This window comes from Chamaea fasciata, unplaced genomic scaffold (assembly GCF_029207755.1).
Source record: "Chamaea fasciata isolate MVZ Bird 193981 ecotype frontalis unplaced genomic scaffold, bChaFas1.0.hap1 SCAF_22, whole genome shotgun sequence".
Taxonomy (NCBI): Eukaryota; Metazoa; Chordata; class Aves; order Passeriformes; family Sylviidae; genus Chamaea; species Chamaea fasciata.
In genome coordinates, this window is record NW_027094107.1 from 7273493 (window position 1) to 7560762 (window position 287270).

Consider the following 287270-nt stretch of genomic DNA (forward strand, 5'->3'; position numbering starts at 1 on the left):
GTGCTGATATTCAATTGTGCTGGAAGGTGACCTGGATGAAAATCCACATCTTTCTCTGGCGTGCCATCCTTGGTGGGTTTGCAGGCACTGCCCAGCTCCGTCCTGCCTTTCCCTTCCTGATGTGAGGTTAGCAAAGGAAGTGATGGTCTCTTGGTTAGAGAGGGCTGCCACATCACATGTGCCCACTTCTGCTTCTGCCCTTGCACTGCTTTGGGGTGTGATCTTATGCAAAGCCTGTAACTGTGCCTGCCCTTGATTTCTCCCTTTCAGAAAAACAATGATGACAGCACTATCTGAATGCTTTTACCTATCCCTTTTTTTTTTTTTTTTGGAGCGGAGGGGGTGTAAAGTGACAGAAAAGACCAGGAATCTGCTCTTCATTCCCTGCTGCACAGTTTTCCAGCCCAGCTTTGTCACTTCAACAGATGTAGCATTAAAGCAAAAATAAAGCCTGATATTGGGCTCCTGCTTTGGAATCTCAAGCCATTATTACAGCAATGGAATGCCCTAATAATACTCTGCCTCCACTCAAAGAACTGATGGAACTAGATGATCTTCAAGGTTCCTTCCAACCCAAACTGTTCTGTGGTTCCACGGTACTCTCCATGTTCGGGGATTCTGATCTATGAATCCATAGTTACGCTTAATAAGATGTAACAGTTGCTCAGGGGACTGATAATAGGATACAGAGTCCTTTATCTCTGTGTCATGTGTCGAAATCCAGACCAGGCCATTAGCAATTAAAAGGTCTTACCATCTGATATCTGTCCAGTGACCTGTGCAAAAGGAACCTCAGCTCAGCAGTCAGTGCATAAACTCAGGTTTTAAACTGCTGGATTTTTTTTTCTCTTTTTTTTTTCTTTTGAAGGGAGGAAAGTGTCTTTTTCAGTCCCATCCCTGCCTTCTTTAGCACCGTGACCAGCTGTTTGCAGGCAGGCAGACATGGGGCTGTGGTGTTCTCCCTCCCTACGGATGGTTTTCCAAACCAAAGCTAAAGGGTGTTAGACCAAGACCCTTGGGAGAGCAGCCAGCACTGGCTCTACTCATACTGAGTTTGTTTTGGGACTAAATACACAGTTGCTTTTTCTTGACATCTTAATACAGCTGCTATTTAGACATATAAAAATAATAACTCATAAAGTAAGATTCATGGGTTTCCTCTCCTTCTGTCTCTATGAAAAAATACCCCAAATATTTATTTTCAAGAGTATTTGAAAAATGGAAAAGAAGGATGAGAACCTTTACTTATTGCTGCATTTTCATTCCGACACAGACGTGCTTGTGTTCCATTCATTTATGGTGAGACTTTATATTATATATTTATACCTTTCCCATTTATTTATACCTGCTAAGATTTTTTTTTTCCATCTGAAAACCAACGACAAGTGTGGAAGATTCCATAGTTACCATTCATTGTAAAAAAGTGTTGTGGGAAAGGAGGTATTTTCTTTTTCTGTCTTCAAAACAAGGCCATGCTAATGTTCATACCCAGGTGTCTGTGTTTGAGAGAGTTTTATGGCAGGAAAGGCTATTGTTACAATGGCTGGCCAAGCACAGAATTCAAATTCTCTGTGAGCTGAAGCCAGGCCTGTGACTTGCAGCTGGGGTCCTGAGGTCCAAATACAGGTCCTGAGGAGCACTTGCCAAATGGTGTGCCAGGACAGCAGGGGTAGAAATCTCCCACTTCCCTTTTCTCAGTATCTCTGAGAGCTTTGAATTGTTTCCTCAGAGTTTGCCCCTCCTGGACAACCACTGACATCTCCATCAGCACAGCCTTTATCTGCTGATACGGAAACGCACACTCAGAGAGCCAGACTGCTGCCTGATGTGTGTTGCTGTTGGTCTGCTGCTGGTGCTTCACACCAGCTGAAATCGTGACACAGCAGTCCAGTAAGCTCCACAATTATTTAGTTGTTACCTTTTAGCCATCCCAGGATCTAAACTTTTAGCCCAGAACCTTTAGCTTCGTGAAAACCAAGCAGGAGAACTGGGGATTTCTCTTTTTCCCATGGATGTATAACATATTGTGATGTTCCAAAAATTGGCAAGTGTTTTCTCTCTCTGTGTTAGTAAGGAGGACCCCTGTTACACCAAGAGAAGGCTGGTAGTACAATCTAAGTTTGTAGAAGGCTTTTTGTAACAAATTCCTTCAGGTCATCTCTTTATGTAAGTTCTGACCTGGCGCACCTTCCTGAGCTCCCAGATCCAGGTGGGAAGATTAGCTCATGTGCAGAGGTGACTGCTGGAGTTCTGTGAGCTCTTCTCCCGTGAAGAAACCCTGCCCTACATTAGACTCCCAGAAGGAATCATGGACTCACTTGGAAACTTTTGCAGAAATCAAGGTTGGATCCAGCCTTGCTTTTCAGGCAATTTGGCCATACCAAATCCATGCTGCTTCTATGCCCAGCACCTCCCTTATCTCTGCACTGCACCTATTCACAGGTCCTGTTCCACCTCTCTGTCTGTTCCCCAGGACTCTGCACTTGGTGTAGCCAAACTCTTAAGGAAGCTAAGCTGAACCTGATCCAAATATTCCAAGTTGACACCAGCTCTGCTGCCTCCATCACCGCGGCATGGCGAATCCCAAACCTGGAGGTACCAGAGGTGATGCTCCTGGAGACAGGAATGGTGCTGATGGATTTCCTTACTCAGAGTCCAGGGCTGTCAGTAGTCCCAGTGTGTCCATTCCCTCCCTGGTGTTTGAAATGCAAGTCAGCTGACACCTGGAATACCTGTCTGTGCCATGGGAGGTGGTTTGCAGAATTCACATCAGGATATGATTAATATATCTGCAGGGAGAGTTCTTCGTTGAATATTTTTGTTTTGGATTTTGGAACTTGGCAGAGGGGAGAGGAAAAGGAGCACCTCCACTAGGACGAACTAGAGATCTGAGTTTTCTTCCTTTGAGGGTTTGCTATCCACCCACCCATCCAAACAGCCTCTTCTTAGACTCTTCCCGTGTTTTTCCCTTTTTGTATTGAACAGTCTGAGCTGATGATGGACAGAGATGCCATTAAGATAAGCCCATGTACTGCACACAGCAGGATCACAAGCATCCCCCTGAATGCCCTTAATGAAATGTTCAGCTTTTGAAGGTCAGAGAAGGCTGTGATACAGATCAAATCCTTAGATCAGCTCTTGGCATGTTCACTTCTCAGCAGCTTCCCAGATGCTCAGTGGTGCTACTCCAGGTGAATTAGGTGGACAACGTCAAGCTTGAGCATTAGCCACATTTTCTTAATTGCAGAAAAATGTGAGAGAAAATTAAATTCTAGAGTAGGCAAATTAATTCTAGAGTAGGCTCTTTTTTGCATATTTTTGACCACCACAGGGAGTAATTAACCTTTTAAATACTGGGCTCATAGAAAAGTCTTAAGAGCTCACAGCAGGCTATCTTCATGCCTGTTGCTTTTGGCTATTTAATTGTCCCCCATGAAGCACCATGTTAGGTAGGTTAGCTGGAAACTGGGAAAATGAGCCATTTTCAGGGAGAGTTTGAGCATGGTTGCAGCATTTAGTCACCTTGCCCCCAGGTTTGCCCAAGCCCACAGTGAAGGGGTAGTGGACAAGTGAGCACAGTGAGCCCTGAAGAGCCTCTTCCCTGGGCTGTGTGGCAACAAAGAATTGCTTTTGTCTATATTTCACCTGAAATTGCATAAATCATTCTCTTTTCTGCTCCTTGTTCTCACCCCTTTCAACTTTGTGCTACCTGCTGGCAAGGTTTGAAATGGGGCTGGCATTGCAGGTGTGCAGCAGCTCAGGGCTGTCTCACTGCCTGTGGGATCTGATGGCTGAGGAAGGGGCACTAATTCCAGCTCCACCTCTCAATCCCAGTGGAAATACTTGCACAACAGCCACCTGTAGAGCCCCCTGTGATTTTGGTGGGCTCTGCTGCACCTCCTGCCCCAGGTGAGTGTGTCCTGCACTCCTGCTGCATTTTGCCCCAGGGTTGAATACCTGGGCTGGGCTTACCCTGGTGATGTGTGGTTTTCCATCCATCCGGATTTTTCATTGCCCTCTGGGTCTCCCTCAGATGAAAGGCTCTGCTTCAGTCTTTTAGGACTTTATTACGTTCCTCTGTGGCTTGGGGCTTTTTTGCAGGCAGGGCACTTGCCACTTGTCCTCTGACACAAGCAGGCAGGGGTTACTTAACTACCCACATCCTCTCAAAATAGAAATTCACAGCCCTGCAGTATTTAGACACATTTTCATTAGTGTATACAGTGAACTTTCTTCCAGCTATCCCACTCTATTAATAAACAGCTCCAAACTTTTGGTTTGCCTAGGCATTTAGGAAAATTCACTTTTTCCAGAGAGGGGCTGTTGGTATTTCTGTACTCTTGAGTTTAGAGATGCCATCCTGTTCAAATGCTTGGTGATGGAGAGAAGGGTACGTGGCTCACACACCCAGTTCTTTCTTTCTTTCCTGTGATCTGCTCTTTCCCAAGGAGCATAAAAATGCATGTCTTTTACTTATCCTTTAACTAAGAACTGGCCACAGAAGGAGACAGAGAGGAAAATTTGGATATACATTAAAGTGTAGGAAATGGCAGGGAGATAGGAAAAGCAGCAGAGAGACAAAAAGGTGGAAAGAAGGTGCTTTTCTGTTCTGAAGGGATTAGCTGAGAGTCAGCTTTTCAGATGCTTTTGAAATAAGGCATTCTCCTGGAAAATACAGCTCCTGATCGATTCCAAAAGCCTCAGGGATTTCTGAGGTCACAGCTTCCCTGGGAAAGGGGACAAATTAAACTGAGCAGCAGTGCCATTTGTAAATGGACTCATTACTCTTCAGTGAGAAATGCAATCTAAAGGTTTCATAGAGTTCAGCTTGAAGTTTCAAGTAAAAATGTTCTGCTGTTATTTTCCCCATGAATAAGGGGAGGTTCTTCAGAAAGAGAGAGAGAGGGAAGGAGAATTCCTCTTTCCTACCTCATAACCCCAAGAGACTGAGCAAGTGGGGACCCAGAGTCAGACACAGCCCACAGTACATGGGATAGGTCAGGATGCAGAGAGAGATGGGGACTGGACACTGACATGGCCCAAAGTCTCAGTGTAAGTCCCAGTCCCTCTGTGCTGCTCATCCATCCAATCTCCAGCTCTGCAGAGAGATTTCATGAGGAACCAGCTGTGTTTTAGCCATTGCCTGCTCCTCTGGCCACTGCAGGGCTGCTCTGGCTCCATCCCATCTTCCATTCTTCCTGGTGCTCATCTCAGCTCTTGTGGCACAGTCAGCTTGAACTCTGCTTGTACCCTTTCCCTTCTGAGCTCAGAGATCCATGTTTTGGCACATCCTCTTGAACAGCTTCGACCAAGCATGAAGGGAGGCAGTCTGCAGTGCTGCAGTGCCCAGGGACTCATGGCAGCAGACGTGACCCTGCAGGTTCCCATACAGCTGGGTTTGCATCAACTGTTCCATTCCCCCCTTTACAGGTTCCCTTATAGTTGGATTTGCATCAACTGTTGAATTCTCCCTTTTGCAGGTTCCCCATACAGCTGGGTTTGCATCAATTGTTCAATTCCCCCTTTTGCTGAGCACTGGAGCCCATCTGCTGCTGGGGGATGCTGGCTGTGTGTAGTCCAGGCTTGCCTGGGACATGCTGAACTTCTGTCCTTCTCAGTTGGTTTGTAACTTGGTCACTGAGACCTACACTCCCTCCTGGCAGTTTGCAGGAGGTTGTCTTTATTCTCTTAGTGACCAGCTTGTGGAGCCTCTTGTCTGGTTTTGGTTTCAGTGCTGAAGGTTTCACATTAGTGCCTGGCTATAAGAATTGCAGTCAACAGGCTCAGGGCTGTATTTTCCCTTCTGGCCTGCCATGAGCACAGAAAATGCGGTACCAGGGCACAGAGAAGGTGATAACAGTGAATCCACCAAGTGCATGCAAGGCTACTGCTGCTCAAAAAGGGTACTCCCAGCTTTGGCCATATATATATATATATATATATATATATATATATATGTTTTATGTTCATTACCATTTCAACACACAAGTGCAATACGCACTTCAAAATGAAATGCAGCATCAAAGAGCCATTTCCTGCCCATTGTGGAGGGTCTGTGAAGGTAATAGAACAAACCCACTCACAATTGTTGTTTTGCAGCAAGTGCTGGTACATTTTTTTTAAGCTACTGACAAGCCTGTTAAATAACTGGCCATCTTTTAAGCTCAGGCACCCTGGAGTGTAGGAGGCGAATAATTCTCAGGGGGGATTTAACACAGTTATGTAAAATAATCTGAAGCCATCCTGGTTGCTCCAGAAAGATTATAATTAAGCATGGGCTTGTTTTTTAAATGTCTGCTGTCATCAGTTGATTCTTCTTTGCAACAAAGCAAAACAAAAGTCTTTTTCTCATTTGTTTGAGAAGCTGTTTCTGTTCCTCTCCTGAAGAGGAAGATGATTTGGGCACGTTGCTGAATGCTCTGCTGTCAGTCTGGGTATATTTATGTCACAGAATATCTTTTGAATAGTAATTTTTAACATCTGATTAATCTTCCATTCTGTTTGAGCAGAGAAGCACCGTCATGCTGGGCTAGCTGCAGAAGGGTCTCACTACCCAGTGTCGTCCTCTGTCAGGGCTTGCAAGCGAAGTCCCTGGGGTTGGTGCTCAGCCTTGCCACACACGAGCCTGGCAGCTGCTTAGTTTAAAGTTGGGGAAACAGATTTTTTTTTCCATAGGAGCCCACGACAAGTAGATTTTACAGCAATTCTGGTATCCTGACATGCACCTGTGATACACAGGGAGAGCAACCCGTGTTCCCTCACGTGCTGTGTCCCTGGGCAGGGTGAGGAGGGGAACCCTGGACCAAGCTGTGCATTTTGTTACCTTCTGGTTTAACCCATTTCTGTCCTGTGTCCCCTCACTATGTGTCCTCTGCCTCCTTGCTCACATTACCCTGCCCTCCACATTACAAGGGGTTTTTTAATATATCCTGGGTAAAATAGCTTTTGAATGAGCCTGGACCTGTCATGGTTTAAAGAGTAAATCCATCTCCATGCCAGCTGGCTGGGGTGGGAGTTTGTCTATCTGTGCCATTGCATCCGCTGCCACCTGTGCCACACATCTGAGAAGGAAACCCTCAGCTTGTGTTTGATAAGTTCTAATCAAGGCAGATAAGTCACTGTGCTGCTGACAGTCTCCCACAGCTGCATGGTTTAACCACAGTGGCCAGAGTGGAGAGAGGGGGAATTGTGCAAGTTATTAACTGGTACCCATTTTTTTTAATGATGCTGCCATTTATTTTTTTTTTTATTTCACCATAACTAAAGCAGAACTTCTCACAGATGACTGTGTTTAGGGTGGTTTGGGTGCCCTGCAATATGTTCACATATTTTCCACTGCTGAATGGAAAGGAGAAGATGAATGTGATACTTGTTGTAGGTGTCTGTCTTGCTTGTGGATGGTCTAGATTTCTGCACAGCTCCCTCTCTGTTACATGGGGCTTTCAGATTTCTCTATTGATTAAGGTGGCTGCTTTTCTAATTAAAAGAATTCCCAAGTCTAAGTATTGACTTGGACAGTAAATGTGCCGGGTTATTAAAGATAAGAGGCTTTAGTCAGAAAATACCATACCCTCCCTGACAAAAGAGGTCAGTGTAACTCGAGCAAAAGAGTGTCCTAAAAATCAGAAAACAAGCAAAGGAAACGAGAAAGTAGGAGCCAGGCAAATGCTGCTTATGTAATCACAGCAGAGCAAGTAGGACAGAGGAGAGAGCCAAGCTCAGCTTTCTCCTGCCTGCTGCTCAGGGCAAGGCAGGGCTGATGTGTGCCTGATGTTCCTTCTGCAGAAAACCCAGAGAGCCTGCCTGGACAGACAGGGGATGTGCCTGCCCAAGGTGAGGGGACACTGAAGGCCAAGTGTCTCTTTTTGGGGTGAACTTTCACAGGGCCTCAGTGCACAGCTGCTTGTGGTAGGTCCAAGGGGTTTGGAAGGTATATTTCCACCCCTTCTGTTCCTTTTCAGCTGCTGACACGCCTTCCCAAAATATTGCAGCAGCACAACCATTTCCAGAAAACAAGATTTCCTGCAGTGAGGTTGAAGTCACTGCGCAGCCTCCCATACCTTGCCTAACCAATGGCAAGAGAAGCTGCATGCAACGTTCATTCCTCTGAGTCAAAGTCTTTGAAGGAGCCTTTCCCCCTCCACTGTTCCTAGAAACATGTCAGCACAATTAACTGGGAGTAAGCATCGAGTTCTTAAATAATTCAGTCTGGTTGAGACAAATCCTGCCCTGGGGAACCAGAATTCCTTGAGGTAATGCATGATTACCCTTGCTGGAAGTTACTCACACCTCTGGCCACAGGTCTTGTGTGTGGCTCTCAGTGTGTTGTGGTAGTTACAGGACTTGCAACATTTTATTTGTATACTCAACATCCATCACCTAGGGACACGAAATTCCTGCTCATAAGGGTCAACAGGCAGGTGTTTGCTGCTGGGCAAAAGAGAAATGCGTGAAGTCAGTGGTGATTCTAAGACCCAGCCTTGGCACTGGGGCTGTGATTCGTAGCTCTGCCTGGTCTCAGGCACACGGAGGCACTTTTGCTGCTGAACAAACACAGAAGAGAGCAGCAGCCAGGACCCACAGGAGTGTAGGATGGTGCTGGGGGCACTGGTGGATCCAGGGAGCAACAAAAGAAAAGCAGGATGACCAGGAGGTGCTGCCAGGGTGGCCCTGAGGGGTGTCTGAGCTTTCGTGATGCAGCTGCTTCTGAAACACTTTCCCAGTGGCAACAGGTTGCAAACAGGAAGGTTTTACCAAACTCACACCCATGTAAGAACCAAACGTGGGTTTGGTCCTGCTCTCTTCGCATCGTTAACTGGTATTTCATTCCATTTCCCCCCTCAATTTTTTCAATTTCCCTGTGCTTTTGGAGAGCTTTACCTTACACCAGATAATTTTTTTCCACTTTCTTGTATAAATTTTACCCTTGTCTCCAGTCCTGAAGTATTTATAGCTCAGTGGCACACATAACCATTTGGCATACAGAATTTCTCTTTGAATACTTTCCATATCTCTCCTGTGTGCTTTTCCACCCACACGTGTTCCATTCCCTCATCCCAAAGGATGTCTTTATTCCTCCTTTATGCTTCTGGTATCTCTATTGTTTTTTTCATGTCTTTCTTCTTGATGGGTTGGGTGTTTTTGCACATCACACAGCTTGAAAAAAAAAAATTTTCCCTTCAGACTCTTTCATTGAACCAAATCTTACTCATCTGATATGCACACAGACTGAAATTCAATCCTGAGTAAAAGAGCAACCTAGCTGCTGCAGAGAACTTATTTTTGAAGGATTTTTGTGACAGAGGTCTCAGATTGGCCTCCACACAGGGAGCAACTTCACCCACAAGAGTCCCACTGGCCACAGTACTGTTGTGACCTTGAGGGTTGTAATTGTACCTCGATTCTCTTGTTGGCATTTTCCATCCTATGGTATTTTTGCACCAAGGCAGAATTTTTTTTTTTTTTAATATTGACAATTTTTTTTCTGATGGGAAAGCAATTATAATGGTGATTCAAATTGTGCCTTTTTTTTTCCTGTTTTTGCTTAGCTCTGTAAGGTAATACACAGGGAATAGCTATGGCAAGCACGTGGATGTGGGCTGATGGAGAATCAGGCATCAAAAGACCCAGATGGGAAGGCAGGCTCACAGGATTGAAAGTAATGACTCTGGATCAGACTTTAGGAGTCAGAGTTAAATAGTCACAGTGCATTAGTTAGAAGGACTACAGTCAGAGATATTCAGTGATATTGCTTCTCTTTATACAAGCCTTCCTTTAATTCAAGAAGGATGATGAAAGTCTGCAGGGGAACAAGAGTGACAGAGGGACTGGAAAATACCTGAGTTGGTAAAGCATCCACAACTTCCACCAGCTGCTCTTGCCAAAGAAAAGGCTTAGGGCTGATTTGACTGCAGTCTAGAAAATGATAATATTTCCTACAAGGAAAATTTCTGGGTAGAACTGTTCCTGTTTAGCACCATAACTAATTCACCCCTGCATGCCATTTGGCTTAATTTTTTTTTTTCCCCACTTGATTTAAAAGATGAAAAGAGAAACTTTGGACTTCTCAAAACTTTGCAGCAGATTTTGCAGCAAAAATTGAATGCCTTTCTAATTGAATGAGAAAGGCTTTGAAGGCTTCAAAAGGAATTTTGGACAGCCAAAAAAATGAGAGGAAATCTCACTGATCTAGACTTTGCAAGTAGTTCTTTAGTTTTACCATCACCAGTGCAACCCATGGTGTAGCACAGACCAAATAAGCTACAGGGCAAACTCCAGGAATACCCCTGACTGCATTCCCATTCAGAGCTGGGATATGCCAGCCAAGAGCACATCCTGCCTTTAATTACTCTGAAGAGGTCTCCTTGATTTGGTGTCCTACATCAGTATTAGGAAGCTTGGGCATTGAATTGCTATAAAATCAGGAGCTTTGCTGCTCTCACAACAAGCCCAGTGGGAGCCTGACTTTCTCAAAGAGCTTAATTAAAGAGTGCTTATTGTCAGCTCACCCCTGTAGCCCATTAGAGCTCCGCAGAGATTTCTGTGCTCCAACATCATTGTGAAAAGTGGGACAGCCCTTGCTCCTGAGGAAGCTCTGTGTTCATAATCACTTCCTCACATGTCAATACAGCCCTGGTGATCTTATAGTCATGTTGCAATTAGTTGGTGATAGGTGTGAACTGGGCATTTCTGAATAACTGTTCATGGAGATCCTATTGGCCAGACAGTTATTCAACAGAGTCATTTTCCTCCTGGCTAGTACTTGCTCTGTGTGCTTGAAAAAGCAAAAGTAATGTGTGGCATTTCCAAAAAGCAACAATTTTCTTCCTCTGGTAGCACGTACAACCCTGCCCTGTGAAGGACACAGCCCCTCGTGATTTACAGAGAGAACCCAAGTTCCCTTTGTCATTAAGGCCCTGCAAAACGTCACTTGCTTTGGGCTTGAAATCCATGTCATGGTAGAGCTGCGCTGTAGTTAGATGAATTATTCAGACTGTAACCTCCGCTGCGTGGTAGAACCAGCTTCAGGGTTTTTTTCTGTGTGTAGGGCTGGTGTTCTTGGGCCCCCATCAGTCTCATCCACCTTCAACAGGATATTTGTATGTGCTTTATTACTGAAAAAAGAGCTGCTATCAGACATCGGGATGCACAGTTGCACGGTCAGGGTGAGAAGAGAGGGCTCGTGTTACACCACACATGGTACAAGGTCTCTTGTGGGTCAGTTCCTCCCTGGGCTTGTCCCACCCTCTTCCCAAGCTGGAGCCACCAGGCACAGTCATCACCATGTGTGTCCCGAGAGTGCTGAGAAAGAGTTTTTAAATCTGATTCAGAGTGGACACTTCCCCCCCATTGCACAGGCACAAGCAGCCACCTCCCTGCATGCTAGGCTTGGGCAGTGTTGCAGCCAGGCAATCCAGGGATTGCACAATTTCTGGCTCTGCTGGCCAACCCACATCCCAAAGGAGCTGAGAGGACACATTGGTTCAGGTTTGTCCATTACTAAGTATTATTTCCCAATGCATTTATGGAGCTATCCTTCCTCCAAATTCCAGCCCGGAGAGGTCAGAGATATTTGAAGGCTTCAAAGGAAATTTTGGACAGCAAAAAAATGAGAGGAAATCTCATGGATCTGGACTTTGCAAGTAGATCTTAGAACTTTTACATCCTTTATGGTTGCAGCTATAAGTAGATCTAGCATTAATTAAACCCTGGTCAACTAAATGTGCCAATAAGATTAAGGAGCAAAATGTAGGCTGTCATCCTGCCAGTGGCTATTCCCAGTGCAAAACTGACTTTAACAAAGCCATCTGAGAAGCTTTTTGCAGTGATACCACAGGGAAAAGGCTCCTCTGGCTCATGTTCTTTGCTATTACAGTCGTGTTTCAAACTTGCTGAGTTCTCATGTCCTTCACTCTGTGTCATCGTTTTCTTCCTGATATCTGCTTCCCCACCCAGGAAGTGTTTACAGAACCCTCATGGAGGACAGGAGTTTATCCTAGAGAACAAGTGGCCCTGGGAGGGAAGTTTTGCCTGTCAGTGAGTGATGTATTGTGATATGTAAAGCTGGCAGCCACTTGCTTATGGCTCATGTGGTGGTTTGTCCACAGTCCCTCACTCTGCTGTTTCACTGTGCAGATACAGATCTGTCCAAACACAATCTGTCATCCACATAGATCTGCCCAAACACAAACTCCTTTTGGCACAGGTGGAGCACTGCGAACCCCACCTGCACACCATGCCTTGTGTTAAAGTGCTCAGTGCGGAGATGGAAAAAAACCCAACCCTTCAATCTGAACGAAGGCCTGAAGTCACTGCTGATTCCTTGCAAAATTTACCACCCACAGAAACAGGAAGGGTTAAAGACACCAATCAGGCAAAACTTCAAGGCCATCAAGGCCACCAAGGCCACCATAACCAACCATCAGTCATATCCAGGGGATTTATATGGTCCTGTTACTCATTCAGGGCTGCACATGAGCAGTGTTTCCTAAGACACCATTAAAGGAAATGTTGGCTCCTTGCAGTTCGGATTGGAGTCCAAATCTTAAGAAACAATTTAAAGTAAAATGCAAAAACAAAACAAAAAAAAATGGAAAGGAAACTCTTGCCTCCATATGCGAATGGAATTTAATTATGAGACATAACTTCTATGCAGCGCTGCCAAAAGGGCAAACAACTGAGATAAAAGGAGAAAATTGTCAGTCTTTCAGCACAAAACCATTTTGATCTGAACAGCAATAATTATGAAAATGGGCAGGAGACTGTTTCACTGATGATAAATGTACAACATGTCAAGCAATATTTGAAGATTCATGTTTAATTACTGTGACTATGCAAATTAACCAGTGGAAAAAAGTTGCCAATGCTGTTTTTTAAAGTAGAGAAATAGATCCAAAGCCAAAAGCAACATCGGTAACATCAGTAACTCAGAGAGAGAGAGTTTCCCTCTGGGCTAAATCTTGTGATAAAGGAGAGATGTCACTTATTATGCAATTTTGACTGTGTCTGGCAAGGTTAAGAGGTAAATAGCCAGAATAATCGTCATCTGAGTTGGTAATGGTTTTCTCAGTCACATATTTACTCTAAGCACATTCTTGGTGATCCAGGTTACTCATAACTCTTGATCACTATATGTTGTTTTCTTTGCTTTTTTTTCCCTCCAGAAATTTCTTTAAGGCAAATAATTCTAGAAAACTCCATGTTTCACTAGTGCACCAGGCATGGCAGGGCTTCAATGAGTTGTTAGGATAAAATAAGTGCAACCTGGCCACCCAAACTGGTGGCTTTTGCTCTCCCTGTGTCACCAGCTGTGCCTGTTGGGGAGCAGCACCAGGTCTGGCATGAGGAAACCAAAGGGCAGTGCAGGTGTGCAGGGTGCTTGGAGCTGCAGGCTGGCCAGGATGAGCGCAGCAAAGATAGGGTGTGCTTTATTTTAGTGTGCACAGCTCTGAGCAGCAGCGGCAGCTCTGTGTGAACGGGGAAAGATGTTTTCAGAAGCATCTTGTGGAACAAAATGCTACAGGGAGCACAGTCCTCTCTCTGCAGTGGTCTGGCTGGCACTAGTCAGAGGCACTGAGCTCACTGAAATTATCCCCAGCAGCTGTTTTGCCCTGATGGTGCATCCCTGGACGTGTTTAAAAAGAGACTGGATGTGGCATTTGATGCCATGATCTAGTTGAGGTGTTAGGGCTAGGTTGGACTCGATGATCTTGAAGGTCCTTTCCAACCTACACGTTCTGTGATTTTGGCTTCATCCCCCCTTCTTGCAATGAGAGCCATGCTCCTGTTACTGGCCCAAGTGATGTGGGTACAAACACCAGTCCAGATCCTGCTGTTCTGTGGGGATTTGTGATTTTTTTTTTTTTCTGAATTGCTCATCTGTAAAACAGAGAAGTTTTTTTGTAGAGATTACCTTAGCAAAGTGTTTTCAGATGCATTACTGACAGGGCTTTGTAAGAACCAAGTAGTAAACAATATTAGACACAAGGAAATATGCCAAGGTAAAGTGCAGATTAACCACCGTGCCTGAAAAACCAGACTGAATTTGCTCTCCAGGACACAGAATTTTGTAGGATGTATGAATGGGAGCAGTTGCTTTGGAAGATACTCCGTGTGAAGTGGATTATGTGCCACATTCTGCTGCAGTTGTCATGGCAAGTATTCATATTTCCCATGGCAACAGAACCATCAACATTTTATGCAGTAAATAACTGCATAAAAAGCTACATTTAGTGACCAGGGCGCAAGTTAATTCTCTCACCAACATCCTTAACTTCAGCCCTTGTATGAAGAACAATCACTCCACTGAAAAGCAAGTGTTTCCTTCTGCTTGTGACAGGTTTCCTCTTCATAGTTTCATTATGATTCACCCACCAGTTGCTGTGCTAGTGACACTATCTGTGCTGGGTATGTGGTGCTGCATGGTGCCTGAATTCACTGAAGGAGATGATGACAGGGCAGCAAACCCACAGTGAGTTCTGCTTTTGTAGTGCTCTCTGTGAGTGCTGGCTAACGCCGGTCACCCAAAGTGCTGCCACTGAAATCACTGAAGCTCTAGAAGAAACAAAGCATTTTTAAATAATTCTTTGGGGTCTCTTGCTCATGCTTTTCCTCAGCTGAAATGATTTATTCTGCAAACTAGCTCCACCACGAGGGTTAAGGGCAGGCATGTGTATTCAATGGACAAGGGAAGGATGAAAACTCAGAGAAACTAGATGTCACTGTGACAGCAATGATGGTCCAAAGAAGGACAGCTTTTTGCTTTATTGAAATGAAGTTTGTTGTAAGCTAGCATTTTCCTAAAAGTGATTTCCAGTGCTCTGAAAGCCCTCAGGCTCTGTTCTGCAGAACTATATTTTTTGCCTACTGTGCTGAAATTAAAAAAAAAAACCCTCCCCCCCAAAAAAAAACAAAAAACAACAAACAAACAACAAAAACAGAAAAAAAAAATTAGATCCACACCACAAACCTCATCAGGCTCATCTGGCTGCCTGCAAATGTGCTGGGAAGGTGTTGCTTGGCTTGCCAGACGGGGTGGTGCTCTCCTGGAATAAGAAGTGAGAGGGGTTTTCTTATTGAGGAGAGAACCAGAAGCTGTTTCTAAGACAGCCAGGGGTGCAGTGAAGGTCTGGGGTCAGGATGGGAAGTGTGGCAGTACATAACTGCCCTCATGATCACCACCAGATCTGGGCCAATTAAAGAGCCAAGTCCAAAGACCAGAAATGCAATCTGTTTTTCACGGGTCTTACTTCTGCAAAACACTTCCTGAGTTCCAAGAAAACATGCTCCTTAGATTGCTCTCCAATCCCAGTCTCTCATTCACAAACCCTGACCAAAACTGATCTTGATATTCCCATTTAGATGAGGAAATTCCAACTGTTCCGTGTACTCATTTTCTATAGACACACAAAAAATGCCATCGCTTAATGAACCTGATTTCCCCAGGTTAGTCAGAGGTTCATTTCCTCTTATTAGGGATGACTTCTTGCAACTGCTTGTAGACAAAATCTGTCACGTAATGCTAGTTTCCAGGACCATAATCAATTCACCGATGGTGTTCAGCACCTCCCGTGCCCAAAAAAACCATGTGCTTTTCTGTGAGTAGAGAGTGCAGTAACATCCCACGCAGTTCTGAATTTTTTTTTTTTTTTGCACATTTCAGTATCATTTTGTGGTAACACAGTGATAAAAATCTCATAGACTTGCAATTTAACTTGGTTTTGTTTAGGTATGAGCAGAGTGGCACAGCCTCAGCTACATGTGGGGCTTTCAGCCCATCCTGCTCTCCGGGCAAAATCCCTGTTGAATATCACTCCACCTGTTTTATGCATTCAGGAAACTATTTAGAAAATTTCAGTGTTTTTAAAGAAAGGCAGAAGGAAAAGAATGGAAATTACCCGAGAGCCCTGCTGACTTTGGTGCACCTGGGATCGAGGACACACATTTTCTTTTCTGTGTATCCTAAAAGACCATTAGGGGAGGTGTTTGGAGAGCTCTGCCCTGGGGCTTGTGCGTCAGGCTTCTGTCCTTTCCAGTGTCTGGATTTTGTTGTCAGTGGTCCCTTGAGACCATCAGGCTGCTTAGTTCTAAAGAACCACTGGCACAGTTTATGCCTAAAAAGCCAATGCTTGACATTTATAATCTGACTGTCAAACTATGCCTGGCCTTTAGTGGTTATTTGAGGTGAGTTTGCATGGTGTCAGGTCCATACACAGATATATTTGTATTGTTTTTATCCAGTGTTTGCCAGTCAGGGTGTGGTAGAAATGTCAACCCCACCGTGTTCTCCACAGCAGCTTCCTGCTGCATCCTGATCCATCTTAAACAGTCTTGATTTTAGTGTCTTCTCGTACAGAGCTGGGAAAGGGCCACGCAGGTCATGAAAAGGAAGATTTGGCTTTCCTTACAAAATGAAATCAGCAGTAGCTTCTCTCAGCCCCCCATTGCAGGTGGTTCTGCAGAGGGAAGGTTTTCCCACCAGCACAGGGGGCAAGTGGGGCATGTGGAACTGCCTGCAAGTCACAGCCACCCTAATGCCGCTCTCTGACCCAGTTACCCAGTTTGGGGAGGAGATTAGGATAGAGCTGGGAGCGCTCTGGCCATAGCCCAGTGCAGGCAGGACAGAGGAGGAGAATGACAGCAGCTGTGACAAAGATGGGGAGGGATGGACAGAGGCAGCTCCTGCACCAGCAAGGGTGTCCTTTGTCACCCACATGTACATCCCGAGGTCTGGGCAGACCCTGGGTTGCAGCAGGAATTCCAGGTGACAAGGGGAACTTTCCGTCTGACATGTTTGGCCAGAAGCCTGTTGGGTTTTGTCTTGGAGTCAGCACTTGCTGCTCTAATCCAATACGTTGAAAACTGCAAGATTATATTATTACCTTTGCATGTGCCCTAAGTAAAGGCCCAAGAGGGAAAGTGGAAACCTTCAGTGCAAGGAATAGTTGACCAACACAATTCCCAACTGCTGTGTATGGGACAGGTAACTAAGAATGGACAAGTACCAGAGAGAAGCTTTAAAGCATCACCACTTCGTATGAATAAAGCTCAGCATAAGTATTAATAGGAAATATCCTGTTGGATATTAATAGGAAACATCCATGTTTATCAACGTGGATTCAATGTGCTAAGTAGTAACCACTGTGATTTATTAGGAAGGATGCACTTGCAGATGATGGACAGTAATTCTGCACTGACTTGTCTGTTCTCCCTCTGTGCTTCATCCAAGGGCAACCCTGCAGCTGCTGCTGTTGCCTGGTGCTCCCTCTGCTCATTTGTCCTCTGCCTGCTGAATTCAGGGGGATTTGTGCCTTTAACATAATTATTATTAAGTTTCTGTTTTATGTCCCTGTTCAAGAGGCTCCTTGGTAGCTGATTATACTAATCAGAGGTGACTTAACCCATATTTAAATGCAGCAGTCTGAATTTGTCTTCTGCACAGTCTCCAGAAGATATGAACCAAGCATCAAAGAAAATTAATTCATAGGTACATTATCCTGTGGGATCAAGCTAAAATGTGGTCAAAGAGCTTTAGCTTTAGCTTGCATGCTCTCATGTAAGGATAAGGGCAGGAGAAGGCAGCCATGCTCTTGTTTGTCCCCCCCCCCCTCCCTTTTTTGAGTTAGGCAGAATAACAGATCACAAGAATGCTTATCAGAGAATATTTTACTGCAGTTAAGACAGAACACTTTCTTCCTTTACGAAAATCATAATTATTTTTGGAAGCACCATCAGCCACATGAAAAGCATTCTTTAATCTTTTTCTGGGCCAAAAATACGACTTGGGCACTTCTCATTTATCTGGCCAAGGTACTACTCCAGCACAAGGCAATACAGGGCCTTAAATTTGGGCACTACTCTTGCCTCTATAAGAACCATCTTAAACCATTTTCAGCAAAATAAGGTCCTGGATGATGGGAATGAAAATATTCCATTTGGTTCTCAAAAGCTTAGGTGTAATTTTGTCCTAAATGGCAATTAACTCATTTGTGTACGTTCTTAATCCTTTTAAGCAGTTGCATAAATATTCCAAGTGGCCCTCAAAGGTGCTGGGAGGGCAGTAGGTAACTCATTTCAGCCCACAGGAATGCAAGATCTTATGCTAGGGTGGAACTCATGTTCACAATGGAGTAAATGTGGGTTTTGTTCTGCCTTTAATGGCATTTCCGTTCCTTCTTCTGGACTTAACTGAGAATGGGATTTTGCCCATCTCCTCACAAGATTCTGGCTCAAATCTGAATTCCAGCTTTGAGCCTTTTTTAAATGGGGAAAAGTAAGGTGAAACTAAATAAACCCAGAGAACAGATCCCTCTCCAGATGGAGAAGGACTCTGATAACTTCCCAGTGAGCTCTAAGCAAACAGTCCCTGCAGTGCCAGCAGTGCTCCAGGTGCTGGGGAAGAACCTGTGTCACCTGAGTGCACTTCTCCTATAGGTGGGCAGAGTTATCCCTGGCCAAAGGGCCCTTCCCTCTCCCACCACAAACCCAGGGGGTGTTTGGCATGAGCAGAGGGTCACAACACCACACAAGGGAAAGTGCACTATTTCCAAGAACTTCTAGTTGAAACTTCAGGCTTCACAAAGATAAGGCTAGATAAGGAATTTCAGGGACAGAGTTCACACGGGTAAACTCGCAGGCAGTATATTTTTATGTTGCAAGTAAGTGAGACTAAAATATTCCATAAACTTTTGCTGTATTCTTTCCATTAAATCCAATAATTAGTTATTCATCCCCCAGCTTTGATTTTGTTAAATAACCAATACCCTAATTCAGAGGCAAGAATTTAATCCATAGAAAATTCTGTCCTGGGAGAAGATCAAAGTGAGTCCCGTGGTGTTAAGCACACACCTACAGCACTTGATCCTGGGAAAAAAAAAAAAAAAAAAATTAGGTGCAAGTTTCAATCAGCCTATCCCTTCTTACTGGTTCCCATGCATTAAGCTAAGCCTCCGTCGGAGCATTTTTGGTGCCAGGATCGAGGAGATAGCCACACTGTGAGAGCAAAAAAGGCTCTGAAAAGGTAGCCAGCAAACAGGTGATAAGCCCAGCAGGCTGTGATGGCAATGCCTCCTCATTCCTCTGCACCTACCAACGCTACAGGAAGAGATTGAAAGTCTCTTGGGCGACATAAATACGCGCGATAAGCGCGTACAGAAAACACAAAGGTGAAACGGCCCCGCTTATCAGGCGCAATTAAAATGAATAGAGGATGACTAATAAAGAGGCAGTTTAAAATCTTTACATGACACAGTGTCAAGGCAACAGTGTTGTGCAATAGCAGTGACACAATTAACGCTGTGTCCCTGCCTTGGGCAGAGCCGGCATCGGGTCTCCCGCCCGCACCTTCCCATGGCGAGCGCTGGGTGGGCTCTGCCCCGGCTCTCCGCTCGCTGCCGCATCCCGGAGCCACCGCGGGACCTGCTCAGGAACAGCCACTCGGCACCAAGGCAAGGCTGCTTTTTTCCTCTCTGTCAGCTCTTTCCCTCCCTTTCCTTTTCGCCCGCGCGGTCCCAAAGCCTCCCGGTTACTGCTGTGTGAAAAGGGGAAAACATCACCTTGTGGTCAGGTGGGGGTCGGTCTCTTTCTCCAGGCAGCAGCTGACAGAACGAGAGGACAGTCTTCAGCTGCACCAAGGGAAATGTAGGTTGGGTATTAAGGAAAAGTTTTTCACGGGAAGAGTGATAAAGTACTGGAATGGTCTGCCCGGGGAGGTGGTGGAGTCACCATCCCTGGATGTGTTTAAGGAAAGACTGGATGTGGCACTGGGTGCCAGGGTTTAGTTGAGGTGTTGAGGCTGGGTTGGACTGGATGATCTTGGAGGTCTCTTCCAACCCGGTGATTCTGTGATTCTGTGAATTTCTGGGCACAACTCTGGAGGGAGACAAGGCTGAGGTGCCTGATCCTGAGCCGGGGCTGGTTGTTGACTTAGCACTAAGCAATGCGTTTCCTGGGTAGGAATTTTTTGCAGCGTGTAATTTAAAAGCTAGTTTGGACAGCCCTTTGCTCGGGATGATAGATGGTGACTGAGAGTGTGATCTTCCAAAATACAGCCCAAGGTGTCCTTCTAGTTCTTCTTAGAAGTTGCTCCTTAGTGGTGCCTGTCATGCTGCAGGATCTCCCAGTCCCCTGGGTGAGTGCAGCAGGGGCAGGCTGGGTTTTATATACATATATATAATGTATATGTACATGTATGTATGTACTTATAGATATACATAGATTACATACATATATAAAATAAAATATATATTATATATAGATTCTGTATAGATTATACATATTCTATTCAAACATATAAGAACATACATAAAAACATTCGCAAGAATATATATACATATATATATATATATATGAACAACAAAGATAATTTTATTTTTGATGCTCTTATTTTCTGGCCAAAACCAGCTATCTCTTGGTTTTATTGCTCATGGCATGTCTTTGCAATGCAGCACTGTCAAAAACTAACAATATAAACAAATTTGAGGTTATGCCAACCATCGCTGAGCACAGCCAAAGCTGCCCAATGCCACAACTTGCTGAGCAACGTGTGGATTTTCCAGTGGCAGAAATGTCTGTTTCCCTGTTCTTTCTTAAATTTCGGAAAGATCTTGGCAGAAAGTGTGTTATTCTAAATGAGATAATTAAAGTAATTGATATGAAAACTCCTTCACCACTGCTGCAGGAGGAGGTGCCCCTGTATTTCCCCAGCCTGCTAGCTCTACCTGCCAGGGGCTGCAGGGGAGTCGATTGGAACATTTCAAATCAAACATGATTTCTGCTCAGCAAATAATGGTTTTTAATGAGGTAAAGTGGTATTTCTGAACAGTCTGCTTTATTAGAAGGCAGTGTTGATGCTGTTTGCTGTGCCTGCCAGGCTTATGGGATGGGGGGTGGCCATGGAAGTGCCCCAGCAGAGCCAGCACCCCTGGCCAGCTGCTAGCACAACTCAGGGCTGTGGCCTCAAAAACCCACTTGTACCTTGAGGGGAAACCTACCACAGCCTCTCTGGGGCCACATCCTGCCAGCCTGTGCTTCCCACCCATCCGTCTGTGGGTGCTTTATCTTGAAGTGCCTCAGTCACAGAGTTTGGTGTTCTCACCAACCCTTATCTCTCCTCCCCCAAATGTGTGTCTGCATGCCCAGGTAGGGAGGCAGTGACATCCCGTTGTCACAGGTGAGGGTCACTGCTGTGACAGGGCTGCAGAAACACACCTTAACCCAAGTAAAAGTGGGGAGAAACGCTGCATTTGATACCTGTTCTTATCTCTGAAAGTGAGCAGGAAGGATTTTTACCACATGAAGGAGGGAAGGGTTGCTGCGTTTCACACGATGAGGCTGCCTGCCTCAAAAACCCACTCTAAGTGAGAAAAAGAGATTTGCCACTTGTGGCAGCCAGCACAACCAAGCTATTTTCTTTGCCTCCAATAGGAAAGCAAATAAGAAATTTATTAACTGCGTGCAAAGGTTCCCTTTTACTTGTCCTCATCATTAACAGCTGATGTTCCTCAGGGTTATTGCTGTGACAATGCCACTTCCCTTTCCCCACTTGCAGCAGGTTCATGTTAAGAACCTCATAGCAAAGTCTTTTGTCCACTGTCCCGTTTGTGGTTCTGCTTTTGTCCCCCGTGCTGTGCTTTGGGGCACTGGCACGTGTGGGGATGGGGCCGTGCCGGCTGCCTGCCCCTTTCCTCCAGCAGAACGAGGGCTGGGAGAGGAACAGGAATTTTGGCTGAGCAAAGAAAGCCAGCGGTGAGGATGCCAGCTGTGGGAAAGGGCCGCTAGGCAGTAACGTGCTCCCAGAGGGAGCAGATCTCCCAGCATTGCAGAGGTTAAGGAGCAGCTTTCCAAGAGGAGCTGAAGTGGAGGGGGGGAGAAAGCACCCCAAAAAATTAACTTGTTGGTAAGGGAGTGCACTCAGTTTTGGAAGCTGCTTGGAGCAGCCTGGGGCCGGCGTCAGGGACCCAGAGATGTTCTCCCAAGTCGTCCCAACTGGTTTCCTGCAGTGCCTGGAGAAGAGAGAGGAAGAGACTTCAGAAGTCTTAATGCCCCAGCTTCGGGTCATTCCAGATAACAAGAGCAGCATAAACCAAACTCTGGCGATGGGCAGGACCACATGCGGCACGGCTGAGCAGCGGCCCCAGCCCGACTGTCCGGCGGGACCCGCCGCTCCTGCCGCCGGCTGCGGCTCCGCACGGCTCTAACTGCGGGCAGGGGAAAGGAGCTGCCCGCTGTCCTCGGACAGGAGGCTAAACAGTTACGGCGGAGAAAGGGAATTCAAAAAACACACAAGAAACAAACAACCAAAAAACCTATGAGGAAGGAAGCGGCAAATGTTAAACGGGTGACTCACGGTCCGGGATGACTAATCCCGTCAGGGCACAGCTCGTGCCGCCTATGGAGCCGGTGCCGCGCGGGGAGCGCAGAGCGGCCGCGGGCTCCGTCGGGGCAGCCGGGGCCGGGCCTGGCTCCGCTGCCGAGGGAGGACGGGCCGGTCCCGGCAGCACAACGCGGCCTCCGCGTACCCGCCGATCGGCGGCGGTGACCTACTTTCCCCCGGTTCCTCCCGGAGCACCGGCACCGCCGCTGCCCCGCGGAGGCGAGGTGCGCTGCTGAGGCGCGCCGCTCCTCCCGTGCGCTCCGCTCCGCTCCGCCCCGCGCCGTGCCCGCGGTGCCAGCGGCGGGTGCCGGTGCCGGTGGCGGCGGGGCGGGGAAGCATCGCGCCTGTGCAGTGCCGGGGGGCCGGGCCCGGCCCTGCCCGCCTCGTTACACAACCGGCCGCCGCCACAAGACCGAGTTTCACAAGTCCCGCCGCCGCTGCCCGCGCACCCCCGCCGTGCGCGCCGACCCCCTCGCCGGCACTGCCCCCCGCCCTGCCCGCCGCGCCCATGCCATGTCACCGCCGGGCACAGGCACCCCGCGGCCAGCGGTGAGCCCTGCGGCCGGGGGGGCACCGCGCCGGGGCTGGGCATGGCACTGAGAGCGGCTCCGGGACGCGCATCTTCATCTTCATCTCCCTAGACGGTACGTACGGGGCCCGCGGACCGGGCCGGGCTGAGGGCTGCGGGAGGGTCCTGGCTCTTGCAGCCCCCGGGAGAAGCCCCCGCTGCGCTCGCCGCTCCGCGCTGCCTCCGTGGGGCTCTGCCAGGACGGTCCCAGGTAAGTTCTGAGAAGGAAAACTGGCAGCCGCAAGTCCTCTGATTTTTATTTTTTTTTTTTTTTCCCCTTAAAAAATCCGTGTACCGTCAAGACGGGCGCAGGGTGTGCGGGGGGTTCTGGCTGTGGAGGGCAAGGCGGGATGGGGACTCCGGGATCGGGATGCAGGAGCATCCCGAGGCCGGGCAGCGACATCCCCGTCCCTCAGCGCCCGCGGAGCCGCTCGGGCTGAGCGCAGCTGAGAGCTGCGGTGATTTGGGATTGAGGGAAACCGATTTTTTTAATGGGTCTGATCTCAGGCTTCTCGTTCTGTCTTGGAAGTTCGTCGTTCAAGGAGTGTGTTTGACTGAAAACAGTGTGGGGAAAAAACTCCGAAATGCGTCTTGCGCCCTAAGATAGCGTCTAAAATCCGGGTTGAAAAGTCATTCTTCCCACCAGGGTTGTCGTGTCGTTTGGTTTTACAGGATGTTTACATTTTAAGCAGGGAATTAAGAAGGCTTTGAAAGTCCCTCACCTGTTTCAGACATGGATTTGTGAATGATAACTCCACGCCTTGGTCCTTGGTGGCAGGAATTGTGAAGTGATTGCTGTGGGGAGCTGGCACTGGAAGCGCAGGTCGGAGCTGAGCCCTGTGTGATTCATCAGTGAGGTGTCACACGCGGTTTGGACGGCTGTAGTCCTTTGTGGAGTGCCACAAACCCCGAAGGCAGGAGGCTCCCGAGCCATCCCAGAGCGCGTCCCTGCTCGGTGCGTTTTGGACAAGTCCAGCACATCAGTCCCTTTTTGGGGACAGGACTGGCACCCGAGTGCCAGCTCCCCCTGACCCCTGAATAAAGTTGTCTCCTTCAGCAGGGGAGTGGCGCCGGCAATAATGTCCCTGAAATCAAAGCTATTAAAACGCCCCATGCCTTACCTGCCTGAGGAGGGTAGGGTTATTTATTAGCTGAAGTTTATTTTGCTGTGTGCAGTGAAAGCTGCGGTGCTGATTTCACTAGAGGGATGAGACGTTCTGGCGTATACATGAGAAAATCTTAGAGGAGTCACTTCCTTCATTTTTTGAGCAGTGTGCCGGTGCTGTCCCCTGTCCTTATTTTTCTGGATCACTGCTGGCTAATCCCTAGCTCTGGAAATGTGAATTTGGCTTAAAGAGACAGCTAGCTCTTCATGGGTTTGATGTGTAGGCTTTAGGGTCCTCACAGATCTAATGGATGTTGTTTGAAGCAGCAGACACTTTCTGGAGTACGCAGTGCAGTGCGAAGCCCTGGTGCTGAATGTCTGACAACGTGGTGTTTTGGTTAGGAATTTGTGGAATTTTTATAAACTTCCTAGGCTGCAAGCCCTCACCGTAGTTATTCAGTCGGAAAAATACATTTGGAATTGGGATTTTTTAAGAAACTGTATTAAAAAAAAAATAAAAAGTGGCTCATTCTCCTGTAATGTGCTAATCAGAGTGAGCCAGTGTGTCAGTGCTGCAGCAGGGAGGACCAGAACAGCAGCACTCGGGACTCTGCAGATGATGGAGCCCTGACAAATAGAGCAGGCACTAATGAGGACAGGAAGCTCCAGAGAAAGCCAAAATTTGAAATTTGTGTGGAAGGGAGGCATTCGTATCTGTTGGGCTAAACGTTTGTACTACCGAATCTTTAGAATTTTTATGGAAGAGGTAATAGGAAAAATGAAAATGGCTTTAGGAGTGGTTGCTTGCTGCTCACTTATCCTGAATGTTCCAAGCTGTGGAGTACAGTTACTTGATTTAGAGAAAAAAAAAGTAAAATTGGTTTGAAGTGTTTTTATAAACTGCAAACTTCAGTGAGATATGTGATGGTTCCTGGGTTTTAGCCATTGAAACTATATCTGTGTTAAATTATTTTTCTGGTTTAAGACATACATCAAGGACACGAAAATAGCTCAGAGTTAAAGATTAAAATTAGCAAATGAGTAGTTCATAATTAAAGTCTCATGATGGAGGAAGTGGCATTACATTGCGGAGATACTGATGTCAGATCCAACTTCTGCTCATTAGTAGTATCAAAATATTGGTGGGATGTCTTTACAGTTTGGAGCCAGGGCTTGTCTGTGCACAGAAGTTGCTTTGTTTTGTCCTAAATTACTCAACCCCCCAAGATTCACATGTAATGTTACAAAGTTTTTAATGCCAACACAGATCATTCTTTCAAGTCTGGAGAAATAAGCGATGTGCCTATATCAGAACAACTGAATTCGGGCTTGTACTGGAACAGTTACAGATCCCAGTGAAATAATGTGGCTTTAAACAGAACAGTAAAACTGACAAAAACCAAAATAGTATGAACCAGTGTCTTCTGGTATTATTGATAGACCTCTCCATCCCTTCAGTTGCAAGTCTCTGTCAGGGAAGTCAGGCAGGTACAACAACTGTATTTTTTATTTATTTATTTATTTATTTATTTATTTATTTATTTATTTATTTATTAGGACCTGGGTGACACCCTTCTTTTGAGTGAGTCCTGGCCCAGCTGGGGCCGTGCCCTGCTCGATGTGAGAGCAGCTCTGTGCCCAGCAGCATGGCCCTGGTGATGGGCTCACCTGGCTGGAGCTCCACCAGCTCTGTCCCATCCTCAGCCCAGGCTGAGGTCGTTCTGGTTTTTTGCCTTGTTTCACTGCTGCTTTGGTGTGGCCAAAAGCATACGGCCTCTCTGCCCTGTGGCCCTAAAGCTCAAGGAGCTCAATGTCCCTGTAGAAAAGTCCTGCACGACCCTATTTATTGTTACTCCAGTCTCACTTAAAAGATTTAAGGGAGGTGAAGTGGTGGCAGGCCCCAACAAGAGCTCTGTGCACAGCTGGGTTTGCTGGCTGCACATCTGCCCAGCCTCAGAATCACCAAATTCAGTCAAACCACAAAGGTCTGTGCAATTAATGAGAGACTTTGACCTACTTCATATTCCTTTATTGTCTTTGGCCTTGTCTACATGGGGAAATTACACCGATTTAGTTTAAGTCTGTTTTTAAAGTGATTTGATTAACCCGATGTGACCTTATATAAGGACATTCTTATTTTGGTTCAAACGAGCTTATTTGGGTTCAACCAAAACCTGCACTTAGTCAATTTGCACAGAACTGAAATTAGACATGCCTAAACTGGAAGGGGAACTGATGTCTCTAAATAATGACACAACTTTCTCATGAAAGCAGAACCTTCTGTAGAATCTGGAACAGAGTGTAATTACTGACAAATCTGCAGGCAAGTGAAAGCTATTCATAGCAAAGGTTTCAAAAAAGCCCAGGGAAAACAGGCAAAACTTAAATATCTTGGTGAGACAAATGAAGAGGTGCCAATAATCCTGGAATACTGTGGCACAAGGCTTTGCATAGTTTGCAGCAAGGCTCTTCCATGGCTCTTCAGATGCAGAAAAGGGCCAGCATTTGTGCCCTTTGCAGGGAGTCCCTAGAGAGTCAGAAAATAAAAAAGCCATGCAGGAAATGTTAGGCCAGCTGGTTTGAACACAACAGTGCCCAGCGTCTCATGACGTATTTCGTAGGAAAGAATAATTAGACATGGAAATAATGAGGAAGCAGGCTAAATTACAGCAAGATTTTATCAAAGATGGATTGTGCTAGACTAATCTAACATCTTTTTTGTACAACAGATTATTTAGGTGGGGTAGGGTAGGAATGTCATTTATCTAAAGCCAAGCATTTGATACCATGGCCCACAGGACATTAGGGCTTAAAATGAAGATTGCGGTTCAAGACAAGAATTGAAAGGTAGAAAAGAAAAGACACAACCATTGCATGCAAATAAAGTTGTCTGAATGGGAAGAGGCATTCAGAGGAAGTCATCAGGATGGAGGGAGATTGGTGGTGTTGCTCCCTTGGGACCAGCCTTGGACCTGTTGGATGGATTCCTCTGACCTGTGCCCAGCAGCTGCGTGGGATGGCAAAAACTTGGGAGGTATTGTCAGTAAGAGAGGAGGATCAGCTTATCACACGAGAGGAATTTAGATGACTTTGTTGATTGGGAGTGATAGACATAAAATGGCATTTACTAGTGCTGAGTGCAAAGTCAAGTCAAGCTGTAAGCATGGAGACCAGTAACAAGAATTTCCAGTGTGAAACAGGAGCTCATCAGTTGTCCATGACAGAAGGGGGAGATGTGGATGCACTGGCTGCTCAGAAGATAGCTGGGGCTAAGCACTGAGATGCAGCTGGTGAAGGGACCACTGGCATCCTTGGATACCAAAGGAAAATAATCTGAGAAATTCAGGGAAATGTGATACAATCATTGTACAAATCGTCACAGAGGGTGTAGATACAAGAGCTCCACGTTGTTTTTGGAGCATTTTACTGATGTTTTGCGTAGTTCTGGACACCCCTGTCAAGAAAACATTAAATTACAGTGGTAGGAGGGATAGAGATGTGGTTACACAAACAGACCATCTGTTGTACAAAGTGAGGTTAAAGAGCATCATTTGTTTAGCTCTGGCCAGGTGAACTATAAAGGGACAGTCTACATTGGGGTATTTTACACACTGTTGGCACTATATAGCAAGAGGGCAGAAAAAATAAGCTAAAAGATAGCATCTGTACTAGGTCAAATTTTCTAAATTGGTCATGAATAAATTTGGGTGGGGAATTAGAAGAAAGCTTGTAGCTACCCAAGGACTGAAGTTGCATAAGAGTCTTTCAATTAGGGTAGTTTTGAGATAGATCTTGATAATCTTATGAAAGAGATTATACAATTAAATTAGAGAGTTCCCGGAGATAGGAAATTACATTTGCAGAGTTAGTTCTTTGGTCTGCAGTGTAGTCATATTTTTAATGTATGCTTGAAAGGAGAATGGATCTTGTTTGTTTGCACTTTTAACCCCATGTATCGAGTCTTCTGCTGTTTTCTTGGGAGATGAGGCAAAAAATAATTTTCTCTGTTGCTGCGGGTTTGAATCTTTTTTCTCCCACATCCGAGTTCATCTCAAGTACTAGACACTGAAAATGTGCAGTGCAGACTCCTAGTAGCATCAGACAGGCACAATTACCTGCAGATTTTTCTGGGATGCTCCTGGTTCAACCTGTTCATCAGATTTTGGGCCAGAGACATTTTTCCTTCAGACTGTATTGCCAGCAACCTTATTATACTTCGTGGTGTATTTTCTGGGATCTGTTGCTGGTGTAAATGTGTGGCTCCATGGACTTGCAGTACTGGCAGTGACCTTCACCTGCCCTTTGCTGTGTCACAGAACAGTTTAATCTCACATGCTTCTTATGCGTGTCATAAGTTTATTGTGTGACATGAGGATGTGTTCTCGGGCTCCTGGTGCTGCTTGGCAAGTCGAAGAGATGTTGTTGTTTTCCAAGACTGCGGTGCTGGGTTGGTGTTCCCTTTTTAACCTGGTGTTCCTAAAATAAGTTGGAAACCTGGACTCTGTGTCATCTCTGCTCTGATGCTGATTAGAGCAAAATTTTCTAAATCGCGCGGGATAAAATCTAGAAGAAAGAAGTGACTGCTGACCATTAGTGATGAATTAGTAACTTTAAAAACACAGTGTGTGATTAGTGTAAAGTTGAATGTATGAGGTCCATCTTATGACAAGAAAGAGAGAAGGAAGTAGATTAAACAGGACAGAAATGAAGCAGGGAAGGAAAGGAAAGGAAGAAAAACAGCTCAGCTTAGCCTGCAGCAGAGATCGCCTACCTGCCAGTTTGCCCATAAAGGGAAATTGAAATATTGAAAAACGTCAGCGCCAACGAGGGTAACACTGAGATGGCAGAAGAGGAAGTGTGTTAACCAAACTCCATGGAGCTGTTGAAATGCATTGAATCATCTGACTGACTTGTATACTTAGGCAAACACAATTGTACAATTGATTAATTTGTCGACATTCCTCTAGCGCATAACGCTATGGTAACCGAGAGGCTGGCTAAACATTGCCACGGAGAGCACTGCAAAACATCTTTCTTTGGGAGAGAGGGAAGGAGCAGAGCAAGGCCTTGGAGCTGGGGCTTTGGAGGGCTGATGCACACACACGCACACAGACAGACACACACACCTGTGCCGCTGGAATTGGGCTCCTGCCGCAGGTGGTGGAAGGTGAGCGTCGGGTGGTTTGTGGCCACGGGCACGTTCTGGGTATGATCAAAGAGGTGACCCTGGCTAACAACTGCCTGCAGCACATTTGCTGCCTGATCTGTTCAGAGCTGGCATGCTGGGACCCCTATCCCACCCTCCTGCTGGATCCCTGTCACCTGGTATCCCAAGCAGGCAGGGACAGCAAAGGATTTGGTCTTCCCTGCACCGCTCTCCTGTGCCATGGAGAGCTCTGCCACCCTGCACGTCACCTTCCATCAGCTTCTGGGACCTCACTTCTTCAGGGCTGCTCTGCAGGGGCCTGTTGTGTGAAACAGAAATGTGTTTTCAGAGTTTTACACCGAGTTCCCGGGTTTGGGCTGGCTGCTGTGTGGTAGCTGCACTGTTCTCTGTGCCCTGGCTCTGGGCAGAGGCTTCACCCCTCTTTATCCAGCGGCAGCATCACAGCTCAGCAGAAACCTGCTCTGTCTCCCCGTGATTGTGGAATATTCTGAGTTGGAAGGATCACTGAGGTGTTCCCCCTCACCTATAAGTAAATGTGAGCTGCTTTGTTGAGTGTCACTTATAGGCAGATTGATTAACTGATTGACTAATAGATAAATGCAGAGATATTTGTAGGTGTGTTTATTCTTGTTTACAAACTGCCCGAGCCTAGGCAAGATTTTCAAGTATGTAGCAATGGCAGGAATCATATCCATAAAAATGCTAATCTCCTCTCTTGCTTCATCTGTTCAGCCCACAAACACACGCATGCACACATGCTTAAATTAATAAGGTTTGTTGGTTCTCTTCTGGCCTCAGCCTACTTTGATCTTGGTTTAATGCACAGTGCAGTGCATTGCTTCTGGACAATAAAGTTGTGATCATAAACAACATACTGAGTAGACCACTTTTTGGATAATTAATGAGCAATGATAAGAGCTCCCATTGCCTATAGGTAGTTTGGAATTTTGCATAGGCATGGCAGCATTGTAGGAAGATTTTCAAGCCAATGCCGAGGCTTTATCTGAAGGGGATGAGATGAACCCCTGGCCCTGATGAAGACAAAGGTTGAACTTCCACCAGCTTCTTTGTGGGGGCCTCTCCCAAAGTATCAGCTGAAGGGAAAAATGGATGTCCCTGGGGGTCGGTCCTTGGGTTTAGGCTGTTTGGAGCTCTGCTGCACAAGCTGCAAATAGATGTTTATGTGTAGAGGAGGATGCTGTGTGTTTGGTCCACTGCTGGCTTGTCGCAGCAAAGGCAGCAATTAGGGAGGCTCTAATAGCTGGGGAGGGTTACACCCCTTGCCGAGGAAGTTTGACCATAAACCTGTTCGTCCTGTCTCTGAGTGCAGTGCACACTGGCTCAATTTACAGAAACTCAAAAACATTCACTCTGATCAAACTGCCTCCAATCGCATTTTATTAAGTGATGTATTAATGTGTGTGTGTTAAATGAGTCACGAGACAAAGAGGTAGGACTTGGGTTGACTCCACTACTGATGTATTTATGAAATATGAGTATTAATAGTTTGCCTTTTCTCTTGAATAATTGTAATGGCTTCCTTTTGGGGCAGGCTCTCCATGGAAAGGGCACAGCAGGAAGTATTAATAAAACAAACTCTTTGTGCTAATCTTAACACCTACATTTTCTGTTTAATTTTGCTTATGCAGAGGGCTGAGCTGTCTCATTAGCGGAGACAATGTGTCAACATAGGAAAAGTGAGTTACTGCGTTTTCTTTTCCGTCACAAGCTCTGGGGTTCACCTCCCACACGGCAGCAGTGATGTGGAGCTGGGTGATTGCACGGGGAGCTTACACTGGCCCCTGAGTGCCAGTCCTGGCAAACTGGGGCAGATAATTCCTCTTGCTCATTCTGCTGCAGCGTGGACTTCTGAGAAAGCACTTTTTTATCTCATTTTTTTGACATGATGTGAGCCATCTTCATCTCATGGGACTTGGCCTTTCAGCAGCAAGACCTCCTGGTGTCTGTGTCTCGCTGGGACTGGAGCTGAAGTCCATTATTTGGGGAGGTTTGCAGAAGTCAGGCAGCCTTGCTGAAAATTATTTGACACGGGAAAATTGTCTGCAATTCTGTTTTTTCGACTTTCTGGAAATAATTCAGAGTGTGGAAGGAGAGGCTCCCAGAAGGAGGTTGTTAGAAGGAAAGTGTATGTGATTCTGCAATAATCCTGGTGTATTGTCTGGAAAGGGCAAAGATCCGTTGCCTAAAATGGGGGAGGAATAATTGCAAAAAAAAAAAAAAAAATGGAGTAAAATTGCCACTAAGCCATTTGTAAACCTGAAACGAGGCTGAGTCAGAACTTTTTTTTTTCCCAGAACTTTTTTGTTTTGAATCTGGAGCTGAATTCCTTATACGGGATATATTCATAGTTAAAAGGGCAGGGAGTGTTCAAATGCAGTCTGAAGGATTAGAATGATGAGTTTGTTGGTAGTACTCTGTTGTGACTAGAGCAGAATTTCTGTTTTCACTTGGGAGATGAAGAAAAGACTAATGCCAACAAGAACAACTTCTGTGTTTTGATTTTTGTCTGAAGGAAAGCATGTGAATATTAATAAATGATCCAGCTGGGATAGCATCTTTCTTTAAAATTGTCCTCAGAGATAGTGTATTATATTAAGAAACACAAATTTGGTTGTACAGTAAGTGATATTTTATAAATCATCAACTTATTTCAAAAGTTGCAGCGCTGAGGAATTTTTTCTGGGATTTTCCAATATAGTCTGGTCTGAATTGTTTGAATAAGAAGAGATATTGGTGAATAAATCAGATAATGAGCTGCTTTCCATAGAAGGCATAATGCCTATTTATGATGTATAGGAGTCCTAAGAGAGATGAATTGCCAGTTTAATCTTCTTTGGATTGTGTTTGAAATCTACTTGCGTGCAGCATTTCTGACTGTTTCAGAGATTACTCTTCAGACACTTGCATAGGCTTCATTTCTATTTGAATTACAGCTGTACAAGGTCATCTGCAGGCCAAAGTTCATTTATTTCACTTTTTTTTTTTTCATCCCTTGACCTTGAGGTGAGACTTGATAAGTGTTGCCAAAAGTTTTCTTTTGACCTAGTTGCTCTTGTCAGAACTTACGAAGCCCAGTTATCACCCCTACCAGAAGGAGTAATAGATTCCATCCCTTTTGTCGTTGGAATTTTTTGCCCAATGTGGCTGAGCTTTGCAGTTGACCTGAGAGGAAAGGAGTTTTCTCCCTTGCTCTTGCAGAAATAAGGAGCATATTTAGATAAATACTTATTTTCCCTACTTCTTTTTGGTGAGTTCTTTTGATAAATTTCCGGTGGAAAAGAGGATTGCTGGATGAATTAGATTAAGTAAACATTAGATTTCTCTCTCTAATAGTGCATTGGCATTGACTCCTTACCCACGAAGCAGCTTTTATTTGAGAAAATTTTGGAATTATTTTTTGTCTTTCCTGACAAGAACATCATGCTTTATGAGGGTATAACGTCAATCAGCTTTATTAGCAGCTGATTTTTCTCACAACCTTGCAACACTTGCAGCAACTTCCATCAAAGGGCCCCGATGGGGAAACCTTGGTGAGAAGGTGACATGCAATGCTGCAGCGTGGTGGAGCAGGATTGCAACTCTGCGTAAAGGAAGCAAGCAGCTGGGAGATATTAAAAACTTCTGACAGGGATAGGAAGATAATTCTCAAGATAATTCTGTATCTACTCTAGCTCCTGACTCTTGCCAGGCTTCCCAAGGCCTGGGTCAGAAGGTTAGAGAAAACTGTGGGCTGGTTGTGTCATCCTTCAGCTGCAGATGCATTGCAATTCCCCGCTGCAGTAAACCAGCAGCAGACCCAGGGAGGCTGTCATCACCCTCCCAATCCAGGATGATGGTTTCCAAAACATTAACATTCATGTCAGGTCTGGATAGGGATCAGCAGAGGCTTAAATCCTTGGCAGGAGCAGATGTGAGATACCTAATCAGTTATTTCCTAAGGAAAATGAGTTTGATTGCATGAATAGTTGTAAATATTTCATTCAGCAGCTCAGCTACTACAGCGATGGTAAACAAGCTTCTGAGGCTGAAGAGAAGCATTTTGTGGCACTGTACTTGATTTCTTATTCATTTTAACTTCAGTGTGGAAGAAATAAGTTCAGGGACTTTGGATCACATTTTGTGATGGCACTGGTCATAACCAGGGGCTCACTTTGAAGGCAGCCAAAGAGAATCATTGAAAGGTTTGGGTTGGAAGGGACCTTAAAGATCATCTAATTCCAACCCCTCTGGACAGGGACACCTTCCACTAGACCAGGTTGCTCAGGGCCACACCCAGCCTGGCCTTGAACACTTCCAGGGATGGACATCCACATCTTCTCTGGGCAAACTGTGCTTCACCACCCTCAGAGTGAAGGATTCCCTCCTAACATCTAAATCTAATCTGATTTAGTCAAAACCATTCCCCCTTGTCCTATGAATACCTACCTATGTAAAAAGCATCTCTCCCTGTGTTTTATAAGCTCCCTTTACTCTTGGAATGCCTCAGTGAGGTCTCCCCAGGGCCATGTCTCCTCCAGGCTGAAGAACCCCAGCGTGTCCCCAGAGCAGAGGTGCCCCAGCCCTCTCCTCATTTTTGTGCCCCTTCTCTGGACTTCCTGCAGCAGGTCCACGTCTTTCTTGTGCTGAAGACCCCAGTGGTGCACGCAGAACTCCAGGTGGGCTCTCACGAGGGCGGAGAAGCACAATCCTTGACATCCCTCCCCCTGATGGACGCGGCCAGCTCAGTCCCAGCTTAGTGTGCAGCGCTCGTCCTCAGGATGAGCTCAGAGCTGGGGATTTCTGCCACTGGGAGAGATGTTCCTGGAGTAAATTCTGGCTTGGACAGGCAGGTGACAGCCTGAGCACCCATCCTCTGCCTTGGCTTTGCACTGCCAGGTTGGTGTGGTGGTGAGCACCGCCCTTGTGTGGGGCCTGAGCCAGGATTAGGGGCTCTGTGCCCCTTCGGGCAGTGGCTGCCTCGCATTGACGTGCTTGCTCTAGGTAAGCAATAATTAAGGACACGGCTTTAATTTCTTGTTTGTTTTGCACTTTTCACTTGTTGAAACCGAATGAAATTGGAAGAAACTTCGACATTAAATCAGCGTGGGTGTAATGCCAGTTTTGAAGTAGGTAAGGGCCTCACTACTGATCTCCTGCAGAAAAGCTGCTGAGACGAAGGAAAGGAAGGAGGAAGTTGGCTTTTCTCTCTGCCTAATTGACTGTTTTCCCTGTTTGAGTTTCAGATGAACCTCTGCGTAGTTCGCTTGTGATTTTTAGCAGATGGGCACGTAAGCAGTGCACTAAGGAAGGAATGATGTTCGCCTCCCAAACGTGCTGTGGAATTCTGAGGAAACTGGGACTGCCAGCTAAAGGTCACGGGCGTTTTTAACTCCTGCTGCTGGCTTCATGCTCCTGTGTAGATGTTTGTCAGGAATCTTGCTGGCCTTGGTGGTATTCAGCCATGCTGAGTCATATTCTGTTATTATGGCTGATTATCCAGCCAGCCATGCAAATAAACTGTAAGGGAGGAAAAAAGGATGTGTGTGAATAGCTTATCTACGACAGAATGAGGCCTTGGGTCTTTGTGCATAATATGTGTAACAACAATGACCTAGTATGAAAGTGTTCCAGTGACTGACATATTTGCAGTCTGAAAAAGATAAGAAAGTAATGAGAGAGAGAGAGAGATCTGTGGATCTTCTGTGTTATCTTTCCTTCTTCCTGAAGGAAAGTTTTCCTTTCTCATTATACGTCCATGGTACCATGCAGGATGATGAATATGATTGCAGTTAATTGTTTAAATATTCCTTTATTCCTGAAGCTTTCAAAACAAGTAACCATCTTTTGAGGAGCTAGTTGAGAAGTGACGTGGGCAAGATAGTGCAAAAGAGAATGTTGGATGTGAAGTTAAAAGTACCTCAGAGAAGAGACAGAAAACCTTGGGGGGAGGGGATTAAAATAGGAGAAAATACCCCGGTTATTTTATTACCAAGATCAGTTATATTATTAGCAATACCAGCATAAGCAGCAGCAATTCTTCGTGATAAAAACTTGTAAACTTCAATAGTTGGTGTACCAGAGAAGGAATTACAGTTGGGCCAACATCTTTTCTGTCACATCAGATTTCTCATGTTATTTAATGCAAATGCTACAAATGAGTACAACTTTGTCCAAAATACATTTGCCGGCTATATTTGTCATCTGTCTCCTTCACAGTAAACCAGAAGAGGCATCTATGGAGAAGGTCTGGTAGCCACAGAAAATGTTTTGAATCATAGTCTCTAAGTGGTGCCATGATGAGCTATTCTCAGCCCAAAGGGCCGTTCTCCAGGGCAGCTGAAACACAGATTTTTTGGATGTTTGGTGTTTTTCCCCCTTGGCGACCGTATCTTACACTTGCAATGCAAGGAGCAAAACACTGGGTGGAAAAAGTGCCACTTCAAGACACCTGTGAGTGATTTTGGAAATTGCCAGTAATGAGAGGTGGGTTTTCTCACAATAGCGCTCAAGCCTAGCCCTTCATCATGCACTTGAAACAAGTGGGCTCAGACCTTATGAAAGGTGTTTACTTACTCAGCTTTAAGGCACAGGCCAAGAAATAACTTGATCGGATTAGCCGAGTTTGAATAGGAGCAGCAGCAAATAGAATCAAACGAGTGTGAACCACGCTGCTGTGCTCTCTATTAGAAAAATATCTGCCAGCTGCCACTGCAGAGAATAATCCTGCAAGATGCTGACACCTCCAGTCTGCATTGCCCGAGGGAACCGGACCAGGGCACTTCAGGCGTGCAGCTCCCATTACTCACCTTAGCTGAACAATGTTTTGTTGGTTTGTTTTTTTTTTTCCTCTGAAATCCTACTTTTCCCTGTTATATAAAGGCTGGCTCTTTTCTGCCTCCTGCTTCTTGAAAGGCTCTTGGCACTTAGAGGGGCTGAGTGCATTGCTGGTTATTCTCAGCTGCAAGATTACAGAGATGGCAGTGGTCAGGTCAGTGGGGCATGAACGTGGCTCAGCTGGAGAGCAGATGTGAGCAGATCATTTAAGGAAAGCAGCTGAAATTCTGGGAGCCAAATGAGGATAAGGCAAGTTCTGAAATCTGAGGGCTTTGTTTAAATGCCTTTTTGACTTCGGTGCAAATCATGACTGATACGTTATAGGTTATAAAATATGACTGGTTGTACCTGGGATGCTCCAGAATTAAACACACCAAGAGGGTAAGGAAGTTTCTTATGCTGGAACTTGAATGCTTAAAGCCAGAGATGTAAAATGAGGTCAGTTAGCTCAGCTGCAGTGAATCCTTTGATATTCATTTAATGGATAAGTAGATATAACTCTGAGCTCGCAGGGAAGACTTTGAATTTTAACTACTAAAGCTCTTTATAATTTTCTCACAGGTCTTTTACATAAACTGAACGTTGGGAAGCCTTTCTTTAAGGAGAGGGTGGTCAGAAACTGAAGCAGGCTTCCTAGAGAGGCTTCAATTTTGGGTCAGCCCTGAAGTGGTCAGGCAGATGGACTAGCTGGTCACTGTCGGTCCCTTCCAACTGGAATATTCTGGTTTATTCTATTCTGCTGAGCAGTTAAACCGTACAGACGGGTAGAGCTGTTCCACTTCTGCTGCAGTACCACACAGGTCTCCTCAACCTGTTCCCTCTTTTCTTCTGCCTCTGAGCCAGAGGTGAGAGGTGGTCTGGCTCTGGGGGATCCACTGCGTTTGCAGTGTTTGGTTTGAGATACTGGTCAACATACTGGAAAAGTTGAGCTCTGGATAAGGAACTGGATTCTTCTCTGATACAGGGAGTCTTTCAGTCTGGTTCAGACCTATCTCTAATCCTTTTGTGGTAGTATTTCCTTTTATTGAATAGCTTCCTTATGTATTGAATTCCAGAAATTCCAGATTGGTGATACACATGGGAAGCAGATTGCAACAGAGAGCAGATTTAATTACTCATGTCTAGAATTACTGAGGCAGAACATTTTAATTTTTTTTGTCATGTTGTTTGAAAAGGGAGAAGAATCTTCCCTTTTTTATTTATACGATAAAGTTTGAGATCAAGTGGCTCTGAGCTGCCCTTTCATTGGTCATTCAGTGACCACTTGAGGAAAAAAATAACAAACTGGGCTTTCCCCCCCCTTCATTTGAAAATCAGGTCTTACCAGTGCTGTGTGTTTAAGGGAGTTCTAAGACTATAGTCTTAGATGCTTCAGGAAGCTTATTTTAGGAGGGAGGACTTGACTGAATGCCAACAGACAGAGCTAATCATCAGGACATCTGGATTCACTTCTTAACTCTGCACCATGACCTTGGGTCAATGATTTAGGTCGGGTTTTTCCAAAATGCTCACTACTTGTAGGTGCTTTTTGCTGGATTTCGGCATCACTGAGAATTAGGTTGTGACTGCATTCAGTGTTTCAAATTCAGCTTCCCAAAACTGGGACACTTGTGAAAAGGAGACAGAAGTAAAATGTGTGCCCCTGTTTCCTCATTTGTACAACAAGGATGGGTAACTGTGTTTGTAGAGTGTGCTGAGAGGTGAAAGCATCAGACAGGAGAAAGGATGGCAGCAAGCTGCTTGCAAAGTGTCAGAAAAGTAGACAGTGTTTAGTAGAAGTCAAAGGATGCTGAGCAAGGACCAAACTTCCAAGAGCCCAGCAGCCGAAGGGCTCCCCAGACTGTGCAGAGGACCAAGCAGATGTGAGGGAGTGCAGAAATGATGGGGCCAAAGCCCCGTTTTCAGCTGCCTTCCCTCCTGCTCCCAAGAGCAGCAGAGGAATTGCCCTTTCTGGTGAGGGGGATCCAGAGACACGGGGCTGATCACAGCCAGGGTGATGCTGCTGTGTGCTTCTAACACTCTGATTTGTGTCACGCACGGTCAGTCTGAGCCTGGCAGAGAGGGGCAGACCTGTTGGGCAGGGGTGGAGCAGTTCTGCTATAAACATCTGCTCAGGTAGGGGAAGAGTCCTGGTAGTATCCATCTCCTTTCCTGAGCATTGCTGGGAGTTGCTGGACTCCTGATTTCAGGGGTGGTGAGTTCCTCACCCCCATGGCTGCCTCCTGACCCCAGTGCCCACTGGGGCTGCTGTCAGGATTTGAAATGAGCTGCAGCACATTTATAGAGCCATGGCCAGGGGAGTAATGCTTGCAGACAGAAGACACTTTTGAAAGAAAATCCTCCAGTCCACAAATAGCTCCTACCATCTGCTGGTCCTGCAGGCTGGGGGTAGATGCATCATGAAGCCCAGCCATACACTGGTTTTGCCCCACTGGAGCAGAGCACTTCTGCAGTGTGGTCCTGAAACCACCCAGGACCCACTTCTGACCCAGCTGAAGGCTCCTGCTTTTACTGCACAGAGCAAGCAGCCCCTCAGGCCTCACATTTTATTTTTGCAGTAGGAGTTCAACCTCCAGCACAAGCAAACACAAAGCACGAGTGCTCATCTCCTTGTCTGTACCATCCTCAAGCATCTGAAATGCATTTTATATACAGGATGGAGAAAGGCAAAGAAGAAACAAAGCAAAAAAAAAAAAAAAGTATTGTTTGGGGAGAAAAAGAGAACAGCTGAGGACATGAATGCTACTATTGCCTCTTTCAGTGAGCTGGTGGTTGCTGGGGGTGTTCTCTTGCTCGGAAAGGTAGAGGAGAAGGTATTTAGTTTAATTAGATCACTGATTTTCTTTGCTGCCTAATGATTACATATATTCTGTGCACGGGCAGAGCTCAAGGCATGAAAGTAGGCAGTTTTTAGTGACACACAGACTTTATGTAACTCTGTGCTTAGGGTGAGTTCCACCTGTAGTAAATAGAAGAGGAATTACAAGAGGGATTTCAGGGTGATGCCTCCAAACAGACAGCTTTGACATGTTTGTCCTCATACCTTCCTTGTTGCCAAAACAAAATCCAAACCCCAGAAAGGACCCAGTGACCTCACTTGATGCCACCAATGCAGCTGCTGCGAGCTGTGCCCTCTTGGTGGGAGCAATGCCCGGCCTCTGCCAGGGAGCCTGGTGATCCCTGCTCCAGCTGGCAGTCCCTGAAAACAGAGCAGGAGGGCTCAGGGTGCCCAGCACCAGCTCCACAGGCAGTTCTGCAGAAGATAACAGTGCTGACACAGCAGAGAGCTGGCTTCTTTTACAACGTCCTTTGGTGGTTGGCTCTGACGGTGTTAAAACTCTTCTGAATGAAGCCCTGAAGTGAGCCAGAATTCCAACACCAGGTTTGTGATCAGATGGTGCTCAAATTCTTTAAGCTGGAGAATCAATAGCTTTGGGAGGATTTTTTTTTTTTTTTTTTTTTAGCTCGTTGAGTCACTGTTTTCATTGCTGAAATTTATTGGGTTAACCTTCCCCACAGCCCCCACTCCTTTGTGACTTGCCAGAGAAGTGGATGTGATGGGAAGTGGCCTGAGGCAGGAGTGAGGGCTCAGTGCTCACCTAACTCCCAGCATCAGGAGCTGAGCGCTGCAGGAGTCATCCTGAATGTCTCCACTGCTTTCCTGGGTAGAAATTGCTCTCGGTATATATATATATATATTTTAATTTTTTTTGCAAATTGCTCTGAAGTAAAATATGTGTTTATGCACTCACCCCCACACACATGTATTTGCATCGTTTGGATGAGCCAGGAACAGAGACGCAGCTTTAAGAGCTGGAAGTTTTGGAGAACATTCTGTTCAAAAGACTTTTGACCGTTCATTTTCAATATTCCTGCCTTCTCTTCAGCTCTGTGTACCTTTTCTGGAAGTATTCCCCTGAAAACACACAATCCCAACTGCTGCTGCAGGATTGACTGTGAACAGCTACCTTTGCTCTCATCCTACATGGGGGAAAGCCACGTTATTATTTGAGGATTTTCTTGGCTCTTTGTCTGAGTCAGGTGTGGTAAGGAATTGTTTATAGGTTGGATATCATCACTTCATGCTGCAACACACATTTATTTCCCTTTCCTGGAGTAACTGAAGGGCAACGAATGAACACAGGTATTCACCCAGAACTGCAGAAGAAATCTTCTTTGTGTTCTTATCCTACCCTGCCTGTGCCAGAAGTACAGTTTTGTATTTCTTGGGGTTGTGAGTCAGCATTTTGCTTTTTGCCATGTTTTGGGAATTTTAAGGGGCCATTAGACAAATTGGTAGAATTAATTAGATGCGTGCTGTTCTTGTTAGAGAAACCCCAGAGACATTTTGAACAATATTCTACAGTGTTGGATCTTCACCCTGCAAGGTTCAGCAATTTGCTAGAACAGAGCAAACTTGGCCAGCTATTTTCTCCAGGATCTGATAAAAAAATCCTAGAGAACGAAATGTTCCAGTAATCATCTTTTCTTTTCAAGTATCCGTTAGTTTTTAATCCTTTTCAGCCTTTTTTTTTTCAGAAGCACCATATTTTGGTTTAAAAAAAAAAAAAAAAACAAAAACACCACCCCCTCCAAAGAAAACCCATCGTTGCTCCTGGCTGTATCTTTCATTTCACTTTTGTGCTGAATCACAGTGTTCCATTACAGCCTTTTTTTTATGGTGCAGTTGTTTTGTATAATCCATTTTCTTTGGACACTTTTTAGCTTCTGTCTGAAGCTGTTACTGCTCTAATAAATGTAGTTATAAACCTGTCACAGGTAACAAGCTAAATTTAGAGCTCAATAAACCAGGGGGGGAGAGTATGCTGTAGATAAATAAGGGCACTGAGATGCAACAGTTACAGCAGTAGCACCAAAAAATCCACTTCTGGCAGGTTAACAAAGGGGAAACACAGAATATTTGGTGGCCACCACCACCACCCATGTTCCAGCAGACAAAGATGTGTGTGAAAACACGGTCATGGTACCCACAAAGAGTGATGCTGCTGTGGGTGGGTGTGCTGGGCTGGAGCAGTTCCCTCAGCCCCCCTGTGGGTGCAGAGTGGTGTTTCTGTAAATCTCGGAGCTCACAGCCCCACCACTGACCCGAGGGAGATCCCAGCTCCTCCAGAGAGGGTCTGGAACTGGGACTGGGAGCTGAGCAGCACCCAGTGCTCCTGGAGCTGGGCTGAGGTGTCCTGGGGGCCACAAGCCATCAGGTCCCCAGCAGCATCGCTCCTCAGGCAGTGTGTCCCTGAAGGGAACCTGTCAGCCTTGTGTGCCTCAGAGCTGGGCTAGCCAAGCTCCCACAGTGGAATGTCAAAACTGAGATCACTCTATGGGGTTTTATTGGGGGTTTTTTTTGGGGGGGGGAAGAGGAAGGTGAAGAACGTGGAGAAGAAAAAGCAATGGAAAGATGAGGGCAGGTGAGGTAAGAAACAAGAAGATGGGGGAAAAACCATGTTCAAGAGAGATCCAGTTCTCTGAATTGTGATCCAATGGATGTTAAGTGCAGGGGCCAAGAGAGGGACGGGCAGAGAAGAGTGAAGAACAAGAGAGGGCAAGAAAAGGAGAGGGCGAAACAGAGGCAGAAAAAAACGAAGCAAGCAGATCAAATACCACAGGCATGCAGCTCCTTTGCCACACCTGGTTCAGTCTGTGCATTTCTGTGTGATGCCTTCCTGCTGGGCTGGGGCACAGGCGTGGTGGGGCCGTGCCCTGTGCGGAGCTCTGGCACACGGGAATGCCACAGCTGTGGCTTTTTCCCACTCTCCGTGACACAAACATCGGTGTCGGTGTGGCAGGAGGGTGGCTGGGCGCACCTTCCTGTGCTGAGCAGCCACGGGCATTCAGCCACACCGTTTGGTTTCTTCCAAATGCCGTTTCCCATGGGCCGTTTTTCAAATGCATCTTAGAGTTGAAGTAGCACTTTGCTGGAGAGGTTGAATTCTGCCTTTTACAAGTGAAATCAGCTGTTTTGCTGCCAAACACAGCCGTGCCCTCCTGTTGCCTCGAGAGTAAGGAGACACTGGCATACTGACACATAAATCACATTGCTGGAGACTGTGTTGTCTCTCTTATTTGTGGCTGCATCTTGTAACTGAGGGCTCTCTGATGCATTCATGGCATGCAAAGTCTGTGGAAATTATTGGCACAGCACGTTTCCATAATTAAAGCGTTTCCTGTGGTGTAGATTTGAGGACTCCCTAACTGCTGTACCTTAACGCAAAATTCTATGAAAACTTAAATGCAAGCAGAGCGAAGTTTTTATGCAGAGAGAATGTTTTTCATCAGACCAGTGGTTATAGCTGGGGAATGCAATCAAATCATCTGGGTTCAGGGGCACTTTTAGGTGATGGATGAAAGCTTTATTCATTGCTGATCACAAAGAAAAGGGCAGCATCTCTCATAGAAATATCTTTGCCTTGCCATGAGTGACATAACCAAATAATTAAAATTTAGCCTATAATGAAACATTCATAGTTACTGTTGGTTTCAGGACACAAATCTGACTGTTCCATTAAGAATTATCCTAAGGCAGTGTTAATATTTTGATGGTTTGCAGCAAGTCAATAAATAAGCATTTCCTTTACTCACAGGTTTGCAGTTTTAGATAGCTCCTGAAGTCAGATAGTTCTGCAAAACAGAAAATTCCCTCTGCCATTTTCTCTTCAGTAAAAAAATGTGCCAGAATATAGCAGATAGCATGGAATAATGCTTTAACTATTAGTTGTTGTCTGCAAAGTCCATTTGTCTTGTTAAGGCTGTCATTTGGCTACATTACCCTTTCTGTAACCCTGGAAACAACTTCAAATACTGTGATATTCGAAAAGTCTGAAGTGTAATGTACCCTCAAAACACTCTGGGTGGTTTTTGAGGCTCCCTGTACAAAGGAAGGGAAAAAAATAATTTCCCTTTACAGAGGGCATTAGGCAGTGATGGATGTGCATGGCTTTGTGAGAAGGCTGATCCTCACCTGATGTAGGTGGGGTGAGAAACGATGCCAGCAGCACTGACAAGTTTCCTCTTTACCTGCCCACGGAGTTCAGGAATCCCTCTCTCAAAGTGTTACAGAAGGGGATTTTCAGGAGGCAATAAATAAATTTTGATCCCTCTGGTTAATGCAGTTAAGGTCAAAGAGATTCTGTGTGGATCTATTTAAAGTACCCTTAACCTGCAGACATGCTGCTGTCAGTGGTGCTAAGTGCCTTAACTGGCTGAGGAGTGTATACAGCCCTTATGAAACTATTCTTAAGTATTCTGGTTACTATATTTAGCTCTGTCTTATAACAAGACAAAAAGCACTTAGCTAAATGCAGTCCTGAAGTGCTTAATCCAGTTAAGATTATTTTGTCCTTAGGTGTCTTCTACTGAGACTTTTTCTAGCTCAGCCATCCTGCTGCATCATGCAAAAAGCTGCTCTGTGTGGCTGGGGCTGTGAGTTCTTTCATGGCCATTTATTTATTTATTCTGTGAGCTGCTCCAAGTCTGGAGTTGGCTGAGGGCATTGCTCACGTTCATTATGAGGAATCCTCATCCCTCTGCCCCTGGCAGCTCACATCTGCTCCAGGAGACTGGAGAATCCAGGCTTCATTTCCCAGTTCAGGCTCAGTGAGCATTACCTGGACTCTTGACTCTCTTGGTGACCAAGCAGCTTCCCTCAGCTGGCTGCTGTTCCAGCTGGGTGGAATTCCAGCTAACCATTCCAGTGAGGCAGAAAACCCGCCAGGCTTCCTGGGAGCTGTGGGCAAAGTTTCCCTAAAATACAGTTCCTATAAAATAATGCTTTGCACTCCAAGCTTGGGAAAAAAATCTTTTTCTTTATCTGAGTATTTGCGTGATCAGGTCTGCATGCAAAGGAAATTCCCTGAAAAAATTTTGGTAGATCTTTCTGTGTGTCCACAAGCATTTTTTTTTTTTTTTTATCATTTAACCCATTGCTTTAAAGAGACTTTTCTTTATTCCTGTGTATCTCTGAACTCATCCCCGGTCACCCAATCTTCTGTCGGGGTCATTCTTCTAGAGGAGAAACAACTGTGTGATTTTGATAGAGCCGCACTGAGGGATGAGCAGCAGTGATAAGAGCCTCAGCTCAACAGGGCAACAAATAAGATCACACACTCCTTTTGAACTGGAATAAAAGCACGTCACTTCTCTCAGCTGTGAGAACAGAGACAGAGCACATCCACGAGTCTGAGTTTGCTGTGCAGGTGTTGTTTCCAGCTGCAGCTTCACTCAGGGCGTCAGGAGTTACATGGTATTTTCCCTAGATTTTGTTACACGGTGTTTTCCCTAGATTCTGTGTGTCCCATCAGTAGCAAGTACCAAAGGGAGGCCTTGAGTCCATTCACAGGTGGGTGGCTGTGGCCTGTGCTGGCTTTTGCTCATCGTGTTTGTCTTGAGGGAGGTTTGGGTTGCAGGATTTGATAGATGAGGCGCAGGTCCTATTTCTGGTTTTCACAGCAAACTGTCATGCTTGGGGAGAGCTCCAGCTGATCCTCAGTGGCTCCAAGCCAGTAGGGCCATTCTGCCACCCTGCTGGGCCACACAGCTTTTGGGACACGACAGGTCCTGTTGGCCTTCCCGGGTGCCCACAGAGCCAGGAGAACTTGGTCCAGCTCCCACTGCTGGAGGCTTTGCTCCTCAGTCCTGCTTGAGCATCTTTCTAATTTGTGGTGGTTTTCTCAGCCTGAAGTGATTGCAGCTGTCTAGGCTAAGTCTTGCCTGCAACTGTGTTTTAACTGGACTTGCTTTTCCTTCCAGGATTAATTTCTCTCCGTCTCTATTTACATGGTGATAAGAAGTGCTAATCCCACTCTGTCAGTCTGGACTGATGAATCTGAGGAATAGAACAGGTAATTCCTAATTTGGCTCGTAGTTTTTTGGTGACTTGGGCAGTGAGAACCACTCCCTCTCTATGGAGTGCGTTCATAACAAAAGAATTCACACAGTTTCCTCTGCCCAGGTTATCTGCAGGGAGGGAGATCCTTGCCCTGGAGCAGGGAAGGAAGGATAAAATTTTGTAGCTGTTGCTGTGAGCAGCATCTTTGACTTCCTGACAGTTGTGGGTGGTTCTGTTTTGTGTTATTTTTATAGCTACCAAGTTGTCTGAGCTTGGAGTAGTCTCTAAACAGAGAAAATCTTTTGGATGTACCTATTGAAAAAAATGCCCCTTGAGTTCTGGGCGGCAGGGGTGTTCTGCAGGGAAAGTGCTCACTGGAGAGGGGGGCAGATTGGTTCTGATGGTGGGGATGGGTGTGATTTCCTCTTTGGAGGAGGTGCAGTCCAGCAGAGCTGAGCTGGGCAAGCTGGTGTGGAGTGACAGCAGCTGCCTCACCTGCACCTCCCTGGCTCCCTGTCCCTCACACTCAGCCCATGTGAGTCACTGAAGGCAAGTCACCAGTGAAGGAGTTACCCTTGTGTTGAATTCTCCATCATTTAATGGGGTTTGAGAGTCCTGTGTCTTCACTGGGAGTTGTTTCCAGCTGTTCTCCTTCCCTGGTTAGTGCCAGCTGAGGACATTTTAGATGGAAGCCTTGGGTATGAATCGCAGGACACTGCTGAGATGATGTGGGAGAAGCCCAGCAGTGCAAGGAGCAGTCACTGGCTGCAGGATGCTCTGGAGGAACCTGTCTCATATCATCTCTTAGATATCCTGATAAGGCACTGCTGTTGCCTAATACTAATCCTTTAGGGGATTAGCACAGTTTCTTTCTTTCTCACATGTCTTTTCACTGGAAATCTCAGGTATGTATCTGGCAGGGTGGGCAGTGATTGAGATCAACCAGTAACCTGTCTGATTTCCCAGAACAGGACCAGCTGTGGTGCAGCCACCAGGTCAGAATTCTCTCCTTTTTGCTCTTGCATTTGCCAGGAAGATGCTGATTCCTGTGCAGAGATGGGTGCTTCAGCAGGATTCCCTATCCTGGCTCAGAGGGCAGGACAGAGGCAGGCTGAGGGGCTTTTAGGTCTTTCCCTTTAAAGTCCTGCTGTTGTAGCTGGATGTTCGGGCATGTAGCAGCAGCCTCCCTTCTCATGCCTCAGTAGCTGACTCAACAAGCAAGGAAAGACACACCAGGAGTGGAATTTGGGAAAGGGAAGGCTGAAACACCCAGGAGGTCTTTAAGTACAAACCACTACACTCCATGTTTTGAGTTCTTAGCAAGATCAGGGAACATTCTCACTTCTGCCTTTCCCTTGCAGAGCCCTGTGTTGTGTAAACGAACTGATGGATGAAGATGAGAAGGACAGGGCAAAGAGGTATGATGGGATGCCCTCCTGGAGGAGAATTGTAAATGCTGTGTTGTCCAGTGCTTGGCAATGAACTTGGCCCCCCTGATGTCAGAGGCAAAGCTCCCCCACAGTTTACAGGCTGTGCACAGCTGACCGCAAGCAGCAAAATTTAAGTCAGGCTTGTCACAGAGTTTGGCCCCCCCTACAATGGGTTTTCTGGCTGAGTGGTCCTTAAATTTCACTGCTGTGCCCGCAGGATCTCGTGCTATCCCATGGCTATTTGTTATCTTGAAGCAGGAGTCCTGACCTGTGATTTTATTTTATTTATCAGGCAGTGCTGCCCACCTGGGGTAGAGTTCCCTTGGCAGTCCTGCTTTAGCACAGGTCTGGGTTAGTCTCCTGTCACAGAAGCTCTTGGCTCACTTCTATTTAGTCATCGTATACAAGTGCCAGAACAGAGATGGCTGTGAGCATGAATCCTGGATCTGAGAACATCCAAATGCCAACCTGAATATGAATGGAAATGCTTTCTGCATCCCACCCTCAGTCTAGATCACAGGAAGTGTGTATCATCACGAATACACTTGTAAAGCAAATTAATTACTACTGGAAGAGGTTTTATGAAAAGTGTTTGGAAGAAACTGAGTGGGTCTGCTTTTCTCCTTCATTGTTTTTAATGGAGGGGGAAAGCCTAATAAATATTCTTCATTTGTGAACTGAAAACTAGTTGTGGTTCTGTAGCCAGACTCTTAACATTCCCAGTTTCATATATGACAGCAGTAGATTTTCAAGACCACATATAAGATTTTGTTCTGCAGTTCAGCTGGCTCTGCACAGGGCTGTCTCTTCGTGATCTCCTTTTGCAAGTGCAAATCAGAGAAATCCTTCACATTTTTGCATTTATATGTGCGTGTAGTAACTGCAAAACAAAAATTAATAAAAATTAGGTGAGCAAAACACGAACATGCATGAACATCCTTTCCTCTTACTGGAGGAATTTCTCCCATGACACCTTCACCGTCACTGCTTTTGAAACAGTGGGAACTGCTGCCGAAATGTTTGTAAGGATATGGTCTTTCCCAAATGAACCCAAATTTGTGTTACCTCCAGGTGCTTCTTGCTGCAGTTTAAATACAAGAATCCAAACTCTGCTGGGAATGTTTATTTGTTTAAAATCAGGCTTGCACACAAGGATTTTGCTGGTGCTTAGGGCCTTGTAGCAAAAGTGTTTTGCTGGGACAGGGTGGATCACCTCACCCTGGTTCGTCCTTCACTCTGCTCAGGGGCATTTGTGTTTTTGTCACCCAGGGCATCACGCAACAAATCTGAGAAGAAGAGGAGAGACCAGTTCAATGTCCTCATCAAAGAGCTTTGCACCATGCTGCAGGGCCACGGCCACCCTCTCAAGATGGACAAGTCCACAATACTGCAGAGGACCATCGACTTCCTACAGAAACAGAAAGGTGCTGGAGGGTGCTGGAGGGTGCTGGCTCTGCCTCTGCCCAGCAGCCAGTCCCCACTCAGAAAATACAAACTGGTTTGGTTTGGTTTATGTCCCAAGCCGCCCAGAGAGGACGTGAGCCTGAGTGAGGGGCAGAATGAGGCGCGGCAGTTGGCCTCAGGAGATGGGTTGGAGCTGAATGCATTGCTGAGCAGTTAAACACAGATTTGAAAAGAGGCAGTGCTGTGTGCTTTTTAGGGAGTATGAGGAGGGAAAAGCTGAGCAACAGCACCCATTGCAAAAGTCAGGGGAGAGGGGATCCTGTCCCATCTTCCCAGGTTTCCTGGATTAGGAGATGATAAGCCTGTCCTGCTGCCTGGGCACTCACAAGAGCAGTGTAAGAAACAGCTCCAGAACTGAAAGAAACAGCTCCAGAATTGCAGGCACCCTTTGCTCACAGGGACGCTCTACTACTCTAAAATTAGCCCACTGAACTTAATTTTCTAAGGTTTTCTTCAGGGCCCCTAAAACATCTCCATTTCCCTTTCTTGGTTCCTAATGCGTTTGTACCGTGATGGTGTGGAAAATGACTGTTGCATGCAAGAAGGCTTTGTGTGAAGAATGATATGGGGATGATTCCTCTAACAGCCTCTTTAAAGAAATCTAGTGTTACTTGAAAATGAAAAAAAAAAAAATCCAAGTAGTGTGAGTCATGTTGCTTTTTTGATATTTTCTCTTTAAGAAATCACAGCACAGACAGAAGCCTGTCAGATTAGACAAGACTGGAAGCCTTCATTTCTTAGCAACGAGGAGTTCACCCAGTTGATGTTAGAGGTAAGAAGAAATTAAATAGATTAGTCAGAAATAATCAGTTCAGTGGAGTAGATCGGGGCTGTACAGTTCTTTTTCACCTGTAGGTCCCAATGTTAATGATGTCTGCTCTGCTGGCACATACAATACAAACCTGACAGAGACCAGCGTTGTACTGAATGCTTTACGGACACAGAATTAAAAATAAGATTGCTTCCCCTTAAAGGTGAATGGCTTTTTGTTTGGCAGTGGAGACTGATTTGGCCCAGATTTGGCCTGGTGAGAGAGGAAAAAGAGAATTTCCTTTTCTCAGAAGAGCCGCTAGAGCTGGCTTTTTTTAGGAAAAACTTGAAAGGCCCTGAAAAAAGCAGAGCAGCTCTCTTCCTCCCACATCCCATTAGCCAGGCAGCACTGCCTGTGCCGCCTGTGCAGCTGCTGGCTGTGTGCTGCTGTCCTCCTGATGGGAGTGCTGCCTCTTCTGCTTGAATTGCCTTTAAGTGCATTCAGGAAAACAGCTCTTATACTCCCACCTCTAAAACGCTTTGCCAATCTAGAAACATCCCCCAAGCCTACATTTTCTCCCCTTTTAAGGCTGTGGCTCTGGGTTTGTGCTGCATGCTCCTGTGGCAGGGACGTCTCGTGCCCTGCGTGGGCAGCTGCTGCTCTTTGCCCCACCAAAATTCAGGGTGTATGCTGGGCTGAGCTGGGAGGTGCTGCTGTGTCTTAGTTACTCCTTTTCATCAGGATGTCATGACTCACCTCTCTGGAAAAGTCTGTTCATTCTTTCTGGGAATCTTCTCTTGCCAAACAAGCTGGCTTGTTCCAGCTGAATCAAAACAAATTCCCCCCCTCAGATCGGAGGTGGTGGGGGAGAGCAAATCCTGTAATAACTGCTGCCTTGCTGGACTCTGGCCCACTGAACAGAAATCAGTGGGGTTTTTCCAGAGAGGACCCAATTTGAGCAAAGGCAGAGCCAAGAGTGTCTTTGGAAGAGCTGGCTTTGTCCACAGTGCTGACCAGCTGTTAAACCTCCCAGATCTTGATGTCACAGAAGAATAAAGACAGGCACTGGGCAAATGGTACAAGGAGATATTGAGAAGAACAGGGAGAACACAACATCCAAGGTGAAAAGCACAGGCAGTGACTTAAAAGGGACAGAGAGCTTTAACTCTGGGGCAGAAACCACTGCAGATGAGAAAGGGGAAACAAAACAAGCCCTAAAATTGTTTTGTCACTAGCCGAACAAATCAGTGCTTTAAGCAAAATAAATTAGGCTTTAGAACTTCTTCATATTGTCCATTAACTGCTAAAAATACATAAATTGTATAATTTTTCTCTCTCGGCTTATCCATCCATCTATCCATCCACAACGCTGGATTTGCCATGATGATATCTGACATCTCCTTACGCACTGACTTTGTTAACTATTGTGTAATTCAGAACACATAACAAAGTGACTGAAGTCAGCAGGATTGTGTGGGTGTTGAAATTCTAAGCATCACTGTCTCACTTCACATTAAATAAATACTCACTGGGTGAAAAATACAAGTCAATCTAATAATAATGAGAATGAGAAAATAAGAATATAAAAAGAGTGTTGAATTAGACAGCATGTGTAACTTTTATTTTTCCACACTGAACTGTCATTTCTTTGATTTCTGCTAGGTTTAAGCTAAAATATTTTAAGTTTTTCCCTTGAATAATGCTGTTCTGGTTTTTTTTTCTTTTTCTATTATCATTAGGCGCTAGATGGCTTTCTCATTGCTCTCACCACTGATGGGATTATTATTTATGTATCTGATAGTGTTTCATCTCTGCTAGGACACTTACCGGTAAGTTCTGACCAATATATTAAAGGCTCATTCCCCTCCTGAATGTAAATCAGTCAGTGCAGGGCTGGGGGTTGGCTTTGTCCAACCAAAGAGGCAGCTGACTGTGGGCTGGGAGCTCAACCAACAGACTCTTGTGGAGTTTCTCAAGTTGCTGGGAATAACAGATTCTCTCCCAGGGTCTGTGAGTTTGCTTAAAAAAACCCCAGCGATGCAAAATCACTGTACTCATTGCTCATCACATGGCTGTGCATCTAAATGGTCTGGGAGGTGTTTGACCCAGCAGGTTAATAGAAAATCGTATGGTTGTGAAATCCGTGCTGAAGCTCTTCTTAGATAATGTAAATGTTATTTCTAAACAGAATGTGTGCTCTTCGAATCACATTGGGGTTTTCTACTCGGAGCCCTGTAGTCTTTGGTAACAAATATATGGCCTCAGAGTTTTCTGGGAGAACTTCTGGAAACCAGTTAGTTGTCAGGTGCAGAAATTTCAGCTTGGCCCCTCAAAAACATTTCTCTCTTTATCTGGTGCCAAGCATGAAGAACCAAGGGTGCCCTATATGAGGGCAAATCACCTGAATGTCACCTGTGCAAAGAACAAATCTGCGCTGACATTTTGGTAGAGCCCCTTTAGTCAGGATGTGTGGGTTGATGAGCACTGGATCACTTGTGGGTCAAGCTGATTTTGCCACATGTTCAGCCCCGAAGACAAAGGGAGGGTGTGGGGAGGAGCTCTCCCTCTCCTGTCTCCTGCTTTCAAAGAAAAATGTTTCATTGCTCATCATGTTTACCAGCGTTTCTTCTCCAGCCTATATCTGCCTGAACTGAAGGGCCACCTCTGGGACTCATTCAACCTTTTGCACATAGATAGTAATCCTGGGGTAAGATAGTCTGAGGGTTGTATTCTGCCCTAGATCCATCTGCAGAATGACTGGGTTTCCTTGTCTTGGGCATCCAGACCAGCAGCATCTGTGCTCTGCTGAGGGGTGAAAAGGCTTGTGGTTGTGTCAGGCTGTACTGCTGAACATGACAAAGCATTCTTTTGTATCAGTCAGATTTGGTGGACCAAAATATATTAAACTTTCTGCCTGAGGGGGAGCAGAGCGAGGTGTACAAGCTCCTGTCTCCACACGTGCTCATGACGGATCCTGTTGCAGCTGATTTCCTCAATGGTAAGCTCTGCTCTTGTCTGTCGGTCAGAGAAGTTTGCCAGAAGTAAAGAGCTCCTGGGGAAGTCTGCACAGAGCTCTCCAGCTGTTTAATGCTCTTGCCTGCCTCTTCTGCTTGCTGCATTTGTGGGTTTCAGTGCATCACAGCTCCAGTGTTCCTGTGTGCTCCCAGTACTTGCTCTTTGATTAGGACAGTGTTTGTTCCACCATCTGCTTTGCCCCTTGGATGGTAGATGATTTTCACAAGGGGGGATGCTAGACTAAGCTTGAGAAAGGAGTGAGGGCTCAAGGGAAAAATAAAACTTGAAAAATCCCCAACAGTTTTGGCAGAGCCATTACTCCTTAAGAAGCTTGCATGTCTCAGGACGCAAGAGAAGCCCAAGTGTAACTTAAGCAAGAGCCTTTCTACCTGACCAGTCCGTCTGGATCTGTACTGCTGGCTGCTGTCCCACGTCCCTTTCCCACAGAAAATGTCCCCAGGACCAGAGCAGGCCGCAGCACCTTCCCAGCACCAGTGTTCCATTAATCCTGTGCTGAGCCCCGACCCCTTTCCCAGTGGGTTTGGCAAGGCCAAAGGAGCACTGGGCTCCCCTCCCTGCTGCCCCATAAGCATCAGTGGGAGCTGAGCACCCTGGTGAGGCTCTAAACAGCCTGGTGGTGATGCTCTGAGCACTCTGATGATGCTCTGAGCACCCTGATGATGCTTTGCCCTGGGGGTGGTTTCCCTCTGGCTGAAGACCGTGTGGTTTAATCCATAGAGTTCAAACTTGGGGCAGAAAACTGGATTTTAGAGCTTGGCACAGTTTAATGGAGGTCTAAGCCTTTTTAGGGTGAGTTCAGTGCCCTATGGGTCCAGGTCCTAGGACCTGGGACCAGAGCAGAGTAGTGCATTACCACGGAACTGCATGAAATCCTACATCCAGGGAGTCAGGGGAAAATCCTGCTGACCAGAACAGCCAGGGCTTCCCACTCAGCTTACTGGGGTGACTGCAAAGACAAGAAAAAAGGCTGAGAATACATTTCCTTAAACAGAAACAGCTGATAATTGCTCCCACTAGTTATATTTTTATTTGTGGGTATCAGAAGCTCCCCAGCAGGGTGTGCTCAGATACCACAGCAGCAGGGTTGGGAGATAAATTAAATATGTGAGTGAGGTAAAGTGCAGACTTCTAATAACGTTGTCTGTGTCTCCCTCTCTTTCTCTCATTTCAGTGGAAAAGCAAATAGAGTTTTGTTGCCATTTAGCAAGAGGCAGCTTAGATCCAAATGAACCCCTGATGTATGAATATGTGAAATTTGTAGTGGATTTTAAATATTTTACTCATGGTAAGTTACTGTTCCAGCCTATCTTTGCCTCTCTCCTTTAAATTGTCTTGATCTGTAGCATCTTAAAGTCTCTGTTTCTGCTGAAAATGCCCCTTAATTGTCAGGGATGGAACGAGCTGTGCATACATTGGACATATTTTTCATAGAAAAGTGGTGGGGAGTCTGTTGATCAGAAGAGTGCACTCTCCTGCAAAGCTGATACCAGACTGAAAATGCCTCTGTTTGACCCACTGCCAATTGCAAAGCAGCCCACTTATTCAAACAGCCAGTAAAATATGGTATTCTCTTTCACTCGTGGCAGTGAAATGACACTTTACAGAGATCAAATCCTTTGAGGTGCCTGTAAAATCCTGAATCTTGCAAATGTTGGCCTGGGGAGAGGCTGACAAGGAGACTGCAGCTGCACCCTGTGAGCTGCTCGGAGCTGTGTTACAAAGCTCCCCTGCAAGGTGGGTGCTTACAGCTGTGAAACTTGGATCCTCAAGGGTCCTGCTTGAAATAACAACAGCATGGTTCGGTTCGGCATCACCCCGTGGGGAGGAGGAGTTTGTTGCTTGGGTTTCCTCAGTCACTGTACCTGTCTTAACAGAGGAAGAAAGCTCTCCTTCCTCCTCTTCTTCTAAAATAAATTGTCTGGTTGTTTCCAGTGCCTACACCCTCCTGTAATGGCTTTGAGTCAGCTATTGCACGAGCTTTCAGGTCAGCCACGGAGGAGCAGATCTGCCTGGTAGCGACTGTTCGTCTCGTCACGCCGCAGTTCCTAAAGGTGAGCTCTGGGTCCCTAAAAGTGAGCTCTGGGTCCCTAAAGGTGAGCTCTGGGTCCCTAAAGGTGAGCTCTGGGTCCCTAAAGGTGAGCTCTGGGCTTCTAAAGGTGAGCTCTGGGTCCCTAAAGGTGAGCTCTGGGCTCCTAAAGGTGAGCTCTGGGTCCCTAAAGGTGAGTTCTGTGCCCTGGAGCACTGCCTACAGCAGGGTCAGCAGCACAGCTGGGGAATTTTGCCTAGAGAGTGCAAGATGAGACTCTTTGACTATTTATCCTAGCTCTGAAATTCAGCTCAAGGTGAAGCCATTTTTCATCACTTCACGCATCTACAGAATAAGTCTTACTCATTCCTTAGAGGAAAATAAGTCAAGTGCTTTAAAAGCACTGTCTTTTGCTATGGTTTATTATGCCAGCAAGATGCATCCCAGGCTTTGATAGCGGGCTCCTTTTGTCATTTCACACAATTAAATGTCTGAATGTGCCCTCTGTTTTGCAGGAGCTCTGCAACGTTGAAGAGCCGTGTGAAGAATTCACGTCGAGGCATAGTTTGGAATGGAAGTTTTTGTTCTTGGACCACAGGTGAGAGATTTGGGTTTAGTCACTGAAGGATGGATAAACTGTAGTTTGAAAATAGAAAACTTTGTATACCTATTGCGTGAGATCCCAAATGGAATAGTTCTAATTAAATGCAACTCAGGAAGTAGCAGTGCTCTGAACTTAGCTGTTAGGCATCCTTAAATGCTTCACTATTTTCCATATTTAAGGCAAGCAAAAAACCATGGGAAAATAGACATATTTAATGTCTAAATATTTCCATTTAGACATTAGGAAAATGTCTAATCTCCTAACCAAGATAAGAAGTCGTTGAAAGTGAGCACTGTGGGTCCCAATACGTTCCCGGTATTGGTTTAGCTCCTCTGTTTCACAACTACAGCTTCCAGGAATCCTTCTAAACCTTTTGCCGTGTCATTAAACTTTAGACTTCTCACCTTGAGAAATGATAGAATTTCTAAAAACAAAATAAAAAACAGTGGATTTTATTACTTTGTTTTAGTTCAGTTTTTGACAATGCAATATGGTTGGGCTAGAATTCAGCTTGGTGAATGAAACAGACTGGAACCAGTTCATTAAGCTGCTTAATTTAGGATTAATTTTCTTCAAAAGAAGCTGGAGGGTTTTATTCACGTTTTTTACTTCTCTGTATTTGACATATGTGCATAAGCACACTGCAAAATCCTGCTCTTTTCATTATCCCTCCCCTCGTGAACTGTGCCAAGGTAGTCATTACTAAAAACAGAAGGCTAGTAAATAAGGCTCTAAGGAAAAAAAAATATTGGTGAGGGAAAAAAAAAAAATCTAAATACCATCTGCACATTTAGGGGCGAGAAAGAGAGAGAGCAAATAGAAATGAATAATAACTTTCATTTATATGGAACACAAGGCGTGTGCCTCACATCATACCTTGGAGCACGGAGGAACTGGCCCTGTGACAGCCCTACAGCTGATCACGGTGGTTTGGGACACTCAGATGATTATTCATTCAGATGAGATCTCGCTGGAGTGGCTTTGTTAGATTTAATTGGCCTGTCTGATAATGCACATTTTTAGAATCACCTGATTAAGGTTAAGATCTGTAAAAGAGCCCAAAGCCCCTCACGTCACTAACGAAGTGAGCTGCTTTTCCACAGGGCTGTGTCCCAGCAGCTCCTGTGAAAAAGGTGAGTAGGAGCTACTTTGAAACTTGTCAAAGAGTCTTTTGATGAATCTGGGTTATGACTCAGAGAGGAATCTCTGTGCTGGGTGCTTGCTGACGCTCCAGTCCCGCTGATATCCCCAGCGAGGAAGCCATTGTTGCTGAGAGGAAATTAAGATGATGCAGATGCTGAGGCAGAGTTTGTGACAGCCCCAGATGCCAGCAGTGAGCTCAGACCCAAGAATGAGCAGGAGATCGTGGGAGTTGTCTCATTTAGCCACTGATTCCAAGCTCTCCCCAGTACAGCCTGCAGGACACTGGGAGATGTTGCTGTTTCTTGCTGATTTGCATCACCACAGGCTGCCCTACACTGAGGTGTGCCATCAGCAGGGGCACAGGGCACCCAGCAGGAGCTGGAGCCAGGACCTTTGCTGTCATGGTCACAATTCAAATCACAGTAAAGACAGATGCAATAAAAGCATTCCACAGATCTGGATAAACACGAGGAAAAATAGGAAAAATCTGTATTCTGGGTCTGTATGTAAATATGTGTAGAGGAAGAAAAACCCATCAACTTCGATAATGATCTGTTTCTCTTCTGCACTGTGGTACTGTTCTTATTTTCCCTTCATTTATTAAAAGACTGCACCCAAAAGGCTCTCTAAAGGCTGTGCATTCCCGTTTGCACAGCAAGTTGCAGATCTCAGGGCTGAAACTTAAGCTAACAAGACACTTTTAAATTGCTCCACAAGGCATCTCCTTGTTAAATGACAGACGAGAAGCATTTTGCAGTTGCTTTCTCTTATGAAGAGCTCTGGTGATATTCAGGAAAGCGTAATACTTTCCTGATCAGCTTAAATGTTTATCTGATGTGCATCTGAAAGACATTATTGTCTTGAATATAAGCATGTCATTAAAAATAGGAGAAACAGCGATGCATTCTGCCGAAGGGACAGCAGGGAAGGACACTTTAATAAATACACATATTACCATCATTAACAGAAATCTGGGTCACATGAGGGGAAGGAACAGAGTGCTGTGGAAAGTTACTTGAATAAATAAAGCCGTGTTGTGGCAGAGAGCACTGTGTGCTCAGCTCTGTTTTCAAGGGATTTGCTGTCCCTTGTGCTGGGGCTCAGCAGCTCCTGCTCACACCTTGCTGCTCCTGGCACTGCTGTTGAGCAGATCCCTGGATTGTCCTTCTCCCCCCATTTCCCATTTGGTGCCAGGCTGCTGTGGGGAGCAGGGAGGTTACAGACCTACCTGCCTGGGCTCTCTGTGGCTCAATAACCTGTGCCCACTTTGTCAAGAGGGCGAATGTGGAGCTGGGCGGCTCAGCCAAGAGAGAACTTCACAAAGTAATAACCAAAAAACTCAGTTTAGGTGACTGGTCCATCCAAACCCAGGTGTAATACACTGAAATAACTTTTTCCTCATAGTCTTGGGCCACTTTATGGCCTTCTTCCTTTAGAGCACTCAGCTTGCCAGGAGAGGGGCAGCAGGAGAGGCAGGTTTGATAGGCACCATCGCCTTCAGCCTGCCCCATTTTGAGTAATTTACCATTTTGCCCAATTCCTGGGCAGGAATAACAGGTGGAGCCCCATTAGCACAGGTCCTGCTTCACTGAGTGCTGGTGCAGGCAGGAGTGTACCTGAGTGTTGGGAGATGGACAGTGACATCCTCATACAAGGAACAGAGACAAAAGCAGTGGTTTTCTCCCTCAACATTTCAGTGTTGTTTCATCTGCTTTTAAAAAAATCTATTATTTTGCCTAGAAAAAGGAAAATCTAGAATTGATGGGAGGATAGTGAGGTAAGTCATTGCAATGTGTCTATATAAGTACTTCACTAATTTCTTCTCTTCCAACCAAAGCAAAACCAGCCCTAAATCAGCCTCTTGCCTGTTGCTGTCTGTGCTATCAGCACAGAAGTTTTGTTGGCTATAGTTTCCCAAGCTTTTCCAGGGGAGCAATTACTTTTTCCCAAGCTGGTCTTGACACACACACTGCAGCTTCCCACTTATCCTCTCTCCTACAGTCACTACCCAGATGACACTTACATTATCCAACCTGCTGGATAATTTCACTCCAGCTCCAAGTAGTTATGTGCAGGATCAGCCACAGCGCTTGTCAAGCTGTGTCTCACAAGCATCCTTAATGAATTGAGTCACTCACATATGTACATGCCTTTCTCTACACCCACATAATGAATAGGCTGTGAAACAGTAAACACACACCTTTTCATTTGCTCAATTTTTACCTCCCCCTCGCTGTCGGGGCTTTTTTTTGTTGTTGTTGTTTGGATGTAAAAATACATCACTGCCTGTATGAACATCCACTCCAGATTTCCCGGCCAAGTGAATGAACAAGGTGTTTATTGCTGGGATCACAGCTTATCTGCCAGCGTGTCAAAAGCATCAAGTTTTGTGCTCACTGCCTGACCTTTGCTTCCTTTCTAGGGCTCCACCTATTATAGGATATTTACCCTTTGAGGTTCTGGGAACATCAGGGTATGATTACTACCACGCAGATGACCTGGAGCTTCTTGCTAGGTGCCACGAACACTGTAAGTTGCCCTTCCTCTGCAGTGTGTCTGTGTCTGATCCCCTTTGTCACTCGTGCAAAACCTTTTACTGTCATTGCCAAAGGCTTCTTCTTCAGGGGCGTGTGGGAACTCTCCCTTCCCGTGACAGACTGTCACAGCTGATACCTGGGAGGTTGAAATCTGCAGAATTCAGTCAGATCAGGAGCTGTTTGTGCAGGTTTCCTAAATTGGCAGATAGCTCGGTTTGAGCACAGGTTGTCTCAGAGTGAAGTGAGATTAAAAGGTTGGGAGTCAGAGCTCTCCCCTCTCTGCCCTACGAGTTTTGCTGATTTGTCACAGTTCTTGCCATTCCCCTGGGCTCTGGAGTTAGCCAGGAGGCTCAGCTCACCAAAACACCTTCTGAGAGCATCATTTGGATCACCTGCCTGTGCAATTAGGTGTTGTGAACCTCCCTTACTCATTAGGAAAATGCTTCTGGAGATTCAGAATCCTTTTACATACAAAAGTACTGAACGCAGTTTCCCTGTGGGTGAAGATGGCTCATGTTTGGTGACCTGAAAGGAAAACAGCAAAGCACAAGAGTCAAGTTCAGGTTCAGGCTGATGTGTGAATATCAGAGAAGGTCCATGAGGTTTATTTTCATGCAAGGAGGAACAGTGTGGCCTGTTGGAGCCAGGGAAGACATCTTCCCTCCTGTCAAGTGAAATGGGTTTGTTTAAAGCACGTTTGTATTTTACTTTGCATTAATTGTGGGTACTTTAGGTGAGCGTGTTTCATTTCGTACTCCCAGCAGTCTGGAACAATTAGTGTGGTTGTTTAACATAGTTCCCCTCGTTATTTTCCAGTTGTATTACAGCACCTGAGATTTTTCTGGACACAGCCTGATAAAACACACCAGGTTGGAGTAGGCCAGGTCTTGGAAGAAAACTCTCAGTTAAAACTCCGCTATCTTCTTGTTTGGTGCCATTATTAGGATTCTTACTTCAGATCTTCAGTCTTTGAAATGCGTTCTCATGTACTTATGAAAGGCAAATAATCTGTTTAATTTATGTTATTTATGTTTATTTCAGTGAGCCCATAAGAATGTAGCTAGTTATTTGGTTATACCAGTTTTAAGAGAAGTTTCAAAATAGCAAAGGGAATTCCTGAAAGTCAGCAGGAATGACCCCAAACAAGTTGTGTATCATCTGTCTTGTTTATAAAGCTCATTTTAGCACTGCCTCAGTCTGGGAGAGGGGCTGAATGATTTTTCTAATCGCCTTTGCACCGTAAAATCCCTGTTTGCTATGAATTCCTTTCTCTTTCTGTTAAACAGTGATGCAGTTTGGAAAAGGAAAGTCCTGTTACTATCGGTTCCTGACCAAAGGGCAGCAGTGGATCTGGCTGCAGACACACTACTACATCACCTACCACCAGTGGAACTCCAAGCCCGAGTTCATCGTTTGCACTCACCTGGTAGTCAGGTAGGAGCCAGCACCAAACCCTTCACAGTGTGTGTCATGTCTCAGTGCTCAGCCATTGCTTTCTCTAGTTCTGTTTCATGATAACCAAATACTTGCTGTGCCTACTGACACACTGAAATGATATGTAATTCCATGAAACTGTCCTGACAGGGAACATATAGTTTATTCACCTATTTACCTTTTCTCTTTTCTTTCTTTCTTTTTGCAACTGAGCCAAAAGCCTGGAAGCCACCTTTTGCCAAATCTCTTAGTGTGTTCCATTCCCCTTTTGTCCCTAGTGCCGACATGGCCTTAGAAAGAATTAAAGCTGTTGGGAATCAGGCATCTTTCTGGGCATGAATGACATCATGTAACTCCTGCAAAACCTTCTGATCAGAGCTTTAAATATTTATGAAGTTAGCTGCTGGCTTTCTGGCCCTATTCCTCACCCAAATCCAGCCCTGGATCCCCCCCTAGTGGGAAAGCTGCTTGTGCTGAGCTGCGGCCCGTGCTGGAAGGCAGTGCATGTGTGGGATGCTCTGTGAGTGCACCTTCTGGAGGGGGATCTGCTGGATCAGCACAGCCTTCTCAAAACAAGACTTTGTGAAGAGTAAGAATGTATTTTCTGAAGGGCTTGAAAAAACAGCGACACGCTGGTTTGCTCTGTTAACTTGAGTAAACTTATTGCTCACTGTGTGGTTTTTTACTGTCAGGAGTCAGTTTTTCTTTCTGGTCCTCCTCTTTTTCTGTCAAACGCCTGGAAGAGCAGGCACTAGTAAATGTGAAATATCTGGGTCTGTTGGAGTGAGCCAGAGGAGGGCCATAAAGATGCTCAGAGGGCTGGAGCACCTCTCCTGTGAGGACTGGAAGAGGGAGCTGGGGTTGTTCAGTCTGGAGAAGGCTCCAGAGAGATCTTAGAGCCTCTTCCAGTGCCTAAGGGAACTCCAAGAGAGCTGGACAAGGAGTTACGGAGTTGTAGAACAAGGGGGAATGGCATTAAACTGTCAGAGATGGGTTTAGATCAGGTAGAAATTCTCCCCTGTGAGGGTGGTGAGGCACTGGAAGGCCGGAGAAGCTGTGGCTGCCCATCCCTGGAAGTGTTCAAGGCCAGGCTGGCTGGGGCCCTGAACAACCTGGTCTAGTGGAAGGTGTTCTGCCCACAGCAGAGGGCTTGGAACCAGATAATTTTCAAGGTCCCTTTCAACCCAAATTCTGTTGATTCTGAGATCTGTGGTACAAGCTATATATAAAATATTAACATGAGCAGATGTTACAGAGAGAGATTACTTCTCAGTTGTCTTGCCTCTGCCATCCCCCAGGGAGCTCAGCTTCACTTTAAGGACTGAATTTATTGTGCATGAACTTACTTCTTCTTTCTGCTTCCAGTGCCTCTTAAACCTAATGATGTAGTCCCAAATTTTGAAGTTCAATTCTGTCTCAGACAGTTCAGGCTTAAAATATGTTGCTGAAGCCCACAAGTTAAAAATGTTGTTTCAGGAAAATTCATTGCCACCATGATATAAGTGAGGTCGGTTCAGCAGCTTCTCTTGCCTCCCAAGAAGGTTACAGCTCATTTATATTTCATCACCCTAAAGTCTGGCACCTCTCAGTGCCCACGATCCTTGGGCACTCAGAGTGTCTTTGAAACATCCTCTCCAATTTATCCCAGTGGCGAATCGTGTGGCGTTGGTTACTGTAAAAATTCCGTTATTTCAGAGGGAGGAAAACTAAGGAAAGAAAATACACACTTTGAGAGGCACCTCATAGGGGTTCCTGCACTTCACATCGCACCTGTGGAGCTGCCTGTTTGTATTTGGAGCCCCCACTGGAGTGCAGGATGTTATCTCTGCTGCATGCACAGTTCTGTGCACCCTCAGAAGGAGGGACCCGACCTCGTCCTGCCCAAGGCACTGGCATTTTTTTTGCACATACCCTGCAAAAAAAATGGGTTCTTGTTCATCATCATCAGGTTTGAAAATGAATGTACTCTTGTTGTGGCAGTTTACCTGGACAGAAGCTGTAAAATCTTTGTTTTGGGTTTTTTTAGTTATGCAGAAGTTCGGGCTGAGAGAAGACGAGATCTCGGCCTGGAAGAGTCATCAATTGAACTGGCCTCCTCTTCTCTAAAGGTACCATGTTCCTTCACAATTGAATGAGGAGACGTTTAAACCAAACTGAGGAATAGCTTACCAACCTTAGGGGGAATAGCTGTTCTTTCTTCTCCCTTTTCTTTACTCCCTTCTCATTCCAAGGGCTCGAGGAGGTGGAGGTCTCTGAAGGTTGTGAGTTCAATCCTCACACAGGGCACCATTAAATGTGGCATTTTATCTTCTTTTTCTTGTTAGAGCCAGGCTTAATTGCACAAGAGGCGTTGTTTCATGTTTGGACTCGGTTGTTTATTAATTCTTATCCATGTTGCAGTCTCACAAGCTGTGAGTTCTGGCTAACAAAGTGAAAAATGGCTCCATCTCTATCTCTCTAAAAGGTCTTTTGAGCACAAATTGTCCAGTGATGAAATGACACCTAAACTTTTTTTACTTTTAACCCAATAACCAACCACCCGTGGCCCACAATGTGGATTTTTCTGCCCAATTACAAGATAGCACCCAAACCCATGAAGAAGAAGGTGAAAAAGAAGGACTCAGCCTATGCCCTAAAACCTCCATCTTGCTTTATATATATTACTCTAGTCTAAAATCTCAAACTCTGAAGTTTCCCACCCTGTGATATCACACACTTCTATCCAAACCCCACACCCACAATCCCAGCGCTGTCACTCAGTTTTGGAGCCTTTTCCACGGCCTCAGGTCAATGCAGTGATTTCTTGTGGGTCAGTGCCTGTCAGCACAGAAAATCTGAAATTCTCAGTGCCCAGAGTTCCAACAGAGGTTCCTTCCAGGGCCATTCCCTGCTGCTGAGGATCTCACCACTTGTTCTTTGCTCCCTGCAGAGCCACAGCAGCTTCCTGGACGTGGGGCAGTGCGGCAGCAGCCAGGACGCCAGCCGGGAGGGAGTGTCCCTGTCATCGCACAGCTCCCGCTGCTCCTCGCACACCACCCTCTCCAACTCCACCTGTAGGTGCTGGGCCAGCCCAGCTGGGGTGCAGGCAGGGGGCTGGAGGGCAGAGCAGCCTCCAAACTGCTGCTGTTCAGCTGGAAGGGGCCGAGGAGGGGTGGGAGGGGAATGCTCAGCGCTGGGACCTGCAAACCGGGTGATGACAAGTGACACAGCAGCAACAGAGCCACCTGCCACCTCCTCCCTCTTAACCCACTGCCTGTGTGAGAGCAGATTTCCCCTGGCTTGTCACCACCTGAGGGTCGTGGCTGTTTGCTGTGGGTCTGGGGACCAGAGGTGACTCACTTGCTCACTGACAAAAGTTTTATGTTGGGATAACATAATTTTATTATGGGGTCTCTCATGTGAAATCCCAGGGCTATCACTCAATTTTGGAAGCCTTTTCCACAGCCTCAAGCCAAATGCGGTGTTTTTGGGGGTCAGTGCCTGTCAGCACAGAAAGTCTGAGCTCCTCAGTGGCCAGGGTTGCAGCCCCAGGCAGGGTGTGCTGTGTGACAGTGAGTGTCTCTCTTGCAGCCACGTCCTCGGTGCGGCGCACGGACACCAGCACTCCCACGCGGGCACCAGGGGCTCCGGGGGACAAGGCAGCCCTGAGGCTGGCAGCAGCTGGGGGCTCTCAGGTCAGTGGTGCTGAGGAGCAGGAGCCTTCCTGAGGCTGTAGGGAAATGAGCCAAAAGCATTGATCTCACTGTCAGAGATGCTGGATCCCACACTCTGGGCGTGCTGGGATTTTCTGGGCAGTGCCGCTGGCTGGCAGAGCCGCTGGAGCGATGTCAGGGGCTCCTCTGCTGCCTCCTTTCAGGATTCAGTTTGCTCCTCCAGGCCAAATGACTTTTCACACCACCACCAACCCTCTTTTCTTGGGGTTTGTACACCTGAGATGGCCTTTATCCAAAATGGGTGCTGACACCAAGGACTTGAAATGACCAGGGGCATGCAGGAGTCTAAATTCTCCCTTCAGACTTATCCTCAGTTGTCCCAATTCCCTGCACTTGTTCATCCCTGGTAGAAGCTGCACCAGCTCTGCACTAGAGGTGCTGTGGACCTCCAGTAAGGCAAAGTTTTCATTTCTAGGCCATAGGCACTCCTCAGGCCCCTGGTGAACAGCTCTCCCAGCACCCCGTGGCTCAGCTGGCAGTGCCCTCCCAGCACCCTGTCATGGTATGTGGTTTATTTTTGTTCAGTGCGCTGGTGTGTCCTGTCAGCAGGGCAGCCTAGGTGGCTTTGGTTCACTGCCCTCAGGTCCTTGCTGGCTCATCCCAGAGTGGGAACAGAGGGTTTTGTGCCCTTTCTGTTGCTGAGATTTACCCGCAAGAACCTTACTGCAACCACTTATTTCAGTGGGCAGAGAGAGCAGGTGGGACACTCAAAAAATACTATAGGAGAAGGTTTACACTTGTCAAAAGCACTGTGGGCTGCTGGAGGCTTCTCCCTGAATCTCTAGCAGCTACCCTACAGGCTGATACACTGCTGAAGAGTTGTAGTAGAGGATGTCATGGAAGGTTTGAGTGAGGCCAGGAAAAGAAAAGAAAACAAAAACCCCAAGAAAAGTGAGTCATAAACCGTAATGACAAGGTCTGTCCTTGCAAGGCTTTGATGCCAGTGCAGTAAATGTTCAGACCATAAAAGAGAGATTGAAAATGGCCAGTGAAGGTGTGAAGGATGGACCCCCAGGTGGGATTGCAGCCTAACTTGGGCCTGGCGTCTGCCAAATATCATCAGTAGCACAATTAAAAACCCAGCCAGGAGGTGTGGCAAGGGTCTGGATGCAGTGTCTGCCACAAAACACAAGTGGGCCCCAACCAGCAGGGTGTTCTCCTGGAGGACAGGAGACTCCAGTGTACAGACACTTCATCTATGCAGAAATTATAAAGACCAACACCTGGAGGGAGGCACTGCATGTGAGCCAGGTGTGCTGCTGCTCTGGAGCTACGGTGGCACTTTGGTTAAATACGCACTTGCCATTTTTTGTCAGCATCATATTTTTTTACGGCAAAAGCCGAAAAGCAGTTCATTTTTCTGAAGCCAGCATCGTTGTGGGTGTGAGTAGCAGGACTGATCCTACCCTGTGGTCCTTTTTCTGTGTTCTCTGCAGCCAGTGTACCATTTCCCCACCCAGCTGGGGATGATGCACCAGCTGAAAGAGCAGCTGGAGGAGAGGACTCGCATCCTGCAAGCTGACATCAAAACACAGCAAGAGGAGCTCCATGTCATCAAGGAGCAGCTGCAGCTCGTGCAGGACTCCAACCTGCAGGTACCTGCTGCCCCTGGTGCTCCCAAACTCACCAGCACACAGAGCAGTAACAAAACTGCCTGTGGCAAAAAGCATCCTTGACAAATTGGTAACTCGGTTTCACATGCGGGAGTGGTGTTTCCCCAGAGATGAGTGAGGTCAATATCTGGCTGAGTTTTGCATCAGTAATTTCTGTGATTGAGGAAAAAAAAAAGCAATCCCAAATTAATCCAAAGTCTCCCATGCACAAAAAGCTTGGTGGTTGGTTCCGTGTGTGGTTAGTGCTGCTGGATCCCCAGTGCCACTCCTGCACAGCACAGCAGGCACAATGGAGCTGGAACAGTCCTGGCTCCGAATAAATATTCGACACGAGCTAAGGTTTGATTTCCTGTTACTCATGGTCCGTTTTGCCCCTGGATTTAGAGACAGTGCTGCTGCTGCAGTGTTACTCCTGCCAGGCAGTAGCACCACCATCTCCTGTGCCTCTTTTCCCCACAGATGCTGATGCAGCAGCCGATCCCCGTCGTCTTTAACACGGTGCAGCAGCCGATCCCCCGGAGGCCGCAGGGGACGCCCAGGCAGAGCACAGCCAAGAAGTCACAGCAGCCAGCCCCCGTGGGGACGAAGCACTACTGCAGCACCCACCTGCTGTCACCACACCCATTCCTCAGGGACCCCTGTGGCACAGTCCCCCAGGTCGCTGGCGTTGTCATCATCCCCTTTCCCAGCTTCTGAATACTCCGTGTCGCTCCTCCCCATGGTCCCGCACATCCCCTCTGTGCTGGTTTTACTGCATAGCTGGCACTGAGGGGTTTGTGTCAGGAGTCGGTCGTGAGCAATGTCACTCAGCTGTAAAAATGATAACCCAGGTAGCCAGAAAGCATTTAAACCCCAGAGACTGCAGGAGCCCTGCTGGCGCCTGGGGAGGAAGTGAATGGGGAGGTCTGAGCTCTCATCAGCACCGTGCTCACTCACAGCCAGTGAGAGTTGTGGTTTTGTGTAGTGGGAGTAGGTATCATTTTAAAAGATTCATTTTGCTCTGCCTGAGGAGTCTTGGAAGGCGGCTTTGAAAAGACAATTTTGTCATCACTTAGACCTAAATCCCCACTATTAAGATGGGGAAAGACTTGAGTTGTTCAAAAACAACTGCTGCTTTAAAGGACAGATGAGATGCTTTCCTTGGAGACTTCAGATTTGCACTTCCCCTCTTAAGTTGTTCTCTTCCTCCTCAAGCCTCTTGTGCCCTGACCCTTGTACTGTAATTTCTCAAAAGACTGTCCAGGGATGCCAAAAGCTGCCCTGCAGGGACAATAAATGCTAATAGGTTGGTGGTCTTGAATAGATCTACTGTTCCTACTGCTGTGTTTAGGGACAATATCCTACTGTTCCCTCTCCTTTTCCCATCTGCCCAGTGTAAGTGGTCATTTTATCCTTCCATCAGGGAGCTTTAAAACTTACATGGGTACCTGTGTCTCCATTTCAGGCACAGCAGCAGAAGCAGCAGCACCCAGTGAGAGGAAGCCAAGGCCAGCAAACCTGTGTGCCAGGGCAGACAAGCATTTCAGTGCCCTTCTACAGCAACCCCATGGTGTTCTCCCAAACACACCCCATCGCTGTGGCTGCACAGGTGCCCGCCGACAGCACTGAGAGGCAGCCACCAGCTGAGTACAGCCAGGACAGGAGCCTCAGGTACCCACAGCCCTGCTGGCACCATCCTGGGGGCAGGGACAGAAAACAGCAGTACTTGGGCAGCAAGGAGGGCAGGCGTGGCTGGGCAGTGGGCTTGGGATGCCACAGCCAGTGTAAGGGTGTTCCCTCTGCAGGGGTGAGCCCAGTGTGCTGTGCACATCAGGCTGCGTCATCAGGGGCCTTTAATCCTCTTCTCTCCCTATTTCCATAAATTAGATGTAACTCTGCCCTCTGTCCATTTAAATTTTCCATAAATTATTCTAACCCCGCCCTCTGTCAGTTTAAATTTCCCCTAAATTAATCTAAGACCTGCCCTCTGTCACTCCCCCTTGTCCTGTCACTCCACGCCCTTGTCAGAAGTCCCCCTCCTGCTCTCTTTTAGCCCCTGTAGGTACTGGAAGGGGCTGTAAGATATCCCTGGAGCCTTCTCCGATTTTACCAATCCCAATCTTCTCAGCATGTGTTCACAGGAGAGATGTGAGGTGATAAGAAGCATCCTATTTCATTAGCTTGTTTTCAAGGTAGTGATTTTTACCTGATTTCATGGAGGATTTTCAAGGAGTTGTTTCTACAGACTGACAGGACCTTGGAGCTCTCCCTTCCCTGACCATCCTCTGTTTTCCTTCCACCACAGGATGCTGTTGGATCAGTCCATCCAGGCCATGATGCCCACAGCCAACAGCAGTTGCCAGCCCGTGCAGAGCAGTGCCAGCAGGCAGCAAGGAAAGTGAGTCTCTGCTTCCCTTTATTTTCTGCTTGCCCTTATTTTCCTGCAGTGTCTTAGCAGGACACTTTATGGCACTGGAAAAGACATGGAAATACTTGTACCTGGTCATGCAAACACAGAGAGATTCAGTCTGAAATGAAGCAAAAGTTCAGCCAGTTAGGAGAAAAATGAGAATATTTTTTAATTATGAAGAAATTTATGATAAATAAAGTGCGTTTTAAAAACTTAATCGTTTTCTAGCTTTTGCAAAGCATAAAATGCCTGACCAAGACACAGAGAAAATGTGCAGCCTTAAAAAACCTTAATTTTCAGCAGTTCCAGTCATTGCTTTGTGGGCAGAGGGGAATCAGGGGCCTCCTGTCAGCAAGGTCTGCACGGTTTGAGCAGCCCTGCTCCGGGCAGGTTCCTGCAGCAGCTGGGCTCCCAGAGCCCATTCCGAGGGTGTGTCTGTGTGTGGGTTCTCACCCTGCTTTTCCTCCCTGTGGCAGGTTTGTTGCAGAGCAGCAGAGCCTGCCTGCCCCGGCACAGGTGCAGCCTGTCACCTGCAGCGCCGTGCGGCCGCCGGCCCCGCCGCCCATCTTCTCCCCGTCCCTCATGATCCCACACCCCGGCTTCACGCCCCACCAGGCCAACACCCCCGTCCATCTGCACCAGTGGCCACAGCAGCAGGTCCAGCAGCACCGCCTCTACCTTCAGGTATTGCAGCAGGAGCAGGTTTCTGAGGAGGCACGGGGATGAGGTTTTTTTGAAGAAATTGGGCTTATCTGGCTGATCAAGCCTTTGCACATCCTCCATTCATGTTGTGTCTCCACACAGCCAGGTGCTCAGCCTTTCCAAGCTGACTCTGCACCCCCTCAAGGCCGTATTTTCCAACAAACTCTGTTATCACACAGCGTTCAGAAGAAATACCCAGTTTTTCAAACGCAGCTTTTCATCCAGAGGAGCTCTGGTGGGAAGCTTGGTATAGTCATGAAAAATTATAAGAGAGAAGCTCTTTGGAAAACCTACCTCCTGCTGTTACATCTCATCAGAGCAAGGTTTTAATCAGCTGCCATCACAGCTTTCTTTTAATAAATGGGTGTTTCACAACACACATCTCTGGACAAGGTGATTTTGGGTTTTCAACACACAATTAACATCAGTACATGCTAAACTAGTGACACCGCCAAGGAGAGGGGTTGTTGAAACTAATAATTCATCAGTAACACGCTCTCCAAGCCTTGCCTGGATAGCAGAGGTTAAGTTACAGTCCTCCAGGCAAAGATAGGAGAAAAGGAAGTGAGAGGAGTAGGTACAGCTGAAAGCACCACACGGCAGCACTGGATTTAGAGTGAGAAATGAATCGCTGTTGTCAGCGAACGCGGGCGTGAACTGTCCCTGCTTTGGGTATGTGTCCTCATGGGCTGCACTGCAGTTAGTGTGGACAGCAGAGTGATGATGCTGGAACAGATAAATAGCTCCAGGGTCACAGTAAACCAGAGTTTGATGGCACAGTGCCTTTGCCAGGAGGTGAAACAGCAAGTCCAGATCTTTGAGGTACCAGCCGTGGGTGGGTACGTGGTTACTCTAGGACCTCTTCCTTGGTTGTCTGGAGGTCTTTCCCATGAAAGTTGCACATCCTGCAGGTTGTACCTCACCTACAAGTAGCTTTTGGAGGTCTCCATTCCTGCTGGGCTCCCCATGAGCCTTTTAGGACAGATGGGTCCTGCTTCCCCTCTGTGCTCTCCAGGCATTGTTGGTCGTGCTGACAGCAAAGCATCCTGAGGAGCACAGCTCCTGCCCTCCAGTTTAGGACTTGGTGCACACACTCCTGGCCACGGGTCTCAGCATCAGCCCTGCAGCAGGAGAGGGACAGCTCTGACTGCTCAGATTTGTGTCTCCCAACAGATGCAAGGTCCCGAGCTGGTGCCTGGGGCTCCGACGCAGCGCATCTTCCAGCCGCCCCACACTCCTCAGCAGAACCCCTTGAGCTACTTCCTGCACCCGCAGCAGCAGAGCCACCACACGCAGGGCCAGCCCTGCAACCTGCCTGACCTGCCCGAGATGCAGCTGCCCTGAAGGTGTGTCCTGGGAGACGAGGAGCTCAGGCTGCAGCCGCCGCGCCCGGGCGCACGCGGGAGACAGAGCACGGCGCCGTCGGAGCACGGCACAGGAGAGGTCGGGCTCGTGGGGAGGGGATGATCCCTGACAGGGATGCGTGGCTGGAGGGATGATCCCTGACAGGGATGCATGGCTGCATGGCTGCAGGGGCCCTGTTGGTTGGGATTTCCACGCAGCCAGTCCATGATGCTGTTCCAGCAGCCGGGTGGACCCTGGCCCAGCACCGGGGTGCCGCTGGAAGTGATGACTCCCTTGCTGCAGGGAGGAGAGGTGTCAGGCCGTCGTGAAGCTCAGTTTGCAATGGAAAAAAAAAACCCTTTTCCATTCAGGACTTCAATGCTGAAAGTCACTGTGAATTCAAGCCCAGCATTTGGAGCACATAGACTGTACCAGTCCGCAGGACACCATTGGATTAACCGTGTACATAACTCGTTTTGCTGTAGTAGGTCCATTGTGAATTCTTTTTCCTTTTTCTATACCTCAGTCCCGCAGGTTTTTTTTTCCAGGAGTTTGGATAATGCTGCTAATTTACATAACACCACTTTTGCCTGAATTTCTTACTGTTGTTATACCAGCTCACATCGCAGCTAGTACAATATTTGTCAAGTTTTATTTTTGGTTAACAAGTGAAGATAAATTTGTATGGTTTTTACTCCCTGTAGCCAAATATTTTTCAGGTTACAGACAAAGAATCTTTACTCCTTCTTTTTTTTTCTTTTTTCTTTTTTTTTTTTGTTTCAAGTGATGTAGTTGTATATGTTTCTATACATAAAAACAAACAAACATGCATAGAACAGCAGATGACAGCAAACTTTGTGGTTTTGCTAGGTCATGTTTCAATTTGGCCAGCCCAAAATGTATAATCACAACACACCATGTTACAAGCCCATAGGGTCAGCAATAAATCGTATTTTTGTAAATTGTCACTTTTTAACTGTAAGTTTATATTTATGAATTGAAAAACCAGTTTATTCCTCAGTGGGTGTATAGTTGAGTGTCCCTACTGTTTGTGTCTTTCCAAAGGAAAAATTAAAAAGTACATTTTTGGAGTGTTAGTAGCTGAGTACTAACTTTGGGCATTGTTAGGGCCCAGATGTAGATGGGTTTGGCCATTACTATCAACTTTGCAAGGCAGTGGTTAGTTAGGACCAGGTCCTTCTGGCAGTAAAGCTCCAGCTGGCAGACACAGCAAGCTTTAGAGAGGAATTAGTTCCTAATGTTTAGTTCCTAATGTCTGTCGAAACCAAGCAAAGAATGCTTGGTTTTGCCTTTTTTTTTTTTTTCTTTTTTAATTATGTTTTGGGGTATTTTGTTGTTGTTGTTGTTGTTGTTCCCTTCTTTTCCTTCTGCAAGCCACTTTCTGGGCCCCTGGCAGCACTGCAGCAGCTGGTGTTCCTGATGGTACTGGTGGAGAGCTTTTGGCACAAGCAGCTGCCAGCAGCCCTGTGTTTCCAGAAAAGCGCACAGCAGGGCTCCTCCAGCCCCGGCACAGCAGGGGCTGTTTCCAGGCAGCTCTTCCTGGGGAAGGGAATGGGGTTTTTGCTGTGGCACATTGCCTGGGGCAGTGGCAGTGGGAGGAGAGGGTGCTGGAGGTGGGGTCAGCCAGGAGCTTTCAGGGATTGCTGCGAGGCCCTTGGGCTGCTTTGGTGTTTTGGCCGGGGCAGAGGTGGGTGTGTGAACAAATCTGTGCCAAGCCCTGGCTGTTCATGGGTCCCCTTCCTTGGGCAAAAGCAGCTGCAGGGGTTAGCTTTGACTGGGATATTAATGCACAGCTCCCAGGGCTGCCAGGTGGGATGGATGGTGGGTTCAGAGCTGGCCACACGCAGCATTTTGGGGAATGTAGTTGGCCACAGAACGGAGGCAGGGAGGGGTCCAGTCTTGGGGCTCATGCCCTGTCTGCACAGTCCCTGGCTGGGCCCACACACAGCACAGGCAGCCTGAGGCAGCCCCTCCATTCCAAACCACGAGGAGAAACTGTGGCTGCAGCAGAGCCATGGGCCAGGGCCACCTCCCTGCCGGCAGAGGGATTTGGAGCACCTGCCTCTGTGGGGCAATCCGGAGCTGAAATAAAACACCTGGGCCTTTCCTGCTCTGCAGGTTTGTGCTGTCAGCACAGAGCCTTCAGGGTAGGAAACTTTGGTTTTTAAAGCACTAGTAGTCTTAGGGTCTCCCTCTCCTCATTCCAAGGCAGCAGGGGTGCTCATGAAGACACGGTAGGAGGGGGTTGTATTTTTTGGGAGTTGGTTGTGGGATTTTTTTTCACTATCGCCTTGGCACATAACATTAGAGGGGAGGCTGACACATTTATCTGTGTTAGTGCTCCAGCATTGCACAGCTGGTGGCTCAGGGTGGCTGGCTGGAGGGAAAGGCCATGATTTCCCTGGCTTCCCCATTAACCCTGCATCACCCCAGCACATCCCCATGGCTGGTGGGCAGTGTCCCATCCCCACACAGCCCAGCCACGGCAGGATTGGCAATCTGATGGATCTCACAGGTGCTGGGGCTTGGGCTCAGGGGTTTAGGGGTGTCTTTTGTTAACAGGGCTTGGTAGGGAGGGTAGCGGAGGCAGAGCAGTTTTCTGGCATTGCTGTGGCTTTGATAGTAAAAAAAAAAAATAATAAAAATAGGGTTGGGAAGGGGTTGTGGGGGAGGTGGGGGGCGGTGGGTGCAGCAGGTGCCCACAGCTCCCAGCCAGGAGCACAGGAGCTCGGTGAGGATGTTCACGTGTCAGATCAGCCTTGCTAAAAGCAGAGACCTAAAAATGCACTTTATCACGTGCCCCCCCCGAATTCTCAGAGCCCCCCCAGGTGCCAGCCTTGCGGCTGGTGGGGGCTGCACGGTCCCAGGCACTGCCCAAGGGGTAGAGCCTTGTTTTCTCAACATGCTTCAAAGGACAAAATCCCACCCACCCTTTCTGGGGCTGGCTTGCTCTTTGCTCAGCCTGCCTCCAGCCAAGGGCAAGGCTGAGTCAGGGCCAGGGGGGTTTTGCCTTAAATTGTCGCTCTCAAAAAAAAAAAAAAAAAAAAAAAAAAAAAGAAATGGATGGATTTAAAAAAGAAATCTCTTTATTCAGGTTGATTTGTATTTGTTTACCTCGGTGTTAGCGATGACCTGTGCTTTTATGACTCATTTGGAATTGAGGGTTGCTGGTGGGTTTGCTTCACAAGAAATTGAAGTGTGACTTGTTGGTGACAAGCAGAGGGCAGGGACGTGACTGATGGCAGCAGGGTTGGCCTCCAGGGTCGGTGTTGACCCATCAGTCATAAATGTTCTGAGGTTTTCTGGTACACGAGTACCTATATACGATAACTATATATGGATATACGTATTTTTAATATACATTTCTATGTATGCAGGTGTATATCTATATAGAAATATATATAGGCCACACAATTCCAGACCTCTGAAAACACAGGCAGCTTTAAATAAAAAAGTCTTGCACTTTTAGCATATTTGTACATATAAGCTAAAGCCTGGTGGGTGTAATCAGGCTGATTTGACAAACACAATGAGAAGTTACTGTATATATTGTATATAGTCCATGCAAGAAAAAAAAAACAAATAAGAAAAAGTCTAGAATTGAGTATAAATCTTGGTTTATTTTATATGATGTTGAATATAAATACATTTATAAATGTTATTATTCTTAAAAGTATTTTGTAATGGGGAAAAAGTAAGTGTCTTATGAAGATGAACAGTAAAGATTTTATTCTTGTTTTGAATCCACGTCCCTGCACAGCTCCATTGAACGGGAGCCCATGCATTTTGACAAGCTTTAAACAGATTGTACAGAGTATTTAAAAAAAAGAAAAAAAAAAAAACAAATTAAGGAGAAATAAAATAATACTTGTAGGACCTCTTACAGCCTATGTACTCCTGTTATTGCCTGGGTGGTGTGGGTGTGTGGGGGCTCAGGGTGTCATCCCTGCTCTCCGGGAGGGACAAGGACTGGGATTTCCGTGACCAGGGCCAGAGGCAAGAGAAGCAACGCATAAATTGGGGAGAGCAAAGCATCAGGGTGGAATTTGGATGCAGAAAGCAAGAGCCGGTCCACACCAGCTCAGCGTTACAGCCACCTCAGGCTTCCAAATAGGTCTGCTACTGTAATAAACTAGCTGAGAGTCCATTTTCTTCATGCGGGAAAGGGCAATTCTTTATTCACGTCCCTTATTTTATCCAGTTTTTCTGCAGAAAACTTCATTTTATGGTCAGAAGGCCTGTCACAGCCCACCCGGGGCTGCTGCATCCCCGTTTCACCCCCAAACCAACCCCGAGGGTAGAAAAGCGGAGGGGGAAAAACAACACAAATAATAAATAAATAAGAAGAATAAACCCTCTAAAGAGCGCATACAGCCAAAGGGGGGAAAACACCGAAAACAAATACAGAAAAGATTAAAAAGGCATAAAGCGCTTTGTGGCTGATGGCAGAGCCGCCGGGGCTCTTGGAAAGCGAGACCGGGAGGGAACGGTGTTGGAGCTGTGAGCTCCGGAGGGAACGCCATTGGAATTGTGAGCTCCTGAGGGCACGCCATTGGAATTGTGAGCTCCTGAGGGCACGCCATTGGAACTGTGAGCTTCTGAGGGAACGCCATTGGAACTGTGAGCTCCTGAGGGAACACCATTGGAATTGTGAGCTCCTGAGGGAACGCCATGGGAATTGTGAGCTCCTGAGGGCACGCCATTGGAACTGTGAGCTCCTGAGGGCACGCCATTGGAACTCTGAGCTCCTGAGGGAACGCCGTTGGAACGACCAGCTGAGGGAAGGAGCGGTGTTGCAGGCAATGCGGTCCGGTTCTCGCCGTCTGCCGAGCTCGTGCCGCGGGAGCCGGAACCCCACCGGCTGAGCACGCTGTTTCCCGCCGGGACAATTTTACAAGGGCACGCACAGATCCCGTCCCCGGGCTCTGGTTCGGGTCCGCCCGAACAAAGCGGATATAACGTTATTTAATAGTCTTCTCAACACGAGAAACGCAATTAAAAGGTAACTCTTCCATCGGGCAGAAACGGACCTGCAGACACAGGAGATAGGGACCGAGAGGTCTCTGGAGCCCGCGGGGGGCAGACGGTTGCCGCCGCAGCTGCGCTCCCTTCAGCACATTGTCATTTTTTTAAAACGGATTTCTTAATAAAATACCACGTAGGTAACGATTATCGCGGTTTTGTCGGCTGAAACTCGCGATCTCAAGATTTCCAGTATTTTACCCCGTTTTTAACCTCTCACTCTGCGCGTTGCTCCGCGGAGCATGTGCGCAGTTACGCGGGTACTACGCTCCGCGGCGCGTGATTTCCACCGCGAAGTTTTTGAACTCAAAATTCGTGATTTTACTGCGCGGAGTATGCGCATAGTTTTGGGTTTAGTTCTGTGGTTGTGTGTTTGTTTCTATGCCCGTGCGCTGCCCGGTTCTTAGTCTTTGTGTATTTTACCCGGCCGGCGCTCCTCGCTACTCTGTACTGGCTGCTTTAATTTCCTTTTCGCTGCGGGCTGCTCGTTCCCGACTTGGCGAATTCCGTCTCTGCAGACCCGTCCCGGCTTGGCCCGTCTCCTTTTTCCCCCTCCCTCGATCGCTGCGGGTCATCAGATGCTGTACTGAGCCGAGAGTCCATTTTCTTCAGGTGGGAAAAGCCAATTCTTTATCCGCATCACTTATTTTAGAGAGATTCCACAACACCTCTTGGCTGGTAGTTTACTTCATTTATTTACTCATTTCTCTCTTGAGGTGATCGGTGTGTAAATGCTAAGATTCAGGCTGTTTACGTCTTTCCTTTATGGATTCTCATGGAACAGGTCTTACTCCTCACACAGATGCACTTATTTTTCAACCCAAGCCTAGGTGGTTGTGTTAATGAACCTTTCATACCACGATTGTTTTCACATGGGAACGTGCAAAGTGCTTAACTACACTTAGAAGAGATGACAGGCCAGCTATTAATTTAACCATTTAATAGAGCAGGCCTGATTTTATGAGGCCTTTCTTTTATAATTCTTCTACCTGTCACAGTCTCATTTTTCCTCCACTTCTGGGAGGCTGCTGTCCTTGATTTTGTCTGGCTTGCTCCTTGTTTTGCAAAGCACTGACTAAACGTGGCTTTAACGTGACCAACACTCTCAAAGGAACTTCTGCAGCAGGCCAGCCCAGGAAATAACAGTGCCTCCAACACAGGGGTTTGTTTTTTTTTTCTTAAGGGAAACAATATTTTATTTAACACCTCCTCTGCATACAACACATTGTATAAAAGCCAATCTGTCAACACAAACGTGCTGCTGTATTGATTGGTTAAGTGACAAAGCTAGAGCAGAAAAGACAGAAAATCTTGTTCCTGTTTTTCTGGAAACAAATCTATTTCCTTCTGTTTTAGTCCAGATAACAACAGCAATCACAATCAAAAACCTTGTATGGTACAGCTGGATGAGAAACTTCTGATAAAATCAACACACAGCTATGTTTTAGTCACCATGGTAGCAGACTCTTCTAAAATTACATTATTATTCAGCCATCAGAGTCATGAACAAGTGGCTTGTTTTAGGAATGGATGAAAAACAGAAAGTGGTTTTTTCTGCATCGCATGGCAGCAGCCACTTCCACAACCTGGAAAATGCAACTGGTTTAACCACCATCAGCTGTCCCCTATGGTGGAAAGAGCTGGTATTTTCATTATTTGAGCTATTCCCTCCCCTCACAATGCCACACACAAGTTCCTTGTGGGGGTCAGGGCTGTCACCCAGAGCACAGGGAGCAGCATATTCCATATGGTGAGACCAGGAACATCACAGCTCTGCTGGCTCTGTCCCCAGCGTACTGATTACATCTGAGAAAAGGCATTTTAGTACACAGCACTAAGGGCCCAGCCACAGGGAGGACTGTGCAGTGTCCCCCACAGCCACTGCCAGTGTCACAGCTGCCAGGTCACACTGCAGCAGGCACTGCACAAACAGCAGCAGTAGTTGCAGCAATCTCCAGCCCACCTGCAGCTATTTCGTACTGAATGATGCACCTTCATTTATTTCCTATGACTGAACCTGAAATTAAAGGCAGAAAACTTCATGGAAACTCACAGAAAAAAAAAGTAACATAGAGGAGTGAAGTGGCACAACAGAATTCACTTCACCAAGCTGCCTCCTGTTGGTGTGCACACCCAGCAGCCTTAGGGGACGTGATGGGAGTCTGGGGCCATCTCTGCATCATCAGCTTCACCTGGCCAAGAGGCAGCACAGCACAGGGACCTCTGTCCTGACTGTGCAGGCCTTTGAAGTCAAGGAATCACTCTTCAGGAGTGAAGGAAGGGGACGAGCTGCTGTTGCTCCAGCTCTGCCAGTCCCAGCTAAACTTGCACCTATTTGTTAGCCAGCCTGTCTGGAATAGCAACTGAAGGAGCTGGCATAGGAAAGGGAAGGAAAGAAGCTAGACAAACTCCAGAGTTCCTCTGTCACAAGCAGAGCTCAGCAAACATACCTCTGGGTTACACTCCTTGGGAATCACTGGCACTTGCTACATCTACATCTCCCCAGTCAACCAGCCCACGATCCAGAGGTTCCAGAAGGAAGAACCTGCCACTTGCTTGCCTCATTGCCTGAGTGCTGCAAGTCTACTGGAAGTGACCTTGCTCCAGCCTCCATCCTGCTGAGACTGGCTGCCTGGTCACTGGGATTATTCTTCCTGGATCAGCCTGCAGGTGTATTACAGGAACAATTTAAAGACAGCACCCTTTTTGGGAAAAAACATAAATAAATTGAACAAAAAAATCCATGCAGTTAATACAAGTTAGTGTTCCCCTACATATCCGAACTTCTCACCTTAAATCTATTTTGAGATATATATATAGATATATATATATGCTCTTTACACATAGATAGGACATCTGACAAGAGCTACTGCCCAGCTGGCAAAGGCTCTACAGTCTCTTGGGTAGGCACTAATAGAAAAGGGTATTGTACAAACTGAGCACCTTTTTACAACCTGGTAACAACACAAGGCTGTTGTACTCTGCAAGTTCCTTCACCACCTTCTGCTTAGATCCTTCACTTAGATCACATCTTGGCTCTCAATCAAAAAAGTCCTTGAGTTTTAAGACTTTCATATCTCTGTTACCTTGATTAGCAAACAGTTCACAGCTTTGACTACTTGTTGACATAAACAGTATCCCTCATAAACCTACAAAAGCTTTTGGCATGGGCAGCTGTATCTGTTCTCATGAGGCTCCATTCATTTCCTCATGGCTATGCAGAATTACTCAGTGATCAAACCTTATCTGGGTACATCCTGGACTAGAAAAACATCATCTGCTTTGTGATTTCTAAATAACTTTGTGAAAATGTTTTTAAAAAGTAATACAGTGTGGCCCTATCCATAGCCACATAAATGGATTAATTAGTTTTTATATTTTATACATAAAAATACAAATCAGCACTATATTGTATCAACTGCAATTATTTTGAGAAGGCTCCTGAACAAAAGCTTCCTCATCTTCCACATATATGATATAGCTTTTGGACTTCTTCAGTAAAACTTTATTTTACATTAATACCTGAGAGTATTGAGGAGGGTGTAAGACATAATTCATAAATTTACCACCAACTGCAATGATGGCATTTCACAAAGTGCCTGTAACATAAGTCAGAAATTCGTTTTATTCTTCATTCACACCAGTATTGCAACAAAAGCCTCAGAAAGATACCATCCCCATTCAGCTTCTTTAAAAATACATGCACAGTATAAAAATAATGCTGCTCTGCAGAGAAAGACTGTCACACAGGCTTTAGAAACAGACATTTTAAACTAGTTTAGCACAGACTCCCCACTTACTTTGCTGCTGTTGTTCAAATACAAGCCCTTAACCCTCCTTCTCTAAATGCCTTCTAGCACCAGCTACCAAAGATTCAAGGGCAAACATTTCTCAGCTTTTACACTGGAAGAGCTTTCCTCCACAGGATCTCTACTATATCATATTTTATGCATTAAAAATTTCAAGTCAGATTCAAGGGGGTTTTCTTGTTACCTTGAATCCTGACAGATGGGAAATATTACAGCAACAGTAATGCAGAGTGCTGTAGAAAAACAATAGTAATTACTGGGTTGAGATACACACTCAGGGTAGGCAAAGAAGCAACAGCAATCTGTCCCTAAGCAGCTCAACAGTCAACACTCAGCCACAGATGGCCTGTGCCTGGGCTTTCCAACCACCAGCAAAACTCCACATTTCATCAACGTGCTCCTAAGAAGCCAACAATGGCTCCTCTTGCCAGATAAAGTACAACCACCATGTGGTCAGGCAGATCTAGCCACTGCTTTCCCTTGATTTTAAACCATCAGTGATAGTTTCTGTATCCTTGTGCAGCCTGGATGACCAAAAAAGCTTCCATCCTTTTCACCTTTTCTTTGTAGGAGGAATGGTATGAAAGTGGGAAAAAGAGGGGCTGGAATCTGCTAGAGTCCAGACCCATGGGTAACGTCAAAGCAGAGGAATTGTGAGCAGGGCAGCTTCCTTTCCTAATCTCACGGTCTGTTCTTAGTCTCCACTCTGCTTTGACCCCAGTCCACAAGCAATTTGGAAATAACTAATTAATGTGGAAGACAACCCCCAAGCTGCTGACACTCCTTTAGGGTGAAAATGGGAAAAAGTCATTCCTTTTATCACAATAATAGAAAAGAACCTGGAGAACACCTACTCTAACATTCAGACAGGTTTGCAACAGGTACACATCCAGTATCTCCAAGCAATGCTGCATGTTTTAATAACATGGTAAAGACAGTTTATTATTCTGTCCCTTTTTTTGGAATGAAACTTATGAACAATGCAAGAAAGTGACTGTGCTTCAGACTATTTTTATTTACATTACATACCAGTAATCTGATACTTAAAGCTATTTCTTCAAACTTATTCCCTATGTCAACACCAGATTTGATTTCCAGAGTTACAGCCTTCATTTGTAAGCACTTCATGTGATTAATTCAGAGTCAAATGTAAAGAAAATTACACTCTGGTTCTTGCTTTAAGTTGTAAATTTTTAGCACTCTCAATTTTAGCTTTTATGTCATGAGGTTTTTCAAAAAATCTCACAAAGGCTGGCTCATTTAATAAGGATGCCAGAATCTGTTCAAAGGCAAAAGACCATTCATGGTTCCCTTCCAAACTCTGTGCCTTACTGCCTTCAGTCTGCTCAGAGCTGCTTCCCTCCTGCCTCTCTCTGGGCACTTCAGCAGCCTTTTCTGTACCAGCAACTGGACTTTTGACAGGTGACAGGGGACTCTGCAGTCTTCTGCCAACTTCTTCCATTTTCAGCAGGAGGCTGGTGACCACCGCGATGGCCCGGTACAGCAGCTCCTCCTCAGGATCCCCATGGAACAGATTGTAGAGAGTTTTTGAGAACTGGATGAACTGAGACTACGGAGAGATGCAGAGGAGACTGTTCAGAGAAGAGCAGCACAACTGTCCTGTTTCACTGCCTGCTGAATTCTCAGCCCAGTTGCAGTTGCTCTAATGACAGCACGGACTAGCCCTGACAAACCTGTGTGTGTCTCAAAGTCCCTCTCTTGACACATCACAGCAGTTTTAAAAAGTCACAGTCTAATGATTGATGTGAAGGTTTGAAATTAAGGGATCCTACAAATCCTTTAGAAATACTGTAACAGGATATACACAGTAAAACTTTCAAGACAAAATTGACTTAAATAAGACTCTGACACTTTACCTGATTCATTCTTGGCAAATCCTTGACGTTTTCTTCTTTTTTAAGAAGTTCATCTTGCCATTGCTTCAGATATGTCTGAATATCAACCTTCCCCTTCCCTTTTTGAAGAGGAAGAAGTGAAAAAAAAAATAAAATAAGCAAACAAGAACTAAGAGCTTCCCATGAGGGATGATAAGCAAAAGAACTGGCATCTTCAATGTCATTCCTTCTCAAGAGTGGTGGGGCCAAGGACTACACAGGACCAGAGTTTACTTTTGCCCTTTTGCTCCCACAACTACACTTATATAAGAGGATAGAATGTTAGCAGCACACTAAGGTTGATGTTACTTAATATACTCTGTCACCACACACTTTCCCAGCTCTACTCCCCCAAAAAACAACAGTTACCAAATGTACCACCAGGATTCTGTTACCTTTTTCTGGGCTGCTCCTCAAAGAATCAAGATTGTCGCCAACAGATGAAACTACAATTTAGGGGAAAAAAAGTTATTTCAGAAAAGAAGAGCAATGTTTCATTTCCGTTATCAAAAATTCCATCCTTAAGGGGCAGTGTTCTCAGCACAGATTAGGTCAAGAAGAAACCACATGGTAAAATCTGCATACTTTCTATAAAAACAGAAGCCACTGTGAGGCAGATCACAAATGAAACTGCTATCAGTTAAATAATCTTTATAATGTTCACAACTTGAAGAGCAGCAGGAACAGTACCTATATACTGCCTACTTTGGGCAGATTTTAAAAACCAAAAAGGGATCTGTCTTTCCTATGAAAAAGGAAACAGCTTTCATGAGCATTTGAAACAGATTATGTCATCAACTCCATAAATTTACTAAACCTTTTTCAGCTCACTTGGTCTAAAATGAAAGCAAAAAATTTTGAAACACTTGCTTATGTGCCTCAAAGTAAGTATGGATTTGGTATTTTAATTCTTGAGGCAGAAAATACCTTTCCTTTTATGCCCAGGATGCAAAAATGAAACAGCCATCACTTCAACACTGCAACAGGCTGCCTACAATGCTGAAAAATGCCAACCAAATACACTCTCCTATTTCTATGTGAACACCCACAGGCCTTTGAATTTAACCATCAGATGAGCTATCCACAAATTCTGAACAACTTTATTAAATTGAAGCTATCCACAGAAGATCTTCACAAGGGATTCTGTTAACAGGGATATGATTTACTGGATTTACTAATTTTCAGAAGAAAGCTCCCCATTTTTCACAGGATAGATTCCTTCTAGTGTTCTGCAGGCAACACCTCGCACTCTGGAGCTTACCACTGAGTTGGCTGAAGTGGATCAGTTCTTCTTTTGAAAGATCATCCCCTTTGGAAGGGCTTACAGATTCTACTTCAGTGAAAGCTGCAATAAATGATTGAATAAAGTAGGTTCATGGTGCTCAGGCATTACCAAAGCAGTGATAATGATGACAAAAACCAGAGACAGCTCTCCCCAAATGCCACTGTTTCTCACTTACCTGGAGGGATGTGCAACTTAAAAAGAAGCTTGAGTTTGTCAGTGAAGCTTCCATTATACATGGTATCTGTTAGGGGAAAGGACAGTCTATTCAACTGGACCAAACTTGAAACCACTCTCTTAACCTAAACAAATACAACCCAAGGAGGCTGGAACTGGACATGTGCCCTACCTTACAGGGAGTACAATTAGATATGAAGCTTAAGGAAAGCACTGTCACCTGTGGCTGAGCCTGAGGTTAGCCTACACTGATGAAAGAACACTAACAACATCTATGACTTACTAAAATAAAACCACAGCACTAACATCTCAGTATTTCCCTTAAATTTTTGTTTCATGACCAATACCACTTTGAAAACAAGACGAAAGGAGCAGAGCAGTGAGCCAAGAAAACTTTCAGCTCCCCAGAAGTATCCTGCACAATCTGTGTATAAGATGACTTAGTATGAAGATTCATCATAAACCAAACAGCCTGGGCAATGAGATCAGACCATTCTTAATCCCTGGATATTTTGATGACCAAGCCATATTTAAATTTAACCTCCAAGAGGGAATTATTGTGCCTGTAATAAAAACCACTCTATCTGACCCTGTGTTAAGAGACTAAGTCTCCCTAGCTTTTTGTACAGCGATCCACCCCAGGAGCCTCGTGAACATGCCCACGTGTGTTTTGTTGCCATACCAAGAACACAGGCAAATTGTTTGAAGTTTATAAGGCAGCTGGAGCTGTCGTCCATCAGTCGGAATGCCCAGAGGGCCAGGGAGTTTCTGTTGGCACAGTGTGACCAGGGGCTCAGCAGGTGCCAGAGGACCCTGAACTGCTGGCAGTCGATCCGGTACTGCTCCAGGTAGGGCAGGCTGGCGTCGTGGTGCTGCAGGACAGGACTGTTCACGCTCCAGTAACAGGAAAGGAAATGCTCCTTCTGCGAAGCAAAGATACAACACGAGGTTTTAGGAAACAACAAGTCTCTCTGGGGGAAAGAAGTGAGGAGTTAACTATGTAATCAGTACTACAGCTGGCATGTAAAACATGAAGTCTAACCTTTATCTCTTTATTAGAACCATTTCAAAGTCTACCATTAAGTGAGGAAAATGGAACATTACCTTGAATAATTCATAAAGCTCTTCAAGATCACTAGGACTGAATTTTACTTCTTGAGACACAACACGTAGCTGAAACAAAATTAAGACAAAATTAATTAATGTGTCTTCCCTCTCTGGAATAAGTCTGTATAGAATAAAATTATGGGAGACTTAACATTTCATTGAGACACTGTTTGCATATTCCAGGTTTTGGGATGCTATAATTAGAAGGAAGAATAGCACTTATTTTAAAAAGTAATCAGAATATTATAGATTAAAATAAATAATTTCTAGAAAAAAAAAAAAAAAAGAAAAGCTTAAGGCTAGTCTTGTTACCAGCATACATGGAGCCTACACTATGAAACCCGGGAGATAAAACTGAATTATTTATAACGACTTAACATATGGCTTCCTTTAAATGGGCAAATGCATGTTCAGCTCTCAACAGTGAAGCTGAATCTTCATTTTTTTTTAACTAAAAAAAAAAAAAAGTCACAGTTTTTTAAAAAACAGAGTTTGCTATAAGACCAGCTTCCAACTTCACAATATACATGTTTTGTAAAATAAAATACAACAATACCATCTTAGCATAACCACCAGCATATAGTTTCTTTTGCTACAAGCCACATTTACTACAGAAAGAAGCCCTGGGTGGTGGACAGACTGGTATCATCATCAGGTATTGGAAATGAGCCACTGAAGAAAGCAGGCAAACAAAGGAAGCTCCTCACAACCTCCACCTTCACTGAGCAGCCTGAATTGAAAGGATGAGATAGGAAAATGGAGAGCTGCCACATTACCAGACATTCACACAAAACACAGACAAAAAGCAACCCCTGTTGAATGCACCACAATAACCTCTTCAGTGGCAGTAAAAATGCAGGTGCTTAATTGTCCTTCTGCAGGGTGCTCTATGCCTCTAAGAGAAAACTATTAACACCAGCAGATAGAAATATAGGTCAGCCTGTTCCAATGCACAAAAAGTGTGAGAGCTACGCCAGCCTTTAGGAGTGGTTGGCAGTGGTGTGACTTGTAATGGGACCAGAAGGTCATGCTGTGATTGCAGCCTGACATCACAGGCCAAGCCTCAGTTAACAGACACCCTGCAGACACGAGGGCATTCGGTATAAAATCATGTATTTGGCCCTGGAAACTGCAGCTCTTCTCAGAACCTTCCAAAATGGAATGAGTTTTATCAGGGAGAAGGCTGAAACTCTTCCAAGTCACTCACCACGTTCTGCTTGGTTGTAGTTTCCAAGGTCTGGATGACATAAAGCCTGTTCCTGCAGCGCAAGCTCTCCACATCCTCATAGCGAATATCACCGTACCTCTGAGAAGAAAAGCACCAGTTCATGCAATCAGCTCTTGGGAGACACAGCTAAACAAGTATTTTTTTGTCTTTCTTGCATCTAAGCATAATATAGGCATGGACACAAAGGGAGATCACAGAAACTCTGAGGAAAAAATAATTTATTACAGCACTAATGTTCTCCTTAACCAGTGTAACTTTTAAAAGTCCAAACCTTTTCACTTAAACTCATTTCTCTCATGAACACCTGTACACAGTTTCCCATATACATTGTTATGTCAAAAGTTACCAGTGTCTGCAATGTGCAGTAATCAGTCTCAAATTTGTATACCACAAAGGCTGTTTCTGCTGCATTTTGTCATTTAGTTAACATACTAATAATGTGAATGAGGGATGGTAACACGTGACCTGTGATGAATCTTGGCAACTCCACTTAGGACAGACTAGAAAGCACCTTCCTAGCACTTAAAAACCCAAAAGAACAGAAAAGCAAACCTATCCCATAACCTATAAGGTTTTCAGTAAGGCTCCACAAAATACAGAGCCAAATTTCTAGCAGTTCAGACAGATTTCCTACCCTAGTCTGTGTACAATGCAACTGCACTGTTTGAAAGTAGCCCGTGAAACATTAACACTGCACAGGATGCAAAAACACGCCCACAAGAACACACATACTTCATTTGACTCTCGGATCAGATCAGTGATGTCCACTTTTGGATGGTCACTCTTTGTGTCGCTGAGGCTGGAGCCCTGCTGCACAGCTGGAGGTAAAGGACTGTCTTTGTTAGTGACACTGTCAAAAAATCTGCACAAAGCAAACACATGAGAAATCAGCAGGAACCAGTTTGTCACGATGGAACAATTAACATTGGCATCTACTGAAGAAAAAGGGTGCAGAGAATGAGAAAAAACAAATAATATCAGAGTCAGTAGCACAAATGTGCTGTAATATTAACAAAGATATACAAACATGGGAGCTGCCCACCCAGAGAAAGCTGTAGAGTTTCTAGCCTTGGGAGTATTTAAGACTGAACTTGAGTGATCTAGCACTAGCAGTAATTCCCTTTTGAGTGGGAAGTTAAACAAGACTCTTTCCAAGTTCCCTTCCACTTGGCATTCCCCTGGTTTTCTAATCCATACAGCAAGGTTGTACTAACTGGGACAGAGAAAAAGGCTTGCCCTGAACTGTGAAAAAGACAATTTTAACTCCCACAGATGTAAAAGCCAATGCCTGATCTGTACCTACTTATCACACCTACATAACCAACCTAAATAGATCCAGTGGGGAGGCCAGATTTTATAATAAATGCCAGATTGCATGGTCTCATAACAAAAGCTTCATTTTCCTCAATAATTCTGTAGCTCTTACCCCATTCAAACACGCAACATATAAAACCCTCACAAAACAGAAATTCTTATTATCAGTTATTAACAGTTGTAACTCATTAACTCCTATAGCACAGCAATTTTGCTGTTCTAATACTCCACGATACACAACCACAGCATCAACAAGATAATTTAGTTAGTGGAGAAAAAACTGTACAAGTTTTGTTTGCAGTATGTCAGTTTAAAGCACACTTCACTTGCTAACACAGAACAAACATCTCGTCATGATTGAACTCATCATATTTTTTTGGTTTGGTTTTTTTTAAACCATTAACAGCAGAGGATTCAGCAGCCTAAATACAAGAACTAAGCTGAAGAACTTGCTGCCTCTAAGTTAATGCCTGAACTGTCTGGAACAATCAAAATGTGCTTTAGATAATCTCATCAAGGCAAGCTGCCTTCTATTCATGATATAAATTCAAGATAAAAAGCACATTGCTTTTTCTTTAAAATTCACAAAATAACTCCAGTTTTAGAAGAACTTGAATATAGGATGGGATTTTCAGAGGATCCAAGCCCATTTTCCAGCCACCTCTTCCAGCCTGAGGTGAACGCTAACTCCTTTGAAGCCTTTGGAAGTCTTGGCTAGATGTGTTCTCAGCTACCTCAGAATGACTTATCTATATGCAACTATAGCAGCTGCTATGTAGCCTGAAAGAGTAACAGTTACACTAATACCTGTTGAGAACAGTGACCGCCTCTGCATCGTCCTTACAAGTGAGCAACTTCTCCATGTTGTACTCCAGCACTGCAAGGCCCAGCTGCAAGATTGCCTTTATTCCATCATAGAAGAAACAGTCCACCACATTGACTGCACTTTCAATTGGCAGCACACTGATAAAAAGGGTAAGGAACCAGGAGAGAGAGACCGAGGAGAAAAAAGTCATGTCCGTCATGTGGTCTGTCAACTGAGGCAGGTGAACCCTGATGAGCTCCTCAAACACTGCCTGATCTACCAAGGCACCTGCAGGGAAAGGATAACAAAACCACCACCCAAATCTTAACACACAGCACCAGCCAGAAACAAAGCTCCTGTCCTAGTGCACACACACAGAGGCTCAGCTGCATGGAACCATTGGCTCCTTCTCCCATGCTGGAAGATGTGCTCTCCATGCATGGGGCCAGAGCCTTGGGCATGCCTGAAGTGTGTTGGCACCTTGGTGAGTGCATGGCTGCTTCCAGTGACTCTCCTGGCAGCCAACACACTCCCCTCTGCAACCAGAGAGAAACTTCACACCCCGTTTTCTTCTAACATATACACCTGTGAGAACCGCACATGAGATCAAAGTCCTTAAATAACTCCTTTTCCTTCATCTGGTTTCAAATAAATAGTATGAATTGCGGTTATAATTCCAAAAGAGCAGTACAATAGTCTAACTGGCTACTTCCTGAGTAGTTATGCCTAGAATACTGACAATATCTGAAAATCACATCCATGCCTACTTAAGGAGTCATGGGATGCTCTCTGTATCCTCCATTTTCTACTCCACAGTACAGAAACAAATGCAATGGTTTCTCTGCACTGCTCAGTCTTCAGCTCATTCCTGACATTTGTTCTTAATGAATAATCACTGACATTCAGTTTAGGTAGACATTCAATTCAAGACAGATAAAAAAGCAGGTGGATGTTACCAATGATTCGGCGATTGAAATAATCAGGGAGCATCCTTTCACACACAGCAACCAAAAGCCAGAATGCTTCCTCCTCTTTAGCATACAGCAGAAGCACTGATGTCAGAATATTCATTGCCTGCAACATTCAAACAGGAAAGGAAACATTTAAGAGAAAAGGCAGTGAAAACACAACTGGTGTTATTTTTTTAGAATTTGTATTTCTGAAAGCACTTTACAGCACATTTTTGAAGTGCTGGGATCCCCTACAGCCATATCCAGGACACGAGTTTTACTTCTATGTTATTAAATACAGAACAGAGTATCTAAAGCACATAAAAATATTTTCAAGTGCTATATGTTTTGTTAGAATGAAAATGGATATGTGAAGTGGACATAACAGCACTTACAAACTAATTCAAGTACAACACAAAAACTCATTTTACACAATGGCATGAAATAAGCAAAGTAAGTGAACCACTAAGCAAGAAATTATTCCACATTTCTGTGACAGATTTTATGAGGTGCTACCATACTGCCATCACGAGCTAGTATTTCAACAAGCAACACTAAGATTCTCAAAGCTGCTATACCTGGCAATATCCAATTTGTGGATTCCTGAATGCATAAGCTGTAAGAACTCTCCTGAGGGCAGAAATTCCTGTGTCACTCTGAAAAGCAGGATGCTCGGGTAAGGAGCGACGTAAATCTCGTTCAATTTCATCAGTAGCCAAAGTGCACGTTCCTAAGGACTTTTCCACCAACTCAGTGTAATAACCAGGGTTGGATGCCATATCATTGACAGCACCTGCCAATACATTGAATTGCACAGTATCAGAGCACAGCAGTAAAGCAGTAATTTGATTGTTTGCAATTTGTATAAAAATTGTGGTGACTACTGAGGTACCTCATGAATCTTCAGCTATTACTGAAGTAACGTGTCAGAGTAATTCTACTGAAATTAATGGAATCACTCAGCGAAGAAAATTGCCAATGATGACCCCCAAAATGAACCAATTATACTTGTTATGCAGTACCTGAGAAGAGGAGCCAGAGCTCTCCTCTTAATGCCTCTGGGATGCCTCTTACAACGAGGTCTCGAGTCTTCTTTGTTCGAAACATACTGACCCCGTGGCCCCGTTCCGCAAACAGGATATTCCACGACTGCTCCTTCATTTTTTCTTTCAACTACAAAAAGCAGAGGATTGCAAGCATTAAGTATACTGGTAGATTCTCCTCAGGTTTCAGAGAACAAAAGTAAATTTTGCTCACAGTTATATTCATATAAAATAGGAATTGCAGCGTTGGCATCCGTATTGATGTGTGAAACGAGTGCTGAAGCAAATCAGAGCAAAATCCAGCCTATGCAGAGCACAAATTTAGCATAAAATGCCATCTCATACATGACCTACTATTCTTTAAAGTATGTTTATATAAGATGAGACAGAAGGTAGATCTAATCCAGTATCCCATCTGACAGAAACCAACAACTGCCACAGCACAGGAAGGTCACACAGACATTTCTCTGAAGCAAAGGAATTGTGGATCGGGTGCCCCAGCTCACGTGAGGCTCCAGGGCTCAGACAGGGTGAATGTCACCACCACAAATTCTGTGCAAGAAGCACTAGGATTTAAAACTGTTAAAGCAATTAAAGGTGCTGAAAGGGAGATTTTGTTCACTTTTGTTCAACATAATATAAAAAAGCAGGATTTAAAAGTCTGGACTCCCTTTTGTCCTGCCCGAAGGGTATTTATTTTCTGGTATTTCTAATATAAATAATTATATATCTTAATTTACTCAGTTCTGCTGGAAGACTTATTCTGAAATAAAAGCTGTCTTCTTGTACACACTATGGAGAAGCAAAAATTGGATGTTCTGCTGCAAAAACAACTACATTAATATTCTCCAGAGCATAACTTTGTTAGACAGTGGTGCAGAAGAAGGAAACAAGGAAGAAGTTAAGAACATTCTCCTTGCTCCCAGAGAGTTTGTAGTGACTTTGCATCTTGAAAATTCAGATGGAAATGCAACATGTTCACTATCATAACAAACAGGCAACTCTTCCCTGAGGGGTGGAAGTGCAGGAAAAACTACCTCCATGAAGATAAGGCATATCATTATTAAACAAGATGAGCAGAAAATTGAATGGAGCTATGAAGAAGCACCCTGTGGATTCCAAATACAGAAAATGGAGATGAAAGAAGACTGGCAAAGCCCCTGAGAAAATCAGCAGCTAGGTGGAATTCATTTTGATATATTTCACTCCTTTCCAATTAGATCCCAAAAATGGTTGGCCATTTTATCCCTTACCATTTTAGAGTCAAGGTTCTCAGCATCCTGAGGATGGTAGACAGTCATTAGTGCTTCTGTACTGACAGTTTTGCTGTTATCTCTCTGGCCCATCTTTGACTGTCCTGCACCAAAATCCTTTGGACTGTCAGCAGCAGAACCAGCTGCAACCTTGAAAAAAAATTTAACAGCGGTACTCATAAATAACAAACAATCCTCCAAGAAGCAGCACTGATACCAGACCATCATTGTACATGATATTAAGTTAAAGGTGCCAGATACAGACTTCTGAAAGAAAAGAAAAACAGCAGTCCCTGCTTTGCACAGCTGGGCTTTCAGAAGGCTGCACTTGGGGGGAAAAAAAAGCCATCTCTCAAGTAAAAAACAATATTATGGAAGGACAAATATTCATAATGAGAACAGAGAATATGAGGATAGGGAGGCCTGACCATCCACCACCACCACCAAAAAACCCCATTCATACAGTGACTGAGAGCACTTAAAAACCAGCATTACAGCTGGAGCTGTTTTTCAAAACCTGATGGAAAACAAAGGACCCAAACTAGAATGCATTCACAGTAGCACCATCGTCCAACTCATTCTCTTTCACATAGGCAGAGTTATTTATTTTTCCAAACCTTAAAACGAGAGGCACATGACTTACGCCTATGAACAAATTCTAAGAAATTAGAATAGCCAGAGCAGTTACCTCAGTACTTATGATGTGTTGTGGGCTTGCCGTTGCATTGCATTTCATCCTGAGCTTTGCCACGAGCAGCTCAAAATCTCTCACCTCTGTGAAACGAAAAGCTGTTTTCCCTTTGGTACTAATGCTGACTCCTCTGTTGGCTGGATCTGTTTTATCCACCCCTGTGACCTATGGAAGCAAGGACACATCCATTAAGCAAGGAATTTTACCTGCTAATTTATAAAAGAGAAAATCTGTGAAGAATAGATATGCAAATGAAACAGCGTTTGAGGCACACAGGCAGACTAGGTAACACAAGTTACAAGTTGAAAGCTCAATTGCCTGTAGCTATTATACCAAAAAAGCACTAAGTGTTATGCAACAGATCTTTGACAGAGTACCAGAAATCTTCAAAAAGGTTTTCCCAGCTGTGAGTGCTCAGCTTATTTGAAAACCCTGTCTCCTTCTACCCACTGAAGCAGTTGCTTTTTTTTCTCTTACCATCCAAAAGCAGAGAAAACATTACTTTTGTAAGTAATCAAATGAAACAAGTTTTACAAGACTGAATTTCCACTGAGAATACCCTGTCAAAGCAGCTGTCATAACACATGACAGCTAGAGCTGACTTTAATTGCCATGATGGAACAGTTACAGATTAGAGCAGTTAAAACACTTTAATCATGCAAGTTCAAGTGTGACAATCATGAGAATCTAGACTGACTGGCATTGCTGATGTATTCACGTTGTTAAAGGTACAGTATAGAAACTCACTGAGCACATTGTTACAGGTAAAGAAGGAAAGACCACGGAGATGAGGTAACTGCAGTCTTGTAGAACAAACACTGAGGGTCTGACAGTCCATAAGAATAAATTTAGAGCCAGCTCCTTTAACACAGCCTCTTATGTTATGGAAGTCTCTATAGTTTGCAGCACTATTTAGAGATAACCAAATAAATTGTTTTATGTAGGTGGGGAACACCAACTGTATTGCTGAAATTAGTGCAGCTCACCTACCGTGTCAGGTGTCTTATGTTAGCAGTGCGTACACAGAGCACGTAAAGCAATTACAGAGCAATTATAGAACCTGGTTTATTTGTAGGCTATTGTAAAATGTATCTAGTGCTGATGGAAAGCTTTTGACACTGCAAGACTGAAAGGCAGCAATGCTGGTCTCATTAACTCACCTACAAGTACTAAGCAAAAGCTTTTTCATTTAATAAAAAAGTATTAAAAAATTAGATTTCGTACTGAGCTACAAAAATAAGAGTAAAAAGAAAAGGGAAAGAAGATAGAGAAACAAATCTGAAACATGAAAACAGTTCCAGAAACCTACAAACAGAATTCCTACATGTAGTATCCAGGGTAAGGAGAAATACATGACACCACATAATAAGGAGATTCTAATGAAAATCTGCTAAACTGGCATTAAACTATACAAGTGCAAAACTGCTGGTATAACTGATTTGTAGTTTGCATTACCTCTCTCAATGGAATGATTACACTGCACAGGCTGCCATCCTGGCTAGCAAAGCAGATGTAGTTTTCTGAAATGCACATTTTCCCATGGGTGTTATAATGACTGAAAGGAACCCATAAGAAGCACTCATGAACTTCCTTCAAGGACTCTTCTTTAGGTAGCCTGAAGAATGCACTAAACTGCTCACTGTGGGCATGGCTCTCCAGGCCTCTGGATTAAAAACAAAACACATTGGTAGAAAAGAGAAAAGAAACATAAGTTTTAAATGTCTTTACAAATAAGGAAGTCAAAAGTATCTTGGGAAAAGACAGTAAAACATCATGCTCTCCTCTCCCAAAATCTATGGGGTCAATGTGGGCAGTTCAACCTGGACAGTTTTTCTTGAAGAGGCAACCACACCTACTTGTACATCCGCTTAATAAAATATTTAAATATGTCACTAAACAAGACCAGATTCCATAATCCTACACAGCAGAGCACAACAGGGCCTACAGGTAGTGCAGAAAAGACAGTAATAGCATAATGTGCTCTGTTTCCCCACAGATCAGAACAATCCATTTAAAACAAGAACAAGTTTGGGCTTGATGGAGAGTAATTAGCTAGAAACGTAGCACATGTTTAAATATCTGCCATGGGCTAGTTTTTCACAGATAACTGCAGCCAGAAATACTATTTTGGTTGGAGAGCAGTATCACTCTCCAGCATTACCACCAAACTGAGGAATCAAAGGAAAAGGAGGGACCTTAACCATTAAGTTACTGATATTCATGTCTTTCCCACCACCCAAAATAATGCTGTACCTCAGGAAAGCCATTCACCCATCTGCAACTCACTGGTTTAATCACTCACCTCCAGGGGCTTTCAGAAAAGCCATGCAGTTATCATTTACACATGTCTATTAAATGATTTCTTCCCCACCTTATCCCTCCTCATCAGGTATCTCTGGAGACACTATAGCTCTAATCTGAATTTTCTAATCCTAAATGCTGCAAGAACACCTTTTCAAAATTCAAACTTATATAAACCTTTTAGTTGGAAGACCAGCACTGGAAGACCACTCAGATCCTTAAATCCTGCCAAGTAACAATAAATTACAATGCCTCCCATGGCTTTGGGACAACATCTTAATGAGACATTTGGTTAAGAAAATATCAGCTTTGCTGATGTTTACCATCTCCTTGAAACAAGGATTCGCTTCCTCTTTGCCTAAGCAAATTCTGGGCCCAGAACAGATAAACTACAAGCAAGGCATTACCTCTTGGTGATCTGCAGAGGGTCATGAAGGACTGGATCATTGTCAAATGTCTCCTTGTCAAAAAGTCTCCTAACTGCATAGTTTGCCAGCTGCTCCATGAGAAGGAATGTTTCACTAATGTGCAAAAACATGGAAAAATAATGATCTTCCCCGTGGGAGCACACATGAATGCTCTCTGTCAGAATCACGTTGGAAGTTTTCTCAAGTTTTGATATTTCATCCCAGGAGATGATAAGTTTTACTGAAAATAAAAATGTAAGGACATGTGAGACAGTTCTCAGTGTCTGTCTGTATTAAAAAAGAAATGCAGTAATAGCAGCACTAATAAAACATAATTAAACAGCATAGTCAAATGATAATACACTTGGAAAGGACTACAAAATAATAGGCACAAAATGCATTCTCTTCATATTTCCTAAAAATTAATTCCCTTAGAACGAATTTTATAGAAAAACATTAAAACACATATCATGTATGACAACACAAGCTTACATCACCTCTTCCTTGCTCTTACATGAAAGTGCAAACAGCAAACAAACACCATCATACAAGCCAACCCCTTTCAACAGCTCACCAACAGGGCTTCTTAAATTAAATCCATCATGTAGAGGAACTGTGCCTTTTAGTTATGGCATTTCTCAATACAGATCAAGGTCAGCTTTGAAAGGATCCTATTTTCTGTATGTTTCCCATTTTTCACATAAATACTGTTACAGTACACACTACTGGAGGCATTTGTTTGGGCATTTCAAACTAAAAATGGGGGAAAAAAGAGTCATGTGCAATTATCACCAGTGTGTAGTGCACCCATGTGAAATATTAAGCCCGTGTGTGAAGAAATAACTGCAATCCTCATAGAGTTAATAATGCAGCATGGACTAAAATGGGCAACTTTTAGCTACAGTCAACTTCTGGAAGTCTGCCTTCTCTCTGAAGCTTGAATTAAGGAAGCATAACAATGGGTATTGTATAGTATGCTACACAAATGCATGCATTTCCATAAATTATGCTGGCAGTTTCTGCTCATCTCTGTTGACATCTGCTCACATGGCAAAACAGCTCCTTTAGCACACAGGAAGAATTCCTCCTCATCTGAAAGATGAGCAGTGAGGCATGAAGGGACACCGCTCAGTATCAAGGCTTACTTACTTTCTGCCCCAAGCAAAAATGAGTAGAAGCTGAGGAAGTTTGTACTGAGATACAGCCATCCCTGACAGGGCACTCTGCCCTTCCAGTAACTGCATGAGTAGTAGGTAATCAACTTCTCTTGCTCTGGTAATCCAAAACACTTCTCAAACTTCATAAGACCTTCACGAAACTTCTCAGGATCATCTTCTTTTACAAAAGAATCTTTTCCCTCTTCAGCAATCAACCCCTGCAACAAAAAAAATCAGATTACTTTATGCATGTGTCCATGTGTCATATGTGGTTGTCATATATGCACGTGCATGCACACAGCACAGTGTTCTAAGTTTCAGAAGGGGAAGAAGAGTCTGAGGATCAAATCATAAGTCACAAATAAAATGTGCTATTTCAGACTTATCCACCAAGTCTCCCACACAGCTTCCTGTGTCTCCTCTTCTCAAACAGACATATTTTCCTCACTTAATCCCAAGAGTTCCTGGGCTAAGTATTTAGCATATACATAGTGAACAAAAAATAGATCATATGCTTCCCAGGCACGGTCAAAATTATTGTGAAATAATTTATCAACAGTTTTAGACCACTTTCTAAAGGCATTTGATGTCTCATTTACCAAGTGGAGTTTATGTCAAACAACCTCAGCTGTGGTGCAGAGAAACAGGAACAATGGCATACGTTCAAGTTAACAGTCACGTACTACACAATCAGAATATGCAGAATTCCAATGCTGTCCTTGAATATTCTACAGAGGATGTATTATTTGTGTACAGTTAAAGGAAAAAAAATACTTGGCCTTTCCCAATTATGCCTGTTACTTACTCTTATCTTTCCCTGGACAAAGCTCGTAATGTCTTCATTTGAATCAAATACTGATAAAGTCTTCATAACATTGTGTTCTAACCACTCCCAATGTTCTGTTATTTCTTCTCTGCTGGATCCTATTGAAAAAGGAAGCATTACTTTAAATTAGGACAGACTTCAACCATTTCATCAAAACTATTAAGAAAGTAAGAGAATACTTAGCAAATTCCCGAGTCACAGAGTAATTTAGATACACAAGACAAAATCACAAGTTTCACATCACATTCACAAGTTGTTACCTCTTGTGAACAATGAAAATGTATTCATTTTGTGCACTGATTTGTTTTTATCTTTCAAGTCCTTTCAATCCAAAAGCATCTCAGCTTTGTCAACACTGCATGGCTCAGTGCTGAAGCCTGAGTTCGAGTGACAGCTCCTGTCTCTCAGCAGCACCTCCCAACACAGCCAGCACAGCACCACTGCAACACCCCCGGTTTAACAGGCAGAATGTGGGAAATGTGAGACCAAACCCACGAGGCTCAGCAGGAAATTAAATCTGTGCCTTTGATAGCCTCAGCTTTGATCAGTGGCCCACGACAGTTTCCAGAGCCGAACTTCAAGACTAGGGCCTGCTGTGCAAAATCCCTGACACGTGTGAGGATGTGAAGGAAACATTACTGTGCCCTGGGAGGCAGCAAGGACTGAGATGCCACGAGTGAGCCCACAGGGTTCCAGCAAATTCAATACAGAGTCAGTGCTTTAAAGACAGTGACTCCCCATCAAGTGCTGGGGAGCAGGAAGAGTGAAAGAACTTAGAAAGGTTTGAATATTCTAGAATAATAATTAATTGGCAGCTTCATCCTCCACAAGAATGCTCAACAATCAAAGCAGGCAGTGTGATCACGTACTATTGACACCCTCAAGCAAGAACACACCTTGAATAATTGCTTTTTTCTCAGCTTAATTTGTAAAGGGTAATTAACCAACTTTCAATGGACTCCACAGAATTAAAGTGGCCCTGTGAATGAATAGAAATTGCTCTAAATACAGTTAAATAGTCAGACTACATTACACTGGGTGGATTTGCCACAACACTTAACAAATTATATAAAGAGTAATTAACATAGCAATTACATGGCAAAAGTAATTCTTTTTCTCAGACTACACACGTAGACCAATTATCTGAGTCATAATGTGAATCAGAGGCACAGAGGTGACTCAGGAAAAATGAAACTTTTTTTGTAATTGTTTAAATGGTTTAGGAGCACTGCTTCAGACCCTTAATATGTTATAACAGGGACAAAGTGTCATCCTTCAATTTCTTCACAGAAGAAACAATCTAATACAATTAGGACAATTATGTTACGTAGCTTTCTATTGTAAAGCATATCTGTGCAGCACAAAATCTATATAAATTCAGTCCTAAAATGAAGATTACCCTTTGTATTTTCCCAAGGGCTGACCTGATGGCAGTAGAATTCCCCAGAGTACACTTCCAAAATGCATATTAAAGGACTTTTTTGATAGCCTGTCACCAGGTCTGACTTCTTCAGAAGTGCCCCTGAAATGTTATTTATTGTCAATTCACAAACTGTTCGAATTCTTTAAGGCTGGCCTTTTAAAGTGACATGCAATTACATTAAATTAAAGCTGCAAGAACAAACCTGTATTTACTTTTCCATTCCCTACTGATTAATAATGCAACATGAGAAAGAGATAGAACTTTTATACTACAAGAGCAACAGATATGAGGAAGAATTCAGCTCTGACCATGACTGTGAACCTGCACGTTTTAACATGCAAAGACAAAGCAAACAAAAATATTAGGATAAGCATCTACTGTTATTCCTACCTACAGCATACTTTGGAATAAGCTGACCTCAGGAGTCAAGTTATTCCTGCACCTTGTAAAAGCAAAGATTGTGTGTCACTGTAGCAATGGCCCAAAGGCTTTGGTACCTGAAGGACTCCTGCAGAAAGCAGGAAATCAGAAGGTGCAATAGGAAGAGTCCACAGATTTATTCTGTAAAACTGGCACCACGCTCTGCTGCCGAGCTCCGGCTTGCAAATATCTTTAAACCATTCAGAGGTCACGAGAGTGAGCAATGATGTGAGAGGATTAAGCCAACAATGGATGGCACAGTGTGCAGCCTCCTGTGGCACTCCCTGGCCCTGGCTGGCTGGCAGAGCACTGTACATACCACAGGCAATGGACCAGTACACTTGGGAGTCCGGGGTCTGGTGCAGGATGCGGAACGGGGCCACTTTCGACGTCGAGTCCAACACTGCATCCAGTGTTCCCACAAGGAGACCTGTTGTGTCCAAGAAAATGTACACAGCACAGTGAAAACTCAGGTTTTGAATCCCCTCTGATTCGTTTCTTGGGGAAATTCCTTTCTGCTGCCCAAGTCAGGACTAAATGAACGCTGAGAAAATAAGCAGCACAATCGAGGAGAGCACAAAGTGCTCCCAGAGGAACTTCTTTGGGATGTGATATTTTGATCCAGTAAAAGCCACGAGGCACAAATGAGGGTGAAGCAGTTTTTCGAGATGACCCCTGTGGGAGTGACAGCCATGCAGTATGAGAAACCAGAGCACAACCAGAAACTAACAGGGTAGGCCCAGCCCTCAATGAGCACAAGCAGTAATTGAACTACCTCTTAATTAGTCATTGACTGTTGTTCTGTTTTCCAGGCACAGGAAAGAGCCCTTGAAGACCATAATTGGCTGTCACCTCCCTGACACTAAGTACTGAATTAGCTCCCGTTAAACAGAGGTCAGATAAAAACATACTACTTTCACTAAAAAGCCAAACTTCATCTCTCCAGAACCAGGACAAAAACATTCTACGGGAAAATGAGGATGCATTTTATAATGACTCAAAATTATTCTCTCTCACTGTGCAGTAATAAAGATATTAGCCCAGATATCTTAACTGATCCTTTAAAGCCTAAAAATCAGGAAATTCTAAGAGAAGAAAAGTCAATACTGAAGGAACAACTGAAACTTTTGGTTCCTGATGCACCATAAAACCTTTTCTTGTTACAACAGAAACAAAAACACAATCAACAGGATCTTATGTTGTATCCCGAAGAAGCACTAGATTTAGACAACTTCAAATGAATCCCTCAAAAGTTATTTTGGAATTTTTAGGTTGGCTGCTTTGGTACTTTGGGTTTCACTTTCTTTCTATTAACCCCCTCTCAAATTCTGAAAAATAGAAATTGTGAAAGAATACAAAGAAACAAAATGAAGCAGAATTGGTAAGTTCAGACATTCATCCACAGATCATGGTTTTCCTGAGGACACACTTTCAGCATGGAGTCTGCGGGACTACCTCACTGTGGCTATTCAAGTTTTGAATGTTTTTGCTTCTCCTCAAAAACATGGAAGTAAATAATTACAAAAACCACAAAAAACCCAAAACCAACCACAAGGAAAAAAAAACAAACAAAAAACCAAACCAAACCAAAAAACCCCAAAACACCAAAAAAACCACACCACCAACCAGAGCAGTCCATCTCTGGTCTTGTCTGCAATTAACAGATTGTAAGTGGCTGTTGGAAAGTCGAATTATTTTGTAGTTCCTGACTGAAGACAGACATTGAATAAGTAACAACATTTATGTCTGTTGAAGCAGCTTTTGCTTACTGAATGACTCATGACAGTGAGCTGATCTCAAAGATGGCTTTGCTTCAGCAAACATTGCATTATTTCATTCACAAATCCCCTAATAACATTTTCTGTTATAATACACAGTACAAGGATATTATTCATCATTTATAAGGCTAATGCAACTCAGCTTGAGCCAATGGTACCACAGTGCATTAGAAAGCAGCACTCCTCAAAATGCCATCACAGCTCCTGTCTCCTTGGAAGGTCACCAGATTTTAGACACAATATGCAGCTGACACAATTTCAGATCTTCATTACCAGCAAATTTCCCATTTCATTCCTATCAAGGGTGAGGACCCACAGCAAGGAAGCCACACCAAAAGCTCTGAGTGCTAAAACACCAGCAGGGAGAAATGATTTCTGCCCAGACCTGGAAGTTTGGAAAAGCTCACACCTTTGTGCTGCAGGCTGGGTCAAGCTAGATCACAAGGTTCCTCTCCCATTCTGCAGTTCTTACCAAAATAAATTTAAGTTTGTACAAAGATCACCAAATACTTTTTAACTGGTCCACCATGAAATTTTGTTAGAGACAAGGTTCTTGCCATTGACACCCACAGCCAATACTTGGCTGAGCAATCCTTAGAGGAGCTCTAAAACAAAGAGAATGAAGTGTAAAGCCAAGCAGGGAGGGAAGCAAGGCTGAGTACAACCAGCACGAGGTATTTCTGTACCTGTTTACAAGTTATCCACACAACCAAACTCAGAAGTGTGGGGGGTGTGTGTGTGCACACAAGCCAACACAGCTCCCTGTGCCATCTACAGATCACAAACTGGTCCTGCCCCCGTCAGTCCAGAGGGGTCATCAATCAAATCCAAGTGCAGACTTCATTCTCTTCCTAGGACAGCACCAGAATTCCCAGCCTTCCTTCAGGTGAGCACCTCTGTCGACATCTATCTTTTCTCCTTTTTACCTTTCTCCAGGTACTGGCTCTTTCCCCAAAACTTCCCTGCTTAAAGCCTGTCTTCCCAACTGTCCTCCTGTATTTTGGGGAACCCTTTGTCACGCCCCCATTAGCGCTATTCAAACCCCGCAGCACCGCCCGCCTTTCTTTCCACTCCCGTCCTGAGGCACTGTCCCCCCTTCCCTCTCCCCAGTCACCTCCAGCCTTGCCTCCCCAGCTGGAAAAGGCTCTTCAGGAGAACAGGATTGTACTGGGACATTCGGGATGATTTCATAACACCACAGCTGTGCTTGGCTTTTTCCTAAAGGAAGTGTTAATTTTCTCAAGTGACATGCAGCAATATCAAATTAAAGCCAGGCATGGCAAATCACGCTGGCTTATACCTAGGAGGTTTGAATACTTCCAAACCTGCAAACTCAAATGTAATTGCATTTTTATGCAACTGCCTTGATAATCTTTCTCAATCACAATTTTAACTCAAGAATATCTCACTCCTTTTGTTTCTGTCCGGGTAAAAACATAACTTGCAAAGAAGAATCTGTAAGAATTTACAAGCAAAGTTACAGAAGCAAAATGTGCAATGCCACATCCAAAAAAAAAGCATACTACAGCATCTATCCCATCCAAGTGTTTTTTCCACACTGTCAACAGCCACCAAGGACAGGAGAGCAGTGACAGAAGCCTCACCCTCACCAAATCCCCAAGGGCACTTGGAGGGCCCAGCTGTCTATCCAGCTGTGAGCCTATGAGGAGGTTTTCAGCACAACTTATTCCAGTTCTCATTGTTCCACTTCAGTCACAGTCCTTAAATTAATTTTATCATGCAGAAAGTCAACCTTCATAGCAACTTGGTTTCCTTGGCTTCCAAATATATGAAGGTAGAGAACAGGGCACCATGCCTGGTCCCCACAAGACTTCCAATGTATCACCCTTGGTTCTAAGCCAAAGCCTGACATTACCTTATCTGCTTGTAATACTATGATATGCACAGTAGCCTGGGATTTTGGGATGCTTCCTTTGACACTTTTCATGTGCCCTGCCAGTGGTTCACTCAGATGCCAATGAAGAATGCCCCACCTCCAGCTGCAAGGGCCATTTCTACATCTGAAATTCACCAGCCAGAAATTTGAACCTTGTGGTTTTGCTCAGTAAAATTAATAAATGCTTCCACAAGGCAATTATGCCTCGTGTTTAACATAGCTTGCTTTACGATGACACAAATTAGAAGAGCCTGGAAACCTACAGAAATGCAAAACACTTGAGAACCACATCCCACTGAGGAATGACTTCATTCCCTGTAGCATTTCTCCTTGACAGGGTCAATGCCAGCCTACAAAGGAGTCAGTGCTAGTCAGAATAGCTGTCAACATCACAGAGGTCTCAGCAATATCTGGGGCCCCTGCAGTGCCTGATGATACAAACAGGCAAGAATTATAAATAGAAACTCACTCCATACCTTGAAGTTCTCATGGAATAAAGTTTATTACACGATGGTCAATTTCCTGTCCCACCCCTCTGTCACTTTCCTGTCCCACCACCGCTGACAAGCTCCACCAAATCATCTGCTTGCTTCTAAAACAAGCAGTCGGAAATGCCTGAGCAGGAGCTCATCTCAAGCAGCCCCAGATGCAGGCAGAAGAAGGGATTTGGGAATGAGCATCTTGCCAAAGCAAGGCAGAGCAGCCCTCCTTCACACGCGTCCACTTCCACCAGGCTGCCCATGGAGCTGTGCCGGACTCGGCTGGAGCAGAGGCTCCTCAGCCCGTGCCGAGGTGACCCGGGGATGCAGAGTCCCCTCGTTCCCACACAGTGACCCGGGGATGCAGAGTCCCCTCGTTCCCACACAGTGACCCGGGGATGCAGAGTCCCCTCGTTCCCACACAGTGACCCGGGGATCCAGCGCACCAGCCGTCCCCAACCCTGCCGGGTGCCCGTCCCTGCCGGACTCTGCTGCCCCTCGGGCCACGCTACCCAGGGAAAGGAAGGCGAGAAGAGCCCCATGAGATACCCAGGCAGGCCCGGTGCCCCAGAACTCGAGCAGGTCCCCTCCCTGCCCCTCCGGCTGGGGGTCCTGGGGCCGACAGACCCCCGTCCTCCCGCTCCAGCCCTGGCCCGACCCCACGGGGACAGTACCTGCCAGCCCGCCTCCGCCCTCCTCGCCATAGCCCCGCCGCCTCTGCAGCACGAAGTACTGGTTGGAGCGCTCCTGCACCCACAGCTTGAGGGCATTTTTCAGCAGCACCTCCTCGGGCTTCAGCCACATCGCGCGGCCCCTCACGGCGCAGCGCCTCCACCGCCGTGCCCGCCCCGCGCTCGCAGCTGCGGTGCCAGGCAGGGCAGGGAGGCGCTCCCAGGGCACGCTGGGAGCTGTAGTCCTTGCTGCCAAGGGGTCGCGCCGCCGTTGCGGCGGTAGGACTACAACTCCCGGCGGCTGCGCGATCCCCTGCCTCGGGACTACAGCTCCCGGCGGGCCCTGGGCGGCCCGGGCCGCGTGGCGGTGAGGAGCTGCCAGCGCAGCCCCGGCGGCCTCGCCCGGAGCGGAGTGCGGAGTCCCGGCTTTGCTGTGGCCCGGAGCGGGGTGCGGTCCTGCCTTTGTGTACCCCGGAGCGGGGTGCCGAGTCCCGGCTTTGCTGTGGCCCGGAGCGGGGTCCGGGGCTTCCCGGTGCCGGCTGTGTGTGTCCCGGGGAGCGGCTCCTCAGCCCCGCACGTCCCCTGCCTCAGGCGGGGCAGGAGCTGCTGTGGCCGCTCTGCCCGTGGCACAAGTCCCGTTCTCGGCTGTGGCCACACCTGAGTCCATTTTCAGCCCACAGGACGGACAAACGCCACTACAGACGGTGTTCAGTGCCCAGGTGTGTTTGCCTGGCACTGCAGGGTGTTGGGGCAGAGACTCCCTCAGGCTGACAGAAAACACAAACAAAAGCTGCAGAGGGTGCCCCGCTGCCTCCTCTGCTCCAGCCTCTGGCGCCGAGGACTTCCCAGAGTTACCATCCTTTCCCACCTCCTGTTCCTGACACAATCTGTCGTCCACTACAAATGGGGTAAGTCTTCCTCTTTCCCAGGAACTTCTGTGCGCTTTCCTCAGCACTCTATTCCCAGCATAACTGACCTTCCTGAGATTTTCAAGGATAATGCTTTATTGATTGTGTGTCACACAGAAAATTCAGCAGACAGTTGTTTAAACTTAGCCTCTACTTTGAGCTCTCTCTAAAAAAAAAATTATGCACATTATGCACTAACTGTCCATCTCAACCTTGGCACTTTTGCTTTATCCTGCCTTTCTTCTTGCTTTTCAATAGCACTTCAGTACCAAAAATGCTGCTGCTAGCACTGGTCTATTTGTGAGCACAGGCACAGCGTGGTTTTGCCAAGCAGTCACAGAAATTATTTGGCAATGCCCATTCACTTCCACCTACCCAAAGCACCAGTGTGAAAGCAGACCCAAATGTGCAATCACATTTAACTCACAGGAAGCCTCAAAACTGGGTAAGACTTTTTTTTTTTTTTTTTCTTTTCCTACAATCACTCATTGCCCCACAGCAGCAGAAGCTGTAGAATTGACGAGCTGTACTTTGGGGAGTGAAGATAGATTTACCTAATACGATTCTTTTACTTGTTTTTGTAACAGAAGAGGGAGCAACAGATTTCTGGTGGTCTACCTTTACTAGAAAGGAAAAAATAAAATCAAAGCCATTAACCAGCACATGGTAACTAACATTATGAGAGCCCTTGATACCCTGGCACACAGCTCTTCATGAGGCTTCAGTCTTCAATACTGTAACAGACATTGCTGGGGATTTACCAGCTGAATTGAGTGGCTCCTGCACGGATCCTGCTCCTCTAAGAGCATTCCCAGAGAGTTTACCATTTAATTTCCCCCAGTTAGACAAGCCCCTGGATACAGGAAATTAAGGACCACACAGATCTTCTAATTCTGATGCCGATTTTAAGGAGAGATGCCCTTGGCATTTCCTACCCAGAGTTTGCCTGTTTGGCGACTCTCACACACACACTGGACATGTTAGGACACCATGTTACTTGCTTATGTAACATTCAAACTTTGTTAATTGGATCAATATTTAACAGTAAAATGCTACTGCTTGGAAAATACCTGTTTTGTATTTCTCTCCATGTTTCAAGGTCTTGAATGTCTTTTCCAGTTCCCTCGGGCACTGGATTCTTAATCAAATACTGTTCAGATGCAAAGAGCTCCTCTGTGGGCATAGAGGAATTTATTTATAGCCACTTGAAAACCTTCTTAATCAGTGCACAATCGTGCTACAGTGTAATCAATGCATTCTACAGCAAGACAGATCCATTTAGTGCTGCAGGATTTTTCTTTCATTTATTCTAGACTTATCCTAGAAACTGTAAATTACTTCCCTCAAATAACCATGTCAAGATGACATAAATAAATAGCTATATAAATAAATGTTGGCTTCACTCTGTATAACCAACAATTGAACAACCAGGGCAGAGTTGGAGTATTACATAATTTTTAGTTCACACGCCATGAACGCTGAAATTTGATTTCAGTTCTCCCCTGAAACCAAAATTAATTGCTGAGGCCAGTAGATTTTCTTTGATCTCTTCCAAACTGCAGAAGAGTTCCATTCACATCTGCACAGGAAAGGCATCAGTCTTAAACTTGAGTGAAAAGGCAGGGCTACCTTCTGTGCTGGTGTGGTACACGTGAAAAGAAATGACAATAAATCACACAGGCAAGGAAGATGTCTTTGTTTATTATGTCCAACTGTTAGGTCACTTGAGAAGTGCAGAGTTTTCCCTCTAAAGACTGAGATGGACCGTATCTCTCAATTTTATGGCAAGAGTCCAACTGCCCTTATGACACGAACTGCTTTTATGTTTGCAGCCCTCATCACAAGTCTTGCTTTAAACAAAATTCCCATCTGAAACTGTATTTCTACGGGGACACCTGAAATTTTTCCTCAAGATGAGAAACTGGTATTATTTTGATTTGAAATTTAAAATGAAGCCCTGCTGTTGTAAAGCCTGACTCACAAGAGAGCACAGTAATCCAGCACCAGGCAACAAGGCTTCCTTCTCCTGCAGGGTTAAAAAAACTTTCCCAGTCCCTCTTTGAGAGCACACTGAAGTGTCTAAATGAGAGCGTTCCTGAGAGAGAGGAGGGGTAACTCCCTCCCTTTTCCCTGAGGGAGTGAGTAAACCCTTGGATGTGATGCCAGAGCCTGTTCAGTTTGCTTTTCGGGGACAGAACAATTGACACGTCTGTGTGACTCAGCGGGAATATTAACAGAGTCAACAGGCAGACATTTTAGCAACTGTACCACTTGTGGCCTCATTATTTCCATTATCTGACACCTGAGCATTAACATATCCATGGAAAACCCCAAAACCATTGCACAATAACAGCGGGTTTTATTGCTTTTCAGGAACAACCCTAACCCCTGGCACATTCCTGCTGGCTTCTTGCTTGGAAGAGAGTGTCTGTCATGCCACAGTGCACACACACACACACATAAACACATCACCCAGAGACATTCTAGCCCGTGGCATCACCAAAAACAAGTGAACATTTGTCTGCACAGCCCTCTGAGTAGGGCTGGTAAAGACAGCTGCTACCCGTGGAAACTTGGAAATACAAAGAAGTGGGAGTGGATCTTTGAAATTTCTTTAAGGCAGTCTGACAGCAACAGACCCAAGTTTAGTATCGAGGTGGTGTTCAGGAAACTTCCACTTTGATTTTTAAACCAAATCCCTTGCATAGCTACAAGTTACAAACAAATCTGCACAGGTAAGAACATGGGAGACTTGCAAGTTAAGCTGCAAAACTGGCAAATGACACTTTGTACTGACAAATGACAAATGTATCTTCATAAGATTCTACTGCATTGGAGCTTACACACCACAATGAATTTATGCCAGCTTTGTCATATGGAAATGGAATGAAGTGATCGGGGGCTGCATGTTTACTGCTTGGCTGTTCCTTTCACTGCTCTGCACTTCAGAGGTAGAATAAAAAGGCAATCACAGCAAATGACAGCTTCAGAGTGGAGCCTGATTATAGCCAGCTTTACAACTGGAGCTCAGAACCAACTGATATTTTCTAGACTAGACTTGGAGCTGAGCTATAAAGAAATACAAGACTTAACTGCTCCCAAACCAGCCAAGAGAACAACACGCTTTTACTGCAAATCATAGCAGAGTACAGAACAAAGGACAAGTAATAATTTTTAAAATGTTTTTTTCCTCAAAGCAAACAGACTTTGGAGTAAGGAAGGGATGCTGAGCACCCTGAGAAAGGAAAAGTGAGATGCAGCCAGTCTGGTCTGTGCCTAGAAGCACAATTCAGCAGCTCACTGAGCACATCCTAAGGTGCTTGGATTTTCTTAACATGGAGTACTGCTACTAGGTTACAGCATCTCCACACAATTTCAATCCATGTAACAGGAGCATCCTGCACATAATTAGCACTCCTAATTCCAATCACTTTGAGCAAACACTGCTTCTTTTTGGCCTCCTAAAAGAAGGATGTGTTTCAAGACTGTACGACTGGGCAAATTCAGCATCTGCTTCCATGAGAGCTGGTAATATTTTATGTCAGTCAGGATCATCAAAAATAGAGTTTTATTTACTTTTACATTTTCGTATTCAAATTCAATACAAATTATGAAGTATTTATAACCATTTCTTTTGTACTACAAAGCTAAGAAAATGCATTGCTTCCCCCCCCCCCCTCCAGATTCTTAAGTTATTTATTGGAGGGTCTAAGACAAAATCCTACTAAAAAACAGAAACCAGTCAAAGATGCAGAGGTAAAAAAATAAAGTGCATTTATAAGATGCCCTTAGTTACCTTCACTGGACAAGGCCAAGTCACTTACTATTGAGGCACCCAGTGTTCCTACTTGAGCCCATCTCAACTCCACACAGAGGACAGACAGCTTCTCCAGCTCTGTTACACTCACAGGACATCTCCCTGCAGCTTGTGCACTTGAGCAAGACAGTGTAAAGCAACAGTCCAGCATTTCTCAGAGGCTGGATCATTTCTGAACAAAAGATCCTTTGGTAAGAATCTATCTTTTCATCTTCGGCTGAGTCTTTCCTGAAGTCATCCCAGACTCCCACACGGCCAGGACTCTGGCATATTGCTGGTGCTAGAGATGGTGAGAGCTCCAAAAATCATTTGAGGATCTTCCAGACTAACATTAACAAGGTTTGAAAAGTTCCTGCAGTTGTTCCCTTTACAGGAAGTCAGATTTGACCTGTCAGCTTGCAGCTCTCTTTTCTTCCCCTTTAGGAATGTGTGGTTGGCAGGTTGGAGTTGAGAGGTAGAGAATCAGTTGGTTACTAGAGAACCAAAGACACTGTGGACAAAATCCAGTTTGACAAGCATTAGTTTGCACTTTCTCCTATCAAATTAGTGCACTGAAACAGTAAATACTACGTTTCTTTAAACAAAACTGTCTCATAAATAAGTATTAGAACAGATCAAAATAAATTTGTTTACCATGAAAATCCACTTGAATGAAAATTATAAACAACAAAAAAACCCAACTAAAAACAATTCCCAGTGGAGACAACTATGACGTAAAAAAATCTTCTCACTTAACTCAAACATGGCAGAGAAGCTTTGCTGAAGATGGAATTTTTGTTTGAGTGAAAATCTGCTGGTTTTCTTTACATTTAAGACAGCTTTATCTGGAGAGTGTTAAGACTCCTGCGGGAAATACAGTTTTAAGAAAGGCAAACCATACAATTATGATTTGGACAAGTCCCTTTATCTGAACATTGCCAATGCAGTATTTTCTGCAACAGTCTTGCAACTTTTGGTTTCTATGGAATGGCAGTAGGCAGCTCCTTGCAGAAGGCTTGCACCATGTGGCTGGGGATGTTCTTAGAAGGTGACTTCACAAACAATCCTGCCTTCACACACTTGTGCTTCATCTCCCTCAAAACCCGGGTTGTCACCCTGTGAAAGGACAGTCTCAGTGGAGGGCTGGGATTCCTCACTTACAGGATGTGTGTTGTCACCTGTGCAGAAGAAAACCAAGTCAAGGCAAGTTAAAAGGTGCCACAGCCAAGCGTTCCCACCTCAAAGCAAACCAAACAAACCTGATCTGTGCAAGCTCAACTCCACTTTTCCTGCAGAGATGGAAATCCAAGGCCATGCTCCAACTACCTGTCTCCTGCTTTTTAGTTTGGGAGCCTATTCTTGCCACTGCCTGTCCTTTCTGGAGATGCCTGCTCAGCTCAGTAGTGCTGAGCAAGCTGAAGTTGTGTGCTTAAGCCACAGAAGGCTACAAAATCCAACCAGGAGGATATTGGCAGGTCTTGCATCTTTAGGCTGCTGAAGGCAGGCATCAAGAGCAACTCCCAGAGACCAACCTCAGGATAAACTGGAGGGGCCCATGCTGATTTGGAGAGGAAAGCTTTCTCCCTGCAGACTGACCTTGTCTGGCTGATGTCCCTGTGTGTCCTTCCCACTCCAAGTGAGAACACACCACAATGACCCATGTAACTAACCCAGCAAGCCTCGAGTTGCTTAGAGAGATGCAATTTCAATTTCTGATGTTTAGCTCATAGGAAAGTGTCCTCTTCTCTCCTGGGGTGCTTCAACAGGGCCCTCCCAAACACCTGCCACTTGCTGTAGCAACGTGTCCTGCAGGAGACAGGCAGCAAATCCCAAATTTTCCCATCAGCTAGGCTTCCCATGGGAAATAGAGTATCCCCTTCCTAAGGCCACGCACATTTCAGGGGATAGTTAATTTCATTTGTTTACCTGCAACCTTTTTATTTTTAAAGCCAACAGCAACACTGAGTAGGTGCTGGTAAAGCTGAGCACTAGAGACATTTTCAATTTGTTTGCTCTTGTTCAAAAAGATTAAGCATTTGGAGAATCTGATATTATTTCCAAATTAACGTGCTCTAAAGTGTTCAAGGATGACTCAGACCTGGCAAATCTGAAATTCAATTGAAGTACCTTCTCTATTCTGCACCATCTAAGCTAGAGCAAGATTGACTTCCCAAAAGTCTTCTGTAAGTAACTACTTAAAGCAGACAGATCTAGTAGCAAAACAACACTCACTCATCCAAATGAAATCTCCAAAGAGACAAAGGGATAAGGGACATCTTTGGAAAAATCTCTTTGCTCTTGAAGTAGTAAGCCTCTGACTTTGAACTATTCTTTCATACACTTTGGCTTTTAATTCACATTAAGGTGGTGTTTGATTTGAAAACAAAGAGCAAGTGTCAGAGCTAAGAGCTAAAACAAAAGGGAAGAGTAAGATAACCCTGAAAAACCAAGTAGTCAAGCCCTGTGAGATGCTGTGAAGGCAACTCCCCCTAATTCCCAGCCTAAGCAGCCAAGCACAAATGATCTAGCAAGGGAGATGAAACAGCAGACGTACTTTCTGATGGTGCATGTGCCTCCTGAGCAGATTCGTCTGGTCCCTGTACAGAATCATATCCAGATGATGCTGTCTCACTGAGATTGTCCTCTTCATTAACTACAGTGACAGTGGACAGAGGTCTTTGGCCACTGGATCCTGGGGCTTGCACAGGCTCAGACCGTGGTTCTACATCCATCTTTGGGGAAAAAAAAAGAGAAAATGGTTAAATTACAGCTTGGCAGGAGGGTGAATCTTTCTGGGAGAACAGTGCCTGCAAGGACTGAGTCTGTAGCACTTTTAGGCAGAGGGGAAAACATGAAATGGAACCAAAGCTCTGCTGTTAACCTCCAGCATCAGAGGTGGAAACCAGTTACTGCCTAATTGAGTGGGAAGCTCAGACACAGCTTCTGCATTGTTTGCCCAGAATCAGGAAAAGAGCCTTCCTTCCACTCAGTGCAGATCTGCCTCCCCCAGGCAAACTCTGGCTTACATTTTAGCTGGTCCAGGCAGCATCAGGCACTGGCAACAGCATCTTTCTCTGGCACTTGCAACAATGAGCAATTACAGAGCACATCAGAAACCCCTGATGTATCCTAGGAAATCATGCAGTGGCAGAAATGTCGTACATGCTGAGACATTCACTTTCCAAAGGCTTCAGGTACTGAGCAGCTGAAGAGAAGCTGGTTTCAGGGCCAGTATGAGTTGTCAAAGCCTGCCTGAAGGTTTGACAAACACCCTTAGCTGTGAGCACAAGAGTTGAGAGTGATTCTTCCATCAGGCATGAGTCAGCTTTGGCTGTGACGTTCTGATACCAACTCACACCAGGTCAGCTGCAGGCTTCCCTAAAAGGGAGTTATTCCTACAGCATCTGGCCACAGACATGGCAACACCTGTGCTTATCCCCTGCACTCTAGAGGCAGCATGAAAAAGCTCCAGGTGTGGTCAGGACACCAGTGTGACACTGTGACTGGCAGCTGCCAACACGACAGGCTGCTGGCTTACCTCAACACCCAGCACCTTGAGGATGTCACATTTGCACAGAGGACACGTCCCGTGCTCCAGAAGCCAGGGGTCAATACAGGTCTTGTGGAAGACATGGCTGGTGGGAGAAGGTAGCCAACAGGTTAGGGTTCATACCAGGAACACTGCTCATGTGGCCAGCTATGAAGGACCCTTTTGTAACACCAAGAATTTGTTCCTTCTGGAATGGATGACCTGATTTTGCCACAAGTTTCAGCTGAAAGTTATGGAGAGTTGATGTTTCAACCTGTAGCTGGTTTGTGCTTATTAGTATCCTGATACAACTTGCTAGAATTCAGCATTATCATTTTTGCTACACCTAAACAGTCTAAAGCTGTTTTTCCAAAACTGTGTACAATACATTCCCAGCTGATAATTGAAATGATACAATTATTGACATCTCAGCCTTAGCTTTAAGGTTAACTTCTGTCATGCAGATGACTAAATAGCATTTGTTTCTGTTGTAATTGCATAGGCAAAGCAGCTCACAGAGTTATGTCCTCAAGTTAAACTGAGCTCCCACCCATTCACTGTGTCTGTGCAATCACTGTGTATTCCAAGTGGATAGCTGGCAGGCTGTACACTCAAAGTAAATATAGCTCAGCCATCACAGATGCAAATGTGTGCTTCTATTAAAACACTCAGTGCCACAATGGGTTTAAATTAGGCCACAGATTTAGGAGGATGACTTGGAATCCTGTAATCTGTCTGTTCCCTCAGCCTGAATAGAAACAGCAAGGCAAACAAGCACTGTTCAGTATTAATCAACCCTATTATGAGCTAAGTGCAGAGATCACCACATCCAGTAGGATCTGGCTCAGCAGCCCACACTCCAGTAGGATCCAAGGACTCTCCAATTCAGCTCACATAACTGGCACTTCCTTCCAGCTGCACCAAAGTCATGTTTGGAATAAAACCTGAAACTTCCTTGATGCCTATTTTAAGTCCTTGAACTTAATACTGGACTTGTGAACCTCTGCAACTGTAAATGCCTTCAGTTTGACTCTCTGGACAAGAATGCCCTCAGCAAACACTCACACCCCAGGGACTCGGATACCACCAATGTGACTCACAGGAACATTCCTTTGATTGGTTCTTTCATAGACACAGTTAAATGCTTTCAGCAAGTAAGGTCTCAGTGTTGAGGTCAACCACCTCAAGCATGATCTTGCAGTAAATATCTGTTTATAATTCATATGAGGGACAATTTAATATGGTTGATACTGGCGGATATCACCACTCATAAAGATTACCAAGTCCATGCAGTCAGTTTAAGCTTACATGCCTCTGAGAGCTGTGTTTGGGCCACAGAGGAACAAAACATCACAAATGTACATAAAAGCATAGCAAATGCAGCAAATTCGTGTATAAAGAACACAATGTTCTTTATACTTTAGAAAGAACACAATATACTTTAGAAAGAACACAATGTTCTCTATATATAGCTGTTACTCCACTCTTACCCAAATAAGTCGTGCTTTGTTTGCAGGTTCATATCAATATTAGCAGGGTTTATAGGGAAATAATGACAAGTCAGGTCTCCTGTCAGGCAAAGTGTCTGGAGCCTGTCTACAAGTTTCTGCACTCGTGGCACTTAGTCCATTACTAAACAAAATTACCCACAAGCATAAACATGACAAGACAACTGGATAATCATTAACATACATGCCTGAAAGGTTATTCAGTTTGGGGTTTTTTCTTAAGTATTAAGCATTAGATCAAGAGAGTTGGTTGATAACTCCTTGGCAGACCAACTTTGTATTATCAAAATAGCTTCCTATAACCTTCCCTAAGGGTTATGACACCTTTTTCTTTGCACAAGTTGGGTAGTTCATGTGACAGCCCTCTGATTTTATAAGCTTGGCCAGAGCAGTTCCAGTCAGCAGGCACAGGGGGAAATCCCACAGAACAAGTTTCCTTATGCCCTGAGGCAGCTTTATTGCTCACCTTAGGAGCAATCACATTAAAGCCTGAATGCTTCACTACTGGGCTTCCACAGCAGTGAGATACAGCAGGAGAGAACTCTAGAAAAAATAAACTGCTATAGCTCTATTTTGGTCTCTGTTTCAGAGGATGCACACAAGAATAGAAATGCTTTCTTCTAAACTACAAAAGGCAGCGTGGTTTAACAAATTTAGCAGAAACCCAACCCTCTTAGTAAACAGTAATTTAAAGGGCAACATTTTGCCAATTACCTGCAAGTTAGTGGTAATATTCTTATACAGTAGAAAAGGAAGAAATCCTTAAAAAGTCCCTGTGGACACTGTGGGGACACTGTGGTCTGCCAAGTTATGTGTGTGAATCCCCACACAGGGGAGTGTATTCTGTTGTTCAAAATATGGTTTTGATAGATAGTCAAGAATTCTCACTGCACAACAACTTGATGCAAGTTTGTTAACAAACATGGCAGAATTTTGGGTAAAGGGGCAGTTTGGAAGACAACTTACTTGCAAGTCAGAACACGCATCACATCATTGGGCTTGTACTGCTCAAAGCACACGACACAGGAATCTCCATCTGGACCAGTTTCCTAAAACAGTGAAATGAATTTACAGCTTTAACACACTTTGAAAGCTTCCCCTGAACTCCAGTCAGATTTCCTGCAGACAAAGGAAGGGGTCTAGCTAGAGTCACCCATGATGCTCCCAAATATAATCCTATATAAACACATTTTGTGGATTACTCACATTCAAGCTGGCACTTCAAAAGAAGCATTGAAAGTTTAAACCCGTGGTTTAGAATTCCAGCTGAAACTGTTATTGGATTACTGGAGGCACTAGTGTAGAGGTTTAGAAACTGCTACCTCCAGTTTTAGTTACAGGAAGAGGCAGGGAAGCTGATTAGATTCTAGTTTATGTTTAAGCATCCCTGCCAGCAAATCAGGTCCTCTCACATCAGCAAGACTACGAGCAGGCAGCCAACAAAATAAACTGATTTATACGAATATAAATCTTGAGGCCCGGAAAAAGACCCTGTCTCTGCTACCCAGAGTTACAGGCTCAGAGAGACTTCTCCAGTGGTAGGGAACTGCCTGGGTTGCAGGCAAAGGCTGTGCTGTAGGTCAGGGGGGTCCCAGGGTCACTCCTACCTTGTCCCCTTCCTTCAGGGTGCGCAGCTGCATCTCTTCAATGGCCTTCTTGGCCCTGGCCCTCAGGCGCCGCTGCGACACAAAGCAGTGCTGGTCAGACACAGACACCTCCCTGCTCCCTTACCAACACTTACCAGGTGCCCACTGCAAGCAGGCAGCACTTTTAAAACCCAGATGTTACCAAAACAAGCCGAGTAATCACGACCATTCTATTTGGAGACTACATGAAACAGAATTTTGGGACATACTGATGCGGTTGCTGACTGGACGACACACCAAGATGGCACTTACATCTGCTTCAGTTGTAGCTAAACTTTTCACAAAGCACAGGAATTATAAGGGTTTTCTAGTTGGAGAGGATGCAAGGTAATACCTTGATCACATTAGACCCAGCCAAAACAAACAGAAGCCTTCAAGCTGACTTAGAACATAGTGTTCAACAATCGTTTGATGTTATATTCACTTTAGGACACCTTCCTGCCACAAACATTCTGGTGAAAGGTGAGAGAGATTCTTTACCAATTGGCACCAATACACCCTGAACTACTCCTCTGCTTGCACTGCTTTACAGCTTGCCTGGCAACTGTTGCTGTCCAGCTGTCCCTGCAGTGCCTGGGATTAGCCCAGGAGCCAACCTCTGTTTAAAGGTCACAGGTTGGTGCTGTTCCACTGACTCAAAGAATGGGGCTCTCCTCTTCCTACTCTGTGCACTTCAGGCAGCTCTGGCAGTGCCAGACACAGCACAACACTCCCCTCAGGGACAGACTAGACCCAAGTCTTGCAGCGAACCCAAAAGCCTCTTCCCAACGCCCCTGCTGTGGGCAGGAGCTCTGCACTGTTGGCTTTCCAGCATTCCTTCTCCTTAGGCACATTAGCTCAGTTACATGAAACTTTTCCAAGTGCAGTACTGGTGGCACAAGTACAGGAGGACAAGTGGGAGGAGGTCTGTTGCTGACACCCAACAAACCTGCAAGGACTGGCCATTCAATCTGTGTAAGATTCCTTGTGCTGAAGCAGCAAACAAGTTGATTTTTATATCCCCCTGGGACCCTGTCAAATAGTCCTGGCACAAAATGAGCTATTTTTGTATTAGCATTGTTTTCGTGCCCTAAGATAAGAGTATCCATGTGCATGCTTTAAGAGTTTAATAGCTGACAACTATCAAAGAAAAGACACATACACTCCAAAGGTGAGGAACGCAGACACGCAGATTTGTTTAGAGACAAGAACAACTGAGGTTTTCTTGGAAGTTTGTGAAGTTCTGCTGAAGACATCAGTATATGTTCCTGTATGTCACTTATGGCTAACTTTGGAAAGATCTTGTCCTTGTCAAGGTTTGAGACTGAAGCCACAGAGCAGCAGCCACATACAGCTGTTTACTGAGGCCCCCAAAAGTCTGAGCAGCAAACGAGGCAACATCAACAGAGCAGGAACGCAGCAATGTAAGAACTTCTCATACACGGCCACAACTGTGACCACTACTTGTTATTAACTGAAAACTAAACTTTCTAGGAATGTACTCCCTCATACAATATCTCATCTACACATCTAATGTCAGGCCAAGAATATTAGACGGGACCCAACTGGCTGCACTGTTAATAATTTACTGGAAACAATATTTTAAGTTTTGCACGGGCACCAGTTTAATTGCTTCTCATTAAATGCATCGATGGCAAAGTCACCTTTAACACTGATTTTGGCAAGTACAGCAGAACACCCCTGCAGGGGATGGAGAAAGGTTGCAGAAGAAGCTTTGTGTTGAATAGTCTACCAGGATACTCGAGCTTGGAATGCCAAAGCATTTTGTGAAGTTTTTCAAGCGAATGTGAAATGTGAATTACGTTAGAACTATAAAAGCCCCAACAGTGAAAAAGAAATAGCTATGAAAAAAAATAACTAAGCTTAAGCTTTAAGCAAAGATGTATCTCTTAGCATTTTAAAGATCAAAAAAATTCAGTCATTTTGGTACTTAACCAAAACTTACAAAAACCTCAGGATCCACACCACGGAGAGATGAGGGTATAAAATAATAACAACAGAACGAACCAACCTGCTCCCTGGACTGGGCCCTTGCCATGATGAGCCTCCGAGCAGAGTAGGACACGTAGCAGCCCACAGTTGCTGCTGCCACGATGAAGAACGACACGGAGATGAAGAGGATGGTGAAGATATTCATGGACAGGCTGCGCTTCTTGCCCACCTCGATGACCATGGTGACCTTCATGCCGCTCTGGATCCGGCGCAGAATTTCCATCCCCTTCAGGTTGCCAATCATGATTGCAACAATCTTTTCTGCACCTGCAAACAAGGGGAAGCCATGCTCAGTGCCCAGGTGTCGTATCACAGGCATTGCCTTGGATGTCCTGCTTCAAGGGGGCAAGAAATGGCTGTGGGAAGTTTCTGAATGGCATTTATAGATTAAATATGAACTGATGGAACAAGTGTCACCACTATGGGTTTGTCCAGCTGGAAGTATACCCCATTACCTGAGAGCAGCACAGGTAAATGAACCATGTTTAGAATTCATTCCTTTCCACAGCATTCCTCACTCCTACATAAGACACAGACCCTCCTATTTTAGACACAACACCTTGGCATTTACATTTTAACATGCCTTTGAACTACAAGGAGTTAAAAATAAATCCTCTGCAGAGTTAGGTCACTGGGGATTGTGATATCTGTATAGGGATTGCTTCCTGTAATGGATCCAACTCCCTCCCTGCTCCCCTGCTACTTCTTAACACCTCTTCTCTAAATTTGACAGCACTTTTGAGTACTTCCCCAGAGCAACCAAAGACACTGATCACCCCTCACTTCTGTATTTTCAGCAGCAATAAAGAAATGATTGAGGGAAAGTGCACTGTGAATTCTAAGTGTTTTTGTGAGTTTCTACTGCAGATTGAGAGGGAAGCAAATATGAAGGGAGGTGTGCCCCACTTTTAAACAGTTGGGGGCAGGATGCCAAATGCCATCCTGATTTTAACAGCAGGTTAAAACAGGTTTATTGGCTTAGTTGAACATCACAACAAGTCAAAGGAACAAAGGTGTTTGCGGTAGGAAGAAATTTCAAGCACCTCCAGTCACCAAACACACACCAGAGCAAACTGGTTTCCTTTCAGTGACATGCAAAGCCTTGAGGACACTTGATACCATTTGTAGAAACATTAGAAAGTCCCAATATAACAGAGAGGCTCTGAGGAGGAAAAAAAAAAAGGAGAAAGGGTGATGAGTAAATTATCACTGCTCTCTCTCTAAACTAAATACAAGAAAAGCAGATTTGAGACCAGCTAATCAGGAGCCTCACTGCTTTAAAGCATCAACTGCTCAACATTCATAATAGACATTGCATGGGGGAAGAATAAAGCCTGTTACAAAGTGCTATTTTTAGCTAACCCCCCGGCCAAACACTCCTTAATGGTAAGACCAATTGTTTTTCCATCTGCCGAATTACTCAAGTTATTTCCCTCTGCTGAAAGTTATTCAATTTTCAGCTACCAAAAAACCCCTAGAATTGGTGTTAAACCACAAAGGCTGTCATTAGAGAAAGTGTTTATTGGTTTTCCAGCTTGTTCACATAATGCTTGTGATCCAACACAGCAAGCAACTCTCCTCAGTGGGACAAAACTCATCTTTTATTCAGGAAGCTCCTTGTAAAGACAACGACATCACACAGAGAATAGAAAAAAAAAATTAAGTCCCCCAGACTGCAACTACTCTTTCAGATGAACACGGGGTTATATCATATATAAAATGAGCTGGAGTCAGAAGGCAGAAGCTGAGATTTGCTTTCGTAAGCATGGAAGAAAGTGTGGAAGAACAGGCTGCAACAATGAGAAAACAAAAAGCATGCCAAAAAAGTAAAAAAGGTTGCTCTACCCTATTCCCCTGTATTTCTGCATGTCTCACAGTAAATCAGTCTTGTGGTTATGCACAGCACAAGACACAGCACAGCATTAACCATTGCAGCTACTAAGCCATCCCTTGTGAACAAGGCTTAATTACCCTAAAAGAAAGAAACACGTTCCATTTAAGTTTCAGACTGCAGAGTTCACAGGGATGCCATCAGACGACAGCTGCAATCCTCACTAACCCTTCTCAGAGATCTCTGTCGCAGTTTCAGCTCTGCTTTGGATGAGCACAAAGCCGGTGGCTTTGACACTGGCACAAGGAGGACACAAGTGAGTGCCCATTTCCACCAGCACATGTCTGTGAGAGCTTTTGTGCTTCTGTAACAAAGGCAAGAGGATCAACACTTCCTGAGCTGCTACTTGGGTTCCACCATGACAGGCACTGAAAAATGTAATGGTGGCCTTGAAGCCACCAGGCTCCTGGCAGGGCTTGGCCATCGTGCAGGGAAGGAGGTATTTATTTGAGGGGAAACCTGCAGAGGGATCTCAGGCACAGCAGCTGCTCTCAGCCCTCAGCATTTTCCCCACCACAGACTCCAGCAAAGCAGAGGGAAGTCGGTTAGCTGCGCACAGCAAAAACCTCAGAGGAACGCAAGTTCTTTGCCCAGGTGTCAGCTTTTGTGGTTCAACTGAAGCTTCTGAAACGGTTTTTAAGGGACACCAGAAGGTGAAATTCATCTGCTGCCTGTTTAGCTGATAATGAGCTCATGGCTAAACAGAAGCAAGACCTGTTCAGTTAAACATTTCCCAGCCTCTTTCCCATTTTCTGTGAAAATGGAGAGGGAAAGTTACTCAACTCATTAGGAAAACACAACCTGCCTCTTTGGGCACCTCCCAAATTGTAAGGCAGCAGCTGGGTGAAATCTAAAGGAAATGATGAAGCACAGGAACCCCAACGGTTTGCTGGGGCAGGGAAGAGCACATTGGGCCCACAAGGAGAGTGCATGATTGGGATCAGAGTTTCACCCCTCTGGATCAGTGTGACTTGGATGTAGAGTGGAGCTGCATCTATTTACAGCAGTATCAATACGCAGACAAAAATGTGCCCTGCAAAGGCTTCACTTGTTCTGCCCCTAAACATGAAGTGACAGCTTTGACAAGTCAGCAGAGAAATGAGATGTACATGGGGAGCATAGAGCAGGGAGCATTAACTCTTGCACAGTACACACCTGCCTTCTCACGTTCATTTAATGTGATTATCATAATCCAGGGCTACATTTTTGTGTGCTACAGGTAAATCTATCCTGAACCAAGCAAGCTGTAGGGCCTGGAGAACACTTCTATTTGGAATGCAACAGTACCTAATCTGTGCCTTAAAAATGCTGACTTCTCACAATAAAATCACAATCTATTAATGCATTAAAACACATCAAGGCAAGGTAGAGATCTCAAGGCCAAACAAATCCACTGACCAAAGCCAACTCAAGAACTTCAAGTCACCTCCTCTGCCCTCACTCAAAAATTACTTTTGATTTTAAATGTTTCATATACTAAAAAAAGAAAGAAAGAAAAAAAAAGGGAAGTGCAGACTTTGGAGTTTGAATTCTCCAAGAACAGAAGGTTCTCCTTAACCACAGCAGAAATGCTATCTGAAGGCTCTTTCAGGAGATGAAATGGTGCCTGGATCACTGTTTTTATCTCTAAGATATGGTGCTGGCAGCACAGATCAGTAATAGTTGTGCCTTATGCCTTAGTCAAAGGAGCTAGAGGGATTTCCCTGGCACCCCTCCAACCCCACCATCAGCAAAAAAGGCATTAGGAGATCAAGCTACCTCCTGTTCTTTCGCACAAAAGACACTGTCAGTTCACACTCCAACCATTTCATACCAGTTTATCACACCTGGCTCCTCAGGCACATAAGAGGAGTGTCCGATAACCTATCTTTCGTGTATAAAAAAAAGAAATACAATGTCTTGAACATTGCTTATCTGGCTGTACTTGAGTAGTAAGAAACGGGATTTCTGGTGGTTATCAAACAGGCTGGTACAAGCTTGCTGTTATCTGCTACAGTAGGAGGAAAAATAAACTAACAGTGTACACAGCCTGAGCTGGTATTACCTGTTACGTAATTCACCTCAGATGACAGGCCAGCACTGCACATAAAAGCCATCAAATTTCAGCAGCACCCCCCACTCTGAGGGCTCTCCCTGGCCTCAACGAAACCAGGCTCTGCAGGCCAGCTCTGCTCTCATCCACGGTACAGTCTGGTTAAAAAAATAAAGTGTTGATTGCTGTCATCCACAGGCACAAGGCAAAATCTGACCAGGAATGTGCCCATCCCCACAACCAGCCTCCATCCCAGACACTGTCAGAGGAAACGCCTTTATTGCCCTGAGATAAGCTCTCCCCTTTGCAAGGGGGAGGGTGATTGAACCCAGAGTTCAGCAGCAATACGAGCCTGGATAAACTGAGTTCGCAGGCTTGCTCCTTCTCCCCCTGCTTGCAGGTTCTCCACCCCAAGCATCACCTGGCACCAAGATAAAAAAAAAAAAAAAAAATTACATTCAGGTTATTTTGCAGTTATTTAAAGCTACAGCCCTTTAGGATCTAAACTGTTTTGACTGAACTGCCTTTTTCCCCACACTATTACCAAAGCTTAATTAAATCTACTTTCAGCTTGCTTTACTTGACATATGGCACAACGTCTGATCTCTTCCTGCTAAACGCAGAAGCCTTTCAGCATACAGGGGGAAGCAATTCACACAAAATCATGGGATGGCTGGGGTGGGAAGGTGCCTCTGGAGATCATCCAGTTGAAGCCCCCTGCTAAAGCAGGTTCAGCCAGAGCAGCCTCTCCTCACACGCTGTTTGGACAGTGCCACCAGCAAGACTAAAATACCACCTTTAAATCTAGCAAACAGCACCCAAAACCTCCTGGAGAAACAGCAAGCAAAAAAACCCTAATGAGAATGGTTTGGTGACTTTACTCAAGAGTCTTCAGCAGTTTTGCTGTAGTAAATACGTTGCTCACCCTCTCTGAATGAGAATGAGCTCAGCACACGCTGGTGGCAGCTCAGAGGTCACTGGGAACAAGTGAGTTTGAGACAGCCACTGGTGAAATGATGTAAAGTGGGCAGAGTCCCAGGCAGAAAGCGTCTGTCTGTGAAAGGATGTCAGCTCCCACTGGACACAGCTGTGCTGAGCTGGCTGCTGTGTGCTCACCAGCACACTCTAGGCTGGAGGCAAACAAGCATTGTCATTGTTTTAGTGACACGATGTCCCTCACAATGAAGCCTCTGCTACCACAGCTGTGTCACTTGGGATTTTAATCCATCCTTTCACATTTCAGCAGCCCAGTAAACGCGAAGTGCGAGGGCACTTCACAGACCTATTCCAGGCTGTCCAAGGGATGGTGCCTACCCTACAGTTTTCCACAGCACAGTACCTAAATTACATCACGAAGAGCAAGGGCAGGGATCAGAAGCTGTCAGTAGCACCAGTTATTGTCACCCAGTTTCTCAGTGCTCCTCCTGCTTGCTCACAGCCTGCAGTGCTGGGGGCAGCCCCAGGCACTGTCACACCATCCCCCGAGGTCACCAGCCAGACCCACCTGCTGCAGTTGCTTCTCTGAACGCCACTACGGCTGTGACACTAATTTACTCTAAACCAGGCAGCCAGCAGAACCAAACCGAGTCTGAGTGCATGAAGACAAAGTTGCAGCACATACACATCAAAAAGCTGTTCTGGGATGCAAAGAGCTGCAAACTCCAGGCCCTAGAGATTGCAAACACCATCCAGGCACAGCAGGTGCATGCAGGATCCTTCTCAAAAAGGAACTGTAGGAAAGGCTTCATGATCTGCAGAGGCTCATTTGGCGTGGCCAAGGAACTTGAGAGAGGAAGTGTCATTAACTGGCTCCTCCATCCTCATTCCTCTCCTCACATGTCCTCAGCACAAGTCTGCACTCACTGCCAAGAGAGGTGCACCATTTGTTTACACAAGCTTACAAAGTCTCAGCACAGCCTGCCTTGGGGATTGAGATTCTGACTCAATCTTTAATGGTTTTACAGGTCACATCAGCCTTTGGATACCTTGGAAAAGTTTTAGCTTCTTTCTGAAGATCCCAGACCACAAAAAGCACATGCAGACACTTCTGCCATGCACTGTTTTCTCTAAGCATATGGAGGTAAGGCTTCACCTCTGTGAAATTCCTGCAGAACAAGTGAAGTAGAAGTGTGACATTTTTCACCTTTCCTTCCCCTTTCACCCACTGATGCAAGTTTACACTTGAACCAGACCTCGTTAGCCTGGGACACGCTGCTACTGCTCGAGCCAGAATCATTGAGCTGTGTTCCCCCAGAACAAGCCCTCCGCAGATCGGGTGATGTGCTTCTCCAGTCTGGAGTTACACCACAAGAAAGAAAATTATCACAGCTGCTTTCTGACCTGCAAAGAACCCTTCTTCACCAGCTGCAAGGAAATGCTCAACACCAAAGAATGCTTCCCACAGGCACCACCATGCCCTCAAGCCAAAGCCACCTCACAGCCTGGTTCTACCTTAAGGCAAGGTCCACCTTTAACACAAACCAACTCTTGCCCTGCACTTTTTCCCCACATGCTGCTGGTTTTCTCCAATCAAATGTCTTTTTCAGAAGGTCAATAGAGATTACACAGAGAGGTGCAATTATGAGCACACAGAGCTGTACTTTGAAACCCTGCTCAGCCTGACACAGAGTGGTACCATCTTAAAATGTGCACAGCTAAAACTCAAGTTTGCTCATTGATAGGGGTTTGTACTTGTAAACCACAAAGCAAATTTTACTTTGGACTCCATAAATTCTTGACGTTCTACACGTTAAAGATGATTAGGCAGGATTTGATCATATCTGATTTGGTTACTCACTGCATTCTGTTGTCTTTAATTGCCACAGTGGTTTGCTTTTGTTGGGTTGTTTTTGTTGATTCATTTTTTTTTTAGAAGTTAGTGCACCAAAAGGTTATATGGAGCACTGATGCAATAAAGAATTCATCAGACTAAACATGATGATTATAAGGAAAAAAGTCTCTGTAAGCAGGATGACTAGGACAAACATTGCTGCAAATACAGGCCCATTTAAGTCTCTAAACAAGAAAGTTGCTTCAAAAGCCAAGTTTGAACTCCCCAGAAAAAGGCATACTACACTTTTAGATAAGCAAGCCTCTGTTAATAACTTTGTGCTGTTCTTCCAAGTTCCACCAAAGAACTACCAAGGTTCTTCGAGTGCCACACACTTCATCAGAGCCCACCCACAGAAATCTTCCTTCTCTGCCAGGCAGGTGCCAGCTCCATGCCCCACAGGTGAGAGTACCCGGTACTGCTGCCTCAACTCCCCCTCACCCCAGCAAAGCATCTCCTGGCACTTCCCACTGCCTCAGCTTGGAGGAAGTGCTTGGCCTTGTTTGGTTTCATTCAATGGCACATGGCCCCAGTCAGAGCAGAAATGAAGCCGAACAGGAAACCCAGACTGTGAAGTCACGGGCAGCACAGCTACAGCCACCACAGGCATGGCAGGAGCTGTCTTTGCACAAAGGCCACTCTCTAATGAGCACAGCCACCTTCTCCACGGGCTCCAGGACAGTCAGAGCACCCGGTGCCACCAGTGGGGCCAGCAGAGAGGAGCCATCCCAAAGCACAGCCCTGCACAGGGCAGCATGACCAGCTCTTACCTCCTGGGTTTGAGGGGCAGCGCGGCGGGCTGAGCTCATCAGCTTTACACAGGGAATATGGACGGCTTGTGGCTCACTCTATCTTGGCCATACTGTGTTCAAAGCCTGCAAGGTCTGTCAAATTTCACCAGAGAGCCCTGGGCCCCAGCAGGGCCACAAGGCAGGGGTGGCCCAAGTGGTCACTGTGGTGACAGTGTCCCCAAAGCCCCGTGGGCAGAAGGAGGACATCGCTGTGGGGAGAGCCAAGAACAGGGACAGAAAAAGAACTCGAGTCCAGAGAAAAAGAAAAGGGAGGGTGGAACAGGAAAGAAAGTGAGGGACTAAAACAAGGACAAGCAATAAAAGCTACAGCAGCAACAAGCTTAGCCCAAGCTTAGCTCGGTAATTGTGCTACGACACGGCAAGGAGGAGTCGGGCAGATTAAATGAGTGGTTTGACATAAGCTGTCTTCTCCAAGGAGTCCCTGTCCTGTTTGTCGGTGGTTCAGCTGGGAAGTTTCAACATGCCCTCGAGTATCCATCCCATCATGCAGGATAATCAGGACAGCTAGAGCCAGTCTGATGTAAATGCCTCAGCAGAAAGCTCAAGGACAGCACAGGAAAGGAGGGAGCTCCTCTTGGAGCAAACCCTGCAGAGAGCCCACGGCTCGTTCCGAGAGGCAGCTCCCAGCAAGGTGAAGATGCTGGAAGCCTCCAGCAGCCAGGACAGAGGAAGGGCAGGAGCACACGGTCCTTCCCCTCAGGAACAGGTTCAGCAGTGACCTAGCCAGGCCAGCAGTGCCAAGGGAGCTCCTGCAAGAGCTGCAGGACAAGGCAGGCCCAGGGAACAGGGCTCAGGGCAGGGACACTCTGTCAGTTCAGCAGGAGGAACTCGCCCAGCAATAGCCAGATCTCAATAGCATTTGTCAGCTGATTATTTGATTACATAAGAAAGCCTTGCCTCAGAAAGGCCAGAGCCTTTCCAGACCGTGTGGTTCGAATTCTCAAAGCAGAGTTCCAACACTCCTACAGCTCCTTAAGACTACAAGCTCACTAAGACAGCAAACCTCCAGAGGCAGCTACTGTTTTCTCGTCTCACCAGACACCTGCCTCCACTGCTAATCGAAATCCTTTCCACCCCTTCCAAGAGGGTTGCTGCAGGGATATAATTATTTTTCAAGCCACTCATTGGTTTGTATTCATCTTAATTGTTCAGTTTCTCTCCAGAAGATGGGGCTTCCCAAAGCAGTGTCACTACACAGAACTCCAACACACCCAGGAGGGTGCACATCTGTCCAACAGCTGGACAGAGCCACCAAAGCCACTCACCCTGTCACACACAGGGCACCTGCCTGGACTGTCACCAGAAGGCACTTACACAGCTTTCAGGTCTGTTTCTCAGGTAACATTAACGTAAACCAGCCAAATCTCGTTCTCCATTTGAAAGACGGGCAGGTCAGGAAAAACCTTCCACTAAGTAAGAGACTTTCTATATAGCAAGAGAAGAGCTCTGTCATCAGCCCGTGCAAACTGGAAAACGACCTTTCAAGACCTTCAGCTCCTTGCATTAGAAGCAGCATTTTGCTGCTGAAAAGTTACCTACGGAAAAGTTTTGTACTTTGTCTGAGCTGGTTAGTGTGCAGAGCACGGGGAGAAACAGCCTGAGCATGGAAACCCAGCCTACTTTACAGCCCAAATCAACTCCACAGTCTTAGCAGGCATTAAAAGCCTCAGCATCCATCACCTCTGGTGACTACAGGCTGAGGCCAGAAACCCAAACCAAGCGGAGATCGTGACTCCCGCACACCGAGTGCGTGCTCGGCAAGCGCCCACTCGCCCTCGGCCCCACCGGAGATTTCGGACACGGTTACTCATTAATCAGAGAGAAAAAAACACAACACCATCAGCGCCCGAAACAGCACCGGCCAGTCCGGGCAGAAACTCCAGCGGTGCGGGAGAAGCAGCGACACTCCCGGCTGACATTGCCGGGGAGCCGCGGATGTGCGGCCGGGCCGTGCCCTGTCCCCGCACCCCCGACGGCAGGCAGGGAGGCAGGGAGGGAGGGAAGGGGCCGCTCCCGCAGCGCTCGGTCGGCGATCCCGGCGCGTTCCCCGGCGCTCACCGTGGTGGGACATGGGCAGCACCTCGTTGCCGGTGCCGCGGGAGTTGTAGATGACGGCGGCGGCGGCGCCGCGCTCGGCGGCCAGGCGGATCTTGTCGGCGAAGGAGCAGCCGCCGCCGCGCTCGATCAGGGCGAGCCAGCCCGGGGAGCCGCCGCCCGCGGGGGCCCCGCTGAAGTTGGTGAGGGCACTGCAGGCGTTGAAGGCGTCGGGGCTGTCGGGCAGCACCAGCAGCCCCTCGGCCGGCTGCAGCGGCGAGTCCAGCCCGTACAGGCCGCTCTCGCCCGCCTCCCAGCCGCTCCGGTTGCGGTCCGCGCCGTTCTCCCACGACACGTTCAGCCAGGCCGTCCACGCCGCTATGGCCGCCGCCGCCCCGCGGGGCCCGAGCGGAGGGACGGCGCAAAGCAAGGCGGCCAGCGCCAGCAGCGCGGCCCCCGACGGCATCCCTGCCCGGCCCGGCCCGGCCCGGCCGCCGCTCCGCCTAAAGGCGCCGCCGCGCCGGCCGGGGGAGGAGCGGGGCCGCCCCCGCCGCGGACCGCCCCCGGCACCGCCGGGACAGCGCGCCGAACCGCGCCGAACCGCGCCATCGCACCGCACCGCGCCGAACCGCGCCATCGCACCGCCGGGACAGCGCGCCGAACCGCGCCGAACCGCGCCATCGCACCGCACCGAACCGAACCGCGCCATCGCACCGCCGGGACAGCGCGCCGAACCGCACCGAACCGAGCCATCGCACCGCCACACCGCACCGAACCGCGCCATCGCACCGCACCGCACCGCGCCATCGCACCGCACCGCACCGACCCGCGCCATCGCACCGAACCGCCGGGACAGCGCACCGCACCGCGCCGAACCGCGCCATCGCACCGCCGGGACAGCGCGCCGAACCGCGCCGAACCGCGCCATCGCACCGCCGGGACAGCGCACCGCACCGCACCGAACCGCGCCATCGCACCGCACCGCGCCGAACCGCGCCATCGCACCGCCGGGACAGCGCACCGCACCGCGCCGAACCGCGCCACCGCACCGAACCGCACACCGCACCATCGCACCGCACCGCACACCACCGCCCGCTACCGGGGTAACCCCGCCGCGAGTGGACACCCTAGCAGCTCTGTCATCAGCCTGTGCAAACTGGAAAACAACCTTCCAAGACCTTCAGCTCCTTGCATTGGAAGAGATGTTTTGCTGCTGAAAAGTTACCTACGGAAAAGTTTTGTGCTTTGCTTCTCTCTGAGCTGGTTAGAGTGCAGGGCACAGGGAGAAACAGCGTCTGAGCATGGAAACCCAGCTTACTTTACAGCCCAAATCAACTCCACAGTCCTAACAGGCCTCAAAAACCTCAGCATCCATCACCCCTGGAGATACAGGCTGAGGCCAGAAACCCCAAACCAACCCCTCCACCAGCACAGCAGCTACAGGTTTTGGCAGCTCAGTACCACTGGGAGATTGGTTTGGTTGTGCTGCTGCAATAGCAGCGTGCAGAGCAAGTAATGAAGAGCAGATAAAGCTCATTTTATCTCAATTTGCTCCATATCAATATTGCTTACTAAGTGAACATTTTTGTCACAACCTAAACAAACCTTCATTTTCCCATTCCACATCTAAGTAGACAACTTATTTCAACAGTAACAGCTCCAGCTATAATGAGAAGTAAATCCATGAGCAATCAGAGAAATGGGGTTTTGTTTGAAACCCGTTCCATGTAGGGGGAGGGAAAAACTTAACACACCTCTGAAAATACAGTCAAAGCTTTACGCAATCAACAACCGTCAATCTGCTCAGACTCAAATGTCTACAAAACTTTAGGGGTGTTTAGCTCTAGCGTTTTCACTCACACAAAACTGAACCCAAGGTTGGAGCCTTCTCAGAATACAAAATTCCCTACGGATCTGGGGATTTTGAGCATAGGGCTTAGCCACAGTCTCTTACACGTGTGCGTTACAGTACATGGTATGATTGAAAAGCACAAACACAGGCTGGGTGAAGAAGGGATTGAGAGCAGCCCTGAGAAGGATTGGTGATGGAAGGAAGGGTGTTGATTGAGGAGAAGCTCAACCAGCCCTGCTTGGTCTGGCAGGGAAGCTGCAAGGGGCCAGCAGTCCCTGTGCATCCCGGCCTGCTCAGCGAGGAGTGGCTCAGGTGCCTGGGAATCCCCAGCAGAGATGAAATGTTTTAAAACCCACAAGCCAGTTGTACCTATTTGAAGCCACGTATCTCACACTGAGAACTTCCTGGCTCTCAGCATTAGGAAAATTCAGGGAAAAAACCCAACAAGATCTATCTTGCAATCCGCAAAGCACATACCTGTGCTGAAGACACCTGTAGGTTCATTTGTCTCCTCTCACCTCGAAAAATACGCTGGTGCCTTCAAAACAAACACTGAAGGTCGCTCTGCACCACTGTCTAAATTAATTTGCAGCTTGTACAGGTGAAAACCAGGACTAACTTCAGACACTCAGCCCTTTGCCTGCCCTGTACCAAGCACAGAATGGAACAGCAGAGCCTTGCTGACTAAGCACTGGAGTCAAGACTCGAATTGCATAACACGTTATTTTTCTAATTGAATCTCTTGATCAGAGCAACAATCACCCACAGACACCCCGGGCTCCTCAGAGCCAACTTCAGAGAAAGAAATGATCGGGTGCCCGCACCCTTTCACTCACCTGGATGCGCCATCAGGAGGGTGTTGTTGCCTTTGCCTTGTGAATTGTAGATCACGGCTGCCATTGCACCTCTCCTGGTTGCCACCTGAATTTTTTCAGCGAAACTGCAATTGCCCCTTTCAATCAGGGCTATCCACGGTGCTTCCGTGACAGTGAAGTCAGTATTTTTGTCGCAGGCAAAAGGATCAGCAGATGCTGGAATGCCCACCACCCCCTGAGCACCAAGGAGAGGAGAATTAAAGCCATACTGGCCACAGTCACAGCGCTCAAACACAGTCCTGTTGCTGGTGCTGTTGAAGTAGAATAAACTGACAGAGGCCGTCACAGAAATTGTCTCTGTAGTGTGGAACCAAATTAAAAAATCCATCAGGAGAAAGAGAAACCAGAACTTCTCGACTCGCTTCATTGCTTCTTCCCCAGCAGCGGGAAACGGAGATGTCCAGAGGTATTTTCCACTGCTGGTGACCACGGTAAGATCACAGACCGCTGCCCGGTCCCGGCGGGGATGTGACAGCGGCCAGGGCAGCTCCGGCAGTGCCGGCAGCTCAGGCGCGGGGCCGGGCGCGGAGTCCCGGGGACACGCCCGGCGATCGCGGGGAACGGCCTGCGGGCCGAGCTTCCTGCTCCTGCCGCGCAGCGCCCATCCTTCTCTTCCTCCTCCTCCTCCTCTCCCTGCACGGTGCAAATTCCCCAGAGAATGCTCCTGTTTCCACCTGAGTGTCCCTGCAGAGGAACAGCTCGTCTTTCACGCAGTTACATAAGCCCGCGGTTCTCGCTCCAGGGTGAATCTGTGATGCTAATGGCTTTGTTAAGAAGGTCAAAAGTAAAGGGAATGTATTAGTAATTATTAGGGGAAAAAAAAATTACCCTTCTTCCAGGCAAGGTTTACCAAGTCATTCCCTGCATTTCTCCTTTTCAAATTCTTGCAGTTGTCTACTCAGAGAGCCCCAGCTTGTTCTGGCGCTTCAAATGAACCGATTGTATTCTTGATTGATGCACCAATGCACGAGATGTGGAACCATCTACACTGAACTCAGAAACAAACAGCTTCTGTCAGACCATTTTCACATTCCTCATCACTTGCAAGATGCCCACTGAGAGGCTGGAATAATTATCACACAACTCTCCACTTCTGGCTGCAGGCTCTGGAGATTCCTTCTCTGCATTCAGCCAGGCTTGCATTCCCTATCAATCCCTGGTGCCACCTCTTGTTTTCTTAGCACGGAACAGTAACAATGAAAACCCTACCCATGGCACAACCCTCTGGTCCACCAGGAAAACAAAGGACAAGTTGTCAAGTTCTCAACACCTTTGTCCTGGTTTGCTGCAGGAGTTGTGCTGCACGCACGGTGTGGAAAGCCAAGAGAAGCTGCAATTTGCAGGCACATCCTGTGACAGGAGCTTGAGCTAGTTCTCCAGAAAAGGGTCCTGAGAAAAGCAAACATCACTGTGAAGATTCTTGGAAAAGCCAGACAGCTTTCCAGATGTGAAATAAAAATGGAAAGAAAGAACACAAGATGTTCACATCTATTCTATCTTTTAATTCCCTTCCTTATACGCTCCCCTTTTTGTGTTGCACTAGTTCTGCATCCCAGTCATTCCAAATTGATCTTACCTTGGAGCTCTAGGATTTAGCAAGTTTTACACACTCTACAGTATCATTAGCTACACACAGTTTGCCTTGCCCCTGTTCTGCTTTGAAAGCAATGCTGGAGACACCAGAAAGCTGCAAATGCAAGATTTTAGAGCACACACTTCGGCTGGCTGTGGGTTATAGAGACAGGACATGTGCTCCCAGAGTATTTCCCCCTCAGCAGTGACAACGCACAGCAGCAACAAAGGTGATTCCCAGGACATTGCACAGGGTTCAAGACTCCGTGTCTTGGCTAGACATGGCAAAGTTCACTTGTTTTGACAGACTCGGGATCCAAACTAGTTGGCCTTTCAACCTGTGTCAATGAACAGCAGGAGAACCCTTTCACTCACCTGGATGTGCCATCAGGAGGGTGTTGTTGCCTTTGTTGCACCTCTTCGGGTTGCCACCTGAATTTTTTCAGCGAAACTGCAATTGCCCCTTTCAATCAGGGCTATCCATGACAGTGAAGTCAGTATTTTTGTCGCAGGCAGAAGGATCAGCAGATACTGGAAAGCCCACCACCCCCTGAGCACCAAGGAGAGGAGAATTAAAGCCAAAGGAAGCTGCAGAGCACTCTGTCCTTGTGTGCACAGCGAACAGGCTGCAGGAGCAGCGTGGCTGCCACTTCCCTGCCTGCTGAAGTCAAGTTAGCGCTCACAAGGGAGAAGTTCAACAGCAGCCACCTCTTCCTCTTCCAGCCCTCTGCGGGGAAAACCGCGCTTGGCTTTCGAGGCTGAGATGGCGAGAACACGATGCGGAGCAGATGCAGCGGAGAATCCGCGGGGATCGGGTTACAGGGAAGACGGAAGGTCAGGCAATGCCTTCTCTCCCGGCACATCTCCGTCTGAACGGCAGCTGGAAGCGCCCCGCTGGAACGACGGACTCTGCCGCCTTGACAGAATGCGAGGATGCTCTGTGCAGAGTTGAGAAGGAAAGTGTGGATCGCCAGGGTGCCTTGCCTAGCTCACAGACTCTAAAGGGACTACGAAAGCCAGCACTGCCCTCTTGTTCTAGGATTATTTCTTTGGGCGCAGCTGCTGGATGTTTTGAAGTGGGTTTGGGATCTGCAGGGGTGAGAGGGTCAGAAGACACACAGAGCTTGGCAGAAAGTGCATTTCTCCAGGGGGTTCGATGCAGTTCAGTGGGTGTGTGTCACACGCCGAGACACTGATCGCACGGGAAAGCTTCTAAAGAAAGGGGCTGTGCCAGAATTGCCTTTTCTTTTGCAGCCTATAAACGGCAAAGCCAGCAACGAAACGATTCATCTCTCTTCGCCGCTGGATGCAGGATAACCTTGTGTCGGTCTCCAAGAGCCAGGATCCACAGCGGAGCTCTTGCACGAATGGGGCTGGGTCGGGAAAGCGCTCGGCTTTTTCCTGGGCACCGTCAGCGCTCAGCAAAACAACCACACGATAGCGCTGCCGACTCGGGAAAGAACGAAATGCACAGCCACAGCTGGAAACCGCTCCCAGGGCAGAGCCGAGTTGGACACGTCCCTGCTCTCCAACCACCCGGGGCAGAACAAAAAGATTTCCCCGCTCCTCCCCTTCCAAGGCACATGTCCTGCCCTCCTGGTCTCCCCGTCCCCAGCCGTCCTCCAGGGACAGAAGGGTCTGTCTGCGCGAGGGTTTCCACGATGTCTCTGTACCCATGGAAATGGAACGGAGAGTGAAAGTTTCAGTCACGTCGCTTGCACTCTCCTTCCTTTCTGTACCAGACACATCCATGCACACCCCCACGTATAGATATTAGAAGGATAGGGATGGATAAAGCTCTAACTTTGGTATTACTCACCTTGGAAGCCGGCGGCCAGGGGGTTTTTTCCCAGCTCTGTGTGAGTAGGTGTCCGAGAGCGGAAGGGAGCAGCATTCAGAAGCAGTTTCGGGATTTCTGGGCAGGAAGGGGAGCTGACAACCATCCGTGTAACTCGCTGTATTCACTGGGATGCGCTGCTGGTTCTTTAGGAATGTGGCACAGTGGAGACAGGAGACTTGGAACAATCCCAGCTCTCTGTGGATTTGTGCAAAGGGAGAGCAGCAGGAACACTTTGTGTCTGCTTTAGGGGACACAAGGTCCACGGAGCCGGGGTGGCAGAGGGTGACCAGGGCTGGTGGCAGGTCAGCTCCTGTGTCATGACAACACAGAGTGGCACAGGACAAAGCTCCAAGCACCCCCAAACCCCACTGCTGAAAACTTTCTGACGCTGCACATCCTACAGGAAAAGCTGCTGTCACACAATCCGCTGGAATTTATAACTTTTATTTGCAATACTTTAGGTCCAAGTTTCAAACTGCAATATTTTTACACTCAAGACACAGTCATGCACAATCCATATTTCAATTTCCTATTGCTTCAACCACAATTTAAAATAACTTAATATTGGAAACAAAACCCAAAATCTTTAAAAAAAGGATGCTGAGGTCAATAAGATGGATCCATGCCATCAGCACATTTACAAAGTAAATAACTTAGTTCTCTTTTTAAAAAGATCAGTTACCTCTTAATCCAAAGTTACAGAAGATTTTTCACTACACATTTGTTTTTTTGTTTTTCTCTTTCATATTTTTTCTGTTTTTTTCTTTTCTTTTTTTTTCTTTTTTTTTTAAACAGATAACACATCCTAAAAAAGGAATGTACAGCAAAATGAGATACATTTCTGATAAACAATGAGAATGTAGGCTCCTCCTCTGTTTACTTTTGTCTGGATACCCTGAAGAAAAAAAATCGAGCAGATACGAGCACAGGTGTAAACTGGTTGCTTTGGACTAAACTGGAGTTCAGCACTGGTGACATCCTGATCCAGTCAAGACTTGCAGAATTCTTTTGCAGATCTCGAACCACGCGTTTGCAGGCACAGCACCTGCAGTGCTGACACAGCAGTGCACAAGAACAACTCTGTTATTCCCTCACAGAATTTGGGCTCTGCCCAAGGAGGTGCTACAGGTCCTCTGCTCCCTTCCCGCTGGCTCCTGCCCTGCAGGGCCGAGGATTCTCCCCTCGCTGTGCTACAGATGGATTTAGCAGCATTGATTAACACGGGGATACACAGAGGGACCAAAAGCAGTTGCCTTTGTACAGCTAAGCTCAAAAATCTCCAAGGACAAGGACGGAAGAGACTCCCAGGCTGCCTGTTTGCTGTGCCGGCACAGTTTTGCGTGGGGCAGAGGGAGAACAAGGGGCAGCTCCCTCCCAGCCAGTCCCGGGGGCTTGGGGCGCTGTCACCACCTGCCGCTCCAGCCACCGGTTCAGCTGTCAGTGACAGCAACAACCAAGTTCTCACCGACTCCACAGGGAGCAGCAGCACTGCTTCAACCTGATCCCTAAGCCTGGGGCAGGGCTGGACACACACAGCATCCAGCAGCAAGCGGACCTTTCCAACCACCCCCTGCCACTGTTCCCTGCCGTGGGCAGTGGTGTCACAGCAGGCTGAGGCATCTGGAAGCCCTCCGTGCACTGACTTGAGATGGCAGCCCTGGGCTCCTGGGGGTTGTGCAAGGAGCAGAGGTGGGGATTCCCTCCCCACATCGAGTTTCCAGATGGAAAAGGCTGCTGTGAGCAGGCAGCTCAAAGGACAGAGAAAGGAGGGTCCCGACCACTGGATCTGCGCCGGTTCCACAGTCCTGGGCAGCAGCCACCGAGCACAGGGGGAACAGAGGGCACAGCAAGAGGGACAAAACCAGTCAAGTGCAGAGACTGGGAAGAGCAAGCCTGGGAGAGGTGACGTGCTGCTTCATTTCACTCTCTAGGAAAGCTCTTTCCTGTTTGAAACCTCTGAGAGGCATGAAGGGCAGAGAGGAGGTTACACATAAGCAATACTGGTGTTTGCACACCCTTCCCTCTCGGTGTTCTAGAAGAAACTGGATGACATGCATTCTTCTCTCCGAGTTGTCTCATTTAGCACGAGCAGCTCAGCACAAGGAGCTAAAGGAGCTGAAGCCTTGGGCCACAAGAGCTGACCAAGAGGAAACTCGCTGATCAAACTGAAGCTGCTAACATAGACCTAGCTGAATCCAGCAGAGAGAATCACAGAACTGTAGAATACTTTATGTTGGAAAAGACCTCTGGATACCAGGGTGGGAACCTGCTGTGGTGGCTGGCATCCGTAAAGCTGTAACACCAGGGAGTTGTGATTGAAAGGTGTGTGCACACGTGTCCGACAGCTCTTCTGCCCTGCATTCATGGCTACAAACCCAGGCCGAGGAGCCCAACCATGCTCCTTCTGGCTCTGCACCTGAGTTGGGCAAGGCAAGCCTCCAGCAGCTGCAAACACGGCGCCACCAAACAGCAGAAGGTACCTGACACACAGGAGCTGAAGCTGGTTGTGTGGTCTGCTTGAAAGCTGTGCAGGCTACAGTGATCACAGGCTATTAAATCAATTAGTTTTCAATATTACCAGCTTTAAGTAATGGTATTGCCCCCAGTTTCCTCAGTCGAGGTCAGATCCTCACAGAACGCCAGTGCTTGCCTGGGGGAACTGCTGAGCAGCAAGAAGAAGGTGTTGTTTAAAGTCTGCAGGTTTGTGCCCACGTGGCAGCCCAAAGGGCACCCATACAGAGCATGTGGCCATCCCTCCTCCTCTTTAATGTGAGACCATTTTCTCCTTTGAGAGAACTCCTGTAACCAAAGGTACAGGCCATTGTTGGTAGGCTCAAGCCAGTGATGGTTTGCAGGCACGATGCACACCGAGGATTACGGCGATCGGCTCTAAACTGCATCCAGAGAGAGATGGGTACAGGAGATTCTGCAAGTTTCAGTGAGCAAAATAAAATTACCCTGTCAGATCAAGGACAGACACAAGCAGAGAGAAGTTTTAAAGATCCCTGAAGTGCAAATCACACTCAAAAAAAGTTTGGATGGTTTCTCTCAAAACACAAAGGTTAACCTTTGTCTGCTTCCTGAAAAACTGGGATAAAATTAGAGATATTTACCTGGTATAAGGAGAGGAAAAAAAAGGAGATAAAGACTTACATTTATACGTCTTCATCAACCCATCATTAAGTTGCTGCACGTCTGGGCATGAATGAAGGCTCCAAGAGGAAACGGGACCAGCAGGAAGGTGAATGGACCACTGACTTAGCAAGGCAAAGCTGGCACTAGAGTGCATGTCCTGGGTGTCAAGCAAAGAAACACCGGCTCCTGCCTTGAATGAGAGATGTCACAGGGCTCCCTCTGGCTGTTTGCTCACTGGATTTGCTCAGGACTGGACTAAGAAATACAAATATTTACATGCTCAGCGTGAGGGATAGTCAGTAGCCACAGCAAGGATTATATACTGGCAATTACTGCTGTGTGGACAATAGAGAACAGTGACATTTCCTACAACTAGAGGACAGGAGACAGGTACTTCCCTTCTCGTGGTGACTGGAATGTGCTTAGCTTTTGGTGGCAGGACATAGGGAAGGACTGGCTCAAAGATGTGCCAAAGTGCAGCCACTGGCCTCAGAGAAACTCAGCACAAACCCTTGAGTTCTTCTGTGTGTAGTGGAGCAGCACACCAAACTGTTCAGTAGCCAAAGATGAAGCAGCCAACCAGTAGCCAAAGATGAAGAATAAATACACATATATTTACAAAAGCACTGGACACAAGAAGTGAGAATGTAACCCCGGCCCAAGTTTGGGATCCAACCCTGAGAGCACTGTAAGACCCACCCCGTGCAGGTTTCCCAGGAATGCACACAGGAGCTGTATGGAATTTTACATAGGTATGGTTATCTTTTTTTTTTTTCCTTTTTTCTTAAATAAATAAACTTTTCTGTGCTTCTCAAACTTCCCTGACTTTACGGCTACCATGCTTCTGTCCCAAAACACATTTAAACCACAGCGAGCTATTGGCTCATTTTCACATGTCTTCACTGCAGGGATGGGAATCACAGTCAAGTTCCTGGAGAGGGTATTTCACTGTTTAATTAAAAAATGAAGACAATTAACCAATCTTTTAAAACCTTGGAATAAAAGTGTCTGAAACTTTTGGCTTTCATTTTGCAACGATAACAGACCACTCCCAATACTTCAAGAAGATACACAACCAACTGTGTGATCTGAGGATAGCAGTCAGAAAACCCAAGGTGGCTCCAGAGATTTTACACTATTTGTCTCTTTCCTTTCTGCAAGGCCAATGTCAATCCTAATACACTCCGTGAGCCCGTAAATAACGTACAAGACTGGACTCCCTCAGGACTGGATTTTTGTGGGTTTTGTGTTGTTGGGTTTTTAAACATTACTTGTGTCTTTTCTACATTTAATACCCAGGCTGGGAGCATACAAACACAGCTGCCATCCTTCAGGATGCGTGAGTGTGAATCAGCACCAGAGACTGTCCCAAGCACGGAGCCACAGGGACACTGGAGGTAACATTCCCTGCATGTCACACAGTCTCAGCTGGGCAAGTACAGTCCGTGCTGAAAACAGCCACTGGCAGAGATTATTTCTCCTGCATCTTATCTGCCTCCCAGGAACTGGTTTTAAAAGAAAAATCTCTGGATTTGCTGATGCAAAGGAAAAGGAATAGAATATTTAATAAAATAAAAAGTAAGGCCTCTTAGGACAGCGGCTGTCTTTAAAAAGTCAGTGCCAACAACATTCTGTATGCTGAGGCATACACTGATTAGAAAAACAACCCAAAACCTACCATTTGATTTCCTTGTTTTTCATACCTGCTGTCTTCTGGAAAGTTGTGGTGGTGGGGGGTTTTTTAAGCAGAGATGCTGAAATACTTATAGGTAAAGGAAATAAATAGGAAATTCCCCCTTACCCAATCAAACAGAGTAGTTTGTCAACAGAAGTATTCTGACTGTATGTCCAGCAAACATGTGCCATTACAAAGTGCTTTCCTTTTAAAGGATGGCTATCTGTTCTTTTGTGGATAGGAAAAAAAACAAAAGATATACTGGAAACAGAAACTGTCACTCATTTCTTCACTTCTTACAGGAATACAAACATGTTTCATCCTGATGAATGCTTTACACACTGGGGGCAGCCCATCTCCAGCCCAAATTACTCTTTCGCAAGGAAGCTTCTCCTACAGACACAGATCTTGAGCTGACAGACAAAAATGGGACCTCACAAGAGAAACAAAGTCTTCTAAACAGGACAGAATCGTTCAGGTTGGAAAAGACTTCTGAGCTCACTGAATCCAACCATCAACCCAGCACTGCCAAATCCACCACTAAATTTGTCCCCAAGTGCCCCATCTACAAATCTGTTAAATCCCTCCAGAGGAGGTGACTCAACCACTGCCCTGCACAGCTTCTCCAATGCTTGACCATCCGCTGGTGAAGAGATTTGTCCCATATCCAATCTAAACCTCCCCTGGCACAACTTGCAGCCATTTCCTCTCTTCCCATTGCTTGTTATTTGGGAGAAGAGACTGATCCCCCATTGCTCCAACCTCTTCTCAGGTAGTTGTTTGTGTACTGCTGGCTCATGTTCAGCTGCTCTCAATGAGCGCTCCCAGCTCTTTTCCCACCAGGCGTTTTCCAGTCACTCTTTCCCAAGCCTGGAGCCGCAGGGGGTTGCTGTGACTCAAGGGCAGGATCTGATACTTTTGCCTTGTTGAACCTCATCCAAGTGGCCCTGGACCAGCAATCCAGCCTGTCCAGACCCCTCTGCAGAGCCTCCCTGTCCTGCAGCAATCAACACTCCAGCCCAGCCTGGTGTTAGCTGAGGGTGCCCTGGATCCCCTTGTCCAGATCACTGGTACGGATACTGAACACAACTGGGCCCAGTACCCAGCCCCGGGGCACCACTGGTGACAGCCCCAGCTGGATGTGACTCCATTCCCTGCAAACTCTGGGCCCAGCCATCCAGACAGTTTTTTTACCCACAGTGTGCTCATCCAAGCCACGAGCAGCAGGAGAAAGCTGTGGGAAACACTGACACAGGTTTTACTAAATCCCAGGTAGACACATCCATAGTCTTTTTCCCCTCGTGCCCTAGGCAGGTCATGCTGTTGAAAAAGGAGATCAGGCTGGTCAGGCCCATCACAAACCCACCCCAGCTGGGCCTGATCCCAGGGTTGTTCTGTATGCGCCCTGTGATGGCACTCCACACGATCTCCAGACGATCCATGACTTTTCCCAGCTCTGAGGTAGGTCAGGGTGACACACCTGTAGTTCCCAAGATCCTCCTTCCAGGTCTTCGTGCAGATCAGAGTCACGTTCACCACAGTCCAATCACCTGGGATCTCCTCCTTAGCCAGGACTGCTGGCAAGTGGTGGCAAGGGGCTCAGTGAGCTTGGACAGTCCTCCCCATGCGCCTGCTGCTGCAGCTCTGGCCCAAAGCAGAGGAGTTCCCCTCCCTGGGCACGTGTCCCACAGCTGTAGTCATGCTGCTGCCACCAGGACTGGCCTCAGAGCAGGGCACAGCTGCCCGGCAGCACAACCCCAGCAGAGCTCTGTCCGGGCGGCTGCACAGCTTGTGGTGGGTGCGGAGCTTAGAGAAGCCGTGCCTTTCTATGGGGTGGACACCACTGCTCCCTGGGCAAGCTGGCAGGGCTTCAGCAGCTTCCTGCACGCCCCTCTGCACCATCTGCTGTGCTACGGCCTGTTTGCCTGTCCTGGCTGCTCCCACTCCCCAGCGGCTTCTTTTCTGGGGGGAAAGCTTGGCAGCCACTGCTGCAGGTCCCGTCAACCACTGTCACTCCAGCTGTGGGCTCCTGGCAGCTCCCTCAGCTCCTCCTGACGTTCCCCAGCTCAGGAAACCAGAGCTGCTCACCTCGGCGCGTTACCTGGTCATCTGAAAAATCCCACCTGTTGTGCTCCCCAGGGAATGAAGGGAAGTGAATTTCTACTTGGCTGTGGTAACTCAGGGAGGGTTCCTCTGCCTGTTGCCTCTGCGATGGCCAGCGTGAGCGAGGGGAGCAGCAGTAAGGACACTTGCCACACGCAGACTGCATCTAAACAGGATGCCAAAGCCACACATGCTCCTGGCCTGATTCAAGAGCAGCCCAAGCGTCCTTCATTACTGCTGGCCAGACATGAAGGCAGTGAGTGCCTTAAAGGCTACTTAACCCTTTGCAGGACCAGGCCAACACGAAGATCGATAGCAGAAAGCTGTTTTACTGTGAGGGTTTTTTTGCTCACTTGGGTGCATGTTGCTTCAGTTGCTGTTTTGAAGGTCTTGCATGAGTTGTACTCCTAAAATACAGCAACAAGTAACGCCATGCAAATGCTTTTACTGAGTGAAGCCACACTGTGTCTTTCAGAAACGAATAAATAAAACACAAATTGCACACTGAAAGTATTCTGCTCCCTTCCAAATCCGCTGACTTGTCAAGCACAGTCCTCAGGCACATCCCCAATTCCCTCTCTTGCAGCAACTCAAGAGCTTCATTGTCAGTGCCTGCCATAGGTAGGACAGCAGAGAGCAGGCTGGCCTGGTGCCTCCAAGTAATCCTGCAATCCACTCTGCATTCCCCACTTTTGTTCTTGCTCAGTGCACAACTCCAGGTTTTAAGGCGCTTTCTTGCAGAGCTGAAGCGTGCAGGTTGTTCCCTGCATCAAGCCTTGGTTCCCAGGGCAGAACTCCTGTGCCTAAAGGATGCTCACCTGTGCAGGAGCCTGCAGAGCAGCCTGGTCCTCTCCCCCTCCGCTGACAATTCCACAGACACTACAAACCCTTCCCAGGGACTACAGGACAGCTGGGAGAAGAACAGGCACCCTCAGAAGCGGCACCAGGGCTCTGCTCTGTTCGCCCTTCTCCACTCCTGCAGAGACCAGGGATGGCCAATCCCACCAGGCTGGGCATTTCTCAGCACGGCCACGATTTCCCTGGAGAACAGTCCTCACCCAGTCTGGCTCTGAGATGGGAGGATTAGTGCTGTCCCAGGAAGAGGTACCCAGGGCCAGGCTGCTGCCACTTGTCACTACCAGTCCTCCTCAGGCTGCTCTGGGCTCTGCTGGGCTCAGCCCTGGGCACGGCTGGGCCCACTCTCCCCTCACGTGGCTCTGACAGCTTTGCATCAGGCAAACCTGTTCTGAGCACACCGACTGATCTTTCTGCTGCTCCAGCTGAGCAAGACTCTCACCCGGGCAGGGATTGCAGTTAGGGGTACAAATCCAATCGGCGAGAACCAAACCACTCCACAGTCCCAGCTGAATGCCTGGATGTCCACAGGACGTTTTGTCTGTCCCACTCTTCATTCCTTTTTGGTTGGAAATGCAATTGCACTTTCTTCCTCGTGTAGAAGTACCACAACTGGGCAAAAACTGGCAAGTGGGCTGTATTCAAAAGGCAGTCTGAAGTTGATGAATGAAGAATTGCCCTTCTCCAATTCCAAACCATACCAAAAACCCCATAAACACGACTTTACATCGTTAAGAAAGAACCGACAATTTAAAAGTGAATGTACAGCTTATTCACAGAGTGAGAAGGAAGGGAATCTTCCAACTGAATTTGCTTTACCTTGGAAATGATTGAGGCAGCAAAGCATTTTCTGTCATTACCTCTCTGTCCTTAGCCCCGATTCATCTTAAAAATAAATTAAGGAGCCAGAAAGCAGGAAGAAGACAAATGATAATTTTTTTTTTTTACTCCTTGAGGAACTGGGGTGGTCCTACCACCATGACTGTGACCGTTGGTTTGTTCATCCATCCATCTGTCCCGCAGCACGAGAGTTGAGGTTGTACAGAGTTTGTGTTCTCAGTCCTGCTCTGAGCTGGCAGGGCAGAAAGCCGACCTGCAGTGCTAGCGGCTGCTGTTCTTAATTGCTTCCTTTGCTGCAATGATCAGAGGAGTCAGGCTGGAGAGAGGCTTGGCTAATTTTAAAAAGGGATGCTGCCCAAAGGAGAGGAGAAAAGAAAACAAAAAACAAACAAGAAAGGTGGTGTTACTTTCCGAACTCAGTTCCTCGCTGGCTCAACCAGGATTCCACTTGTTACCAGAAATACTCAGAAATTGGACTGAGGGGACCATCTGCACTTCCACCTTCACGTCCAGCACATTGTTATCACAGGCAAATGTGGCCCACACACCTATCAATCCATTTTTCCAGGTGTCTTCAGCTTGCTGGGATTTTTGCCCTGCCATTGCTCTGGGAATGCTGCTTGCTGCCCTAGAGCTTTGTTCCCTTCAGGAAACCCAAAACACTCACTCAGGTTCCTCCCTTCTAAAGACACAAACTGTGTTAATTGTCAAAAAAGATGGGTTAAGTCATTCCTCAGGAAACACCAATACCTCCAAGAAATGTTTAACCCAGTAGGATTTAGGCTCATGTGTTTTCTCAAGACCTGTACTGAGGTTTCCAGCAGCAGGTCAAGAGCAGGGAGACAAGTGGCAGAGTGCTGATGGGCTCAGCTCTGGCTTGCAGGGAGAGCAGTGTCCACCCTTCCATCCCCTGGCCCTCCTGTGCTGGCTGGCACCTTCCTTCCCAGCAGGGACAGTCAAGTGGCACGTTCTGCAGCTCTCTCTCCGCCACAAAACCTGGCAGCAAACCTCGAGCAGCTTGACTGTGCCAGGAAGCAAACAGGGCAGGGACAAGCCCTGTTCAGCTGGGCCTGTTTGGGTGGCAGAAACCTCTAAAAATGGGATTTAGTGGCAGAAAACTCTAAGAGAGGAGCAGGAGGGACAAGCTGGGGCCACCTCTGAGGCTCACAGTGATCTCCCCACAGCCTCATCTCTGGGACCGCTTTTACTGGGTTCCACCACCACCATTTCAGGCCTCTGTACCTGGCATCATTCTACTTCAGTTCTTTTGTCAAGAGTTAAAACTGAATTTACTCCCAAAAGTACGAAACAGTGTCACAGAAATGACCAGGAGATGGAGCATCTCTCCTCTGAGGAAAGGCTGAGAGAGCTGGCCTTGTTCAGCCTGGAGAGGGGCAGGCCCTGGGGACACCTCACTCTGCAACACTTCAGAATATTAAGGGGGTTTCTAAGAAAGTTGGGGACACATATTTTAGCAGGTCCTGTCGCAACAGATCAAGAAGGACTGGTTTTTGACCCAAAGAGGATCACTTTAGATTTGATCTAATAAAGAAATTGTTTACAAGGAGAGTGGTGAAACCCTGGGACAGGTTGCCCAGGGATGTTGTAGGTGGAAATCCATCCCTGGAAACACTCAGGATCAGGTCAGATGGGGCTCTGAGCCACATGACCTAGTTTAAGAGATCCCAGCTCAGACTAGATGACCTTTAAAGGTCTCTTCCAACCCCAACCATTCTAGGATTCTACTTGGCTTTTGATTGAAAGCACCAAGACTGGAGATTCATATGTGGAGGGGGGCACCCGATGCCTTTGACGAGGGAACTGATCCCTTGGACATGTGTCTCACACCTTACCTGCAGCAGTTCCTTGGCAGAGCCTCTCCTGTCCACATCCATCTCCAGGCAGCAGTTCAGAAAGTCTCGGAACACGGCCGAGAGTCGCTCGGGGTTCTGCAGCTCGGGTGTCCCGTTGGTAGCTATCAGATACAGGGCCTGCAGACAAAGGAAACACAAAACCCTCTCATTCATACCCACAAATACTCACATAGACTCTGTTTTTAAGCTCCAATCTACACTGGGCACTTTCTTCCCTGGTATAGGGCTAGAGATGACTTTCACATATCAACAACCCCAATAAAACCCCCCCAAAACCCCCTGATGCAGTCACAGCTATTCCAACATCAAAATGATCTTGCCTTGACAGCTCATTTCATTGGCTGACTTTGTTAGTAGGAGCTACATCAGCACATTTTACTTCTCCAAGTATTGACACAGCTTTACAGACCATTTTAAAGAGTCTAAAGGGTCTAAAGATATTATTTCAAAGGATTATTACATAAAATGCATCTCTACAGTGCTCACTGGTCTCTAAAGTATGGCTCCCATAAACAAAATTCATCAGGTTTTTTGCTCTGTTCTTGATAAAAAATGGTGACCAGATTTAAAAAAACAAAAAAAAATAGAAATCCATCAGCTTATTCCTTGGATAAAAAACCAGAAATATTTGGAGTCTCATGTTCAACAGACGTGTCAAGTTGCATGCACAAATACGTTATGATGAAAAGGCGAAATTGGGCAGACAGGACCCACCTTCAACTATCTTTCAGCAGACTCTAAATTCCAAATCAGCTTCACTTATATGGTAAAACTTTTGACAGTCTCATCAGAAAAAGGAGTAATTCCATCCCCATGGTAACCCTCCACTAATTTTAATATTCAAGTAAATGCATTAATGACATCCCCATCCCAGAAACTGCCAGGCAGGGAACAGGAGGTTTTGGCAGCTGGAATGCTGAAGGCTTAGTGACATGGGGAAAGTGGCTTGGGCTGTGAAAGAAAAATATTCACTGTGTACTACAAGCAATCCAACAACTACTGTGTATTATCAGCAAAAAAAATTTTTTGCTGCAAAAAGCAGTCTTGCTTTATAAGCTCTTCTGTTTGGAGGCAGCTGAGACCTCTTACACGGATCTCAAGAATGTCTGACTGTGAATTTGGTCAGAAACAGGAAATCCAGCTGATGTGCTGTAGGAGCAGTTTTAGAGGTGGGCCTCGGTAGAACTAGTTCATGCTGATGTGAATGGGATTTAATCTCATGGAAGACAAAACACAGCACAGATTAGAAAGACAGCAATATCTGGTATTTCACCCTACCCTGAGAGGATTTTCATTAAGGTAAGGAGGTTCTCCTTCCACCATTTCTATTGCCATGATCCCAAGTGACCAGATGTCCACTTTGGGCCCATATGCTTTTCTTGTCACAACTTCTGGTGCCATCCAGTAAGGAGTCCCCACCATTGTGCTCCGTTTACTCTGCTCAGGGGTGATCTGAGCACAGAAGCCAAAATCAGCTGAGGAGAAAAACAAATACTGTTAAAGCCACCTTGAATTATGAAATTGAGCAAAAGAACCCCACTTCAAGTCTGGAAAAGCAGCCACGCTGCGTTTCTTCAGGGCTGCAGCCAAGGTAATAAGGAATTGGCCACTTAAAGAAACCCTCAAGTTTCATTCACTGGCTTTCACTTAATCACTTGAAGCTTTAGACTGTAACTCCCTCCACTCTGGAAGGGTCACACACAAAGCAAAAGCCACTCTTGACATGCTGTTTCTCTCCAGACCTCTCTGCACTTTGCAGCTGTGCCCTCAGAGCAGGGGTCCAGGCACTCCCACCAGCACCACTTTTGGAGAACTCAGAGTGGTGAGTTCTCAAAATCCCACACCCCACCATCCAGGAATGCTGCACTTGACCAAAAATACCTACTCAATTTGACAGATCCATCCATCCCAAGAAGAATATTGTCACTTTTGATGTCTCTGTGGATCACTTGGTTGGAATGAAGGAAATCCAGGGCTTGCAGGCACTGATAAGAGAAAAAAAGCAATGTAAGGGTAAAAATTCATGACATGATTTCATCACATGAGAAAGGAACTGCTCTGCGGGATTTCCTTTCTAGGGGAATGGTGAGGAATGGTGCAGCCAAGAGAAGAGCTTGCTGCTCCAACACTGTCAGAGTTGTGTCTTTCAGGGGAAGGCACATAGCAGCTTTTGAAAGGGAAACATCCATTATTGCTACAGACTGTCCCCTGCAAACACAGACAGAACCACTGCTGCTGCAGTGGATCTGCTCTTTCTTCTCCACATAATGACAGCCATGGAAACAGAAGCATCATCCTGTCCATGCAGGCAGAGGCCCAGGTGGGATCCCTCACCTCCCGACACACGGCAGCGATCTGTCCCTCGTCCATACACGTCTCGGTGACGACATCGGTTAACGAGCCTCCAGCCAGGTACTCCATCACCACCCACAGCTCGTCACCAACAAGGTAGCTGAAAGGACAAAACAGTGCTGTGGAGATGAGTGTGCACAGCTAAACTAACCAATAATCATAACCTGCAACTGATTCTGGTATCCAGGTGGCTTGCAAATGAAGACAGAATAAAATGATGAGGACGTTCCTTCTAGGCTACACAGTTCTTGGAGTCTGCAGAGCCTACATGAGAAAGACACATCCATGAAAAAAGGAGATACCTTAGGTGACAAACAAGTGAAGAATGCACTTCAGTAAGATAAGCAAGCAAAGAGAAATCTGGAACCAGGACACATGGCACCAGCTGGTTCATCATCTTAACTCAAATCCCACCATTAACCCCAGGAATGAGGCAACACAACTTTCAAAGTTATCCATGGGAGGAGGGTGTGTGTGGGAGATGAGGACCACTGAGGACAGAAGTTGGTCAAATGTTTGGAAAACCTTGCAAAACACATTCAGAAACAGGAAAGGTCATTAAAAAACTGTCAAATTAGGTGTTTCTGGAAACAAGAACTTAGTCTTCCTGGCATCCTCAGCAATGGAAAATAGTGGAAACGGCCCAAAGGAAAGAATTTCTAGGATGGTTTGTCAGCACTTTGCACAAGACACAGAAAATCTGATCAACTTTAAAAAAAACCCAAACCCCAGAACAACAAAACAACATGGAAATACTTGGAACATGGAGCTGACAGAATGTTGTTTTAGTAAGATATGGCTGGTCCAGGTTTTTGAAAACAGACTTCAAACTATGTATGCCAGAAAAGACTACTGCAGAGCCAATGCCATCTCCTCCCGTCCACTGGAGATGAGTAGAGAAATAACAAAGAGCTCCATGTTCTGCAGTGATCAAAGGGTTTTTTTAACCTTTGGCCTGCAGTGTGTAAATGAACATTCACATGATAATACCAGAACAACTTACCTGTCTAAATAGTTAACAATATTGGGATTCTTATTTTCCCTCATGACCAGGATTTCATTGATAATTAGTTCCTTTTTGGGCTGCTGCTGGAGATTCATTTGCTTTATGGCCACCTAAAATGACATTAAAAACCATTAACCTGAGCAGTCTGCTGCACAAGATCAGCATGAACATGCAGTGGACAATCACATGGTTTTTGAATGTATCGCCTGCTCTCCTTGATTGCGTAACAAAGCCAACACAGACATACGCCATGGGTGTTGTTCCACAACAAAAATAACAATCCTAGCACTTCCCAACTTCTGAAATGGATTCTAGGAATTCACAGGCACCTTTTCAGGCATTTATGAAAACCTCAGATCCAGTGTTGCTCAAGCACATGGCCACAGTAAGCGTTCAGTTACTGAGGCACAGAACCACACTGCCCTTAAAGACATTCCACTGAAAAGCTGAAGACAGCAGATGATGGATTTCACCAGCTGACATTTGTCCATTCTTCAGAGAAACAGCCTTTGCAGGAAAGCTCTACTGGCCTCCCAAAGCTCCAGCCACAGCTCCCAGCAGAGGGGAAAGCACTCAACTGCTGCAGAATCTGCTGGGATTTTTGACACTTACCTCTTGTCCTGTGGCGATGTCAATCGCTGTATAAACAGTTCCTGAAGCCCTAGAAACAAAACAGCAGGAGAAACTGAGAAACACCTCAGCCCCTGGAAGTGAAAGGCAGCCCAGACAAGAGAGCTCTGCTGCCTGGAGTGTTTATAAGGGTTCACCCACTCCCAAACCAACAGCACGGCAGCACACCAGCCCTCTGCCATGCTGGGGGTCCAAGAGAAAACTGAGAAACATGAAGAAAAAGGGCTGGTGCAAATCTCCACTGTACACTCGACGTTATTTTAATTCAAAACCTAAGGGGAGGGGGGGGAATGTCTACAAAAACTGGAGAACAGTATGTTTAATTCTTTTCCCTTTTGCTGTGTTGAATTTAGTTTCCCCCCCCTTTTTCTTTGTGTGTCTGTGAGTGTGTTTTTTCCATGAAATGCAACACACAATCCAGCTGGGCCTTCTCACACCTTTAAATTGAATCCATCTGCCAAACTCAGGCAATGTCACACAGTCACTCTGAGCACCCTGAACATATGACAGCCATTTGATGAAAAGATCTAAATACAGCTTCCTCCAGCATGCAAGTAAACAATTTTCCAGCCATCCTCCGAGGTCACAGCTAGAGCAGGTTAAGGCATCTATTATTTCACTCCCAAACTGAGAAGGACTCAGAACAGAGGACACTTGGAGAGCTGCTCTGTGTGTCAAGAACCGTAGGCAGCTGCTTCTGTTGAGTGCACCTGACATGTGAAGGACTCTCCATGGTGTCCATGTGTTGCTTTTGTGGCACACACAGGTAGTGTTGTAGAGCCACCAGAAATAAATGGGGTGCTCACCGGCAGACTAGACAGGGTGAGGTTTGGTTTGCCATCTGCCTCTCCTTCAAAGACGAAGAATTCTTCCCCATAATGACAGGAAGGGCTGACAAGGCCCCAGGCAGAGGCAATTCCTTTGGGTTTCAAAGCAACTAGGGGCTTGAAAACCCTTCTGAGCTAAACCACAGCTTTACACTGCCAATATTTACCATGTCTGCAGGGGCAGTGAGGCAGTAGAGAGCCAGGGAGGGAATTCTCACAGGCAGGAATGTGCATCCAGCAAGTGCCCCAGTGACTCAAAGTGCCCAAATCAGTTTGCTCCTTTTCACATGTTCCCCTGGCTTGTTTGTTTACCTGCAGGCTGAAATATTTCAGAAGCAGTTTAATTCAACACAGACCTTATGTCTGCATTGAGAGCAATATCCTCATTGGGCATGCTATGCATTCTTTTAATATAAAGGCAAATGCATTTTCCTATGACTAATTGACAAGATTAATCCAATTTCTTTTCCTAAGAAGTCAACAACATTTATTCAGAATTGCTAACACTGTGATGATTCTCCTGAGCAAAGTCCTATCAGGCTTTACTTCAAAACAGCTCCAGAAATAAGAATGCTTTTGGAATGCTCCAGGCCACCTGTGAGGAGTTTAGATAAAGGTCATTTAAGTAAAGCTGTGAATAAATTGCAAAGGCTTTGTGATTCTGCATTACAAACCTTTTACTTCTAAGTAACCCCTTTCTGATCAGTAACTTTTAATCAGTTCTGCAGCACCCTGTCTTTAGTGCAGTTAGGCAGGTGCCAGGACTCCCCATTAGATGTGTGTCACTGTGATGCAGTGCAGCACTAACCAGGCTGCCCACGGCTCCATTCTAATTTGTCTTGCCACAAGAGCTAACACTGCTCGAGCAAACACAACCTCTTCATCAAGTGCTAGTTAGGACTAAGTCTCCTCTGGTGTCAGCAACATTTTCAGTCCCCAGCTGGAGACAGAACAGGGACTCAGCACTGACCTGTTCTGCAGCACAGCCCTGCTGACTCCTGCTCACTGCAGAGTGCCTGTAAAACCACCTCAGTATTTATTCCCCTCCCAGCTGTATGAAGCCATGGAGTGCAATGTGCTGGACAAATTGCTTCTCCTTACATAAGCGGCTGCTCCCTGCCTGCAGTTCTCCGAGCAGCCACACCTCTCCATCCTCGCAGTGCTCTCAGTAGCAGCCACTAAAAACCTGCTCACTCCCAACACCATGACACTTGCCTTTGGCACAGCTGCAGCCAGCTCACTGCAGAGGTGGCAGCTCAGGAACTGAGCACATCAGCACCTGCCCAGTGCCACAGCCCGGCACTGCTGCCCACACCCAAACCCAGCCGTGCAGCCCTCTGGGCCCTCCTGACCATCCTGTTTGATTACCTTCTGATGATCTCTCCCTTTAGGATCTTTTCCTGTCACAGTAAATTGGCCTGCAGTATCAGAGGCACGAGTTACTTATGGCAGCACACTCACTCCTCTCCAAGGAGGCTATGCAATCTTCAGGCTGCACTAAAAGCTGGAGGAAATCCATTTAGGTACCCTTTTAGGCCACATACCAGCCACTTGTCTTTCCACCAGCTGTCAAGGCACCTTTGTACAAGCTCAATCCTAGCACTATCAAAATAAAAGACTGTGAGGGTGATGGTCACATTCTCACAGCGACAGCAATAATCTGCTGCACATGCATGTTTATTCTGCTCTCACTTGTTCAGCTGATACTTCTCTTCTAAGAGACAGGCACAGCTTGAAGTACCCACTGACATTTTACAAATGACAGTAAGAACCAAAGCTTTGGGTAGGAAGCAAGCTGGAATTTGAGAAAGGGTTTTCATATAACGAAAGGAGCATAAACACCTTCCCACAAGGGCCCTACCAAACCAGAGAGACCCGAGATAAAACCTGCCAGAGAAGGAGCATGAGTGTGTCAGCCTTTCTGCAGCACATTAACCACTCCAGGTTAGCAACAGGCTACTCTGAGCTCAGACCTCACAAACAGTTAAGGCAGGGAAAGATCTCCTGATGCCAGGGAACAGCTTCTGTCCTCCACTGACAGCAGTGTCCTGGTGTTACACAGATGGTGCCAGTCCTCCTGGAATGACAACACTGCCAAGGAAACGCTAACGGTGCAGGCAGTCCACATTTAAAACGCAAGTCAGATACCTGATCTTTTGTTCTGGCCTCCTCACACAGGAAATATTTCAAATCGATCCAATCTACAGTAAGCAAAGCTGGGTTTCAAAAGGGAATGGCTCGGGTGATTATTTTCAATAAATGCCTAGAACCTGCAGGATCCACAAGAGATCCACCATGAGGCAGATGATGTGTTTTCCTCTGAAGTGCATTGGCACTGTGTCTATTGTTCAATTTTTGGGTTTTACAACCCCTGCTAGAAAAAAGAGCTTACTATTTTACCTCTGGTTTCCATTTCTAAACTGTGTGGTTATAGTTGACTACTGAATATTGCTTTAAGCAAGTATTTGAAATAAATGTTATTGAGAGCTGACACTTATCAGGTGATAAGTTACTCTTTCAGGTAATAATGTCTTTTCTCCTTTCTTGAGCATGGCTGTATTATTTTGAGACATACAAAAATGATTTCTCCTAAGAAAACAAGCAAACACACTTGAGGGACAGGAGATCTTTTAGGCCCTGCTCCTTGCTGCAGATAAGATACCATCATCAGCATCAAGTTGTCTTTGATGATTACTTTAGACCAGTTATAAATTTTGATCAGTACTGAGAGACGGGAGCATCTATCACGATCATATCTGAACATGTTTGAAGCTTGCTGACCTTCACCATGCTTGATATTACACCAGCAAAACAGCTGGCCCATGTTTTTGCACAAGCAACTGGGATATGACTTACCCTTGGCCAATTTTTTCAAATCGAGTGTATTTCTTCTTGGGATCTCCCACGCTCACAATGCTCCCTGAAAGAAACAAAATGCAAGAGTCTCACTTCAAAACAGAGATTCCACCTTCCAGCAGATCCGAAATGCAGCCCCACTGTCTGGGGTTTTGAGCCATTCGTGGTCAGTTGGGTAACAACAACAACTGCAACAACAGAGGCAGCTCCACAGCACAGATGGCCTCTAAACAGCACTGATTTTCTACAGTCCTTTAGGGTTCCCCTGAGAGGAAACTAAACACAAAGGAGAAACATTCAGAACAGACAGAGATCAGAAAACAAGAGGCACCAATGCAAGCGTTTGTTCTCTACGAACATTAAGGAGAGCTGGAACAACGGTGCCTTTATTTTCTTGGAAATAAACACTCTGTGATTCAACAAATCTGAAGATTAAACGTACCTTGTGCTCACTTTGTTATGAACAGGGACCATTTTTGGAACAGGAAGAGCATTGCAAGTGTTTCCAGGCCAGGAGGAGATCACCTCAACCCTCCAGCAGTTTGCCAAAAGAGTGCCTTTATGTTTGCAGTGAACAGCATCTCGTGCTGCAATCAGTGATGGGGTTTCGGAAGCAGGGCCCCCATCCCTGTTTCCAGGCTATGTTCTGAAGACTCTCTCCTGCCCTGTGCCATTTCAAGCAGCACGCTGCTGGTCTTCAGTGTCACACACTGGACTCAGCACCACACACACGCTGCTCTCCTCAAACCAGCAGGGTGGCTCACAAGGACAGCGGTGCTCCTGGGGCCCTGGTGTGACACAGCTGCCCAGAGGGATGCTGCTCCTGAGCCCGGCTGATAGGACGCACAACACAGACCAAACAAGGGGCTGCTGACTCCTGGAAGCTCCATACTGCAGCAGTGGGACGGGCAAGCTCCACAGTGTGAAGCAGGAGGTTTTATACCTTCTCAGCTCCTGCCCCTCCTTCTAGTCAGCTAGAAGGGAGTCCCAGACTCCTCTAGTCCTGTTCTTCTCTACTAAAGAGTGATTTTGTAGTGAAGCAGAAGGAGCTTTGTTTCATGCCACGTGTTTCAGTGAGATGAAACTAGGAAGAGTTAACCAGGTTCTGAAGGTGTCACACCCTCAGCTTGGGCTCCTGACACTCCAGCTCATCTGACTCTTGCAGGCTGGCACAACAGGGCAGGACCACTTCAGGGCACTAGAGACTGTGTGGGCATCCCAGGCACAGGCAGGCTCACCCTGCCATCAGCCCTGGCTGCTCTTCCTGGAGCACCAGGCGAGGGGAGTGAGCACGTGGGGCAAAGGAAACCTCTTCTCCCGCAGCTCCCATTTACACTCCTGCCAAGGGCTGCAGGATTGCTTTAGCAGGGAGCGTAGCAGATGGTGCTGCTGCCCCGTCTTCTCGCCGTGCTGGCAGGCAGGATTCCTGGCTAGGCATCCAGACAGATGCCCATTTGGATGCTAAAGATCTCCCTCCATGAAAATGGCCTGGACAGGGTGAAGAGATGTTTGTGACTACTAAGAGGGAATGGTGCATCATCTACGTTTGTTTTGGATGCACAGGTAAACAAATACATGTTGGTATTTGTAATACAGGATCTGTCAAAGGAAATATGCTGCAGATCACTGATCAGTTTCCTTCTGAACTCATCTTCTTAAACTATTTTATTTTTGTGATTTCTACATTCCAAGGTAAGTCCTTAGAAGACGCTGAGCCACCACCTGAGGCTTCACTGTTTGCATTCTATCAAGGAAACTACCAGACCAGAAAAAACAGTCCTGCTTCTTTATTTAAGCCTTTGGATTTGTTTGAGTCTATCAGGTTTTGGCTCTTTCATTAGACACTAACAAAACACCCCAATTACTGCTTTCTTTCCTTCCCACCAGAATCCTGGCATCTCCAAATGGACAAGAAGGTGTCCAGGTTTAACTTCAGCTTTCAGTGGCACAAACTCCACAAGGGGTGATGGGGCCAGCCTGTCCCACATGGGACTGTCCCACACCCCAGGAGCTCTGCAGCAGTAAATCAAACACTGCTCTAATTCTGTGCTGGGCTGGACAACAGCAGCAGCACTGTGCTGCCAGTGCCTGGCTAGCTGCTGTTTTCAGCAAGCTAATGGAACGGTGTATCTATTAGAACAGATATCATAAGTTCATGGAAGTTCACTCACTTCCAAATAGAATACAGAGAAAGGCTGAAGAAAAAATATTTAAAAAAATTATTTTCCCAATTTGCCACTAATTTTGAAGTTCAGATTTCCAGAGTTTTTCCTCAAGACTTGAGTAGCTGCTTTTCCAAGGCAGTTGCTTGTGGCTGGTTCCCTGTGCTTAAAGCCAATGCACATCAAACAGTAAAACATTGAAATCAACAAAGTGACAGGTACGCAGCTCCCACTCAGACAAGCACTCCCTGCTCTGGACAGAAGATAAACCTATCAGTTATTTTGATGTCTTTAAGCATTTTCCTTTATCAAGTCCTAAATTAAGTGGATAAGAAAGTTGAATTGGGCCACTTCTGTTTTATAGTTATCAGCGGAACATAGTCATGATTTCATTACAGACAGAATTTTATTTGATCTTATCTCAATATTACAGGCTTTACTCACTAATAAAACTCTAAAAGCTCTAAAAGAACTCCAGTAATTTCAAGCAGAAGAGAATTATGAATGCAATTTTAGATAAAAGAGGGCAGGGGACATCTTCCTAAAAGTAGCACAGAAACAGTTGTGGGGGGAGAAGGCAAGGTGGAGCAGTCATGAGAGTTAAAATAGAACAAGCACCACACTGTTTAAATATAATTAATTCAAGATTCCAATAAAAAAGCATCATGCCTGTTTTCAGATAGCTTTGTGAAAGCACAAAAACATTTTCATTGCCCACATCACAGTTTGCCCAAGGCAGACATTCAGACCTTGCTCAATGGGTAGCAAATCGTTAAGAAAGAAAAAGCGTGAAAGCATGTAACATTTCAAAGATATAACCCCCCAAACTCCAGGGCTCAGTCCCAACCTGGCATACACAGCAGCCTGAATAAATGATAGGCACACTTGAGCTCATGGAGGCAGAGTACCTGTAGATCTCATGGGGGAAGCCTGCCTCAAACATTCAGCATCAGTTGGAGAAGCAGGATTCCTCTCTCTATAAGCTGACATACCTGCAGGTAACCACCTGCTCTGGAATTTATTTCATTGTGCCCTCAGCTAAAACTATTGAATTTTTCCCTTGGATACTCCCTAATGTCACTGAGATTCATGTCAGCTTGGTAAGGATGCAGCAAAAGGGAAGTCTGTGCAAGCAGCTGAAATCTCACAGCCGAAGAAAGCTTCAGCCCGTGCAGTCACAGCAGCCACCAGCGGCAGGGCAGGCACGACAAGAAGGTTGAGCACTGAGAAAAAGCCACAGCCAGACAGCAGCCTGTTACAAGCAGCTGCCTCCATTAAAGAGACCTTATTGGCTTTGTGATCTCACACAAGGAGGTGTCACAATCTGTTTTTTTTACTAACTAGTTCATGGTAGACACAGAGTAACCTGGGCTCTGTCCTGAACCCAACCATTTAATCTCAGAACACTGCACCGGCAGCTATCACAGGCAAGAAGGAAATTAAATTGGTTGCACTGCAGAATCATGAAGGGCTTGATGTGCTTCAACAGAGTGTGGTCTGCACAGGGGTTGGGGCCAATGGTTAGGATTCTAACAATTAACTGGCTGGGGATTAGCCATGAAAAAGTGCCATGTCATCTGAGGGATATATAGCAGATGCTCCTTTCAAAGGAGAGCTCACCGATAAAATTGTAAAATCCTTATTAAAATGAACTGTAGAAGTAGGAGGAACTGTAACAGTTACAAAAAGGACAGTCAGAGAATACCTGGAAAATGTGTAACTGTCTCAAGGAGAGCTCATTGAGGCTGAAGGAACCGGCTTAGTCCTGCAGTTGTCTACTGGTAAAAAACCCCACACCTCCCACAGACAAAAAAATACCCCAAAAACCCAACGGATGTTTGCCAAGTATTTTGACTCCAATGACTCGTGAGAAGTTAGGAGTCTAAAGAGAATTGAGGAACCCAAACATTCTGTTCCATTTGGCCATTAGTACACAGGAGTTCCCTACACCATTCACTAGGTCACAGCCTTTTGCTCAAGCAGAAACAATCTCTGCTTTTGCCTTCAGCACAGAAGGAAGCTCAGGCAAACCCAAGCCAGGCCCGGCTGCCCTCAGAGGCTGCAGGAACACCCCGAGTGTTCTCTCTCTGCCTGAAAGCACAACAGTTTCTGCAGGGAGCTGTAAATGATTCTGTGACACCAGACGGAGAGAAACATTTGGTCCAGCTCATGCTGACACACGCAGGAAATACGCTGCTCTAGCAGACTCCAAACCCCCAATACATACTCAGTTTCTCTAGGATCTCCTCATCTGTCATCTTGGACTTTTTTCGCTGCCGGTCCGTGTTTCTGTACAGAGTGTTTGTGTTGGAGTTTTCAGGTTGGGGAGTGGTGGCTTCTTTAGCTGGTGCTGGTGCAGCTGCAGGTTCAATAACAGAGCGTGTGTAGATCTGTGACAAGAAATTGTTTTGTGTCACAAAGGTGGCTGGCAGAGGTGCCCCTGAGATCCTATTTCAAGTACAAACCCTTAGGAAGATCGTGTCAGCCACATCCTAAAACTGGTTTTGCTGTCCACTTCTCAAACTGAGCAGGCAGAAATGAAAGGTTACAAGTTCATGGCCAGTTTGATGTTCAATTTTCATGGATTTTCTGATACAGTTCATGGAGAGGGGCAGATACCTCCAGAGGACAGTGTGTCCTGTGTATCTTGCCAGGCTATGAGCTGCAATTCCTGCTGGCCTGCACAGGGAGCCTGCACAGCCGGGCAAAGAGGCTCCTTCTCACACTTGTAGCATTAAAGGACATGACGGTACCTCTACCCTGATACAAGAAGAAAAGTCATAGCCCCCCCAGAATCCCAGGAAATGTGAACGTGGAAGTTCAGACCCGATTTCCCCAGTGTCGGTGGCTGGAGTGAAGCTGTGTCATGACAGGACTTCCACCCAAGCACCTTCAGCTCCAGACAGGAGGTGCTGTCTGATCAGAAACTTGCAGCTCTGCACTGCCCCAAACACACACCTAAGCAAAGCTGGCACTTACTGATTTCGTGTGTTCAGGCCGTGGGGCGATAACAGGCGGAGGTTCATTGTCATCCTCCTCCTCCTCATCATCTTCATCCTCTTCTTCAGACACAGAGGGAGCCAGAGGAGGTTCTGATGCTGTTTTCGTGCTCTGGGGACAGACAGTACTGTGAGTGACAGTCACTATCCTGCCACTTTGAAGCTTTGATAGATACCTACAGCCTTAAATCTTCCTGGACATCAAGGCCAATCTAGACACGCACGTGCTCCTATGGGCCCAAGGTCTAAGTTAAACTCAGCACAACACCTAAAGGTTTAGTGCACTGAACTCCAGGCCCAGCTGCTGCTCAGAGCCAGGGGGTTGTATCACGTCATCCCAAATTTGCTGGTGGAACAAAAAAATAAAAATGCACCTCGTGAAGTGTTTACCAACTGCTTGAAATCTGGCTACAACAGGTCACTTAGAGAACTGAAGCAGATCGAAGGCACCACTCATCATATCCACATCTGACTGTCACTCTCCCTTCGGTGCAGTAGAAATACCAGAAAGGGAAGCCCACGGCAAACAGGGAGAGCTGAGTCAGTAATTTTGGAAAGCTGTCGTGCTGACTGTCTCACTACTGCCTCTGTCTGCTAGACAAAAATACTACAGCATCTGCCAAGGTGTCCACAGCCACAGGAAGAGCTCCTGAGAAGGCTTACTCTGCTCTGGTGAACACCACACTTCCTCTGAGAAGTGTGTTTTATTAAAGATAAGGGAAGTGGCATTGACTGAAACTCCGAAGTGTGAATATTCAAAGATGATTTTCGTTTCATTATACACAGTTGGCTGTGTAATCCCAAACCTCACATGAAGCTGCTTAACACTTTAAAATAAAAGCCTAATCCCCATTCAGTCACTTGCTATTTAATTCACTAACAATAATCCTAATAAATTTGGTCAGTATTAATGTGTATGTCACTCCTACATCTCTGGGATTGCTATTGCAATCCAGCATTAATTAGAGTGGATGGTTATTTAAAACTTGCCTACAACGGTTCCAGTGAGTTACATATCAATTATAACCTTATTTAGATTCAGTTAAATATCCAGCTGCACTAAGGAGAAATCATGAAACTTGATAGAAATGGGATTCTAAATTTTTAAAACGAAATTAAAATGGGCTCATTAGGAGGCGCCGCATATTGTGAATGATTTACACCATGGCTAAAACCGGCCAGCAACCTTCTGTCTGCTAAAGCAGACCTTCACCTTTCTAAAAAGATAACAGAAAATCATAGATCAGCCCAGGAAAGATCATGGCTCGCTTCACAATTCTTAAACACTAGCAACATCAAAAGTTACTTCCCCACTCACCGATGGATGGGCTTCTATGTATCCATGGGCACTTTTATCTGCAATGAGCAAAGGAGAATGAACCAGACGCTGTTAGGAAAAAAAACCCCTGCCTGTTTTGGGGAAGCCCACAGAACAAGTTAACCCAAATAGAGATGGTTTTTCTTTCACGCCATGCCTTCAGGAGCAACAGCAAGGAAGAAAACAGGACAAAGTTCTGCCCCTGTGTTTATTTTTTTGCCCTGTTTGCACGTAAATAAAGTAAATAGAAATTTGGTCAAGAAAATGCAAATTGTTCTTTAACTGTCAATTCTTCTGTTCCACCCAAGAGCTAAAGCAGCTTTTTCTCCTTTTCTTCCTGTGTTTTATTTTTCCTTTTTTATTTTTTCATTAAATTGCATGCATTCATTCTCATTAGCCACCTGACAACATTTCCACAGAAAAGCTTCCCTGAAACCCCCCTCAGCCGTTGCAGCTCTATTCTGACAAGCATGAGAACAGCTCCTGGGCTCAGGAGCACACATGAACTGTTCTGAAGTTTGCATTTCATCAAAAAGGGAATCGCTATTTTGGCTCACAAGTGTCAAATTAGTGAAATCCTTTAATTATGGAATCTGGGAAAAAAGAAAATGCTTTCTCTCAGTCCTGGAGATAAGTGGACAGTTTTTAGAAAGACTTCTGAGAAACTTCTGCATTTTGGAATTTGTCTCAGTCGAACTTTCAAACTGAGGAAATGACAGACTCCACTTCCACGGATGATCCTGTGGAGCACATGGAACCCCAGCAGGTCACATTCCAAACGCTGCCCACACTCTGCCAAACTAATGTTATCTTAATTTGTTTCAAAATCTCGGTTAGCTCTGAAAAACTGCAACAAAGCAAGGCCACCATTTTCATGACATTTGGGGGGAAAATAAAGGAGAAATGGAATTAATTTCAGGAGTATCCCACAGTGTGGAATTGGTTAAGGTTGTTTCCTGACCACCTGAACGCTGAAGTTTGCTCTGAGTTGTTTTGGAGCCTGACCTCCCCTGTTGGGAGACATCAACTTACCTCCTGATGTAAAGCTCATGTATTTCTGGTTGTTAACTGTTTCTTTTGAATCATAAAATTTGAGAACATCTAGGACAGCCTGCGGGTTCTTCTTCTGCTCCAGTTTTGTTATGTTGGAGGTCTGTAGTAGCCTGGCCCACTGCTCTGGAATGCCCTGTAGGTGTCGAGTGGAAACAAAGTGGGTTTAGAGTATTTAAAATCTGCAGCCTCACAGATCTTTACCAAGATCCCATGCTTGCTGTAAGATTACTGGCAGAAATTTTGATTGACACCTTCCAATTAAAATTAGATGCAATCATTTCTTCTCTATGGAAAAACTAGCTAAAACCAGGACCCAACTTTAAAAAGAAAATAAAGTAATGACTGTGAGAGGTAAAAAAAAGGGCATGAAACTTCTCTGGAGATCAACTCTGCTCTTCAATGGAATAATGATTTAAGGCTTAAGCTTGTTTGCCTGGTGATTCAGGGCAGACATAACAAGACTGTTCTCTACAGGTGGACAACACAGTGTTTTTTAGGAGCTTTACAGTGGACTTTTCATGCTTAGGAATGCAAACACATTTTGCTGACATGATCACTGCTGTCTGATTCAAAGGTAAACCCCACCCTGATACAATTAATTTTCAGCACACCAGGGAACACTGTGGGGTAAAGAATCTGCCTTTCAGCTCTCAAAATCCTGACACTGAGGTATCCCACAGCTGTAAAGGATGGTATTCCATTTCCAGATTCTCTACTGCAAACATACAGAAACCAGGGACTCAGAAAACAGACAGAGTGCCAAAGCCTTGGATGAATTCTTGGACATCTTATGGGTGAGGTGGAATTTGAAAATCGACCCAATCACTAAAAGCCCCAGCTCTACACTGAAATGCTACTGAGGAGAACTTGGTTCAGTTATCCAGGATAACTCCTTAGATTTGCCAGCCTGTCATCTTCCCCCTTTACTGCACAGCTGACATTGACCAGGGAACTGTAGGGCTCTCTGAAGGAAAAACCTGCCACCCCAATCTACTTCCATATAACTTCTTCTCAGAAAAGTGTCCACAAAACAACGTGTGACATGGGCCTCCAAAGTTTAGGATAGATGGGAAAAAAAAAAAAAAAAAAAAGTGGGGAAAAGCCAAGCAACAAATCTACTGCACACACATCAACCTGCAGCTGCAGTGCTATGACATCTCAAAGAAGCGTTTGGGGCCTGTGACGCACCTCTGGGAGCCTCCCTGGGCACATCTGTGAGCCATAGAGATCTGGCTGCAATGGACGTAAATAAAGAAAGAAAAGAAAGTTAAAACAGAAGGTGGGAAAACTCAGAAGGTGGTAGGAGGAGGAAACCAACGGGCCAGAATGAGCAAGTCCCGTCGAAAATGGGAGTTACGAGGTGGATACCAAATAAGAGATCAGGTGGCAGACAGGCTACAGGAAGGCAGGTTTAGGAAAACAGAAAAATCACAACTGTTCCAAAGTTTGGAAGCATCATTCCCCCTCCTCTCGCTTTTAAACAGTTTTTTTCTCTCCTCGTAAAAATACATTCCTGAGAATTAATGGCAATTGACTAGAAAAATTCCATGTGATTTCCCTTGTCAATTTAAAATTGAAAAAAAAAAAAAAAGAAAAAAAAAAGAGAAAGATCTGGGCTTTTGCTGTTTGACTAGTTTCGAAGCCAGATTACCATTTTTGAATGGTTCCGTGAAAGTTTTTTCCAGGCTTAGGGGTTCTCCAGCCCCAAGATCACCATTTGACCAGTGGAGAGAGCAGATGGTCAAAGTCAGATTGTGAAACCTGGGAGGTTGTACAGCGCCACAACACAACAATCCGTGTGTGTCAGACTGAAAATCAGGACAATTGTAAAGAAATGCCCGATTAGATTAGGAACGTGCAACTTCTTTGGATCTACAGCCACAACTTTTCCCACTTACTGATGTCATCATCTAAAAGCTTTAAAAGTTTGGTGGGTAATCACATTTTCTTCCAGGTTGGGGATGAGGAAATGGTTTCAAACATGCATGCCTTACAAAAAAAAAAAAACCACTCCCCAAAGGCCTGCTAACCGCGCCGTCCTTCATTCAGAAAATGCAAGTCTTTTTTCAAAAAAAAGGAACACAAAGCTCTAGCAAGATGCTCCCACCCAACAGTTTCCAACTGATTTTATTCTCCGCTTTGAAAGCCCTGTTTCTTAGCAAATGTGGTTGCTCCAAGCACAGTGAAATGGAGATGGAGTATTTCTTCATGACGGACAACACAGGTTGGTGCTCAAGCCTGAAAGCCAGAACTCAGGAGCTCATGCAACCAATGTATTGGGATGCATCTAACAGCAACCAGGGGATGCAGCTGGAGGTGATGGTTTGGTGTCAGAAAATGGCCCGAGGCATTGCATATCACCAGGAGAGCAGGCACTACTGGCATGACAGCTGCAATAATTCAAACCAAACTCCCCCAGTACGTTTGCACATTGATTGGACACTCCCATGGCACTTCCAAACTTTTGAAAGAGGCAGACAGCATGATCACTAGACAGTGGGAATATCAGAACATGGCAGGGGCTGGTGGCAGTCCCTTTGCAGGGCGTACTTACCACGTGACTACCCAGCTGATACACAGCTTCTCTCCAGGCTGGGACAAACCAAACATGCCTAACGTGGTGTGTGAGGTAATGCCTGCACCTGGAGTAGCTGGGACCAACATCTAGTCCTTAATGGTGCCAAAATTCCCTTCCTTTGATGGACTCCACTGAGGATTACAGCATTAAGCAAGCTGGGCATGGGAAGTCACCTGTCCTTTGGTTAGTTTTGAATTGGTTCCAGCCTTCTCAGACTGCAGCACTGCACCTCCACACTTCAGGAACAAGTGTAATTGCAAAACAGCAGATTTCTCCTCTCTACTGTTTGGGAAAAGGTATTTAAAAACAAACCGTGCTGCAGCAACAAAGCTGGACCTATTCAGCCACGTAGAATTGATTTGCTCTGTGTTGGCATCATCTGACAGCTAAAAACCCCCAAAGATCTCTGATGCTAGAGACTGCTTTGAAACACTGGGAGATAATAGCAACATCCAAAACGATCCAAACCTTGATCCCTGAAATACAGATAGTGAGTGCCTGTGCTCAGAATTGAAGTGTGCTAAGCCTGACATCCCTCCTTCCTGTTCCTGGCAGGGACATGAACTAACCAGGACCCAGACCAAGGTCAGATTATGAGAGAACACGAGTGTGACCCACTGGGTTTGCCTGGGGTCAGAAGGAAAAAGCCTCAAACACCCCAAACACAGGATAGAAATAAAGGCAGAAGGCTGAAAGGAAAAACAGCTGAACATCCAGTGGGAAGAGAAAGGAAAGTGGGAAGGTGAAGACAGACAAGGAGAAGTGATGCAAACGCAGAAAGAAGAGAAACAAAAGCATAAAGTACCATAATATGATAGGAAAGTAAGGAGAACGGCACTGAAGATTAACCTGAACAATAAAGTGGCTACAGGGAAGGAAAGAAAGAGGGAAAAAAGAGGCAAAATCAGGATAGACAGCAGGGAAAACACAATTTTAAAAGCTTTATGCAAAGCTTTATGCAAAGTTTCTGATCAAAAATGACCACATCTGGGCTTTTTAAATATGCATTTAGTCAAGCCCTAGGGTTTGGCACAGAATAAATTTTGAAGGAAGATTTTATGACATCTATTTTAAAAATCCTAATTAACTGGTCCACTTATTTTAAATGTAGCTGTATTTCCTAATTACGAAGGATAATTCAATTTCACTACTCCTTTGAAGACATGCTGTAATTAAATGTGTCTTTTTTCTTCTGCTCTTATTCCTATTGTTGCAACTGCTACCACAGGACACAGAAAGTTTCCAGCTTTCTGAAACACCTTTGTGAAACGGAAGTAGCAAACAGAATACAAAATTACCAAGGAATCACATTCAGGGCTCAAATTCTGAAAATCAGCCATGCTTTGTCCAGGCAAATGATTTGTCCCATCCTGTTTGGTGTATGCAGCCAGTCAGCACTAGCACAGCCCACGATGGTGATTACACAGCTCATGGGGCACTACTGGTGGCAGCAGAGTTGCTGATGCTCCCTCTCACCTCCACAGCTTAACAAAACCTTAGCTCACTGCCATCTGAGCTTTAAGGAAAAATGATTTCAGCACCCTGCTAGTAACGTGAGGGAAAAATGCTCTGAAGCCCCCTGCACACATCAAAGAGCTTCCATCAGATTCGTTCTTCCCAACGCTTTGTTGAGATTCAAGAAGCAAAAGCTGACAGCTATTTATTAACGCATAAAGGCAAGGAACACTAACTATCTAGTGTATAAATATATTTTGAAGGATTTTAAATTAAAATTCATGGACTTCCACAGTGTTGCAGCTTTCTGAGTGTCTCCAAGGGTTATCTGCAGAGCAGCTGGACTTTGCACTTGGGGCTGGTTGTCTACTATGCATGTGGGGGGGACTTTTTATGCTTTCCCAAAGACACTGAATAACCAACCCTTGTAGCAGCTTGGGGGACTGGTAAAAACACACACCTACATTCCTCCTAGTTTTCATTTCCCACAGACACTCTGCTGACAATCCTTGGAGGGGAGAAAAAAAAAAAAAAAGAAAAAAAGCAGCCTGAATCACAAGTTAAACACTCCAAATCCTAAGCCCAACAAATGAAAGTCCCTTTCTTCACAGCCTGGCTGCTGTGATCTGATGTTTCTGGCAATAGGAGGTTATTTTACCATCAAGACACTAGAAGTTCTGGTGAACACGAAATCCAGCAGTTACTTACTGTGAATTCTCCAGTGACTGCATCAAATCCCACGTGAATGGTGTGTTCAAAGTCTGAGGGGAGAGAGATCTCGGGACGTTCCTTCTCTTTCTTCTTGTTGGCTAGAGGCAAAATGTTAACAAGCACTTATTTTCAGAACATCTTTTCATTTAAAAAGTTTTTAACAAACAGGTGTGCTCAAAACAGTGCTTTAAAAGTGGAAAACAAACCAATTAACATCCATCCAACTTGAGAAACAGACCCAGCTTAACACAATGCCAGCCTCTCTCAACCCTTTAGGCCAGGTCTACAAGGTGCTATTTTATTTTGTTTTTCTTTCAGCCAATGTGACTGCTGCCAAAGCAAGCTGGTCATGAAGTAGCCTTCTTGGGCTATCTCTAACCAGTAGGATTTCTATTTTCAGTTCTTTTTTCTCATTGAGTTTTCATATCTAGAAACTAACTCCTACTTGACTTTGTGGGTTCCTGCAGAAGTAAATCACACAGGACACGCCACGTGTAGTGTGTCTGTTCTCCAGCATGGTTTGAATCCATTTCAAAACCAGCCAAATTTTCAATGCTTCTAATCCTTTCTCTGCGTTGCTGCATTTATCCTCGTTAAATAATTGTCATCTTTTGTCTGTGCTGCACATTGCTACACATTGTTCACTGGTGAAATATTTTCATTTAGCATTCTGTAACGACGGCAGCAATACATCAAATACAAAAGCAAAGGCTTTCCCCTTCTTTTATCACCAAGATGATGTTGTTTAATTTTCAGGACAGACATTGCCAGCTAGAAGATGCCATCTGTGTGTAGATAACAAAACTGGCTTCTTCTACCTCATCATTTGCAAGCTAATGCAGTGAAAATTAGATTTAAGGACTATCAAATTCAGTTCAAAGCAGCGGTCAAATCTAGAAGTGAAATGAGGGATTATATAAAAATGTTTTATCAAAAGCAGCACTTGTCCATTCTAGGGTTCCCTGCTGGAGGACAAGTGCTCCAGCTCATTCCCCAAGATCTGCCTCAGTTGCTTCATGGACCTGTGATGTACATGGCTCAAATGCTGAAAAACTACAAAGGAAATACAGAATTAAACATCTCTTTACTACACCCTCACCTCTCCCAACTGTAAAAACTTCGGTGTTTCTGTCTGGGCTCTGCAAATCAAATCATTTCTATTTCATGCAAGCTGGCAAAATGCTATAAAAAGGCACGACTTCTTTGAAGCACCTGACTGACTGGATGCAAGGGGTTTGTACCGAACATTCCTATTTCATTTTCATGGAATGCCCTTCACAATACACTCCTGCTGCACGGAGTTAGCCATGAGGGCCTCCACACCATCCATCCTCACACCCCTCCTGTCTGCCGAGCAAACGGAAGACAACGAAGTTCCTGCAGGTTCAGGCAGAAATACCCCGCCTTGGTGTTTTCTTCACATTCTATTAATTTGCACCAGTGATGAACTACAGATTTAACATTGTGATGCTGCAAAACATTGTACTAGGTGAGAGAAGATAGATCAATCACCTTCTGTTTTATAAGCAGGAGTCTCAAAAATGTGTCACAGAGTCTATGAAGCACACACAGACCAGCTGATACTGTGACCCACAAACCAAGCCTGCAGTGAAACCACCTCAAGGGATTTGGCCAGTCAAGCTAAACTTCCTGCACTTATTATTTCACCCAACAAAATTAAGCCATAAATCTTACCTGACTTTTCCTCACGGTCACATCTAAAATCGTGACACTTGTATGTTCCCTAAGATCGCTCTGACTGGTAGTTAATTACATTTTTAATGTCATTGATCATTTCCAGGAGGGGTTGTTTCTGTGTCTCCCCTTTTCTGCATGGATTTTACACACCACCTCCTACTGAAGAAATGCTTCCTTGGAAAGGGATAATACCATCCTGCTAGCACTTAGAGGAAAAACTCATCCAAGTCTTTCCAGGAATTAAGCAAGCTGGGAGAAAATTTCCTTTTGGCCTTTAAAAAGAATCAATTGAGAATTAATTTTGTTCCCAGAAGGTGACATTTGGGGGAACAATCTGCAGAGTGAACCAGCCGGGTGTGCCTAAGAAATGGGGCCATTTTCTTCACATCAGAGAAGGCACCAGGATTGCCCGTGGCTGAGGGGAGGAATGGGACTGCCCCTGTGCCTTCTGCTGCCTGTGAGGAGTTCTGAATGGCAGGCTATCTCCAGCTGCTCCACACAGCCTCATGAAGCCTCAGGAATGGGACAGGCAAGCAGCACAGGTAAGCTCCAAGGGAATGAGCAGAGTTCCACAGTTCTGAGCTCTCCTTGGAGGGACACTGAGGGACACCGAAGACAGAATCACTCTTGAAACCCAGCTGGGCTTCATGCTGCTGACCTCAACCTCTGAGCCCAGCATCTCGGCCAGTTTCCATCCTACCTCACTGTACACTGCTCTACACTGCGCTGCACCAGTCTGTCTGTGAGGATGCTGCGGGAAGCTCTGCTCAACACCTCACTAAAGCACAAGTAACAGCCACTGCTCTCCCTTCCCCACCAAGCCTGTCACCTCAAGGTAGAAGGCTGTCAGTACAGTTCAGCATGAATTCCCCTCCACAAATCCATGCTGACTATTCCAGACCACATTCTTATCCTTCATCTGCATGGAAATGGTTTCCAGGAGGATTTTCTCTACCACCTTCCCAAGGATCAAGGTGAGACTGGCTGGCCTGCACTTCCCAGACCCTCCTTCTTAAAGACAGATTGACATTGGCTTTGTTTCCACCATCAGGAACATCCCCCGGTGACCCCAGCCTTTCAAAGATAACCTTGCAGTGACATCAGCCTTGCAGGTGCAGCCCAGCAGCTCCCATGGCACTAGAAATAAAGAAGATCCCTTCATGTAAACCTGTAAATACGCTAACTCAAAACACACTCCTTTCCACAAATGCATGACAAAGAATGCAACTGAAATGCTGTTTGCTGCACGTTTAAAAGAGTCTCCTGCTGCATCCACACCTAGCAGGTTATAAACCAAGCCATTCTACGTCCACTTTCACTGCAAAAGGAACAAGCAAGAAGAGCCTTGTTGCTGTTCCTGGAATGTAAGCGCATTAAAAAACCCCAAAGTGTCAGGCAGGTTGCCCTCTCATTTCTGTGAACATATTTTCACAAGGACACATCCTCATCTCTGTATTTACTGCTAATGCCAAGCAAGATCCAAAGGCAAGGATTCCCCAGCCTAACTATCGAGTTATTTTTAAAAGGCAAGTTGCACAATGTGTGCATATTTTAGTGTCTTTTCACAGACAAGAAAGTAACTGACTGAACACCTCCTCCTCTTTTGAAATGTGTTTCTGGAGTAATTGGAACAGAAGGTTTCGGTACCATGGTTTCAAGACTGAAACAGAAAGCAAACAGAAAAGCCAGTGACCACCAGAAAGCCCAGAGAAGGAGCCACCCGTGCCCCCTGCTGATACTTTACTTTTATCCCCTCCTCCTGGGAAGATGGAGCGCAGCCTGGCTTTCTTGTTCTTCTCCTCGGGGGCCATGGGGAGCGGTTTGGAGCTGTGGTTCAGGGCTGAGGAATCGCGGTTGTTGCTGTTCATTCTCAACGGTGGAGCTGGAGGTTTCTCTTCAATATCCAGACTATCGGACATCTTCAGCAGCCCTCACAGCGTCCTGCACAGCACAACACAAAACCTGCCCGTCAAGGGAGGGTGCCAAGGCTGCACGCTTCCATTGCACAGAAATTCATCTCAATAGAGCTTAGCATTAAGAGAACACTAAAGTAAGAAAATGTAAGTTAGCATTACTCCGACATTAAATATAGTAAATTACTCCAATTAAAACCTCCTTCTGTTTAGCTGTTGTATCACACAGGATATAATTCTGCACCCATCACGTGTTTTGTACCACCCAGGAACAGCTGTAATCGTGCCCAGACCAGAGCCTGTGCCAGTCCAGTTTTCAAGTACAGACTAGCCTACTTACCTAGAGAACTAAATGCTTTTGTAGACTGAGGTCAAACAGTTAATATTACTAATCTTGGTGATTTCCATCCCGAAGTGCAGAAGGTTTTCTAGTAAGGAAGGTGGGGGGGAGGCAGTAATGAGAACTACTCTAAGGTAACAGGGAGATCCACACGTGCGGTGTTTTTTTATCCTGGTGAAGGGAAAGCCCAGGTTTGCGCGCAGAGCTCCTGGCTTACAAAGGCCAGCAGAGACATCTGGACATAACTCTCTGTTCCTCCAGCAACTCTAAACGACCAAGAGCTTATGCAAGCCAGGCTTTTATTTTCTCTTTAAGCCACCTTTTTCCAGTTTTCAGTTTTTTATGTCTTCCAGTGCCAAGCACAGCCTTCCCTGCCAGGATGATGAGTGTGAAGCTGACCACAGGAGCACCAAGGCACATTTTCAGCTCGTTATCAAAAGCAAGGCAGTTATTCTGGGAAGTCCATTATAGGCCACACTTTCAGCTGTCCCTCAGAATGGGACGACTGTACCTGCCACTGCATCTATTTGTAAACAATGCCAGGCTGCTGAAATGGGTCCTCCCATGGGATTTCATCCCACAAAGAATACTATTAATGGTTTCTGGCCCAATTTGCCTATGATGTAATTATTTCCAAGATTTTGAAAGGAACACTATATTTTGTTCAGAGCTGTTTCAGGCTCAGTTTCAAGAACTGTACAAAGCTCTTTTATTCACTTCTCAACCAGAAAAAAAAAGAAAAAATAAAGAGGGGGGAAGATAGCCTAGAAGGTTTAACGGTTGATATTAACTCTCTAAAGCTGGTCTAAATCAAGACTAAAGCAAACCACAAAGCAATACACATCAAGAGACTTAAAATTTATGGTTTTCCTGATCAGAGGAATCTATCTGCTCTTCCATTCGTTCTAATTTAGAGATTTTCCATGGACCACTGCATCATAACAAAAGAACACTGACTATCACATAAGACTTCATATTTTAAGTGTTCTGTACTGATTTACTCCAAAATTTACTCCAAACCTGTAATGAATGGAGGGGCAGTAAGATGTATTCAGCTGGGAAATCTCTCAGGTTTACATTGCAGAGAAATGTCAACAGCAGAGAGCTCAAGTTATACTCTATTTTGGGCCAGGTTTTCCTGTCATTAAAACAATCCTTGGTCCTGCTAGTCCAGTTCTGAGAGGCCAGCCGGTGCCCACCAAGAGAATGGAGTGAACAATCAACAGGATTCTCCTCATCTCAGCCCTCAAGGACCCCACTAGTGCAACCAAAGCAGTGCTGGTCACCCTTTTGAAAGGAATTTGTAAGATAATCACACCTGTACAACAAAGAGGACAGTGAGCCACAACTACCCACTTCCAGAGAAAAATCTTGTCCATGCTCATCGGTTCTAAGGAAGCTTTTAAAGAGACAGACCGTGGGACCAAAATACAACAGTGTATTTGAGTGTGCGAGCTAGAGCTACCCAGCCAAATGGCAAAAGCTAAAATTAAATTCTCAGCCAGGTCAGTTGCTTGTACGTAACTACTACAGGGTTATAGAAGATGATCCAATGTCCATTTCCTTCCTCCTTGCCTCTTCCAATCACCAGTTTTGTTAAGTGAGAAGACAAGCAGTGACTTTAAACACATGGCATTCGGCTCCTCTGTGACTCAATTCCCCCTCTGCAAAAGCCTTGTAATATTTCTGCATTTAGCCCTTGACAAGCTAAGGAGGAGAGGAAGGAAGATATTTTGAAGCACTCAAATGTCTTCAAAACATAACATACACACAAAAGATTTGTTCAATTCAGTTCAAGTTCAGAGCAGAGTCTCATGCTGGGCCTTGATCTCAGTGAGCTCTTCACCCCTGTGTATCTGGGGAGCACTGGATAGATCCTGAATAGCTTTCTTAGCTTAGCCCTGCTATTTCAAAGTCTGCACCATTCAAACATGACTGGTTCCAATTAAAACTCACAACCAGTATCCTGTTTGCACAGACACTGGTGCTCATTTTCAAAGCCTCAGAGATACTATTGCAGCTTGTGATGCAGCAAAACTGTCTCCAAGATCACTTGACTGGAAGGAACCATGCCAATTTTCAGGCAGTAGCTTTGCAAATGTAACTTGAAGATCCAAGGCTCACTCTTTGTTTATAAATATACTTCCTGCAAAAAGATATTTATTACTCAGCTGTATGGGCCAAATTTTGCTCCCAGTGACAGTTCTCCATTTCCAAAATCAATGGTGATGTAACTGAGAAGGATTCTCTCTAGATATTGAGTACTGAGACACTCTGTTCAGGTATTTACAGAGGACTTCCCAGCCCAGTCCAGACCCAGATCTGCTCTTCCACATCTCCATGTTTACTTGCAGTTTTCTTACAGCTCCTTCCAAGAGCAGACAGTGAGCTGGACACAACAGGTACACTCACAATCTCACTGCTTTTGTGGATGACGTTTACTGCCTTCTCTGTAAAACTCGGTTAAGTTAAAATACAACACTGAGGCCTTTTTGATAAAAAATGGGCATATTCAGCATCAGCTGAAGCAGAGACAGCCCAGTCTGGGTGCTCAGGGTCTGTAACAGCCCCAGGGCAGTGTGAGCCCAGCTGCTCCCACCCTCGGGTGCCAGGCAGGTGTGCAGCCAGGGTGCCCTTCGGAGTGAAGACACCTTTTTCTAGGACCCCCCCACACGCACGTGTTGCAAAACAACCCCTGCACCCCTTCTTTACAGAACCCTTCAGAAAAGGCTGCATTCACACCACCTACAGAAGGAATCACAACCCCCACAAACAACAGGAACGCTCCCCTTTCATACTGCCTTTCACACAGCTGTCTCACAGCACAATATAAAAGACAAACATTTGCCAATTAAACTTCCCCATTCCCCTCACAGCCAGGTAAACACGCTCTGAGCCGAACAAATTATTCAAACGGAGTAATTTCTTTGATGAATGTACTCTCTGTTCCTGCTTGCAAACACCCTGTAAGCAGCTTATGATTTCCTCCAATACATTCATTTATTCTGAAGTTATCCTCTGGACTTGCTACAAGCAACTTTTGGCCTCTGAACTAGCTGTTCATAAGAAGCTCTCTGTGTGGAGGGGATATTTTGAATTCAGGTTGTATCCCAGTAAAACTACCTTGGTCGCAAGGACTTGAAATGGAAACATCCATTCTGAGACGGGATAAACAAAGTTCTGTTAGGAATTGCAGCATTAGGAGTTTTACATCGTGACTTACTAATATTGGTTTAAAATTCCCTCTTGACAGTGCACTTGCAGCAATAATGAATACAGAATGTCAATGAATACAGAAGGTGTACTCATGCAGTAGCTGGGAATTTAATGGTTTTGACTAAATATTTCTTCAAATTTAAATTATTCTGTCCTTTGTCTGGACCTCGAATCACCCAGTTTAAACGCCAGGAGCTGGGAATGAGGCAGTGAAGCTTGCCACAACTGATGGAAACAACCTGAAAATATTCTTTCCCCCTTGCTTAATTAGCACTTGACAGCATTTCTCAGTTCATGGCCTCCAAGGATCCATCTCCCCTTTTCAAACACACAACCCACCTATCTGCATTTTTTTCCACAACTCCTCAGCTCTTCCTCTGCACACTGCCAAAGCAACCAGAGGCAGCAGCACTTTACAAAACACATCTGGCTTTCATCTCTGAACACCTCTCAGTGCACCCACTTCAGGAGCCCCTTCCCACATGGTGAAACTGCGGCTCTGCAGACTCCCAGCTCCCTGTGCCTGCTCCCACTGCAAAGGCTTCACAGCTCCTCACACAACTTTGCTTTTCCAAGTGCAACTAGTATTGGGACTTGCCCAGCTTTTTTTCTCACTTCCCCCTTCCATACAAAGGCGGCTGTTCAGGCCGTGGCCCCCAAAAAGCAAAGCAGAATTACTTTTGCATAGTAAAGCCAGCAATGTTTAAAGCTGGATGTATATTTAAGGGCTGTGCTCAGTGTGAGATAACATGAACGAGGGTGCTGTGGCTCCAGCAGAGCTGCAGGACACTGTGAAAGAAAAACCAGAGTTCCACTCCACCCCGCTGGAGAACACCCCTGGCACAACTTATTTTCTTTGTGGGTGTTTTTTGATCACATCCAAACAAAAGCAATCCATTCAAATTGTGCTCCTGCTGGAATCCTGGCCACTAACTAAACCACTGGAGCTTTGGGATGGTTCCATGACCTGGGAGGGGAAGAAGTGTGTGTACAGAGGGTGAGCAGCAGGGAAACAGCTCTCCCCACTAAAGCCTGTCCTGGCATTCAGGAATTACACACCAGCACAGCACAGCAAGGAAAGGAAGTACATTCCTACAGGTGACGTGAAGGGAGCACCTCACAACACTGAAAAGTGATGACCATTGCGATAGAAAAAGTGACTTTGCTTCACATGACGAAGGTTATGGAGATACCCTGACCATGCAGAAAAGCCAGCTGGAGCACAAGGATGGGAGAGAGCAAGGGGAGAGCTTCCACTCTCCTGACTGCCTTGGGAAGAGCCACCAGCCCCTGCACCCACTCATGCCCAAACCCCGACAGCTACATGGGGATTTCTGTCATGGGTTTTTGAATCATGGCTTGAAACAAAAAAAGTTGTGCTCTAAGCTACTGAATCTGGAGATATGCCAAGACTGACAGGGCAATGGACACTCCAGAAGCAGCTGAAGGAGAAACAAGTGAAGGATACCACCATTTTCTTCTTTTCATGCAGTGGGAAGCACTTCTCTGGGATAAATATGAAACTATGAAAAAGCACCTAGAAAAGGCATTTATATGCAAGAGGAAAACAAAAAGAAATCCACTCCCTGTTTTGCTTTTTATTTACACAGCTGAAGGGCTCCACAAAGCTGGAAAAGATGTCTCAAAATCAACTGTGCCTCTCAAATATCCCACATTCCACAGGATTGCATCCTTTGCCCTTGTCTACACATAAAAGGGACTGTGTGAAATGAATTGTGGATTTAAACCATTGCAGATAGACTGAAATAATCTTCCATATGGACCTTGTTATTCCTAGTTCAGAGCTTAGGCCTCGGGTTCACTTCTGTTCTCCAGGAGGACTCAAATGTAAACAAAGAAAAGCTACTTAACAGAGACACCTACCACTGCAACCGCTTCAATAAAAATTTCATTACCTTCGTTCAGATTAAAAACAACCAAGACAAACGGTTTGAGCTCTCACTTGAAACAGCAACTTGGAGCTAATCCTGAAGCACTGCCCAACATCAGGTATGAGATGCCAGCCCTTAGTGCAAGCCACAGATAACGAAAATGGATCAGTCTGATTCTAACCCACCTGACAGGCAGCAATCCCTTGCCACGGGAAGGCTCTGCAGCAGGTTGCTGGAACCACTGGGCATCTTGCCTATGATGCTTTTCATTTTAAAAAGAATTTAAAAAATCAAAGTTTGGAAGAAGAAGGGAGGGTAAAAAAGAACAAAGGACCAGTTTTCCCTGGTTTCTCTGCAGGTGGTGTTGCTTTCCCTGCTTTCCCACAGTTTGTTCTCTGCTTGACACACTCCCAGAAGGTGTGCCATGACAAACACGACTCAGTGAACCCCCAGGCTGGCACCACCGCAGCCCACACTGACAGAGCTCACCAGAGACAGAGTCACAGCCCTTTTCCCTGCCACGGTCCCCACAGGCAGGGCAAGAGCTGCTTTTGCCTCGAGATGTGCGCAGCTCCCCAGGAAGGCAACAGGAGAGAAGGCAGCCTGTCCTGACTCGAGCTACAGGCTGATAAACCACTGGCCCACGGCTCAGCAGACACGTGCAGGCCAAGCCAACAGTCACCACAGAGCTCTGCGAGAGACAAGGAGGCAGCAATATAACGGAATAATTCAAACTTATAGACAGGTGACACTTCTAGCACCTTCTAGTCACCTCCTAGGTCATTTAGCCTTTGATACCCTTAGCTGAGAAACTCGCTGTAGTAAACAACACTAAATCCTGTACCAAAGGATGGATCTGATATGTAAAAGACTGAACTCGAGGCCACCCCACGACTGCCAGGCGGAGTTGGGGGACAAACCACACTGCAAGAAGCAAAAATAAGGCACAGGGAATCCTCTGGCTATAGCTACTGGGGCTGGATAAAGACCACTAGTAAGGAGAGCACGGGATGGATGTGAAACTTCCAAATCCCACGAGCAGTGACAGAGACCAACACCACACCAGAAGATCTGCTGTCCCAACCTTCTCAAGGCATTGTGGCATGTTGGGAAGGACACAGCTCCTACCTCCAAGGAAGGAAAGGGCAAAGCCCAGGCTGCCACGTGCCTTTCATGTGGGAGGTGAAAACGGTCCATATCTTGCATCAGCTCTTCAGGGCACTAGGGCAGGGAGGCATCATATCCCCATTTACTTCCTCAGGGACAACGTTTTGCCTTTTATTCCTTGCCAGGCCTTTTATTTACAGCTGACTAACTTCATCTATCTAATATTCACCTGCTGTGGTAGTGATCTTATTGTGCGTAATGGCCTCTCCACCTTGGGGGTACTATGGATCTGGAGCAGGCACAGGGGGAAGTGGAGCAGTTGTTGCAGGCACTTACTCATTTCCAGTCGCCAGCAAGACTTTGGCTTCAGAGCAGCACGATGGGAAGATTAGGAGAACAAATGCACAAATGCTATTCTTAAATAGGTCAGGGGAGAAATGACACCTATGTGCAGAAAGCAAAACATGATCCACACACAAAATCTGGGTTTTTTCTCAGCTACTACACTGGAATGATATTTTTAAACTGCTTAAACAGGGATTCAGCATTTAACGCTTCATTGCTCAAAAAATAATCTTCTGCTCCAGAGTAGTGGAGCAGTGGAGATTCCTTCCTGCCTGACTTCACATTACAGCAGGAAAACAGTTCACTGTCCTCCTACGACCTAAATGAAAAAATGAAGGTGTTTGGGGATCTACTCGCAACTCCTCCTGTTGGATACTTGTTATGTTAGATTGATATTTTACTTGTTACATTAGATACTTGGCCATGGCCTCCCGCAGAGAGTCTGAACCACCAAAGTAAGGACACTGGACTTGGAATGGGACAAAAAGCCCCCAAGGGTGGTGGCATCCAGGACACCTCAGCCTCAGTCCCTGTATGGGAGAATACTTGAGCCAGCACGGACTGTTCTGGTTTTGGAAATTGCACGTGCTACAAATCCTACTTAGAACAACAGGCAGGGATTCACACTTGTGGGATTCATCCCTGTTTCCTGTAAATCTCTGCTAGGACAAACCACTGAACTTCTCTGTACAACCACAGACACCTTGTCTGCAGAACGTGGGAGCACTTCTCCAAGTCACTGGTGCAAAAGGACACCAAGTTTTTTAAATAGACAAGAGCCAAGACATTTCCATTCCCAACACATCAGGGTACTCTCATCACAAGATCTCTGTCCAAACTGTGTGGAGCCATCTGCAACAGCTCCTGTGAAAGGGAACTGCCTCCACTGCTCAGTGCCTCTAAAGCAGCCTCAGATCCTACTGCAAATCCCCACCAAAGTACCAACTCCCAGAGCAGCAGCTGACACTAATGCGGTCTTGTATCAGGTCAAAGGTGGCACCAAAAATAAGAAACATTCAAAATGCACAGGAACAAGTAAACAAATAAAAGAGCAAGGGAAGAGGAAAGAGGACAACGACAGGACCCAAAATAGATTCTTTGAGGCACACACACGTCAGATTTATGGCATAAAAGCTTTGCAAAGAAACTTGTTCTTCAAAGAGTCCATCAACATTTACTCTGCTGCTGGCTGAAGTCTACTACTGTCTGACACCCCTACTTACTATTTACAACTTCAGGCTTTAGAGAAAACTGAAGTACATGAATTGAGGATTTTACGAGGCACAGAATGAGAGCTGCATTGTTGCCTGCTCTGGAAGAAGAACAGCAGGCTGAGAAATGGGGAGGAGCAGCACCCAAGGAGAGAAGTTGCCCAAGAAAACCTTAGCAGCTCCTCTGCCTGTCTTTATTCCTCAGTCAATACACACAAGGGCAAAGGACACTGCTGTCCCAGGCACAGGGCGAGAGCTCTCAGTGCTTGCTTCACATGGAACCACAGCTGGAACCTCCAACAGGCCTGTGTGCCCCACCCCAGGATGGACAACCTCCAGGCGATTATTGGAACACTTCCATGAGCACAGCCTGCTGCTCCTCAGCAAAAACTGCCGCCTCAAATGGTACCTGGCTACCAGGTGCCCACATCCGCGGTGAAAAGCACAGGCAGATTCCTTCCCACACCCCATTCCAGAGGCACCAGTAGAGGCAAGTACAGAAGCACCAGGCTCACAGCACCCTCAACTCTGCCCCGTGACAGACCACTGCCTGGAGCTGGTCATCATCAGGGAGAGGAGCAGGGATCTGCCTCTTGTCTTGTTTCCTTGCAGAACGTATTGATGGGCAGAGCCATGTGCTGAGGGGACACGGGACACCTGCCACAGACTTCACAAATAACCTCAGACAAGTTACTCACTGTCTTTGTGTGCTCTTTCTCGTTCTGTGAGGAACTCGGCTCTTCCCCTTGCTGTTGATGTAGGTAAGAGGTTGCTTCTATTTCACCACATCTATCAGACTTTAGAGAACCTCATGAAGAGCCAGGTTAGTTTTCAGAAACCTCTCAGCAATCATGTTGTTAGTCAGAACACAGTACATGCAATACGGTGTCAACACTGGATAGCAAGTGGAGAAAAACCACAAAATACCTCCAATGAGCGGAGAAATCAGGAAGTGCTGGGGGGATACCAAACCTCTGGAAATGCTGAATTGCTGGGGAATAAAAGGTCAACAGAAGGGAGAACAGAGCCTTTCCACTGATCCGCCCTTGAGGAGGAGAAGATGAGAAAACTGGAGGTAAAATAATTTTACTAAGTGGCAGAACATGATGAGAAATGAGCAAGACACTGTTGCCAGGGTCAGGATCTAAAAAAAAACCCAACCCAGAACAGCTGATATATTGTCTGATCTCAGACAAAATGAACCTGTCTGAAGGCACTACAGCTTAGGCAAAGTCACGAAGCAAAGATGAAATGCTCTGGTTGCAAAGCTGTGTTACCGTGTCTGTGTGAGACTGAAGGGACGCCAGAGGTCCCCCAGGGAAGTGGGGCCAGCCCCACACGGGCACAGGTGAGACGGGACCTGATGTGGCTGCAGGGAAATGCAGCCCAGCCCTCTGGACCATGCAGTGACAGACCCTGAGAGCGACAGCACGAGCATCTGCACTGGGAAAGAACGCGATTAAAGGAAGCCAGGGCACACGCAGAGGCTGCCTGGAAATCCAGGTCCAGAGCACAGCACACGGAGAGATGCAAGAAGAGCAAGGCTCAGCTCAGAGCAACGGGGTGAACACACACGGCTAACAGAATGCCTCCACAGGGCAGCTCCTCCAGAACGTGAGTAACAACAGTGAATGCAGTGCTCGAGGAGGATCCTGCAGAAAGACACATCTCTGCAACAAAACCTCAGCACACTCTCAACAGGCCGGCTCTGCACGAGATGCTGCCAGCCATTCCACAGCTACGTTTGCTGCCCTGCCATTAAATCAAAGATGAAGCTGATTCCAGCTGGATTGGAGAGCCAGCTGCAGTGATAAGAGGCAATCTTAGATGGGAGAAATGCCACTGAATGCTGAAGATGTAGAATAAAGAAAAATGTTCTGAGATCAGTGGGCAAATACAAGCTGTTGATAAAAAAAAACCTCAGAAAATCAGAGGTATTATCACTTTAGCTTGACAGAAGCTGACAGACAGAACCATCCACTGCTTGGCAGCAGGACTGTGCAAACATGAAATGATAAACACGTCTGATAAAGAAATATTATCATTTTTGTAGAAACGTATGTCCCTGCAAGGCCTTAAAAAACGAGATTTTGATTAAAAAACTGTAACAGAAACGGAAGACCACAGAATACACTAAACCAATTAAAAGCCACACTAAATTACAGGCCACAAAGACTATCATCTATCATCACTGAGTGAACTTATTCTCAGTGAGGTTAATTCCTGGCCCTGCATTTACCTCTGGGGCCTTTAAAGAAACTCTTGGAGCCAAAGATGTGATGAGCATCTTTGAGCTGTAGCAGCTCTGCAGACTCTGAATGAAGCCTGGGAACATCCGAGGCCTCCAGCACACACTGCAGAGCTCAGGGGGGTTCTCTGCCCCAGCAGAGGGTCACCGCAGGGACCCCAGGGTGGCTCAGGGTCACTGCAGGGACCCCAGGAGGGCTCAGGGTCACTGCAGGGACCCCAGGGTGGGCTCAGGGTCACTGCAGGGACCCCAGGGAGGGCTCAGGGTCACTGCAGGGACCCCAGGGTGGCTCAGGGTCACTGCAGGGACCCCAGGGTGGCTCAGGGTCACTGCAGGGACCCCAGGGTGGGCTCAGGGTCACTGCAGGGACCCCAGGGCGGGCTCAGGGTCACTGCAGGGACCCCAGGGAGGGCTCAGGGTCACTGCAGGGACCCCAGGGTGGCTCAGGGTCACTGCAGGGACCGCAGGGAGGGCTCAGGGTCACTGCAGGGACCCCAGGGAGGGCTCAGGGTCACCGCAGGGACCCCAGGGTGGGCTCAGGGTCACTGCAGGGACCCCAGGGCGGGCTCAGGGTCACTGCAGGGACCCCAAGGTGGGCTCAGGGTCACCGCAGGGACCCCAGGGTGGGCTCAGGGTCACCGCAGGGACCCCAGGGTGGCTCAGGGTCACTGCAGGGACCCCAGGGTGGGCTCAGGGTCACTGCAGGGACCCCAGGGTGGGCTCAGGGTCACTGCAGGGACCCCAGGGAGGGCTCAGGGTCACTGCAGGGACCCCAGGGTGGCTCAGGGTCACTGCAGGGACCCCAGGGTGGGCTCAGGGTCACTGCAGGGACCCCAGGGTGGGCTCAGGGTCACTGCAGGGACCCCAGGGTGGACTCAGGATCACTGCAGGGACCCCAGGGTGGGCTCAGGGTCACCGCAGGGACCCCAGGGTGGACTCAGGGTCATTGCAGGGACCCCAGGGTGGGCTCAGGGTCACCGCAGGGACCCCAGGGTGGGCTCAGGGTCATTGCAGGCACCCCAGGGTGGGCTCAGGGTCATTGCAGGGACCCCAGGGTGGGCTCAGGGTCACTGCAGGGACCCCAGGGTGGGCTCAGGGTCACTGCAGGGGCCCCAGGGCGGGATCAGGGTCACTGCAGGGACCCCAGGGAGGGCTCAGGATCACCGCAGGGACCCCAGGGCGGGATCAGGGTCACCGCAGGGACCCCAGGGAGGGCTCAGGGTCACCGCAGGGACCACAGGGAGGGCTCAGGGTCACCGCAGGGACCCCAGGGTGGGCTCAGGGTCACCGCAGGGACCCCAGGGTGGGCTCAGGGTCACTGCAGGGACCCCAGGGAGGGCTCAGGGTCATTGCAGGGACCCCAGGGTGGGCTCAGGGTCACCGCAGGGACCCTGTCAGACACGGGTCCCACCCCACCCAAGGGCTGCCCATCATCCTTCTGTCTCTCCTAAGCAGGGCAAGGCTGGAGGCAGGAGCTGGGGACACAGCACAGCCCCACAGGCCCTTCCTGAGCTGGAGGACCTGCATCAGCCCTTGTCCCTTCAGCCACTCTAACCGGCTGCTACACAGGAAGTTGCTCTGCTACTGGCTTGATTTTGTCAGCTCCTCCCTAATTTACAGCCCTAGGCAGATGCTTTTCCCTGCCCAGCCCTGAGGTAGCAAAGTCCTACCCAGCAGCTCACAGCAACACCAAGATGCCTCAGCAGCAACCCCAAGAAGAGCAAGTATGGAAAGCCAGTGTCCCATTCCACTTACCAGCCGATGCCTTAGAGCTCACAAAGTGCATCTACTCAGACAGGAAAGGAGCCATGAGCTACATTCCCTGGAATGTGACACGTCCACGCACACCTTACTAGTCACCAGCACTGTCTGGGTCACGCACCAGGAGAAAGGACCATGAAAACAACCCCATGGAGAACTTCCAAGGGATTTCTTCAGAGAGCATCAGCCTTCAGCCCTTCCTGGTGGTCACTAACAGCAGCAAAGACATGCAGAAAGGACAATTCACAGAACGATGCAGGCACGTCCCAGGGGAAGACAGCGGATCAACAGCTTTTATTTATTATCAGAAACAAAATAAGATAATAAAACCATCATGTACCAGAAGAGAGAAAATATTTACCTTGCATTGAGCAAACCTTTGCCAGGGTGCAGGCACAACTCTGAACAGGAGGAAACGTTAAGGAGAGACATGGTAGAGGCTGTTTGCAACCACACACCTCAAAGCCAAAAGGGATTTGAAACCGGATCTCTTCCCTTCAGGAGTAAAGCAAAATTGTCACAAAGAACCACAAATTATTTATTAAAGAGAGTATGATAGCACAGGGAAACAAAACAAAACCTAAAATAATCTAGATGCAGACATTTCTAGAGATTCAAGAGAAACCAGGTGACAGCACAGGGAAGACAGCCCTCTCCTTTATTATCTTTAATTCAATTCTGCTTATCAGCATCATCATTACAGCTCAAAGTGCAAGGACTTCAGCACATTCCAAGTCTCATTCAATTTCTGCCCAAGGATCTGAACAGACTCCAGTAACGTTGTGTCAGATTTCCATGGGCCCCTCCAATCTGGGAGCTAAACCCTCCTTTAAGAGGGAACTGAATTCAGCTTCCTCGCCTTTGTGGGGAGAAGCCCTGGCTGCTCGCCCTCTCCGTGACTCAGCCACACTTGGCCCGGCCGTGGGATGGGCTGCATCCCCTCTGCTCCCACCCGAGCCAAGGGCATCTCTCAGAACGGGCAGCCCTGTGCCGTTCTGGCCCTGCCAGGCACACGGAACCCTGCCGTAGCAGTGGGAACACTTCTCCATCTCCTCCCGGCACCTGAGAGTCTAATTTGGGCCGAGGCAGGACGGTGCACACACAACGAGCCTCTGCTGGGAAACGTGGGCCACCACATCATGGTCTATTACTATCTCACTGTCTTCAGACTCTGTTCAGCCTGCAACAGCTCCGAAATAAATCCAGCATTTTGCAGATCTTGTTCCTGCGTTACTTCCCATGCTTTAAAAGATTTTTCTTCCATTGCCTGGAAAATATTTTTGCAGAATTCTAACATTCTGGGCATCTGAAGAGTGATTTATTTCAGATTTTATGAAGCCCTTCACCAGCTACAATTAAGTAAACCCCTGGACACCATAAATGCCAGTAACAGCCATCCCTAATTCCAATAATCTCGAAGGACTTCTGGATTAACCAGTGAATTCTTATTAGACAAATCACACACTTGTCTGTAGAGCAAGGGCCAGAATCTTTCCAGTGCAGAAAGTCTCAGCCTTTTAGCCTGAATGAGAAAAGGCACTGCAGGCAGACCCTGCAGCCTGCACACACAGAGCTCACCCTCGGCATCAGGAGCTGAGTGCAGCTGACCTGAGCCAGCCAGAGCGCCGTCTGCAAAGGCCTTACAAGTGAGGAACTCAGTGCACAGAGGTCAAATTACCACTCCAAATTATCCTAATAAACCTACGGATGCAAAAACGATGGAAATTAACAAACAAGCCGCCACCTGTCCCTGATATGCACCTCGAGAGACCAAACACCTCCTCCTGCAGCCCAACATTCACCACCAGCAGCTTTAAGGTCCCCAGCTAAGAAATTCAACTGGAGCGCCTTGGTTCTGCCCCCGGTACACACAGCACCTAAGACATCAAATCTATATTCTGAATTAAATTGTACAAAGCACCTCCTGTACTCCAGGGAACAGCAATCACTGTCAGCCGAAAACGATGACAGCAAAATCATCTTTTGCCCTGGTGTACTGCTGCACACGTTCACCTTCATGTTCTGGCATTTAAATACTCGCCCACAGGTCTAGGAGTACACCTGGACACATTCCTCATTGAATATTCTCCTGCTACGTGCATTGATCACATCCCCTCTGCATGTTTGCAGCCCCTGACCCCCAGTCCCCCACTCTTCAGCTACACCTCTCAGTAGCTGATTTCTTTCAAAAAATTTGTTCTACTAATGACATCCTCGTGATTTCTTAATGGGGGCTAAGGCCTTTCAAACAGCCTTCAGAACCCAAAAATCAGAAGGACTTTTCCCCTCCTGCCTCCCTGTGCAGGAGCACAGGAGGAAACGCCAAGAATCAGATGTTCTCTTCTGCTCTGTAACTGACTTATCATGGGGACTCTGGCCAATTGCATAATTACAACGTGCCTCCACTCCCTCACTTCTCAGTGGCTACAATTATGCTGAAACAAATCCCCGGTCACCCGGGACTGATCCTGAGCTTCAGATTCTGCCTCCCTGAAGGCATCTGACAGGCACAGGCCATGCTCATGGGAAAGGCAAGGTCTCTGACAGGAACTGGTCATGAATTTTTCAGCAAGTTACATGTCAGTGGCTTGAAAGAGAATCTTTTCAGGGGAATATGCCAGTGCTGAGGAAGGCTCATCATAAGGATGTATCTCTGGAGAAAACAGAGAAGGAAGAGCGTTTCTGTTCTCTTGGAGAGCAGCTAAGGAAAGCACAGAATTGGGGCTGGGAAACCTGGGCTCAGCGCAGGTACCAGCACTGTAAGTGCAAGGCAGGAGATTCAGATTCCCCAGAATGATTTTTCCACTCCTCCGTGGAATCTTACGAGCATTTCTTCTTTTCTCAAAAGCTTTAAAAGATCCTGGTTCCAGGGAGAACCAAAGACAAAACCATTTCCTACCTCACAACGGGGAGAGCTCGGGTTCCACCTACCTGTGAGTGGTGCTGCGTAAACACAGATGTGTATCACAACATGAGTCCAAGGATGTCAGCTCTCCACTCAACCTCCGTCCAACAAAAAACCAACCTGCTGGCCACCTCCCAGGGATTCTGTGCAGATTATTAATTCATTACTGCCTGGTGAGTGCTTAGGAAAGGTAGAAGGTGAGGGGCTGCTGTTATTTCCCATTATTATCGTGACCATCTGACATCCATGCCACAGGCAGCTCGGATCTATCCTCTGTAGGAACCTGTGACGCTGGGCTCAACACAAATCAGTTTCTCCAATACAACATGTGAGTTATAACAAGTGAACGATGATCTTGGCCTAGAACCCTTTAAAAGAGCTCTGCAGATGGGCACAGGGCCACACACTGTTAACAAAGTGTGCAAAGGCAGCCGTGTGACACGGCTGTGTCCCGTGAGACTCTTTGAAGCAGCCCTTCTGCCAAAAGCTCCTGTTCGCCCAGAAACGCTGGCAGATAGGAAGATGTGTCTGTACTAAACTATTTCTGTGTAGCATCTGCTGACTTAACTTAAAGTGCCACCAAAGGGATTTGGGATGACTTCCCTACTCCACAGCAATAAATGCTGAGGCAGACATCCTTGCAGCTTGGCTCTAAGGATGGAAACTCCCATCAGAGGGGAGGAGAGGACCACCAAGATCTACTGAACTCCTCAGCCTACCCTTCAGCTCTTTCACCCAGCTGACAACACGGAACACACAGGCCACACTCTCCCTAGAAAATTACTTACTACAATCTAAACTGCAATGCCAACACATCCAAACTCTATCCTAACTCTTCCAGCAGCCAGCCCTACTCAGTTTTGACAATCCAATCGCACAGAACGGATCAAGGCAAAGGCTGGAATTTGCCCAAGCATGTTTACGCCGGCTGTCTGCAGCACTCAAACCAGGAGATCCCTAAGTGAAACATTTAGGCTGCTCCCATTCTTCTGACAATCCCAGAACTTCCTTCCAGTATCTAAATGAGAGATCTACAAGAGAATCTTAAAGGAGTATCTACAAGAGAGCTGGAGAGAGCGGTTTTACAAGGACATGCAGCCCTAGGAGGAGAAAGAACGCCTTCAAATTGATAGAAAGCAGGTTGAGATTGGATGCTAGGAAGACAGTTTTTACAGTGAGGGCAGCGAGGCCCTGGCAAGGCTGCCCAGAGAAGCCCTGTTCCAATCTATCTTCTGATCCCACAAAACATTTCCATGTGGCCAGCATCTGACAAGCCACCAAGACAGAACCTGTGCCCGTTTTCTGGGCGGTCACCACTCCCAGCTCAGCAAAGTCTCACGCCAGTTGAAAGCTGGGCCCTTTATCAAAGGTGAGTGCGTTCAGCATTTCTGATGGAACTCAGCCACGGTTATCTGGAGTAATCATTATGCTCTTTCAGCAATTATCATCAACACTAATATAACTTTGGCTGCTGCAAACTGTAAGAGTGTCCTGATCTAATTTACATTCAGGGGCATTATATCATACAGTGCAACATATGATCCCAGTCTGACAAGCTGATACTGAAGACTGTGTAAATGGACATGAATCACTTCCCAAGTCTCTGCAGGTTTGTTTGTCCTCAAAAAAACAAAGTTTCCACTTTTTCCAAAGGCTGCATAGAGAGAAGCATGTAATCTTCCCTCTGTCTATGAGGAAGCACCTCCAGGGTTGAAGCCCATTTCTGAGTAACTGGCCCGTGCCCGGGGTGATCTGAAAAATGCCTGGCCCAAGAACTCTCGAGAAAGGAAATCTTGTGAGAGGGAAAAGACTTTGAAGGTAGCTACAGAAAGAAAGAATGTGTGCTGGAGAAAAGCAGAAATCCTGAGACCATGTTCTGATGGCAAATGCCATCCAGGATGTCACATGAAGATAAGAACTGATGTGTTATTTAACGCAGCTATTTTATAAACCTCAATTCTGTAACTTAAATGAAAAGTTGAGGTCAGACCACATAATTGCAGGCAGAATTCGGCCAATAACCATTATTTTTTATCAGGACTGTCCTCTAAGCTAGAAGATGTGTCTTGATGCCCCAGAGTAGTTAACTCAGACTAAGAAAATGGTACTGACAGACTATTTTTTTTTGCTGACAGTAATCTCTTTCAGGTTCTCTCTGTGAGAGCTCGGACAGAGGCTTGGAAATCCATTCAGATCCCAGAAGTCTGACTGCAAAACACCACTGGGCAGAACACCCATCTTCTATATCTAAGACTTAGCTGGGATGCTGCTTAAGAGGCTGTTTATTTTCCCCTGTCCTCTAACCTGGTTATATGCCTAGAAATTAAAGCTAAAGGGCAGAGAGATGTTTTCCCCAACATGACAGACAAAAACCACAGAAAAACTGGTTTCCTCTGAAGTACCAGGCCAGAGCTGCAATTGCAATTTCACTTGTTTTACCAGACCCATAGAGCACCACTTGTGCTGAATGGGTGCAGGGGGAGAGAACTCAAGTGCTGCTCAAAGTGAACAAGAGCAGCAAAGGGGTGAGCCCTTGAGCTGGGGGGAACCAGCCTTCTGGAATGCCACCAGCACAAGCACAGCGTGGCAGAAATTCAGGCCCTGCCTTCTCTCCCCAGAGCGTGAGGCTCAGACATGAACACAGAAATGCAGCTCCACAGGCTGGGGGATCCTGGGTACCAGAAATTCTGCTGAGGCACAGCACAGGGAAGGGAGAGGCCAGAGCAAGAGTCTCTAAGATGTGGTTCCAGCATCCACAGCTGGCCTAAATTTTACTCCATGCCAGGAAGCAGCTCCTTTCTCACAGCTGGCTGCTGTTACAGAGCACTGACACCCACCACGGAGCAACCGGGCATGCAATACTAACAGCATCAATGAGAAAACTAGGAACCCACATCAAAGCACTGACAGTTGTTTTTATAATATTTGGCTTTCAAACTAAGTGCAAAAGGAAAGGTATTACGCTCAGCTAAGCATGTTTAGAGGACTTTGCTTTTAAGATGTGATTCCGCAGCTTTTAAACACACACACATGTGGAGAATGACCCCTTAAGGGCAGGGGAAAGCTGCTGTCACCTGTAACTCAGCAAATCACAAGTTCTATGAAGAACAAAAATCAATGCTGCTCTGAAATTTACCCTGGCAGAGGAAAAAAAGCCAAAACTATCATAACAAATGGCTGCTGAAAAGTCAGTCAATGGGAAGTGCTGCTTTGGCCACGGTTTTTCTTAAACATAGCAATTTCCTTGGAATTTGAGTCCAAACATTCTCATCCGCACTACACTGAGACCCTGCACTGAATACAACAGACACAAACCAATAACGTGAATAAATTAGTACACACTCATTAGCTAGAATTTTTCTAGTAACAGAAAATTATAAAAGAGCATAATCAATTAAACTAATTTAGAAATCTCCCGTTCTCCATTAAAACACTGACACTGAACCAAACTACACAGAGCCTACCTGCATCAACACTCAGCACAGATAAAACATGGATGCAAATACTGTCAGCCATGTAATCTCCATAAGAAGACCCTTGGATCTGGGGATTTAATAAATTAAGGACAAGTGTAGCATAGAAATATTATCTTGAGGACACAGTGGTTATTACTGGTGCCCCTTTTGAGTGGAGCAGGGACTGCTCAGCCCTAGCTGAGTCTCCACAGAGGGGCACAGCCTGATCTGAGCTCTCTGCCTGCACTCCAACGCACGTGTCTGCTCTGAGAGCCGCAGAAGCACGTGAGTGCAGCACTGTGCCCACGGCAGCAGACCTGCAAGGGGTCCACCACAGTCCTGTCCTGCTGACAGCTAGGGGTGTCTGTCACTTCAGCCTGGAAGACATGTGCTCCATCACCGCCATAAACGTGGCATGATGCTAACGCTGAAGTCTTCATGTGATTTTACATTTGTTTCCCTGATGGTTCTGCCACTTTAGCATCCACCCACAGAGAGGACCTGACATCTTTTTAAGTAGTTTGTTGAGACACTACAACCTGATGACTCAACTTAGTTATTTGTCTCAATCTGCAACAGACTCAGAGCTGTTCAGTAAAACAAGTATGGGCTATTTCCCCTCAGAGCAGGTGAAGGATGGAGTCAACAACCACTACACCTGCTCTGCTTTGCTCAGCTACCTGCTTTCATTTTGAATCAAACCCTGGCTGTGCTCTCCTCCAGCCTGCCTTACACATGTGCAGCCTCCCTGCCTTCACTGGTGCTCAGGCCAGTCTGAAATTACATCAGTGGCATCTTGCTGCAGCTTAGATGGCATCACCTCAGGTTACACGGGACTGGGAGAGACCCACTGGGGCACCAAATACAGCCCCTGCTGTCCAGGCAACCACGTCACCGAATCCCTCTGTAAGTGAATCCAAAGTGGTTATGAACCAAACCTCACTGGGCACACCCCAGGCCAGCCGTGAGTGACATCCCGTGGTAGGAGCTGGCTCAGGAAAAAGCACACAGACACATCCAAGACAAATTAGAAACTGCAACAGGCAGGGAAGTCTAATGGCCAGGGAATGAGACAGGCAGCAGGATGGCTGGGTCCTGCTGCTGGCTCCTCTCTTCCCTGTTCCACTCACCCTGCCACTGCTCCATCCCTCGGGTTCCTCTGGGCTGACACCAACATAACAACACTGCCCCTCCTTTTCCCTCAGATTGCTTGGAGCACTGTGACAAAGAGAGGGACACAAGAACTAAATATTTTTATCACCTAATCTCCCCAGCAGGTTTTTAAAGCCCATTTTAAAGCCCTCCTTTGCAATTCAGACTGTGGATAATTTGCTACCTGCATCTCCATAAAGTTTAACCTGGCAAAGGTGTAATTTCATCCCTGGGCTCTTCTGACTTGAGACTGTGGAGCTTCTCTTTGTGGATAAAGTATCAAAGCAATAGCTCTGAGACAAAAGCCCTTTGCATCTCACAACCCACATATTATTCTCTCTAAACATAGTTTAACTGGCCAGAATCAAAACTTTTTCTCTCCCCTCATGTCTCCTCCCCAGCGTGCACACAAACACAGATAACAACAGCAGAGACACAGAGAGAGGATGGTTTATCCCACAGACAGGATTACTGCATCATCATGTAATGACCTTGTTCAGGAAAGAAAAAGGTTAGTTACATATCAGCCTGAGTCGTAAAGATACCAGCTCCTTTTCAAAATGGGGTAAAATAATTTCCATTTAAAGTTATGCTGAAGAAAACACAGAACACTGGCCCAGTGAACTGGAGAGAGAAAGAGCACAGCCCAACTGCTCTCCATACAACCCCTCTGCAGACACATGGAACACACTGAATCGAACACGTAGGAGCGTTCCTCTGCATGGAAAGGAGTATGCTGCTTTCTGGGTTTGTATCTTCAAACATCCCGGAGTCCTTTCTGTGCCCTACAAAGGTACGTGGCATAAAGAACCATTCCTGTGTTTCTCTTCAGGTGCAAAATGCTACAGAGCCAACAGTTTCAGCTGCCCTTTGTGAAGATTTTACATTTGTACCTGTTTTCTTCCACCTCAGAACAACTGGAAGAAGTAAGGCCAAATGCTGCCTGCATGTGAAGCAATCCCAAGAAAGAATAATTCAAGGCCAGGCTTATTCTCTCTTTTTAGACAACATTCAGTGAAGCTTTGGCCACGACTAAAACTCCAAGGCTGAGATAATCGCATTTGTGACTTCGAGCTCCTCAAAGGGACTTTTTTTCTAATGAATTTTCAAAGGCTATGAAAATACAGGTACAGTATTTACCACTGAAAGCAGTAAAAGAACACTGATGCTGCTGCCCCAGTACAGCACACTTATTTCACTGCACTGCTGATATTCTGCTCAAGTGAAGTGCATGTTATTAAAGCTAATATTTACCAACAGATACGACAGTTGTGAAAGTAATACAGTCCTTCCATGTAAAAATAGGCTTCCAACAGGAAATACAAGGCATCTGGCAAGTCTTAGCCTGCCAAAGGCAACTGTTCCATGTCCTGCTTCCAGGACAAGAAAGCCCTCCAGTTACTCCAGATCCTTCCAGTGGTGAATGCTGAGCTTGTCTGGTAAGTTTTCCAAGCCCAGTGGAAATCCTAGAGCAGACACAGAAAGCTCTGAGTCGAAATTGGCACCAGATGCTTTAGAAAACAAGTGATTTTCATTTTGTCACAGAAATATGAGAAGGCCAAAATGCTTTATTTGTCAGCACAGGAACAGCCACTCATCTAAGAGCATGAATATTCTGTTGAAGCTGTTATAAAATCACTCTTCCAAGGAAACCCTGCACTGAGTAACAGCGCCATGTGCCAACTTACAGTCCTCTCTACACGTGTATGAGACAGGAAATGTACTTTCTAGAGCAGATGAACAGCAGTGACAGCCTTCAGACTAGAGTATGGAATATCATTTGCAGCAAATTCCAGCCTCTCAAGGAGCAGCCTACAGCGTCTCCCTATTAGCTCAAAGGTTCCTCACAAAGGCCAACTCAACATCATACATCTACTGCAGTGTTTCTTCTCAATTAACTAAGGAAAAGTGTATTAGGCATACATCAAAACTGCATTGCAGCTCGAGCTGCCAATTACTTATGGCAAAAGGGAGGCTGATTCATCCGACTCTATGTGGGCCTTGCCTGGAGTTTTCCCAAAACGCAACGAGAAAAGAAGAAAACCTCAGTGAACCTCCCCCTCATTCCCACTCCTTCCTCCCCCACAAATCACAGTCAAGAGGCCTGTGCTCGCAAAAGCAGCATTTCCTGGAGGATTCTTTCTTCAAATCACTCCTTTTCTAAATTCAGACAAAACACACAACTCAAAATCTATTTGCATATGATATGTACGCACGGAAGGACACCCCTCCCAAACACTCACAAGCAAAAGGCAAAGCAAAGGGTCTAAAGCACCTCCAAGTGCCCAGTGCCGGGGGATCCCCAACACCTTCCAGCCCAAACCTCCCAGGGTTCCGTGGCCCCCTGTGCGGAGTGCAGCGGCTCCCGGACAACCCTGGGCTTGGCACCAGCTGCAGCAGCTGAGCAGGGGCTGGGGAGCCTTGTCTTCCTGCCCACAGCACCCACAGAACACAACACTGCTGCCGAGCACAGGCACATCCTGAACACAGACCTCTCCTCAAGCTCCCTGGGTCAGGTGCATTTAACGCCTAACACATCACGAGCAGCAATTCTCCATCCAGCGTGTCCGTCCTTCGCTCTGCGTGTTCCAAATGAGCCTGCTGGCCCCAGGGGTGCCAGGGCTCCTCTCTCCCTGGCACTGCTGGATGGAAATGGTTCTTGTTAGCTGCCGTGGACCCAACTAGCCCAGGTTGTCCCGGCCACACCGACACCACCGTTCCCCACAGGGAGTCCAGGACACAAAACTTCCCTCGTGTTTATTTCTCACTGCTATCTTTCATTGCTCTGACAGCACCCTACTGATGACCTCGGGCATCTGACTTCATCCTTTTGTTTCCAGTGTGTTTGACACGAGTCAAGCTGGCACCCAGCCCCCCCTGGAGCAGTCAGACCCTGCCTTAACACATTTGTGCTTCTTTTCCAGGCCTGACTTCTAAGCATTTATTGTAAATCTTCAAAATAGTTTTCACAGAAAATATGCTTTGAGATCCTCAGAGTGCAGAAAAATGCCAGACACATGTACCTACTGCTCGGTGCCTTCTTTGAACCAACATTCCAGATTCCAGTGAGCACAGAAGGGAGCCTGAGCTGCCCTTTCCATGGCAAAATCAGGAGTCAGACACAGCCAGCTCCAAGGATCACAAGGCAATGCCTCACCAGCACTGCAGGGCAGCCAGTCTTCTGCCTAATGACCCCAAACCAACAAAAGCCATCAGTCTGATGAGAACTTGTGCTTTAGAGGCTGTTGGACTACACAAGAACGCAACTTTTTCCTCCCCTTGCCTGAAATCCAGTCCTGTTATGGGATGATTTGGGGATGATGTTTACCAGACTACTGGTACAGGATGTGAGGCAGCAATGAAAGGAGAAGACTGTCCCCACAGACTGCCTCTCTAGGTAATTCCAAGTATTACCCCGCCCCCTTCTCATGCATCCTACAAAGTGCAAAGTACCTTCCTCAAAAAGAAACAAACCAGGGAGCAAATTCTGGTTTCATCCTTGTTTTTCTAGAAATCTCACTTCTTCCCAGCTTGAATTCTCCGGAATGAGGAGAGTCACAGCACAGCACAGCTGATGTAGACCACATCTGCAGGAAATGCCAACCTGAGCTAGCTAGGCTTGCTAAAGAGATCAAACGTGGATGGAAGCAGCTCTTTTCTGGAGCAGGCATCGCTTCAGTTGTTGAAATATTCATGCACCAACAGGAGCTGTGGTATCAGTGTCTGTCCCTGACACAAACAAACCTGAGCTCAAAGCATGACAATCTGTGTTGTGCAGAGCAGAATCACAATTAAAAGCATTTCCCAAGCCTCCATTTCTGCAAGCACACATCTGACAGCTTTTCTGGTGACACATCAAGAGCATACCCAAATCCAAGTCCACAATCTTCTGCCTGTGAGGGCAGGAGACAGTAGAAACAGCTTTAGCAAATGCCCAGGATTTTAATTGTGTGCCTTCAGTTTTCCCCTCTCAGGTTTACCATGCACCAGCAGCCCTGTGGTTCATCTGAGGAGTGGCTGGATGTACCTGATAAATATGAGCTGGCATCTGGGCACTGCAGGTTGAATCAAGACTCTCTGCAGGGAAGCGCCAGGAAAATTTCTGATCTGGAGGATTTTCTCCTTCACAATAGGGAATAGAGAAGTAGCAGACAGAAAATGGAAAACATTAGGCCTTTCACTCCCCTCAAGAGACACAGAGAAGTACTTTCCAGTGCCCTTTCTAAATAAAGGAAACTGATTTTTTGATGCCAGCAAATGGACAGAGACTGGGAGGGGGGCATCCCTTCACCAGCACTGTCTGGAGAAATGAGTCCACTCAGGTGACACGGCAAGAAAATGCTTTAGTACTGCCCTCATCACATGCACCCAACTGTGCATACACCCTGCAGAGCAACGCTGAGCCTGCTAAGGTGCCAGAGCATTTTCAACACTTGAGGATTAGAAAGGAAATGAGAAAGGTTTGGCCCTGGAGTCTGTGCAGTGTTGAAATGCAGTTTGTTTCAGGTTTATGGGGATCTATGGCTGGACAAAAATGACACTGCAGTACCTTGAGTTGTGGCAAAGTGAAGCGCATTCATGAGCAGCAGACTGGAGCACAGCACAGAGCTCAGTGGCCCATGTGCCAGGTTTCACTTCCAGAAGTCAAAGGGTCACATCCAAATCTTTGTTTCCTCTCCCTGAGAAAGCACACCTCTGCCACCGGACAATAAAGAAACATGAAATTACCCAAAAATTCTTTGAGCATGTTTGGGATCCAAATTGCCTTAATTTACTTCTGACGGCAACATGACAGTCCGTATGACCAGAGCGGAGCAAAGGACGTGATCCAACCTTAACTTTGCCGTTCTCCAACTTTAGTAGCCTTACAGTGCTGTACCAGAGCACCCAGCATTGTGGAGGCACTGGATACTATTCCAACTCTGGAACTGGCAGCAAAGACTCCAGGGCAGAGATGAGCTCTGCTCTGCATCACTCCAGACTCAGTCACATCTGTCATACACTACTAGATCAGCAACTGACAATAAAACTAATGCTGGGAAATGAGCACACTGAATATATAACCACACTATTTTACTCTTGAGTACTCAATGCACACAGCCATAACCGTAAGTCTTTAGAGTAAAACAGAGCAACATTCTTAGCAGAGGTTTCCTAAGTGAGCAGGACGTGCCCCTGTTTAAGAGGGACATGATTTCCAAGCCTGCCTCTGACACAGGACATCAGAGCACCTGGAGGTGCACCCACCCCAGTGCTCCAAGAGCCAGACTTGCAGGTAGGGCTGGTGGATGTGCTGACACAAAGATCCTCCCAACCCAGAAGCCAATGACCTGGAGTGCTTGTGGGCCTGTCTGTCCCCTGCCCAGGTTCTCCTGGGATCAAGAGCTCCAGAGGAGAGGGACGTGAGACTGCAGCAACACCACCACAGGTCTCCTGGATGCCTACAGTGGGACTGCCAGGGCGGATGCCACGGTCCTTGCCCAGAGCGAGGTGCACCCAACCCACCACATCCCACACCCCCTGGGGCAGTGAGTGCCACCCTGCAGCCCAATTCCCGGCCTCAGAAAACCTAGGAAGCCAACTCTTCATCAGTGCACTGTCAGAGCTAAGCTGGAGCAGCGCAATTGAAAATGAGAAGTCCTTTGGCTCTCTACAACAAAGCACGGTGACACACTTGTTGTTCACTGCATACAGCTGCTGATGTTCACCTGGAAACAATCTCCACAACTCCAAGCACTGAGACTATCCACTAGCAACCCACAGATACTTCTGTCGTATTTTTCCATTATAAAATTACTGCTAGGAGCAGGAGACAGCCAGAGACAGCAGGTCTGAGATAAGACATTCACATCAGTGTCTCTACCTGTGCTCACCCCAGCCCAGTGAAACCTATTAACTAGCACTAACTAATACCACTACTCAAGTAACAGGAAAATAAAGGAAGATACACAAGCTCAACTATTTGTGTCTGAAAGGTAAAAGGCGAAATTGAGCTACAGGGAGAAAATGCTAGCTAAACACAAAATAGCACTGGTGAATGAACAAGTTTATTTCTGCAGGTGAAAGTTAATTCACATTCCTCTCTCCCCTTTCTGCCGCTGCCCTCCCTCATTAAGTTCCTGGAGAAAAGCTTCAGGCACCTTCGGCATGGGCTAAGGATGGAAATGAAAGAGGAAGATCACAGTGGCCTCCTGCCCGCCCACTGTGTAGCACAGCAAGAACAGAAATCAGTTCCCAAACCAGAGAGGCACGAAGTGAGAGCACTGCTAATGTCCCAAAGTCACAGGGAGTCCAAGCAGAGCAGCAGTGGAAGCCAAATCTGGCAACATCCCCCCCGTGACCAGTTCTGTTCTGTGAAGACATGGGTAAAATGAAGGAGGAGTTGTAGCCAGATCTCAAAGACCTTCAGATTCCCAGTGGTTTTGATCCCAGAACAGTGGCAGCTCCAGGGATGCTTGGACCCACAGTCACAATTCAAGTATTGAAAGGAAAAGAGAAGAAAGCTTCAGGCAAAGGGAACAGAAACTGAAAATGGGACTATCCCCACAGACCAGCTCCCCTCTAGGAGAAAATGCTGCCAGGCCAGGAGATGGCTAACCCAAGAGCTGGGCTGGTTATGGCCAACAATATGTAGCAGAGCTCAGTGTGTCTCACCTATCCCTGTAACTGTATGGACAAAACCTGCAAAGAAATACCGGGGCTTGGAGGAAGACAACCCCTTGTGACCAATTCTGTTTCTCCAGACTTTGTGAGTCAGCTCAAGACACACAGGACAATCTGGACTCCAACTTGCACACCTTTTCTGAGTTTTGGTCAGACCCTTACAGGGAAATTGCCGTTAACAGTCTACCTGGAAAGGTAAAGTTCTCTTCCCTGTAGTCACCAGCAAATGCTCAAAACTTCTGGGAAACCCTCCTACACAGTCTCAGTGGGCACAAAGCCCCCGCCAGTCCCTCCAAAAAGCCAGCATGCTTGTGTTAGAGCCCTGAGGTGGACGAGGCCCAAGCCCAGGGCCTGTGACACCCAAAGCAGCTCACCCTGGCTACTCCCTCCTGCAGCACTGCTGCCACAGCTGCCTCCCAAACTGCTGCTGCTGCAAGTGGTGGCCCATGGGGCCCGAAACTTAATCCTGTAACAGGAGCTCAGGCCTCACAGGAGCTACTGAGACTTACTTTTACTTATCCAGAGTCATTCAGCGAAGAAGCGCCGTCCATGCACATCTTGGTTCAGAGTACAACCTCCCCTGCAGCCCCGAGGCAGCAGCTTGCAGCCCCCCATGTATGAAGGCAGTCAGCCCGCAGCTCCTCTGCCCAGTTCCACGCTCAGGGACTGCAGCCCCATCCAGCCACAAGCATCACCTTCGCCCACCACAGAACACCCGGCTCAGGGCAGTCTTTCCCCTCCCTGCACATAACCTGCCACAGCAGCCTGCACTCCCCAGCCTCCAACAACCCACCAGCCCACGTCCCCACAGCCTACAGACCTACAACCCGTTCATTACCCCTGATTTACTCCTCATTCTGCTCACATCGTTGGCCAAGCTGCGACTGGGAGCCCGAGGCTCCTCCGCAGCCATGTGCCACACTTCCCCTTCCCTCCTCCTCCGGGGTGGCTCCGCGGCTGTGCCGAGCCCCCTCCTCCCCGCCCGGCGGCCGCACACACGGTGGGCTCACACGACAGGGGCCAGGGAGGCCGGTGCCATCACCCCTCCGGCCCTGGGGCAGGCGGCAGCCCGTCCTCCTTCCCCTCCTCCTCGCTCGGCGGCCCCAGAGCGGCTCAGCAAAGCCCCCGCGGATCTCCGGCCCGCGGGCTCCCCGCGCAGCGACCGCGACCGTGCCCACAAAGACGAGCGAAAGCGGCCACCCCCGCCCCGGCGCCGGGCGGGATGCGGGCAGGTGGGGCCCGGAGCCTGCAAGGGCCTTCGCCCAAGTCTCCCCACGGCCAGCCAGGCCGTGCCCGCGCCGCGGACAGAGGCGAAATCCGGCCCCCCGACGGCCCTGGGGGCTGCAGGGCCCCACACAGCCCCGCGCTCCGCAGCCGGGGCCCACCATCTCCTTCTGATGCTGCTCGCTGTGAAGCCATGGCTTCTCCTGCCTGGATTCCCTCAGCCTTCCACGGTAAGTATCTCGCAGCATTTAAAGCGAGGCTCGTTTTCCGGCATCGGCGAAAACTGGATGTGAAAACGCCTCAATGACCAGCAAAAGGGGCCACTCGTGGCGGGTGCGTCTCCCCGCCGGAGAAGGGAAGCCTGGAGCGGCCAGACATCACGCCGGAGCACTTCCTCGGCTGGCTGGTGTACAAGTCTGGGACAAAGGGACAGCCCGGCACAGGGACCGGCTCCACTGTGGCATCAGGCACCACCGTGCACACACAGCGAGAGACCACCCTTCCCCGAACGGATCTCGGGAAAAAACTTGGCAGGTGCCAAGGTCAATCGGATGTGCGTTGCCAATAACGAGTATTAAAAAAAGGAGAGAGAGAGGAGAGGGGGAAAAAAAAAAAAAAAAAAAAAAAAGGAAAAGGCGGAGTTATTTATAGCCCAGAATTTCTCACTCCTCTGCAGAAGCGCAGCCCAGAGGCGGCATTGTTGGGAGATGGGGAACACACGCACCGCGGCCGCGCTCATGGCCGGTGCCGGCGCTGACACAACTTCAGCTGCGGATCTGCCAATCCCTCCCGCAGGACACCGGGCTCCGGCCACCGCCGACCGCCCGGCGACACAGGTGTCACTGCCGGCAGCGGCACCCCGGAGCCGCGGAGACCAGCCCGGCACCGGCGCACCCCGGCCCTGCCCGCGGCGCCATCCTCCCATCGCCGGCAGGAGACGGGGCGCCGCAGACGCGGCCACGGGCACCGCGCTCCGCCGGCGGCCGCAGGGCCGGGCCGCGGTTATCTGGAACGGCCCCGGCCGCGGTTACCTGTGACTGCGGCGGGTCATTGCCGCGCGGCCGGGGTTACCCGCAGCCGCGGTGGCTCGCCGCCCGCCCGGCCGGGGTTACCTGGAGCCGCCGTCGCTCATCGCCGCCCCGCCCGTCCCCCGCCGCCGCCGCCGCCGCCGCCGAGCGCCCCCCGGGCGCGGCCCGTCCCCCCGCGCCGCCAATCGCCGCGCGCGCGCCCGCCCGCCCCGCGCGTCGCGGGGCCGCCGCAGCGGCGCTGGCGCAGCCAATGGGCGCGGCGGGCGGGCGGTGACGACACGCGGGCCGCGGCCGGGGCTGGGGGCGAATCTCGTGTTTCGGGGCAGCGCGCCGGGAAAGCGCGGCGCGGGGGGGTGGCCGCCCTCCCGGCCCCCCGGCCGGGTGTCCCCTCGGAGCGCTGCGGGCGCCCGGGGGACGGCACCGGCGCCGGCCGGCGGAGACAGGGGTGCTGAGAGGCGTCATCGCGCTCCCTGCTCTTCGTCCGCTAGGAATGGGAAATGCACCGTGAAACTGGGGGCTCCCCCGGATGACGTGTGCGTGTGACAGCCTGTGCGCTTCTCCTGCCCGCATCCGAAGGTGGGAGAAGCCCGGCAGGAGTGAGGATGGAGCAACCGGCTCCGGCCGCTCCTGCGACAGAGGGCACTTCCTTGCCAGCATCCCCCAACGCACCAGAAGAAAAATCACAGTCTGTGTTTTCCCTTCTCCTTCGTTCTTTTAGAATCATGCTTCCCTAGGCAAAGTGTGGTCCCTTCTCCTGCTCCTTCTGAACCCACGAGTTCAGCTCCTCCGTGAAAGGTACCAAAAGCAGAAACGGACCCAGCTTTGATGAGGATGATCTCACATTTACAATATTTCCAGGGGAAAAAAAACCAACCAAACAAAAACCTGATAAACATGACCGATTTTACAATGTCTGCAGCAGAGCCCGCAGGGCCATGAGCACGGAGCACCGGCCATGCTCTGAGCTTGGGGCTGTGCCCTGTCCCAGGGCTGCCAGGAAGCTCCACCAGCTCCCAGTGCCACCAGTGGAAAGGGCTGTGCTGTTACATACCAAAGTGAGCATACCTTTGACCATTTTTTTGTTTGAGTTGTTGGGGATTTTTTCCTGATGGAGATGCACAGAGTACATGTAATAACACATTATGGAGCAGCCAAGGGGAGGCAATACTTACCTTCTGCTGGCTGCTATTGCCAAAGGTAAGGCAGGCCACCTCCAAGAGATAACAAACCATCCCAGCCCCACCACACGGCATGTGATCTTCTCTGACCACGAGTGATCAGGCTGCTGCCTCACAGCTCGTTCAAAGGACAGGTTCTCCAGAAGCTCACTGAGTCACCCCGTCCACGCTGAAGTGACAAGCAGCCCCGACTGAATCACCACCATCCCCTCCTGCTGTAAGCCCAAGTCTCACCAAGGTTTTCTTCCCTAGCATGAGTCAATCTGTCACTTAGCTGGCAGGTTCTGCAGTCATTACAGTCAAGCCATAGCGGAAATTGTCAGTGTTCTTTCCACTCCCACAGAGAATTACTCCTGTGGATAGATGACTTTCAGGATCCTCTAAGGTCAGCGGGAATTGTGCAAACCTGCTGTCCCTCCACAATGGAAGAAGAGGCCTCCCATTTTCTGCTGCATTAATGTCCACCCCAGTGACAGCACTGTGCATCCAAGAGGCTTGGGACAAGCAGTGGGGTAACTCCTGCAGGGGACACATTCTTTCTTGTTGAGCCAAAGCAGGTTACTTAGCAGAGAGTGCAGGGTTTGGCCTTCAGCTCTTCTCCCATCAAAGTCCATGCAAAGCTTTTGGAGGAATGTCCCTTTGACTGCAGTGAGGAAGGGAATGCAGCTGGAGCGGCTGGCAGGGTCCCTGCAGGCTCACCCAGCCCTGCAAACCACGTTGGCTGCTGCAAACTGCTGGTTCAAACAGCCCAGAGCTGGAAAGGACTGAGCACATGGGGGACCAGCCACCTTCAGAGTAAAAATCATTCCTGATGGCTTCAGAAAGACTGCTGGGTCATTTACCAGCCCCACACCCTGGAATACCACAAGCTGGGGGAAGTGCAAATCCCACTCACAGGTTTCCAAAAGAGGGAGGCAGCTCAAGGAAAAGCTGCAGACAGAGCATGGAATCAGGCAATTACAGATCTTAGGACTGAATCTGTGAGTGAATCACTTCCATTCCTTTAAAAAAGTCCAACTAAAATCTAGTTTTAGCATAAACTTTTAGCAGAACTGCTCTTACGAGCACCATAAGGAAACTGCAGGCTCTCTGAAGCACCGAGCCCAGTTTGGCTCCCTTTTGACTTTGCCAAAGGCTGGGCAACAACAGATGAAGGAAGAGTTTCAGTTTCCTTCCCCCTGTGAAAGAACAGAAACTTGACTCTGTGACTGCACGCAGTGAAAAAGCAGATCAGATCCCTTACGCTCAGCCCTGTCCAAAGCTACAACTCTCCTGGGAGCCAAAGAAACTTTGCAAGCATCGACTGTGCACAGTGGAGTTTTGCCTGAAAACGACAAAGGTTTTTAAATGTCTGTGCCTTTCAGGTTGGCCTCTGGAGACCACAAAGCCCTTGAACCTGTGCGTTTCAGCCTTCCAGGGTTCTCCAGCTATCTTTAAGCTGCTAAATGGAAGCCAACTGTCCCATATCGGATAGAAAGCTGATTTTGCATGCCTGTCCCATGCCTTCCTGGCAAAGGAGACAAAGAGAGGAAGCAAAAGCAAAAGCCCCGAAGGGGAAATTGCCCAAACCTCAGAGCTCCCTTGCTGCTCATCCCAGCTGTAACGAGGCTGATGACCCTGCTGGGGCTGCAGGGCTCTGCTGCACACTCTGAGGCACCAGCACTTGGCCCCACGGTCCCACTCCTCCCCGAGACTGCATTCCACGTGGGAGCCCCTCTGCCAGCCCTGCTGAGACCAGGCAGCTCCAGGAGGGGCTGAAATGGCACAAGAGCAGCACTTGATTAACCGTGCCAGGGGCTGATGTGGGGAGCACTGCGGGGAGGGGGCACAGAGGGATGCCGAAAGCTAACAATTAAATCTGGAGGCCTGCTTGGCCCGTGATGTCACGGCTTCCCAGCACCCCAGCGATTGGCTCTGGGTGAGCATCTGCTGGGAGCTGGGGATGGTTATTTGCCTGAGGTTCAGACCTTTCCCAGCGCCTCTGAATCAAGCTGGTTGTCCTGACAACCCGGATAGTGGCAGCTTCTGATAACCACGTAATGAGGTTGACACAAAAAGGAGCCCCTCCATCAGAGAGGTTTAGGGATCATTAATGTTTCCAAGGGAGTGTGAGAGAAGAAGAGGTGAGGGGACCATCTGGCGATGCTGGAGCACGTCAACAGCCTCCCTTGGAAAGGAGCTTCATTAGGCAGGAACCACCTACCGACACGCAGTGATGGGAACAGGCAGGCAGCCTGCCAGCAGCAAAGGGTCCCAACTGCTCAGCTGGGGAACACCGAGATGCAGGCACAGACAGGGCAAGGAGGACACACAGGTGCTGCCTGGGAAGGATTCAAGTTGCTGAGCGGTGAGAGTGCCCAGGGCTCACGTGGGAACAGGGCAGTGGCGCGGCCTGGGACAGGTGACACAGTGAGGCTGGCACACGGGGGCCTCCCCACGCTGCTGCAGCTCTCACGTGCTGCCTCTTGGAGGGGAGGGCTCTGTGCCTTAGTTTACCCCGTTTGCAGGTAATGATCAGAATACTTCCCACTCCTGTCCTGCAAATCTTGTTGAGGGCAGGGCGCGGACTCACAGCAATGCAGCTCATCCAAAGAGAATTCAGGCGTGACTCTGCTGTCCTGAGGATCCCTCTCAGCTCAGGTGCAAGATGTCCCCTGAAAACTGAACCTGTGGGATCATGCAAGGCACCAAACATCGTGTCTTCCCCTGGGATCTTCTCTTTGTCCTTCACCTTGTCCTTGTGAAACGTGGATTTCATTCACCCTGTGTTCAAGAGACCTGTGTGGTAGCTCCTGCGGCTGCAATAACAGCAGACTGAGGTGCTGCAGTCTGAAACCTTTGTAGTGGCAATAACACCATAGCTTGGAGAAGCTGCCAAACTGCTGATCCCCAGGACCAAGTTTCCTGGAGAAGAATTCATATTAAATTACAGACTTTAAAAAAAAAACCTTCCCTGTAAACAGGTGAAGTCTGAATCTTTCCTAAGAGGAGACAGAAATTACCTCCATAGATAAGTCCTTATGAATCTTCCAGCAATAATTGACAGAATGAGTCTTTTATGTAATTTTAATCTGTTTTTAAAATATTTAAGTGTAAACACTTGCTAAAGTCAGTATAAGACTTTACTAATACACTGAACACTTTATTTAGGAATGAAGTTTTTATATTAAAAGCTGCCGTACTTTTAGTACATATTTTTACCTCAAACCATGATTTCGCTATTCAAAATTAGTGCTCAAACTGTGGATTTAACTGAGATATAATAGGGCTATTAACACATGTCAATTAAATACCAATCAACTGCTAAAGACTGCATTTAACAGATACATTTCTTAATATACTACTGCTGTACCTCATTAAAGTGGTGTTGAATCTTCATAACTGTTGTAAACAATCAAGTGGGATATAATCCACCTCCAGGAGCTAGTAAAACTGAATGTAGTGCTCTCCTACTCTGGGGAGGTGTGTGATATAAAATTCAAAGCCGAGATAAAGATACAGCAGATTACACATAACAGAAATGCTCTCAGATTAACAGGAGGCATCAGGTTCACAACTCCCGCCTCTCCCAGAAAGGACAGGAATGTCTGCAAGGAGATCCCCGACCTGGAAGAGGGTTTTGCAGGAGGGAAACAATGTGACCTGCTGCTGCTCATAGCTGTGCTCTGCAATCCTACCTGAGCTGCCTTCAGTGATTCTTCCCCCAGTTTTGGCAGAGGGGAAACTGAGGCAAAGAGCAGCTCAGGCTGGGCAGCAGCTCAGTGGCAGCCGTACCGCAGCTCTGCCTCCCACGGATCCCCAGTGTCACTCCCAGTCCCCTTTTAGTTTTGTGAATTGCAATTTAAATCACCTTCCAACAGGAGCAGCAGGACTAACAGCTTGAATGTATCCAGCCCTACCTTAACAAGGCCTGTAAACAGAACACAGCTTCCTGCAGAAACACCAGAGGGACCCAGAATTTTTCAGGAGAATCCCTGTCAAATCCCTGGTTTGCACTTAAACATCAGCCATGCTCCTTCACGGGGAACATCCCATTTTTCTGAACACAGGCAAAGATGACCCACCTGCCTGCTGAGTTTTATCTGCTCAGGATGTTGGATTCAGTCTGCTGTCAGGACTGAGAAAGCCAAGATCCACCCTATCTACCCAAACAGCACAGAATGGTTTCCAGTCCTTCCTGGCACCAGAGAATGAGATTCTCCACCCAGAAAATAAGCTTGTTCAGAGTGTGGGCAAGCCACCACAGCCCAGCACAAACACCAGATTTACCAAGACATGGCCATGCCCAATCCCCTGCAGGAGAGAATCTCAGCAGAGGTGAGGGATCCTTTCCCCTGTAGGAACATCCACACATGACAATGGTGCAGTGCACCTTCAAGGCACAATCTGGCAGTAAAACCACCACAGCAGGATGGGCAAGTGCAGCAAATTTATCTTTTCCAAAAACAGTTGCCATTCAACGGTGATTCTTCACTGGAACAGCCACACATCACCGTGCCTCTGTTTTCAGCTTGCAAAATGTCTACAGGTGGGTGAAACATACAAAAACCATTCTCCAGGGTGTTTAGCTTTGTTTTAATGTGAAAAGCTTTTGTCAACACTCTAGATTTTTACACAAGTCACTCTCCATTTTCTCCCCAGCTACTTGTGAGCAGGAATGATACCAATTTTTGTGCCTGCCAAGAGATGTCAAAATAGAGAGGCTCAAGAGGTGAAATGTCACCATTTTGCAGACTGCCACACTGTGGCACTTCAGGCTTAACCATCCTATGGCAGCGTCTGTATCTGAGGTTTTAATTTCCATTCACCTCGATGTAAATCAATAAGACTGATTAATGAAGCACTGAGGTAGAGCAAGTGTGAAGCTGCCCTGCCTGCAGAGCCCTCAGCTCTTGATACCTGAGCTCAGCTCTGTCAGGGGGAGACCTGCTGAGCTCCCACCTTGATGCACAGAGTTGAAAAGGGTAAGCCATTGGTGGTACCTGGCATTCTAGGGTTTTAGAAATGCGGAATATGAAGGCCTGTATTTAACCTGTGACTGTCCAGAGCATCTCAACATGCCAGACCAAAACCACAGGAAGGTAACATCCAAAGGGAAGGTATGAAAATGAACTGCTTCAAGCAAATAAGGCTGTTGGAAAATGAAATGGGATTAACAGATTTTACCCTGGGACCACTACTGGATCTTTTTTAAATGCCTATTTCTTGGCCAGACATGTTTGCAATTAAAAAATCTTGCTCTCTGGCTCTTTTCCACTGAATGCAGTTTTGCTTCAGGAGCAGAAAGGGCTTAGGCAGGGATTCAGATCTCTTTCTTTGCACTCCATCACCACAAGATTTCACATGGGGATGATTCTGGCCTGAAGATGCTAGAGTGCTGTTTGCTGTGGAAGGGGAGCAGTGTCAAGCAGCTGCCAGGAAAACTTTGCCATACCTCATCTCCTGCTGCCTTCAGGGTGTTCTGGTGAAGGCAGAAAAGTCTGATGCCACTGAAGTCCACGATTTCCCTACGAGCCCTGAGACAGGGAGCCAACCTGTGAAGGAAGCAGCAAGGCACTGCAAAACAGGGTGGAGATACAGACTTACACCCAGAAACCAACACGCTGAAGAGGAAAGACTCTATTTTCAATTCATCATCCCATAATAACCCAGTCAAAGAGACTCCAAGCCTGGGCCGAGTTACCTCTGGCTGGCCTGTAGCACAGACAAACTTTGCACCCTCCCCAGACCCCAGACCTTCAGCCGTGGTGTCACAGGGAAGGGTCTGAGTTCATCCTTCAAAGAAGATGAGCCAGCTGAGGCTGCTTTCATCCCTAGTGGTTCCTTCCCCTTTCCACGCATGAAAGTGGATCCCTATGTCCGTGTGCCGCCTCCTGCTCATTCAGCTCTCCCTTGAAAATCCACTTTTCCCAGAGCAAATGTTGTGAATCTGAGAATTGACCTCGTACTAGATCAGTATGAACTGTGATTTCACAGGTGTCAGGGGTGAATATGAGCAGGGGTGCTGTGGAGGGCAAACACACAGCTCTGCACAATGGCTTGTGAGGGCTGGGGAATGTGGGTTCCCAGTCTGCTGCAATGCAAAGGTACCACAGGCATCAGGATAACATCAGCCCACAGGGCCTGAGGAAGAAAAAGGTCTTTATGTGGTTCCCTTTCCACAAAGGAAGGCTTCATCGCCTGGAGAATACCCCATGACAGTCAGAGTTTACTACCAGGCTGGCTCAGGGCAGTGCTCTCCCAGCACTAGAAGACCAGAGACAAGGGTTGTCTGTGCCCTTCCACTCCAGCCTGCAAGACTGAAGCCTTTCAATTAGAAAAAGCATGATAGAGAATGCCTCTCTTGACTTAGAGAACACCCTTCCCAAGCTTACTGGGGTTGTGACCTGGAAAATTAAAATGCAAGAAACTCTCCAGCTGCTGACCAGGCAAAGTGGTTGATACAGGATTAAAGATTGAAGGCTCTCTGCTGTAGCACAGAGTCATCAACTGCACTGGCTGAAGTGCCCCTCTCTTCTTTAGAGTGCCCAAAACCAGCTACAGCAGCAGGACTCAGACTGTCTTTGTCATATGAACAATCTGCAGCAGCTGAAGAGAAAGATTCCTCTGAAACCCGATGGAGAAGGGCGATTGACTTAGTGAGACTGACCACACCATGAGAGTAAATGGAGAATGTGCCAAAAGGCAAATTTGGGTGTACAGACCACCTCAGAGCACTTACATCTTCAGAGCAGAATATCCCCTTCCCCTCTTCACTGTGAACCCTCCAGCACCTTCCTTCCCTTTCTCCCCTGCACACACCTGCAGCTCACCTTACATCAGGACACAGCCAGTAAAATGTGCAAGATTTGTCTCCAAACCCTTGGTTTTGTTTGGTCACAAAGGGAACTCCAGAAGCAGCAGTGAAGCAGCATGATTTATATTCCATGTCCTTGGGACAGCTACAGTCTGCTTTGACACAGCATAGATGGAACCAAATATTAGTTTGAAGACAGAAGGCCACTATCCCAGGAATAATCCTTTTATCATAATTTCAGAGTCCAGAAAGCAGTGCAGCATGAGTTTTCTGACAAAAGAGTGTTTTTTTTTTCTTCTCGTGATTCTTGAATTATGCATTTCAGTGTACAAAACAACACAGGTTTGACAAGTCCTACCTGAACAGCAGAAGAGTTTTGAACCCCAAGATTAAGGAAATACATGTTCATTACTGGATTTGGTGGTGACCCACCTGCTCTCCTGACCCCACCTATCCACACTGCACTCCAGCCAACAGGACGCAGCCAGCCATAAAGGTGATGCCATGACACGACTCCAGCTTACACCAAGTAAATAAACCCGGGCTCCTGCCCTCCCTTCCCTGTGCTCCCAGTGTGGCTTTCCTGTGCAGCTGCCAGTCTGAATGCCAGCTCACTCTGCCTCTGGCTTTCTGCAGGACCCAGCCTCTCACGCTCCAGTGCATCCTTGCGGTTGAAACAAGATGTTTGCTCATCCATATTTTTAATCCTGTTGCTACCCTGGCTCCTTCTCGTTAGTGGCCTTGCAGAGTCATTGGTTCCACACCAGGGGAACAGCCCAATTATCTGGCACAGCCCAGGGGAGAGCCACTGCTCCAGGAGAGGGGTGCTTGCCCCAGTGGGAACAGCAGCTCTCCCATGGTGAGGGCAGGAAATCCCAGAAGTTCAGAAAGTCTCCACAAGGCAAGGGAGGAAGTGCCAGATAAATTCCTCATCACCAGAGGAAGAGAAACACCATCCTTCTGGCACATGCTGACTTTGTTACACCTCAGAGGGCAGCACACAACCCTGCAGATGCAGGTGAGGAGAGATTTCTGAACAGAGCAGCTCCCTGGGGCAGAGCTCTGGGAGTAAAGCAGCGCTGGGCAACTCCAGGGCACGCACACTCGCACTCACTCTTTCCAGGACAAAATGACATATGGTCACAGACTCAGAGCTGGCCAGTAGAGACGTATATTGCTGAACAGCGTGGGCTTACCCATCACCAGTGTTTCAGCTTCTGCTGGCTTGGACTGAAGCTCCCAAGGGACCACCTTAGGCAAGCCCAGTCACGCTGACCACGGGGTCTCCTTGGAGCTGACACCTACAGGTCAAGCTGTAGTTGAGGAGACAGCCTCACCCCACTCTCCCTGTGCACAGGGCAGCCACTTCAAGCCTTCAAGGGTTGCAGTATGAGGCACAGAAGAAGGTAAGACAAGCATTATGCATTTCAGCTAAGCCAAAACCTCTCTGCTCTCTTCTCCGCACAGACATCACCACAGAGACCCACCCCTGCTCCTCCAAGCTTGTCATCACATGAGACATGGGCTCCACCTCCCAGGAGAGATGGGATCTGTCAGTTCAGAGCTGAGGCACGTGGAACCCAGCTCCTCCAAGGAGACAAGTGACTGCACAGCCTCAGCTACACCCACTGGGGTCTGCAGTGGGGAAGAGGAGGCTGACTCGCCCTTTGGGTCCAGTCCCTTCACCACCTGCCTTCCCCAAGCTCTGCACCAGCAAAATGGGTTTTCACACTCAGTGCCGCACACAGTCTTGGGCACTCCCACGTGATTGCGTGTGGCAGCCGTGCTCTTTGTGAGACACTGCATGGCCCAGAGCAGACTGCACAGCAAGGTGAATCACAGCTGTGAACAAAAGGTCTGGACAGTTGCTGTGGCAAAAAGACTGGCGTTGCTTCAGACTACTGCTGCCAATTACCTCCTGGTTGTACAATGAATCTCTTATCACCTTCTCTCACCAGTGCTGGGCAGGAGGAGCTTTACAGCCTTTGCTTTTGCCTCACTAATCTTTGCTGGACTGACAAGTCCCATGGACCAGGAACAGACTGCTCTCCTGGCTCAGAAACAGAGCCCACACTTTGCCTTCACTGACTGCTGAAAATGTGCCCTCAGATGTCCTGGTGGGCCCTTTTTGTCTTCTAATGGAAGCTGAATGTCACTGCTCACCCCACCAGGAACAAATGCCAGCAGCATGAAGCCCAAACTCTGGCCACTTCTTGCACCAGGCAGCAGCTGGACCATCCGCCCCAGGAGAGGGGCACTGGGCAGGAACGTGTCGCCCCATGTGATGCCAGCATGCCTGTTGTCAAAAAACCCCAGCCTTTGGTGGTGGCACCAGTCAGCGCTGAACTAGCAGGCCTGCATCTCCACATCCCGTCAGTGCCCTCGTACCCACCAGATGAACGATGAGCTGCTCTGAAATGGAAACAGGGTCTCACCAACCCAGGACTCTCTGCTTACTGCGGCACAGTGTCTGACCTCAGCAGGTGAATCTGCCCTGCTCTGCACATGCCAGAAGTGATGGGGGCCCTTCAAAACGCTGAGACAATGTTGTGTATTCATGAGTGCCATCTGCCGGCCCCTTCTCCATTAACCTTTCCAAAGCCACTGAGTGGAGCGTGGAGCTCTCCACATCCAGAGCACACAGCTACCGTTGGCTCCTGTCCCCTTCCTAGCAGGGGAGAAATTCTGGGCCTTCTCCAATATCCCAAACTTTCTGGTCTCATCAGCTGCTGGAAATAAATCAGGTAGATCCATTCTGTAATCTGCTACACTAATTGTTTAAGTAAAATGAACAGGTTTCCCTGGTAGGATTAAGCATAAGAGTTAACACTTGAGACCTCAAGAGATTCTTAGTGATGCTTCCACTGTCTGGATAACCAGACATCAACACAAAAAATACCCACCCAACATATTCCTGTACTGGCTTCTTCCACAAAAGACTGTTAATTAGGGCTCACAATCAATGCTGAGAAGTGAAGGAAGTGTGTTAGTCTCTCTTCTATGTTTGTAAATCCCCAGAAGCAAAATCCAAAGAGACTTGCACAAAGTCACAAGTGAAGCAAGAGCACTGCCAGAAACAGAGCTCAGAACTCCTGGCTCCCAGGTTCTTCCCACAGAGAGAGAAATGTTGGTAACAAATCCCCAAAGAGGTGGGAATGAGCAAGAAAATGACAGTGTGCAGCCTCCCTGTTTTCACATGTGAGTTAATTAGATTGCAGCCTAATTAAAATACAGCCTCTGCATCCTGCCTTTCTTCCTTGTGACGCTGGCAGCAGGTAGAGGTTGTCCATGCATTTGAGCAGCAAGCTAAGAAACACCTTCTAACTGTGGAGAGAGTGGAACAGGCCTGTGATGGGGCTGGAAACACCAACTGTGCTCATGGAAAGCACCACTGGAGATAGATACCTGCATGGCAGAGGGAGAGAAATGAAAATACAGAAGGCTCCTCCTCCTCCTAGCGCTTCTTTCCACAGTAAACTTGGTTTTAGAAGCACCAAACACTTTCCAATGAAGTTGTGTTTGACACCTCTAGAAAGCAGCTCCTGCACTTTGGCAATTAAAACCAACACCAGTCCAATATACTTTTAGTGTTTGGAGTTAAAGACTGCAAAAGCAAGTGGCAATTGCACATCTCTGGATCACAGGGAAGCTGGAGAAGTGAGGGCAGTACTTGTGTTGTGGTATCTCTCCTCCCTTTCTGCCAGGAACACGGTAGGAATGGAATGGACACAATTTACGAAAGGCCACGGAAACGAAACATTAACCAAAGAGTTGACCTCCATGCACAAATGGGACAACTCTACCACAATTTAAAAAGGGGGTTTTGTCTAAAGAGTTTTTATAGAGGGCAATGGTCTGGTCAATGAAAAAGCTGGATTTAACCTGTTTAATCTCCAGCCAGGTCTGATCAAGAGCTCCCTGGGAAAACCCAACTGTTGCCACCATTGTGCAGAGGCAGATGTGTCACAAGCACAGGCTGTCACTGCTGGGGGAAGGAGGTGTTCAGGTACCAGGGGAAGAGGACAGCCCAGGTTCTTATGGAAACCTGCAGTTCTATGTCAGGAGGAACAGTTACAAAATAAAATACCAAAATCTCCCACTACAAAATCAGGCCATGAGTGACCAGAGGTGAAATGCTAAAACCAATACGAGTGTGCAGGAGGGCTGAGCCACAGAGCCAGAGCACCCAGGAGATGCCCAAGGCAGCTTCACCCAGGCTGCACAGCCAACAGAATTCCCTGCCAAGACACAACCTCCAGATGCAGACAGTGCTGGAAAGTGTAAGTAGTTGGCAGATGGAAAGGCAAAAAACATCTGTAAACTCCAAAGGTAAAAGACATAACTCTCGCCCCTAATAACTCACAGATGTATTCTTCCCTGTCTTGTCTGCAAACATTTCAAGGCAGTATTGCATTTCCTACTGAACTGTGATGCCCACAGAAGGGAACTCGGCTGAGATGACACAGTGCATTGAAAATGAAGTTTCCGAAAGCATTCGAGATAATGGAAAGGAAAAGAAGGGATCAGAAGCAGTAATGAATGAACACAGAGACAGGATTTCACTGTACATCAGAACTCGGAGCTTCAAAATCACATGGAAGTCCCAGGTTTCCTAGCTGTAACAGGAAATAGCTCAGGAGATAGACTGAGGGCTCTGAGGTAATTCATTTTCCAATAAGACAATGCAGTCTGCAGCCAGAGCATCACATTGCAGTCATGCTGCCTGCTACTCAGAGTGAAAAAAGATCAAAGAGCAAACAGGAACCAATCCAGCCAGGCACAGGGAGAAGCTGCAGCCCCATCACTGTTCTCTCCCAGCTCACCTCCCTGAATGCAGGGAGTGTCTGCAGTTTCACAGACAAGCTGGCAATGCCAAGCAGCCCCTTTCCCCAGCACAGCAGGGTCAAAAGAGGCAGAACTCCAGAATGGCCTGGCTGCGAAACAATAAAAAAAAATAAAGCCAAAGAAGTACATGTCTTTATGAACTTTGATCAGCTTCCATTCCCTTTTCTCTTCTGTTTTGCTGTCACCTGTCATTAAAATTAAATAACATTTGGTCTGGTTGCCATGTTAACACTGCAGACTCAGTCAGTCAAACTCAGTCCACCCTGCTGGATACTTGCTCTGGTACACTTGATGGAAAAGCACAGTATAAGAGGGGGCTCATTCCTGCAAATGTAAATGCCTGATGCCTACCCAACTCAGAAAAGAAGTAAAAAGGGATTGGAGCCACATTAGATATAGAATTAGGATGATTCTATGCAGGTGTATCAGTAGCTACTGTTAAACAGCGTGAAAACACCTGATCCACAGATCCACAAAGGATCTGGGACAGAGAACAGCAGCAGCACAGTGTGATGCCCAGCCCTCACCCACTGTCTTTACAACGAGCAGTCAATATTCTTGCAAAGGGGCCTGCTTATGTTTCACATCTGTGTTATCTTCCATGCCCATTTCAGTCCTGATCTCAACAAAGTGCTGCTCGTCTCTTCTTCCCAAACATCACCTACCCAGTTCTGCACAGCCATGAGCTGGTCATGTATTTCCTTGCCTTGAGAAGTCAGGATGAGGACACTCCAAAACCCAAAGAACAATCAAGCAATGCTGGATGCTCCTCAAATCATCACTGTAGCATGGACACAAAGCTTTCTGCTAGCGGGACAGCATTTCAGGAGGATTTCTGCTTTTCTTCTCTCTTCCTGATGCTTCCTCCCAAATCAGGCTGTCTCCCTGCCTAGCTCTCACTGCAGCTGCAGGGAAAGACAAGCCATTTTGCTTGCATGGCTGCCTCTGCATTTCAGGCTGATTTGTATGAGACGCTGCCACCCAGCACGATTTGCATACACACCAAAGTTCCAGACCTGCACAAAATGAAGCAGGAAAGCCATTTGTCTCTCCTCCCAGAAAAGGTTAATGGCATGGATTCTTTGCAAATGTTTACTGTTGAGTGTTTCCTAAGCCTCTGAGCTATAGAATTTGTACATAAAAGGGGGTTCACCCTCTTCCCCCAGTCCCACAATCCTATTTGCTTCAGATTAACATGAATGACCTCTACTTCACTTGAGCTTATTCACTGCCCACAGAGCAGGGCCTGGTGGTACTGAATTATTTCCCTGCCATCATGAAATGCTATTCAGCTGCATAGGAGGGGACAAGGCTGCAGATGCAGGTGTTAGCTTTCTAGAACATTAACTGTTCAGCACCCAGACAAGACTCCTATTTAAACCTTGCTCAGATCAGAAGGGCTGCAGAAAACCATGACATAAGTACGAGATACCTGGACTTAACACACCAGAACACTAGGCCCAAACATGTGATGAAGAAAACATTAATTACATGGTAATTACATGTGATCACACATGGCAGGGGACAAAGCAGCCCTGCCATGAAATGCTTCATCTCAGCTCCTCCTGCTGCTCCCTCCCTCCCTCTCTGTCCTCAGCTGTGTCAGTCACCCAGTGTGCCCCACACTTGCTGTCTTAAGAGTGCATCAGAGGCTCTGGGGTGGGTGCTCTTTGAAATGGTTTAATTTAAATTGACATATGAAGTGCCACCTCCAAATTAAGCCAGGCTGAAGAAAGCCCTTCAGGACCTTTGTGTCCCTTCTCTCTCTCTCTCTTTCTTCCCCTCTCACATTGCTCTAAAGAGAGCTTGCACATCATTCACCATTCTGGCCACCAAGGGAAAACAACTCCTACCTGAAAGGTGTCTTCAGCTGCATACTCTAAGGGCAGGGAGGATACTCTCATTTCCCCAGTCCTCCAAGAATAACAGCCCAGTCTGAAGTCCCTCCACAAGTCAGATCTCCTGTGTCAGACACAAACCCAAATTATTTTGGCATATAAGCACAGATCTGCACTGAAAGAATGGCCATTGGGCAATTCGAATCTGTTTTGCTCCTTGGTTCTCCAGGCAGGCTGCCTGACTGACTGCACCCTTTTACTTAGGAAAACAAATATTAGGCCCAATCTTCAGCTGGCAGAAAGCCACAGAGTGCCATCAATTCCTCTGTTACCCTGACTGACATTTTGACCTACGGCCTACAACTGCATTGAAGCTCTTAGTTCCTACCTGTACCTCCCATACTTTCAAATGGCACAGTAACTCCCCTCACTCATTTTTGCAGCCCAGGGACTGATTTTCTCAGACCTCACCGCATCAGGCTCACAGTGGTCACCCTGTGCAGCACCTGGGCTGCCTGGCAAAACTTAACTCCAACATGGACTTTATTGCATCGGGTTTGGGAGCTTTTGCAGAGTTCAGACACAACCTGTAACTGCTGTATTTAAATGTTCCGTTTGTTACTACAAAACAGGATCCTGCCCAGAGAAGCAGAGACTGAAATCTAAAGTAGAGAAGTGTAAAGGACTGATGGCAATTCCTGTCCTGCTCCCACAGAACAAGGCAGTCAAACTATTCAAGTACTTTGAGCACCTGGACTGTCCCAGCAAAAATTCCATCCTCAAACTCACCGAAGAATTACATCCCATCCCTTACCCTGCACAGGCAAGGATTTGCTCTTGCATTCAGTGACTGATGGTTGGGGTTTCGGTTTAAAAAGCAAAAACATCTGTTTACTGAAAATCACGTGTGATTCTTGTGATGAGCAAAGCCATTTAAAGCAGTCAGAACCTGGGGGAAGCAGGCAGGACACAGAGGGGGATGTGGGGCCCCTCTTCAGCACACACACGCTGACCTTCAGTACGTGTGTGCTGTAAAAAAAAGCCAGAGTCTGATGAAGACTGGTAGGATAATCAGAATAAGGCACATTCCTCTCAGACAGACCAGAGTAGCCAGCTTTTTTTAGCTTCACCAAACAGAGGCTAAGAAGGGTCATCACTGCAATCCAGAAATAACTAAAAAGCAAACACCAAGGAAGACAAATAGCTAGTCAAGATCAGTGACTAGAAATAACCAAAGGATAAAAAGGCCATGAGCAAATTTGCACTGGAAATGATAATGTTTCTGTGACCAGAAGGATGAGGCAGAAGCTACTTTTCAACAGAAATAATGGGGGCAAGAAATGTTTAACCATCTTTGGGCATTTATAAAGGAGACTCTAGGGCATGATACCTGCTGTCAGTAGAACTGAACCTTGAGCTTCCTCACTCCAGTGTGTGCTCAGCTCAAATCCAAAGAAGAAAAAAAAATAAAATGAAGGGAAATGTCAACATTCACAACTCTTGTCAAAAATTCTCTCATTAAAACTAGGCCACAAAAACAGCAAGCTGTGCAAGGAGGAATGCCCAGAGGAGAAAAATGGCATCTTGCTGAATTCAGGCTCTGCTAATTTGTGGCTCCCCATCACAGACACTTGGCCCACACTTGTTCTCCAGCATGAATTGCCAGTTGGAATTTTCCTGTAGCACATCTACAGGGAGGCATCAGGAAACTGAAGATGCTGGGAATAACCACCCAAAAGCACTCTCCTGCAGTGAAACAAACTGTTAGAGAGGACAAGGAGGATTATCTGCTGGCCTGTAGGATGGTTTATGCAGACATTCTCATGAAGGAAATGGTCATCTCTGCCTGTAGATTCCTCTGAAAGCCTGGCAGTGCCACTGAAGGACTATTTATCATGATCACTAGGGAACTCATCCTTGTCTCCTCGCAGGCGTGGAGCTTGTGATCATCTCCTTACTTGCCTCCTAAGGTAGAAATATGAAAGGAAAATGAACGGAGAGAAGGAAAGCAAGAAAATGGATAAAACAAAGGGGGGGAGAGACACAGCTGGAAGGACCCCACTGTTCAAAGCACAGTGGTCAGCAGTGGAACAGATCCTCTGCAGCCATCTGTAGCTCACTCCTATCACCCCAAGAAGGAATTGATCGATGTATTAGTTTCTGCATGGACAAGCAGGAAGGATTCCTGCCCCTGTCCTCCACCACTTGCAAGCCCTGCTGCTGGCAGGATAAAAGGACAGAGAGCTGAGGCAATGGAGAGCACAGAAACTAAACCTCAGCTCCTGTCTGCCCTCTGCCAGGTACGTGCCACACATCCCCTTCCCAGCTGAGAGGAAGTATCAAAGGAAAACAGGCAGGGTGGTGACCTCATATTTGGGGAGTTTTTCAGAGGCACAGTGACGTGACCAGAGAATCAGCAAGTGGCTCTCTTGGGACTGACAGAGCAAAAATAATGGTAAACAGCTTGCCTCATTTAGAAGATGCTGCCTGGTGAAGAGCTCTAAAGACTGAACTCTCACTTGAGGGAGGCAGTTTTGACGGGGCAGAAGCCAAAAGCCTGTCCAAAACTGTGATCAACATCCATTTGAGTTTAACCACAGGAGCAAGCTCAATTAACATGGCTGGTATAGTAGAAAGTTGTGCAAAGTGACTTACAGGATTTCTCTTTCTTCTTTCCCACAGAAAAAAAAAAAAAAAGAAAAAAGTTGTTTGTCAGTCCCATCGGAATGCCTTTGATCTCAACACTGATGTAAGCAAAAAACCGAGAAGAAATCAAAGAAAAAATAAAAGAAAAAAAGCTCTCTGTAAGAGAGCATCCATCTTCTCTCCACACACTGCTTTGCCTCTCCAGACACAGGTGACTCCTGAGAGCTGGCAAGGTACAAACAGAGAACAGCCTCACACACCCCAGTGTGCCCTGGGCACTTTTGGAAGGCTCCACCAGATCCTCCTTTCTGCTCTGCTTGTGCTAGCTATGTTAATAAGTGATAAAGGTTTCTTGTGCTGTAGTTACATCTTACAGTCACACACAGTTCTCCTCTCAACAGCATTCTCCCTCTTTAAATTCCCAGAAGTAGGGAAGCACAGTCCATGCAGTTTAAGGATCTTCTGTATTTTGAATTTTGAAGCCATCATCATGGGTAGATGAACTAAACTGGCTGGGACTACTTACAAAAACAAGTTATCAGCCCTCCACAGGCTTGCAGAAGGTCAGGGCTGCCAGGCAGAGAAACCTAAAATTCAAGAAAGGCTGTCTGTGTATTAGATCTTAATTTAGGCATGGCTTGGGAATTTCAGCACTTTCTGAAGGCTGGGCATGCAACTCCTCTCCCTGAAATCACGGGAGCTATTAGTGAGCTCAGAATCAAACACACACGAAGCACCTCCTGACTCGTGGCCAGGATCAGTGTCTGTGGAGCAGTCTGATACTGCCTTGTGCAGCCCTTTCTTTACAAGATGATCTTATCAGAACCCCTGTATAATAATTATTCTGTTGAAATGACATCCGTTGAGATCAGATTAGCCTTATTTTAGCTTTTCCAGGAAAAACCTGAAAGCCTCCACAGACGCACATCGCCTCTTCTGATGTCAGCAAAAATGTTGCTGTTGGTTTCGGGAGAACCGGGATTTCATTGCAACACTGAGTGCTCTGAGTGTCACTAGGCAAAACTGGGACTGCCCCAGATTTCCCTACAGTTGTTAAACAAGAGAGCTATCAGTTCTAAAGACAAAAGCAGAACTGTAAACAGTGCCACTTGCAGTGATGATGGTAATTGGAGGGGAAAAAAGGAGAATTAACATTTCTCTGTGGCACTGGAAGTTCCTAGTAAATGCTAGAAATTGCAACAGTGTTCAGTGACAGATTATTGTTCAGAGAAGTCTTTCTCACAATCACAATTTTTTACCTCTACAGCCTTTAATTACCAAAATTTCTGTCTGGGTTTGCACTGGCCCTCTGCAATCTGGAAGCTGTTCAGGTGGTCACACTGCAGCAGAGAGCCTGAACACTGAGCCTGAGACCTGGGAAAGGTGCTCAGGGTGTCAAAACCTCCTCCACAGCAGGGCTGCTGCGCCTGGGCGGTGCAGGAGCAAGCCCCAAGTCCAAGAAACAGGCAGAAAGTTCATGATCCTTTTGGGAAGAGCACTCCTGTTGGGGGGAATGGAACGTTTATTGACATTCATTCCCAGTGAGGGGCTGTACAGCCACCCCTCCTGCTGAGCATCACACCCCCAGGATCAAACCACAGCCAAGGGAGAAACTGGAAGGTTAAAGTCACAAAAATTCAGTCAACCTGTCCCAAAGCTTTGGGTCTCAGGAGAACATTCAATTCAGAGAGTTTCCTCAGCTCCCCTGAAGCTCTGTTTATGGCTGATTAATCTAGACATCCAGCAATGACCATAACTTGATAAATCGCCGTGTGCAGGAGGTCATTTTTAAAGCATCATTATGTACATTAGAAAGCATTAACACTCATGACACCATAATTATAATCTAGCCTCATCTGGCATTACCTGGCACTGGGGAAGAGTGTGGTGGGGGACAGTTTGCTTTAATTCCCAATCTAATTAAAATTCTCTTTTGTTCCAGCAGCCAAAGCCATCTTCCATTTTAAAAGCATAGCAATGCCTACCTGCAATTATGAAACAAGTAATTTCATTTAAAAGCAACTGCTCCATACAAGAAACTCCTGCACCTTGGATGTCCTGGTGGAAAAACATGAATCTTTATCACAGAGCTGGCCAGTTGTGGCTCCCTATAGCCCAGGACTACTGTAAAATCGAAATTTATAAAGATGGAAAGCTCACAGCTTTGCAGGGCAAAACCACAGCTGTATTTCATACCTCACAAAACCTGCTCTGTGCAGCAGAGAGTTAAGTAAATTTTTGGCATGAGGCACAGGGAGGATGCCTGGTTCTCTGCACAGTTGCCAGGTTCACTTACAAACCTATTACCCTCAGCGTGAGAATTACAAGGCCAAACACCACATCTTGAATAATTCAGCAAGTCAGCTTGAAGGACGGTAGCAATTCCTTCTCACTTTAAATCCTGTCCCCTTCTTCCCCACGCTGATCTCCTGGGACTGCACTAAGCACAGAGCAGCAGGCAATAAAGGAACCAGCAGTTAGCACAGACAGATGCACAACGCCCCACCCTCCCTTCTCCCCCGAGTGCCCAGCAGGAAGGATTCTCCCCTGTCTCTTCTTTCTGCTGATCTGGGAGTGAGAAAGAGAAAACAAAAGGTTATTGATCCGATCTCCAAATCCAGAAGTGCAGAGCATCCCCAGGCTGCAGGAGAGGAAATCCCAGGTCAGGTGGTGTCAATAGTGTCCTCTGCCTGGCAATGCTTCTCACAGCTGACACAACTTTCAAGGTGCCCAACACCAAAGCCACAGGGTGAGGTCAGAAACTCCGACTGGGTTTATAAATCCCAGTTTAACACATGCCCACCGTGATTTATGAACATGGGACACTAATGGCTGGGCTCAGCATCACTAAATCAGACCCTCCTGCTACAAGTAAGCTGGATAAAGCAGATCATTTCATTTGATTTATACCGCAGATAAATCAACATTCATCTGCGAGTGATTTGTTAACACATTGCAAGATCTTCCAATCACTTTCTGGCTTTCCATCAATGAAAACTTTTGGGAATTACATCACTAAATCCTAGACTAGAGGGGCAGGGCCATGAATCAAGTCTTGAGGCAGAACCAGAGACTTTCCTAAACCCAGAGTGTCTGGTTGTTCCCTCCCTTACTCCCAAAGCCTCAGCCTCTGCAGTCTGGAAGAACCCCCTTCCATTCCACAATTAATTCAACAATTTGGCAATATAGCTGGATTCTGCCACTTTCAGAATGATTTTACAATCCAGAGATGCTTGCTGAGGACAAAGCAGAACCAGAGTGCCATTTTCAATGCAGCTGATGAGGTGACCTGTGCCTTTTAAGCGGACAGCATGACTACCTGCACATGAAACACCTCAGTCCTGATGAGCTGTGCCTCGCATTAACTGCACGAGCTGCAGCCCAGAACCAGTGAGCTTTGGCTCCTGGCTGCAGGGCACATTCCAAACCTTAGCAAGTGCTAGCACAAAGTTCCAGCACCTGATTTGTGTAGTCTCACTCCCAGACTGGGGACTTGAGATCTACCCTTCAAATATTTACACACACACACTTCACACACCAGACTAGACACTGTGGAAGCAGAGCTGCAGATATGCATAATACACCTTTTTTTTTTTTTTCCCCCTATGATATTGTTATGAAGTAGGAGGTGAGATTATTCACATATTAGGCCTTCAGTCTCCAGGGAACTGTCTGTGATTTCTATATTTATACTTTCAGTGTTGTCACAGAAAACATTGCAAGAGATTTTGATCTAGAATACCGATGGAAATTATAAAAGAAAAATCTGGCATTTAAACCTCATCCCCAAAGCTCAGGAAAACACAGGCGCTCAGATTTTTGCTCTCCTCTTCCTTAAAACAAAAGGGCAGAGGAAAGCAGCAGGAGGCCATCACACAAATGGCAATCTTAAATTGATCAGGCTATCAAACAACTGTCATCGAGGAGCAGAAAACAGATTAATGAGCATTCCTTATTGACTGGTCAAGTAACCTGGCAACACTTCACTTCGAAAGCTGACAACAGCAGGACTCTCTAATCACTTCCAAGCAGGAGAGGACCTTTCCTGTGCCACTGGGCAGCACAGCTCTGGCCTTTTGCTCTTCAGCATGCGCAGAAGATTAAACAGGACTTAGATCCAATATTGGCTGCTAAGCAGAAACAGCCCAAAATTTGATTCCCAACCACGTAAGCACGAAGACAAATGTGCTTATCTAGGTCAAGAGATGCATAAGTAAACATTTTCGACAACCTATCATAGGTTGCTGCCTAATACTAATGATAAAGTTTTGAAGATGAGCGACAAGGAAGTGATAAGAAAATGCAGGGGATGACACGGTGGACATTTATGTCCCTGCACTGTCAGCATCACCACGGCCAATATAACTGTTCATGTTGGCTCAATCTTATTCTGAGGAGAAGTTCTGTAGGCTGGGGAGACTGTGAGAACATCGCTGCTTTCAGTGCAGTGCCCAGGCCCCTTGTGTGAGTCTGGGCTCTGAACTACCCTCATTTTACACATAGCACCCATGCAGATCTCCCTTTCTGTATCTGCCCAGTTCAGATAGGCTGCAAACACATTCCAGGCCATCAACCATGTCACAACCACGAACTCGAGCACAAAATATAAATAACTAAAATAAAATAAAGCTATTTCATTATATGGCATTTTAACGAGATTTTATAATTATATTGCATTTGGACAATTAACTCCCTTCAGCTCTTTGCAAATCCCTGCCTTAGGCAATGACCTTGTGCCAGCGGCCACCCCAAATCAACGTGTAAAACAAAGTCCAGGGTAACTTATGTCTCTGCTGAGGTAACTCCAGAATGAAGGCAGCCACCGTGGCCAGGACACACAGCAGGAGCGCTCCCTCCAGCCACGAGCCACTGGGGCATTTCCCCACACAAGATGTCACACTCAGAGCCTGGCACAAGTGGTTTTCCTCTGCTCCACAGGCCAGCAAGGCTGACTGACAGGGAGGAGCATCACTTCATCAGACACTGACACCACGACTGCAAGGAACATGGAGGGGGATGTCGTCTCTGGAATCTCCCTGGTGAATATTAACCTCTGCCAGCCTGTCTCTCTTTTACCAGCTGGGAAGGAAGGACGAGTTCCCAGATGCCAACTTATGGGTCAAGAAATCTAAGTTCTCCCTGGGAACTACATTTCTAAATAAAACCCATCCCTTCAGTGCAGCGCTATTTTTAAGAGCTGCAAGTTTATACTGCTCATTCCCCATTTAGTTTAGTCTTTCTCTAATATTCATTATCTCGCTCTCGACTTCTCGCTGTCTGCATACCCATTGTCACCTCTCATTTAGGAGTGACTCATTCTTAAAAGGATTTAGTCAGCTGTGAACAGCCAGGCTGAGCACTGTGCATGGCATAGCCAGGGAAAGAGAAACTCTAGAAATGTCTGGGCAGATCTATTCAGATAACCTCCTCTGCAGACAGAGCAAGGAGGCAGCCCAAAATAACCCACCTGGAGTCTCTGGGAATTTTACTCCAGAATTTGGGGTCAAATTATTGCTGCTGTCATGCAGACTTTAGATGGGTAAAGGTAGAGGAGCCTTCTCCTCGCTGCCCATCACACCCTTCCAGAGCAGCAGCTCTTTATCTCACTGTCCCCTGTGTGCAAGAATCAAACCAGAACATTTCACCCTCTGTCCAGCAGCAGCGTTCAAGAGCACAGATTTTATATCCTGCTCTTCCACACGCCATAAAAAGCCTTCCCTGAGGAGGTGACCCCTCTGCCCCTCTGGGAGCTGCTGGGACAGGGCTGCCTTCGAGTGAGGCTCATCTGAACACAAGGCTCTGGGAGATCTCACCGCCAGTCTCCAGCACCTTCTCTCTTGAGGAACTGGCTGGGTGGGTGGCTCCCAGGTCCACTCAGGAAGCTGCTCATGGCACAGGAGAGCAGGAGAAGTGAGCAGCTGCTGCTGGGGCTCCAGGGAAGGGCAGCCTGTGCAACCCTTCCATCTGTGGGAAATGACAAGGCAGGCTCAGAGCCCAAAATAGCTGGGTGCTGTCCTGTACTTACCTGGGAAAGGAAAAGTGAGCCCTATATTCCATGAGAATTTACATCCAGGTTTAAGAGTGTGGCTGAAGATCACAGAGGTGTCCAAAATGCTGTGCTAGCAAAATGCATCCAGCTTCCTCTTCAAATGAGCCTAACAAACTGGGAAAACCCTGTCAGCCTGAATCGACAGTAAGTTAGTGAGGCGCACACTGAGTCCCTGACAAGGCTGATTTCCGTGGTGCACTCGTGTGCACTTCAACCCAAGAGGATGACAAGTTATCCCAGCACCTCACCTCTCTGTGGCAAAAGTGCCTTTGCTTTGTCTGCTCCTGATTTTGGGGTTTCAAAGCAAATTCACCTGTTTTCTTCATCACCCACACGCCCTGGGCCTGCATGGGCTGGCCATGCACACAGCGCAGCTCTGTCCCAACAGAACAGCTTTCTGCAGCCATGGCCATTACAACAAAGGTCAGCTCACCCTGGGACTCTTCTGCCAGTTCCTGGGACGGAAAAGCCAGCTCTGCCTTTTGAATTCCAACCTGCAAAACAAAGCCATCCCAGGAAAAAAAAATCCAATCCAACAGAGAGAAACAAAGGGCTGAAAACAACAAATATTCACCTTGTTCTTTCACCCTTCTTAGAAGAACAGAACAAAAAATCACAACTGGTTTTGATCAAGGCCCTGTGGCTGAAAGTAGTACATCTGAGGGAAGGAAAAGGCAGGCAGATAAATGGTTCTAATTTTGGCATATCCTGCTTACAAATGCACCACACAGTGGATCGCCCCAACCAAAGCAGACACAGAACTGGATCATGAGAGCAACGCTGAATATCCAGAGCTGGTTTCAGCACCTCCACCAGAACAGACATGGCTCACAGATGTCCACACCAGTTCCTTTCACCTTCCCCTTGCTCATGTTTCCTGGCCAATTACATTCCTCACCAAAAACTCCCAGCCTGCTGAAACCAGAAAACTGGAACGTTTGCTGAAACCAGATTGTCAGACAGAGAGTAAGGGCTGCATCTGCAAAGATGAGCACTTCCCAGCAGAACTAATTCCAGAAGCCATTTTGATCCAATTAAGGGGTGAAACAAACTGTTGCTAGGCCAAAGGAATCTGCTTAGCCAATCTATTTGGAGTTTGTTTCCGCAGCTTTCCCTACACGGAGCTGGCAACATGAGTTCTTTTTCCTGAAATCAGGAGGCTCAAACAAGAAATAGCCTCTCCTGGATCAAAACCACACGTGATGGCAGCTGTTTCTGTCCAAATTACACAGAACTGGACAAATACAGCCAAGCAGATCATGAAACTAAACCTGCTTTTAAAAATAATGTATTTTTCTGGATGCAGTCCTGTTCAGATTACAAATCTTTAACAATTTGTCACAAGCTCCATCACAATTTAAAAAAAATATAAAATTGAAGAAAATCACTCTACAGAAACATGAAAAACAAACAAAAAAGAGAATGGAGAACTCATTTCTTAAACAGTAAGAGTTCTTCAAGACACGTTGAGCTTGCTCACTTGCTCCAGTCACAGTTTAGCATGTGACAGGCAAATCTTGCTGATAAGCAATGGACAGAACCTAGATCAACCATTCCTGTTCTCCCTGTTTAAAGTAAACAGACTTTCCACATCACAAGTATACTAAATTTGAAAACAGTGGCCATGAAGCTCAGCAGGGAGACCCCATTCCTGCTAGTGCTTTTCCTGCTGCAATTTGTAAAGGCCTGGGAGAGTCCTGAAAGAGATAACAAATCTCTTCTCACTCACCTGTGCATTATAAGGAAACGCTTGACAGTCTGGGGTGTATGTATGTGATTGTATCACAAAATATAGCAAGAGCTTGCAAGAGGAATGTTGTGATTCCCTGTGGGGGTGAACTCAGCCCAGCATTAAGAAACAGAAATCCATCTGCAGTGATCTCTTGCAAAGTTTGAAGATTTAGCTGAGTATCTCCTTTGCACCAAGCAATCCAGCTGGATCTTGAACCCTTCCCACATCTTGGAACAGTGAACAAACAGCCCTAAGCAGCAGGGACTTCTGCTCCTAGAGAAACTCTTCACTCAGCTTTTACACCTCTCCACCCTGTAAGGATACGGAGAGTCTGAAAAATAAGCCTTGTAATTAGCAACCCAGTGAAATGAGATTCCCATTGTTTCTCCTTCAGCTCAACTCTGCCTGCTCTGGTTATTTGTCAGTGGGGCCCAGCACCCAGAGGAAATGCCAACAGCCTTTTCCCTGGTGGCATCACCAGCCTGGATGCTGCTGGAGGAGCCAAGGCAGCAGCACACAGCAAACTTCATTTCCCAGGAGACAAATACACCCAAGGTGCTTCCCTGTGGATGCCCTGGAGCACGGACTACCCTGATAACAAAGACATTCTGCCTGAGACATCCATGGCACTCCCCACAAGTCCCTGTGTGGCTCAGAGCAGTTTCCTTTCCAAGTAATATCATTTTAATTTGCTCAAGGACACTTTGTGGTGCCATTAAAGGTTCTCTCCAGCAAACATGCTATTATACAGCTTGGGAACTTAATTAATCAAACAACAGGTAGGATTTCTTTCAACAGCTAGTGCAGCACAGAGGAAGATGATCTGCCACACTCTTGGTTACTTCAGTGCCACTTCCAAGAAGCTCTGAAGTCTCTGGGCGGAGAAACAGCCTGGTCCTGACCCCTGTTACACCTCTTACCACCATGCAGAAAGATTCTGTGCAAAAGGAGAGCCTCTCAAATAGCAGATGCTGCAGCCTACGACTCACAACTGACTGCCCTCCACATCATCTTTGCTTCAGAGCCGCCAAAGCTGTTAGCACTGCTAAAATTTTACTGTGTCCTCAAATCCCATTGTGTGGTTTTGCTTGAAAATGCCTCTTGGCAGATAATTCTCACAGTCCAGGCCCTTGTATGCAATAAGGTCTTTCCATTGTTACTCATGGCACACTTTTCAGTTTGAATTCCCCCTTTCTTTCTCAAGATAAAACAGAGAAGGAAAGAACTGATCAGGTTTTCTAATGAGATTCTTCAGACCTCCTCTATTCCTCTGTGAGTTTTAAAAGCAGGCAATGAAAATATGAAAAATTGCAAACTGCAGTTAATTTGCCACATTTTTCTGAGACTCTAAATACCAACTTCCACTTTATCCTCATTTGGATTTCTCGTAACATTACTACAAACAAAGGGTTAAACTAAGTCACAGTTTAATCCATTCCCAATTAGATTGCTGAGCAAAAAAAAAAAAAAAAAAAACAGTCAGTCTTGGGGGGGGATCAATGCTTTGCTTCCACAGCACAAACAACTCCACTCAGTGCTTTGCTAATTTATCATCGTTCATTTAAAAAGAAGCTTTATTGGAAGTGGAACAATACCTTTTGTTTCCCTGGAAATGCAGGGTTTGCCTTGCCTCTCCTACACAGAGAGAGAGAGGAGAGAGAGCAAATCCACCCGAAGTGATCTGACTGCTCTCAGTGTTACTAATAATACTTCAACACAAGCAGCTCCCTGATTGTATCACCAGGAGAAGTCACTGATAAAGAACACCAAGAGGAAATATTCCCTGTGGAGATTGGGAGCATCAGGTGAATTCCTTCATTGTGCTCTTAAGTGCCATGGGCTTATCAGCAAGGCTGCAGGACTGCGTTACCTTGTCAGGAGAGAGTCTGGACCAGCAAGGGCCAAAGACAACTGAACCATCACAACTGAGCTGATGGAACAGCAGCGCAGTGAGCTGCCTCCATCAGTCCCACACTGCTGGAGCTGGTGGAGAACACGCCTGCGCAGGATCTCTGCTGGGACCACACAGCTGGACCCTAAACCTGCACACAACCACCACGGCACACGGATTTAGCCGTCACCTCCACCCACCTGAGGAGATGAACACAAAGAAATGTTTAAAGTCCTTGAGGCTCCATCTCTCCCAGGATCCCCCCTCGAGTTTAAACAACCTGTAGTTCAGCAAAATGTACAGCACAAACCCTGCGTGCCATGAGCAGGAGCAGCTTCCCTCCAGCCCTGTGCCACGGCCTGAGCCACATGGAAACCCCCTGACACAGGGAGCAGTCCCCAGCCGTCCTCCCCACCCTCACAGGGGCTGGCAAAGCAGGAAATCTTCCTCCATCTTCTGTCCACAAGCTCTCTGTCACAAGCCCACACTCCAAGGACCAGGGGGAGCACTAATTAAAGGAGCAAATATGCCCTGGTTTTGAACGTGCAGGGGGCTCAGGGACACAGCCTGGCTTCCAACCAGCTGGCTCGTTGTGGGGCAAACAGCTGCTTGGTTTTTCAGGCTTCATTGCCTGTCCAGCCCAGCACACTGAGAGAGACTCCCACCAACACATGGGAGACTCCAACTTCTCCCTCAAGCAGCCATCCCTTTAAATGGGGTCAGTGTTAATTAACCCACTTTAAGCCCCTTTATGCAGAAAAAAAAAAAAAAGCTTTTCACTTTCTGTGGACACACAGGTTCATCTGTATTCCGTGTGTGTATATTAATTAGAAAAGTGAGCAGGTGGGACATACAGCATGCAGCCACAGTAAGGACTCTCTGTACTGCTATTTACACACATTTCTATTGTCTTCACTCAAAAACCAAGTCATCTTCTTTACCCATCAAAAGACCGGCAACGCCCAGGAAATATGCTGGGAAAATGTTTCTGTTAGAGCATCTTTTAAACATAAAAAGTAACTCAAAGCAAAGACTGAGCACGTGACTTACTAATTTGTTGCCAAAACCAGGCTTACCTGTAAAAAAAATACAGAGAAACAAAATATACAGGGTCCCAAAAATTTCTGTTGGGAAATTTCTCCCCTTTTACTTCTGTTTGACGATTTTAGGTTATTTGAAAACTACAAAACATCCAAAGCTTTGAGTGCTTCTGTTATCCCTGGTTATTTGCTGGCCTTGAAACTGAACTTTCCAAAAAGCCTACCTTCACTGTAAGAAGAGCAAAAAGTGTAATTGCAGGGAAGAGTTATCCTCAGATCAAAGTGTGGCAGAGATGCAGCACTGCCATCCCAGCCTTGAGGTAAACTCCACTGGGAAGAGTACAAGGTTCAATCAGTGACCTTGGGATAATAGCTGGAATATCACCAACCCCAGCCACTTGAAAATTAACGGTCAGGATTAAAAAGAAATACACCCAAACAGCAGTCCTGGGGTCGGGGACAGAGAAAGGTGTCTCCTCTTTGGTTCAAATCTCCACTTACACTTCCACGGATGGGGAGCACAGGAAACCACTTCCTTATGGATGCTGAGAGATACCCCTGAATCCAAGAGCTGAGGCCTTAAGGAAAACCCCAAACCAGCAACATTTATAATAAAATAACACTTCAAGATGCAAAATTAAGACTTTGCACAAGTATCCACATACCCCCTTTTCCAAACAAAGAAAAAATTCCCATCTCCTCAGTTTTACTTCAGAATATTTCCCAGAGGAAGATCCTCCTGACTTTGCTATCATGTTGTTTTCCTCTGCTTCCCCCTCCCTTTCACCTAATTTGTTCCTTAGACGTAAATCTCAGCTCTGCCGATTTCATAACCAGTTCATAATATTTTCACATTAATATTTTACACTCTAAAAGAGCGCATGAGGAAGCCTCTGCCGTTATTTCTAGTTTCTGCCCAAAGAGACACCAGCGTTGCTTAGCACAGTGCACATTTCCCACACCACAGGGCAGGTGTGGTACAGCTCTGATGTGCCCTGGATGTGCATTTCTCCTCTCCACCCCCCAGCTGGGGATGTCTGGCTACTGGACCCCAGGCAGGATTTTAATGGGTGATTTTTTATAGGTGTGACAGCTGGAGTAAAGTACTTAGCACTTGAGAAAATCAGGTCTCTTGGCTCCAAAGCCAACCTGGGCATTCCAAAATCATTACTCAGATCCTAAAAAATAACGAGATTGGCTTAGCAATAAAGATGGGTTTAGATATTAAAGGTTTTATTTGCCTTATGGTGTCTCTGCCTTTTGCATCTTCTAGCCTTCTTTCAACTTTTTTTTATTTCTCTCTCAGCAAAGAGAATTAGAAACTGTCTTTTAAATGAAAACAGAGAATCTTCCCATAAATCACCTGACTTCTGGAGCTTGGATCTTAGCAAAAATACACAACCTCATCAGACTGACAGTTCTCAGAAGTGATTAGCAGCACATATCCCCATCAGAAGCACATTTTCTTGTACAGGTTCCTTCCAGGTAAAAAAGCTGTCAGAATTATCTTCTCCCCTTGTGGATACTGTTGTCCAGTCTCTCCCAGTTATCACAGAGGAGACACCTACACTCAATAAACAGGCACATTTGCATTTGGACTTACAGACCTACACAAAATATATTTCAGAGGAAACCATTTCTATCATCACAATTGTCACACTCGCTTCACGCAGCCTGAGATATTAGAGGACATCTGTGCCCTTTGACCGTACGGGAGAGACATCAAGGCTCTCCCAAAAGCACATCTGCCCAAGTTTGGGATGCAATGATCACCAAGAAGTCTGAAGCCTGGCTGTTCAGGAGGCCCTGATCCAAAAATTTCTATAACCACAGTCAGTTTGGGCTGGAGGTGGTAGAGCTAAGGACTAATCATGGTCCTACTGAAGGTAACGGAAATGAATTTCCCCCCCATTTTCACCTGTGTTGGATGACTTAAGGACATTCAGCCATCAGTGCAATCAGTGATGGAGTCATACAAAGGTAGAGGAAATGGGATGTACAGCCACTCTGAAGGAAAAATAAATTCAGGAGCAAAGATCATCATAATGCATCCTGCTCATGGATAATTTGGGAGGCCTACCTTTATGTAACCTGCTTTGGGAAGAGAGATATGCACAGTTACTCCTTTTCCTCCCTGCAAAATCCCCATGCTGCTCTAAGGAGAGTCTCCTAACAAACTAAACACACACAGCTTTTCCAAGAAGGCATCAATGCCCTAAAATAAATAATCCTTTAAACCCTTGTGCATTGCAGCACTTGCTGGGCCTTAGGCAGGGAGAAAACAAGACAAACTGCAGCTGCAAAACATGAAGTGGGACAGGAATGAGAAAACATTCCTTTCTCCTGAGGAAGCAAGTGTTTTGATCTACCAGTTTAAATGAGGTCTTGCAAATCAAGGTCCTGGTACACACACAGAGTGAGGAGGAGTCTTGCTGAGCACATGCAGAATGGACCTGCCAGTGCCAGGTGTCCCAGCAGGACCAGGAGATGAACAGAACCAGCAGGAGGCAAACAGCAGCCCTGCTCCCCCCAGCTCCTCTGCTGTTCCCGTTTTATTCAGCTTTCCTCTTTGCCTGTATTCTGCTATGATCTTCTCTGCTTGGAAAGGAACCATGACTGTGCACAAAATGCAAGGATATAAATCACGTTACAAGACGTTTCCTAAGGTTTGAATATGTTTTAATCTGCAGGTGTAAGGTGAGTACTCATGAGAATTCTGGGAAAAGAGAATTTGGGAACACAGAGTGTAGCTCTCATTTTCCAGCCAACTCGTCCCAACATGGCCAGGTATACTCAGCTCAGGTGCTCCATTGGAAGCACTGGTTTTGCAAGGTAGGAGGAAGGCACTGCCACTGCTGTTATCATTAGTAGCTTCCAAAGCCCACCCACTGTATCTAGCTCTATGTGATGCCTGAAAAAGGGTGCAAGAACGAGATCCAACTTCCCAGTGCCAGTTCCGGCTTAACCACGAGGCTTTGAGTTCACCAAGCAGCAGCAAAAGTCACTGTGATTAGAGAGAAGGAGAAAAGGACCATTTTCCAAAATATTTGTGCACCACTGATATCTCAGCATATCAAAATACCTACCTAGGAACCAAGTATCTTGTTCAGCTTCAATCAAGTCAGAGATACAAAAACAACTGTAAGCAAAACTGAGGCAGTGTCAGCATTCAGTGTCTCTGAGAGCCATGCCTGTCCTCTGGCCTCCCCAACTGTCCTTCCTCTAACAAGGGGAACAGAAGACAGCCTGTATCTGCTGACAAGGGAGCAAATGGAATATACTGTGACACTAAGTTAACTCAGCTCGAAGGAAACAATATTAAGCATTCCAAAAGCAAACAATTACATTCTCCCTAACTAAAGCTGTCACTCTAGAGAGTCCTGTATAGGAGAATGAAGGCTTGCTCACTGCAGTAATGTCATCTCTGAATATCTCTCTCTTCACAATTTGTTTTTAACTTCTTTGGACACAAACTTTCCCTTGCTGTTGCTGTGTCCAAGCATACACAGGGCCTTTTTGAAGACGGAGACTTCCAGGCTGTGAGAAAGGCTTGGAAGGTTGTCTAGCACTGCTGCAGTCTCTCCTTTGCAAATACTTCACAACTTTTCAAAGAACCTCAACAGATTTTGACAGATATCCCTACACCTCATGTAAGCACCAACGTGCTAACAGCACTGTTTTTCCTACCCAGTCAACGATGAAAACATAAGGAACACTGCACTGACATGTGCAGACACCAACTCTTCATTTCTAACAATAGTTGCTTCTGGTCATTTCTGACTTCCCTCACGCATCAGAACCTAGCTGTTGCTGTCACTTATCTTCCAATGGAGTGGCACACGTTATTGCTAGGGAAGAAACTAAAGACATGTTTCAAAAGCGTTCAGTCAACCTTGTCAGTATCCTATCTGTCTGAGAAGAACCAAGTGGGAACACCAGAACTTAACTTGAAAGGTTTACTGTTTCACACTGTGTACTGCTGTAATTATCAGAGCAGAATTTTCTTGCCAACCACTAAACCACTAAGAGATTGGCATCCCAGATGATAAACATTTCTTGAAGTCCTCTCTGCTGTGCATTTACACATGCCCTGCAGATACTCTTCAGTCCCACCTCGTGTGACCTGAAGGGATTACATACAAGACTTGATAAGAAGACAACTATTTTGCTTCATGGCACTTTCTGAAGCTTCAGTAATTCAGTGCCTTTTACAATGAGTTGAAAAAAAGTTTTATTCCACTAAGCCAGTGTCCTAACCAAGAACTCAGAAAGTAAGGAAGATGGATTCTGTGATTCTATTACCCAGAGTGATTTCTAGGACAACCTTCCATATCCCAAATGTTCAACTTAGTCCTCAAGATACAAATATTTTTCCTCTATGCATATCTCAGGGACTTCCTTCTAGATTTTACAGCAAAAACTATTGAAATACAGATTCACCCAGAAACTTTCTGGAGTGCAAACACACACTGTTGCTCTCCTTTCTAAAATACACACGTAACGAGATCCAGCTCTGCTGAATTTCACTTGGTCTTGGCACAACTTAAACAAAAGAATCCTGCTCCTTGTTGCCTTCATTGAAGGGAAAGAGGTCCAGCTTTGTATTTCTAATGCTTCCAAAATAAGCAAAAGCTAGTACTGAAGAACTCTGCTGGCTCTGCTGTACTCTCAAGCACCTGAGACAGGGATGGGAAAGAACCAGCACTGAACAACAATCCCGTCCCACAGTGTAATTACCTCTCATTTTCCCTGGCCCTGGAGTGCTTGTCTTCTTCAGCCGCAACTGAAAGAAACAACAGAAAGCTCTGGAGGCGAGGGAGGGGACACAAGCAGCTGCTGAAAGTTGTTCTCCCTGTTGGCTGTATTGCTTGTAAGGTGAGTGGCTACTTTTTTTCATCACAGAGGTTGTCAAAAATAAATTCTGCACACAGATCATGTTGAAACGGAGCAATCTGGAGAGTTAGGAGAGTCAGCCCCCAAAATCACACTCTCACTGGATCACCCAAGAGCCTTGGGGCACTTGTTCCATACCCATAAAATCCCCTTTCACTGGGATACCACAAACAGCCTGACATCAGCTGAGACCACAGCCTGTCCCAATGTTCACCATGGCCCCACCACCTGCCCACACCCCAAACAGCTCCAGTTCCCCTGTGGGCATTTTGGGGCAGAATCTGGCCCAGCCCCAGTGCTCCCAGTGCTGCTGCAGGCCTGGGGACACAGAGCACGGCATTAGCCATAGCCCACTTCCCTGCCCTGGGAAATGGAAGGAAGCCAAGGATTTACTGCCTAGAGAAGGCTGGGGAGTGGGTGTCAACCCAGGAGCTGCCCTGCACCCCCGCCAGGGATGGAGCAGGAGGTGTGCAGGTTCTGAGCTCTGTGAGCTCTGCCTCTCAACACCATGGGCCCAAGCAGCAGGGCAGAGCTCGTGGCTTGCTGGCCACCAGCTGAACTAGCCTGACTTCTGCCTGGGGAGCTTGGCAATGGGCAACGTCAGCTCCTCACAGGAATTGTTTTCTAATTAGCCATGCACACCAAAGGAAGAACCACAGAGCTAATGGGCACAAACAGAATCATCATTTGATGAGACTTTATTAGGTACTTACAACTGAGATTGTAGCCATTTGTGCTGACAATAAGCTCAGGCAAAGCTGATGCACGGTGTCCTTTAAATCTCAACTGATTTAATTAGACTAGTTGAGGATATTTGATAACCCAGCCCTTTAGCCCCTCTAAAAATAATCACATTGTATGTCCTATTTATTAATTTTTATTTATATCAAGATACTCCTCTGCTTCTCTGGGGGGCATTTGCAAAAGTTAAAATGCAGAGCCAACCAATAAATCCATCCAATAAATTTACCTAACGAAATGACCTTCCAAGGAAGTAAAACCCCATCACCCTAAAAAGCCAGAGAGGCCTTTGTTGGATTTGCTGAAGGTGGAAGATGGCATGTCTGCCTGAGAGGTTTGGAAAAAGCGGTGGCTATCGTGTTTGAGTGAATTATTAAAAGTGACAGTTATCTCTGCGCGCTTACAATTGGAACTTGTGATTTCACAGACTAAAACAAATGCACTGCTGCTGTTCTGAACGGGCCGGCATTAATAAAGCAAACCAATTCTGAGTGCTCAAGGCTGGAACCTCAGGGACAGCAGATGGTGCCCAGGATACCCATTCTCACATGAACACAGAACAGGATGGAGTGGGTCACAGACTGCCTTTAAGCAAGCTTTCAGTTGTCCACGCACTCTCTGCTCCCTACCAAATGACACGCCACCATTGTCTGGGATTTTTAATGCAGGCAATCAGTGCTTCATGACATAAAATGTATCTCACTAACGAGGCAAGCAATAAAGAAATTTATCACCTTTGTAGCTACTTGCGCTCCATAAGCACCTTATGCAAACTTTGCACGTGCAGCAAAAGGAAATGAACAGTCCTTGTTCACATGTGCTGAAACACTTTGGACAAATTACTTAAGAGTTCCTAAATTAGACTTTTTTTTTTTCCCCTAAAATTGCTTCTAATTTTGTGTGCAACTACAGCTGTAATTTCTTGTAAGCACAAATGGCATATACATTGATTTCCAACTTGATGCTCTCATTGAGAATCAGAGCAAATCCCAAAGAGAAAATTGGAAACTGTGCCTCAAATTCTTTCAAAAGAGTACGAAACCAATATGCTTACCTGGATTCAAAATTAAGATTGTCCTGATTTCAAAAGAGGCAAAACTTCACCCCATTCCTAATTTTTAAGCCTCAGAGCAAACTAAAAAGCAGCTGAGGACTGAACTCTCCAGAGAAAAGTTCAGAGTTTGGAATATCACATGCAAACTCTTACGAGATATTTTGTCCTTTCTAGAAAACACAGGTAAGTTTCACTTTAAATAAAGTCTCACAGAATGTGTGTTGGATATCTTAACATCAATAATGAACAAAGCCTTGGTGTTTACATGTCTGTCTTCTTGGCTGAGTTAACTCAGATTTCTGAAATAATAAATTAATAATTAACTTCTGATCTCTGAAAATATGACTCTGTAGTCCTCATATTTTGTGCTACTTGGACAGGGATCCTCAGCTGAGTTTGTTTCCTGGCTGTTTATTAACCATCAAGAGAATGCTTCAAGTCTGCTCATCATATGCATCAGTCAAATCAAATCTGGCAAACCTTGAGGAAAAACCCCATTTTTGAAAAACAGCACAATAATTGAGAGATTTTCTACTACCTCACAAGCTCTCTGCGAGAAAGATACAGAAGGGCAGAGATAATTTCTATTTTTATTTTCTTCCCCTCCATCTGAGAAACAGGAAGAAAAAAAAGGGGGTGTTACTCCCACTGCCAAACCTGGAGGATTAAGGATGAGTTAAAACAATCCACACACACATTGTGTGCCCACACACCTCTGAGCACTGCACTTTAGAAAATTTCAATCATGGCTTCACCTGCTTGGATCCCCCTTGAAATCCCCATGACGGGAACTTCTGAAGCCAAGACTGGTGTTAAAAATCTGCAGGGTGTCCAATAGATGGCCAACCTCATTCCAAGTGCAAAGCTCCAGTGGTGCCAGTGCCATGGATTCCCTGGAATGGATCTTGGCAGGCTCAGCAAGCCTTCAGCTCCCCAAGCTGTTCTCCCACCCAGGAGCAAAGGCAAGTCACTCCACACCACAGGCACACCCCAGATTCCAGACGTGGTTGATGGGAAGGCAGCTGAGAATTGCAGATTTACACACAACACAGACTGGCACAAGGAACAGACGAAAATCTTTTGTTGATGTTGCTGTTCTCGTTGCTCATGGAACACAGTTTTCATTCCCTAAAGCCAATGTACTGATTGCCAACTGAAAATAAGTCGTCTCATCATCTTACTTGAATAAATACCAGTAGTACTGGAGCTTGACTGGAAAATTCAAGAAGCTATTTCTGAACAGTTAGAGCAAATAACTATTTCTGTATCTTGATCAGCACACTTCCTTCTCTATGAACTACCTGAAAGTTCTGAATTCTCTAGAAATTTCATGGAACTAAGGAAAACTTTCCTGTGCTGGAAAGTGTCCTTAAATCGATAAGGATAAACTTCTGGAAAACATATTAATTTGTACGCTGATCTATGAGGGCAAGAAAAGGAGCTACAATGTGGGGAAATGAACTGACAGCAAGTTCCTATTTCCTGGTCTTTCTGCTGTCACCTGAGCCACACAGGACAAGTCATACCAGGCCAGAACAGCAGAGCAGGTGACCTTCAGAACTGCTCTAATACTGCAGCCCTTATGCTCCCACAGAAATAAAACATTCTCACCAACCACCAGACAGCAGGTCAGCTCTTCCAGCTGATCCTCTGTCTTACTGTGTAAGAGATCGTTGTTTGATTATTGCTCTCTGCTAACCTCTGCATAAATCAGCCATTAAGGACTAGAACAGAAATTGTGACTAAAAATTCAATCAGTGTTTCACTGACTTTTTAATACACCACCATGTGTACATCAAAGCGCATTAACCTGCTGGAGCCTATTGGAAAAGCTTTTATTCACTAACTCTGTACTACCTAACAACAACACAAGAGAAAGGAGAACTGGTCCGGGACTTGGGAGGGATGGCAGAAGTGAAATACAAATTTCTCAACTTCAGAACACATAACGGTGTATTTAGGAGAGGCCATTATCCATTATTTCACCCACAAAGGTGTTTTTATCTCCTACACAGTTTCATTCCCATTTTGCTTCGGCTGACACATGTTCATGGAATCACAGAACCACGGAACATCCCGAGCCAAAGGGAACCCACAAGGACCATCAAGTCCAACTGGCCCTGCCCAGGACAACCCCAGTAATCCCAGCATGTGTCTGAGAACATTGTCCAAATGCTTCTTGAGCTCTGTCAGCCTGGGGCTGTCACCACTTCCCTGAGGAGCCTGGTCCAGTGCCCAACCCCCTGGTGAAGAACCTCTTCCTAATATCCAGCCCAATCCTCTCCTGACACATCCTCAAGCTATTTCAAAGTCCTTGTTTGAGGTCCAGTGACATGTGAGTCCAGCACAGATAATCCACACCTTCCCTTTCCCTTTCCCTTTCCCTTTCCCTTTCCCTTTCCCTTTCCCTTTCCCTTTCCCTTTCCCTTTCCCTTTCCCCTTCCCTTCCCCTTCCCCTTTCCCACAGAAATTTATAACTTCCACTGTGTTTGATGTCCATGGTCACAAGCTGCCTTGCAGATAATGCTGCCACTTGATGGTACCCAAGGTTTAAAATTTGGGAAGCTGCTGACACTGGTCAGTGACTTTGCTTGGGGCACTCTTGGTGTCAGGGAAGGAAATGTCTTACACCATACAAAATATGACAGGATGGATCCACCCCAAAGTCAAATTCATCCCTTGGGGGGAAAACATGCCAACAAATGGGTTTCATTACTGAAACTGCAAGAAGCTCCTGGAAAACCCCACAGGTAGAAAAGGGGACACATTAATTCAGCACTTCATCCAGTCCAGTGACACAGTCCCCAGTCTGTCACATAAAGCTGCACTCAAAGGCAGGATTTAGGAGACAGGTTCATTGCAAGGCTACAGCTGTGACAATCTCAACTTCACATCACAGTAAACCACAAGGAGGATCTTAGCCTTAGGAAAGCTGCCTGTAATGAAAAGCAGCTATGAAAAGGCCCTTTTCACATCTCTTCTATCCTCACTCTCTCTATATATCAACCTATTTATGTATATACTTCTACCTGCCAAGAAGGTAGAGGAAAGGTGAACAGTGAAAGGTAACAGACACAAACGGAAACACGGGGAATGCTGATTAGATTTTTTTTTTCATAAGGATAGTCAAACACTGGAATTGCATGAGATAGGTTGTAGTATCTCTAGTTTTGGGGGTATTGCTAATTTAACTGAACCAAGCCCTGAGGAATCTGCTAAAAATTGGTTCTGCTTTCAGAAGCAGGTTGGACTATATCAACCCCCGAAGGCATATCCATCCTAAATCATTCTGTGATTTTTCTTGGGTAAATTTGGAACCAGACCGTAGGTCCTTGGTAAATATTAATATGTATTTCTACACTACTTAAACTGACCCACTGCACTGGTCAAGAATGGAGACAGGCTGCCAGTAGCCAGCTAAAAGGAATTATAGCACAAAATACCCACAAGGGCCAACACCCACACTGGAGAGCTGCATACTCAGAAAGCTCCTCCAGTGCACTCAGTGAACATTTCATCCACCATGGATTCTACACATACCCTGCTGTGACTACAGACTCCTGGTTCCACAGTGAAACCTTCCAGAATATGATGCACTGAAAGAGATTACTGGGGAGTTTTCAAAAAAAAGAATAAATCCTATAGGATCTCAAATTGTATCTTATTCTATCTGAAGGGCTATGGCTTCAATTAGGGTAATTTCAAGGCACTCAGTCTTAAGAGAGCACTGTGAGAGACTGAGAGTATTTACATACACTGAAATAGTTATGATCTGATGATTTAAAGTGATATCTATTGATGCCCGAAGGTATTTTTGGGCCCATACTTTCTTCACTGAACTGTTTTTATGTAGTTGTTTGCCAACTACTGACAATCTGTTTAGAAATATCAAGGAACATGAGATCTGGAGGTGTATCAGTGTGTGAGTGTCCACTCCAAAACCTCTGGGAAAATAACCTTCAGGGATGGCAATCGGCCAGAGAAGCAGTTTGAAGCCAGCGAAGATAAGAATAAATATTCATGGCAGCTAAGGATTTTGCATTTAATACCATCCTGCTAATGCAGATAAATATTCAGATTTCCCTGGCTTCTGCAGAGTAAACCCGGTTTTAAAGAGAAATCCACACAACAGCATTCAAATAACATTACAACTGCTGATAAGGGCTTTGGGGGACATGTTACCCCAGTTTTTACAGATCAGGATGAAATCTCAGCAACTGAAACATCAGACAACAGATGCAGAAGGATTCATGCTCTGTATCACTGCTGCCCGTGGCAGAGGGATGGCTCTACCTGCACCATGCTGTACTTCTACCTTTCAGAACTGTTCTTCATTCACAGGTAAAGCACCTCTCACTTATTTTGACATCTTTGCACCGAACAGTATAATTCAAAGCTCGTATTTTACTACTTTTACTCCTACCCATTTGTCTCTGTGCTAAGGCAAATGTTTCTGTGGGATAAATCCCAAGCTCACAGTTGAGCGTAAGCGACTCTGAAGTGATGACTCCCTTCACAAGACTCAGTTTGCAGGGAGGATTCACAGCTGAATTAGAGTTACTGAAGGTGCATCTGGCGTGGGGAAGTGCATCAACGGCACTCGGCTTGGCCCAGCGGGCAAGCAGCCTGGCTCGCCGCTGGCTCACACGAGGAGCCTGCAGAGCCCTTGGCCTCCCCTCCCTTCTGCCCCCTCGGCATCCCTGTCCGAGGGCATCCCCGAGAGCTCGGCATCCCTGTCCGAGGGCATCCCGGTCCCAGGGCGTCCCCGTCCGAGAGCATCCCGCTACCGCGGCGTCCCGGTCCCTGGGCATCCCGGTCCCGCCGCATCCAGGCCCAACCGGCACCGCCAGGCACACGCCAGAGCCTTTTCCACGGAGCCGGTTCTCCCTGAAGCCTCAAAGAACCAGACCCCCCGCCCGAGGACAGGGCTCGGGGCGGTTAGAAGGCACAGATTCGGGGATTACGGAGGAGAGCCGGGTGCTGACAAAGAGCTCGGGGCTCTCCCCAGCCCCCCGCACGCTGCAGCCCCCGGCCGGGCTCGGACGCCCGGCTGGCTGCAGGGGGGCCGCGGGCTGCCAGGAGCCCGCCCGGGGCACAGCCTGTTGCCGGGCACGCTAGGTACAAAGGCAAAGCACAGACCTTCTCCCTGGCCGCTCCGCGGGGAGGCTGCGCCTGTCCTGCCGGCCGCGGCCGCGGTGCCGGCGGGGAGCTGGGGCCGGCCGCGCCGCCTCAGCGGCTCCACATCGATCCGCCCGCCGGCAGCCTCGCCGCTCCGCTCTGCACCCCCTGCTTCCAGGGCGACAAAACCGCGCCTGGGGGCCGTGGGGGACGGGGAACCTTTCTATTATTATTATTCTAATATATTCTGGGGGCTTGTGGTTCCTGCAGCCAGGCGGAAGTGAACCCGCTCTCGCCCCCCGCCTCCTTCCGCGATGCTCCGGGGCTGGATGCGGGCGGCCCCCACAGCCCGGGCTCCGGGCCGCCGCTGCCCGCAGCCCCCCGGGCGGGCCGCCGAGGCGGTGCCGTGCCGGAGCGGCGGAGGTTCCTTGGCAGGCGAAAAGGAGAGAAGAATTTTCTCCAGCCCGGCGAAGGGCGGGCTGCCCGGTGCCCGCCGGGGTGCGCTGGGCGGCCCTGGAGCCCGCTGGAGGCAGCGGTGCCCTCAGTGAGGCGCGGTCACAGCGCCGGAGGAAAGGCTGTGGAATAAATAAAGTGCAGTGACATCTCGAGGTGTCCGCCGGCTCCGCAGTGACATCCCGCGGTGCGGGCACATACTGCCCATGGCCGGCTGAGCACGGGCTCCGTCCCTGCCCGGGCCCCGAAGGGCATCGTGGCTCGGTTGGAAGCAGCCTTGCGCCGCCCGCCGCTGCACGGCTGCTCTGGGGCACCGCGGGCATTGGTGCCTCACGAACGGGCCGCATCTTCCGCGGGAGCCCGGAGAGCCACGGGGGCGCGGAGCTGAGCTGTGCCGCCGGCCTCGTGCCTAGGCTGAGGGGCAGCGGGAGACACCGGCAGAGTGAGCATCCGTCTGACTAAGGGAAGCGGTCATTGCGGAATTCAGCATGTGCCGTCGTGTTCAATCGGACTTGCAGAACATCTCCCCCAGCCAAGAGGCGCAATAGAGATGAGGTGGTGAATCTCTGTCCCTCCCGAAGCCTTTGCTGCTCTGGAGAACTCTCCTATCCACCTTCCCTGTCACACAGCACAATGGGATGCTCTGATGCCCCGTGGCAGAAAAGAGAGTGAAAAAGACCTGAACTCAGGGACCAAAACACCACAACCTGTCCAGAGACAGGAGGAAAGGTGAAGTCAGCGCTTAGGCACAGCTGAGCTGGATGGATTCCAGCTTACAGGATGCTATTGGTAATGAGAACGTGGTGGCATCAACCTCCAAATATCTCCACAGCCCCTGGCAAGCTTGGTAAGATCCAGGCCACCATGTTTACAAAGCTCAGATTGCCCGGACCAGAAAGATTAAGGCTAGCCTGGGCAGGCCTGAGCACATATCAACTGAAACTCCTGCTAATTGTTCTGTGGCATATGGCTGCAGGGTTGTGTGGGTGAGGATGGGTTGTAAAAGGTTCTAAACTCTGCTCCAGGAGTAACTCACACCAGATGATGCACAAGAAATGACTGGGACACTTTACTCAGACCTCCGTTGTCCCCAGAAGCCAACTGCTCTCAACATCATGGTGGAACTTAAACTCTGCAAAATTCTGTCTTGTGGGAACAGTGAAATAAATGGTCAATGAAGCTGATATCTCTTGGGTCTTGTTTAGGACCTGCCAGATTCACCTCTGTGCTCAGTTTTATGTTAAACATTTCCTTCACATCCCAACAGCAGCAGAGTTTCTTAGTCAGCTGCTGCATCTGTCCCACAGCCTTAGGGTGTCTGTGTCTTCCACATTGCCAGTGGATGGCTGAACAACACTGTCAGCAGAAATTCCCTCTTCCAGGTGGGACTGGCCAGAAGATTGCACCTCATCCTACGGAGTGCACGCCTTGACACACTGGTGCATAAATTGTGTCTTGCAGCTTAATTGCTGCAATTCTCTGTGCTTTGAAATAAACCACAGCAGGTGTAAAATACAGCAGATGTCTGCATAGCAAAGGAGAGCTGTGCTCACCCTAGATTCTTACTAAGTGCAGACTTTGGTCTTCTTTTCTGATATTCAAAGCCTTTCATAATCTTCCATAGCCAGCTCCTGCTGGAGCACTGCCACCATTGACCAAGGGGTGAGAAAAGACTGTGGGAGTTTCACATTTCCCAGGCAGTATTTATGCACTGAGGAACTTAGTTTGACTCACAGAGATAGAAATAACCCAGAGCTGAATGCAGTCAGAGGCAAATGCAAAACTTCTCTCCTGAGCTTCGTTTCTTCACACAATCATGCAAAGGAAGCTAGTAGCCAGCCCAACAAATACAATCCCTGTAGTCTAATCAAGCTAATCCTCTTAGTGGCTAGATAGAAAGGTGAAGGAAAGGCTTTTTTCTGTTTTAAAATACTTGGGAGGCACACGAGTCCTACAGAGATGGGAACCATCTAAACGCATATAAAGACGTAGTGAGATAAATTAACCCATCTGTTGTAACCTAGTAGTTAAATAAAACCAATTTTTAAACAATCAACAGTTTCATGAAGCCACTAAAGCACTATTTATGTTCTCAAGTTTTTAAAATTCTTCTCCAAAGTGTATGAATGTAGGAAATCAACCATCTCCTGTCAGATTCCTGGACTGCATGAAAAGGAGCACGGCTGTGCATGAAGCTGATGCAAACAAATCCCTGGTGTTATTATTAAAGCAAATTGCCACTAACAATCTAACACAGACTATGACTAATTGCTCCTCACACCCCAAAACACATTGCTGATTTCCATGACAGGTCAGTGCACACATCCATCACTATCCTTCCATCCCAGGGATCTCAAAACACCTCACAGATGGTGCTTAAATGAAGGCCTAAACCACCTTCATTCTTTTTCCACTGCGAGCACAGAGATGTGCTCATCATCCAACAGGAAGTATTAAAATGACTGGAAAGATGAAAGTGTCCTATCTGCACATATGCCTTGCTCTCCTAACTAGATAGCACTTCCAGCACATCTGCTTGTAATTAGAGAAAGTTGTTCCCTGGAAGGCTGCCCTGAGCCATCCACTGACAGCTTTACAGGCAAATCGGGGCACAGAAGCGGTGTTTGGAGCATCCTAATGGATGATGCCATCCAGTTCTGTGTCTGAAGAGCCACACAGCAGCTACAGAGCAGCACTCTGTAGACTGTGGATTCACACAAGCTTTTGTTGGTTTCCAATGCTCACCTTTTGGTACAGCCGGGTGGCAGATATGGGATACAGTCAAAGGTTTTCATACATCAGGGGATCCTACAAAAGGTACAGGAAGAGAACATCAGCACCCAGCATCTCACGGGCATGTTGTGTGTGTGCTCGGAGACCTCCCAGCAAAGCAGGCTCAAGTGGGAAAACAAATGTGCACTGGCCAGAGAGCTGTAGAAGGCCAGTGAAGTACCCTTAGAAGTGTTTTCCAATAAATGTGCAGGCAGATTGAGCTCCCTCTTTTCCCTTCCCTCTTCAATCCACGCACACACACCATCTCAGTGTGATTTACGCTGTCATCTTTCTCTGGGTAAACCTCCGTGCCCCCAGTACAAGCTGAGAGCAGGAGTGAGGAACAGGCAGCACTGAGATTTGACAGTTCAGCCCTGAAAAATGTCTCCAATTAAATTACAGAGATACCCACAGACCTCAAGAGGCTACCAAAACACACATCCGACAACACTGTGCATTAAAAAGGTGCCAGCTGTTCTACTCCCTGTGTTTGGTCACTCTCTTGCTGGGAGAGAAGTGAAACTACCCAGCAATCTGTCCCACAGCCCATAAACCAGCCCTGCCTCGGTGTATGTGTAGAGCATCACATGGAATGTGAGGCTACATGTGGCCATGGGCATCAGGAATCCCAGAACAAAAGACAGAGTTGGCCAGACCTGGTCACTCCTTGAGATCGTGTCTGGGTCTCCTCTGTAACATCCTCTTCTACGTTCCTGGTTTTGTTTGAGTTTTTCCTCTAGCACTCGGTAACTGATGTCTCACTGTTATTATCAGGAATACTGTCAGTGTCTATAAAAAGTAAATATTTCAACTGGTAAATGCTACAATATGAAGAAACGATGTGCTGTTAATAAAATGCAGATGAATTCCCACAGGAAATGGATGGTCTTAAAACCCACAAGTTTGAGGTAAAAATCCATTCTGCTGCATTTCAAGTAATTACAAGAGAAAAATGATGAAGACTGTTTCTTCTCAAAACTTGGCAATTTTTATGTCATGCTACTATATTCTTATTGAAAAATGGTGCTTTTTTTTCACTACCATGTTTTTTTACTTTGGCCAGTGCTGCAGCCAAACATCTGCTTGTTAATTTAGCAGAGTAAGTTAATGGTTAGAAACCCAGGAGTTTCCAGAGAAGATCCCCACAGATATTTCCTAAGGAAAATTCGCTCTAAAGCTTTGTAAGGATGCGCTTAGGATGGGGAGAAGACTGAAGAAACAGAAAGATCCAGAAAAAGCATCCATGTGATTGTTTGGATAAGTTGGGCTCTTCTCCTAAAAAGCTTCAGTGAAGGATTTGAGACAAGTTTTCAGCTGAAGGAAATCAAAAGCTCAGTGTGCAAGTTTCACTCTGAATATGCCACTGTGACCGAAGAAAGCTGGGAGTGCAGGAAATGAGGCTAAAAGCAATAGTGGGGGAGCAGATAGTTCACTGCTCACAGGATTCCTTCCTTTGTGTCTTTAGAGAGCCACAGAGAAAAATTAATCATGATCATTACAGTTACACATTCTCAGCCTCTTCCTGCTCACATGTTGACCTATCTCTATACCAGAAAAATTCTTAGGAGCCAGCCCAGCTTCACCCAATATATCCCAACAGACAGAATCCTGTATATCTGGGATTTAGGAGACAAATCCCCCAAAAGCCCACTGTCTAAGCAGATACAACCCAGGCAATCTGAGTAGTGCTGGCTTTCTTTTTCCAGCCTCCATTAGTTAATGTACAATTTCAGGAGATAACTCAAGGCTTTGCACGCCCTGTGCTGCTATTAATTGCCGGCAAGAGACATTCACTACAATGTACACAGCACGATGAACAAGTAGTTGTGCAGCTAGTTCCTAAGCAATACTTCCTCACCACCACTAAGGGACAGTGTTCCCTACGTTTCCACTAAAAAGAATGCCATAGCTGCAAGTTCAATTTTAATTAGCAATGGTTAATGCCTCCATTTAGTGCTTGAAGTGTTTTACATTCTCTGTCAGGTTTGTTTAGCAAGTTAGTTCTCCACACTGCAGTGAATTACAAGCCCATTTAATGTACTTTCACTACCATTGATACACTGGAAAACAAAACAAAGTGTATTTAGAGAAGGTAATTCCTCCTATGAGCTCCTAAGCCTAAAAGGATAGCTAGTCTAAAATAAATGATTAACAATAAGGTGTCAATCAAAAGCTTTGCAAAACACACCCACTTTTGCACAGGTTGGGGTTTTTTTCCAAATACATAATTTAAGTCTGTGAAAATCTCCTAAACTGTCCTCATCTGTGTTGGCAATGCAAATATTGGAAAATCTGCAACATTATGCTCTCTGACAGGTACTGCTTCCTATTCCTATTGTACCAGAGACACGTCTGCCAATGACTTCACTCCGAGTGAACATAATATCTACTGTATTCAAAGGCAAAACTTCATTAGCAGTCCCATTACTCCAGGCATATTTTGTGTTTTGGAAAACAGTTTAATCAGCTTGAAATACTCTGCTGATAATCTTCACTCAATCTGTGCTCCTGAAAAATACTCTGAGAGTCCCACTCTCACCAGAAAGTAATTTAAATACAGTAAGGCTGTGTTTTATTTACAAAAGGCCGAGTTTTTACAGGAAAATATAGCAGAGGTTATCCTTATTTTCACACTCTCACAAATAAGAAATGTCCATGAAGTAGTTCTTACATTGATAACAAATGAATGTACCAAGCCCAGTGCTGTATGATTTCAAGACCACGTTCCAGTGAAATTATACACCTTTTTTGGTGTCTCAAACATTTGAAGACATTCAAATTTGTTGGCTACGAGATCAACAGCTGCACACTCAAGCTGATCGTGTAGTGAGAGAAAGCACAAGGCACATCATATCCAATTAATAAAGAGCAATTAAAAGAAAAATCACAAGTCCCATGAACAGAAGGCTCCCTGGATTGTGTGCTCTTCTGAATAGTACATCTACCTTTATCTGTGCAGATAATCCAGTGCAATTGGCCTCCGCTGCTTCTAGCAGGCAACAGTGGCAGCGCCAAGAAATAGATATTTTTAGTACCCACCTTCTAACCCTGCCCTGTAATTAACTGCAGAGCCCCACAGATTTCTGCCTGACTAGCTGTTCAGCTAATGAGAGGGTCCAGGCTCAGCTACCATGAACCTTGAATTACCTGCCATTCATAGCCCACTCTGTGTGACCCCCAGAGCAAAGCACAGGTGCAGAGCTGTGCTGCAAAAGGGACACAAAGAGGAACAGGGGCCCCCGTGCAAAGCGTGCACGGCTCCTGAGACTGCAGTCACACATATTGAATGCTTTGGATGGTTACGCACATGGGAGCAGAACCTGGGAATTCCTGTATGGTCATTACCCAAGATATAAAATGTTTGGCTTTTAGTAAAGATCTACCATATCAATGTCACCAAATGAGTCTGAAATTACAAGAGCAGAAGCTGATCTGATTGTAAAAAAGCTCAGCTATTCAATTGAAGGCCAATGCTTGGCCATAACCAGAGAAAAGCTGAGGTCAGGAGTCCAAGTTCAGGAGTGGAGAGAATAAGAAGCTGAAGGAAACATTATATCCTCCAATAATCCTTGCAGGAGATATGATTTCAGCATGAAAGGATGCAGTCCAGCTTTCAAGTCTCCAAGCAAAAATCATTCTACTCTAACTGTGCTGCGAGATAAAAGCAGACATGTGATCTAGTAATACTGGCCTTTCCCTGGTGTTTTTATTGGTGCTGCCCTCCATATTAAAGAAAACAAACACTCTGCTTTTAATTTTAAAGACAACTCCAACAGGTCTGCTTTAGAGAGCTTTTCTGTTTTAATCCATGCCTTGCAATACAGTTAGCCTTGTGTAAGTTTGGAAGATGGCCTGTTAAAATAAAAGTAAGCAGAAGATCAGCTTTAAAAACCCTTTTACCCAGCTTTTGGGGGCTTTGGTTTGAGTGTTACATTTTTTTCAGTGTCAGCTTCTTCTCCTTTCTCTTTTAAAGGGTCATGGTAGAAGAATAAATAAGGTTGTCACCTCATATGTGGTTCTCCCATTTCTTAACTGAGGAAGAGGGAGATTTGAGTCCTCCTGAGCTCTGAAATACCCAAAGCAAAGTGAGCAATTGCTGATGTTAATGAGTTCAAGTAAATTGAACTGGTGCTTTCCTTCCTGCTTCCACCAGCCTTGAATTTGGCCTGCAAAATGTCTCATGGCCAGTCAGTGGTATCATGTATCTCTGGATGCACAGAATAGGGTGGAACTGTTTGAGGATAGAATCAGGATGGAATTCTCCCCTCACAAAGCCTGAACACACACATACGTCACTTTTGATATTGATATCATTCTGCCAAGAGTTTAAGTTGCAGAATGTTATTGATCAGAAAACCAGGAAGTCTTGTTAAGAATTATGGATGACAGTGTCAATACAAGAAAAGAAAAGGTGTATTTGCTGAAACAGAAGTTAGAGATACCTTCATTTCTCTTTTTGATGCATGTTTGTCAGCTGCTGGTAACAATGGACATCACAATTTACATCAAGGATGGATGAGGTGGAGCACAAGACAGGATGCTGCTGCCCCCATCATTTTTGTGACCAAAGTAGGTCACACATAACTTTGCAACACGAAGGACATCCAGCTTCCAGCTTTCCACAATGGAGTCCTCATTGCTGCCTGAGGACAGAATTTAACACCTGACAACAATCTGGGGAGAAGACAACAAATTAAAAGTGAAAACATCGAGGGAACCATCTCTTCTTGAGTTAGAGTGCCCCAGCTGCTGCCCAAACCATCTCCTCCTACAGGAGGGAGAACAGTGGCCTTGGTAGTGAGCCAGACATCCAAACCTTCCTGGGGCACTCCTCCTCCTGAGAGGCACACGCAGATCAGGACAGGCTGTCTAAACACAGCAGCCTCCTCTCCCTTGCTGGGTTATTTTCTTTCTCCCTAGGGGAGCTCCAGCCAGGGGAAACTCGATAACAGAGGTGCCTTGGTTTCCTCCCTGTTTTTATAGCAAGAACAAGCCACAAAGGCACCCTTTTGATAATGTCCAGTTCTTCACAGTCAAGTTCCCTGCAGTACATGTGAAACCTCAGTTCTGCTTTCACTGCAGTTTTATCCAGCTACTGTATTTCTAACACAGCTGGAACACCAGTACCCCAATTTGAAATGTACAGATGTCAAATAGCAAAAGACACCTTATGACTCCAGACCCTCTGCTCATTCCAAGGAAATGCCTCGATCCTCACTCTCACATCAAATAATGCACGTCCCACAACTCAGAGATGCAACATCAGTGGTGACTCGAGACCCAGTCTGGGCTTTCCACCTCTAGGACAGACAGGAACCCAAAGGAATAAAGTTCTCACCTCCTGGGACTTGGGCTCCAGGCAGCTGAACCCCTGCTCACTGCAGTTCAGATGCCAGGCCTGAAGGTTCTTACAGAGAAATTGTATTGGCATTAAAACCGTCAAAATTGGATTATATTTGGACACATGCTGGCAAAGTATTTGCAATGGATTCAGAATAGCTGGAAATTGGCCACGGCCACATAATATTCCTAAAGTTGGATAAAATTTAACAGCAGTAAATTGGGAAACTTTGCCAACTCCAAAGCACTACCTCAAACTTGGGCCAAAACGATGCACAGGAACCCAAATCCTCTAGAGGGATTTTTCCCTTCTGCCAAAAGCTGTTGATCAGATAAGAGCTGGGCTCTGGACCACAGGCATAGGGATGCTGTTTCTGAAGAAGGCTAGGCTTTGGAAAAGAGCCTTTTTGGCAAAAACTAAGGAAGTTGCAATCAAAACCCTAAAATATTTGCAGAGCTCTGTGTGGAGGGCAAAGGATTGTAGAAGTGTCACGGGAGAGCCCTGCAGACCAGGAATGCACTCGTTAGCCACCACTCTTGTGTCTCTCCCTGATGAGTCCACCAAGGAAAACGGAACACTGAATTGTTACAGTACATGAAACATTCCTTTCATAAAGATGTTTGGAGCACAATGAGAGGCGGGAGGGAAGGGGGAAGACAGAAAAAAAAAAAAAGTGCTAAAGGGGTGAGACAAGCTGCTCGTGTTTTTTTGTAAGGTCTCAGCCCCAGCGCCTGTTGAGCTGAACTGTGAAATGTGTATTTACATCACAGACTGGGGGGCTGCTCCGAGACAGCAGCGCTCCCCCAGCACCAACACAGTGCCCTGCCTGCCCCTGGCACCCCCAAAGCACGGCACCCCCTGGACCCACCCCGCAGGACCCTTCCCTCCTCCTCAGGGTTACGCGCTATTCATCTCAGAAAAGATTCTCCTCATCTCTTCGAAGTGAACGGGGGGGAGGATCTGTCTGATTGTATCTGTGACCCTGGCAACTCTTCACGAGCAGAGACAGCTGAGTCACTAATATTTGGAAAAATAACATAATTGACTGTATTCAGGCCTGGGGAGGACCCCTGCTGGGTATTCACAGTTAAGCATTAGCAACTCGGTCATTCCTGGCAGCCTTTGTGAAGGGTTGCCAGGGCTGGAGATTCAATTAGATGACCTCCGACAAACTGATTTCCACTGCAAATATCTTTTAAAAAAATACATTAAATCCCCAGTAAATACAGTGAAATTGGAGGAGACAGCCCTTCCTACCTCATTGAATGTCCCACATCACCCCAGAGCCCCGGCTAGAGGCTTGCTGGGATGTTCTGCATGCCCAGGCTCTATTATCACTGCTGCCTAATGTGATTTAGCCCTGTCTGTGGATTGCACTCTTTAAATCTGAGAATGTGACAGTGTCGCGGTTGGATGCAGATTAGGATACAAAATGATGTTGAAAAGGTAAAAATATTTTCATGTATCTTTCTTTTCCTTGTCACCGGGCAGGGGAGACAATTCTTTTACCACTATTTTTCATCTTTAAACAGCTTTTTTTTTCCCCAGTACTAACCATTGAATCATTTTGATGCAAGGAGAACTAAGATGAATCGGATCCAGTGTTTTGTACTACACAGTACGATATGCTGCAGCGGTACATTACACCGAGCTGGAATATTTATTTTCTTCTCAGTTATCTATGATTCATGTGCCACTAAGGCATCCAGGAATGAGATTTTTTAATTCTGCCTTATGCATAGATAAGCCTTACAATAAAACAAACAGTGTGGACACTGTTTGTTAATACTATCATAATAAAATCAGCTAACACCTAAATTACACTTTGTAGTTGCTTCTCATAATGTCAGCCCCCTCAGACTTCAGGATTTCATTTCAGTCAACATACTCTGCCTTGCTAAATCACTTCTCAGCCCAACTATTTGTTTGCTGCTTTTCTATCCTAAATAATTCTGAGCAACTACCAAACTTTCATCTTTCTTGCACACATCCATATTTGAAGAAATTGAAGGAAACTGACCAGCGCTGGATTCTCAATATGTCCCTCCAGAGAGAAGCTTAATGAAACAATGTTTTAAAATAATATATCCTATTGTTGGGGTTACAATGAGATATTAATTCAGTAGTAAAAAATGTGTAACAGGATAACAGCTACTGTGAAATTATCATCCAGAGAGTCGTCTGCATAGCCAACAAGCATTTTCTCACATGGCATTGTCATTCTTCTTTCTACATGATGCAAAAGAATAAAGTAAGGGTATTTCCAGAGAAGAAACTTTTCTTCGCTTATAATGTAAATTGGTGTATGGAACAGAGACACTCATGGAGTGTCATGATTTTTTTTTCTCGATGTTCCCTGCTGAGCAGTGCCACAATTAATCAAGCTTTCTAGGTTTTAGTTAATTGCTGGACTCCAATAAATTGGTTTGTACTGGCACTGGTCCAGGTCTGATAATTTCACAGCCTTGCAAACCGCTGCATGTTCACACAAGAACCTTGAATGCAGGGAGCTGGGATAAAAAAGAATAAAAGAAACTCTTGTTCCATGACGTTCCATTAATACTTTAAAAGCCAGCCCACTAGCAACAGTGTCTTCACTGTTTGTTTTTCTCCATGTATTTTATACTGATGTTTTTAATGATGAAATGAAGTCCCCCCCTTTCCTCCCTTTAAACTTCATTCTGTAGCTGGTTATTCACAAAGAGTCATTTCAAATTTCACCATTATCCTCACGGACATGTCCACTGTTCCCATCCTCTGTTGAAAATCCCTTCTGTCAATACTTTTTGACACAGCTCAGCTATTTTTTCTGTCTCTCTACAATTTTGTTCATGGGAAAGGATCACCATCTTCTGGTGAAGGAAAGTTCAAGACTGGCTTTATGAGCTAGACAAGGGAAAGGAGTGGGGTCCCCCTCTGGCCTAACTCAGTGCTGCTGAGTGCTCTCACAGTCAGATTTTCCTAAGCCTGCAGTCAGAATCAAGCAGGCTGGAGTCACAGTTTAGTGCAAGTCAACACGTTAGGGACTGATAGGAGTAACTACACACCATTGTTGTAGAGGGAAAGCAGCTCCACGGCTCTTAGTTCATTTTACAACTGAGCTCAGTTACACGAAGGACTTTGTGTCCTCAGCTCTCACTGGTAGCAATGGGATTTGCAAGTCCTCAACCCCTGGCAGGCTCTGGCTCCATGCTGGCACATTTTTTGACTTTGTTCTCCCTAGAGAAGAGATCAATCATTTGGCGAGTTCAGTTTTACTAATGGGTTTCAAAAGCACTCTCAGACCAGCAAATTTCTAAGCAAAAGAATTACATAACACCCGAGGTGTCGTTATTGTCTTTGGCTTAGCAAGGTGAGATTAGCAGCACCGATCACGGTCTGTAAAAGTGTATTTGAATTGCAACTGGAGCCTCATTCAGCCTGCCTTGGCTCCTTCTGTTCGTGCACTGGGAGACAGGACTGACTGGGTTTATCTGGTGGGTGCCAGCTGCAAAGAAATGCCTCAGCAAGTGGATCTTTATCATGGTGTGATTAATCTGTAAGATTTGTTCCAGCATTTCTTGTGCATAGCAGGACTAGGAGAAAATCACTGGGATCCTTTCAAACTCCTGAAAGTTTTTGCCAAGTGCGATTCTAGTCAACAAACGCAATTGGCAAGAAAGAACGTATGTTGTTTTTCTGTGAACTATGCCACCTTCTGCTGTTTTCAAGAATGTGTGGTAGTGAACAAACAATGAAGGTGAAGCTGATCCCAGAACTCAGAAATGATCACTTACACAGATTCTTTGATGTTGCTTTTCAATTGCTGAAATTAGTCCCTGAGATGCTATTGCATGTTATTTGGATTTACACTTCGCTGGAAGTGTCATTGTGCCTCCTGCCCACAAAACACTGCCCATACAGGAATTAGAGATGGAAGTTTGAGCTGAAGATTTGAACTTGCTATTCGTGTATCTCGTGAATATACCAAAGAAATTTATATTCCTACAAATTGTCTTCAAGTTTTTGCATTTTTTTTTTGACAGAAGAATGAAAGACTTTCAGCCACTCTTCAGCCCCATCTGAATGTATCCACAACAAGGTAATGAGGAATTGGGTTGCAGTTTGACATTTTACGTAATGCTGTTGTTGTTTAGCAAACTGGATTGAAATCTCAGGCTCACTACATCCATCTGCCTCACTGGCAAATAAATAAATTAATTTCTACTGCTAGAGGACTGAGAACACACTGGGGATGAAGTCCATGCTACAGAGAAGACAGGAGGGTGGAGAATGCTCATGACCATCCTATGCCATAATCACAAAATCATGCACGTCTGAAGCCCTTTTTGTTGAACAGAGTATGTGAAGCCTGCTTGGTGAACATCCAGATTGTATTCCCAGTATGATAACTGGGGGGGCTGATCCAAACCACAAAAAATAATTCAGAGATTTTTGTAAAATCCTGGGAATGATTTTTAGCAAAGGGCTTCACTGAATTTATGGGAATGCAAAACCCAAAAGAATTCATTACGCTGAGAATTTCCTTTCATACATTTTTAGAGTGAAAATTTGACCAGAGATAAACAGAGGGGAAAAAAAATAGACAGGGGTGTTGTGTCGTATGTCTAATGTCTCTCAGAGCTCAATGTCTGTTCCAATTAAGAAAACTCCACATGGTGTGTAAACATGTTAGCATTGGCATGAATCTTTTCGCTTGTTTTTTTTTCCCCTCACAAGAACTGAGAAATAATAGCAGGATACCTACACTGTGAGGCACAGCACAGGGACACGGACGTCTACTGGCAGCGTCACATTATTGATCTGCTTCATTTCCATTATCTTTAATGAGAATCACGTGGATAAATCTCAGTGCTTTTAAAAACTTAGGCCATCCTTCAATCTTTAATGCTCATTATCAGGAGCAATTCTTTCCTGTCTGGACACCAGAACGGAGAGCATGTTCAAGCAGCGAGTTCTGCTTGGCAGCATGAAGGGTGACAACTGGGGATCTGATGCTTCTCCAGAGTTCTCTGTGTCACACAGGGCAGCAGCCCCGAACTCCACAAGCTGCACTAACAGCCCACCGCTGAGCAAGAGCACAGAGCAGGGGTTTGCTAAGTCATCAGTGCTCTGGTCTAAGGGGGTAAGACAGACCATGGGGCTGTGTCAGGTGTGAGACTAGGAAAAGCAGAAAAAGTAGTGGCTTGTCCTTGTGTTCTTGGTGAGTCTTGAACAGAACTGGAAGAAAAAGGACAGCTGTAGCACAGGTAGAGCAGTACCAGGATCCAGGGGCACTGGCAAACCTTGCCAGCTCACAGGGGTCACTCACCAAGAGGCCACCTGGGGACATTCACAGTGTCCAGCATGTGCCACGTTGCCCTTTGGCCTAACAACCACAGCCCTTGGTGCAGCACTGTGCCGTGGGAAGATGAAGGACAAGAAACAGCCCACTGTGTGTGACCAAGAGAGATGCCAGAGTGCATCTTCGGTCTTTAAAAGCTCTCAGGGATGTCCCAGCAACTGATGAACAGCTTGAGCAGCAGGACCAGGACTGGGAGTCAGACTAGAGCCCTTGGAAGTCTGGGTTTCCACCAAGCTGCCAGTTCAGTGAGTCCCAAAACCTCACTGGAGAGAAAGGCTCTTTCAGACAATTCTCTACAACCTAAATCTGCCAGAGTGGGAAAAGAACTCCAGTTCAAATATCTCCACGTTCAGCAAAGGTCTTGCACCTGAATTAGTATCTCCAGAGACCATCAGACAGCAGCATCTCCTGAAACAGTCTTACAGAATGCAGTGGAAAGTGCTGGCATCTATAGCAACTTTCCCAAAGCACTCTTCAGGCCAAATAAGGAATTTATTTTCAAAGAATCCCTCTGCAAAAGAATTCAGGTCACACAGTCTATAGAAAATATTTCACTTCTCATTACTACTACACTGACTAGGCATAAAGAGTACTGCAACAACTACTGTTGTCTTTACACACACTGGAGTTTGTATCAGCACAGAGAAGAAAACACATGGAATGAATGCTGTCTAGAGAACACTGACACAGCTGGGTAGGTGTGTTGGGTGGATTGTTCTGGAGGATGTCTCTGTCCAGACCCAAAGCTGGATTTTTTAAAGTCATGTAGCTGCTATCAACCCAAACTCTTAAGCCTGTCTACAAAGACCTGTGGATTCCTACTCCCAAAGATTTGCAGTCGAGTCAGCTCAGTCACACATCTGAGTGTCTGTATTATTCAAATGCAATTTATCTCACAGGCTGAGCCTGCATGGTCTAACCCAGCACAACACCTAAAGGAACAACATTACCACAGCCCCACAATTTAGAAGCACATGCATGTGCTTCACTCTGCTCCATGAGCATGGATATCCCTCTGTGGGACCGGAGCTTGCACTGCACAGCTTCTCTGCCTTCACGTGCAAGTTACAGTCATACTTCTGATTCACAGTTACCATTTCTTTCTCCATTTGCCCATCCGTGTTTCATACAGTGGCTCTTCCAAAAGTCTCAGCCTGCAGCCGTAGGCAGCACATTGAGGACTAAGAGCTTCAAGCAACGTTTTTTTTCCTTAGGGACATGGATTACTGCCTGTGCACAGCAAGACAGAGTGGCAGTGACACAGAAGTAGGCATGGAGCAGTGTTTTCAAAATGCTTAGCTCCAGAACTTTCTCTTTTCATTATTTAATATTGAAAGTTATACAGTTGCATTTGACTGACACACAGCCTTGGTTACTCGTAAAGTCAGACTACAAAAGCCTCAGTAAAACATCTATCCTTTCCTCACGCTAGTATAAGGTTTCACCATACCCTGTACCTTCAGTGTTTTGTCCAGCTAAGGTACAACGGAAGAAACAAAGTCCTGCTCAGTTTTCAGCCTTCTGAAAATATCTACTAAGCCTGAGAGGTGTATGACCTCCCAGCAGTGCTTCCCAAACACCCTGGTCCCAAACTATGGGAAATAGGTTGTAATTTGTTTCTCCACATGATGTCTTTTCATACCTCACCCTTTTTCTCAGATCATTTGTCAAGAGTTCACCGATCTCTTCTTATTAGTTACAGGGGCTACAAGAAGACAGAAAAAGAATGTTTGACCAAGCATATAATGAGTCATGGGTTTAATTTAGTTCCACCAGAATCTCAATGTGACCTTGAAACCTTCTAACACAATAAATCAGACCGGAGGGTATCAGCAGAAGGTGTCTGGCAGATCCCAGCGGACGCTAACTCCGTCGGGTCTGCTTTGGGGGCACCCCGCCTGTAGGAGAAGTCCACTGAAGAGCCGTTTCGGGGTGGAGTCCGCTCTCCAAGAAAGCCACGCGTGGGGCTCCGTTCCCGAGGAACAGAAAGGAAAGGCAAGGCTTTTCCGCGGAGGAAAAAGCCGCGGTGACACAACCCGCGGCCGGTTCGAAGGCAGCGGGGCGCGGCGGGCCGGGGCGGCCCCTCTCCGCGGCCCCCCATGGCGGAGCGGCTCCTCCCCGCCGGTGTCAGTCAGGCCGCGGTGCCGGGCGGCGGGCGCGGGGCGCGGGCAGGCGGGGGCCGGGGCGGAGGCGGACCTGCTCCCCCTGCTCAGCCCGCCTCCCGCCGCTGGCTGCCGGCGGGGCTGCGGGGCAGGACCCGCCGCCGAGCATCCTCCGGCCGCGGGGCCTCGCCGCGCTCCTCGCCGGGGCGGGAGGCGGTGGCAGGTGCCCCAGCGCGGGACCTTCCGGAGCGCCCGCGCTGCGGATCCCTTCCTCTCCGCTCCCGTCCATCAGCCGGGGCTCGAGGGCTGGCGGCGGCAGGACCCCGTCCGTCCCCTGCCTGCTCCCCCCACCACCGATCCGAAGGGGACAGCTACGAGCCGCGGGAGAAGATTATGGCAACGTGAGCGAGCGGCGGAGCCGCCCGGCCGGAGCCCCCCGCAGCCCGGCGGAGCGCAGCGCGGAGCCGCGCGGTTCCCGCAGCCCCGGCGCCTCTCCGGCCCTGCCCCAGGTTTGTGAGCTTTGCCGTCCCGCACGGGGCCCCGAGAGGCGCGGTCCCGCTGCCGGAGCTGCGCCCGAGGCCGCGGCACAGAGAGCGCAGCGCGGGGACTCGACGCCTCCCGGGCGTTCCGTGGGTGCCGTCTCTCCGCTCCGTGTCCTCTCTGGGGCAGCGCCGGCACCTGGCCCGGCCGCGGGCAGGGGGGCAGCCCCGAGCCCGGCTCCCCTCCCGGCTGTTGGGACAGGGCAGCGGGGACACCGCCCGCCCGCAGCCGCCTCCCGAGGGCAGCGGCGCGGGGAGAAAGGCTCGGGAGGAGCGGAGCCGGAGGGGTCGTGCTGCGGGGCCGGACGGAACGGGCAGCGCGGCCGTCGGGGCTGAGCCGTGCCCGCCGCCGCATCACCGCAGCCCCCGCCAGCTGCCCTCGGCGCTGCCCGCCGTGCATTTTGCGGGATTTTTTCACTAATCTGGGTTGGTTTTTTTTTTTTTCGCTGCCTCTTGTAGTTATCAAACCGGGCTCTTTGGAGGGCGAGGCGTTAAACAGAGCCCCATCGGCCTTATTTCACTAAATAATTCATGTAAGATGTGGATCGCCTTAATTGCTTCTACAATGCAGAAAAACCGCCAATAATTAACAGGTTAATACTAACTGAGATTATTTAAATCCAGGAATATTTTTAGGACGTTGCCCTTTGGGGAAATAAAGGGAGTGTGCTAATAGTGAAAAGTATGTGTTTATATTTGGAGTAACAACAATACAGAAATTAAAGAGAATTAAGAAAGACATCAAAAGTCTCCATCCCCTTTCTGTTATTAACTCCTCCATCTCACATTACTGTGCAGCATTTCTGAGGAGAAGCAGTCCAAGTTTTATAATGTTCTTCCTTTTGAAGACCTGACACTTAAAATGGGTGGATTTCTGGGCCTTTCCATTCCTACTAACCAACCTGGCCAACAGATAAGGTGCTGCACAAAGGATAATTGTGCGCCATTTAGAATTATTGTTTGCTTAAGCAATCCCCACGAAGGCTGAAATATTTAAACATTCCCATTTCTGCTAGTCCCAGTGATGTGCTACTGTTGTTCTCAATGCACGCGTGATGTCCTGGGACTGAATTATGAGCTTTTAATGTTAAACAGGTTTTTAAAAGGATGTTTGGCTTCAAAAATGTCCTATGTGATTTGAATATGTTGAAAGGGAAAAGCTACTTAAACTCTTCTTCTGAAATTGAAACATTACTCTCCACTTGCAAAATAAATGGGAAGTTATGTTTTGTTACCGAATAGGGAGTGTGCTTTAAAGAATGTTTTTTTACAAAACATTTTCAGAGGCAATTGGCATTGTTTTGAATGAGCTTACTGAGTACAGAGTAGTGGCACAGGTTTAGTTAGTTAAGGAAGATGTCCATTGTGGTTGTGGTTTGGGAATACAGACAATTCTTGAACACTGAAGGCAGTGAAGCCGCTGATAAAATCAGATCACACACCCTTTGTTACACTATCCTAGGTCTCAACAGTCTTAATTGGAAGATCTTAATTGTAAGGGCGTCTTAACTTACTGTTTGGTTTCTTTAAGTTATCTACTGCTTTACTTATACATATATAAATTACTATTTTTGCCTTATCTGTGAGGTCGAACGTATTTATATACAGTTCTGTCATTTACATGAAATCTGAAGAGGCCAAATTAGTTTACAAAACAGACTGCTCATTTTTCCAATAGGGACTCTTTTTGGGTTTTTTAAACTTCTGTAAAACTACTTGTGAATCCATATCAAGGCTTTTAAAATCACACCCAAATCTTTCCAACATCGCAAATTATGGACAAGTGCAGTCTGGGAAGATAACACTTTTGTAATGAATGGGGGCATAAAAAACACTGGAGCATCAAAATAGTAGAATCTTGAGTTGGCTGTATTAAAAAAATATGCTTTTAGTTAATTAGGTAATTATTTCCATAAAATAATTCATTTGTTAAAGCCCAGAAAAAGGTAAACAGAATGGCACATGCAGCAAGCACCACACCGAAGAATACAGTAAGCTTTGCCCCACATGCAGGATTTTGAGAGCAAAGATCTACAGGATGAAGATGACAAGTCATTCCCCCATTCTGCTCTCAGCTCTCAAGGCAGCAGAAGGGTTAACTCTAGAAAAATTAATTATACACAGTTACCAGAACAATAGTGGTTGGCCGAGGGGCGAAGGGGCCGGCTGAATACTGGTGGAAGCCTTTTAGATGTGAGGGAGATTCCCACTGGTGCAGCAGGGCCAGAGGCTCGGCCTGAACAGGGATTCCCACAGTGCAGGACCTCATCCAGGGACGTCCAAGATTCACTTTAGGATGAAGCAAACACGTTCCCACTGACACCACAGATCCAGCTAGAAGTGATGCTCTACAAGGGCATACCCCAAACTAGTTTCTTGGGAAAGAGAACTTTTAAGAATTTAGGTTGCTTACTTGCCAGATTGCTTGGAAATAAAATAAGAACACTATTAGAAGGAATATCCAGTTTTCAGCTTTCATGAAAAGGAATGTGGCCCCTTTTCCAAAAATTAAATGATCTGAAGGCAAAGCTGTTTCCGTGAAAGGAAGATGCATGACACAGACACATTTTTTTTGTCCTGGCAGTTCAAGATTTCTATGTGCTGGATGAAATCATTGAGTATCTTACAAGATTTTATTTTCATTAACCTAATTTTTTTTTTCCTAACAGCTCAACATTCTCTTCTTGGAGGCTCTTTCTTTTCCTTTTGACGATAAAGATGAAAAGAAAGTGGATATTGGAGGATTTGCATTTTATCCTTTTTGGTGTGCTCTGTCTCCTTTTCATAGATGGAGGTAAACTAGAACAAGTAAAACGTAAGTAGACTTCAAACAAAACTGTCACATTCACATAAATTGGACATTTTCCTTCTATTTTCAGATGTGGTTCGGAAAAGAATGTCCTAAACTTTCTAACATTCTTCCTCCTTCTAATCCCGCATTTAGTAGAATCAGGTCACACCCACGTTTGGGGTACATTTTCCTAAAGCTGTACAGGTTATAGTGCATCATGAAGAACAGAACACATCAGTTGGAGAATCTGTTTCATTTCAAATATCTTGAGTCAAGAGGTGGCTTAATTCTATTTAGTAACCTCTGTAAACATCTGACAGATTATCTGGATCTGTCCCATGTGTAAGAATATTGTGCTCAAGTTTTCAGTAGTGTAAAGCTTGTCCAAGACTGTTCTGTTATGTTGTAAAAACAACCTCATATGAACTGGATTAGGTACATCCTTTGAGAAAATTAAAAGTCTCCCTCGTAAAAAAAACTGTCAAAAACTTGATGAGAAGATTGGAAAAGAATACAGACAAAAAAAAAAAAAAAAAAAAAGGAGCATTTCTGCAAAGTCTGTCATCTGTGGGAGATGTTAACACATTTCAGCAATCATAGCAAGGAAGAACAGCTACCCAAATAAGTCTTGGAGTTACTGACTGCTTCAGCCTTGTTACCAGGTGTCTGGAATGCTCTCCCTACCTGCACAGGTTGGGTTTTGGCCTCCTTCTTACCAAAGACATTCTTTGCCCTTGTGAAGTCATTAAAATTTTTAACCTCGGACTCAGCAGCTTCTGCTTTCAAGGAAGTAGATGGGGGAAAACCAAAAGAGAGTTCCAGAAAGGCCCCACTGCCCCCACCCACAGGAAACCCATGTGCAGCACCCTTGTTAAGGAAAGAGCAGTGTGAGAAATGACCCAACTCCAGTTGTCTGCTTTTTCATATCCTGTGTTTCATTTGTCATGCTTCTGTGTGGAGGGAAAGCAGATCACAGTTTCCACTCACAGTCCCTAGCTCTGGCTACTTTCTTCTAGCCCAGTAAACGTGAAGACTGTCCCTGGCTGGGATTATCATCGCATGGAAGATGTGGGTATTTTGTTAAGATATCCTGAAGTATCATCTGTACCGTGGGTAATGAATTAAACTGAATTTGGATGTCATAGGGTAAGAGAAAGGCACTCCCACACGGAAACATGTGAGAAACACCCTTTTACTGTAGAGATTTGAGGCTTCAATGTGAAACCATAATGTGACAGGAAGGGACAGCACAGTAAGGTGTGTGGGTTTCTGCACATCTGCAACTGCAAGATCAGAAGTGCTTAGTGAACAAAAGATCTTAAAATATTTTGAAAGCTGATGTGTGAATTATTTCAACATCTCTCTGCAGTACAACCTGGGATTTTCCCGAGTTGAACCCATTGCTGTGGTTTTGCAGTGAAGAGATTTTGTTCCCTTTAAGCCTCTCTGAGTGATCAGGCACTTCAATTTTCTTACCTGAACAGGTGAAAGGATAAACCCACCTGTATGAAAACCATTTTATCATCGTTTGGAATTTTGGAAAAATGGGAGGCCATGTCGTTTATTTTGGTTTGGGAGGTTAGAAAAAACAGCATGTGGAATTAAGGGTCTTTCTGTTGTGTAATTCTCCAGGAAAAGCAAAAGTAGTTCACAGAAAACTCTGCACATCTAAATATGCTTCGTAAACATGGGATGGAAATTTTCATTCATAGCTCTTTCAATTCTTTACTGTTTTGCAGATTCAGACACATACTGTGTGTTTCAAGATAAGAAGTACCACGTAGGAGAAAGATGGCATCCTTACCTCGAACCCTATGGCCTTGTTTACTGCGTTAATTGTCTTTGCTCAGAGGTAGGACCGCTGAGTTCCTGATCCTACAACTCCTCCTTTCTCATGTCGCTACAATTTGACAAAGCCCAAACCTGTTTTCACTACTGGGTCCTGGTCATGCTGCAGGAAATACAGGCAGGTGATCCTAGTGAAAGGAAAATACGAACAGAGAAGGCCAATACTGGCAAAAAAGAGTTGCGTAGCCTAGACAAAACAACTCCTTAATTAGCCAGAAGCTTTGTGGATGCTGGGCATTATATCCCAACTGATCAGGTCCCACTGCCTAAGTATAATCCCTGCAGTTCCACCAGTATGGGCGATAATGAACCTGAATGTGGTGCTTTGATCTGCGTACAGTGCCAACATCTTCCAGTCAAAGCATAAAGTGCTGAAGGAACAGGCTTAGATAATCACTGTTAGTACAAGTCAGTCAAAGAAGAAGGAGATGATGAAACATGAGAAAAGGTTATGGGGAGCAGAGAGGATTGGGTAGTACCTGAGAGGGCTCCCATCAGTTGGTGGCTGATGCAAAAACACAGAAGTCAGAGATCCCCATGGTCTGTCACATACAGCTGGGAGGAGGCACAAAAATGAGGGCAGTTTGTGTCCCTTAGAGCACTTTAAAATAAACAATAAGGGATCTTAATCACTAACACATGAGACACTCCAGATGCTGAGTTCTGTCTGCTATGTCTAATGCAGAATAAAGTATTCCTCGCTATTTTCCCTCCCTGCAAGTGTAAAATATTGGGCCCCCGTGCAGCATTTGCTCTGAGGGAATCTGCTACTACAATTCAGTGCAGAGATGCAGAAACAGTAGTCCCACAAGTTTAGCTGCAGAATGCAGCTGTGAGAGAAAAAAACAATGTAGTCGGAAGGAAAGGAAAAGTCTTTGTTTAGAGCAAAAAGGAGTGTCCACTCAACTTTTGTTGATGTATATGCAAAGTTGAAAACTCCCTCAGAGTTTGTGTGGAGTAAAAGACTCATTAAATCACTGGAAGAATGTGTCTTGGGTGGGGAAAAAATTAGCTGGAAATCCTAGAGATCTGGATACAAATAAATGCTCGGTGATTTTTAGAGAGATGTTAGCCAGTTTGGAGGGAAGGGAAAGTGCCTGGGCAGCTCCTCTAGACAACAGCGTTGCTGGGACCCAGGCACACCCACACCCTCTGAGCCTCCAAAAAACACAGTCTGTTTTGTTTTTTAACTTGGGTGTGGAAGACAAAGTGATAGCTCAGGGCAGCAGGTTTAGTAAAGAAGGAAACTGCTTATGGTAGTTCCCAGTACAGGCAGCTCAGAAGTGCACTGGACCCTCCTCCCTTGTTTGCTGTTTTACCTTTGGTGTACCATGAGGGTGCAAAATGTGACCTGGGATCATTTCAGCAGTGAGGATGGTGAGGGATCTCTGGGATGTGCCTCTTGTTGTCTAGAAGGAAGATTCCAAATAACAACTGCAGTGTCCAGCCACTCGTTTGAGCTTTGTCCTGGCCAAAGTCATGCCCTCAGAGCGTTGACCTACCATAAAAGCTCCTGGAGCTTCATCAGTTTCATGAAGTTTCCTCCAGGAAACCCTCAGCAATTTATAATTTTAACAAAATAAAGGCATGAAAAGCACAAGCACAGACCATAAACCAAATATGACAGCATAAAAGATGAAAATCAAGTGTGCCTCAGATTGCAAATAAGAGAGAACATACAGAAACCATGTATGATTCCCTGGCAGAGTCTGATGCAGAAAGTGATTCCCACACACTGCAGAGAAAAGCAAAAAATCCCCACAGGTCTTTATTCCAGTGGATCAAAATGTCTCTGCTGGCCACAGACATTGTGATCCACACGATGTCTGCACAGAACAAGCCAGGCAGCAGACAGAGGTCTCTGCTCTGTCTCTGTCCATCCCCCCAGCACTTCTGATGCTAAAGAAAAAGGCCAGGCAAATTAACTAAACAGAGGCCAAGTTATTCAGCCTGGCATTAAAAAAAAAAAAAAAAAGAAAAGCTTTCTTGTTTTTGTGTGTATATAGTATTGTATTTTTACAAGTTATAATTTACATACTTAAACCAGAATAAAACTAAACATAATTCAGTGTTCTCACCCTGTTCCCCCTTCCTTTTACAACCCCTCCTCCCCCCCTGGTTCATAGTGGAGCCTGTTGACTGTTACTGTCAAGTAAAACTGAGCGCTCACAATTTGTCAGATCATTATTTTACTCCCTAAAACACAGCAGTTTTTTGCTTTTGCTTGCATTTGTAGTCATATTTGCAGACCTCAGGGTAAATGACTGCTCTCCACACTCAGCATCAGACAGCGATGCATCGACACTCTTTGGTACCTGATGCAGAAATGTGACCTTGGCCCTGGCTTAGAGAGGCTGAGCAGTGCTCGAGTCCTGCTCTGGTCAGTGGGGCTGTTCTCCCAGATATCACTGGGAACGAGATCAGTCTCACTAAGCACAGGATCAGTTAAAACAGCTCTGTCCTGCAGCACACAGCGGATGGAGTCTGGCTGGCAGCGTGGGGCAGCAGTGTTTGCCTGCAGACTTTTATCACAGCTGACCATGCACAGAGAGTAAACATTCACCTCAGGAGATCCTGCAGGACTTTTTATGAAAAAAAAAAAAAAAAGAGTGAGGTCATAGAACAGGAGAAGTCAGCACCATGGAGCCAGGTCAGCAGGCAGTGCCAGCCTTTCTTCCTCAGCAGTGCCTCCCAGGCTCCCGGGGCTGCTGGGCCAGCAGCTGTGCAGAGCAGGGGTAGTCCCTGTTCTGTGGAGATCCTGGAGTCTCAAATTTGCTCCTCTTCTACAAAATCAGTATCTCTCCTTTCAGTTCTTATTGGAAACAGATGGTGATAATCATTTTTGGTGTCTCTTTCCAAAGCAGATGCACAACTGTAGTTTGTGGCTAGCAATGATCTAATAGTGGGATTCCAGCCTGTGGTCTGCAGATATTTGTCAATGAATTATTTTGAAAGAGATGACTAGAAAGGCCTATACATCTGCTGTCTAAGGAAGTCTGCACATCCACTGAAAACATTCCAGTGCTCCAGAAGGCATACGAAAATAAAGTGGGTTTAGTCCTGACACCACCTAAAACTACAGTCATAACTTAATATCAGTGTTCATGGTGAAAGATCTTTCTTGTTATAAACATGAGCAACTCAGAGGTAAATTAAGAGGATGAATTATGGATGGGAAAGGGGAATTTGAAATGGATAGTCTCTTCTGGTTACACACACCAGAGAATGAAAATTCCCTGTGTTTTAATTATAAATCAAACTTAGATGTGGTCAAATAGAATATTATGTTAATGACATGAATAATGAACCCTATTCCCAAGACTTAACTCATATTTCTTTAAAAAATGGCCACTTACCATCTGGGGTTTTTTGTCTACTGAGAAAGCAATAAAATGAAAACAAAAGACTCTCCACAGTTTTCAGGAACAATTACAGACACTATTGTCTCTTGTGGTCTTGAACTAACCCTCAGTAGGGGATATCTCAGAGACCTACCATTTATCCATGTCTTCGTTTTGGAAGTGCAATTCCTAAGCATAATCTGCTCAAAAGAAAAAGACAAATGGAAAGAAAAAGAGAAATGGAGATTGTTGCTATCCATGTTTATACACTCCTCCAATTTTAAGGATTTCTGACCTCCAGCATAAATTCAAAGGCAGTGGAAGTATCTGGGCATATCTTGGTGTGAGTGAAACCAGAATGTTGTAAAAAAGGCATTTTCTAAAAAAATGTTTGGATGTAGAATAGAGAACACAGCCATTTGTAAGAGCACATTTCATTAAAATACTGTGTACTGTGTTCCATCTGCAGAATGGAAATGTTTTGTGCAGCAGAATAAGATGCCCAAGCCTACACTGTGCTTCCCCTGTGCATGTACCACAGCTGTGCTGCCCACGATGCCCAGGTAATTCCTGTTAGTGACAAACAGTTCTTTCTGAAATAGTCATTTAACAAAATTAAATATCTGTGCTGGGAAACTTCGGTGAAGTAAACATCCTCCTGTATCCATTTAGGTCATGAGAGGCTTGTCCTGCAGTAAGTTCCAGTATTTCCCGTGGTGTTTTCTGTTTAGGAAATCAGAAGTAGAGACTTGTGAAGGGATCAGGTAAACTACCAAGTCCAATCCCCTACAATCCAGGCAGAAAGCAGCAGTTGTTTCATCGACTGTCCATTCCAGACTCTTGATCTCTAAACTCTACCACAATAAAACACTGTCCTGCAAACTTCCAAGGTTTCTGGGTTTGGTGCTTTTCGGAAGAGCAGACCAAAATACGGAGTTGCTTGCAGTGGCTGTCTGTTAACAAGCAATTCAAAATTGCTTTGGCAAATGTGCATTTGTGTAGTGTCACTGTACAACCAGTCTGGTAACGTTTCCCTTTTACATCTCAGGTCCAGGCATAGCTTCATAATTAGCAGAGACCGTTGTAAATCATAGAAGCAGCGCTGTAGCAGTTTATGACTGTATAAATCCAATTGGATACTGTACAATAAATTCTCCAGACTGTACATTTATTATATGCTCATTATTAAGAGCCACTGTATGAAAGAGACTAAGCAGGATCTTTCACGAGCCTGTTCCAGCATTCCCGACATGGCCTAATGGCTGGGAGATTTGACTGGAGCTTTTCCCTCAAAGTCTGTCTTAGTGGCACCCCACATTCCCATTTATAAAAGAGTATTCATGCAGCATCATAGAAAGGGGTTTTATTTGACTTTCTCCAGAGTTTCGTTGTCTGAGGAGAGCAGCTGTTCCCTGAGCAAAAGCTGTCAGCAGGAGGCAGTGGGTGCACAATGGCAGAGGGACATGAGTGCGCACGGGGGTGGCTGTTCAGGTGGGATGGGTGTGTTCACTGCACTCACTGGATAACAAATGGTATCCACTCCTCAGCTTTGGGTCGGTCGTATCTGCCCTGACAATTATACACGCTCTCTGTCAGATATGTGTATCAATATCTGATCTAGATTCACTTCTCTGGTTTTCCTGGTTATTTTTTAATGGAACTTCTGAGAGTTCTGGTCATTGGCCATCCATGGGAATTTCTCTCATAAATGTTCATTATATCCTGTCACATGTGTTTCCCCTCCATTTCCAAAGCTGCATTACAGAAATGAGCAATGCCAGTCAGAGTGACCTGGAGCTCTTCTCTTGCCTCTCTGCAGGCCTTGTAGAGTGTAACTGCACAAATCACTGTCTCCTTGGTTAATGGAGCAGAGGTAATGCCAGGAGGCAGCATCTTTCACTGGACATTGAACTTCTCAGCTACCTAAGTGAAGGAGCTGTTGAAAGGATTCCTTTGAGGGAAAGCTGGCACTGCTCTCCCCCTGGAATTAATGTCTTCTGCATCCATAGTGACACTGGCCTCACTGCCACAAAGAGATGCAGTGTTTGTATCCTGTCTCCCTGGCACCAGACATATGAATCTTAAGTAGTTTTCAGACATATGTTATGAAGCATCTTCTACTTCCATCAGTGGTTCACCAGCTTCTACCACAGATTCACTGCTAACCTTTCTTTTTTTTAAACCTATTCTTCCTATCATTAGCAAAATCCAAACCTTGTTTCTTACACAGATCTGGATATTCCTTCCTTTTGTAGCGCTGAGAAGTATTTTAATATCTGAACTGTATTCTTCTTCTCATCACACGTATGGAACCAAAACCCTAGGGTCACATGAATTGGGACTCTTTTTACACCTTAGTGAGACCCAAAGGACATCACATGCATCCTTCCACCTCAGGATTCTCCAAGCATCATCAGAGGAGAGGTGATTTGTAGTCAGGGAGAGAATTCACCATCATTCTTAGATCTGGATCAGCTCTTGGCCTAGAGTGGGCTTCAGAGCTTCTGCCTCCTGCCATGAAAATAAACTTCATGTAGGAGTTCTTTGAGCATTTAGCTGTGGCCGCCCTTCATGGCACTTTTATGGACAGTGCCTTTAAAGCTGGAACATTTATTGCCGATTGTATAATTTCTACATTCAACAATTATGAATCAAAGTATTTATAGTCTAGTTAAAGATCAAATATGTAAACCTAAGCAAAGCTTACATCAGAAGCAAAAACTCACAATTGCAGGATTTAGAAAGGGTTTCCACATGCCACTTGCTGGTTTGATGTCCCAGCAGATAAGGCTGCACGCTGATGTATGAATCAGCCCATCTGGCTCCAGTGTCTTTTAAGCTTGCTGCCCCGACTAAACACGCTGCCTTCCAAGAACATTCATTATTAGTAACACGTTTAAGTTTCAGCTCCTTCGGTACTATGGTCTTTCTTTATCAAATTCAACCCACTTCTCTTTAGATTCAGAAATGCCAGGTGGCACCTATACACATGGCTGGTCTCAAGATGTACCAGGTGAGGCATCTCACAACAGTGGGCTGAGAACATCACCTAAAAATAAGTGAGGCTCTGTCTGCATGGTAGACTGCAGCATGACCCAGTAATACCTGAATGTCTGAACCAGCTATTTTAGATCCTGGGACGGCACAGAACTCACTGCACTGTAAAACTCCCTGAAAAAGCAGGGAAAATGTGCCTGCCATGAGCTCGCTGCTGCCTTCCCTCAGTCACTGATCTCATCCAGGTGACACCCTGATTCAGACTCAGCATTGCAAGGTCAGGGCATGTACAGCACCTGTTGACCTGACAGACATTTTTTAAGTAACTACAGAACATGTGTGTGTAGTGCAGCACATCTTGCACTGAATTACAACCAAAATCTTCAGCCCTGGCTGTTGGAATGCTCTGCTGGAGTGATTTTTCCATTGCAGAATGCACGGACGTTAAACCATTTGTGAAGAGGCTTTGGGGTATCCCCAGCTCCCACACCAGAGCTCCCAGGCTCTCAGTTCCACTCTTCTTACCCTTCCACTCATGAACATTTTTGGGATAGAAGGGATCCTGTGCCCAGCTCTTCCATTCTCTATGCAACTCTTCTTGCTACCACCTACCCTTCTCATATCAGCAAGTGAGAGTTCTAACAATGGGCAATTGTCAGACAGTTAAAATTAATTACTGATTTGGAAGTAAATTTGCTTTAGAAATATAAGGGTATAGGCATTACAGGGAGATGTCTCATTTTTTCCTGTTGATGTGTGCTTAGATGATTTGGTTTGTGATTTGCCTTTGTCACTATCTTCACATGGAATGTTTGCTATCAGACTGAGGTTATTGCTTGTTTCCATTCTGCTTTTCTGACCATAAAAAAATTTAAAAACATCTATCTGTATATCAGCATCCAAAACGCATTGAGAAAATACGTATCTTCCCACATGGATGACAGAACTTCAATTCTTTGGACTGACATGATAGGATAGGATAAGCTACTCAGAATTTTTCCAAGAAAACTTCCAAGACCTTCAAAGAGACTTCAGAGAGGCTTCAGAATGCACCAAAGCTTCATTTAATTTGTTTCTTTGGCAGGAGAGTGATTGGTGGGTTCATAGAATATTTTACCTTGAGAGCAAGAATTAAACTAGAGCAACCTAGGAAGTGTTTTATGAGCCCTTCAGAATTGCTGGGCAATTGATAGGCAATTTTTTTATGCAACTATAAAAGAAAACACAGGAAATTAAGCCGCAGAAAATATATTAAAATAATGTGAAGAGCTTGACTGTAGCCCTAGAAAGCTAAAACACAACCTTTTGAATGTTTAAACTGAAACTCCATCTCTGCCTTGAATCTGGATGGAAGTTCAGAGTGCCTAGATAAGGTGCTACTAGTTCCTTCAAGCAATGAATTTCATACACTCTCTACCCTCTGACCATATTAAAGACTAGCTGTGGTGATTAACTTCGAATTACCCTGGAGTTTTTAGAGCTTAACCTGGTCCTTAAAGTTATTTTAATGTAAAGCATTTTGTGGCTTAATATCGTTGACACCTGCACCTCCAAGAGGCGCATATGGATTTTATTTAGAGCTTGTGTTTGCAGTTTTTGGATAGTGCACAACTTTTCCATCCACATTTATTGTCAGCCTCCACCACTGCTTTAAAGACAACATCATTGCACAGCTTTGGTTGTTTTTTAAAGGAACCTTCAGAGGTCATTTCAATTTGTAATGTTACAAATGTAGGAAACAGATTTGTAATAATTTGGCTTATGATGGATGACTGAGGGAGAAGGCTAAATGCACATGGACTGAGGCTTGATTCACTTCCTACTGTAGTCAATCAACAGATTTCTATGAACTTTGATAGTTTTTGGACTCAGTCTTCTAAGAGAACAGATGCAGTTACTGACTACGATGTAGTCCTTCTCTCTAGAAATCCTAAGGAATATGGTAGAAATATGAGACAGAAGATGAAAGGGGAAACTGCCTTTTTGCTGTGCCACACAGAGTAGGTGTTTGGGCCAGGTTCCAAATCTATTTAGTTCAATGGACTTCAGATCAGACCTTGAGGTGACACGTTCGTGTAGAGTGGAAACAAAAGTAGAGGGAAGAAATTAAGCAAAAGAATTTTTAGCAGGAAAGAAATCCATTTGGTCTCGTATGCCGCGCTACAATTCCCCAAGGACCTGCAGCCCCAAAGAGTGTTTAAATAATCCTGGCTGACCCCTAGAAGCTAACCCTACTCTGAAACAGTGTGACAGGTTTTGTGCAACTCCTACCTGAGCAAAGAGTTTTCCAAAAGGAGATGTCAGGTAATGAAAGTTCTGCCCACTTGTGTTGGGCAGTGTGGGTGCCTGAGCTAATTCAGGTTTCACAGAATTTTCAATAAGCAAAATAGGAAGAAGTACTTTGATACTCGAATCCTGTTCCCCTCTGGCATTAGAAATGCATGTGGTCTGCACGTTTCCAAGAATTGTGCTTTATTTCATAAGTGCTCTTTATGTGTGGCTTCTGAATAGGTAACCTGTCATTCTTAGGGACATTTTAAGTGACAAGGAAAGTAATGCAGCCTTGCATGGTGCTGTTACAACTCGAGGTGTACAGACAGCAACACGTGAGATCACTGGTCAGCTGGTGTCCAACAACAGTTTCCTGCACCAGGATACAGCCCAAAGAGCTCTAGAGCCCCTGGTGCAACTAGACTGACACTTCCAGTTGTGTACATTAAGTGGCAAAACTCACTGGGAGTGACAAGGAAACGTGCAGAGGAGATGTCAGTGCAAACAGCTGTCCTGGAGTTCCAGCAGAATCCAATTGCTTCTCTAGTGAATATGGTTCCAAAACAGTCCTCAGTGTCCTGGTCTGTACATGCTTATGCTCTGTGTTGATTCAGAAAACATGTTTCATAAAATCTCCTCTGGATTCAAATTCATAATCTATCATCTGTCTGTCTGCTTTAAAAAAACCAGACTATCTGCAAAAACAGTTCCCAGTATGGTAAGTTTCTTAAGGCATTAGACCTTGTGATTAATTTCGTATTGTTTAGCACTTGATTGTTTTTATAAGGGTGGTTAATAAAATAGACAAACTGTAAAACCCAAGCCAGGCCGGGCACCCAGCCTTTCTGCTGGACACTAAAAGCGTATATTTATCATTAATGACACTAGGTGATCCTGAATGTTGCCGTTTAAAAATAGTTTCTATCTCAGCAAGCCAGGAGTCTGTAGGCTTTTTAAAAAATGTTCTTTGCCAGATGTTCTGATACTAAAATAAGCAATAGTGAGAGTGTTAAGTACTAACACAAATGGGCAGAATATTGTACAGGAAAGCACCTCACAGAGGTGCAATAAACCCTACAGACCCTTCCTGAGGTGCTGTGCAGGGTCCATTTCAGGAGGACACTCACCTCAGCCTGCTGCTGACTGCAGGTTAGTACAACCCACACAATGACTGCCAGGAAGCCGAGCTGTCTCCTTGTCCCCAAGGGCAAGGACTGCCCAAAAGCAGCTGGGTTTTTTGTCTTTCAGGTGTCACATCATAAACACTTCACTGATTCTCATGCCATGGCTGTACTGACTCTGAGGTGGTTTGCCCACTTTGTTAGGTCGTGTCCTAGATTGTTCATTAGTAATTATACCTGCACCTCTTGTCTTTATCCAGAAAGATCCAAGTTCAACACTTGATTTTAGTAAGGCCTGGATCCTAAAGCCATTCCTCAGATAAGTCATCCCCCATTTCCCAAAAGGTTAGATTGCTCATAGCTGGTTACTGCTTTTCACTCTGCACATAAATATTTTTGCAGAAGTTACCAGTGTTTCAAACATCAGGAACTGCCCACAGAATTTCTCTAAGCTATTCAAGGGATTAGTAGCAAATAACTGATGCTCTTCTGCTTCATATCCAAGTAAGGATAAAGCATCTCAGGACCAAGTTTTTATAACAATCCAGGAAGGAATAGAATTGTAAACATAAAAAGCTGAAAGATGGTGTTTCCAAAACTGACTGTGATCCATGTGATCCAGGATCTGTTCCTCCCAGAAGACTGGAAAGTTGGGTATATGTACATTTATGAGTCTTCCCTCAAACCTTGATGCTACAACATCTTTACCCTATACATTGTATGTTGCTTCCACTGGCGTGTTAAGAATAGCAGGAAAAAACCCCTCAGATTGAAGCCAGTTAATTAAAAGGATTCACACAGATGGTTTGCCTGGTACTTTACAGAGGCAGCTAATTAAAGCAATGTTAGTCAGCACCATTAAAATGCCAGATAAAGGTTTGGGAGCAGTCCTGATTAGGAAGCAAGGTTTACAAATAGAGCTTTGAGCAATGCAGTATATTTGCAGTTAATTAATCTGATTCTAACCTGTCTTTTCTAAGGCACAGAATAATGTATGCTGATATCAGTATTAATAACAAAATTTTTCAAAGCTCAGAGGTGGCAAATATCAAGTGTGTCAGGCAATGAACTATCAGGCCAGGAACCCTAACCCTGACTTCTTCCAGTCTCCCACAGAATGGACTTTGCTGACCCCATACCCTCTCAAATACTGTAGGTACATGTATGTACCCCAGAGAGATTTGACATTTACCATTTAAGGTATTAATATTTGATGGGCCAATGAAATTAATATGGAAAACTAAACTACAATGTCTAATGCCAGTGCATACCAGCAGAAAACTCTTTTTTCACTTGAGCTCACAGCTGAAAAATGTACATTCTGTGGTGTCATGGTTTCACAAAAAAACATCTCCAGGTTTATCTGATAGGTAATGAATAGGACTATAGGGAAACCTGAATTTTCAGGTCAGGTTTCCTTTACATGAAAGCCCAAACCCACTGATTGAAATTTCAGCTGCATGCCTAGAAATTTACTGTGATTTGGGCTCCAGAGAACAAACACTCCACTGTTACTTCCAGAGAGCCCTTGTTTGAAATGTCTTTTCCCATGCTGAGATGCTGAATTCATGCGAATATAAATATGTAGTGCCAGGTTCACTGCCCAGGCCTATCAAGAAACTCACATTTCATGGGTAAAGTGTAATCCCTTTGCACAGTTTATCAACTGCTAATAGCTAAACAATCTAGGGGATGTTTTAGCATAAAGTATGGATAGCTTTATGTCTTAGAAAAGCATTTAACCCGTGTGGTGCAGAACTCAATATGATGCTGAGTTGAAGCGGGAGGTTTCAGAGTGGAATTGGCACTGCCACATCGTGCACTTTGTCATATGCACTGAATTCTGCAACCAAAGTTCCCTCATGTGCACATCGGAAATTAGAAAGCACGTCAGAGAAAAATCAACTTGTGGTCAGCTTTCGGCATGTGCCTTTGACAAGTTTTGCCCGTTTTGAAGACAACTAGGAACAAACACTTAGTACACAGCTCTCTGTTGGCAGTCCCATCATCATTACTGCTGCTCCTCTCCCAAAAGGCTTGTGCCTGTGGGTGGCAGGGAATCATCCACGCCCTGTGGCACAACTTGCTAACCTGCAATCAAGTTCTCTCTGGGCTATAATACTAGAAATAATTAAAAAACCAAAATCAGTACCCAGTACTAAGAAGGGGGAAACCCTGCTAGAGCAGTGCTGTTGAGAGTGGGATTCTGTGTGTATGCAGCACCTGATGCCTTTTCCGTTAAAGCATGAAAGAGCCACGTACATGTAACAAATAGGCACATAAGGGAAAACTGCAGCCTGAGAAGGGCCATTAGTGCTGGCACTGCAGCTGGCCATCAGCATCCCAGGATTAACTGGGACAGTCACCTCGAAGTGTGATTTTACCAAAGTTCAGCAAGATAGTAGCATACCACTTGTACTTCCCAGCATGACGAAACTTGTCCTTCTATAGGAAAGAGAAATTAGGGAGAAGGGAGACTTTTTCTCCCGTGTTTATGACATTGTGAATTATCAAGAACATTTGCGTGAAATGTTCCTTTCCCCTTGCTTCCAGAAGACTCCCTTTTCTCAGTCAGCAGCAAAATCACCGGGAAATCCTGTGAATACAATGGCACCACCTACCACCATGGAGAAATGTTTGTGGCTGAGGGGCTTTTCCAAAACAGGCAAGCAAACCAGTGTGCCCAGTGCAGCTGCTCAGTAAGTAACATGACTTGACAGATCCCTGCTCTGTGTATGCTCCAGTTCTCCTTTCTAGAAGATGTGACATTGAAATATAAGCAATGCATAGCAAAGGCTGGGAATTGAGAATTAATGCTGAAACTCAGGAGAGTGCTCTGAGCTAGTGTGCAGTGCCTGGTAAATAAATGCCAGATGATCTCTTAAACACAGTGCACAATGCCTTCCCTGCATCTGCTGTAACTGAGCTTACGGTGCAGAGGCAGCAGGTGAAATATTGCTGCTTGGCATATATAGAATATTTCCCTTCAACCTAAATGGAAACTAGAGCACTAAACCAATGACTGATTTCATTCAGACTGAGCTGATAAGTAAAGAGCCCCAAGGCTGGGATGGGACAGCTCTGAACTGGCACTGGGCCACAGAGCCATTCCTGAGATGTCACAATTCAAATCCAGTATATTTGAGCAGTCACCCAGTGACTCTTCAGAGCCAGTGTCTGAACTAAAACATCCCTCTCAATCCAACCAGCTCTTCACTATCAACTGTTGGCAGCTCTCTACTTCCTCTCATAAAATCATCAACATATTCTTCATGAGCTAAGAATTTCATCGGCCAAGTACTGAACAGACAATTCTTATCTAATATTCTGCTTTTGCATAGAGTTGGCATTTATGTAAACACAGATTTAAGCATGTCCATAAAGAAATGAATATACAGTACCAGACAATCGATGACTCCTCCTATATTCCCTTTTGTGTTTTACTGGCAGGAAGGAAATGTGTACTGTGGACTGAAGACTTGTCCCAAATTAACTTGCTCTGTCCCAGTTTCTGTTCCAGAGTCCTGCTGTCCAGTTTGCAGAGGTAAGTTCAAGTTCCATATGAGAGGTGAGATTATGCACCAGATTATGCACCAGAGGCAAACCACTGTCTGCAGTCATCCAGGGCTTTTTTTCATGTATTCTCCTGTCTACTGGTGTTTTTAAAAAATGTAAAAATGATCATTTATCTCATAACCTACCTTGTCCTTTTCAATATGGCAGAAGCTCTTTTATCCCTCCTCTGTGTTTTCTGTGAAATGCAAACCTAAACAGAATATTTGCAAAGATCTAGCACAGCTCATGGGGAGGAAACTGTGAGGCAGTTTCTGCACCCTGCATGGCCAAGTATATTACTATCAAAATGTGCTGATTCTCATATTCATTCCTCTGCTACTGACTAGACCCTAACACAGCTGTAAAGCCAGGTGAGACTTTTCCCCTCTGTATCTCCCAAGGTGTTGCAGAGTTACTCCTCTAATGGATCCTGTTCTCCCTCATGTACAGGAGATGGAGAATTATCTTGGGAACACTCTGATGGAGACATCTTCAGGCAGCCAGCCAACAGGGAAGCTGTAAGTGGCACCTACAGTTTAAAGCTGCTTTCTTGCTGTGCTGTGCATGGCAGTGCATTGGGGAAAAAAGAGAAAAGGATGATAATGGGTCTGAAGACCTCCTGCCTCATCCTGGCTTCTGTGAATCTAGCCCAAAATAGGTTTCTTTCACTCAGCCTGAATTCATGAATAATGCTGAATTAGAGCAGGAGCTCCTGAAGTGTCTGGATTTGGTTTTTTTCTGCATGTGCTCTGTAAGAATAAAATTTGACAGTATGTGTTTGCTATGCAAGAATTGCTTTTAAATAATGATGGCAAATACTTGATTCCCAGTTCACATACACACGTATATTTGCTATAGGACTTCGCTGTCTTTGGTGATAAAAGTATCCATTAACAACTTACTGCTCAAGAGATGATTTTTATAACAGCATTTGGAGAGAATCTGAGGGCTTTTAGGTGCACTGCTAAATACATGAACCAGCAGATGTTTGGGTGAGTGGGAAGAATCATGTCTATAAAATAAGGGATGTAATATGAAACCTTCAGGTTCATGGGCATTTTGGAAAATGATTCTCTGAAAAGAAGCAGTGTTTCTGCTCTAGAAAACAAGCTGTGCACTACTACACCTACTTTTAGCCCAGCATAAAACCCTTGTTCACTGGAATGAGACATTTCCTCTCCTGCTTTCTCTCTGTCTCCAAACAGAGACACTCCTACCATCGCTCCCACTATGAGCTGTCCCCTAGCTCTGCCAGGCAGGTGGTGAACATCCCACGATTCCCCAGTGCCAGGAGTAACCGTGGAGTGCTCCCAGACCCCCAGCAGGCCTCGGGAACCATCGTACAAATCGTCATCAACAACAAGCACAAGCACGGCCGAGGTAAAGACAAGCACTTCTCACAGAATTGCTCCGGGTCAGGAAACACCTAGAGCTCAGAAAGACCTCTCAAAATATACAGCAGAGTCTTGGAACTTCACACTGGTATTGAGAAATCCAGTGCTAATCAGGGAGGCAAAAGCAATAAGCTATTGAGGAAATGAAATTCCTTCTTGACTGAGATCCGTTCTGCCTATGTGTACAACAATGCATTTCACCCTGCAAAAGCAGTGATGCTCTCTGAGTTGCTTTGTGGGATTGTGCCTCGTAACACTATAACCCACAGCTCATGTGGTGGCTGCCAGGGAATTGAGTGCTTTGTGCCACAAAGGACACCACAATGCCTTTAGATTCACCAACCTGTTCCCACAGTGCCTTGTCCTGGAGGAAACTGTAGTTATTTCCTTAACACTCTCTCCTATTTTGTAACTTTTATAGCTGTTAACAGTTTATATTTCAAGTGCCCTGCAAATCTCACACCATAAAGCTTTGCCACAGTATCAGGAGGTTTTCTGCCTCTGAGACTTAGCAAATTATCCTCATGAATGACAGTCTCATGTCCTCCCCCACCTTAAACAAGTTTCCTGAGACAGTGGGATACAAGGGATGACCTTCCTCCCCTGTGACCATCACAAGAGGCGGAGTAGACAATTAGCCTGCACTGGATGCCTGAGCTGTAGAAAGGCAAATTTAACCAACGTAATGAATCTCACTCTAAGAATCCTTCAGTGCCTTCTGCTAATAGAATACAGGACGTGCCACATTTTGAGGACAACAGAATTTTAAGCCCATGTGGCAAACCGTATCCAAGTCATATTCCTCATGCATTACAGGAAGGACAAAATTAAAGGGAAAATATCAGTTCACCAGTTAGTGGGACAGCAGGTTTTGTACAGTAAGAAGGGCGGGATGCTCAGTTGCCACAGGGGGTGCACCTCAGTGAACAGAGGTCTGCAGGAACAGGCCTGGGAAGTTTTAAAAGAAATAGCTGTAAAAACACATGCTCAGAAGAGCATCTGTCCACAAATACCAGTCAGCATACACTTAGAAACTACCCACAAAGAGTTAAAATCCCTTGTATGAGGGCCAACTAATCTTTTAAGGTATTAACTAACAGAAGGAATGTTGGCTATAGGATCTTTATTATCCACCTGAACAAGCATGAAAAAGCATTCAGATCATGCCAGTGTTTTATGGTGGATGTAGGAGCAGGAATCTCCAGGCAGTGCAATGTCTTTGACATGTAATTCACACATGAAGACATCATCAAAGCACTTTCTAACTGACTTGTTCCAGCAAATAAAGGGCACGGAGAGGAACAGCAGATTCCTGGATGCACTGTAACTTCAGACACTCGCTGCCTGGGGAGTGTCTGAGAGATCCCCATGATGGAAACAGGAATGCTGACCATGTGTTTTCTTTTGTTCCTGTGCAATTAACAAGTGTTTTATTAATTAATGCACATTAATATCCCTTGAGACACATTTCAGCAAGTTAAAAAGTAAACACACAACAACTCTCCTGACATGCAAATACTGTGTGGTTGTGTGGATACAGATTTATCATTCTGGGCAGGAAGAGCACTAAAAACATAACTAAAAGTTATTTGCCAGTATTTGGCTTCTACCAGAGGCTTCATCTGCTATCTCAGAGTATTTATTTAATTGTTCTGTGTCAAACAACCCTTAAAAGACAGAGAGTATATATCCATACAATGTCATGAATTATCCCTTCCCCTGTCAGGGAGAACTCAGGAAGTATTTATGTCCATAAAGGATCTGGAGAACTCTGGCTGGGGGAAAAGAAGTCCACGTAAGCACACAATTAGTAATAAAATGCTATTTAAGCATGTAAGAAACCTGCTGAGCAGCTGAGTACTTACCAGTTTCTTCATTTATAGTTTTTTCTCCCATGTCCTTGGTATACAGATAAAACTTCCCTTTTATTTGGGAAACAAAACTGTTTCCTACCTCTAAAAAAAACCCCTGTCTTAAGAAAGAGTTAAAAAGTAGTAAATTATAAACCAAATGATAGCATAAGCTCACAAAAGACATTGCAAAAAACGCTCCCCATAAATCTCAGTAACTCACTAAAGTATAAACCAGTTGGTTACATCTGTTACCAGTTAGATATAAATTTCAGATTACAGATAAAAATTAAATTGCTTTTGAAAGTTACAGGCAAAATAGGAACATATTTTACAAATAAAAACATTAATAAAAATGATGGCATATTAGAAGAATTGGAAATATTTACAACACATCCCAACTTCACTTTTGTTGCTTTTAGAAATCAGGCAGTGCCCTTTCTTTCACCTTGTTAGGATTAGTTTGCATTTTTCTTTGTGTTTATAAAATATTTAAAAAGAAAGAAGTAGGATTTATAGGACAAATGGAAACATGGTGTAAAGTGATTTAATTCCCATCAACTGCTGGGTGACCCAAAGTGGCTTCTACCAGGCATGGATTTTTCCACTCTCTTTGTGTCAGCTGTATTTCTCTGACTCCCAGGGGCTCTGATGAATAAATATTCTGAAGTTCTTAGAAGCTTTTGGAATAAAATTTCAGTCCCGTATGCATCTTTTCATGTTTTCTTGTGATTCCAAAAGCCAAATGGATATATATACCTATTGACATTCATATTTCCACAAAGGAATTACCCTTCATTTTGCAAGTATTCTGTGGCTTGTTCTGTGTGCTGTGTGGCAGAACTCTTACGTACCAGCAGTGAAAGGCCCAGGTATCATTAATCCATGCACTGACAGCATTGCTCTCACTGCAAGGGCCAGGTTCAGCAAATGGAGCTGTGCAGACGACTCAGTAGCAAATGACATGAAGCTCTCATCTGCCAATTCAATTCAAATGCAACCAAAACCACTGCAGCAGGCTGTGTCCTGTGTGTGGACGGAGAAAACGAGGGGATGGAGGGAGTTTTCTAAGCTGGTTAATGCATAACTGAAATGCATGAACTGGTGGGGAGTTAGTCAGACACTTTGGCTCAGACACCTTCACTGTTTTCCTCAAAACATAATGGACATCAGCATCAGCAGAATTGGCATCGAGGAAAAACTGCTCAGAAAACTCATTTTAAGTAAAGGAACTACAAGTTAAAATTATCAAGCAGAGAAATGGGCCTGAGTTGCTAGCAGATGATGTAAGGAGACATTACTTTAAACAAATGTGCATGAATCAAATGAATATTTATAGATGGGTAGCCAATGAACACACCTTTTCCAGCTGTACTTTTCTTTTTCTTTTCCTCTGTAGTCTGTGTTTCAAATGGCAAAACATACTCACATGGTGAATCTTGGCATCCCAGTCTGCGGGCCTTTGGAATCGTAGAGTGTGTGTTGTGCACCTGCAACATCACCAAACAAGAATGTAAGAAAATTCACTGTCCAGAACAATATCCCTGCAAATACCCTCAGAAAGTAGAAGGAAAATGCTGTAAAGTCTGTCCAGGTAAAACAAAGTTGATCACAGACCACCTTTTTGCTGTGCATGTTGAAGGGCTTGGCTGAAGCCTCCTGGTCACAGGCTCTGATGTGAACAGCAGCAGCTGTGCCACGTCCCAGTGTGTGACACAGGCAGAGCTGCCCGGCCACCTCTCCTCTTGCTGCTGCTCCTCACACAGGGGACGTGCTGCTGGCACATGTCCTGAGCAGTCACTGCCTTTCTCTCTGCTGTTAACATGACTTCCTGATGCTCATTTCCAAAGAGAGTATTACAGAAATGTATACAGAAAGTTCATTGCTGCCAAAAGATTCCCATCCTTCCCCCACCACGGTGCCCACAGAGCCTTTATATCATTTTCTAGCTTGTAAAATCCACGTGGAGAGAACATCATTTCTGCTTTTTAAAATGTACCAGAAGGATTCAAAACTCTGATTGGTGTCAGTTGCATAACTTAATCCTTAAAATAAATACTAACTTATCACAGATTTAGCATCGTGTCTATGCTGCACTAACGATAAAACTTATGTAGACATTACTACAATAAATGCTTGCAGCTAGTGAAAAATCTCCTAAAAGGATGCTGCTGATGGTTTGCCAAATGAAAAGCCATGTTTCATGTAATGCAAAAGGTAAAGGACTGTCCAGTTCCCTTATGTACCATCTGTGAGTTTGTTTGGTGATGCACTGGGCAAGAATGCTCTGAGGAAATGAGCTGCTCAGCCATGTGTAGAAACATTGGTAGAATTCACACTTCCCATCTTCTCCTGCTCGTCTTGCTTACGGGGAAAAAACCACAATGCAGTGGCAGTAGGCAGGCAGGAGGTGTGGATCCAGGTCTTTTGGATACCTTGAAGCAGAGATCCACAGCTTTCACTGGAAGAGCAGCCAACAAAGCCTAGCTAACAGGCTTCAATAGAAAAATTAATGGCGAAAAGGAGGTTACTGCCTTGGTTTTTGAGATCCTATGTGCCCATTTTTAAGAAAGCTGAACCTTCTCCTGCAGTCTGTCTTGTACATGTGGAGATGTATTAATTATTAGGTGTTTCCACAAATGGTGGTCTGAGCCTCTAAGCTGCGTCATCTTTCTTATATTCCTGTCCAACTTTCATTTGGCAAACAGAATAATTTAATTTCTCTTTATGCTCTACACCTTTACCAGGTGGGCAGGAGATAATGTGCTCTGTGGCTGGCTCAGGCTTGCACTGGCCACAGACTGCTGCCAGGCAAAATGCAAACCTCATGGATTCTTTTCCTCAGCAAAACATGAATTCGGGTCTCTTCACTCTAACCAACCACCAATTTTCATTTACTGCTTTTATTTCCCTGAGATTTCTAACATAATTTTACATATGCTTGAAACGTAGACAACAGGTTCACAGCTTGTGAGGCTTTCCCAGACCACATTATTGTACACAGCTCATTTCTTAGGAAACTGGATTATAAACATAAATACTGTCTTGCCACCGTGGACAGGCTAGCAGAAGCTGGCAGAGCAGAACACAGTTAAGTGTCTGTGTTAACAGCTGGAGATGGATTTGTGTGGCCATACAAATGAACACTCAACTTTCAAACTAATCATTCTTGGCTATTGATGCCAGGGAAATTCTGGAGGACTTGATTATAGCTGTAGTATGTGTTCTGTCCTTTTTGGCTTTTAAACAGAAGATGTGCCAAGTCAAACCTTTGACAACAAAGATTACTTCTGTGGGAAAGAGACGTTTCCTGTCTATGAATCCACTTTCACAGAGGAAGGAGAAACCATCAGGAAAATTGCAATAGAGACTGAAAAGCCACCTCAAATAGAAATACATGTGTGGACAATTAGAAAAGGTGAGTTGAGCAAGTTCTTTCTTTAAACGGTGTATTATCTTCCATTAGAATCCCAGGACAGTTTACAGATCCAAGCATTTTGAGATTGCTGTTCCTTTGGCTCTTTAGGGTATCACTACTACAGCCACCTCCAACAAACTCCAATTTTTCTGTACAAAATTCATTACAAACACACAAAGCTGTAGTTCTGCTAACTCCTACCCTTCACTGGGAGCAAAAGCACCGTGCCAAACAGGTTTTCAGTATTACTGTGTGTAATTTAGTGCAATAAATGGGTAGTAGGGTTTGAACCAAGTGCCTGGAGAGCCTTGTTTGGGATGGACCAAAAAGCTTTGCATTGAAATCGGTCTGCCCTGTCTGCCCTAGTGATGACACACCCATGATGGTAGATAGAGAATATGGGCAAAAATTCTGTTAAGGATGGAAACAGTATATTTTACTAAACTAACTGGTAAAATTAGAACAAAATAGAGAAGCATTCAGAAGCCCAAAGCAAACTGTGAACTTTCAGTGTAATGAAAATTATCTCCAGCCTCATAAAAATCGTTTCTGTCTGCTTTAAGCAAAAAGCATATGATCCCATAGGAAACCCTCACATAGTGCACCCTTTTGCATGGAAATGAGACATCTCTAAATGCTTTAAAGGAGAAAGCCAAGGCCAAAGTGAGAGCAGAAAACAAATCACAGAGCATTGGATGGTTCACAACCACCCTGTGTGTTAAAAAGCCACAAAGCCTAATAGTGATTTGACAGTCCTGTTGGCTGCTGGCTCAAAATGGTATCTGACTGCAGAATTATGCTGTTTTTCTCCAAGACACTGGGACTTTTGGCTCCTATTGTAATGTAACATTTACTCACAATAAGGAGTGTTACGAGTCTTAAAATTTCCAGTATTTTGGGAAAGAATTGGCTAATTCTCACACCCCTCACAAACTCACTGCAATCCCAGTTTCACAGGAGGATTTACAGAGGAACAGACAAAAAACCCAGGGGGACGGAGAAACAGAAGTTAAAAGAGAATAGACTGAAAATTTTACGAAAAGGCAGGACAGCACTCCAGGTTTAGAACAATGGCACATTTCCAGTAACATGCACTTCTCATTTCTTCGCTGAAGGGATTCTGCGTCACTTCTATGTTGAAAAATTGTCCAAGAGAGAATTTGAAGGACTTCCTTACTTCAAGCTGATAACAAGGACAACCCTTAGTAAGTAAAAGTCTGACTTTTTGAGGTTTCTACTCTCCATATAATCATAGCCATGAAAAACATTCTCTGTTACTCAGCCCAGTCAAAGGGGTGTACTGAATTTTCCTCTGGTATATGATCACAATATTTGATAAGTTTAGATTTGAGTAATCAAAATACAGCAATTTAAAATATAGATACGTATGACAGTAGTTCATGTGCATGCTGTCTCAGTCTCTGTGTTTTGATAAAGTACAATATAGGATCTTTTCTGCCCATGCTAGCATAAGTCTGAAATATGACTAATGTCAGCACAGCTGCAGAATTTGGATTTATTTATGTAACATGTCAAGTTACCCCAGTGTTTTCAAAAGCAATTTAGAAGGGAAAAATTCAGATATTTTTAAAGGGGTTCTACATACGCTTATGTTGTATTTGAAAGATTACTTTCCTATGTTCTTAACAGCATCTTCATTATTAAAATGTGTTTTATGAAAGGACATGTACTTCTTTTATCACTCTTGATTCAATTGGTTTTTGTATTTCATCCAGTTTGGGATTGTGGCACTCGTTAACAATTATTAATTCAGCTAATTTGCTAACTGAGTTAAGATGTAGATATTTTTAATTCCTAGTTCTTTTGCATTACAACTTGTACTTTTCTCTATTTTTTTTTCTAGTTAAAAAGTCTTTTTTCCAGAAATAAAATATTCCTAATTGTTACAGACCTATTGAGATACAGATGTGTTTTCATATAAAAAATTCCCAAATTCTTTGCTGTCAATAAGCTTGTCGTTGTTATCTGTAATGTAGTGTTCTGGTTACCGGGACAGCATGTATTTCTATTAACATTGTCATAAATGTGCAGAAATATTAATTTCCATCGCACATTGTATTACACACAGGTAAGAGGAGTTCACAGCACATGAAACATTTAGCTGTGTTGCTTCCCAACTTTTAAATGCTTTGGTTTACCAGGGTGTCCAGTGTCATAAAATGGTTGGATAAATAGAGCCAACTTACAGGACTGCTTGATTAAAGAACATAGTAATATTCTGATCCATATTTCTTTTCTTAACAAAGTCATTTTGCATGGAATATGTTACATGGTTGTAAGATGCTTTGAATATTTTCCATGGGAGGATTGGACATTCCCTCTTTGACCATTGTGAATCAGTTGGTTTGCAGAGTTCTTGTAAATGTCTTCAAAGTCCCTGTGCCCTTTTCTAAGTCAATATCTGTCTCCTTTGTGTTTTTGTTTTCAGGCCAGTGGAAAATATTTAGCGAGGGAGAAGCTCAGATCAGCCAAATGTGTGAAAGCAGAGTGTGCAGGACTGAGCTCGAGGATTTGGTAAAGGTTTTGTACCTTGAAAAACCTGAAAAGGGTCACTGTTAAGGGAGACAGCATTGGAGGGAAAAACACAAGAAAACTTATGAAAACTTGGATCTGCAGCTGGACTGCAGGCTTATTTTGCTTAAGTCAACAGTTGCCCTAAACCCCAAAACTATAATGCAGTAATTATTCACATCATGCACAGCAAATTTGCTGCTTTATGTGTAGTGGTCTGTGTCAACTGCTCAAATATCTCCTCCAAAAGACTACAAGGCTCTGTGTTCCTGTGGGGGAAGGAGGAAAGACTGTGCTTTCCTAGAGCTGCATTTCTTTACAAGTAAAGAAGAGAAAACAGAGCATTTTTGCAATTATTATTTGGCAAGTCATTCAAACTAATGAAAAGAAGGACACCTAATAAATGTGCAGGAGCTGTGGTGAGCATTATGTCCTGTCCTGAATTGATACCATTTCTGGTGTTAAAATGACTCACGGATTTCTCGTAGTAGTGGAGGAAAAATACAAGTGATACAATACTCATGTTGGAGACATAAAAAGCAGATTTAAACTACCAGACTCCTTAGCAGCCTGCCTTTGGGATGATGTCTTCTAGCTGAGCAAACAAAGCCCATAAACTGAACAGCAGGTGTTAGTGGCAATCACTGTATTTTTGTAGCAATTGGAGCAAATGTTCACTTTTAAGTGGTTTTCGCTGTTTCCTCCACCCACTTCTCTAAGAGTGTTAGCTCCCTATCATAACCCTAATAACTTCATTCTTCTGGGCCCTATTTACACACGCCCTTGGCTGGTAAACCGCCTTCTAAAGTGACGTGGCAGAAGGTGCTGAAGCACTTGCAGTATTTTCAAAACACCTCAAGCATTAAAACTCACGATTAATAATGCCTTAAAAGTTGTGACAGAACTTAATTTATTTGTTCTGATTTGTTGCAAACATGATCTGCATTTTTGTGAAACAATTCTCGTGTTTCAAGGACGGCTCCCTCCCATGACAAGCACCAAACAGCTATGGGCTTGTAGAGCACAACAAGCTTGTTGTGAGAACTTTTATCTTGGGGAAAAAAAACTCAAATCTGAGAGATTCTGTTAAATTTAGTATAGCATGTCTACAGTGTGTTTAAGAGGTGAATTTCATCTGCAGGGTAATTGTAACAATCTCAAAACTGTTCTCACCAAAATCCTGCACTTCCCCGTGGCTGCAATGTTGGATTAAATCCCAAGATGCAAGCGACTCTGCCTGCTTTTCCTCCCGTTTTCTGCTCCACAAGCAGACAGCAATAGCGCTGTTTAAACACATGCTAGGAAACAAAGCTTTATGGAAATGGCCTGAGCCAGGGGCTGGGGCTTCACAGGGAGTGAAATCAACAGTGACAGCAAGGATTTGGAGGTTTGTCATTCTGCCAGTGACAGCACTCAAGGGTGTCCACATTCCTAAGGGGATGAAGTTGTGGGAGAGGTTGGAACTGAATGCCAAAAGCCTTTTCAGGCAGAGCTTCACCATGGTAAGGGATCCTTGGCTTGGGCAGCAGAGCCTGGCAGTGTCCATCAGCAATGCAGCCCCAGCACCGGGCTTCCCCATGGCACCCAGGGCCAGGCTGTGCTGCCTGAGCCTCGGGAAGGGGGGGGATGCTGCAGAGATTCTCAACAAACAGGAGCAAGGGAGAAGAACAGACAGGAAGGTGAGGGAAAGGCTGAAGGGAATTAGGAGAAAACATACAGGGTGATCTCAGACCAGCCTGCTGTCCCTAGGCCTGGACAGAGAGCAGGGAAGATTTGGGCATCAGGCCATTTGAAAGTGCAGCAAGTTGAAATGCAGGAACAGCTGGCTAAGAGAAATCCTCTGTCACTGTTCATTAAAAGGAGAATTAAGTGAACTGTCCTGCCACCTTTCCAGGGGACTGCAGCTTCCATGAGTCCTGTCCTGGTGTTGGGAAGGGGTGTAGCTTATCTAAACAAAGGCACTAAGACCTCACTGCACCAGAGCTGCAGTGTAACTGTAGAAGCAGCAGTTTGGCATGAGAAGCACTGATTGCACATGGCATCTACTGGGTTGAAATGTGCTGCAGGACTGTAAAATTTTATTATAAATCTTTAGGAAGAAGTTCTGAGGAACTGTAGTGTTCTGGTGAGAAGACCAGCCGTTTATTTCTCACCTAACAGGCATTGTCTGTTCGTAGCAGTAGCTGGTGAAAAAAGACTGAGTGGAAAGTGTACAGTGTTTGTAATTTTTTTTACGAGGAAAGCAACCTGCTTTTTGTATTTGTGACAGGACTGGTGGAATCCAGATTGTGTATTTATTTTATAATAAACACTTCTTAAGAAAAGCAGAAAACCAATCATAAGCAAGATTTAGTGAAATGCAGTGTTGCGTTTTTCTGGTTTCTGGTCACTAAAGACAACAAAATACACAGTGTCATGTTTTGCATTCTATTCATGAGATGTATGTCTGTTACGGTACTTATTTATGTACTTGTATCACTTTGACCTGGTTTGATAAATTAATAAACTCTGAAGTTGATAATAAAATGAGCTGGTTTGCATAGAGTGCTGTTTGGTCACGATGTTTGGGGTCAGCTCCCTGTTTGCAGTCCTGCTGCTGCCACCTCAGAGGGAGTTTGAGTCCATGTGCCCAGCTGGCTGCAGTGCATCAACTGCCTGCTCTGAAATCAATACTGAGATATGGAAGAGTCAGACTGGAAAATACCCCGTTTAATTCAGCTTTCACCTACCCAGCAAGATTCATTTTGAAGATCAAAGCACTGACAGCCATGTATGGAAACCAAGTTAAGAAGAAATCATCTCTGGCTCCAGGTGACTCCACAGGTCAGGAGGGGCTGGGTGTGGAGACCAGAGCCCCAGTCACTGCCATGTTCTTCTGAATACTTTGAAAAATACCCACACAAGTACAAGAGAAACTATGTGTCAGCCTAACAAACACTCTCCTCTTCCTGCACTCTCCGTTTAAAAAAAAGGTCAAAGCATTTCACAACTCAGATGATGACTCCTTCCAAAATAATTGATAGCACATGAAGTATTTGCGTAACGTTGGTGTGCTCTAGTGCCTATTGTGTTATCCATCTAAGATAAAAGCCAAGATTTTGGTGATTTATTGTGGGAGGGGTGAAAATTGACAAAGTTAATCCTTATTTCCATTTATTGCTTTTGTTTGAGGTTTTAAAAAAATGTCTTCATCTTTTGATCTGAGGTTTTGGACTGTTTTACTTTTTGGGTAAAGTATGTCTGCAGCTACATGAGTCTATGAGTATGAAGCCACAACCCTCCCTTCTCACATAACACCAACCCAGCCGTGAGCAAGAATGCAAAGCATCCAAAGCAAAAACAAATAATTGATCTTAACCCCACAAAAACAGTTTTTAATGCAGACACACTGGATGATAGTTCACGCTGTAAAGGCAGTGAGCCTGACTGCTCTACCACTTAAAGCAAAAACTCCCAATCTGTCCTCAAGTGACCTCAGCTCAGGAGACACAGACAGTACATCACACTAAGCATAACATGTAGCTAACTACTACAAACAGCACCCACAATGAGTTATCTATCCACCAAGATCAAGTCTATCTCCTATAGATTTACATTCCTCTTTCTCTCCATTTTGTTTGTTCCAGGATCACACCACCACAAAATCAGGTGTGTTAAGGCCACGATAAATTAAAACTATTCTGTTCCCACTGGTGGAAACAGCAAAAATCCCAATCTCTTTAAAAAGGATTGTCTTGATACTTAGTAAAAAGTAAACCCACTGCAGTACTCTCTAGAAATTGATGTGTACCAAAGGTACATTTTATATTTTTCACAGATTCCCAGTCACTTCATGTTCCCTAGACAGAACTGTTGCTCTAGCTTGGTTCTCCCCAGCTCAGTTCTCTCCTCTGCCAACAGCCAGGATGGAACAATGAATTTCAGTTCTAATTATAGAGGTATAAACAGAAGTCTAGTGATGCTTAAGGTTTATGTACTGGGGTATTTCTGTTCCACATCTCTAAAAGGGAAGAGCCAGACTTCCCAGTTAACGCATGGAGCTTGACATTAACGTGGCATTTACTTTTATTTCTGTACTAAAGTGTTGGGCAGCGTGGCCAGCTTTTATGCTGCTAAATACACAATTTATGGTAGCTGCAGTTCAACAGAGACTGAAATAGTTTCTACACAAACTTTTCTTCATGTACTTAGGGTGGAAGGGGAAGTGTTTTAGAAGCATCGAACCAGAAAAGTGAGCTCGTGGGCCAGCTTTTTCCTTAGTGAAATAAAAAGAGATTATGTAGAAGTTTACAGTTATGGCTGCATAGCTATCCAGAACCTAATAGACAACAGTCATCAACTAATCAATCTTCACAAAGGTCTTCCTAGAAAAAGGACGATTAGATTCTAAATGTGGTTATTTAGTTAACCAAAAACATATTCTTAGAGACACGTATACTACTCCAAGTGATGATATGTTCCAGAAAGCTGAATTTCCATATCTGAGATCATGTTTTCAAATCTGTGCTATTAGAAAATATTTCCTTGCTTTGAGTGCCATATTGTAAGTCCACATAAGCTAAGTCTCACAAAATCTTTGGGTTTAAATCTAGCCAGGCAGTGGCTTCCTTTCAAAAATGGTCCAATGACAACATTAAAAAGCATTAGAGGATGTTTACAATCAGAACTGATTATCCACTAAGTTTAACTTTACCATTTATATTAATGCAAGCCAGGTGTAAAATTATGCAACCAAATCCTACCAGTAGCCCTTCTCACTCACTTCACACTATGTAAATTATGGAAACAAAGTCAAAATTTAAAAAAAGAAAAATCTGGAAAAAAAAAAAAGTGATTTTGAGCTTCAGCAAATGTGCCAGAATTCTGTAATAAAACTCCTGCTGCTGTTTTGTTTGAAAGAATTACTTTATAAATTATGAATTGTTTTCACAAACAAAACAAAACAAAACAAAGCAGTTTTTTTATTATTAATTTGGCCTACAGTCTCTTTTATTTTGCAATCATAAGCAACTGAAAGATTCTATTGATGATAATGGTCAAAGCCCACAGAGACTTAAGAACTTACACCAGCTTTTCCCACCCTGATTTTTCTTCTTACTTCAAAGTCAGACGTCTTTTAGAGACCTTTGCACTGATGAGTCCCTGCTGAAGAGACTGGGCTCTTCCCATGACATCAGCCTGTAACAAGCTCCCAATGTCTTTATAGTCTGCATGTGTTGGGAATTATTTACTGCCTCGAAATGATGTCCACGATGAGATCACTCTTATTAAGACAAAACTATCATAACCACTGTGCTCACGACGATTGCAGCTCACATTAATGCATCGAGTGTCTAGGAAAATCCACTTTTCAAGCAAGAAGTTAAGCAAACCCTAGAGAAACTGAGGAGCAGAGAAACTCCTGACAGCTGCAGAACTGCATTTGAACACTGCACATTGCAAACTGCAGGTCTTTTTTTCCTGCCTCTCCACCAAGCAGTGCATTTTGTAAGAGACTATTATTTTTTGCTATGATTCAAATATTGAAAGGAGCTTCTGCTAGATCAGTAGCTCTAGAATAAAGCTCCAGCAAAATCTATCTGCTGGAAGACTTTAGAAGCCAAGAATTCACTAATAGGCAAAGGGGGGTTCCAATTCTTAGATTACACAGCTCAAATATAGCAAAAACTCACTGCCTGCCACTGTTCCCTTAAAATACATTTTTCCATAAATCTACGTAATAGTCCCTGAAGTCTTTCGTGAAATTCAGTGGAAAAAGATACATCAAGTAGGATTTCAGAGGAAATTATTAGATCTAATTCTGTGCAAATCAGTCTATTTGCACGTTAGAGGGCCATCTGACCCAACAGAGGAAGGAGCACTACAATCTGGACAGGAGGTACAAAAAATGAAGGAAAACATGACATTGTCTGTTATGAGTGCAAGGAAAAAGACTTTTCTCGTCTTCTCGTTTTCATTTTAAATTGCAGTTTTCAGAGACATTGCAGATCATCAATTGCTACTCCTGCTGAACAACTTGTGAAATCTTAATAGATTTCCAAACAGAGGTTCCCAGGGGACTGCTTAGCCCAGAGGATTAGTAAAGAGAGTGGAGCAGTTGTCACTTTGAGTTCTACTTCAGGGCAATGGGCTGAACCCGGCAGACCTCAGAAATCTCAGCAGATCTCAGAAATCACATCCAAAGACCTTCCTTGGAAAAAAAGATTGCTCTGGTCTAGTATCTGAGAGGTAGTCAAGGTGAACCCCAGCATCTCTTCTGGGGCTGCCTCCACCAGCCTTAAAGCCACAGCTCCTCTTCTATAATATCTTGCCTAACATATATTTAAAATAAAAAAAATAGTCAAAAATTACAGACTGTTCCCTGGCATCAAAATAACCTGATTTCTATCAGGTGTCACCTCTCAATCAGCTTCCCTCCAGTCCCAGAGCTAGGGACACCTATTCCACTGTGAAAAAATTCTGGTAAAACAAGATTTTGTGACCCAAAAAAAAGCAAAAGAGCCAAAATCTGCTTCCTAAGAACTTTTGATGACCTTGCTTGGAGAAACTCTGTAAAATTCCATCTCTGCTGCCCGGGAAATCACAAAGGATCCTGGCCCATTTCTAAAAAAGCTTGTGAAAAGTCAGTCTGCCCCTGCCAGCAGCATAACTGTTATTGTCAGTAATTGCCATCGAAGAGAGAATCCCAAAAGAAAGTTGGCAATTAGGCTTAGCAGAGCTCAGAGTGATGTAATGTTGGACAATAAGCTTTTGACTTAAAACAGGTAGTCCAATAAGTTGAAAGTGCATTCAAACGAAATATTTTATAGATCAAAGGGGTTTTCTTCCTGACAAACTTTCAGGTGCCTCATAAACTCCTCAATTTGAAGATTTGACTGCCGCGTAAGAGATGCCAAACTTGGGGAGGAAATGAGAAAATTTGACATAACCCCTTCAAAATGAACTTTTAAGTAAGTTAAAACAGATTTTGTGCTCTCTTTTTCACCTTTAATTCTGCCCTTTAAGCTAACTACTTTGGACATGCTTAGATCTTTTTCCTCCATTATAAAATCTCATTAACTTCTCACTGGAAACACATCTTCCACTATCCTAATAAAATTTATTTTTCCAAAATGATAAATAAAGTAGGGTAAAACCAAGCTTAAGGTAGTGGTGGAACTCTTTTATCAAGTGAATAGGTGCTGTCTGTGCCAATACTGTCTGCTTAATCACAGCCTAACATTTTAATTATGTATATAGCTACGGATTTGCTTGCATTGGCTTAATTATTCTGCATGATAATATGAACAAAAGGCCTCTGTTAAAGTAATCAACAAGAATTTTAGCTGGCTGAGTTTCCTCAAATGTTCCAAGAGCAATGAAAGATCTGATCATTAAGCATTTACTGCCCCTGAGAGCTATTTTAAACCTGCTCCCTTCATATCACAGCTGGCCTCAAATTCTTTTTTATCCGAAAGCCCTAGCGAGACAGAACAAAAGAATGTTTCTCATTTGCAGCGAGCTGTCTGTGTCATCTGTGTGATGTTCACTAGCAGGAGATGTCTATCTTAATGAGCTTTTGGCCAGGAACTGCGCTGCCACTTTCTAACTTTTGTCCAGTTCACAGGGCTCCTGAGGCAGGGCGAGCTGGATGTGTTAGAATTGTAAATGAGCCCCAGAAGTGCACGTTGCCCGAGGATCCCACAGTAACAATTAAGCAATAGTCTCTGCTCTCCGGGGCCTCTCCTGCCACATAATTGACCCCCCAGATAATTGACCCCGACGGGAGCTATGCAGAGAACCCACGCTGAAGGTGAGGACGCAGAACAGAAGTGAAGGTTCATTATCTTTCAATGAAAGGGAAGTTAGCACCAATGGGGACTGGGTTTTAAAGGACCAAAGGGTTAAAGCTTTCACTTTTTGAAGGATTTACCATTAGTTTCTCCTTTGCTCAACAGAAGCTGACTGTTTTGAAATACATCCTATTTTAGTGGGCCCCAGGAATCAGATAAGTGGGAGCCAAGTAAACACCCTGAGCCTACCCACATATATGGAAACAGAGAGTCCAAGAGTCGCAGAAAATTGTACAGAATAAGACACAGTAATAATAAAGACACATGTCTTGGTTTAAAAACTAAACTTTCTGCCACTAGAAAAGTTTTCCCGGTAAAATCTGGAAGCACAGGAAGAAAACCGAGTCAGTGTGTCACAACAGCAGAGGATCCCTGTGAAGTCCAAGTACTTTCTGATCCTGCTTTCCTCTGTATGTCTCTGCCATCAGATCACATCGCCCATCACACAGGACCTGCTGTCACACAGGTGACACACTACAGGAGCACCTATCCGTGCCACATCTGAAAGATCCGGCTCCCCTGCCCCACCGAGATCAGAGATGGGGGGAAAAGAACTACAAAAGTCATCCAGTACTATTTATCTAATTTCTGTGTTGAGTTTTTATTCAAATATTCATTTTCACAATGAAACAGGAACCTTCTCATCAAAATATACCAAAATGTTTGTGATAAATCCAACGAGAAAGACTTCAAGAAATTCTAAAAATCTGTTAATTTATTATATGACAGGCAGATTTACTGGGGGGAATAGGGGGACTACTGTCCTTGAAGGCAGCCCTGTGGAGTTTATGTTCCATCCATGTGACTTAGCAGAAGCTGTAGCACTATGGAATCCCCATGTCACCACCACAGCCGATTCAATCTCACGTTCACTATGGATTGATTTGATTTTTCTCCTGTTCAGTACAGATTACTCCTGAATCTGTGCTCTTGTTTTGTGTTGCACTCAGCCTGCTGTGCTGCCCAGCAGCCTCAGCCCCATTCCCTCCACCCTCATTCCCTGCCCTATCACTCCTGCTAACAGGCCTTATCATTTTCCCTGGGCTTATCATTTCTCTTTGCTTTTCAGTTCCCCTGCCCTTCAGACTGCAATGCACATTCCTTTCCAAACATCTTATTTATGCAGTTGATCATATCAGTGAAAAGACAGTGGTGATGGATGGTCTTTTGGAATAAACCTGTGCCAGAAAGAATGAGCTTAGCTGAAGGGAGGAAGCGTGTGGTGTCACACTGCACAGTGGGGAGGCACCAGCCCCATAAGCCTGTCCTGCTGCTCACGAAAGTGTCTCGAGGTGACAGTTGTATTGTTAACAAGTTACATCATTAAACAAGGTGATAATAAATATGTATTTTTCAATTCCCACTCATTAAAAAAGTCAAAGCCATTCCAGAGCTGACTATTCCCAGGATCTTACTTCCTTCATCTGTATTCTAGTCCAGTCCCTGAAGGTTTTCCCTTACCTAATCTGCATTTTCCCTCATTATTTTCTCCTTCCAGAGATTCAATTAGTTTTGGCCACCAACTCAGAAATGCCAAAGGCTATAGGAGAACAGTGTGGGGTTTTCTCTATCATCTTATTGGCAAGGGCTGCTGTTAAAAAGCCTGAAAATTAAAGGAGAAATAAAATGAGGCAAAACAATGACTGAAACTCCTACAATGCACCTGTGGTTTTTGTGAGCGGTTAGTCTGCTTTCCTCAAATCTGCCCTTTTGAGACATGAACATTCACTCCTGATCGGAGATGGTGAGAAGGAAGGAAGCAAGCAAAACTTTTGCAGTTGTGCAGATGGCAAACGTGAGGGAAGGCTCTGTAATGGAAAAGGCAAAGAAACTACCACAGCAGTCTTGGCTGGTGTCTTGCTGCACAGGTATGGTTGATTTACTCTGCAAATCCTTGAGCAGTTTCCTGTGCAGCAATTTGTATCATATATATATTTGCATTAGATATATTCTTAGATACATACAGCTCTGTATTAGATATATTATTAGATTTTCATTTGGAAGCAATTACAGAATTAATCACCTTTGATTTGGGAGAAGAACAACCCCAGGTCTCTGTAGTGTGGATTCGCCTCAATACACAGCCAAAGTCAGCAGGAGACTCCCCAGGACAACAGGTATGATGTGATATAAATGTCTCACTATGTTAAAGTCAAACAGTTACCTCCAGGAACTGTGTACACCCCAAGATCTTAACAAAACCCTGCGCTTCTCCTTCTTTGATCTAGAGAATAGCAGCAAATTCAAAACTGGTAAAAAAGAACATCTCTTCTGCCAGCAGTCTTCAAAATCACTGTGGCAGGAGACCACACACAGGAGTCCAGAGTGTTAAAAATAGATTAGAAACTTATGTGAATAAGAAAATCAATATTTAAACCTCTAATCATTTTTATAATGTGACAGCGAGAAAGAAGAAAATCTGAGCTGATTTCTGGCAGCGTGCAGTGTTAGCATTCTGGCATCAGTTTCCATACACAGATCTACCAAAATAGAAACAACTACCATTAAAACAGTTTAAAAAAAATAAACTTGCTTTCACTACAGATAATAACACTTCTCCCCACCCTGAAAAAACATCCTTTTATTTGTCAAGTCAGGAAAAAAGGTCAGGATGGTTTTCATAGAATTTGGATGATTTTCAGCCAGCTCCAATGATAAATGACAGCTGAGAGCCTTAAAGCTCTTAACGTGTAGGAGGGAGGGAGAGCTCTGCACTGAGGGATTCATGCTTTCCTGTATTTGCATTTCTGTATTATTTCTATTTTACGTGTTTATGAAAGAATTTATACACGTAGATCTCCATTCCTTAATTTATTCCTGTTTTAAGGAAAGTCATACCTCTGTCTCTCCTGCCTGCCCTTCCAGTTCTCTCTTAATACCTTGTCCATCTCTGTTAATTTCTGAAAAAGCCCCAACTGTCGTTTTCTGACTAGAAAAAAAGAAAAAAAAATGTTTTTGAGAAATATTCCGTTCATCCTGCCTTTCTCCACTTAGTTGTCTTTTCTTCCTGCCCTGGTTTTGGCTGGGGTAGAGTTAATTTTCTCCCTAGTAGCTGGTATGAAGCTGTGGTTTGGATTTCTGCTGGAAACAATGTTGATAATTCAGGGATGTTTTCCTTATTGCTGAGCAGTGCTGACACACACTCAAGGCCTTTTCTGTTCCACGCCAGGGAGAAGCTGGGGGGGCACAAGGAGCTGGGAGGAGACAGGGCTGG

The 287270-nt window shown here is 45.9% G+C and overlaps 5 protein-coding genes across 11 annotated transcripts; 2 read left to right on the forward strand and 3 right to left on the reverse strand.

The window, feature by feature from the left end:
* Nucleotides 1–22978: 22978 nt before the first annotated feature.
* PASD1 (PAS domain containing repressor 1) lies at nt 22979–73267 on the forward strand. Its single transcript, XM_066202424.1, has 21 exons — nt 22979–23016; nt 44810–44901; nt 46250–46306; nt 47588–47742; nt 48463–48554; nt 50273–50362; nt 51411–51531; nt 52741–52854; nt 53502–53620; nt 54111–54193; nt 57765–57871; nt 59166–59313; nt 61340–61421; nt 62243–62366; nt 62884–62987; nt 64463–64621; nt 65099–65296; nt 66084–66289; nt 66924–67016; nt 67505–67712; nt 68904–73267. The coding sequence occupies exons 3-21, from the start codon at nt 46275–46277 to the stop codon at nt 69072–69074; spliced, it is 2406 nt and encodes an 801-aa protein (XP_066058521.1). The 5' UTR covers nt 22979–23016; nt 44810–44901; nt 46250–46274; the 3' UTR covers nt 69075–73267.
* Nucleotides 73268–77719: 4452 nt separating this feature from the next.
* On the reverse strand, nt 77720–101189 carry TBC1D8B (TBC1 domain family member 8B). 2 transcript variants are annotated; one of them, XM_066202382.1, is made up of 21 exons: nt 101034–101189; nt 96525–96635; nt 94342–94460; nt 93529–93754; nt 92380–92620; nt 91127–91334; nt 89669–89836; nt 88981–89130; nt 87707–87857; nt 87263–87477; nt 86691–86808; nt 85737–86022; nt 84348–84477; nt 83595–83693; nt 82385–82453; nt 81963–82203; nt 81282–81347; nt 81083–81166; nt 80217–80267; nt 79804–79901; nt 77720–79496 (listed from the first exon to the last, which is right to left on the reverse strand). In XM_066202382.1, the coding sequence occupies exons 1-21, from the start codon at nt 101161–101163 to the stop codon at nt 79086–79088; spliced, it is 3372 nt and encodes a 1123-aa protein (XP_066058479.1). In that variant the 5' UTR covers nt 101164–101189; the 3' UTR covers nt 77720–79085. The 2 variants fall into 2 exon arrangements, with proteins under 2 accessions (XP_066058479.1, XP_066058480.1); XM_066202383.1 differs by lacking the exons at nt 77720–79496; nt 79804–79901; nt 80217–80267; ... (2 more) ...; nt 81963–82203; nt 82385–82453 and having other exon boundaries at nt 83604–83693; nt 84348–84433.
* Nucleotides 101190–103188: 1999 nt separating this feature from the next.
* RNF128 (ring finger protein 128) lies at nt 103189–127231 on the reverse strand. Of its 3 annotated transcripts, XM_066202503.1 has the most exons (8): nt 124033–124475; nt 114429–114676; nt 112379–112450; nt 111738–111820; nt 109273–109369; nt 108289–108466; nt 106896–106912; nt 103189–106245 (listed from the first exon to the last, which is right to left on the reverse strand). In XM_066202503.1, exons 1-8 carry the CDS (start codon nt 124472–124474, stop codon nt 106147–106149), a joined length of 1236 nt encoding a protein of 411 aa, XP_066058600.1. In that variant the 5' UTR covers nt 124475; the 3' UTR covers nt 103189–106146. The 3 variants fall into 3 exon arrangements, with proteins under 3 accessions (XP_066058600.1, XP_066058602.1, XP_066058599.1); XM_066202505.1 differs by lacking the exons at nt 103189–106245; nt 124033–124475 and adding an exon at nt 126697–127231 and having other exon boundaries at nt 106638–106912; XM_066202502.1 differs by lacking the exon at nt 103189–106245 and having other exon boundaries at nt 106638–106912.
* A 4816-nt stretch (nt 127232–132047) lies between these two features.
* PAK3 (p21 (RAC1) activated kinase 3) lies at nt 132048–232751 on the reverse strand. Of its 2 annotated transcripts, none has more exons than XM_066202592.1 (15): nt 232577–232751; nt 164019–164215; nt 160574–160674; nt 155812–155965; nt 154780–154817; nt 153442–153573; nt 152690–152852; nt 148301–148364; nt 144600–144648; nt 143985–144097; nt 142964–143081; nt 142515–142614; nt 141908–142104; nt 140609–140746; nt 132048–139106 (listed from the first exon to the last, which is right to left on the reverse strand). In XM_066202592.1, the coding sequence occupies exons 2-15, from the start codon at nt 164191–164193 to the stop codon at nt 139017–139019; spliced, it is 1632 nt and encodes a 543-aa protein (XP_066058689.1). In that variant the 5' UTR covers nt 164194–164215; nt 232577–232751; the 3' UTR covers nt 132048–139016. The 2 variants fall into 2 exon arrangements, with proteins under 2 accessions (XP_066058689.1, XP_066058688.1); XM_066202591.1 differs by lacking the exon at nt 232577–232751 and adding an exon at nt 192819–192858.
* Nucleotides 232752–248744: 15993 nt separating this feature from the next.
* Nucleotides 248745–278750, forward strand: CHRDL1 (chordin like 1). 3 transcript variants are annotated; one of them, XM_066202594.1, is made up of 12 exons: nt 248760–249076; nt 251776–251921; nt 253637–253749; nt 257556–257649; nt 266032–266174; nt 266926–267019; nt 267481–267548; nt 268236–268410; nt 271674–271868; nt 273525–273692; nt 274808–274897; nt 276142–278750. In XM_066202594.1, exons 2-12 carry the CDS (start codon nt 251825–251827, stop codon nt 276270–276272), a joined length of 1368 nt encoding a protein of 455 aa, XP_066058691.1. In that variant the 5' UTR covers nt 248760–249076; nt 251776–251824; the 3' UTR covers nt 276273–278750. The 3 variants fall into 3 exon arrangements, with proteins under 3 accessions (XP_066058692.1, XP_066058691.1, XP_066058690.1); XM_066202593.1 differs by having other exon boundaries at nt 248763–249076; nt 266029–266174; XM_066202595.1 differs by lacking the exon at nt 271674–271868 and having other exon boundaries at nt 248745–249076; nt 266029–266174.
* Nucleotides 278751–287270: the final 8520 nt, after the last annotated feature.

Excerpts from the sequence above, each read along its gene's own strand:
- RNF128 (XM_066202502.1), bottom strand. The coding sequence starts at position 124,474 with ATGCCGTCGGGGGCCGCGCTGCTGGCGCTGGCCGCCTTGCTTTGCGCC. Across the intron at positions 114,677-124,032 it reads GCTGCCCATGTCCCACCACG|GTGCAGAAAAGATTGTTGCA; the intron begins GTGAGCGCCGGG and ends CCTTGTTTGCAG. Across the intron at positions 108,467-109,272 it reads TCAAGGTGCTGGGTGTTGAG|ATGGATGTAGAACCACGGTC; the intron begins GTAAGCCAGCAG and ends TTTTCCCCAAAG.
- PAK3 (XM_066202592.1), bottom strand. The coding sequence starts at position 164,193 with ATGTCCGATAGTCTGGATATTGAAGAGAAACCTCCAGCTCCACCGTTG. Across the intron at positions 143,082-143,984 it reads ATTGTTAACTATTTAGACAG|CTACCTTGTTGGTGACGAGC; the intron begins GTAAGTTGTTCT and ends TTGTCCTTTCAG. Across the intron at positions 142,615-142,963 it reads TCGCTGCCGTGTGTCGGGAG|TGCCTGCAAGCCCTGGATTT; the intron begins GTGAGGGATCCC and ends TTCTCTTATCAG.
- CHRDL1 (XM_066202593.1), top strand. The coding sequence starts at position 251,825 with ATGAAAAGAAAGTGGATATTGGAGGATTTGCATTTTATCCTTTTTGGT. Across the intron at positions 253,750-257,555 it reads TTAATTGTCTTTGCTCAGAG|AATGGAAATGTTTTGTGCAG; the intron begins GTAGGACCGCTG and ends TTCCATCTGCAG. Across the intron at positions 267,549-268,235 it reads AGCCAGCCAACAGGGAAGCT|AGACACTCCTACCATCGCTC; the intron begins GTAAGTGGCACC and ends GTCTCCAAACAG.
- TBC1D8B (XM_066202382.1), bottom strand. The coding sequence starts at position 101,163 with ATGTGGCTGAAGCCCGAGGAGGTGCTGCTGAAAAATGCCCTCAAGCTG. Across the intron at positions 89,837-91,126 it reads TAATCATTCCATTGAGAGAG|GTCACAGGGGTGGATAAAAC; the intron begins GTAATGCAAACT and ends TTGCTTCCATAG. Across the intron at positions 87,858-88,980 it reads AGAACCTTGACTCTAAAATG|TTGAAAGAAAAAATGAAGGA; the intron begins GTAAGGGATAAA and ends TGCTTTTTGTAG.
- PASD1 (XM_066202424.1), top strand. The coding sequence starts at position 46,275 with ATGGATGAAGATGAGAAGGACAGGGCAAAGAG. Across the intron at positions 46,307-47,587 it reads GAGAAGGACAGGGCAAAGAG|GGCATCACGCAACAAATCTG; the intron begins GTATGATGGGAT and ends TTTGTCACCCAG. Across the intron at positions 67,713-68,903 it reads AGCACCGCCTCTACCTTCAG|ATGCAAGGTCCCGAGCTGGT; the intron begins GTATTGCAGCAG and ends GTCTCCCAACAG.